Here is a 277,980-nt window from a genome sequence, read left to right as displayed (position 1 = left end):
ATGCCAGGCACTATCTGAAGGACTTTACATATTAACTAAAATGACATGAGGGATTCCACTAATCTCTGACTTAATTGTTTTCCATAAATTTGAGAATAAAGGAGATCATAAATTATGTCAATGTACCGAGAAATAGTTCCCTTTTAAAATCCCTCTTTTTTCTGCTCTCTTCAGCCAGGTTTTCTTACAGCCTTTAAGGAAGGGACTAATTTAGATAGCTGGGTTATTAATATTTTTGTGGGGTTTTTTTGGTAATTTTTTACTTGTTCTTTTTAGTTACACATGAGAGTAGAATGTATTTTGACACATTATATATACATGGAGTATAACTTCCCATTTTTGTGGTTGTACATGATGTAGAGTTACACTGGTCATATATTCATATATAAATATAAGAAAATTATGTCCAATTTGGTCTACTGTCTTTCCCATTCCCATCCTTCCTCCCTTCCCTCCATCTCCCCTTGTCTAATCTGTATTAACAATTTTTAAAAGCAGAGAAGCAGCCAATGAAAACAAGGAGAACTTGGAGGCTCCAGAGCCATCAGTGGGTGAATTAATATATCATTTTATTTATAACAACTATGCTTTTTGAAACTAAAAAACATGCTTTAGTTAAATATAATAGAATCCGATTATATTTTTCCTGGTTTCTATTCTGCTCTTATCTCTTGATCAAAGTCCTTAGTGACTTGAGTTGTTCACATATGAAGGTAGACAAGTATCTTAAAATAAAAACGTGGGGGATAAGCAAGCATCCAAGAGCAAAACAGAAATTGCAACAGCAATGCCATTATCCTTTCAGCATCCTAGTTTTCAGGCAAAAGAAGTGAGTTGCAGTATCCACAAAGGCTTTTGTTGTTTTGTAATTCTCAATAAAATAGCAGAAGAACCCACTAGAAGAATGACTAGAAGCTCAATCTTAATGAAATATAACTCATAAAGTCATGGTATATTGAAAGATGAACTAAAGACATTTTCATTTATGAGTGGAGAACCTGATAAGAAATTTCTAGTACACTTCATTATTTGGGCAGTGCCATCAAAATTGTGGATAGTCTATATTCCAGTTTAAGCTGGTTTTTGTTGAAGAGGGGGAAAGGGTCCAGGAATGCTTGGAAGAGTAGCTCTGATTCAGAATCACTTGGGTAAATGTTTTCCAAATAAACATGCCAGAACATCACCTAGTTATCATGAATCAGAATCCTTGGGGGGATGGGGCCCAGGCCTGAATATCTTTTAAAAACTCCCTCAGGTGATTCTAATGCACAAAGCTGATTAAGAACTGCAAGGAGATGAGCCAAGTCCTCTAAAAGCAGCCACTGAAGCTCATTTGTTTTATATTTTATTATATTCTTACAATTAAATAATAAAATTTATATGTTGCCTCTGGCTGAACCTTCTAAACAGGCCTATTGTGGATAGACTACATTGTGGTTATTTCCTTTCTTTGCCTAAATGAAACAAGTATTACTAGCATAACACGGAGAACATTTAATGAGCACTCCACAGAGAGAAGCAAGAATGCTAGTTTCCCCAAAATACTTGCCATCCTTTATCATTAACATTTATTAGGCTGTTGTAGGCATGGTACGGCCACAAGGGACTGGGCCAATTTATTTACAAGGAAACATGATGTAGCAGACAGAAATGGGGAAAGAGTTTTATAACAAAACATTTTTTTGTTTGTTTAGAATAACAGCCAGCACTAGTAGAGCCTTTCTGCCAGGCCTTATTCAGAAAACTTCACCCAAATTATTTCATTTTGTACTCAAAGTAGCCTTAAAGGTGGATTTTATTATTATACAAGACCAACATTATAAACAGATGAGGAACCTGAAACATAAGGTTGCAAATCTAGTGTTGATGAAGGGAGCAAGATCAGGCAGTCTAACTGGGGAGCCCACATTTTAACTACATGTGATATTGTCTCAAGGCCACATTAACTGATGGATATTTGGTAAGAAGGAATGGAGGGTATAAGGTTTATTCTGGTTTTGTCTTTTACTAGATTGTTAGTCAAAATCAGTCTCAAAATCAGTGGAAATTTGGATGTATTTTGAGAATGGTAAGGAAGAGTGGATTTCACCCATGCCAAGAGACCACACACTCCTCTTCCTTTAATCCTGTTACCTTCTGTGTGCGTGTGTGTGGGTGTGTGGGTAGGGTTCCTGGGCATCCAACCCAGGGCCTCATGCATTATCACTGTGTTCCCAGCCCTCCTTTTCTCTTTTCTCTTTTTTCTTCCCCCATTCTTTTTCCTTCTCTATTGGTTAGACCATTAGTCCATAAATGCCACCCACAGAAACTGTTTAGTATTATTGGCGCTCCTCAGGTATAAATAGCCAGGGGTAGTGGGTGGAAGGACAAACACTACTTCAGGCAAAAAGGAATAATAAAAGCACAAGGTAAGAATACTCCGGATGAGAAAAGCAGAAAGAACCAGGAAGGTATGTAAGCTGAGTGGAGGGAGGGAGGTGTCCAAGTGGCTCTCCTAACAATTAGGACACCAATTAGGTTTATAGGAATGCTAGAGGGAAGGGAAGAGCCTACATATTCCAGATGACTGAGTCTAGGTTTGCAAAAGAGGTATGCGGTTACATGCAAACCACATCCATGCAAAAGTTAGAGATGTCTCTAGAGGCCAGTGAAGGTAAAAGGATGCACAGGTCTTAGACTGGGATGGACCACTACCAAATAAGACACTTGTCTTACTTCAGTCTCAATGAAATTACAAAATTATACACTGTTAGTGTGAAAGGGACCTTTGAAATAATTGAGTCATGATATTTGAAATTTAAGACAAAGAACCTTTATAAGTGGCCTTCTACTGTGAACCCAGACCTCAAAAGCAGGTCTGCTCTCAGTAAAGTTGGGGAAGGTCAGTGTTCCTCTCCTCTCCTCACTCCACTGTGTATTGTAACTACTTCTTGGGAAACCCAAATAAGGCTGGCCATTTAAAAAGCAGTGGTTTGGTCCAATTTCACTCCATTACAGAGAAGCAACTAAGGTGCAGAAAGGACAAAAGACTTGCCAAAATAAAATTCTCCTCACTTATACCCCCTTGCAGTATGTTCTCTGCTGTGTCATTCTGCCTTTAAGTTGGCCAACAGAAGGTTAGGTGCAGGGGTGCACATCTGTAATCTTAGTGATTTGAAAGGCTGAAGCAGAAGGATCCCAAGTTCAAGGCCAACCTCAGTAACTTAGTCAGACCCTGTCTCAAAATTAAAAAATAAAAGTTGACTGGGGATGTATCTCAGTGGTAAAGCACCTCTGGGTTCAATCTCCGGTGCCAAACAATAATAACAACAGAAAACAAACAAAAAACCCCCCAAAAGCAAATAGAATAAGTCAACCCATATATACTGAGCACTATCAACGTTCAGGACTTGATCCTGGATGCTGTAGGGTAGGGTACAAAGTATAAGCTGTGGCCTTCAAAGTGTTTATAGCTTAATTAGGGAAAACTAAATAACAATGTGAAAGTAAAACAGCAGAAAGAGACTGGGAGGTGGTGGTTTCTCTTCTCTGAGGATTGGTTTGCTTGCTTTGTTTCCACAATGGGAGTTTCTTGAGCACACCTGGAGTTGCTTTACCTTTCACCTATAAGTGCAAACATGCCCAGTTGTTACCTCAGATCTGACCCAAGCAGTAGGATTTAAAATCCCCACAAGAGGGCTGGGAATGTAGCTCAATTGGGAGGGTGCTTGTCTTCCATGTATAAGGCCCTGGGTTCAATCCTTAGCACCCCACACAAACAAAAATCCTTATAGGAAACTTCCTTATGCCAAGTTGCCAAGTCTCAGGTTGCTTAGCTAGGTTTTTACAAGAGCTTCCTGCTTCATATTATTATTATTTCGGAGCCCACACTATGCCAACTTAATTTCTCTGAGAAGTGAAATTCTACTTTGCTTTTTGAAGGGTAGGGTACAAAGTATAAGCTGTGGCCTTCAAAGTGTTTATAGCTTAAGAATTCTCTTAAGGAGTGGACTTTATTCTTAACTGAGTCCTGAGACTTTTTATCTGAAGATGCTTGCTGGAAATTCCAAGAATTACCTGTTGTTGAATATTTTGTTTTGTGTGGTCACTTGTGTTGAGATGACTCTGCTACTGTATGCTGCTTTCATGCCACAAGTCTTCATGCTCTTTGGACATAGTGTTTCCTGGCAATACCCCAATCCCAATGGACAGATGTCTAGTTCTACAAGTACTTCAGAATCTTCCCTTTGGGTTTCAGTGGATGGTGCAGACAGTGGCTGAAGAGCTTGGCTGTTCTAGCTGATGGTCTCTCCTGGTCTTAGCAGCTATTGAACTGACTGAACATACTGTGTCCCTATTTGGGTGCATATATACCTTTCAGGCTTTATTTTGTTATGGGCTGATTTGAAAGTTAAGTCAGGCTGACCCCATTCTGCTCAGACATTTCAACTTTTGCAGAAGCTGGCCCCCCTTCCTGTAAGAGCCAAGTCTCATAAAAGCTGACACCCCCACCCACTTGTACCCTGACCACAATGTCTTTAAACTATGGAGCTTGTGCTAGCTTACTTCCTGAGTAGGTACAAGAGGTGCAAATTTCTGAGCACATACTTGTGACTATACTTGCCTTTCCCGCCCCCCCCTCCTTTGTGGTTTTTCTGTTTTTAAATGGCCCTTCCATTTGCATTCAGTGCCTTGAACTGCAGAACTGTCTGCTTTCCGTTCCCTTGTCCCTGGCCAGAATAAATCCTTTGTCTTTATTTCAAAAAGACCTGAAGTTTTATTTGGGATTTTGGAATAGCACCTTAACAATTTCTAGTAAGGAATTCAAGATTTTGTCTTGATAACCTAATTTGCAATGAACAAAAGCTGTGGCTCTGGTGTCTAGAAAAGAAGTTTCCACAAGAGAACGCTGTTCAACAGCTTTATAGCTACCTCCTCACCAAGGAAGACTGACTCCTGAAGACCCAGCATTCCAGACATGCTGTCATGGTGTGACCTACTTCACTGAGAGTTGGACAGGTGGAGGAGCTACAGAGTTCTGTCTAGTTATTTGGGTGGACATGTCTATTTTTAGGGCCTAGAATCTAGTAGCAGATTATCCTCTAGCAACTGACTAGAGGATAGTTAGGCTCAAAGTCTTTTGGCTGGGTAGAGAGTGGGGGGTTAAGAAACTTGCTGTGGAACAACCTCCATTCAGTGCCTCTGTGATAGCATTTATGGACAAATGCTGACAAAGTTTTAGGGAGAGGCCAGTGATGGTATGAGAAGCAATAAATTAACTTTTAAATTCTAAGCCAGAGATCTTTCTCCAATGGAGACTGTATCATGGAAAAAACCTCAAGCCACAAGTGTTTGCTGTCAGGGGCTAGAAGGAAATTCTCCTTCAGAGAATAGCCTGACAGTTACAAGAAACAGCCCCCTGGGAGACATCCTGCCTGGGAGACATCCTGCAGCTACCTATCTTCCTGAAACATCCTTCGGTTATCAGGATCATCAGACATCCTGCAGCTGGCAGTTTTACCACCCACATCCAGCAACTGCTGATTAGAGAGCTTCCCCATCCCCAGCATATAAATACCCCTGTGTGAACAATAAAAGTTTGCAGCTTGATCAGAACTCCTCTCTTGCTGTCATCCCTCTGTCTCTTGTCCCTTCATTCCTCCCCACCTAGTTTCGCTGCCCACATTGATGTGTTCTGCCGGTCCGGACAGTTTGCAGCAGACCCCTGTAACTGTGGCAGTCTGAGACATCTAGCCACATGCCCGGTGTACCAAGGGTGGAGATAGCTCTGCTCCATACTTAAGGTCTGCTCTGGTTTTCTCTGTGTCATCCACTTCTAGCCCTTAAACAGACTTGAAGCTCTGACTTCTTGGCCAATGATAGGTATGGAGATTACCTTGTTTGGAGGGATAGGACTGGCATTTTTCTTTTTTCCTCTTTCCACATTTTTTTATTGGTACATTATAGTTGCACATGCCCTCTTCCAATAGGACTTGGTCTTTTCCAGCCTTGACTATGTCTTTAGTGCTGTTGGTTGGAGACTAAATCTCCAGGTCCATGTTGGCACTTGCTTCTCAGATGTGTTCTATTCTTAGTACTATTTACTTGGCTTGGAATATTTCAACTCTAACTTTGTACACCTGACAGCTGGGTCTTTGCAGACTGTCACTCCATAGTCTCTGGTCTTTCAATGTGGAGACCAGTGTTCTATCACTAATGAGCAACACTCTCAGCTTCCCCTTGATGTTTCAGGAGCTACTGGTATTCTGTCCAGGTGTTTCATGGCCTGAGGGCCTAGACCACAATGATGAAAGTCAGAAGCCCAAATCTTTCGGATTTCCTTGAGGATCTCTTGTCCCATTTGCACTGTCTCTGTGGGGCACTCTGATGTGGCATGCCTGTCATCATCAACCTCTGGACAAGTTATATGGCAAGGAAGGAGGCCAAGCCTGACCAATAAGGAGACTATTATCTTGGAACCTGATATTAAAGAGGACTATTTGGACCTATCAGTACTTCTCTATAGCTCTTCTGTGTATCTCATGCTGATCACTATCTCCTATAATAAAAATTAAAAAAAGGTGACTGATTCTTATTTAATCCTGGGCTCTGAATCAGATTAACAATCCAATAAATACCTGTTAGTCTCAACCTGAAAAACATGGCCAACAGAAATCATACTCCTAAAGTACAATTGCCCTCAGGAAATGTAAATGGATCTCTCAGATCTAAGTGTTTTTGTTTGGAACACCAAAGGTTCTCTTCATCAGTACAGTTTGGCCCCATTTCACTACTTTCAAAGTCCTTAGGTATTTAAGCCTCCTATCACCATCCCTGTTTTGAATTTTTCCAGAAAAAATAAGGGCAGTTCTAGACAGTCCGGAGACCAAGCCATGTTTTACAAAGCAGCACAACCAGGAAAGTAAGGCATTGTACTAGAAGCGAAATTCTTACTGTAGGATCTCTCCTTCTTCTGGTATTAGGTCTGATTTCCCCTCACTGTCAATCACCTCTTCAAGATATTGGGGAAATCTTCATTGACCTTTTTTAAATTGGTGAATTATAATTATAGATAATAGTCGGCTTTATTGTGAAGTATTTGTACCTGTACACATGTTTTGGTCATTGATCTTCTTTAATCTGATTGGTTAGTTCCTCCTTTCATTCCTCATCACTACTTACTTTAACAGTTATTTGGCAAGGAAGGAGGCAAGATCTACACCATCAGATTTTTATCTGCTCTCAGCCATACCTAATATGGGCCAAGAAACTGAATTCCCCCAAATACGTCATCATTATTTGGGATTACCAATACAGTTCCTAGGTGGGACTTCTGTTCTCCCAGGAGGCCTGCCCTGTGCTCCCACCACTACTTTAATAATTGGCATGAACCAGAGGTCTTGCCCAGATTGTCAGCCCTGGAAACATTTTCAGTCCAGTCAGATTTATGTCTTGCTTTGTTTGGGGACTTGTAGCTTAAATCCTAGTCCATTTTCCTGCTTTTTATTTCGGTGGTTCCCTGCCTCTGATACTTGTAGTTGACTTCTCTTGTTATTAATTGGGATAAAATTGGAGAGATCTTTTATTACTGTGGCTTAGCAACATCAGCTAAAAGACTTAACCCTTGATTGTGGGTTAAGGAGACTTCTCTCTGCACTCTGAACAGAAGCCTGGATCACTTCGTGGAAATGGATTCTTCTAAAGACCTCCTACCAGCCAGAAGCAGAGCTCTTGAGAAGAAATCTTTATTTTCCAGTACTGACATTTGCCTCAGGATTCCAGTCTCCCTACAGACATTCCTGCTTCTATTGCTGCCATCTCCTGGTAGAAGATGATGGCTACATTAAAACAAAAACAAAATAACAAAACTGGGCTAGCAACTTCCTGTTTTCTTTAGGCTGTAGATCCCTATGTTTTTAACAATTTGCAACTAAGACATTAAGAATTCTCAGCCAAGTCTTGTGTAACTACTCTATCTTATCCCAATCTTCTTGGGTTTAGAATAGAACCAATTAATGTGAAGTTACTGCTGCCATACATTTCTGTTAATTTTATTGAAAGAACATTAAAAATGGAGGAATTTGTAATACAGAGAAAGACATAAGGAATAAATCAGATAGCTCGGTTTGATGGTGCAAGCCTGTACCCTGCTCTGGATGGGATGGGAGTGCTCTGAGCCAGGAGGATTGAAAGCTCAAAGCCAGCCTCAGCAACTTAGTGAGCCCCTATTTCAAAAAAAAAATAATAAAATAAAAAAATAAATAAAAAGGGCTGGGGATGTGGCTCAGTAGTTAAGTGTCCCTAGGTTCAATCCCTGGTATCAGAAAAAGAAATCAGATACTCAGAAATCCCAAATGATGACATACATTAAAAACACGTGTTAACATAGGTCATGGTCTTCTGATACTACCAGCTCAATAGTTCAACTTTTCAAAACTTCATTTCAAATAATTCTTGAAAGTAATCTATTTTTAATTTGGTACATGTCTTGGCCTATTTTTGCTACTATAACAAAACACCTTATGCATTATCTAGTCTAAGCAATAGAAGCTATTTTGTATATTTCTGGAAGCTGGGAATTCCAAGATCAAGGCACTAGCAGATTCAATCTCCACTGAGGCCCTATTCTTCATGAATGGCACTTTCTTTGTGTGTCCCATGTGCTGAAGGATGGAAGGGCAAACACACTTCTTCCATCCTCTATTATTAAGGGCACTAATCCCTTTTAATCTCTTCCTAAAATTCACCATCTCTTAATAATATCAGGAATTAAATTTCAAAATGAATTAATTAATAAGGATGGGGGAGGAATGTCACCATTTAGATTACAGCCATCTGTTAAATTTCATGAAGAAATAGTAATTAATTATTCTTCATCCTGAGGAAGTCAACAAACTTTCCTGGAAATATTGAAAAGTTAAATTCCAGATCTGGTAAACTGACTTGACTACATGATTCCATAAGACTTATTTTAAATAGGTGACAAAATGAGGCTATCCGATCTTATGTTTGACTTGGACATCTGAGACAAGAGACTAAAACAATGCTCTTTTTTTTAATAATATAGCACATAAACTTTCAATTAAAATTCTGTATTCGCTAGCTTCTTTGAAAGTTTCAAAGTTACACTATGTAAATTTTTCTTGTATGTGCTTGCCTAACAGATGAACTCACTTCAACAAGACACTTATCATATTGGTCATGTCTATATTTGTCTCATTACACTTGTATAAACCTCAAAATATAAAAAAGATATATCTTCTCATAATGATGTCTGTCCCTCAGCAATAGTGCACGAGGTCAGTCAAAAGAAGTAACTTTGAATTGTATCGTGGCTTCATCACTATCTGATCTTGGGAGAGTTGCTTAACCTCTCTGAACCTCAGATTTCATTTATAAAATTGGGAGAATTAGACTTTTGAGTTCTTTTTTGAAAAAAAAGAATTCAGTAATAGTGTATATTCATTATTTCGTACTTTCTACTTCAATAAAAGTTAGCTGTAGCAAAAGAGGTATGTGTTCTATAAACTGCACCCCTTTATTCATAAATAAAAATACACATAAATGTAAGGCACTCTTAAAAATATCTCCTACTTATATAATCTTAGTTGCTACATGTGCAAAATGGGATATGGTAATGCCAATAATTAGAATTATTTTGAGACATAATTTCATGGATTCTTAAAATTTTTCTGTTTTGGGATCATCAAAATTCTTTGTCCTTTGTACCTTAAGGAATTAAAATATTCTAACTGAAATGAAAATTCCAAATAATAGAAATCTGGCAGCTGGTCACCTTTGGGAAGGTTGTTAGACATTTATCTGTATTAATGAATAATGTACAGTGTTTTTCTTCAATGGTTGTACATTTATAATAGAAGCAGGCCTTTTTGATAAACATGAAAATTACTAGACTCCAGTCCCAGAAATTCTGGAGTACATACTATAATTCATTGATGTTCAAAGAAACTATTAACATCTATATTTGTTCTCAATTTCCTCATTATAGCTTGTCTGGTCATAAATTACATTTTCAGGGGCCAGAGATGTAGCTCAGTCTAAGCACTTGCCTAGTAAATACTAAGCCCTAGGTTTGATCCACAGCACCAAGAAAACAAACAAAATTACATTTTCAGGACTGGGGATGTGGTTCAAGCGGTAGCGCACTCGCCTGGCATGCGTGCAGCCCGGGTTCGATCCTCAGCACCACATACAAACAAAGATGTTGTGTCCGCCAAAAACTAAAAAATGAATATTAAAAAATTCTCTCTTAAAAAAAAACCAACTACATTTTCAATAAGTACTCCAGTGATTTAGTGAGGCAAGTAGTCTAACAACCACCCTCTGAGAAACATGCCCTAGTGCAGTGGCCTCTGAGGGTAAGTATGTATAACTTAGAGGATCTGGAAGATTATATTGGAAATTCTATTAATATTTCTTATCTAAACAAAATTTCCATTGACACTTTATAGACTAGAGTCTTCATTAGGTCTGAAAGTCTGATTGTCATGAACTCTGAGAGATGCTGTCAAAGAAAAGCAGAGGGGTGCTCACAGGCAGGGGAACTGCCTCTGACACCTCCCTCTTTTGATTTAAGCAAGACATGATTTTTTTTTTGGTCTGGTAAATGGATGAAATAATGCAAAACTACTTTTGCAAAATGGACAAATGGGTTAAAAAGCTCCAAACTCCTTACAGTGAAGTGAATAAAGACAATAATTCAAGCCCAAGTAACCAGTACAAAGTGGTAAAATGATGCTCTAGTATGGGAGCTTAGTTAGTCATAATGCAAGCAAAAGCCAAGACCATCTAATCAGATCTCACAGAGTTGACTCTCCAAATTAGAAATGATTGAAAAAGCTATGTGAAATACAAATTTATACCCAGTATAGATAATGATGCAGCTTGCACTTTTGGGGCAAGTATCTTTGGGTCTTAGGATTAAGCATAGCATGAAGCCATCAAAGTAGCAAGACACTTTAAAATGAAGTATTTATAAATTCTTAAGAGATTTTTTTTTCTTATAGAGTGAAGGGGAAATATTTATTATTTTATTGAAACCTTTAAAAATCCACAAAATCTATTCCTCTAGCCATCCCCAAAGATTTTCCCTCACTTTAAATTGCCTACTATTTCCTTATTCTCTTCTACTTGAAAAATATGTTGCAGGAAAAAAAAAATCTGCAGTGTAAATAGGTCTTCAGACTTAAGAATAACAAACTATTTTTGAGAGGGTAATGCTTCACAGCTTAAATTTTATGTTTTGCAAGTGACCAAGATATAATCCTTCAAGATGAGTTTTATGTTTTGTATTACAGATTAAAGTTTGGTTTCATTTCTTCTTCCTTTTTTTTTTTTTTTTTGGAGTGTGGAGGGTGGGTGCCAAGAAGGTTACTTTTTGCCTCTAATTACTGCACCAGGAATACTTTCACCATCTGACTTATAAAACTGCTAACTTTTCATTGAATTTTTATTACCATAGCATGAATAATGCATTTAGTTCTGAAATGTCACAGTGAACATCAAATGGTTTTACATAATGCATTCTTGCAGGAGTTTCAAGAAGCTAGCAATCCTGGGAAAGAGTACTGAAGACACAATCTTGGAAAGGAAACTTGATACAAATTTGTCATTTACCCAGGAGGGAAAAATAAGTAGCAGAAGAGTAAGTGGAGAGGAAAGACTGTGGAATACAAGTTTTTTTTTTTTTAACCAAAAATAAGGGAATAAAAGCAAAACATGTACACTTGCTTCCGGGGACACGTGGAAGAAAAACCTCAGGGAGAAAGAAGCAAATATGGGAGCAGGGTGGGTAGGGAGAGGAAGGGGAAGAGAGGTTAGAAACTTCATAAATACAAGAATTAAGTCCGCATTTAATACCTTGAAAAAGACTGAAATTGAATTTGAAAATATAGAAAAACCGAATAATAGTTTGGAACCACAGTATGTGTAGAGACTATGAGAGCCATTTTCAATTTTTTTCTGATTGATGGATCTGGAAGAAGAATGCAACAAGATGCTGTATTAATTGATGAAAATGCTCATACATCTTTTAGGTTTTGAGACAGACTATATTATGAAAACCTGACCAGAAATAAGTGGTAAACCCCCATGTCTCCCTAACAGAATTCTAATAGAACTCTCTATATATTTTTAATTTTTTTGTAGATGGACACTACATCTTTATTTTATTCACTTATTTTTATGTAGTGCTGAGGATCAAACCCAGTGTCTCACATATACTAGGCAAGTGCTCTACCACCATGTCACAAACCCAGCCCAGAACTCTATATTTTTTAAAGCTGGGCCCCAATATTGCCACAGTGCCACACCCTAGGTAGAGCCTCCATCCTGTGGTGGAAAGTGGTTAGAAGAGACCCCCCAATACACCAACCTCACTGCAGCCACTAGAACTTAGCTCCACCAACAGGTAGCTGGGGCAGCATGAGAAATGCTTATGTTGGACTCACTTTTTGATTCCTCTTCTCATTGGTTTTTATATATTCTTCCTTTAAAACATCTCTCAAGTTAATCTCTTTCTTTAAAAACAAAACAAAACAACAACAACAAAACAACCAAAAAACCTGGAAACCACTGTCCTACTTTTTTCCCCACAAAGCATAGTGTATCAAGGTCTTTTGATCTCAGGGAAGCTTCATCATAGCCCTATAGAAGAAATCCCATGATTGGCCTTAAAGCAATCATGGTAATTCTACTCCCCTTACCTAGGGATTGATCTGGGGTAAGCATATGTATTAATTTTCTATTGCTGCTATAAAAAATTACCACAAATTTAACAGTTAAACACAAATTTATTATTTTTCAGTACTGTAGGTCAGATGTAAGGGGTATTAGTTTAGATGATTTCCCTGCTCTGAGTTTCATGAAGATAAAATAAAGATGCCAGCTGGCTAGGTTTTTATCAAGATGCCATGGGAGGGATCTGCTCCCCAACTTATTTAGGTTGTTGGCACAATCCATTTCCTTGTAATTATATGATGAGATCATCTTTCCTTTTTTTGGCTATTAGCTGGGTACAGCTCCTAGCTCATCTGAGGCCTCTCTTCAGTCCTTGCACAAAGACCCTTGTATCTCAGCAACAGTGTTGACATCTTCAAACTTAGCATCATTCTGTTTAAGAAATTATTTGGTTTCTTTGGACCCTTGCATAATCTAAGATGATCTATATTAGCAAAGTCTGCAAACTTAATTATATCTGCATATTTACAGGTTGCAAGAATTAGAGTGTAGATGCTGATGGGGCCCATAATTCTGCCTTCCATATTATACAACTTGTACACAGTTAAAAAATAAACAAAACAACAATAACAAGGGGAAGTCCATTGGAAGCTTCATTTCCTGGATCAAAAATGAAAAGGAGGAGACACTGCTACTTTTTTTCAGTTACAGGTGCTAGTATACTGGGAGACATTAAGACTTAGAATAAAATGTCAATACACCAAGGGTGGTGAAGCAGGGGATTAGAAAGTAGTTGGATTTTTTATGACATTTTTGAGCAGCAAAACCAATGACAGTGACTACCTTTGGGTAGCTTCTAATTTGGAGAAAAACAACTGTTCAATAAGACCAGTTTTCTGTTACTGGCAACTAAACACTCACCTAGCATGTGCGGGACCCTGTGTTCAGTACCACATAAAAGTAAATGAATGGAATAAAGGTATATGTCCAACCACAACTAAAAAAATAAATATTAAAAAAAGCAATTCCAAATGATGTTGTTCTTCTCCTTAATTTCTGGAACTCTTACTTTTTATTGCTTTAATAGTGTGGGCTAATCTGATTAAATTCATTTATGTTACCATGCATAGTAAATATCCTCAGTGGTGGGTTCAATCACAACTTTACCTTGAGAATGTGCTCTCAATTAGAAAAGGGTCCAGGGTTGGCAAATTATGGTCCACTGGCCAGGTGCTGTGGCATAGTTAGAGTAACTAAGAAAATTTTTACATTTTTTAAAGGTTTGTTTAAAAAAAGGAATATGTGGCCAGAAAGCTGAAAAGATTTATTATCTTGTCCTTTGTAGAAAAATCTTGCCAAACCCTGCAGTTGCACAGGGGACCTATCTCATGAAGTTGAGATTAGGATTTTACTAAGGAAAGAATCATTGTCAGTATTTAATACCTTTGAAAAATTATTATAGATCACCACATTAATTTTGGTACAGGTTAAGATGTATTCTATCTTTAAATTAGATTCCTTTTCAGTTTATTAAATTCCTATTATTACAAGACTATGAAAGACATTGGGGTTATGTAGTGAATAAAAAAGGGTCTCATTGTAGTTGCAAATTGCTTAGGGAGAAATGGTTTGAGCAATATTCCAAAGAAAAGATAAGGGTATGCATACAAAAGATTGCATACAATTTTTTTTTCCAGTACTGGGGATCAACCTCAGTGTCTTGCACATGCTAGGTAAGGACTCACTCTGCCACAGAACTTCTTCCCCAGTCCTTAAAATTTTTTGAGCAGCAAAACCAATGACAGTTCACCTTTTTCTATAGATCTTCAGGCAGGAATGAAGAGTAGATAGTTAGAAATGTGGGCCTAAACCTCAGGAGCAGAAGAGGAGAAATGAACAACCATCCAACAGCTACTCTATATGTTTCATTTTATTACATCAATCCTCAAAGTTAAAATATTTTGCAGTTTCTACTTCAGGTCATACTCCAATGCCCATATTATTTTCATTAAATTGCTTCTTAAAGGGAAGTCAGAACTAAAGGAAAATAGGGAATGATTCACAAAAAGTCTGGGGAGGGCTGTCAGGGAGAGACTATGGAATAAGAGGTAAAGGTCAAACACAAAACCTAAGGGATTGCCTGTGTTTAATTATGGGTGGAAAGGTAGTAGAAATCTCTGAAAAAAGTGATCCAAATGTATAAAGATAACTAAATGAGACTTCATGGAGACTTGGAAATGCAAAAGTTTTAAAAGCTCAATACCTTCAAGTACAACACATACAGAGAAGAAGTCATTTAATTTGGCCAATAGGAGAAAAGGGGATATCTTACAGTGTCCTTCAATTTTGTAGCAACTGGTCACATGTAAATTAATTGAAGCTAAATAAAAATTTAGAGATTCAAAATTCAATACCTTACCTATCTGTCCACATTTGAAATGCTCAAAATCCAGATGTGGCTAGTATCTACCACATTGGACAACTCAGGTTATAAAAAATTTCCATCACTGCAGAAATTTTGATTGGGATATGTTTGCAAAATATCAGAAGCAAGATTGAAATGGGGGAGATTGAACATGTTTATCTTCACACTAAAACTTGATTTGACCTCTCCAGCTTGCACTTGCCTTTTCCTCTTATGTTCTGGTCTCAATCTTCCTTTCCTGGACTATTGCAAGGCTGCTTGTCTGCCTCCCAACCTGTTTTCTCCTTCTAACTTCCTGCCAAGGTCAATGCTTGGCACCAGAATCACGAGCCACCACACAGCTTTGTAGATTCAAACAGCAATTCTTTATTCCAGCTCTCACACCACCTCCACACAGGTCCAGGGGCAAACTCGTTCTGCCGTCTCCCGCACAATTCACCTACTCCACGAGGCTCTCTCCAAATCCCATTTTAATCTCACGAGAACTCAACGGGAACAAGCAACAGGAACACCCTAATCCCAGCAATAATCTTCAATCTCCAACTTCCCTAAAACCCATTATCTTAAACTGGCAACGCCTTAAACTCAAGGAGCCGGTTACTTCCTCAAACCTGATCAGCTCTAAACCTGGATCCGCCTTGGTCCTTGAGCAAGGTCACCTTATTAAAGCATGCATGCAATGTCCCATCGAATGTCCTCTAAGCAGCATGGGGTACGCTTGGCAAGGAAATTTCGATGAGTCATTCCTACTTGGTAATGGCCCTCAGCAACTTCCTTTTCTCAAAATAAATCATTTCTCCACTCAACAATAATTTCTTTTCAGTGCCACTTTCCCTGGCTATTCACAGTCTGCTGTAGTGGAGCGCTGCTGGCCTACCGGACCACGCTACAGGAAGGCGGCTGAGTGTCTCAAAACTTGAACTCACAGCTCATAATACAATGCTGAGAGAATGATCATGGTGCATTGTATCACATTTAACATTAGAATAGAAACCATCGCTGATCATTGCACTTTCCTGTCTTTTCTCACCTATTGTCAACCCTTTTTTTTTGGTGGTGGGGGTACCAGGGATTGATTCCAGGGATACATAACCATTGAGCTATATCTCCAGTCCTTTTTGTATTTTATTTTGACACAGGGTCTTGCTAAGTTGCTTAGGACCTCACTAAGTTGCTGAGGTTGGCTTTTTTTTTTTTTTTTTTAAATATTTTTGTAGTTGTTGATGGATACTATACCCTTATTTATTTTTATGTGTTGCTGAGATGGAACCCAGTGCCTCATAAGTGCTAGGCAAGTACTCCACCACTGAGCCACAACCCCAGCCCACTCCCTCACCCTCACCCTCCAGGTTGGCTGGGGATCTCCCTGCCTCAGTCTCTGGAGCCGCTGGGATTACAGGTGTGGGCCCCACTCAGGACCAAACATTTTTTTCTTTCCCTTTGCCGCTGTTGTGTCTCAGTTAAAATTCCGGTACATTTCTGTTTACCACTGCAACAACTGTCTTAATTCTAGTCTCTTCTTTCACTTTCCACAAGGAGATCTGGTCATACCATTCCACTTCTCTAAGCTTTCCTCCCTTAGGCAAACAGGATATAATATCGTTAAGTTTTCTAATAATTTGGGGTCACCCCACCTTTCCTATCTTGACTTCTTTAACACATCTTTTTATTACTCTGCAGGTACTCACCATTCCCCTGGAGCTTTCATGCAATCTCACCCTTTCCCTCCCGCCCACGTGATGCCATCTTTCATACCCCAAGATCTTCTCAAACCTCTAATAAGATTCAGGACTAAAGTAGCACAAAGAGCCCAAGCTGAGGGAGGCTATTATTGATGGAGTAGAAGGACACGATCGTGTGACCTTGTCCTTTTGGGAAGGGACCCATAAAAATAAGCGGCACGTTCAACCACAACTATTCATCCGAAAAAGAACAAAATCTTCACTGTTAGGGTCAGCCGCTGACCAACAAAGACGTTTGGGTCAACGCTCCCTGGGGCTTTGGGAGCGAGGGGGATTGTGGGAACGCTGTTCGCGCCCCGCTGGCTCATGGGAAATGTAGTGCCGTGTTCTCCAACATGGCCGCGCCCAGGTACGGTGGTGTGCGAAGGCCTCTTACGGCTCTCTGGGGCTAGGTGGAAAGGCTGGCGAGGGAGCGAGCAGCAAAGTAGCGAGAACCCCGCCTGAGCAGAAGCGGAGGTGTGGGGCACTTCTTGCTGGCAGGCACGAAGGGCTGTATGTCCTCATTTTCTCTTGTCGGACTTTTTCGTTCTTCTTTGTTAGGTCGCTGGCCTGGGGCTGGAAAGCTCGAAAGAAGGAAGATCTAGGCGGCGCTCCCCTTGTAGTTTGTGGGCTGTACTGTGTCTGTGCGTTGGGTGATCCACTTAAGGTTGAAGGTGCACGTGTTTGTGTTTGGTACGATTGCTCACGTGGTGCCTGTATCACTCCGTTTTTGGGGTCGGGCAGGCACTTGTCACCCAGGGCATGTTAGTATGGCTCTTGTAGGGCTTTTCTGACCAGTGTCAACTCAGTGAAGCAGAGAGCTTGTTGATGGCCTGATTTCCCACGGAGCTGTCTTCCTGTACTTTTGTTTAGCCATCCCTGTGCCCCTTGCATGTGGTGGTGTCACCCTGTGGTTTTGAATGATTTCATTGGACATTTATTGCTAGCCATATGCCAGGCACCCAGTCTGTTCCCTTAAGTAGATGACAGCCTTCTGAGAGCCCAACTCACAAACAGGTAACTATAATACAATGTGAGAACTCCAGAGATAGAGGTATACACTGTGCTAATGAAAACGTTGAAGAAGGCCACCAAAATCAGAATTCTGGGGGAGGAGAGGCTTAGGAACTAAGATGGCAATTTCTATTTAGTTATTTTTTAAAAAGTTTAATGAGTAGCTACTGGGTATTAGATCTTGTTTAGGTGTTGAGTGCTACATGGTGACTAAAAACAGACAAAATCCTTACCTTACAGAGTAGAGATTCCATTAAGTTGTAGGAGAAAAAATAAACACATTAATGAATACACAGACATTTAGAAAGTACTTGAGTACTTCTAAGGTACTTTTGAGTATTCAAAGGGTTAAAAGGGGACGATATGATAAGTGATAGGGGAATTTTTCCTAGTTGTTTAAAATCTTTATTTTCAAATAGGAAATGCATTTGAATAGCCACTAAATTCAAGTCATGAAAGAGGAAAATTCTCATTTCTGGATTCATCTTACCATTTTCCATTCCTGGAGACAACCCATGTCATACCAATTTCTTGTGTGTTCTAAAGATTTATATGTATACTCTGTATACTTGTGCTATCTTTAAAATCAGGCCTCATTTGATAGGAATTTAGGGTCTTTCTACTTATTGTTATTTAAAAATTTTTGTTGTTGTTGTAGATGGACACAATACCTTTATTTTGTTTATTTTTATGTAGTCCTGAGGATAGAACCCAGTGCCTCACATATGTAAGGAAAGAGCTCTACCAATGAGCTACAACCCCAGTCCCTACTCATGGTTATTAATGCAGGACTACACAAGCACAGGAACATTTGTTTTGCCTCTACTACTCTGTTCAAAATAAGCTCTGTATTGTTTAAGAAGGGCATGGACATAGATACTACAATTGCCACTTGGGGTGGTATTCAGTAGGGTATATTGAGGGTTAAACTACCTAGCAAGCAAGTTGCAAAGCATGCATATTCTTTAGGCTCTTTTATCCTACAGAGAATATCCTCAGGCTGGGGAGGCTCAACTGGGCCCAGCATGGCTAGTATCCTACTAAATAGTGACTTTACTCCTATAATATGCCAAGGTGCAACCGAGAATCTGTGCAATAATGGAAAACTCCCTGGCTAGGGAAGTGGCCTTGATGAAAAGGAGGTACCTTTATGCTTCAACAGCTGACATCCTGTTATTGTTGAATAGACAGTTCTGCTGGGCCATTGCATTGCCAAGCCACAGGAATGGAAGTGGGAGACCAGCTTCCAAGGCTATCTGGATTTGTCTTTCTTTACATGCAAAAATATAGCATGATTGAGGGAGGGAGAAAATAGAAGAGATGACCAAAAGGTGGTGTGAGGCTCCATCTGCTGGTGTTGGACTCTTAGTGGCAAACTTTAAAAAAAAATGTATTCAGCATCTTTTCTTTTTCATTTCTTCCATTCTTATGTGAAACATCAAGAAAAAAATTTGTAGTATACTCACTATTTGTTTTCCATGACATACTACAAAGTTGCTCTTAGAAAGATGGAGAATTTAGAATGGAATGACTGTAAAATAGTCTTTTGAAAGCCCTCAACTGTTCTTTGTTTTGTTAAACCATTCTGATATGGCTCGAAAGAAAATTAACAGTAATGTAGTAACAGATAAATTTAATCCTAAAAAAGTTGTGAGAGGCACTACTATTATTATCCTTATTCATATTTACGGAAACTGAAGCACAGATATATGTAACTAACTCAGGATCATTCAGCTAGTTGGACTCCTAAACACTGCACTGAAGAAGGGTCTAGGGTATCTAGGGAAAATATGACTTAATTCCTCAAAGAGCTCATAGTCTAGTGGAAGGGGACAGATATTAGAACAAATAATTTGAGCAATGTTACAAATATCCAGTCATTTATTCTCTTCCTCTCTAATGATTACTCCTCAGGTTGTCCAACCTTAGTGGTCTTCTTAGGAGCTACTTAGTATTGTCAACTGCTAGGCAGACATTGAGACTGTTTCTCACCAATGCCTTAAACATATCCTAAATCTGACTCATTACTTTCCTCCTCAAGTGGCCCTTCCCAACCTTCCTCTTGACTTTGCGGTTTTGAAATGACATCACTAGTCTCTCATTCACTCAGTCTGTGTCCTATTAGTATACCATCTTTTATTCCTTTCTTCCTCACATCTGAGTGGCAATCAAGGTGTACTGATTCTACCTGAAAAGATTTTTTTTTTTTTTTTTGCATTTCAGCAACAATATTTCTTTTTTTTTTTCTTTTTTTTTTTTTATTGTTGGTCGTTCAAAACATTACACAGTTCTTAATACATCATCTTTCACAGTTTGATTCAAGTGGGTTATGAACTCCCAACTTTACCCCGTATACAGATTGCTGTTTCACATCAGTTACACTTCCATTGATTGACATATTGCCTTTCTAGTGTCTGATGTATTCTGCTGTCTGTCCTATTCTCTACTATCCCCCCTCCCCTCCCCTCCCCTCCCCTCCCCTTTTCTCATCCCTGTTTAATGTAAATCTTCTTCTCAAGCTCTTCGTCCTTACCCTGTCCTTGTTTACTCCCCTTATATCAAAGGGGTCATTTGGTATTTGTTTTTTAACGATTGACTAGCTTCACTTAGCATAATCTGCTCTAATGCCATCCATTTCCCTCCAAATTCTATGATTTTGTCGTTCCTTAATGCAGAGTAATACTCCATTGTGTATAAATGCCACATTTTTTTTATCCATTCATCTATTGAAGAGCATCTAGGCTGATTCCATAATCTTGCTATAGTGAATTGTGCTGCTATGAACATCGTTGTACTGAAAAGATTTTTACTCTTCCTCTTTCCCCTCTCATTTCCTTTCTTTCTGTACCTCCATTGTAGACCAGGCCAACATTTCTACTTGCCAAGCTGGGTTATTACATATTTTCTCATCTCTCATCTCCCTAGTATGCTGTCTAACCAGCCTATCTTACTGGTTTTCCTTCCTATCACATGTGCCCTGTGTACTAGGAAGCTGGAGAGCTGACATTTCAACAGACTTGGTGTTTTTTTTTTTTTGTATACTTAAAGACTAGTAATGAGAGTTTCTACTGTTAGCCATTTTTAAATATAATTTTACTTAACCCCCTAAATTTAGAAGTGTGCAGAGTGGAACTATAGGGCCAGCAAACATCTCTACATCTCTGCTCAAAAAACATTATGCCTATATCACACTGTCTTTGCCAGACTCTTTTCTGTTTTAGTTTCTGTTCTTTACCACCTCACTAAATATTTTCTTCTTCATATGACTCTATAATGTTCTTATCCTCTAGTACTGAGAATGGAACCCTTTCTGGTTTGAAGTTTTCCCAACTTCAGTTAACACTGATCTTATGTTTTTGGATCTAATTCATGTCACACTTAATGACTGTACGATTAGCACTTACAGATGTGTCATATGATTTCATTGTTTAGCATTTGCCTTGTCGAACTTAAACTTTTTGAAAGCACATGGTATGTATTATAGTTGTATGCTGCAGGGTGAGACTATAATAGGAATATGTGTATTCATACATTTAATATTTATACCTTCAACAGTATTCACTGGGCACCTACTGTGTGTTAGCATTCCTCCTCTCTTGGGGTTTACATCATGATGGGGGAGTTAAGCTAACGGGTGAATCATAAATCATATTAAATTCTGTGAACAAAATAAAATTGGCTATTGGGATAAAGCATGGTATAGGGTGCTGATTTTTAATGATTATAAAAGCCTCTTTGGGTGTACTTAATAACTCCCAAATTTGATGATTGACACGTTTGATGATTGATATATTTCAACAAAATGAATAGTTTTATGGGGTTCTTATTTCTATTATTTAAAATTATAGCTATAAAATATATAAGATATACAGCTTTTAAAATAGTAGTACAAACACCTGTACCTGTTTTCTGGCTTGAGAAATACCTATGATGCTTCCATGTGACACTCTCATCAGTTTTCTTTCCCTTTCCCGCAGATATAACCTCTCTCCTAAATTTTGTGTTTATCAGTTTATTGCTTTTATTTTAACTTTGTTATATATATATTTAATATATATATTTAATATATTGTGGGAAGCCATTCTGACACGTGATTGGGCAGCTCCTGTTAAGGGTCTCAGGCATTCTGGCTGTGTCGGAACTTTCCCAGCCCTTTCCCGATGAGAGAACCCGTTTATGTGGGGGTGTGACTGACCACTGACCCCGGGGGCCCAATCTCTGACCCTGACCTTGGAGTGCGGTCTCCCCTCAACCTTCATTGGATGGAATTCTCCCCTGAATCTCTTGTTCCCCAATAAAAAGCTCTCTCTCTCCTGCTAGCCCTGAGTAATCCTTGCTGCCCTGCTGGGCGGTTAGAGGAGGGAACCAGAGAGGGGAGCCGACTCAGACCTGGCAATAGAAATAAGGTAACTGAGTCTGTGTGTTTTATTTCAGTCTTTTCTAGCTAACTTTTATGCCAAGAACCTCATTAGTGAAACCATGGCGCTGGTCGCATTGTGGAATATATAAACAGTAATGGCTTGCTTTTGGATTTTGAACTTTATTATAAGTAGAATTGTATTTATTTTATGTTCTTCTGTGAATTTTTTTGCATGGTTCTTCCCTCTATTGCTCCTCTTACTCCTGTTCTTTCTCCTCCTCCTCCATGTCTTACATTGTGATAGTGGAATTTATTTATACCAGTGTTATATAGGACTTTATAGTAATGGCATTCATCACCTATGGGTAGAACTGTGTGCTTAATAGACTAAAGCATTGAAACATTTCTTAGAACCCTCAGAAATGTTATTAGATGTTCCTATCTTGCTACCTTCTTAGATTTCCTTTATTTCCCATGTCTGTTTGTTCTCATTTCTTTGGATTGGTGAAAGGTAAATAAAGAATTTTTAAAAAATTGTCATGTAAATATTTTTATAAATTACAGGACATGAATAACATTATTATAATCGTTCCTTTAGGGAATCTTAAGGTTGACATTTTTTACTATTTTTTTTTAATAGTGTTGCTATGGACACCAACCATCAAAGTAATATCAAACTCAGTAAAACTGAGAAGAAATTCTTAAGGAAACAGATTAAAGCCAGGAATACTTTGCTGAGACATGAAGGCATCGAGGCAGTATCCTATGCCACTCAGGTGATCTAAAATATTATTATTATTTGAATGTACATATATTGGTATGTAAATGTGTTTTATTTATATTGTTAATTGCTCAAGACTGTAGTTGTGTGTTACCTCCACATTAAATATACATATGATAGGGCCTAACTTTAGATTTTGGGCTATAGCATAACCCAGAAGGTTTGCTAATCAGTAACTATTCTTTGCACTAGAATAAGTTGTGGGTTTATATTAATGATAACAATATACAAGTCTTTTCAGTTGATAAAACAAACTTATATTCATTATCATATTTAATTTCCTAAAAGTCCTTATGAAATAGCTGAGAAAACTATAAAGTTTTGAGAGATTATGATATATCCATTGATGTAAACTAGTAAGTGGTTGATCTTGTAAGCCAGATCTTCTGTATCCTAATACAAAATAGTTTCACTTTTCTTATCCAATTAATAGTAATTCTTTCACATCCTTTTCAAGCAAGGTTATAGATAACTTTCATTTTGTATAACAAAACTAATACCTAATCTTAAACTTGGAATAAATTAGGGGGTCATCAAACAATTGTCCTAAGAGCAAATCCGGCTTATGAGTTAAGAATGGATTTTACATTTTATGGGCTTGTTAAAAAATAAAACCAGGGGTCTGGAGTTGTGGCTCAGTAGTAGAGTACTCAACTAGCATGTGTAAGGTACTAGGTTCAGTCCTCAGCACCACATAAAAAAAATAAACAAAATAAAGGTATTGTGTCCATCTATAACCAAAAAAATAAAAAATAAATAAAGCCAGGACTGTATTACAGAAACTTATGTGGCTTTCAAACTCTTAAAATATTTATTATCTGAGTCTCTTTAGAATTTTACCAACACCTGGTATAAAATGATAAAGTGAATGAGAGGACACCATCCATGGTTTACTTTTGTTATACTGTAACATTTTTAGAAATCATAGGTCATAAATCGAGCTCTTAATATTGTGTAGAATGATTTTTAAGTATAGAGATATAAGGACACAAGGCTATAAACATCAGAATGAAGATAGGAGGATTCTTCAACCCAAACTCTCTTGAATAAAGCTTAGTGTAGGACTGTAGATGACAAGAAGCACAAAACTTACAAAGGAAACAATTTTAACTGCAAATTGACTAAATTACTTAGACTGAATTAATTTCCTTAGGGAAATGTTCATATTTTGTGCTCAATAGAACCTATAATTGATTTTTCTTTGAGCTAATACCTTTACTTTTAGTTTTTAGTAACCATTTTATAATAGTTGTATTAAAAGTGTGGATTCTGTAAAACTAGTAGAAATAGGTTTGGAACCAGCTCCTCCTAATCACCACCTTAACCTAATTGTTCTGGTTTTCAGTTTCTTTCTCTAAAAGGCTCATATTACTCAAATAAATATACTTCTTGTAAAGATTATGTTAATCAGGATTAGGTAGATAACAAGAATATAGAATTTTTTCATTCTCTGGAAAAAAGCAAGTATCATAAAACTGCTTGTTTCTTCCCATTCTTCCTCTTTTCTTCCCTTTCATTATGCTAAATTTGTTTTTAAATGATAAAAAGTCATTTTAAATTTGCATTTATAGTTATTAAGAAATGAATATTATATAGAAATTGGCTATTTAAAAACAAATGTTATTTACAACATAGGAATTCTTTTTATTCTTCAGATATTTAGTAAATTGGTTTACATACTTTGAATGAAATTAACAAGTAATTACCACAAAAATTTCTTTTTAATTACATCTTTGTTGAAAATTATTTTAAAATAACTTTATTTTAAAACAAACAAGTTGATATCAATTGATCATGTTTCTTTCTTTTTTTTTTTTTATAGAGCCTGGTTGTTGCCAATGGTGGTTTGGGTAATAGTGTGAGTAGGAAGCAACTGCTCCCAGTTTTAGAGAAATGTGGACTTGTGGAAGCTCTCTTAATGCCACCTAACAAGCCCTATTCATTTGTAAGATACACAACTACAGAAGAATCCAGAAAAGCCTATGTTACCCTCAATGGAAAAGAAATAGTGGATGATTTAGGACAAAAGATTATTCTGTACTTGAATTTTGTGGAAAAAGGTATTATCATAAAGGTATTATATAGTTATTTTTTAAATAATGGTTCTTGCCTTTGTAAGTTTTCTTTTTTTAAAAAAAAATATTTAACATCAATAAAATTTAAGGTTATCCTGTATTCATGTTTAACTATGCAAGAGTACAATAGGAATTGATTTTGTGATTTTAGTGTTGCTGCAGTGAGAAAACATATTGAATGCTAAAAGACAGTGCTTTTCATCCTGTTTATAATTACTACTTTAATCATGATAATCATAATCATTCCAAGTAATGTATACTTGTGTATATACTTACATATTATATTTATATATAATCATATGACATAATTATCATCCTATAAGTTATTTTTTATTTCAAATTTTTTCTTTTTTTATTTGTTTTAATTAGTTATACATGACAGTAGAATGTATTATGATACACCATCTCGGAAGCTTTTGTGAGTGTTCTTTTCATGGGCTTAAGTTGGATGGGAGTTCAGTTACTGTGAAACAAAAGGCCATTGGTAAAGCAGTCCTCTGACATATATTTTAAGTACCTATTTGTGCCAGACTTGGGGCTAGTAGTTAAAGGATATAGTGGTGAATAATACATGGTCTGCCCTTCGGGAGGTCTCACTAATGATTAATTAATTAATTTGTTTATTCATTATAGTACTGGGAAATAAACCCAGTGCCTAGTAAGTGCTAGCCAAACACTCTATCCTTGATCTACATCTCCAGCCCTTTTTGTTTTATTTTGAGACACAGCCTTATTTAGTTACCCAGGCTGGCCTTGAACTTGCAATCCTCCTGCCTCAGCCTCCTAAGTAGCTGGGATTACAGATGTGTGCCACCACAGCCAGCAAACAATACATTTATTATGCCTGTTACTTAACTTAGAACTTTGCTACCTAATTTTACTTTTCAGAGTTTAATATTGAGGATTCAGATCAGTTTATTTCACAGTATATACCTGGAAGCTTTGAATTAATCACTTAAGAATCAACTGTGATCCAAGTGATACATGTCAGTCTTCATCTTTTTTGAAGAGCGAGCAGAAATCCCCAAAACTTTATAGGGTGTTATTCAAAGGACTTTCTGTGTTGGTGAATACTTTCATTTCTCTGCTGTCCATACAATAGTTGTGGATAGTGCAGTAGAGGAACTGAATAATTTAAGTAATAGCTTTATAGACTTATTTGTACAATTGCTATAGGGAGTGTTACACCTTTTTACCTCTACCCATAGATATGAGATGTATTGAGATGAACTGTAATTCAGATATCTAATTTTATATCCATTTGTTATTTATTTAGCAATAAAAGAGATGTTTAGATATCCTGGGGGTAGGTAACTGGGTAAAATATGATCAAATTTATATTTTTGTAAAATGAGACTTAAAGGAAAACTTTTAAAGACTCTTTTTAAATATATATGTAGAAATTATACTTCTCAGTGTCCCTGTGTTTAATTTTAAATCTGACTTAGGCGTCACAGATTTTAAAAACTAGATTATTCTTGTACTTTGTTTCTGATCAGTTTTTGAAAACTGAATGGTAAAGGAGTAGCTAGTAATCAGGAAGTACTGTCCTTAGATTGCCTCCTCTGCCTCACTCCATTTAGTATATAGGACATTCAGAAAGGAATTGTACAAAGTGAGCTTGGAGTATTCTTTATATGATATCCTTCATTAGCATTATATGCAGGTATACTTCTAAGACTGTAGCAATCACATTTATAATCTTGGAAATAATTTTTAATTGAAATAAGAACTTTTATTATTTATTTATTTATTTATGTATGTATTTAGTATCAGGGATTGAACCCAGGGGCACTTAACCACTGAGCCATATCCCTAACTCTTTTTTATATTTTATTTAGAGATAGGATCTTGCTAAGTTGCTTAGGACCTCACTAAGTTGCTGAGGCTGGCTTTGAACTTTTGATCCTCCTGCCTTAGCCTCTTGAGCCATTGGAATTATAGGCATGTGACAATGTGCCTGGTTACAAATGTTTTGATACTTTTTTATATCTGCTGAAGAGCAAATATGAGAGCTTAATTTTAATTTTTTTTTTGCAAAATTATTGTCACACAATAGAATACAAGAGATATTTTTAATTTTTTTTTTAAAACAGGTGGATGTTTAGGAAACCAAATATAACTTAATTGTACTATGAATTATCTATCTTTAAGGAATTCTTCCCAAAGCTTTTCTTAACAAAATTTGAATAAATAATATAATTTCTGGCATTTAGTAGGCACTTGGTCTATACTTATCAAGGGATTTACTATTTATATTTATAAAGTACTATTAACAGAATCTAGTGGGTACTTATTATTTTTGTAAATTTTTATATTAAATAATTCTAAGATATATTTGCCTGGCTGAAAATCTTTAGAAATCATTTCTGCAATGCGAACAATTGGATCCCTAATAGAGATATTAATATATGTATTCCCTTAATCTGGTAGAAAATTTTTTCACTTTCCTTCTGTACCTGTCTAAAACTTTGAAGGACATAGAAACTTAAATTTATTTTAATATGTATTAAATAATTCTTCTTACGTGATTTTAAAATTTCTTTAGAAAGCTCTATGCTAGTTTACATTTTTCTATTACTTGACCACATTTAGTATGAAGAGATTGAAGAGTAAAAATGGACAACTAAATTCTTGAATTAATATTCAAAGATAACCTTGACCTTCTTGTAGATTTATATACTGTGAATATTGTGAGAAACCTTGTCTTTTAGTGATGATTAAAAAGTGAATTATGATCAAGCAGTATACTTAGTACTGTTCTATTTGCTGATAGGAATTGGGTGAATAAAATATGCCATAATTTTGATCTTGGTCCTTGTTTTTGTTATTTCTTTTTTTGGGGGGGTGATGGGGGGCACGTGGATCTAGGGATTGAACTCATAGGCACTCGACCACCGAGCCACATCTCCAGCCCTATTTTGTATTTTATTTAGAGGATTTCACTGAGTTGCTTAATGCCTCACTTTTGCTGAGGCTGGCTTTGAACTTGTGATCCTCCTGTCTCAGCCTGATCCATTGGGATTACAGGCATGCACTACCAAGTAGCCTACCTATAATTTCAATATGTTGTGTGCCTTTTAGCATTCTTATTTATAAAAATGAGAATTTTCTGAGTTGATAAATGACTATTGGACAGAATTATCTGTATATAAAAATTTTCTGTTTTATATGTAACTATTTTAATTTGATTTCCCCTAGCACAATGGAAGGAGATGGGGCTTCAACCTTTACCTCCAGGCCTCATGGTAGTAGAAGAAATTATTTCGTCTGAGGATGAGAAAATGCTTTTGGAAAGTATTATTTGGACAGAAGATACAGACAATCAAAATTGTAAGTAAAACTTTCCGAATATCATATTTAAAAGTTCTGCAAAATGTTCTGTCACTACTCTTCCTTCCCTCCCTGCTTTGGTTTATTAAAACTTTAATATTTCCTCAAGTTCATTGAAAGTAGCCTGTATCCAGTGTTAGGCAAGTCATACCAATAATTCTTAGGAACACTAATAGTAGATAACATTTATATAGCTATCAATTTTAAACTCCAAACTGATGAATATTTATTAGTTAGCATTTATACAGCTAACATTTTAAGTCTTTTCACATATATTATCTTATTTGCTCCTTTCTACCCTAAGGCAGATTTCCTCTGAGAAATCAGCAGTGCAGTACCATACCACTGTAGTGTAGCCAAAGCCTCCTGGTGTTATTTGCAAATTAGAGTTACTCTGACTTTCCACATCATTAACAGTCTTGTGAGTGGCAGTGTGCATGTGTATGTCTTTCACAGTGATTAGGTGAATCTCTTTATGTGTTTGTTACAATTTTAGACTTGAAAGAACAGTGGATATGAACAGAATGGTTAATGTTATCAAAGACAGTAATTTAGCAGTCAACAAAAGTTATCATTCTAAACAAATCCATATTCATAATGTTGACTGAGATATATGAAGGATTGCATTTTTTTCCCTCCTAAATAGTTTTCTTTCTTCTCTTCACACAGTTCAGAAATCCTTAAAACACAGAAGAGTAAAGCATTTTGGTTATGAATTCCACTATGAGAACAATAATGTAGATAAAGATAAGCCATTACCGGGGGGTAAGTAATTGTTAATAATACATATGAGTTTATAAAAAAAAGATTTGTATATTTAAAGTTTGTCATAGCTAAAAAAGTATGTTTTATTTGTAGGTAAACTTTTGATATATTTATTAAAGCCTTTTAATTAGATAAATGGTATTATTTTTATATTTTTAGCTCCTTACTGTATTTCTTATTGGTATATTATAATTATACATTATAGTGGGATTCATTATGCCATATTCATATGTGTATATAACAATTCGATCAATCTTATTCCCCAGAACTTTCCTATTCCCTTCCCTTCTCCCTCATCCATTTACTCTGCTCTACTGATTTCCCTTCTATAATTATTGTTATATATACACATATATATATTTTAAACATTTATTTTTTAGTTACAGGAGGACATAATACCTTTATTTTATTTTATGTGGTGCTGAGGATTGAACCCAGTGCCTCATGCATGCTGGGCGAGCACTCTTCCTCTGAGCCACAACCCCAGCCCTATTATTATATTTTAAAAATAGGTGTATTATAATTATGTATATAGGCAGGATTTATTGTGGTATATTTGTACATGGACACAATGGTAATATTTTGTTGTAAAAAAATTTGAACATACAAATAAAACTAAAACTACTTTTCCCATACTTCTTTCTTTTAAGAAGTTTGTGATATTACAAGTTTAGCATATATTCTTCTAATCCTTTAAAAGATAAGTGTACATCCAAATATATACCTACTAAAATATGTAGTTTAATATATGTAGTATTATATTGTATAAATTATATATTCATATATTACATGCATCCCTCCAACATGTTCATTTTCCTTCATGATATATCTTGAATATCTTATGTAGTTTTTCATTTTCCTGAAAGTTCCATAATAGCTTATTCAGTTAGTTTTCTATTGATAAGCATTTAATTTATTTCTAGTTTTTATCATCTAGTGCTATAGTGAATATCTTTGTGTGTGCTTCCTTAAGTACAATGTAAATGTGTTCTCAAGAGAGACTGCCAAGAAATAGAATTATTGGGTTAAACATTAATGCTTATTTGACATTGTTACAAGATACAAAACAGCTGTGCCAACATATTCTCCCCAAGTGTGCACCATTTTCCTTTCACACTTTCTTACATGTGATGTTATAAAACTTTAAAATTTTTAATTTCCTAATTAGTAATGAGGTTAAGCATTTGTATATCCTTTTTTATGAATATTTTTCATATTCCTTACCAGTTTTTTAATATGGGTTGCTTTTATGTCCTTGATATTATTTAAGGCTTTTTATTCATTGTGAAATAACATTTATGACTTCCATGGACTAACACTTATGACTCCTATGACTCCTATCACTTTGAAAAATGTGGTATTTTAAAGACAATAATTTAAAATTATATAAAATAAATATAATACTTAACATAACAAAAAGAAAGTGAACAGACTAATTTCTAATATATAATGTACAGGTTGATTATTCCTAATTAGAAAATTCAAAATTCTCCAAAATCTGAAAAGTTTTGAATACTGATGTGATGCCACATGCATTACCTAAATGAGTTCATGTGACGGGTCAGTCAAAACATAGGCGCTGGGCACGTGGTGCATGCCTCTAATCCCAGAGTTTCAGGAGGCTGAGGCAGGAGGATCACGGGTTCAAAACCAGCCTCAGCAACTTAGCGAAGCCCTAAGGAACTCAGCAAGACCATGTCTTAAAAAAGAAAATATATTTGTTCCCATGATGTAGGTTCCCTATTTACCTCTCTTATTGTTTCTCTTGCTGAGAAAAAACTTTTTAGTTTAAGTAAGTCCCATTTGTTGATTCTTGTTATTAACTCTTGTGCTATGGGTGTCCTATTAAGGAATTTGGAGCCCGACCCCACAATATGTAGACCGGAGCCAACTTTTTCTTCTATCAGACGCAGAGTCTCTGATTTGATATCAAGCTCCTTGATCCATTTTGAGTTAACTTTTGTGCATGTCGAGAGAAAGGGATTCAGTTTCATTTTGTTGCATATGAATTTCCAGTTTTCCCAACACCATTTGTTGAAGATGCTATCCTTCCTCCATTGCATGCCTTTAGCCCCTTTATCAAATATAAGATAGTTGTAACTTTGTGGATTAGTCTCTGTGTCCTCTATTCTATACCATTGGTCCACCCTCCTGTTTTGGTACCAGTACCATGCTGTTTTTGACACTATTGCTCTGTAATATAGTTTGAAATCTGGTATCGCTATACCGCCTGATTCACACTTCCTGCTTAGAATTGATTTTGCAATTCTGGGTCTTTTATTTTTCCATATGAATTTCATGATTGCTTTATCTATTTCTACAAGAAATCCCGTTGTGTTCATAACAGCACAATTCACAATAGCTAGACTGTGGAACCAACCCAGATGCCCTTCAATAGATGAATGGATAAAAAAAAGTGGCATCTATACACAATGGAGTACTATGCAGCAATAAAAAATGACAAAATCATAGAATTTGCAGGGAAATGGACAGCACTAGAGCAGATTATGCTTAGTGAAGCTAGCCAATCCCTAAAAAACAAATACCAAATGTCTTCTTTGATATAATGAGAGCACCTATGAACAGAGCAAGGAGGAAGAGCAGGAAGAAAAGATTAACATTAAACAGAGACATGAGATGGGAGGGAAAGGGAGAGAAAAGGGAAATTGCATGGAAATGAAGGGAGACCCTCATGGCTATACAAAATTATATATAAGAGGTTGTGAGGGGAATGGGAAAATAAACAAGGAGAGAAATGAATTACAGTAGATGGGATAGAGAGAGAAGATGGGAGGGGAGGGGGGATAATAGGGGATAGGAAAGGTAGCAGAATACAACAATTACTAATAGGGCATTATGTAAAATTGTGGATGTGTAACCGACGTGATTCTGCAATCTGCATTTGGGGTAAAATTGGGAGTTCATAACCCACTTCAATCTAATGTATGAAATATGATATGTCAAGAGCTTTGTAATGTTGTGAACAACCAATAAAAAAATAAAATTATAAAAAAAAAGAAAATATATGTGTGTGTGTGTGTGTGTGTATGCGTATGTGTGTGTAAAGGCTGGGGTTATGGCTCAGTGGTTAAGCATCTCTGGCTTCAATTCCCAGTACCAAAAAAAAAAAAAAAAAACCAAAACAAAACTCCAAACAAACAGAAAAACTACTTAGGCAAACTAAAAATATTATATGAAATTACCTTCAGACTATGTAAATAAGATGCATATATGAAACTTGAGTGAATTTTGTTTAAATTTAGGTCCATCTCTGAAATATCTGTTGTGTATTATATGCAAATATTTCAAAATCTGAAAAAATTCCAGAATCTGAAAATTTCTACTACCAAATATTTTAGATAAGGAATAATCAATACATACTAAGTTTTATTATTTTGTTATTATTTTATAAAATACTCAAATTGTTGTTAGTGAAATTATTATTTTAGACTTTTTATTTGATAAAATTAATGACATACATAGATTCTTAAGATATTTTGTTTTTGTTTTGTTTATAAGCTCATTGTTATATTAATAGATCTGACTGCTACATTAAATCTGTTTGATTTATATCAGAGTGACTTTTTTATTCTTGGGTGAAACATGCAAAGTAATTATTTTAATATGTTTTGTCTTTATGATTGCTGATTTCAGGTCTTCCTGACATTTGTGATAGCATTTTGGAGAAATGGTTGAAGAAAGGTTACATTAAGCATAAACCTGATCAGTTGACTGTAAATCAGTATGAACCTGGGCATGGTGAATATTTATTCTTTTAAAATACCAGTTATATATTTCAGAATTAAGAAGATTATATAACATTTTAAGATCAAAGGTATTTGATAGTTAGCTTAAACTCTAACTTTGCTTATATTCAATATTTATGTTTATCTTAATTTCTTGCAAATCTACGCCTCAACCCCTTGAGGAACATTAGTCAAAAAATCTTAAAAGACTGATATAAATTGATGTTAGTGATTTTTTTTTTTTAATTTGGAGAAGGAGGTGACTGCTTAAAACAGAAATCTTCTATAATGAAAGAACTGAATAATTTAAAGAAGGGAAGAAAGTTAATTGGTTGAATGCCACTTTCTCTATTTGAGAATATAGAAGACAATTCTAGGATGTCATGTTAGTGGAAAATCTTTAGGTCATAGATTTTTTTTGCCTTTGTTAGCAACATCTTTATCTGATATTTGAAATAATCAAATAATTTTGAGGGTTTTATAAATGGCAATAGTTGATGTATTTTTTATTGCTTATTAACCTGTCTTTCCACTGGTTTGTAAACTTTTTACAGACAGGGACTAAGTCTTGTTTTATATCTTTTCACTATCCTCTTAGTTTCTTTACTAAGAGGTGCTCAATTAACAGATTGATAGATCAGTAGAGGAAGCCTTATCTTAATTATTAGATATGCTCAGTCTTCACACATGGCTATTGCCTTTATTCTCCAAGTACATGGGAATTCAGAATTCAAGGGAAGCAATGACACTTATTCATCTTTCACATCTTCCTGTTGGGCTGGGCTTGGATAAGTGTCCTAGTTAAGCACTGACTCCCAAGCCTTGATTGTAGAATTCTAATGGTACTTTATCATGAAGTTATTTTTAGTTTAGCTTTAAGTTTAATTTTGTTTAGTTACATTACCTTGTTTTCCTTTAACTAGAATTATAGTACGTTTTTGATAACCAATGTTTTCACCATAATTGCATGAGGCTACATTTAGAATCATCTTAAATTTTCTACAAGGAAAAATGAAATGACATGTTATATTTTTTTATCTCAGGAATTCCTCCTCATATTGACACACATTCTGCTTTTGAGGATGAGATTGTTTCTCTCAGTTTGGGGTCAGAGGTAAATGTTCAAACATTTTTATTAGCTTTCAGCATATGTCTTACTTTGGAACAATGTCTTTTTTATAAGATTATTCACATTCTTAATTAAAATGAATTAAGATTTTTAAACGATAAGTAAGGGTATCATTAGCACTTTATTTCTCATAGGGCTGGGTATAGTGGTATGCATCTGTAATCCCACTGACTCAGGAAGCGGAGGTGGGAGGATTGAAAAATTTGAGGCCAGACTCAGCAATTTAGTGAGATCCTGTCTCAAAATAAGAATTTAAAATGACTGGAGATGTAACTCAGTAGTAAAGTGTCTGTGGTTTTAATCCCTAGTACTACACAAAAGTAAAACAAACAAAAAATCTTAGAGAACATGAAGTTATCATATTCTCTCCCTTCAAATATCCAACATTTTACTATCCTTCTTATCAAATTCTAAGAAAAATTTAATTTTTACATATTTCACTTTAGCAGTTAAATGAAATCTAGATTTCCCTTGGTAGGTTGGCCAACTTTGGACCTACTGATGCTGCATTGCCATCTAGTGGCAAAAGACCATACCTGCAGGCCTTAGAAAAAAGACAAAACTAAAATGTATGTGTCTGGAATTTTGATAAACTTTTTTACATATGTTACGTGATTAAATCCTTTCCCAAACTCTGAGCAGTAACAGGGTCTTATACACATTTTTTCCTGATGAATAAGAGGCTTATGTTTATTCACAGTTTCTGTAGCTGAACTTTGTTGAACTGTAAAGAAGATATCAAAAATATGACTTAAAATGATATACCAATTGCAAGAATTTTAGAGAGAAAAAATTAGAATTTTAAATCCAGAATAATCTTTAAAATATGGGAGTATCTAACCTAACTAGACATTGCTTCAAAATCTGATCTTGTACCTGGTTGAGTTTTTGTTTTAGTTTTCTTTTCTTTCTTTCTTTTTTACCATAGTTTAGTGCCCATCACTAGGTCTTCAGTGCTTTCACTTCTCAATCTTTGCTGAGCTCCTGTGATCATGCTGATACTGTGGTTAAAGAATTAAGGCTGTTTGTTTGATATGACAAAACCATCTTATCAACTACACTTGTGGTTTCTTAATTTAGACTTTCAAAAATAATGAAGATGGGGAGAAAAAAGAAAGAGATCTTTTCTGTTATTTATTTTTATTTTTGCCTCTTGTCTTTGCTTGTAGCTTTAGGAGATTGATTTAAAAAAAAATCTTTGTTTTTTCTTCCTAGCTATGAAATCAGTTGAAAAATGAGACCAAAGATAAATGGAAATTAGAGCATTAATTTTGCTACTAAGAAAGTAATAATAGGACATAACTGTAGATTTATGGCCAATTGGATTTGTAATACTTCACCTCTGAATTACAGAAACATACTGACCTTGTCACTGGCACCTGTCTCCCCCATAGAGACAGAAGCTTCACCTATAACAGGGATGTCAAAGAGCTATGTTAGATCCTACAAACCAGCTGGTTCTGAAAAGAGGAAAGGAATGAGCCGGTTGAGTCTGGCTGCAGACTAACTGGTCAGCCAAGAGGTTACTTCTTTTCTGGAGAGTTGTGAGTGAAGGGACAGAGAAAGCTAGAAATGTGCTTTCTGCTTTTCTCTTCTAGAGAAATTCCCCATTTAGCAGTTTTTCATTAAAAGTTATAAAGAAGGGAAATCTTAACCTTTAGTTGAGCTAAAAATCTGCTGCAATCATTATTTTCATTTGTTGTCTCTAGAAGCCTATAATTTTTAGCCACCAACAGGAATGATGGAGTTTTTGTTGGAGCCATCTTTGTAGTAGTTAGAAGATGTGCATATATGAATTTATGACAGGATTATTAGATTTTCTTTCAAAAAGAACTTTTAAGGGTAAGTAAATGATATTGAGGAAAAAATGTTTATTAAACATTTCATTTTATCATGCTATATAATATTGAGTCCTAAATTTGAACTTGTTTTCACTGTAAGATGGGATTCATTATATTTCTTTCCTGGTTGAAGGATTATCATGGGAATAAAATGAGTTAATGTATGAGCAAATGTTTTTCAAACTCAGAGCAATTTGTACATGTAAAGAATCGTTAAGGTATGCGTCCTCTAGGGTTCTTTACTTGAAACCTTCACTTCTAGAACAAGATGTTCCACATGACCAGAAGTAGGATTTCAAGTGGTCATAGAAAGAAAGATGTCTTTCATTTTTTTCTCTTTTCATTTTCTCACTCTGGTGCCCTGTGCTGTTCTGCTTTGTTGTTGTTATTTGTTTGTTTTTTGATGCTTTGTAATTACTTGAATTCTTCCCTAGCTCCTTTTCCAGACATAGAATCTGGGTGCCACACCTTTGTCGCTATTTCTTTATTTTGTCATCCTTGACATACTAAGTTGTTTTAAGAAATTTACTATAGTGCCTATACCAGTTTCTATTTCTTTGTAACCATTTTGTTAGTGGCATCATTGTTTTGGCCTCTTTTACACATTTTTCAAAAAAAAAATTCTGTTTTGTTTATTGTTTATCCTTTGGTTAGAGTCTTTTGTTTATATTTAACTATTTATTTTCTTCTCTTCTTCAAGAAATTTCTAAAATCTTTTTTGAATTTCTCCCCTCGGTGGTACTAGGGATTGAATCCAGGGGCACTACCACTGAGCTATATCCTCAGCCCCATTTATTTTTTTATTTTGAGACAGGGTCTCACTAAGCTTCCAAGACTGATTTTGAACTTGCATTTCTCCTACCTCAGCCTTCCAAGTCACTGGGATTACAGGTGTGCACAACTGTGCTCCACAAAGATCTCTCTTAATTCTTAAATGCTCCAACACAAGATGTTCCCAGGAGGTATTCTTAACTTTAATATCAATCTTACTCAAATGCCTTATTTTCATGACCCAGCTAACTACTTGAACTTCAATATCTCTAACAAGATGTGTATACATTTTATAAACAGCCAAAGTAGTTTTTATTTTTTCAAATATGTTTTGCCTCTGCAACTAAGTTGTGATTTTCTTTAATGCTTTTGTACCTCCAAAAGTATTACAAATATTTATACATAAACTTTATGATATGTATATAAATGAGGATGCTTTTAGCTGCAAAAACAGCAAAAAACCCATAAAACAAAAAACTGAATAAAATGATTATACAACAAAAGCAAGTTAATATCTCATATAACCAGGCAGGCTAAGTTCCCAAAGTTTCAATTTGTTGGCTTAGCTTAGTAATTTCTTCAAGGAACCATGTAGGTTCTTTGCATTACAAACACTCAGGCTCTTCTTCCCAAGGACTAGCTTGGGAAAATATCCAACAAGAGAATTATATAAGAATTATATGCACCCTGTGAAATCAATTAGGCTTTTGCATTTAAGTACTCCTTACTTAATAGGTTTGTCCTACTGTAAATTGCATCTTGCCTTTGTTGACCAGATGTTTTGAGAAATGCCCTTGCCATAAACCTCCTTGTAAACTAATACACTTATTGGGCAGTTACTCTTTAGAACAAATGCCATAAGACTGGGTTAGCCAAAGGTGAAAGTGATCATATAATGTGCATTTATTTAAAATAGTACCAAACTTTTATTGAAAATAAGAAAGAAAAATTTTGACTGACTTATCTGTAAAAATGAAACAAAATTATGAAGGTAGCTTTAAAAAATCTTTTAAAATTTAACAATATTTAGATTATGTTACAACTATAAATTTTTATTTAGAACAAAGAATAAGTCATATGAGCATTATTTTGGTATTGTTTTTATGATAAAATATGACAATCTGATAGAAAATTTCTTTGTTTATCGATTACAACTTAATTATAAAGGGAGCCTTTTTTCCCCAATGCAATTATTGAAGTCATTATCAATTTTTCCAAGAGTTTGTCTTAAATCTCTGATATTCACATTTCATTTAAAAGCTTTGTGCATCATTGATGTCTTCATTGTAAAAGTCCTGGCTTTGTCAGATTTTCAAATCTTAGGCTTTATATGTTATTTAAATGATTCTCTGATTAAGAATGTCAGGGATGAAGGCTGGTTTTCTATATTTATAGTTTTCTTCCATATAAAACAAAACCTCAGATAGACTTCTATCTTTTGTAAGAATTGTGATTCCAATTTGTTCGTATTTGCATTGCATTGGCTCATATTTGTAACATCAACATTCACTAAAAGGCTGACCAAAGGGGTTACAGCAGTGAGCATAAGTAGTAGCTGATGTTGAATAATGGTTTGGGCCATTATTAATTTTATAACAAGTTGGTTGGTTTATCAGTGAATATTTCTTTTTGGACTTTTGCAACTCAGTGGGTTTGGATAATCCTGTACATGGGTAATGAAGATCCTATCTACTGAATACTTACTACTTGGCAGCATCTTTCATTATATTGTCTGCTTTCTCTCTAGGCTTATTCTTTCAGTAAACAGCTGTTGAGTCCAGTATGATCTTCTTAGTAGGAAATTGAATATAAATTCTTTGTGAAATGTCTTGAAATACCCAGCCAAATGGTATGGTAGCTTTCCTAGTCTTTTCAGTTTGATCTCACTATAGTTTGCCCAGCAGTATTCTCATTCTGGAGAATTCTTATCACTTTTATCTATCAGGAATGTCTTCTCTTTTAGGAGTTTATTGTTTTAATGGACAAATGTTCATTACTTTCTGATCTTTAGCACAAACTAGAAAAAGCACAGACCTTTTCTTATACAGCTTAAAACAACAATTACAATCTGAACTCCAGACATACTGACTTCATCTACAGCCTTTAATTTAGCCCTAAGTATTTGCATTTATAAGTAATATCCAATCTCCTCTTTTTATCTGGATTCCAAGTTTTAACTTATCTAAATGAAGCTCATTATTTTTGTCCTCAGCCTTTTACCTCCCATTGCCATTCTCTCATATAAAACAAAACAAATTTCTGCTCTCTCTGGATTCCCTGCTCTGGTAAATGATCAATTCAGAACCTGGGAAATGTTCTTGACATATATTTTATTTTTTGTTGTTTGTGTGTGTATGTTGCTGGGGATTGCACCCAGGGCCTCACTCGTGTTAAGCTCTATCACTGAGCTACATTTCCAGTCCTATAAATTTTACTCTTAAGTACTGCATTATTGCATCTAATGTCTTCTTTGTAGAACAGCTTTACAGAGGTAAAATTAACATACAATAAGCTGCACTTATTTAATATGAGACAGCTTTACTACACTCAAAATAATCAAAAAGAATGAATATATATATATAATTCTCTAAAGTTTCTGTATGCATTTATTTCTTCAGCAAAAAGAGGGATACAAACATATTTTCAGTCTTTATTCTATCCCCCCAATATCTCCCACCCCCCATGTTAGACCAGAATATCCAATGTTCTGAAAACATTTTAGTTTGTTTTCTTTTTTGGGGGTGGGGGGTGGGAGGGGTACAGGGGATTAAACTCAGGAGCACTGGACCACTGAGCCACATCCTCAGCCCTATTTTGTATTTTATTTAGAGAAAAGGTTTCACTGAGTTGCTTAACACCTCATCATTGCTGAGTCTGGCTTTGTACTTGATCCTCCAGCCTCATCCTCCTGAGCTGCTGGGATTACATGCATGTGCCACCATGCCCGACTAGGTTTTTTTCTTTATTTATTAAAGGTTTCACTTATTTCTGACTTATGTTATTGCTCTTGTTACCTTTGAAGGTGACTGGTTTGTTTTTTGTTTTTTTTTCTTTTTTATGGTGCCCAGGGGTGCTTTGCCACTGACCACACCTTCAGCCCTTTTTATTTTCTTATTTTGAGACAGGGTCTCAGTAAGTCACTGAGACTAGTCTAGTACTTACAATCCTCCTGCTTTAACCTCCCAAGTCACTGGGATTGCAGGCATGACTTTGGCTTTTAAATTTTTTTCTTTTTTTTCTATAGTTTTATTTTGATGGGCCTGCTTATTCTGCTAATTTTGATATTTTTAAAATTCTTTTATTTTATTTTTATTTGGCTTCTTGAATCTGTGGGTTGATTTTGTCCATCAGTTTTGTAAATCTCAGACATTGTCTCTGTAGATTTGCCTCTATCCCATTTTCTCTCTTTATTTACCTTTTGTTTATATTCTTTATTTTACTTTTCCTATTCTTATATGTTTTATTTTATCTCTTCATGCTTTATCCCAGATAATATTCTGTATCACTAATTCTTTCTTTTGCCATGTTTAATTTGTTCTTAAACCCATTCATTGAAGTCTTAATTTAATTCATGGTATTGTTCTGTTTTAGCATACTTGTTTTGTGTCTCCTTTCATGACTTCCATTTCCAGATGAAGTATCAAGCTTAGAGTTTATATCTTTGAACATGGTACACATGTTTGTTTTAAAGCCTGTGTTTGATATTTAAATATTTGAGGTCTCTCTGATTCTTTTCTTTTCCCTTTGCTAGACTGTCTTTTTGTACTTTGGCTTACTCTAATTAAGAATGTCTGTGATGAAGGCTGTTTTGTATATTTATAGGAAGCTCATAGATGATTGTGTTATTTAGCTGAGATTTTGGACAGTGGAGTCAGAAAATGCTGAAATGCTAATATCACATGATGTAGTTCCATTTCCAAAGACAAGAAATTTCAGACTTATTCTTTCAGAGAAAGATTAGAAATGAATTAATATAGGCTCCAAATGGCAGTTTGAATCATCATTCAATTAATATCCTAATGCAATGCTGGAAACTGAAAAAGTTAAAGCCTATATGTTTTATTTTCAGATCCTTGTGTGTTCCTACTAGAACTGAATTCAGCATGGAACAAGTCAAGAAACTTGGGTTCTAGCTCATCTCTTATATTAATAACTTTTAATTGACTAAAGAGAGATAACTTTCTTTTTGTGTTTTCTGTCTTATATTGCAGTTGGCATACAATACTTGCATTTAATTGTCACAGGGAGTTGGTAAGCATTTAGTACAAATAATAGCAGCTTCTCTTCATCACTGTCAATGCTGCTATTGCCATCATCATCATTGCCAGCAACCACCTGTTTTATGCTTGGGATGTGGTAGATGCTGTAAGTGACCTTTTCCTTATGAGAACAATCTTGTGCCTCAGGAACAGATATACCCATGACTGTTGTTCTTTGTTCCTCTAGTCTTTTTTTGGTTATATGTATATATGAATCTGTTGGTTTATTTTGCTTAAGGAAAAAGGTCCACAAAATATACAAATGGAATTTAGGAAGCCTTCTGTCCAAAAGATACACCACTGTATTCTTTCAAATAAAGTATTTATAATTAATTAATTCAAAAATCCTTCTAGAATATAATACACTAGATAGGCTCTAATGAGTAAATAGGGATAAAATTTTAAGTTTATTTTTTTAAACTAAAATGTCTCATTACTTCTCCTTATATACAAAGTGGTTTGTGACTGACATTTTTGAGACCCCATTTTTAGATGCTGATTCGGTTTCCACAAACAAATGAAGCCACAGTGTAATTAATGAGAGCTCATAGCAAATGGTCTCAGTGTAAACACATAAGCATGAGCATATTATCTTTTAGGCATTTAAAGCAAGCATTTATAATATTTAATATGCAATGGTATCTAAAGTATCTCCTTGAGCTTCTTTTATTTTTCACGTTAATTTTTCTATTATGCAGTGGGAATTTTGCTCTCCATTGTACCATTTGGCAATTGTATTTAGACTGTTGAGCTAAAAGATGCCTTCTGTTTTTATTTTATATTACACTGGAGCTTAGCTAGACAAGAAAGTTCAAAATCATCTGTAATTGGGGTTGAAGAGGATAAGATGGTATAATTTTTTCATTCTGCAGCTGAGACCAATTTTTGGAAGGCAGAGTTGTGTTTGAAAGGTAGAATTGGCTGATTTGTGCTATAGTGTTTTATTTTTAAAATTTTTGACCTATATAATATTGCTTGTCTCACATGCACACTGCAGGCATGTTCCCAGATATGTGTCCTAAATCCGTGTGTAGTACCTGATCAACTGAGAAAGTTTTTACACCATAAGCATCAAATGAAGTTCTGCCCTTCATATTCTCTCTTAGTAGCAATGAGAATTCAGTGCCTTTGCATTGCACTGTATTTAGCTGTTGCGCGTGCTATTAAGGGCTTATTCTCCCATATGTTCAAATGGGTGTGATTTTTTTTTCCATTCTCATGACCAGAATAGAGAGGCCTATATCTTTTAGAAATTGATGTTGTCTAAAGGACAAGGAAGCAAAGCTTGTTTTTTATTTTTTTCATTTTCAAATGGGAGGTCCTATATGATGATTTCAGGGTGCATCGGTGACATTTTTCTCTTTTCCTTTGGGTTTCACTAGACTTGGTACTTTTGGGATTCCAACTTTCAAACAAATTAATCAAATGGATTCAAGTCTCCAATGTGGGTTGTTAAAAAAAACACAATTTATTATTATTATTTTTTAAAACATACTTTGCCAGTAAGAACCAGGAAAGAGAAATAGGTTTGTTGCAGGTCTTGATTTTAATTTATCTTAAAGGAGCAGGCTCTGTGGCACACATAGAAGTTTTAAAGGCTACTGAAATCAGCCATTGGTTTTCATTGGTGTCTGTCTATTTCTCTGTCATAGAAAAATATGGCATACCAACAAACTTCTACTTGTAACTATTCTTCAGCATAGCAGTATGTTCTTGTGGGAGCATCATCTTTTGTTGAGCGACAGAAAACTATATTTGTTTTACTAAAAATGCTCCCAATTCCTCTGATTACCTACAGTAGACAAATTAGCTCTTCAAATGGTGGGACTCTAAATTTGTAAGTCCAGGGGAAATACATAAACATATTTTTGGTACAACTATGTTTTGTAGTTCTGATAACTTTTATATAGTTTTTTAAATATATAATTCTAATCTTATATCCTTGCAATTTTGAGTCTCTCTTCTCTTTTTCTTCTTTTCTTTCCCACTTATCCAGACATGTTGGACATGTCTGTCTATATCAAGGTATGCGGAGTCTCTTCTTTGCTGTTATTTCATTTTAGTCAAATTAAGATATTAGTACAATCTAGAAGATTTAAAATTGGTAGTTTGTGGGAGACAGTGGATTCAGAAAATTGAATCCCATATACATTGGTTGAAAATGGGCCACTGTCAGGTGGATTTCTTCCCCCTTTCCCTCAGTAATATATTATAAAAATTTTCATGTGGAAAAGTTGAAAGAATTGTAGAGTAAATATCTATATACACACTACCTAAATTCTAAAAGTATCATTTTAAAACTTTTGTTTTATCAAATATCTATCCATCCATCACTTCATTACTTCTTTATTTATACATTTAAAGAAAGTCGCAGGTATCAGTACACATCATCCCTAAAAACTTCAGAAGTAATCTGTAGTGTTTATGAATAGAATGCTTTTAGAGTATAACTATATGAAATTACATGTATCACCTTACATTACTTTCCACAATTAGATTGAAAGAATAGGTGAGAATGGGGAAAAGAATCAGCTTCGATCTGTATAATTACTTATAGTTTTCAGAGAATTTTCATGTGGCTTATGTAGTTTGATTCAATATTATTATTAATAATAGCATTAATAACATTTATTGAATGCTAACTTTGTCCCAGATACTTTGCTGAGTTTATCTCTAAGAAAGGTATTTCTTCATCCCACTTAATACTTTGTCGTATTTTTCAAATGGGTTGTTCAATTAAAATATTTTTCAGCCCTATGGCATGCCTTTTCATTTCACATTTGTCAGCTGCTGCTATTTTAGTTGAAGTCTGGTGTTTGATAGGCTACTAGGACAAAAAATATTTTATGGGTGTAGTATCTTTACAAGTTGCTGTTCTGAATAATATTTGAGTATAACTTAGGAAAAGTGGCTGAAAAATTTCCTGTTTTCTTTAATCATCTCTTATTAATCAGCATCCAATTCCAGTATGTTGCATGACTTTCAGGGTGCAAAATGGGTTACATTAGAATCTGTATTTAATCGTTACTTCTCCTTAGATTATTAATTATTAGCATTCTAGAGATAATAAAAATAACTTCTACAATTTGTGTATTTACTATGTGTCGTGTCTCTTAGCACCACATAAGATTAAATAAAATAAGGTATTGTGTTTATTTATAACTAAAAAAAATAAAATCATAAATATTAAAAAACAATAAATAAAAGATTAAAATTCTAAGTGTAAAAAGAAAGGCCATAGATGCCCCTAGGTTTCTAGTAGAATTGAACCCAGAAGTCCCAATGTGCAGGCATGATCCTATTTATGTCTATTACATATTTAATCATATAGCAATTCTATTAAAGCTGAGAAAGGCAGGGCACAAAGAGGTTAAATGGCTTGTCCCGGTTCGTGTGGCTGGTAAATGGAAGAGCCAGGATGTGAGCGTTTCAGCTCCAAAGCCCTTGTGTTTGACCATTACCCTAGGTTTTCCATGGTATGATCCTCAGATTACCTGCTTCATAATTTCTTGGGGTGATTGTTAGAAATGCAAATTCCTGAACCATACTTTAGACAGATTAACTCCGAATTTCTACGGATGAATTTTTTTTCTTCGTTCATTTGACTCTATTCTGCATGAAAGTTTGAGAACCACTGTGCTGTACTTTTCTATAAGCATAATTTTTAAAAATATGTTATCCTAGAAAATAGGCCAAAATTAATAAATCACCCTTATCCTTGGAGTATATGAAATTTTGTATTGACTTTATGTTTTTGTTTTTCCTTCAAGATAGTTATGGATTTTAAGCATCCAGATGGTGTCACAGTACAAGTTATGTTGCCTCGTCGGAGTTTGCTAGTGATGACAGGAGAATCCAGATACCTTTGGACTCATGGGTATGTATATTGAAATGACCCTGATGTCAGGATATCTTTTGCTTTGTGAGAGTTCTTGTTCTTCTCTGTCTGAGCCACTGGATCATGCCTGAACACTGGGGCTTCCGGGTTCAATTCTACTAGGAACCTAGGGCCATGTATGGCCTTTCTTTTTACATTTAGAATTTTAATTTTTACTTGTTGTTTTTAACATTTATGATTTTTTTTTTAGTTGTAAATGGACCTTTATTTATTCTTATGTGGTGCTAAGGATCGAACCCAGTGCCTCCCACATGCTAGGCAAGCGTTCTACCACTGAGCTACAACCCCAGCTCTATGATGGTATTTTAAACATTTTAAAATCTTTTTATTTGGGGAAAAATTAAAATTTAAAGCAAAGTTGGAAGCATAGTGAAGTGAACTCCCTTCACCTTTTACCTAGATTTATCAGTTGGGAACATTCTGCCACATCTGTTATTTCTTCCTCACATGTTATTATTATTTTTGCTGAATCATTTGAAAATTATATCATGACCCTTTATCTTTACATGCTTCATTATGTGTTTCCTAAAAACAAGGACCATGTGTATATCAGGGGTTAGCCAATTATGACTTATGGGCCAAATTTAATTCCGTTTCTATGCAGCATTGAGCTAAGAATGAATTTTATATTTCCAAAGGGTTTTAAAATGGAAAACAATGGAGAATATACAACAGAATCTATATGTGGCCTTCAATGCCTGAAATATTTATTGTCTGGCCCTTTATGGAATGAGTTTGCTTATTCATGTTTATTAAAACCATAGTGTAACACTCAAATTCAGAAAATCTAATATTGATAAAATACTTATATATAATCCATATTCAGGTTTTGCTAGTTGTAAGACAAAGTGCTTTATACCAAGCTTTCTCTCAATTGGAGATTCAGTTCATGATCCTACATCACATTTATTTGCTAATTCTGTTTAATCTTTACTTTGAAACACTTCCTCAACTTTTCTTTGTCCTTCATGATGTTTTGGTTCTTTTGAAGAGGCCAATTGTGTTGTAGAATACTCCTTGAGTTTGATTTAATCTAAATCTAAAGAAATACATTATATGCTTTTGGTAGGAATGCACTTTTAGCCTTTTGAGAAGAGAGTACTGCTACAATTTATGCCTATTGTCACTTAAAATGTTGCTGAGTTATGTACTTATTTTGTTCTGCTTGGAGGTTTTAGCTGACACATTTTTATAAAAATTCATGGAAATGATCATATAAATGAATTTGTAACCTCTCTTAAATGTGAGCCATAAAAAAGATGGCCTGATTTTGTGCACTAGTGCTTAAATTTATTTTATTTTTTTCATGGCTACTCAAATGTTCACAACGTAAAATAAATGAAAATGGTGATCTAATCCATTGGTTTTATGTATTCTTGGAATTTTGAATGTAATGACATTTTCTTTTTTGGGTACAAGCATTTTTGCTGTCACTAATGTTTAAGCTTAAGAGTAATGCTATTATAAAAAATGCAAAATAAGAAATTACTGTCCATATAGTAAGAAAATATTTCCATCTACTTTCAGTAATGATACAGATTCTTCTAAAACATCATTTTGATCAGATTTATCCTGTTGTTGAAAGTATATCATGCCTTTAAATGTTAATAGTTATTTCTGGAAGGTTGGATTATAAGTAATATTTATTTTTAATCTTGGCTGTAGACTCAAAAGTCTTTTGAATATTTTTTAGGGGAAAACCCTTCAGTATTATTATTATTATTATTATTATTATTATTATTAACTGTGGATTGAACTCAGGGATACTTTATCTCTGAGCTACGTTCCCAGCCTTTTTTATTTTTTGAGACAGAGTCTCATTGAGTTCCTTAGCACCTTGCTAAGTTGCTGAGGCTGACCTCTAACTTGGCGATCCTCTTGCCTCAGCCTTCCTAGTTGCTGGGATTACAGTTGTGCACCACCGTGCCCAGTATTATTTTTGAAGGCTGTCACTGACCTCATTGCCTATAATGTGACTATATGATTTTGTGTGTTTGTGTGTGTGTGTGGGGTATGTGTGTGTGTGTGTGTGTGTGTGTGAGAGAGAGAGAGAGAGAGAGAGAGAGAGAGAGAGAGAGAGAGAGAGAGAGAGAGATGAGAGAAGGAGGGAGGCAAAGGGATGAGGAGAGAGAAGAAACAATATCCCAGCTGTTTAGATGTTTATCAGAATCTTTGGTGAAAGGGAAAATAGATTGAAAAAGCATATTTCATATACCTTAAAACTATACAAACATAGGAGATAAACCTTGATTAAAAACTTTATTTCTATTCTGAAATAAAAAAGTACTAGAAAGCACTGTGGAGAGTCATAGATTTGAAAAAAGTTTAATGCTGCCCTATAATATTAATTTCAAATACTTAATCTAACTTCAATTTGATGAAACTCAAATTTATTAATTTACATGTTCTAAATCAAAGGTGGCAAACCTGTATCATGTGAATAAACTTAACAGTCTGAAATGTTCTGTTTGACTGTTACATGGTGGATCACATGGTTTGTTCTGTTTTAGTTATGTACATACAAGAATCATGAGCTTTCATATAAAATTTGAGTTTTTAGCTTCTTCTGAAAACTGAAAAGTTCTGTCAATACTGGGCCACATATTGGCTGGTAGCAATAATGGAGACTGATATCAATGTCATTTTTTAGGTGGTGGCTACTTTTCCAGTTTTCTACAGTTCTACCCTTTTCTATTACTCCTGGATCCAAAACTGAGTAACAATCGTTATTTATCACTGTGTTTGTTAATATTGTTTTTATGTTATAATATAATTAAATAAAAATTAAATATTTCCTGAACTAATATCTGTTTTTTAATATTTATTTTTTAATTGTAGGTGGACATAATCCCTTTATTTTATTTTTATGTGGTGCTGAGGATTGAACTTAGTCTCTCACACATGCTAGACAAGTGCTCTACCTCTGAGCCACAACCCTAGCCATCATGTCTGTTTTAAGAAAAGTAGGAAATGGAAAACTAGACTGAATGAGAATATGTATTCCCAGAAAATGGAAGATAATACTCTGCTTTATTAAAATGAAAATTATTCCTATATGTATAACAGCAGACAATGTGTTTCTAAATAAATCTACGTGCTTCATTTTATTTGTTACATGACTGTCCTTGGGAGGCATTAATTCATGAGATTTTGTGAACTCTTCTTTTAAATTATTTGTTGAGGGCTTGGATTATAGCTCAGTGGATGAGTGCTTATCTAGCATGTACAAGACCCTGTGTTCAATCCCTAGTACAGGAAGGAAAAAAAATGTGTATTTAAATTATTTTTGGAATATTTTCTTTGTATCAATTATTGTTCTGAAAGATTTACATCTGTTAACTCATTTAATTTTTACAATCGTAGTGGGAAGTTGTTCCATAGTTTTGTCTTCATTTTTAAAGGCAATTGACGCATAAAGAAGTTAAATAACTTGCACAGTCCCAAAGCCAGGAAGTGGCAAGCCAAGATCAGCAGCCAATTTGGCTTTAGAATCAGTGCTCTTAATCACAGTTCTAGTTTGTTCCCTTCCTCTGAACTTATACTGTGCCTTCACACTCACACTGTCAACCCTCAGAACAGTATGTTTCATTTTCCTTTCCACTTACTCTGTTTACACTCAACTTTTGCTTCCTTTTTAATTTATAAAACTTTTCCTATATTAGCTTGAAATAATTGATTCCTTACTTTCCTGAGGACTGTATTGTCTCCTACTACCTCTTCTATTATATTGGATTATTATTTAAAATGTTTTTATCTTTTTATTGAATATTTTTCCATTTAGATTATAATTTGAGCCCGGGGAAAAATAAAAATTTTTAGTGATGTGTAAAGAAATCATTATTTTAACATGGAGGTTACTTATCTCTAAAAATCTGAAATTGGTATCAAAAGCAGTTAAAAGCTATTTGGCCTTCAGTAATTGACTTAAAAGTGCTGTAATAGAGAACTTCTTAACCCCCAAGAGAGGAATTTAGTTTGTTAACAAAGAGTTTCAAGACACTCATCTTATAAAATATTCTCATGTTCAACCTCATAGTTTTAATATTTTTAGCTATTAGAGTAACATATATTTGGGCAATGATTGCTTGCTTTTCCTTCTTAAAAATTGCCCTTAGCACAAGCTCTTTTAGTTTTCATTTTTTAATCTTATTTTTTAAAGATATTTTTATTAATGCCTTATGGTTATGCATAATAGTGGGTTCATTTTGACATGCATGGAATTTAATTGTCTCCATTTCAGTCCCCAGTACTTCCTCTTTCCCTCCTTCCCCCTTAAAACATATTTTTAATATACACAATATTAACAATATAATTTGGCCAATATCACTTTCCAGCACTTCCCCCTCTCCCTCTCTTGGTCCCTTTCTTTACTGATCTCCCTTTGATTTTCACGAGACACTCCTGCCCTATGCCATACCTTTCTTATTTCCTCTCTAGCTTTCACATTACTAGAGAAAACGTACAATCTTTGACCTTCTGAGTTTGGCTTGTTTTGCTTAACTGATGGTCTCTAGTTCCAGCCATTTTCCTGCAAAATGACATAATTTCATTCTTCTTTATGGCTGATTAAAACACCGTACTGTGTATATACCACATTTTCTTTATCCATTCATCTATTGATGGATGGAAACCTAGGCTGGTTCATAGTTGACTGTTGTGAATTGTGCTGCTAAAACATGGATATGCATGTATCACCAAAGAAAGATGCTTAATTCTTCAGAGTGTATACTGAGAAGTGGTCTAGCTGGGTCATTTGGTTGTTCCATGCCTAGTCTTTTGAGGAGCCTCCATACTGATTTCTACAGTGGTTGTACTAATTTATCATCACACCAACAGTGTAAAAATATTTCTTTTCTCCACATCCTCTTAAGTATTTATTATTGTTTGTGTTCTTTTTAAAAATTTATTTTTTAGTTTTTAGTTGTACATGACAGAATCTATTAATTAATTAATCTATTAATTAATCTAATTAGGATTCTTGATGACTGCCATTCTGATTAGTGTGAGATGAAATCTCAATGTAGTTTTGATTTGCATTTCTCTAACTGCTAATGATGCTGGACGTTTTTTTCATCTATTTGTTGGCCGTTTATATTTATTCTTTTGAGAAGTATCTGTTCAATTCATTTGCCCACTTATTAATTGGTTTATTTGATTTTTAATATTAAGTTTTTTGATTTCTTTAGATTTTCTAGATATTAATCCTTTGTCAAAAGAGTAGCTAGCAAAGATTTTCTCCCATTCTGTAAATTCTTTCTTCACATTCCTAATTGTTCCTTTGCTGGGCAGGAGCATTTTAATTTGATGCCATCTCATTTATTAACTCTTGGTATTATTTCCTGAGCTTTAGGGGTCCTATTGAGAAAGTGGTTACCTGTGCCTATCTGCTGGAGTGTTAACTCTATGGTTTCTTCTAGGAATTGCATAGATTCTGGTCGAATTTCTAGGTCTTTGATCCATTTCGAGTTGATTTTTGTGCAGAGTGAAAGATAAGGGTCTAGTTTCATTCTTCTACATACAGATAACTAGTTTTTCTGGCAGCATTTGTTTAAAAAGCTGTCTTTTCTCCAATGTATGTTTTTGGCACTTTCGTCAAGTATCAGATGACTGTAGATGTGTGGGTTTGTCTCTCTTGTATTTTGTACCATTGGTCTGTGTGTCTTGTTTTTATGCCAATACCATGCTATTTTTGTTACTATACATTTCTGTAATATAATTTGAAGTCAGGTATTGTGATGCCTCTAGCATTGCTTTAATGGCTGTGAATTGCTTTGGTTAGTTTGGGTTTTTAATTCTTCCAAATTATTTTAGGACAGTTTTTCCTAGTTCTGTGAAGACTGTCATTGGTCTTTTATTGGGAACTGTATTGAATCTGTGTAATGATTTTGGTAGTATGACCATTTTAACAATATTAATTCTGCCTACCCATAAACATTGGAGTTCTTTCCATCTCCTGAGGTCTTCAATTTTTTTTTTCTTCAGTGTTCTGTAGTTTTTATTGTAGAAGTCTTTTACCTCCTTGGTTATATTTGCTTATTTTTTTGAGGCTATTGTGAATAGAATTTTCCTGATTTCTTTCTCAGTGCATTCATTGTTGGTATATAGGAAAACTATTGATTTTTTTCAGGTATATTTTATTTATTCTTTTATTTTTCTTTGTACATGACAGTAGAGTATATTTTGACATATTATACATACATGAAGTATAACTTATTCTAATTAGGATCCCATTCTTGTGATAAAGCTACTGATTTTTGTATGTTGATTTTATAACCTGATACTTTGCCAAATTTATTAGCTCTTACAGTCTTTTAGTATAGTTTTTTGGATCTTCTAAGTATAGGACCATAACATCTGCAAACTGATAATTTGACTTCCTTTCCTATTTTTATCCCTTGTATTTCCTTCTCTTGCCTAATTGCTCTTGCTAGAATTTCTAGCACTATTCACCTAGGAGTGGTGAGAATAGACATTTCTTGTCTTGTTCCAGATTTTACAGGAAATGCTTTCAGTTTTTCCCCTTTTACTATGAGGTTAAATTTGGGTTTTTCATATAGAACCTTTATGATGTTGAGACAGGTTCCATCTCTTCCTTTTTTCTTCAGTGTTTTTTTTTTTTTAATCATGAATGGGTGCTGAATTTTGTGTAAGGCCGTCTCTGCATTTATTGAGAAGACTAAGTGTCTTTAATTCTATTTATGTGATGAATTACATTTATTTTGCATATGTTAATCCATCCTTGCATGACTGGAATAAAACCAACTTGGTCATTATGTACAATCTTTTTAATAGGTTATTTAACAGGATTTGCTAATATTTTGATAAGTATTTATGCATCTAAGTTCATCAGGGCTATTGGTCTGTAGTTTTCTTTCCTTGATGTGTCCTTATCTGGTTTTGGTATGAGTATGATACTGGCTTTATAGAATGAATTTGAAAGTGTTATATCTCTTTCTATTTTATGGAATAATTTGAGGAATACTGGCATTAGTTCTGTTTTAAAGGTCTGGTAGAATTCAACTGAAAATCCACCTGGTCCTGGTCTTGGAAAGTTTTTTTTCACTGCTTCAATCTCATTACAAGTTATTGGTCTGTTTAGGTTTTCTATGTCCTTTTGATTCAATTTTGTCAAATCATATTTGACTAGAAATATACCCATTTTTTTCTAGGTTTTTCCAATTTATTGGAGTATACATTTTAAAAATAGTCCCTAATGATCTGCTGGATTTCTGTGATGTCTGTGGTGATTTCTCCTTTTTCATCTCTAATTTTTATTAATTTGGGTCTTTTTTCCTTTTGGTTAGTTTGGCTAAGGACTTATTAACTTTGTTTTTTCTTTTCAAAGAAATAACTCTTTTTTATTGATCCTTTGTTTTTAAATATTTATTTGTTATTAAATATTTATTTTTTAGTTATAGGTGGACACAATATCTTTATTTTATTTTTATATGGTGCTGAGGATTGAACCCAGGGCCTCCTATTTGGTAGGCTAGCGCTCTACTCTGAGCCATGACCCCAGCCTTTGTGTTGTTTTTTACATTTTCAACTTCATCTCTAATCTTAATAATTTCCTTATTTCTACTGGTTTTGCAACTCATTTGTTCTTATTTTTGAAGGGCCTTGAGATGCATCATTAGATTGTTTATTTGGATCTTTCTGATTTTCTTATGTAGACATTCATTGCTATAAACTTTCCTTTTAGACTACCTTCACAGTGTCCAGAGGTTCTGATATACTGTATCACTATTCTCATTTAAGTTTAAGAATTTTTGATGTCTCCCTTGTTTTCTTCTACTACCCATTCATCATTCAAAAATGTGCAACAGGGGATTTTGAACAAATAGATTGTTTTATTTTCGTATAGTAGAATATTGTTTAGCAATAGAAAGGCAATAAGTAGTACCTCTCTTTTTTTTTATTTTTCAATTTTTATTCTACTGATTTATATTATGCAATTTAAGAGTTAATCACTACTTTTTGGATTCTATTATCTGTTGTTTCTTGATGTTTAAATATGTCTCTAAACTAGGTTTCAGCTACTGAGAAGAATGTATCAAAAACTCCGATGTAGTCATGTATTTGTATATTTTTCCTGTTTTTTTTTAAATTTTTGCTTTATATTTTAAAATTGTTATGAAAATATAGGATTTTAGTATTTTTGTGTTGAATTGACCATTATGAAATGCCCCTTTGATCTTTAGTAGTATTGCTTTAAAATCTGCTTTATTTGATTAGTATAGCTAAATAACTTTTATTTTGGTTTTGTTTGGTATATGCAAAATATTTATTTTTATATGTTATATATGTATTTTTTATTTTCAGCCAGTCTTTATGCTTATAATTAAGATTTTTTTTGTAATTATCATGTAGTTGGATTTAATTTTGCAAGTCGAGGCCAGCAATCTTTGTTCTTTAATTAGAGTTTTTAGTCATTTTACATTTAATGTAATTACTGAAATTAGATTTAAATTGACCATCTATTTGTTACCTTTTTGCCTAGTTTGCTTTTGTGTGTGTGTGTGTGTGTGTGTGTGTGTGTGTGTGTGTGTGTGTGTGTGAAAGAGAGAGAGAGAGAGAGAGAGAGAGAGAGAGATACTGGGGATTGAACCCAGTGCATGCTAGGCCAGCATTCTATCACTGAGCTACATCCCCAAACCTTCAATATGTTTTTTAAAAAATTGTTATTAATTGAATATTTGTTATTTCATTTTTGCCTGGGATGCTTGTTTTAGTTGTACATTCTTCCAGTATTATTATTCTGAAAATAACTTCCTTAAATATTTATATTTCTTTACTTTTCCTACAGGGTCTAACAAATCTGGGAATCTAATAGATATATGTAATATATTCTTATAGATTTGCTCTGTTCCCTTAATAGTTTTAAAAGACCTAAAATGGTTTTCTTAATGCCGTGTAAAGTAAGTTATTTTACCTATTGTTTTTAGAATCACACCCAGGAAATTTGATACTGTTCAAGCATCTGAGCATTACAAAAGTGGAATTATTACCAGTGATATTGGAGACTTAACTTTAAACAAGAGGGGAATACGAACATCATTTACATTTAGGAAAGTGAGGCACACACCTTGTAACTGTAGTAAGTATATGATTTCATTTGTACTATAAAGTGGAGTAAATCTAGTATGGAAATCCTTTACGGTCCCCTCAGTACCTAAGATAGCTTTTCCATAGCTTCTATAATGACATTTCCCTATATTCTGCCTTGTATTTTACTTTTGGAATACTTTTCTATACCACCTCCATTAGAGTATTCTTTGAAGTTAAGAACTCTTCTTATGATCTTTTTTTTTTTTAAATATTTTTTTAGTTGTAGATGGACATACAATATCTTTATTTATATTTATGTGGTCTGAGGATCGAACCCAGTGCCTCACACATTCCAGGCAAGCGCTTTATCACTGAGCTACTAGTCCTAGCCCCTCTTCTTATGATCTTTATTTTCCCCATACTTAGTTTTTTAAGCAGTTGAGTGCCAAGAAATACTTTATTTATTGAAGTAACAGTTTAGAGTATTAGAATTATGGGACAATAAAATATCACTTGTACAAAAATAGGTTTTTGTTGAAAATAGCTTGTCAGATTTCTTCTTATTTTTTTTTTTTATTAATCCAACAGGGAAGCTAGAGATGACAAATTGCTTTATGGTAGGTTACTATAGGGAATAAGCATTGGTTTATGGCTTAGTCTATTTGGAAACCTAGAAGAGACTAAAGGGAACTGCACAAAATTTGTCAAGAGGATACTGTTTTGGGGCTGGGGATGTGGCTCAAGCGGTAGCACACTCGCCTGGCATGGGTGCGGCCCGGGTTTGATCCTCAGCACCACATACCAACAAAAGATGTTGTGTCCGCCGAGAACTAAAAAATAAATATTAAAAATTCTCTCTCTCCTCTCTCACTCTCTCTTTAAAAAAAAAAAAAGAGGATACTGTTTTGAATTGTCTACATAAGTACATCATGCTTTCTTGGACTTAATTTACAGAGATTTTTTTCATTTTATAAATAAGAATTTTTAATAACAGTGATAGAATCCATTTTATATCCGGGGGGTTTCAGTTATGGGTAGTATCTACTAGTAGCTTTTGAATTTAATCATAATCTTAAACATTTTGAATTAAAACTCCTCATTATGTCTACAAGATGTTAGCCTATCAGAAACTTGAAGTCTTCTATGTTTGATAATCTTGATGGTAGTGAAGCTTTAAAACAAGTTTTTGCGTGTGTTGCTAAAAGTGTCCTAAGGGCCTTAAAATGTGGATTTTTAAATTAAAAATATTTATTATTATTTGGTAAGGATCTAGCACTCATCAAAGAAAGAAAGAAAGAGAGAGAGGGAAAGAAAGAAAGAAAAAGAAAGAAAGAAAGAAGACAAGGTTTCTTTTCTCAAGTAAAGTCTAGTTATAGAGATGCTAGTTTTCTTATGCAAATGTAAGGGAAGTGTTAAGAAGCTTCAATTGGGTAATCAGTTTACAGATGTTTTTACAATAACAAAAATTGTATGTATTGTGTACCACATAATGTTTTGGAATATGTATACATCGTGGAGTTGCTGAATTGGGCTAATTAACAAATGAATTATATCACACACAATTTTTTTTGTGTGTGTGTGTGTGATGAGAGCACTTTAAATCTAATCTTTTAGAAATTTTCAAGAATTATTACCTATAGTCACCATGTTGTAAAATAGATTTCTTTGACTTATTCCTCTATGTAACTGAAATTTGGTATCCTTTGACTAACATTTGCTCAACTGCAATGAAACAAATAGAGACAGAAGCAAGATGCAGAGGCAAAAATGACTGCTGGTCTAAGCTGCCATCTTAGGTTATCATTAGGATACATTAGGTCACTGGCACCATTGGTACATTATTTTTCTTTATATCATTAAGCAGGGTACATTAAGTTATAATGTAAGATGTTCTTACTTATGATTGGATATGTGCACTGGCCAAGCTTGTATTAGTTATCTTAATAGTTCCTGGGAAAAACCACAGAATGTTCCCTTTAAGCAGATGTAGAATTATATTTATGTTTTGTTGTAAATAGATTTGCCCACTCCTTTTTATATTGAACTCCTCAAATATATAATTAGACTTGCAGAGAAGAACTTTTTTTTTTTTTTTAAACAGGTAAGTCAGAGCTTATGTATACCCAGTTCTGAAATTTGTTTTTATTTTCTTTTAAGAAAACTTGATAACTTTGAGTCATTTATAAAGATGAAAGGTTTGTATTGCCTTATTTTTATTTTTAGGTTATTCTTCTGTCTGTGACAGTCAGAGGAAAGAGACTCCTCCCTCATTTCCAGAGAGTGATAAAGAAGCCTCACAACTAGAGCAAGAGTATGTACATCGAGTTTATGAAGAGATTGCTGGGCACTTTAGCAGTACAAGACATACCCCATGGCCACGGATAGTGGAGTTTTTGAAGGCTTTGCCAAGTGGTTCGATAGTGGCCGATATTGGGTGTGGAAATGGGAAGTATCTTGGCATCAATAAGGAGTTATACATGGTAAGTAATGTTGCTTCTGACTTTCTTTTTGCTGTATTTGCAATGGTTATCATTATCTTTCTTCCTCATGATATACATCGTTTTTAGGCCATTGTAAAAAACTGATGATAAACAGAATGAAAATTAATTATTGCTTTCATTTTTAATTCCCCTAGAAATTTATGGGCATGGTATTTTTGTGGGTTTTTTCCTCTTTAGATTTTGCTTTATGATAAGATAATATCAGTAAACTGTTATACAGTTGTAAAACTTCACAGGTGGTATTCTTATTGCAACACTTTTCTTTGCTTGAATTCTCCTATGTATGAGCAAGATAAAGCAGATACTTTAATCATTTTTTTTGTGAATGAGGAAACTGAGACTTCAGAGGTTTTCTTACTTCCCTCTGTCATAATATGAGGGTATAACTGAAACTTGAACCTATACCTTCTGACTTTTACTTTTACTCATAGTAGAAAAAAAAGTATACTATTTATTAATGTTCCATAGTTGAATAAGCTAAGGCTCAAATAGATTTAAAAAGTTGGTGAAGTTTACATGCTAAACCCAAAATTTGAACCCATTTCTATCTTACTCCATAGTGTCTGTTTTTAGCTGCTATCAGTTCTTTTTCTATGAACCACTTTTCCCCACTGCTGTGCTACAGAGTAGGCAGTGCTTGCTGAAGCACATTGTTGTAAATACCATATTAACACTGCTCTATGAGGCCTGGAGTTTCCCTTTCTCAAAAGATTAGGGGGGGAAGGACTAGAATAAAGGCGTAGGTAAGCATAATAAGGGTAGCCTACATGTCTGGGTTATTGGAGTGTGTCAAACTGCTAAGAACCTTTTACTTTTACCCCATCCTTGATACTGTGCACCCACAAGAAAAAACAAAATTACTTAACATTCAAGGAAAGGTAGAGTTTGATATTAAGAGGCAGATACAAGAACAGCTTTTCATTAAGCCAACACATTGATATTCACAAATTGTTAACATATTTATAATTTAATTTTAGTTTATAAAGAATAAGGTCTAGTAAGTTTGTTCATGTTGAAGAGGAAGTAGCTTTTTGATATGTCAGTTAAAATCACAATTTTAACAATTCAAAATAAAAATAAACATGATATTGTCTTTTGGTGTTTTGATTTTAAGGTATTATCTAAAAATGTTTCTTAGAAACTTCTGCTTTTGTACTTTCTTGTTGATAAAACAAGGTTTTATCTAGTCAGTTTTATCTGTCACTATTTGTGATACTGAGTACAGTTGTAGTCAACTGTACTGACTTAGTTATAATGATAGCATTATTCTGTTATAATTGAGAATGATTTGATAAACAGGAAACTGAATCAAAATCTGAACCTGATTCAAAAAGAAATATATTTGGAAGATCAGAAATACACCTCCCCATCCCCTTTATCCACATTCATTTTATTAGCAGCAGACTGCACATATTCCTTTCTGTCTGCTCTTTCCTAGCACTTACTGCATTTTATTGACTTCCAGGGGAGGCTCATGAAGTGTTGGTTCGATGAATGAATGAAACTATTGGTCTGGTTGGAGTTAGAGATTTCATTGTATCTGAAATGGAATTATGTATGATAAAAAAGAAGTCTGCCTTTTTTTAAACTGATGAAGCTCCAACATGGAAGGAACAATGATAGTTGAGTGTTTGAACAGCCATTCTTTTTCATGAAATGTGTTCATTTTTTGACATTTATGAAATGAGGAAATGACATTCATTTTAGGTATTCACATTAAAATAGGTTAGTAATAAAAAATGATTGATATCATTATTATACATAATTTTCTTAAAATATATATATTTTAATACAGGTTAAGTATTTATTAGTGAAAATTCTTGGGACAAAACGTATTTCAGATTTCAGATTTTTCTGGATTTTTGAATATTTGAATTGACTTTTCATTTTGAATATTCCTAATTTGAACATATAAAATTTGAAATGCTCCAAAACCCCAAACTTGTGAGCATTGTATTGGCACTCAAAAAGTTTCATGTGTTGGAGCATTCTGGATTTTTGTGTTAGAGATGATCAATGTGTACTACCTTGGTCTTTCATCATAATAATTTTATGAACTGCTTTTCATAAGTGTATGTGGTGAATTTGTTCTTTTCCTATATCAGAGCCACATCTGCTCTTGCTCTTATGAAAGCTTTACTAACCCAATTAGTGAATTAATCACTTGATGGTATTAATTGAGTGGTAACTGAAGGCTGGTGGAGTGTGGCTGGAGGAAGTAGGGTACTAGGGACATGGCTTTGAGGTATCTATTTGTATCTGGCAAGTAGAGACCTCTTCTCTGCTGTCTGATCACCATATGAGCCACTTCCCTACGCCACACTCTTCTGCCTTGATGTTCTGCCTTACCTCAAGCCCCAAGGAAGTCTGCTGTCTATGGATTGAGACCTCTGAAACTGGGAGCCCCTAAATAAACTTTTCCTCCTCTATAGCTATCTGGTTGGGTCTTTTAGTTACAGCAGCAAAAAAGATGACTAAAATAGAAATTGGTACCAAGAGTGGGGTCATTGCTGTGACTGGTCTGAACATGTGGTTCATAAGTTTTTGGAGCATTTTGGAACTGGTGGGAGGAATTTTGAGGTGTATAAACATAGTACAAGTTGGAAATGTTTTAAGTTGTTATAAATGGAGCTTAATGACCTATTCTGATGGGAGCTCAGAAGACCAGGATGTCAGTAGGACTGTGGATGGTGAAGACAGGGCTCAAGAGAGTTCAGAAAAGGAGGACTTGATTGGAATTTGGAGTAGAGGCCATTCATGTTTTGTTCTGAGAAGTTATCTGCATTTTGTCCTTGCCCTGAGACTTTCTGTGAAGCTGATTTTAAAAGTGATGGACTTCATAATCTGCCAGAAGTAATGTCTAGGCAGCATAGCATTCAGGCGGTGGCATGGTTATTGTTGGCTGCTTTTAGCCAAATTTCTTGTGATAATCAGGAATAGAAAGCAGAATAGAAAGATTTGGAAAATGTGGACTTGAAAGGCAGAAGTAAAACTAGGTCTAAGGAAGTTGCAGTTGTTAAAGACATTACCGCTACTGAAAAATGCTACAGGGACAATAAGAAAGATGACTTGAGGGCATCTCAGGAGCTGGCAAGACCACACCCATCTAAAGCTTGAGAGAATAAAAGTAAAAATTCTCCTGAGGCCATTAGGGAATCCTTCTTGTACCAGGGGACCTGGTACAACATGATAAGCTACCTAGACACTTGAAAGCTGCTGCAGCCAGCGTCTCTGGAGGCTTTACTGTTCCTTGAAATGGTGACAGACCTTGGCGACAACCATGAGGTGCTGGTTCTGCAGAATGCAGGATGCTGAAGTTAGGGGGTCATGGAGGCTTCCACCAAGATTGCAAAGGAAAGCCTAGAAGGACAAGCAAAGTGCTACAGGGTTGAAATCCCAGTGGGCAGCCCCTGAGAGGGCAAAGCATGGAGATAGGAGGAAGAAACCAAATCTGCAGTGGAGACCCCCAAGATTAATAAATGCCAGTAACATGGAACATCTGCTGAGGAAAGCTACAAGAATGGAGCAGAAAGAATTCAACAGAAAGGCCAGTTGTGCTGCAACAAACAAGGCCATTGGGGTGGAACTACCCAAGCCCTTTGAGAGGACATCATGCCATGTACTCCAGATGCCTGATATAGAACTTGTTTGCCCACCTGATTTTCAGTCTTGCTTTGGTCCCATTCCTTCTTTCTATGTCCCTATTTTTGTAAATGGAGATATTTACTCAGTACCTTATATATTGGATATTTGTAAATTGCTTTTAATTTTACAGGAACTTACAATGTGAGATTGCCTAGAGCCTCAGAGAAAGCTTTGGACTTGAACTTTGAGCAATCTCAGAAATGTTGAGACTATGGGGACTCTTGGGAATAGACTACATGTATTTTGCATTGTGAGATATTTGTGAGCTTTTGGGGGCCAGGGGTGGAATGTTATGGTTTGGATATAAGGTGTCCTCCAAAAGCTTACAAGTGAGACAATGCTGGAATATTCAGAGAAGAAATTATTGGGTTATGAAAATCTTAACCCAATCAGTTTAATAGGAGAAGAATGGAATTTTTATTTTAATTTGCCCCTTTGATTAATAGCTTGAATATTTTTGTGTTTACCTATGCTTCCAGAGTTGTATACTTAATGTTTTGTTGAAGTTTAAATATATATAGGAGTAAAAAAATCACATACTTTAATTTAATACATACTTTTGTGTCATGATCTTTGTCTAACAGAAATATGTTAAAGAGATCTTGAATATATGTTGAGTGTTTGCAAAATAAGCCATTTTCTCTTTGGTTTTTGTCATTAGGTAACATTATTAGGGAGAATTTAAAATACTTGACATTATCCTTGGTATTAAAACTTATATCGATTTAAAATAGAAAAGTAAAACAATTGTGATGTTTTGACTACTGTATATGGGAAACCCAGCAAAATAATGGAAATGTGAAAGTCGTGAGCCAGGTATGAGTCAGTGCCATGTCAGTGAGGAATCTATACTAGGTCTGGTGCTTTATTACTAAAATTTGCTGCACAGTTTCTTCTTGGTGAAAAGGAGTGGTATGAGCTAACAGACCTAAGAGCCTGACAAGAAGGAGAAAATTTCCTCTTGTTTTGTTTGGCTGCTGTTCTTGTTCTGTTTTTATCTGTGGTCCTCAGATAATAATTCTCCTCTTCTGAGTGACTATTGAGCCCTGTCTCTGAGGATTTGTTTTATAGGCAAGCTGGATTTTTTCCTGTTGGCTCTTAGTAAGGTTTAGCTGTCAGAATTGGGCCTAATTGAAACTTCTGAGTCTGTGAACTGAATTTAAATGTAACAAAAGGTAGCAAGCACAAAAATATTCTCTCTCTCTCTCTCTCTCTCCCCCCGCCCCCCGTGTGTTTGTGTGTGTGTGTGTGTGTGTGTGTGTGTGTGTGTGTGTGTGTACACATTGATATTGTAACTGTTGGCTGGGTGACATAGAATATTGGTGAAAATAAATAAAAGCAGTAATTCAGGCATGGATCTTAAACAGATAAGGAAACAATTGGGAATTATGCCACTGTTATTAATAGCCCCTTAGTACTTTTCCGTCTTTAAGTATTTCACATAAAATTGCTGTACTTTACCTCTAGCTTAGTGCCTTTTATTCCACTTCATAAATTAAAGCAGCTCTGAGATAGAATATAAAAGCTGTTAAATGCCTATTAGAAATTCAGCAAATTCATTAAATATGATTGGCATGGCAATGTGATTTAACTGCTAAAGAATTATTTTGATATGAGGATTCATATTCTTTATTCTCAGAACTGAGAGAATCTCAAGGATCATGAGTAAATATTTTGAGCTGGCCACTTCTGTTTTTATTAAATCTGCTTTTACGATTCTTTTTTCCTCATCATAGAGATTGGATTAAGAAGAGATTTCTGAAAATGATTATTTATTAATGATTTAACATTTCTTATGCCCCTCCCATTTTCCTTCTAATTTACATGTGCACATTGCGACTGCATATATGTGTGTGTGTGTGTGTGTGTGTGTGTGTGTGAGTGTAAACATATTTTATAAGACTGCCTTATATATGTGTGTATATCTTTGGTATTAGAATTTCATATGAATATAGTATTCATATATATAGTCTTCATAGAATTAAACAGCAAAACTGTATACAAAAACAACAGTAAAACTAGGGAGAAGGTGGGAAGTCCCAGTCCCTGAACACTTTCTGCAGAACCAGACATGTGTAAGGCACATTTGGCCTCCATTACTTGAAACATGAAAGCATGTTGCTAACTGCCTTCAGTAACAACATTCCCATAGAAGGCTTGGTTATACTAAAAGATTTAACTAAGTAGCATTTTACAAGTTTTGAATTCAGCACTTTATTCTTGATAAGGCTAAGTAGGATAAATGATTTTACTTTTATGGATTTTTTTGGATTTTATTTTCTTATAAAAGTAATACATGGACTGGGGATATGGCTCAAGTGGTGGCGCCCTCGCCTCGCATGTGCGGGCCGCTGGGTTCAAACCTCAGCACTACATAAAAATAAAATAAAGATGTTGTGTCCACCGAAAACTAAAAAATAAATATTAAAAAATTCTCTCTCTCTCTCTCTTAAAAAAAAGAGTAATACATGTTGAAAAGTATAAAGAAGCAGAAAAAAAAAATCACCCATCCTCCTGCTATCTAGATCACCACCATATAGTATATATAGTAATGAAAGATACCTTAGATCATGTTCATTGTAGCTCCCCTAAAAGTCTAAAATGTCTATGTTTTGGGGACAGTTTTGATTTTTATATGTAATGTTACAGAAAGATGAACATTCTGAATGGTGATCAATTAGGTGCAAATTTGGACCTCCCATTTTCATTGCCATCATTTTTTTTAGTCATTTTGTTTTTATTCACTAATTTGAGTTCTGTTTGATATTTGTTAAGATAATAAATGTTATCATGAGCATTATATATTCTGACTTTGTGCTGACTATCTGAACTGGAAATATCATGGTTTGAGACCATTTCACGATAAATATGAAATCTATTTAATGACTTTAAGGTACGGAATAAACCCATAGCTCTTAATTTCTTTTAAAATTCAAACAAAACAGTTTGAACTTTTTTCTCTTAAAGATTGGTTGTGATCGTAGCCAAAGCCTTGTGGACATTTGTAGAGAGAAGCAGCTTCAGGCCTTTGTGTGTGATGCGTTGGCTATTCCAGTTCGCAGTGGATCTTGTGATGCCTGCATCTCCATTGCTGTTATTCACCATTTTTCAACAGCAGTAAGTATTTAAAAAAATATGTTTTTCTTTCTCCAAGATTTTTGTCAGTAAGTGGCAGCAAAAGTTCATTAACTTATTGATGTTGGACCCTATTTTAGCTTCTCATCTTTTTCCACTACATGATCCATTCTCATTGAAGAGAGCATGTATGACAAAGATAAGGCTACATCAGAGTTCTGGTTACTTAAACAGAGGCCTAATGGGACTCTATGCTACTATTGCTGTATATTATAGCCTTTTTCTACCCAGGTCGCCATTCATTTCTAAATGCCTTCCTTCAGACCCACAGAGTCCCAGAATTTTAGTTGGAAAAGACTTTGAGACTAGGCTTCATGAGTTTATATCACTCCTCAGATTCTGAGTCTCTTCTCTGTCTTTCCCACTTGCTTTCTCAACCCACACTGTTCTTCAGAACTCTGTAGTAGTATGTTAACTCTTAAAATGTTTTTAATTTTTCACTTTTACATTGTAGGTAAGATTAAGATTTGTACAACCTTTATGGAAATCAATATGGAGGTTCCTCAAAAGAAGTAGCAGTTCATACACATTAGGAATAGAACCACCTTATGACCCAATTATACTACTCCTTGGTATTTATCTTCAAGAATTAAGGTCATTATATTATAGTGACATATGGGTACCCATGTTTATAGCAGCACAATTCACAATAGGCAAATTATGGAGCCAGTCCTGGTGTCCATCAGTGGATGAATGGATAAAGAAAATGCGGTATACGTACACATTAGAGTTTTGTTCAGCCATAAAGAAGATTGAAACCATGTCATTTGGATGGAACTTGAGAACATTATGTTAAGCAAAATAAGCTAAGTTCCGAAAGTACAGGGTCATATGTTTTCTGATATGTGGAACTTAGAGAGAAAAAAGGAAAAGAAAGTTGGGGAGGGGGATATCAGGAAAATCAAAGAGAGATAGTAGCATAGAGGAAAGTGATCAGGAGGAGAGAAGAAGAGTAAGAAGGGGAAATCTTGAGAAATTATATTGTCCAAATCCTATTGTTATGTCATGTGTGTGCCTGTACAAATATGTTAACACTGAGTCCCTCTATCATGCACCAATAAAAATATGGCTAAAAAATGTTTTAAAAAGTAAAAATATTAAAAACAAACAAAATCTTCTTAAGTTTTAAATAAATTAATTTAATATTTTATGTTTTACTTAAAGGGAAAAAAAAGCTTATTTTTTTGTATATTTTTGTAAGCATCAGTAGTTCCTCCCCTGATGTAAACAAGAATCATATAGCTTGCATTATGGGTCTCTGGCAGATACAGTAGACCTTATGTCCTTGCCTGATTTCAAAACAAATCAGAAAAGCCTCTATGACATTTGTCTCTTCAGTTGTTAGCTCTTTATTTTTTAGTAGTATCTGGGAGATTCTGCTGGACTGCAGCAGACAGAGTAAGGGGACTATCTTAAAAGCCTTCAGTACTTAGAAGAATTACTACAAACAGAGAAAGGCTTGTAAGCAATTGCTATACCTGTGAATTTAAAAATCCCCTTCATTTGGAAGAAATGTTTGGCACACTTTAGTTCCTTCAGCCACAGCTTATTCTATGAAAGAGGACTATCTTCAAAGTATGAAAGAAAGTAAAATACACAGACAATATCTGTATCCATTTTTTTGCAATTGCATGTATATGTTGGACCCTTTCCCCTGTCTCCTTAGAAATTTGTCATTTTCACCTTTCTCTCCATATTTCTTGTTAACTATTTAAAATTCATTCATTTACCATGTAAAAAAGATCAAGTTGGATCAAAGCCCTATAAGAGCCCAAACTATAAAACTCTAAGAAGAAAACATGGAAGAAAATATAGGAGAAAAGCTCTGTGATATTGAGTTTAGTAATGATTTTTTGGTTATGGTTCTAAGAACATGGGCAACAAGTGAAAAAAATAGAGAAATTGGACTTTGTCAAAATTAAAACTTATGTGCATCAAACAACACTTACAACACTTATCAAGAGAGAGAAGATGCATCCCATGGAATGGAAAATAATATTTACAAATTGTGTCTGATAGGGAATTAATATCTAAAATACATGCAGAACTCCTAAAATGTGATAACAAAGCAACAAACAACCCAATACAAAAAGATGAAGGATTTAAATAGGTACTTTAAAAGTAAAAATACAAATGGCCAATAAGCACATGGAAAAGTACTCAACATCATGAATCATTAGGAAAGTGCAAATCAAAACTACAGTGAAGTAGCAGTTCACACACATTAGGATAGCTATTACCAGAAATATAGAAAATAATATTCTTAGCAAGGATGTGGAGAAATTAGAGCCCTTCTGCATTGCTGGTAAAAACAGAATAGTGTAGCCACTGGGGAAAACATTGTGGCAGTTCCTCAGAAAATTAAACATAGAAATACCATATAAATCTACTTCTAGATATATAGCCCTTCCCCTCCCAAACTGAAAGCATATAGACTTGCAATATTTGTACACCCATGATCATAGAGCCATTATTCACTAGATCCAAAATGTGGAAATAGCTCAGACGTCCATTGATGGATGACTGTGTGAACAAAATGTAAACTATATACATATAGTGGAATATTGAATATTATTCAGATTGAAAAGGGAAGGAAATTCTGATATATGCTACAATGTAACTGAACCTTGAGGACATTATACTAAGTGAAATAAGCCAGACAGAAATGGAAAAATATTTTGAAGTACTTACATGCAGAACCTAGAAAAGTTAAATTCATAGAGACAGAAAGTACTATAGTGATTCTCAGATGCTGGGGAAGTTAGAATGGGAGTTATTATTTACCTTGTACAGAGTTTCAGTTTGGTTTGAGTTTCAGTTTGGTGATGGACAGTGATGATGGTTATATAACAGTATGAGTGTAATTAACATCACTAATTTGTGAACACTTAAAATGATTAAAATGGCAAATTTTATATCATGTGTTTTTTACCACGATAAAAACTAATTCATTGAAAATTAGTTGTATGCTGGCTGGGAACAAGTGGCTGGGAATACAAATGGTGAAGCCCAAGTCCCTGCATTCATAGAGTTCATATTTGAGTGGAGGAGGTAACATTGATTTATGTGTTGGTTGGTTTAGATTTTATGTTGCTGATTGAGTGCCATAGTAGTGATTTTGATTTTTAGAGACATTGAAAGATCTTACAAATGGGAGTGCCTTGATCAGATATATGCCATACAGGGATCATTCTTAGACACTGTGGAGGGTGGTTTAAGATAGGAGGCAAGACTGACTATAGAAAGGCTATTTTGACAGTCCAAGTATCTGGAGACAATAAGGTAAGAGCATTGAAGTTTTAGTAGAAGAATTCTACTGCCCTGTACTTCATTCCTTTACCACTTTAGTTTTCATTCCTGCCTGATCCCAGTATATGTCATTTTTAATCCACTTACATTCTGACATCAGCATTCTCCTCCCTAATGTAACTACTTCTACCATTTTGTATTCTTTTTACCTTCTGAATACTTAGGTCTCTGAATACTTAGGTTGCCCATCTGTAAAATAAGATGACAGTAGCCTATCTCATAAGGTTGTTGTCAGGATAAATGAAACAATGCATAAATTCCTATCTTAGTGTCTTGTATGTTGTAAGAGCTCAGTAAATGTTATTGTTTTATTTTATATTCAATAAAATGATCTCATCTTAGATTTTTCAGCTTGATTTCACAATATTTCCCAACTCCTAGACCCACCCTGGACAAATTCTCAAGTTTTCTTCTATTAACTCTATAAATTACTCATGCTAAAGGTGCTTCCTCCTCTTTTAACATATAATCTGAGGTTATTTCTTGGGCTTTTGGGCCATTATGAATAACCCATTGCATGTTAGAATTGCGTGTCACTTTGACAATTTGACATTATCTGAGACTAAGAAACCAGTAAGATCAATTTCTTTTTATCAAAGAGCACACACATATATATATATAAACATTTATAATCTCAGTTCTTTTGTTTGCTAGCCTTATAACCTTAATGCAGTTTATTATTATATTTTTCCTCCTCTGTAAGTTTGCTGGTTAGATTCTATTTTTTCAGTGGTTGACATAGGCATTGTAGTATGTATCCATGACTTTATTGTCTACCTTCAGTTGGTGTGTTTACCCTTCCTAACATTGTGAGACTCTGATTAACTAAGGTTTTAAAGGGTTTAGATTTCTATTTCTTGAAGAATCCTTATTTTTTTTAAGTATAGGTATATTGATGACAGATTTTCTCACGTTTTGCAAATATGAAATCTTTATATTTTGTCTTTATTTTAAAAAAGATTATAACTAGGCTTTAATTCTAGAATGATAATATTTCTATATATTCCATCCCTGTGTTTTAACCTGGGAAATTTGTTCTAGTCTGAATTCTAATTGAATAAATCTTTGTTGCAGTGTATCTAATTTGCTGTTAAATAATCTATTGCTTTTTTCTGTTATAGAATTTTTGTCTGACTTCTTAATATATTTAATGTATTTTATGTCTTTACTGAAGTTCCTTCTTTCTATTTTCATGAATGTATTAACCACAGTAATTTTGAAGTCTTTGGGGGGGTTTACTTCTGTGGTCTTCTTTTGCTCTGATTCTCAGTCATTTGGTCATGATTGATTTTAACATACCTCATAATTTTGTATTGGATGATGGACATTTTGTATTAAAAGATTTGGATATTTTATCTTTCTCCAAAAAGGATTAAATTATGGCAAGCTGATAAATATAAGCAGATCTCTTTAATTCTGTAAAGGATTGGTTTTATGCTTCATTAGAACTGATTTATACCCTTTTTTTTCCCCCCTCTCCCTTTCTAGAATATGGCCCTTCTTGGTCTCAAGCAAAAGCCTGGGTTATATTCCAAGATCATTACCCCATGGTGGACTGTGAAATCCATTGACTTTCTCTCTAGCCTTGTTTGGCTACTTAAATTCTGTCTAGCTTTTTAATTTCCTAGCTGCCTTTCTGCTGTGTTCTTAGAATTTCACTCAGTGCTCATGCAATTTAGGAATCCGCAAGTCCTTCTAGAGGAGTTTGCATATAGATTTTCAGAATCACTTCCTAGCAGTTCCTTTACCTATGATTCTGTCTCCCAATTCTCAGCTGCTTTAATTTTCCTATATTCCAAGCCTTATTTCCTCAGGCCAGTGAGATTTCTGCTTCCTTCTTATATTTTATTCTCCCACCCTGTGAATTATCAAATTCTCTGAGGGATTATAGCCTGTCAGATCCACCTTCCAGAGTTGATCTCCAGTGCCTTTAAGTAGCTGTTTTATGTGTAGATGAGCATCCCTAATCTAAAAATCAGAAATGCTCCAAAACTTGAAATGTTTGAACACTAACTTGATGCCACTCCACACCCGACTTCACATGATGGGTTGCTGACATGATACAAGGCACATTAAAAGTATCATATAAAATTGCCTTCAGGCTATATGTATAAAGACTATATGAAACCTAAATGAATTTCGTATTTAGGCTTGGGATTCATCCTCAAGACACTTCATTATATATATGAAAATATTTCAGAATCCAAAAATCTGGTCCCAAGCATTTCAGATAGGAGCTAATCAACCTGTATTTCATCCAGGCTTTGTGATTATTTTCAGTGGGAGAATTAATACAAACTATTTCATCAAAACTGTAAGTTGAAGTCTCTATAATCTATCTTGGGCAATATTTTGTAAATATAAATGTAATGATTCCCCTAAAAGTGCCTCATATTACCACTTGTAACTCTAAATCTGTTGTTTCCATGTGTCCTAGCCAGCCAATTAAGGAAAGTCATGGGGGAAATTAATAAAAGGCATAGAACAAAATGCCCCTTCCTTTTTATCTTTTTTGTGTTTATATAAAACATTTTGTTAGATTTTCTTACTGATAATTGTAACTGTAGGCCTACAGTTAGTTTTATTTTTACATTTTCACTCTATGTCTCCTCCAGGTTCTTAAATGGCAATGTGTGCATGTGTTTTTTTTTTTTTTTTTTTTTTTAGGAGCGTAGAGTGGCAGCTCTCCAAGAACTTGTTCGACTCTTGAGACCTGGAGGGAAGGCACTCATTTATGTCTGGGCAATGGAACAAGAATATAATAACCAGAAGTCCAAATATCTTAAAGAAAACAGAATTAGCCAAGGAAAGAAAGAGATCAGTGATACATCTATGCAAGGGCAGCTTGTGGAGCAAATGCCTGATGCGAACAGTCAAGACTCAGCAGCTTCTGTCCCCTCCATTCAGGAGGGAGGATGCAATTCAAGGAAAGTCACTAATTCTGAGCTGCCTATTCACACCAACAGGACTACTTTTCATTCTCAAGATGTACTGGTTCCCTGGCATCTTAAAGGAAACCTTGGTAAAGACAAACCTGTTGAGCCATTTGGTCCAATAAGGTCTCATGACCCAGGTTCTGTGTTTCATCGATACTATCATGTGTTCTGTGATGGAGAATTGGAAGCCGCCTGCCAGACTTTGAGTAATGTCAGCATTCTGCAAAGCTACTATGATCAAGGAAACTGGTGTGTGATTCTTCAAAAGATCTGAATATTTATGTGAACATATTTTATGTAGAGAATAAACTTTAGAAAAAAAGGAGACTAAATTAATTGTCCTTTTAATTAAAGAGAAAACTTGTGGTGAAGTACAAAAGGAGAAATCCTGAGAGAAATTTGGAAATAGAGATTGCTTAGGAAACATTTGATCTGCTACTTTGACTTTATAAATGTAGGCTCTTCCTACATCCCTACTCAGGATGGTGTTTAAAAGTGATTCAAGTAATTTGCGAAGTATTTGAGATTCTCATGTAACATGAGTACAGCATTTTGAAGATGATATTTTATTATAAATTCATCAAAGAACCTGAATTATGTTGAATCTTATTGAAGTAATTATATAATATTTTAATAAAGAAACTATTCTTGGTCAATAGAAAATTATCTTAAGTTTTATCTACAGTTCTTTTTTATAATTTGTTCTAATTATACATGACGGTAGCATGCATTTTGACACATCATACATAAAATGGAGTATAACTTCTCATTTGTCTGCTTGTACATGATGTGGAATTACACAGGTGGTGTAATCATAAATGCACATAGTATAATGTCCAATTCATTCTACTATTTTTCTTTACCCACTCCCCTTCCCTTCATTTGCCTCTGTCTAATCCAAAGTACCTCTATTCTTCCCTAACATCTCCCCTTATTATGAATTAGCATCTGCATATCAGAGAAAACATTTGACCTTTGGTTCTTTGGGATTGGCTTACTTCACTTAGTATGATACTCTCCAGTTCCATCCATTTAGCAGCAAATGCCATATTTCACTTTTCTTTAAAGCTGAGTAATATTCCATTGTGTGTATACACTAAATTTTCTTTATTCATTTATCTGTTGAAGGGCACCTAAGCTGGTTCATTGTCTAGCTATTGTGAGTTGAGCTGCTATAAACATTGATGTGGCAGCGTCTCTGTAGTATGCATAGATTTGAAGTCCTTTGAGTTTAAGCCAAGAAGTGGGATAACTGGGTCAAATGATGGTTCCATTCCAAGTTTTCTGAGGAATTTCCATAGTTGCGCCAATTTGCAGTCCCATCAGCAATGTATCAGTGTACCTTTTTTTCCACATCCTTGCCAACATTTATTTTTGCTTGCATTCTTGATAATTGCCATTCTGAATGGAGTGAGATGAAATCTTAGTAGTTTTGATTTGCATTTCTCTAATTGCTAGAGATAAGAACATTTTTTTTCATATGTTTGTCAATTTATTGTATTTCTTCTTCTGTGAAGTGTCTCTGTTCAGTTCCTTAGCCCATTTATTAATTGGGTTGTTTGGGTTTTTTTGCTATTAAGTTTTTTTGAGTTTTTTTTATATATCCTGGAGATTAGTGCTGTATCTGATATGCATGTAGTAAAAATTTGCTCCTATACTATAGGCTCTTTTCACCTTAGTGATTGTTTTGCTGAGAAGAAGCTTTTTAGTTTGAATACATCCCATTTGTTATTATTTTTATTTTATTTCTTGCACTTTAGAAATCTTGTTAAGGAAGTCAGGTCCTAATCTAACTTGGTGAAGATTTAGGCCTACTTTTTTTTCTATTAGGTGCAGGTTCTCTGGTCTTAATTCCTGGGTCCTTGATCTACTTGGAGTTGATTGAGAGATAGGGGTTTAGTTTCATTTTGTTGCATATGGATTTCCAGTTTTCCCAGCACCATTTGTTGAAGAGGCTGTCTTTCCTTCAATGTATACCTTTGTCTAGTATGAGATAACTATATTTATATGGGTTTGTCCCTGTGTCTTCTATTCTATACCTTTGGTCTGTGTGTTGGTTTTGGTGCCAATGCCATGCTTTTTTTTTTTTTTTTGTTACAATAGCTCTGTAACATAATTTAAGGTCTTTTATTGTGATGCCTCCTATTTTACTTTTCTTGCTAAGGATTACTTTGGCTATTGTGGATCTCTTATTTTTCCAAATGAATTTCATGATTGCTTTTTGTATTTCTATGAAGAATGTTATTGGGATTTTAATAGGAATTGCACTAAATCTTTGTAATGCTTTTGGTAGTATGACCATTTTGACAATGTTAATTATGCCTATCCAAGAACATGGGAGATCTTTCCATCTTCTAAGTTCTTCTCTAATTTCTTTCTTTAGAATTCTGAGTTTTCACTATAGAAATCTTCCATGGTTTTTGTTAGATTGATTCCCAGAAAATTTTTTGAGGCTATTTTGAATTGGATAGTTTTCCTAATTTCTCTCTCAATGGATTCATCACTGATGTACAGGGGTACATTTTATTTGTGGGTGTTGATTTTATATCCTGCTACTTTGCTGAATTCATTTATTCTAGAAGTTTTCTGGTGGAATTTTTTGGATCTTCTAAATACAGAATCATGTTGTTGGCAAATAGTGATACTAGTTTGAGTTCTTCTTTTCCTATTTGTATCCCTTTAATTTCTTCCTTCTAATTGCTCTAGCCAGAGTTTCAAGGATGATGTTGAATAAAAGTGGTGAAAATTCTTGTCTTGTTCTAGTTCTTAAAGGGAATGCTTTCAGTTTTTCTCCATTTAGAATGATGTTGCCCTTGGGTTTAGCATAGATAGCTTTTACAATGTTCGAGGTATATTCCTACTATCCTAGTTTTTCTAGTGTTTTGAACATGCAGGGGTGGGTGTTGTATTTTGTCAAATGCATTTTCTGCATCTACTGAGATAATGATATGATTCTTGTCTTTAAGTCTATTGATGTGCTGAATTATGTTTATTGATTTCCATATGTTGAACTAGCTTTGCATCTCTGGAATCAACCCCACTTCATCATGGTGCACTATCTTCTTAATACGTTTACGTATGCAGTTTGCCAGAATTTTATTGATAATTTTTACATCTATGTTCATCAGGGATATTGGTCTGAAGCTTTCTATTTCATGGAATAGTTTGAGAAGTATTGGTGTTAATTCTTCTTTGAAGGTCTTTTAGAACTCGACTGAGAATCCATCTGGTCCTGAGTTTTTCTTAGTAGGCTTTGATGATGTCTTTTTTTTTATTGCTTGAAATTGATCTGTTTAAATTTTGTTAAGTTCTCCTAATTCAGTTTGGGTAGGTCACATGTCTCTATAAATTTGTCATTGTCTTCAAGATTTTCTGTTTTATTGGAGTATAAGTTTTCAAAAAAGTTTTTGATTATCTTCTGTATTTCAGTAGCGTCCATTGTGATATGTCTGTTTTCATCACAAATTTTAGTAATTTGAATTTTCTCATTAGCATAGCTAGGGGTTTATCAATTTTATTTATTTTTTCAAAGAACCAACTTTTTGTTTTGTCAGTTTTTTGAATTGTTTCTTTTGTTTCAATTTCGTTGATTTCAGCTCTGATTTTAATTATTTCCTGTCTTCTGCTTTGGGTGTTGGTTTGTTCTTTTTCTTGGAATTTGAGATGTAATGTTAAGTTATATTTTTATTGACTTTTTTATTTTAATGAATAAGCTCAATGCAATAATCTTTCCTCAATGCCTTCATAGTATCCCAGAGATTTTGATGTTATGTTGCAGTTCTCACTTACTTCTAAGTATAGTTTTATTTCATCCTCGATTTGTTTTGCTATCCATTCCTCATTCATTAGAATATTATTTAGTCTCCAGGTGTTAGAGTATCTTCTATTTTTTATTTTATCATTGATTTCTAATTTCACTCCATTATGATCTGATAGAATGTAAGGTATTATCTCTGTTTTTTTTTTTTTTTTGTATTTTCTAGGAGTTGCTTTGTGGCATAAGATAGGATATGTTTTAGAAAAGGATCCATGTACTGCTGAGAAGTCTTATTCATTCACTGATGGATGAGAAATATTCTATATGTCTGTTACATCAATTATTGATTGTATTATTTAGTTCTGTAGTTTGTTTAGTTTTTGTCTGGAGGATCTATCCAGTGTTGAGAGAGGTGTGTGAAAGTCACTCAGTATTATCGTATTGTGTTCTGTTTGATTTTTAAAATTGAGAAGGGTTAGCTTGTTGTATTTAGATTCTCCATGTTTGGGGCATAGATATTTATGATCATTATGTCTTATTGATGTATAATTCTTTTAAGCATTATGAAATATCCTTCTTTGACCCTTCTGATTAACTTTGATTTGAAGTCCACTTATCTGATATGGGGATAGCAACTCCTGCTTATTTACAGAGTTCATGTAAATGATATGATTTTTCCCATCCTTTCACTTCAGTCTGTAGATGTCTTTGCCCATCAGGTGAGTCTTGGAGACAGCATATAGTTGGGTCTTGTTTTTTAATCCAATCTGCCAGTCTATGGATTGATGGGTTTAGGCCATTAAAGTTCAAGGTTATTATTGAGGTATGAGTCATTTTGGTTTATTTCTGGGTTGTAATTTGAATTAGTTTCTCCTTTGATTGACTATTTCTTCAGTGTAGTTCCTCCCTTTACTAGTTTTCACTTTTTTTTTAATCCATTTCATCTTCATGGAATGTTTTGTTGAGAAGTTGTATAGTGCAGGCTTTCTAGTTGTGAATTATTTTAATTTTTGTTTATCATAGAAGTTTTTATTTCATCTTCTAATCTGAAGCTTATTTTTGCTGGATAAAATTGTTGGTTGGCATCCATTTTCTTTCAGAGCTTGGAATACAAGACTGCCCAGCTTTGAGAGTCTGGGCTGAGAAATCAGATGAGATCCAAATTGGTTTCCCTCTAAATGTACTCTGATATTTTCTCTTGCAGCCTTTAAAATTCTATCCTTCTCTATTTTTAGACATTTTCATTATAATGTGCCTTGGTGTGAGTCTGTAGTAATTTTGTATATTTGGGGTCCTATAAGACTCTAATATTTGATTTTCCATTTTATTCTTTGGGAAATTTTCTGATATTATTTTATTGGTTTGTACCTCCACACCTTTATCTATCCAGTAAGTCTTAAATTTGGTCTTTTGATGTTATCCCATAATTCTTGGGAGTCCTGTTCATGGTTTCTTAACTACTTCTCTTCATGGTCAACTTTATTTTCAAGATTACATATTTTATCTTCATTGCTTGAGATTCTGTCTTACCTGTGGTCTGTTGGTGATGCTTTCCATTGAATTTTTAATTTGGATTATTGATTCCTTCACTTTGAGGATTTCTGCATGATTTCTTTTCAGAATCTCTATCTCTTTATTGAAATGATCTTTCACTTCCTGAATTGTATCTCCGATTTTATTCCTTACATCATCCTTTATGTTGTGGATCAGTTTAACTATGTACATTCTAAACTCCTTCTCTGTCATTTCTTCTACTGTGTTGTCAATAGATTCTATTATTGGAGCATCTTGGTTTGTTTGGGTGATTTGTTCCCTTGGGGTTTTTTTGCATTTATTTTTTAGTTGTACGTTGACACAATACATCTATTTTATTTTTATGTAATGCTGAGTATTGAATTCACTACCTCATGAATGCTAGGTGAGTGCTCCACCTCTGAGCCACAACCCTAGCCCCCACCTTGTTTTTAATGTTGTGTGTCTAACTCATTTTGCAGTGTGAATCTCAGGCAGTACAGTTTCTACCCTGTAGATTTATAGTGTCCCTGAAGGCTTCCAGAACCTCGCCTTTAATAGGGAGACAAATAATAACAGCATCCAATGCAAATAATAATACAGCTCCTACTAAGATGTTACAGTTTTATTGCAATAAACAGAAAGGATGTGTTCAATTATTGTATACAATATAAACAGTAAGTTTGCAAAAGAGTTTAAAATTTCAAGTGGTGGACAAAGTGAGAATAGAAGTGGTATAGGGTGTGATGTTTATGAGAAAGGAGGAGAGACTATAGAATTTAAAAATTATAGGAAGTGTGAAAGATGGATTTATAGAGATTGGCTGTTAGTAGGAGAAAAGAGAGAAGAGAATCCAGGGAAACAGATAAGTGAGAAGAAATATATGTATAATGTAAAAAATTAAAAATAGAAAAAAGTAAAAGTAAAATAATACACAACAAAATTATAATATACTATTCAGACATCCCAGTCCTCAATAAACTGATGCATGAAAAATACTTGGTTTCAAAAATGGTAGAAATGTGATTGATTGAAAAAAAAAGGAGATTTTAAAAAATAAATTTTGATAAAAAATTGAACAATTTTTCCATTGGAGTTCAAAAGTTTCCCAGGTTTTCTTCTCAGCAGGTAGGTGGGGTTGTCTGTATATAATGCTAACCCCACCCAAAGGATGGGTGGGCTTGCTAGGGTGAGAGGGTTGGTCCTGGAGGCATGGTTCCTGGGGGCAGGATGTAAGTTTAGGTATGTTCCAGTCTCTTGCTGAGTGTCAGCTGGTCTGGAGATTTTAAAGCAGTACACCTCCAGGGCCCAGCAATTGCCAGTCCATGCTGGAAGACTGCACCCAGGAATCTCCTTTGGGTTTCACTCATGTGGTATAGGAGCCTGTTCTTAGCCTATTACTTCACATGTGGACCCCATGCTTCCTGGTCTCTGATTCAGTCACCCCAAACTCAGTCTCTCCCCGACCCTGCCCTTTTGAATTCCTGGTCTATTATTTCTCTCCCATCCTGTTCTGCAAGCTGCTAGATTGGAAGGTGAGGGGAAAGTCAGGTAGATTTCCGTGACCAGTATTCTATGTAAACCTCCATGCTTGATTTTTTCCTAGTCACTTAGGTATACCCTCTGTCACACAGCTTGGGTTTGCCTGGCTTGTTTTTCAAGCCAGACTTAGGTCTGCTAGTAATTGCTCCCCTAGCTGTCGACCCCTGAGCTGCAGGTTCCTTCTGCTGTTCTCCACCCAGGCCACTGGGAGAGAGATAGTGACTTCTTTCCCATACATGGATATTGTGTAGCATACTTACTGTTTTTTCAGTCAGTGACTCTGATCTCTAAACTCTCTGCACCCTGACATCCCCAGTCTTCCCAAGAATGGGGATTCCTTTAATTCCTTTATTGCTTTACTGCATTTATGGAAGGACCATTCTGGTTTGTGATTCCAGTTGCTGTTGTGACTGTGGCGCTTGAGATCTTTTCCCCTTATTATATAAGATCTCCTGAGTCCTGATCTGTTTTGAGTATCCAGTATTAAATTCCTGGGATCAATTACAGCATGATAATGAACAAATAAGAAAGAAAAAAGCCCTTGCCTTTATGGAGGTTACCTTCTCAAGAGGAGAAAGACAATAAGCAAATAAATAAATAAATACTACATGCCACATAGTGATAAATACCATGAAAAAATAAAATGGAAGTCAAGGGTCCACCGCGCAGCTAGCACGCTGGTTTCATACAAGAGGTTCGTAGCATAGAAGTTAACTAGTGAGATCAAAATAAACACACAGACTCAATTACCTTCTTCTTTGACCAGGTCTGAGACAGCCCTCCCTCTGGCTCTCGCCTCGAACCACCCAGTGGGGCAGCAAGGCTTACTCAGGACTAGCAGGAGAGAGAGAGAGAGAACGCCAGGGAGTGGCCTTTTATTGGGGAACAAGAAATTCAGGGGAAAATTACATCTAATGAAGGTCGAGGGGGCCAGCATTCCAAGGTCAGGGTCAGTGATTGGCCTCAGGGTCAATGGTCAGTCACACCCCCGCACGGACAGGCTCTGGCACCTGGAGAGGGTGGGGATAGCTCCGACACAGTTTGGCCAGAATGCCTCACACCCAACCAGGAAGGTGCCCAATCACTTTCGAGAATGGCTTCCCACACAAGGGGACATTCACCCAGGAGCAAAGGATTATTTTTTAAGTGGGAGAAATAGACTGTAGTTTCTTACCAAGAGTTAAGTGGTATTACTAATTCATTGGTCTAGGTGCTAAAGACAACCTAAACATGTCCTTTTATGCTGCCAATCAGATCTAACTATGCCCTTATAGTCAAACCTATGGTTTCATTATTTGTTTTTTGTAGTTTAGTCATAGTTTGTCCCAGCCTAGGAACAATCAGGAGTTATTTGCTTATCTATATAATGTTGTATAGTAACTCAGTTAACATAATTGCTTATGTCATGGTTCCAGGAGGAACAAAATTAGGAAGTTTACCACCAATTCAATTATTACACAGAAGAGAAAGGCTTAAAAACAAAAATTTCAACACTTTACTCCAGCAGATATCGCTTTTGTAGTAACCAGGCTTAAGACTATTCTATAGGAAAATTACTTTATGTAAATTGTGGGTACTGGTCTATAATATATCTTATTATTAATGTCAGTGATGTTTAATTTCCAAGCTTTGAACTTTCTGAAATCTGTAGTGACTGATAATTGGTCTTAGTTAAGACAATGGATTTTTTTGTCATGGCATTTCAGTACAAGATCAAGATGTATTGTTTCTTCCATATAAATTTATGAGATTCATGATAAGAGAAGAAAGAATATAGTTTATGTTTATTATTTTTATGTGGCAGAAATAGCTACTAATTCTGACTATAATTTATTCTAGGACTTCACATCAAAATTTGAAGTTTGAGTCTTGTTAATAAATTTTAAAAATTTAGATAAAACTGATGATTTTCTAGAAAGATACAAGAAGAAAGAAAAATGAAACATGTTGAAAAATAGCATAGGAATTCAGAAGTTGGCTCTAGAATTAAATTTCCTAAAAGCTAAAATTTATATCTGTCATTTATTAGCTGTGATTTTGAGCAAATTTCTTAATGTTTCTATGCTTTAGTTTTTTTACTTGTAAAATTGGACTAGCTATATGAAAATTCACTGAAATAATAATTGTATAGATCTTGAATTAATATAAGAATATAGTATTCATTTGGGCAATACTTCTTTATTATTTCTCCCAAAGAAGACCCAGAAGAGATTTAGGTATTGAGTAATGTCAAGCCTAATTTTTAAATTGTATAATAAATATATTGTTTTCTAAATTTTTGTCTTCTTGTTCTTGTCATTTGAGAAGATGTGTTAAAATCTCCTTCTATGCTTATGGATTTTTCTGTTCTTTTCTTGTAGATGTGCCAGTAGTGCAAATCTCAAAAATATTCAAGTGACCATTAGTAGTAGAGTGAGAATTGTAGTCCCTTCATATAATATTTTATTACACAATTAGAGAAACTGTACTTACAAACTATTATATGAATGAATCTCAGAAACATAATACTAAGTAAAAGAAGCCATATAGAAGATAATGTCGTATGATTTCTGCAGAGTTCAGGAATCCCTAAGACCACCATCACTTCTGACCTCCCCTATAAAGTTCAGGCATTCCTCAAGACACCCACACTTCTGAAGTCAACTGCAAACTCATGTGTTCCTAAGGCCATCCTCAGGTTTGATGATTTACGAGAAAGTTTCACAGAAGGCACTGAAACTGTTATAGTTATGGTTTATTACAGCAAAAGGATACAAGCTAAAATCAGGGGAAGATGTTCACTGAACCAGAGTTGAAGAGTGTTCCGAGCATTGAATTTTCAGTTGTCCACTCTAAGTAGAGTTACGGACAGAACAGATTTCTCTTGGCAGCATTGTATGACAATACACATGAAGTGTTGCCACCAGGGAAACTCACTTGAGCCTTGGTGTTCAGATTTTTTATTGAGACTTGGTCATGTAGACATGGTTGACCATGTGTGTGGCTGACTTTTATTCTCCAGTCTCTCTGAAGGTTGAGCCGATACTGCTTGGTCTAAGGTTGTAAGGTTTGTTTATCTCCAGGTAAACATGTTTCTCAGGCAGGACTTTCCATGGGTAGGAATTACATTCTAGAAGCCTAGAGCAAAGGCCAGCCCTCTTTTTGGATAAGGCTAAGTCTCAGTTTCCTTCAAGTAAAAGATCAAAAACACATGAAACTGCATTCTCACAAGACTAAGTTAATTGTGAATTTCTACTTGGAGAATATTAGTGGGCCTTTTTGGGTGTTCACAATGTTCTCTTTCTTTCCATGGGTGGTATTTATAAGAGTATTTCTCTTGATAATTCATTTAAATGGACACTTCCAATTTATATATTGTTTTGTGTATATATTTTAGGCTTCAAATTTTATGGCAGTTTAGAACAGGAAGTTCTAAAATAACAGGACAATATTTCAAATATCTTTTTGTGTAATATTTTATAATGTATACTTTACATATAACATTTACCAATTTTAAGTGAACAATTTGATGAATTTTTAGAAATTTCATGTAGTCATGTAATCATCACCATGGCAATCATGATAAGAGAACTTTTCCTTCACCCATAAAGCTCCTTTCTACCTCTTTCAATTAATCCCCTCTACTTTTGGCAACAACTGATCTATTAATTACTTTTGCTTCTTCTAGAATTTTATTTAAAAAGAATCATGCACTTAAGTATAAGGTTTTATGTCTGACTTTTTTCCCTACAAATAAGATTTTTTCTAAATCTTGACAATGCTTTTGAGATTTATCCATGTTCTTGCATATATCAATAGTATTTTCCTTTTTGCTGATGTTATATTTTGGATTTTGAATTGTCTTCTGAAGACAGATGTTTTGAAGACTTGGACCTCAGCCCATGGCACTATTGGGAAATGGTAGAACCTTCAGTAGATAAGGCCTAGTGAAAGGAAGTTAGGTCAATGGGAGTGTGTCCTTGAAGGAGACATTGGGACCCTTGTCATTTTCTGTCTCCTTATTTTGCTTCCTGGCTTCCAGAAAGTGAGCAGATGTTTCTACCATGTTCTCCTACCATAATGTGCCATGTTGCCACAGACCCAATAACAATGAAGCCAGTCATTCATGATAGGAACCTTTGAAACTGTGAGCCAAAATAAACCTTTCTTCTTTACAGGTAGATTACTTGATGTAGTTTGTCACAGTGATAGAAAGCTGGCTAACACAGAAAATTGGTACTGAGAATGAGGTTGTTGCTGTGACAATACTGGAAATGATGTGAAAGAAACTTTGGAACTGGTTTGCAAGGAAAATTTGGGGAAGTTTGGAGAAAAAAACTAGAGAAAGCATAGAATGCTGTTAGGTGGAACTTTAACAGGCAATTCTGGAGAGGACTCATGTGGGAGACCAACCTCGCATGTGACTTAGTTAACTCCCCTGCTGGGCAATGTGGTGCCAGGCGGCAACCATGCTGCTAGACTCCCCAGCTCTTCTAGGGTTCGAGTTGACCGTGTCTTCCTGTAGAGGGGTGTCTCTCCACAGCCCCAGGGACCCAATCACCTCACCTGTCCTTGCAACCGTGCCCCCCTTGACCTTCATTGGACAGGATTTTCCCAAGAATTTAGAGTTCCTCAATAAAAGCTCACTCCAAAGCGTTGTCCCCCCTCTCTTCTTGTGTAGATCCTCGCTCCCCGCCCCCCCCACCCCTTACAGAGCTTGAGGTAGAGGGAAGAGGAGCCGTCTTGGAGCTTGGTTTAAAGGTAAATTGTGTGTCTGTGTTTTATTTCTAACTCCCTGAGAATTTCCCCTAAGTAACCTAACAGTTAATTGTCTGTGCTGGACACGGACCATAGACTCAGAAGAACATAATGCTGATAGAAATGAAAATCGGAAAGGTTATACTCACGAAATTCAGATGAAAATAAAAACTGTTGAGAATTGGGCTAGAAGTCATTCCTGTCACATTGTGGTGAAGAGTTTGGATTCCAATCATCCAAGCCCTGAGATTTTGAATAAGGCTGAGTTTAAAGTCTTTTTTATCTGGTGGATTTGAAGACAGCCCAGCTTTCAGGCAGCTGCATGGATGCATATACTAGCTGCTTTTAACCAAATTTACTGGAGAATTAGAAGCAAAGAGGAACAGAATGGAAAAATTTTGAAAACTTGCCTTTACACCATGTTTTAGCCAGTTTTTGTTTTTGCTGCTGTGACTAAAGGACCCGACCGGCACAATTATAGAGGTGGAAAAGTTTATCTGAGGGCTCACAGTTTTAGAGGTTGCAGTCCGTAGAAGGTTGGTTCTATTCTCAGGGCTCAAAATGAGGGTGAACATCATGGCGGAATGTGTGGCAGAGGGAAGCAGCTCACATCACCGTGATCAGGAAGCAGAAAGAGATTCCAGTCTCCAGATACAAATATACACACCAAAACGATGCACTAATTCCCTCCTCTTCAAGCCACACCCTACCACTTCAATTATCACTCAGTTAATCCCTATCAGGGGAATTAAATCACTGATTGGATTAAGACTCTTATAACGCAATCATTTCTCCTCTGAACATTCTTGCATTATCTTACATGTGCGCTTTTGGGAGACACCTCACATCTAAACCATAACAGACCAGAAAAGGACATTTAAAGGTTCTTCAGGGATGGGAATATAGTTCAGTGGTAGAGCATCAAGGCCCTGGGTTTGATCCCTAGTACCATACCAAAAAAAAAAAAAAAGGTGGAGGGGGTGCTGCCAAGTATGGTGAAGTTGCTACAGAAATTAGTCCCATTAAAAAGAAGTCAAGCTGGGTACAGTGGCACAAGCCTATAATCCCAGTGGCTCTGGAGGCTGAGGCAGGAGGATAGTGCGTTCAAAGCCAGCCTCAGCAAAAGCAAGGAGCTAAGCAACTCAGTGAGACCCTGTCTCTAAATAAAATACAAAATAGGGTGGGGATGTGGCTCAGTGATTGAGTGCCCCTGAGTTCAATCCTTGGTACGCTCTCCCCTTCCAAAAGAAAAAAAAAAAGCCAAGTACTTTATACTGGGACAATAGGGAAGATATCTTGAGAATATCTCAGGAATCAGCAAGATCCCATCCCTGGTAGAATTAAATGTGTAGAAGTGTAAACTCATTTCAAAGACTTAGTTTGAAAAGAGACCATAGGGCACTCTGCTCACATAGGGCTACCTGTGCAATTGCTACCCCGGGATTTGTTTCCCATGTTCATCCATCAAGCGACTCAGAGACTACAGCAGTCATGGTTCAAGAAGACCCCAGGATAGCTTGTGCTTATCAGTATAACTTTGGCAGCAGCCCCGAAATGCTGGTTTTGCAGGCAGGCAGAATGCAGGGCTATGGATTCATGGAGGCTTCCACCAGGATTTCAAAGGAATGCCTTGGAGTCCAATTTGTCAAGCCTGAAGACCCTGCAAGCAGCCCCTAAAAGGGTGATGTATGGAGCTGTGATATGAAGCTGCCGTGGAGATCCCAGGAAATTAGAGATGCCAAAAAGGTGAACACCTGCTGAAGAAAGCTTCAGGCAGTGAGCAGAACCAGCCCAAGAGAGTGGCCTTGTGGACTACAACCAGTAAGGACACAGGAATAGTGCTGCCTAAATCGCGTGGAGTGCACATCATGCTACCATGTGACCCAGGTGCCAAATATGGAGATTTAGGCTTTAATGTTGGCCTTAATGAATTTCAGTCTTGCTTTGGTCTGATCCTTGTTTCATTGTTTCCTATTGTCCTTTTTTGAATAAGAATGTTTACCCTGTGTCATTGTGTCTTGAAGGTATGTAACTTGTTATTTTAATTATTTATAGGGGCTCAACAGCTGAGTTTACCTTGAAGGACAGAGAAGACTTTGGACTTGGACTTTTTAGCAATACTGGAACACATAAGATTCTGGGGATTATTAGACTAAATGAATTTTATATTATACAATGGACATGAGCCTTTGGGGACCAGAAGAATGCTATAGTTTGAATAAGAAATTTCTCCCAAAGACCCATATGTTATGAAGTCTAAGTCCCAAGCCCATGAGATTATTGGGAGGTGGTGGAACGGTTGAGTAGGGGCCTAGAAGTAAGTTTGGTTATTGGATACATGCCCTTAAAGAGCATATTGGTATCCCAAGCCTAATTCCCACCCCTCCCTTTTTTTGGCTTCCTGGCAACCATGAGGTGAACGGATTTGCCCTACCACATGCTCCCTGCCATGATATTCTGCTTTGCTATAGCTCTCACAGCAATGGATACAACCAACCATGGACTGAAACCTGTGAAACTATGAGCCAAAATAAACCTTTCTTCCTTAGAAGCAGTTTATATTAGGTATTTTGTTATAGTAACAGAAAGCAAACACAATTGGTGAATATTATTATGTTTTATAGATATATCATAATGTTTATCCATTTACCAGTTTGTATAATTTCTATTTTAGAAATTGTATAATTTCTATTTTAGAATGGCTCTTGTCATTCTTCACTCTGAACTCTTCTGTAGAGGTTGTCTTCTCTGGGACATATTGGATGTTGGACAAAATGGATCTGAATGAGTTGGACTTTTATGCTCTGTTAAGTATAAATGACCTGGAAAGCATGGCAGATGAGCTTTGGCCACATTTACTCTACATCATTGTTAACACTTGAGATCATCAGTCTTTTTTTGTATCAGTCATTCATGTGGGTGTGTAATGATATCTTTTAGTAAAAGATCAAAAACATAGGCAAAATCCAACTATTTTTTATAAGTCTAAGAAATAGTAAACATGTACTTGGAGAGAGTGAGTGGGCTTTCATTAGTATTCACAGTGTTTTCTATTTTTGCCTGGGTGGTATATACATTTTAATTTTTAGTTCCCTAAAGACCAGTGCTTTAGGACCTTTTCCAAATGTTTATTTACCATTGTATATATATATGGTGAAGCATTTTCTCAAATCTTTAATCATTTAAAAAATGAGTTGTCTTCTTTTTAGTGAGCTGTACCACTTATAAATTTTCTACATAGAAGTATATTCCATAGTCTGTGGCTTGCTTTTTAAATTATCTTTACAATGTCTCTTTTTTTTTCTTTTTTCCTTTCTGTGGTGCTGGAGATCAAACCCAGGGCCTTGTGCTGGCTAAGCACGTGCTCTTTCTTTCAGCCATAGCAATGTCTTCTGAAGGGCTAGTGTTTTAAATTTTTATGAAGTCTAGCTTCTTAATTTTCAGATTTTATAGGTCATTTTTCTGTGTCCAATTTAGGAAAATTTTACCTAACTCACATTGCTAAAAATTTCTCCAAATTTTCATCTAGGAGTCTTGTAGTTTTCATCCTTACATTTGAAACTAGGTTTTGTACATGGTCTATGCTGAAGATGGCTTGTTTTATTTTATTTAAATTTGGCTATTCAGTTGTTCCAGTATTATTTAGAAAGAAATATATACATATATATGTATACACCTTTGTGGAAAAAACCTTTGACCATATACATGTGGGTATATTTCTGGACTGTGTTTTTATTTTATATATATATATATATATATATATATATATAGAGAGAGAGAGAGAGAGAGAGAGAGAATTTTACAGTTTATATATAATATATACTGTATATTTTTATAATTTTTATATATATATGCCAATATCACATTGCTTTGGATATGTACCTTAAAAATTATAATCAGGTAGTATGTGGCTTCCAGCTATGTTCTTTAATGCACTTAATAATAGAGTTTCAAAATAGTTGAAGCAATCTGGGTATGGCTTGGGAGGCTCAGACAGGGGGATCATGAGTTCAAAGCCAGCCTCAGCAACTTAGTGAGGCACTAAGCTACTTGGTGAGACCCTGTCTCTAAATAAAGTACAAAATAGGGCTGGGGATGTGGCTCAGTGGTTGTGTGCCCCTGAGTTCAATCCATGATACCAAAAAAAAAAAAAAATAAGAAGAAGAAGCAGCAGCAGCAATGTCCTCACCACAATGAAATGATAAATGTTGGAGGAGATATTATGCTTAATACACAGATTATGATCATTATATATATTTTCATGTAAAGAAACATCATGTTGTACCCTATAAATATGTACAATTATTATGTGTCAATTAGAAACAAAATAAAGCAACAACAACCAAAACAAAATACATGAAGCAAAACTGTTGTAACTGCAGAAAAAATAGATAAACTGGTAAATTTTCACTTTGTGGCCTGTGCTTTTGAGTTCATATCTAAAACAGTTTTCCTAGGTCATTGCCCTAAAGGGTTTCCCTTATGTTTTCTGCTATTGTTTCATATTTTCATGTCTTATATTAGGTCTTTGATCTATATTGGGTTGATATTGTATATGTTGAATCATAGGAATCTGGTTTCTTTCTTCTGCATATGGATATAAAATTTCCCAGCACCACTTACTGAAGAGACTTTCTTTTCAATGGTGTATGTTGTTGCTGCCTTTGTTAACAGTTAGTTTTAAATATTTGGATTTATTTGCTTGTTCTCCATTCTGTTCCATTGGTTTATGTGTCTGTTTTTATATGAGCACCATGCTATTTAGGATATGAGAACTTTGTAGTACTGTTATAATCTAGATATGAGGTATGCCCCCAAACTTCTATTAATGCAGAAACTTTAAAATGACATACAGTGATTGAGTATGAGAGCTGTAACCTCACTGGCCCATCCTAGTTTAAATGGACTTACTGGGTGATAATTGTAGACAGGTGAGGCATAGCTGGAGGAGGTGAGTTACTGGGGGCATGCCCTGGAAGGGTGTATTTTCTCTGTGGAAGAGGCCTCTTTCCCACTCTGTGCTTCCTGATACCACCATGATCTATTTTGGGTTGATATTGTATATGTTGAATCATAGGAATCTGGTTTCTTTCTACCGTAGCTTTTCTTTGCTGGGCTCTTACCCTATGATGTGCTGCCTTACCTTGGGGCCCATCTGTGGACTGAGACCTCTGAAACTATGAGACTCAAATAACTTTTCCTCTTCTGGGTTCTTATTGAGTGTTTTGGTCACAGCAATAAAAATCTGACTGAAACAAGCATGTTTTTGAAGTCGGGTATTATCATGTCTCCAGTTTTGTTGTTTTTGCTTGGGATTGCTTTGATTAGTTGGGTCTTTTTTGTATTAATTTAGAATTTTTAAAATTTCTGTTAAGAATGTCTTTGGTAGGTATTTTGATGGGAATTGCAATTAAATTCATAGATTTCTTTGAGAATTATAATCATTTTAACAATACTAATTCTCCCAATTAATGAACAGGGAGTATCTTTTTCCATTTTTTTTGGTGTCCTCTACAATTATTTTCATCAATGTTTTATAGTTTTTATTTTAGAGATCATTCACTTCCTTCGTTAAATTTATTCCAATACATTTTGTAGTAATTATAAATAGCCCAAATTTCTTGATTTTTCTCAGAAATTTTGTTATTGGTGCATGAAAAATCTACTGATTTTTGTATGCTGATGTATCTTACAAGCTTACTGAATGCATTTATCAGCTGTAGCAGTCGTTTAGTGGAGTCTTTAGGTTTTTCCATATATAACACCATTCATCGTAAATAAGGATAATTTGACCATTATTTTCCTGTTTGGATGCTCTTAATTTCTTTCTTTTGCTTGATTTCTCTGGCTAAGAATTCCAGTACAGTATTGCAGACTATAAGGTAGATATCCTTTTCTTATTCCTGATCTTAGAGGAAATCATTTCAGCTTTTCCCTATTCAGTATGATATAAGCTGTGGGCTTGTCATACATAGTGTTTATTGTCCTGAGATATATTCTTTCTATAAATAATTTTTGAGGATTTTTATCATGAAGAAATGTTGAATTTTATTCAATGCTTTTTCTCCATGTATTGAGATGATTTTATAGTTTTTATTATTCATTATGTTGATGTAATACTTTACATTTATTGATTTGTATGTTGAACCATCCTTGGGATAAATCTCACTTGATCATGGTATATAATTATTTTTATGTGCTATTAGATTAAATTTGCTAGTATTTTGTTGAGAATTTCTGCATCTAAGTTCATAAGGAATAGAGAGCTGTAGTTTTGTGTGTGAGTGCTGTCTCCACTGGTCTGGATTTAGGGTAATGTTGGTATCATCAGGTGAGTTTGGAAGGTTTTCTTTCTTTTAGTACTTTGGGATCATTTGAGAAAAACTGAAGTTTGTCATGTTTTACATGATTGGTAAAATTAAGTAGTGAGGCCATCCAGTCCTGGATTTTCTTTGTTTGGAGAATTTTTATTATTGTTTTGATTTCATTACTTGTTCATTCTGTTCAGGTTTTCTGTGTCTTCACGGTTCAATTTTGTTAGGTTACATGCATTCAGAAAGTTATACATTTCCCCTATTTTCCCATTTTGGGGGGGTTTATAGTTGTTCACAACAATTTCTAATGATCTTTTTTATTTCTGTGGTTTCAGTTTGAATGTCTCCTTTTTAATCTATGATATTAGGTGTCCCCCCAAAAGCTCATGTGTGAGAAAATGCATGAGAGTTTAAAGATGAAGTGGTTGGGTTATAAGAGCCTTAACCCAATCAGTGAATTAATCCCCTGATGGGGATTAATGGAGTGGAAACTGAAGGCAGGTTGGGCATGACTGGAGAAGGTGGGTCAATGGGGGCACATTTTGGAGTTGTATATTTTGTATCTGGCAAGTGGAATCTTTCTGTTCTTCTTGATTATGTCCTGGGACACTTTCTTCCACCATATCCTTCTTCCTTGATGTTCAGTCTCACCTTCAGTCCAGAGGAATGGAGATGGCTTTCTATGGACTAAGACTTCGGGGACTATGAGCCCCAAATATGAGTTTTGTGTATTCTGCAGCTTTATAATGAAATATTTGAAATTCTTTTTAGGCCTGTTTGGTCAATATTATAGTTTAACTTCTATTTTTCTGTTGTTGATATTTTTGTTTGGATGTTCTGTGCATTGATGAAAATGTGTTATTGAAGTCCTCAACTACTATTGTATTAGAGTTTACCTATCCTTTTTGATCTACCTAATTGTTTGATTTACTAATAGGATGCTCCAATATTGGGTGCATATATATTTATAATTGTTATTTCCTCTTGTTAAATAGATCCCTTTATCATTATATACTTACCCTTCTTCATCTCATCACAGTTTTTTAAAGTCTCTTTTATCTGCTATGATATAGCTACTCCTACTTGCTTTTGGTTTCTGTTTACATTGTATATCTTTTCCCATTCCGTCACTTTCAGCATATGTATCTTTATTGGTAGACAGCATTTGGTTAGACCTCTTTTTCTTTCACTCCACTCATCCAATCTGAATCAGTTAATTGGGGAACTTGCTTACAAGGCTATTATTCATAAATAGAGACATATCTCTGGTCATTTGTTAATTTTTTTCTGGTTGTTTTGTGCAATCTTTGTTCTTTTCATCCTCTCTTATTTCTTGTCTTTATGGTTTGGTAGGTTTCTGTATTGATACATTTTTATTCTATTCTTTTTCTCTTTTATGTATCTGCTCCACTGATGAGTTTTATACTTTCCTGTATTTTCATGGTGGTAGTTATCAACAGTTCACTTCTTGGGTCTCTCTTAAGGGTTTCTTGTAGGTCAGTTTGGTGGTGCTAAATCCCTTCAGTTTTTGTTTTGTCTTAGACTTCATTTCTTCTTCATTTATGATGGATAGATTTTCTGGGTATAGTATTCTTGTTTTTCTTCTACTTTTGACTATATTATCCCATTCGCTCCTGACCTTTAAAGTTTTGGCTAAAAAGACTGCTGTCATTTTAATGGGGATTTTTAAAAAATCTGGACTGGATCATTTCTGGTACTGGTTTTAGAATTTTCTCTTTGTCTTGTAGTTTTTCAAGTTATTTTTATTTGTGCATTATAGTTATACAAACAATGGGATTAATTTTCACATAGTTACACAAGCATGGACTAAAATTTGCTATAATTCAGTCCCTAGTACTTCCCTTTTCCTTTTCTTCCTTCCTTCCCCTGTGCCCTTTCCTGTACTCCACTGATCTTTCTTCTATTTCCTTGTAGTTTTTTTTAATTAATGCATTAGGGATATACTTCATGTACATAGAAATGTTTGATCAGATTTATTCCACCTTACCTACCCTTTTCCATTCTTTCTCCTTCAATCCCCTTCCTCTACTCCACTGATCTCTTCTATTTTCATGGGATTTCTCCCTTGTTTCTCTCCCTTATTTTGATCTAGCTCCTAAATATGAAAGAATAGGTTGGCTCTTGCCTTTTTGGTTCTGGCGTATTTCACATAGAACAATGTTCTCCAGTTCCATTCTTTTACCAGCAAGTGCCATAATTTCATTCTTCTTTATGGCCAAGTAAAACTCCATTGTATATATATATCCCATGTTTTCTTAATCCATTCATCATTGATGAGAATCTGGGCTTGTTTCATAGCTTAACTATTGTGAATTGTGCTGCTATAAACATTAATGTGGCTGTATATCTATAGCTGATTTTAGAACTTTTGGATAAATACCAAAGAGTGGAATATCTGGGTCATATGGTGATTCCATTTCTAATTTTTTCCAGGAATCTTTTCAGAGAAGTTTTATTAATTTGCAGCCCACCAAAAACTGATGAGTGTACCTCTTCCCCACATTCTTGCCAATGTTTATTATTTTTATATTCTTGATAATTACTATTCTGACTGTGGTGAGATAAAAATCTAAGTGTAGTTTTGATTTGCATTTCTCTGATTGCTAGAGATGTTGAATATTTTCATATTTTTTGGCCAATTGTGTTACTTTTTTTGTGAAATGTCTCTTCAGTTCTGTTGCCATATATTAATTTGGTTATTTGCCTTTTTGGAGTTAAGCTTTTTGAGTTCTTTATATATTATGGATATTAATCCTCTGTCTGAGGATCATGAGGCAAAGATCTTCTCCCTTTCTATGGGTTCTCTCTTCATATTTCCTTTGCTGTGCAACAGATTTTTAATTTGCTATGGCCCTATTTATTGATTCTTGGTTTTATTTCTTGTTCTTTGGGAATATTACTAATTAGAGAAGTTGATACCTGTGCCAGTATGTTGGAATTTGAGCCTACATTTTCTTCTAGCAGTTGCATAGTTTCTGATCTAATTCCTAGGTCTTTGATCTATTTCAAGTTGACTTTTTGTGAAGGATAAGATGTATGGATCAAGTTTCATTCTTCTACATATGAATATCCAGTTCTTCTAGCACCATTTGTTTAAAAGGCTTCTTTTCTCCAATATATACATTTTGTCAAGTATCAGATGACTATATCTATGTGGATTTTTCTCTGTGTCTTTATTCTATTTTATTGGTCTTCATGTCTGTTTTGGTGCCAGCACCATGCTGTTTTTATTACTATAGTTCTGTATTATAAGTTGAGGTCTGATATTTTGATGCCTTTAGCATTGCACTTATTGCTCAGAATTGCTTTGGCTACTCTGGGCCTCTTGTTCTTCCAAATGAATTTTAGAACTTTTTTTCTAGTTCTGTGAAGAATGCCATTGTTATTTTAATGGAGACTGAATTGAATCTATACAATGCTTTTGGTGGTGTGACTATTTTGATAATATCAGTTCTACCTGACCAAGATCATGGGAGGTCTTTCCATCTTCCAAGTTCTTCTTCAATTGCTTTCTTCAGTGTTGTATAGTTTATCTTGTAGAAGTATCTCACCTCTTTGGTTAGATTCACTCCTAAGTATTTTATTTTTTTGAGGTAATTGTGAATGGGATAGTTTTCCTAATTATTTTTTTGGGAGATTCATTATTGGAATATAGGAAAGCTATTGATTTATGTACATTGACCTTATATCTTGCTACTTTGCTTAATTTGTTTATCAGCTCTAGGACTTTTCTGGTTGAGTTTTTTTGGTCTTCAAAATTAGGGCCACATCATTAACAAACAGATAATTTGACTTTTTCTTTGCCTATGTGTATTTCTCTAATTTCCCTCTCTTGCCTGATTACTCTAGCTCATTTCAAGGACTATGTTGAATATGTGTAGTGAGAATGGACATCCTTGTCTTGTTCCTGTTTTTAGAGGATGTGATTTTAGTGTTTTTGTTTAATATGATGTTGGCCTTAAGATTGTCATATATAGCCTGTACAATGTTGAGGTAAGTTCTTTCCACTCCTAGTTTCTGTAATATTTTAAACATCAATGGGGGCTAGATTTTGTCAAATGATTTTTCTGCATCTCTGGAGATAATCAAGCAAGTTTTTTGTTCTTAACTCTATGTGGTGAATTACATTTATTGATTTGGGTATACATCCCTGGAATAAATCCCACTTAATCATGGTATACTATCTTTTTAATGTGTTTTTTTGAATGTGGTTTGCCAATATTTACTGATAATCTTTGTATTTATGTTCATTAAGGATATTGATCTATAGTTTTCTTGATATGTCTTTGTCTCATTTTGGTATCAGGATGATACTGGCTTCATTAAATGAATTTGGCAATGTTTGTTTCTTTTATTCTTCTTTTTGGTACTAGGGATTGAACTCTGGGACACTCAACCACTGAGCCACATCCCTAGCCCTATTTGTATTTTATTTAGAGACAGGGTCTCACTGAGTGGCTTAGTGCCTCACTGTAGCTGAGGCTGGCTTTGAACAGTTGATTCTCCTGCCTCAGCCTTCCAAGTTGCTGAGATTATAGATGTGTGCCAACATGCCCTGCTGTTCATTCCTTTTTTTTTTAGCAAAAAGATGTCACAAGAATAATTTAATAATACATAATATTATAGAAATTCTGGGAAATGAAGAATATGACACAGTTATAGTCATTAAGAGCACAGTTTGTCAGGGAATAAATATGTAACTAACTACACTATGCTGTTTTAAAGATAAGAGTGTATAAACAAGAAATGATGCATCAACAAGGAGAAAATTATTCTAGTTAGGTATAAGGGCTAGGAAAGGTCTACAGACAAAACGACATCTCAGCTGTGCTTTTGCCTCAGTCAATGTAGCTTCCAACTTCTTCAACATTCTTATTGCCACCTCTCATCTGGACATTATCTAATTTTTTAGTATCTTGGGAAACATAATTCTCCTAATATTATTTAAATAATCTGTAGATCAAGGGATGGTCACATCCCTTGACCTGAATGTGATACCTCTATTTATGAAACCAGAGATCCCATCAGCTTTTTTTATCAGTCAGTTCAGAGTATTGGATCCATACATAGCTTAAAGTATATTAAAATCTCTAGAATCTATGCCACGTGGGTTATTTTGAATCAGGTTTTCTTGCTACTAATGTTTTGAACCTGCATTCAAGACTTGGCATTAATCTCCATTTGACCCCAGGGTTTCTGCCTCTGGAGACTCTTATTGGTGGAGGAGGAGATGGGATGGGAAGATCTGACCTCATCTACTAACAAATGAGTAAACTATTCGGGGTCTGTGTCTGCTCAAGTCCAATATGCAAACCTTGCGTGTCTTTCTCCAAGGTGGTGATTAAAAATGTTGATCAAGATAGAATCATGTAACCCAGGCTTGGACAACAATATAGTAAAGCATTTCTCTTATTAAGTGATTTATTTGCATTTTATCAGGGGGTCTTCTGGAGAATTAAGACCTTTTCCTAAGGAAATAATGCAGATTCCAAGAATATGAGGTATGGCTAAAGGCCACTTTGGGATGATTATTAGATGTGAGTCTTTTCTATGCTTCTTCTTATTTTTTTTTTACTGTTTTACAGTAAACTTTATTTTATGGAAGTAGAAGTATACTCTAAAGTAATGATAAAAAGTATAGTGTAGTAAATACATAAACCAACCATAGTCATTTATTATAAAGTATTGTGTACTGTAATTAATTTTTTTAAATTAAATTAATTTTTTTTTATTGTTGGTTGTTCAAAACATTACATAGTTCTTATATCATATTTCACATTTTGATTCAAGTGGGTTATGAACTCCCATTTTACCCCGTATACAGCTTGCAGAATCACATCAGTTACACTTCCATTGATTTACATATTGCCATACTAGTATCTTTGTATTCTGCTGCCTTTCCTATCCTCTACTATCCCCCCTCCCCTCCCCTCCCCTCCCCTCTTCTCTCTCTACCCCCTCTACTGTAATTCATTCCTCCCCCTTGTATTATTTTTCCCTTTCCCCTCACTTCCTCTTGTATGTAATTTTGTATAACCCTGAGGGTCTCCTTCCATTTCCATGCAATTTCCCTTCTCTCTCCCTTTCCCTCCCACCTCTCATCCTTGTTTAATGTTGGTCTTCTTCTCGTGCTCTTCTTCCCTAGTCTGTTCTTAGTTACTCTCCTTATATCAAAGAAGACATTTGGCATTTGTTTTTTAGGGCTTGGCTAGCTTCACTTAGCATAATCTGCTCTAATGCCATCCATTTCCCTCCAAATTCTATGATTTTGTCATTTCTTAATGCAGAGTAATACTCCATTGTGTATAAATGCCACATTTTTTTATCCATTCGTCTATTGAAGGGCATCTAGGTTGGTTCCACAGTCTTGCTATTGTGAATTGTGCTGCTATGAACATTGATGTAGCAGTGTCCCTGTAGCATGCTCTTTTTAGGTCTTTAGGGAATAGACCGAGAAGGGGAATAGCTGGGTCAAATGGTGGTTCCATTCCCAGCTTTCCAAGAAATCTCCATACTGCTTTCCAAATTGGCTGCACCAATTTGCAGTCCCACCAACAATGAACAAGTGTACCCTTTTCCCCACATCCTCGCCAGCACTTGTTGTTGTTTGACTTCATAATGGCTGCCAATCTTACTGGAGTGATATGGTATCTTAGGGTGGTTTTGATTTGCATTTCTCTGACTGCTAGAGATGGTGAGCATTTTTCCATGTACTTGTTGATTGATTGTATGTCTTCCTCTGAGAAGTGTCTGTTCAGGTCCTTGGCCCATTTGTAGATTGGGTTATTTGTTATCTTATTGTCTAATTTTTTGAGTTCTTTATATACTCTGGATATTAGGGCTCTATCTGAAGTGTGAGGAGTAAAGATTTGTTCCCAGGATGTAGGCTCCCTATTTACCTCTCTTATTGTTTCTTTTGCTGTGAAAAAACTTTTTAGTTTGAGTAAGTCCCATTTGTTGATTCTAGATGTTAACTCTTGTGCTATGGGTGTCCTATTGAGGAATTTGGAGCCCGACCCCACAGTATGTAGGTTGTAGCCAACTTTTTCTTCTATCAGATGCAGAGTCTCTGATTTGATATCAAGCTCCTTGATCCATTTTGAGTCTATTAGACTCTTGAACTTGAGAACAGTTTGCTTGATGAACATAGCAGCACCATTGTTTGGGGCATATATATTTATGATTGTTATGTCTTGTTGGTGTATAGTTCCCTTGAGCAGTATGTAGTGTCCCTCTTTATCCCTTTTGATTAACTTTGGCTTGAAATCTATTTTATTTGATATGAGTATGGACACTTCTGCTTGTTTCCGCAGTGCATATGAGTGATATGATTTTTCCCAACCTTTCACCTTCAGTCTATGTATATCTTTTCCTATCAAATGCGTCTCCTGTAGGCAGCATATTGTTGGGTCTTGTTTTGTGATCCATTCAACTAACCTGTGTCTCTTAATTGGTGAGTTTAAGCCATTAACATTTAGGGTTATTATTGAGATCTGGTTTGTTCTTCCCGCCATATTTGTTTATTAATGATACTAAATCTGATTTGTTTTCCTCTTTGATTATTTTCCCCCCTTTATTGTCCTACCTCCCACTGTTGGTTTTCATTGTTGTTTTCCATTTCCTCTTCCTGTAATGTTTTGCCAAGGATGTTTTGAAGAGATGGTTTTCTAGCTGCAAATTCTTTTAACTTTTGTTTATCGTGGAAGGTTTTAATTTCATCTTCCATCCTGAAGCTTAATTTCGCCGGATACACGATTCTTGGTTGGAACCCATTTTCTTTCAGTGTTTGAAATATGTTATTCCAGGATCTTCTAGCTTTCAGAGTCTATGTTGAAAGATCAGCTGTTATCCTGATTGGTTTACCCCTAAATGTAATCTGCTTCCTTTCTCTTGTAGCTTTTAAAATTCTCTCATTATTCTGTATGTTGGGCATCTTCATTATAATGTGTCTAGGTGTGGATCTCTTATGATTTTGCACATTCGCCGTCCTATAGGCTTCTAGGATTTGGGATTCTGTCTCATTCTTCATATCTGGGAAGTTTTCTCGTATTATTTCATTGAATAGATTGTTTATTCCTTTGGTTTGGAGCTCTATGCCTTCCTGTATCCCAATGACTCTTAAGTTTGGTCTCTTTATGTTATCCCATATTTCTTGAATGTTCTGCTCATGGTTTCTTTTTTTTTTTTAAAGAGAGAGAGAAAGAGACAGTGAGAGAGAGGGAGAGAGAGAGAATTTTTAATATTTATTTTTTAGTATTTGGCGGACACAACATCTTTGTTTGTATGTGGTGCTGAGGATCGAACCCGGGCCGCACGCATGCCAGACGAGCACGCTACCGCTTGAGCCACATCCCCAGCCCTGCTCATGGTTTCTTAACAGTCTTGCTGAGCTGTCTATGTTCTTTTCAAGTTGAAATACTTTGGCTTCATTGTCCGATGTTCTATCTTCTAAGTGTTCTACTCTGCTAGTAGTATTCTCAATTGAGTTTTTAAGTTGGTTTATTGCTTCCTGCATTTCAAGGATTTCTATTTGTTTGTTTTTTATTACCTTTATCTCCCTGTGTAATTGATCTTTTGCTTCTTGGATTTGTTTATGTAATTCATTGTCAAAGTGATCTTTCATTGTCTGATTTTGCTGTCTCATGTCTTCCTTGAGACTCCAGATCATCTGAAGCATGTATATCCTGAATTCTTTATCTGACATTCCATCTGTTGCAGCTATTACCTCTTCTAGAGTTGAGTTGACCTGCATTGCTTTTGGTCCTTTCTTTCCTTGTCTTTTCATACTGCTCGTGTTTCTTTCTGCTTGGTGAAACTGTTGTGTTTTTGAATTTTTTCCTCTATTTATTTATATTGCTCTTGTATAGTTGAAAAATCTCCCTTGCAGGGCAGGTAGTGGCTGTGCTCCTCCTCCAATTGGGGTGATCTGTCTATCACACTAGCGGGCCACTAGGTCTGCTCTGCCGGTCGGTCGCAGGTCCGCCTACCCTGCAGTCGCGTGGGGCAGCTCTGTCACTCTGCAGGTTGCTGGGCCTGACCTCCCGGTGGGTCGCAGGTCCGCCTACCTTGCAGGCACTGGGGGAGGGGGCGGGCCTGCCCCTCAGCAGGCTGCTGGACCTGTCCTGCTGGTGGGTCTCAGGTCCGCCTACCCTGCAGGTGCCGGGGGAGGGGGCGGCTCCGCCCCTCAGCAGGCCGCTGGGCCTGATCTGCTGGTGGTCACAGTCCCGCCTACCTTGCAGGCACTGGGGGAGGGGGCGGGCCTGCCCCTCAGCAGGCCGCTGGACCTGTCCTGCTGGTGGGTCGCAGGTCCGCCTACCCTGCAGGCCCGTGGGGCAGCTCAGTCACTCTGCAGGTTGCTGGGCCTGACCTTCCTTTTTTATTTTATGAAATAATTTTAGAAGGATTGGTATTATTTTTCATTTAAAGGTCTGGTAGAACTTAGCTAAGAATCCATCTAGTCATGGGCATTTCTTTGTTGGAAGTCTTTTAATAGATACTTGGATTTAATTGCTTGATATAGGTCTGTTTAAATTTTCTATACCCTCACAGTTCAATTTGGGTGTCCATCTGTCATTAGGAATTTGTCAATATCTTTGAGATTTTCTAGCTTATTGGAATATAAATTTCAAAATAGTTTCCAATGATCCCCTGGATTTATTTCACTAGTGTCTGTGGTGATATCTCCTTTTTCGTCTCCAATTTTATTAATTTGGGTCTTCTCATGTGGGAAGCCGCCTGTGAAATACATGAGAATCTTCTCTTGGCAGGTAGGCAGATAGAATTAGGCCTGGCATTGAGAACTACCCATGGCTCTCCCAAGGCAATAGATTGCCCAATGCATGTGACCTTTCTCCCAGCTGTGCTAGGAAGGTTCCTCTAGTAGCCCCGGAGATGGGTATAACCCATTAGGAATTGAACAGCCCACTTTAGGCACTTTGGAGAAGAACATTCTATAGAATCTCTTTGATGTTTTCAGATAGAAATAAAGCAGGTGTGGGCTTCATTTTGTCTAGAACTTGATCCGTCTGGTGTTAGAATGTTTTTTTTGGTCTTGTTATTGATTTCTATTTTCATTTCATTATTACCTGATAGGATATAAGGAATTATCTCTACTTTTTTATACACTAAGATATTCTTTATGCCCTAAAATATATATAATTTAGAAAAGTTCCATGTACCAATGAAAAGAAAGTGAATTCAGTTGTTGATGAATGAAATTTTTCTATAGGTGTATGTTAGGTCCATTTGATTAATAGTATTTTTTAGTTCTCAAGAGTCTTAATTTACGTCTGGATAACTTATTTAGTGGTGAGAGAGGTGCACTGAACCCAGTCACCCAGTATTATTGTGTTGTGGTCTATTTAATTCTTTACAATGAGATTTCCTTTTTTTTTAATGTATGTAGCTGCACCATTGTTTGGGACATAAATACAATCATTTTATCTTTTTTGCTGAATGATCCCCTTGACCAGTATGAAGTGACTTTCTTTGTATCTTTTGATTAATTTTGTCTTGAAGTGTCTCTTCTGATTAACTTTGTCTGATTTGAAAGTAGTACCCTTGCTTGCTTTCAGCCTTCACTTACATGGTACATCTTTTTCATCATTTCACCTCTGTGGATGTCTTTGCTTGTTAGGTGAGTCTCTTGTAAGCAATACATTGTTGAATCTTGGTTTTTTTTAAATGAATATGCCTCTGTATATTTTTAAATTGTAAAGTTTAGACCATTTACACTTGACATTATTATAGAGATGATTTTTATTTCCTACCATTTTGACTCATTTCTAATGCTTAATTCAGACTCTTTTAATTGACTATTATTCTAGTACAATTCATCCCTATGCTGGGTTTTATTTCTTCTGCATGAAATATTTCACTGAGTATTTTTTGATAGTGTAGGCTTAGTAGTTATGAATTCTTTTAGTTTGTGCTTATCAAAGGTTTTTATTTCATCTTCAATTCTGAAGGATAACCTTTTTTGGAGTAGTAATTTTGGCTGGCAGTTATTTGCTTTGAGAGATTGGTATATATTATTCCAAGCCATCCAGGTGTTTAGGGTCTGTGTTCAACTGAGAAATCATTTGAAATCCAAATTGGTTTACCTTTAAATGTGACCTTCTCTTTTTCTCTTACAGCTTTTAAAATTCTATACTTATTCTGTGTACCTGACATTTTCATTATAATGTATCTTGTAGAGGATCTTTTTATATTGCCTATCTTGGGTTTTAGATGCCCCTTATATTTGGACTTCATCTTGTTTCTAAGATTTGGAATTTTTCTAAAATTATTTCATTTAAAAGATTGTACTTTAATTTGTATTTCAGACCTTCTTCTACCCCAATGATTCTTATATTTGGTCTCTTGAGATTATCTCAGATTTGTTAAACATTCTGATCATGGTCTCTTACAACTTTTCTTTATTGTCAACTTTATTTTTATGATTATATACTTTGTCTTCAAGTCCTGAAAAATCTATCTTCAAAGTGGTCTAATCAAATGATGATGCTTTCCATTGAATTCATAATTTGATTTATTGAGTCATTCATTTCCAGGGTTACTATTTGGTTCTTTTTTAGAATCTCTCTCTCTTTTGAAATGATCTTTTATTTCCTATATTTTCTAAGTTTATTCCTTACATCTTCTTTTAGCTCATTAAATATTTTAACTATAAGCTTTCTAAATTATTTATACAATGTTTCCTCCACTGTGGTGTCAACTGAATCAGTTGTTGAAATGCTATAGGCTGATTGGGGTGTCCTGTGGCTTTTTCAAACTGCTTGTATGTTTACCCATATGTTGTGATGATTATTGCTTCTTCTTTTATGCAAGGGGCCATTTAGTGAGTTTGTTTCTCTTAAGAGTTCCAGGATGGGCAAATAGATACTTTAACTCAGTGTGTGTGATACTTTCACTCAGTATGTGTCCTATGCTGTTCACAGTATCAGCACCACTTTAGGAGAAGACATTAAATCCTATTTACTTCAATCACTTCAGATCAAAGACATGTACCACTTAACTTTAGGAAAAACTCAAAACTTGCTGATAATATTCTCTACAGGTCTTCTAGTCTAGGTATGAACTTGTAGTAAAGGTTTGGAATAAGTTGAAAAAATAATTATTAAACAGTAAGATTGCTATAACATTATTTAGGGGCTAAAGAGAGGAGGAGAGACAAATTGGACAAAAGAAGAGAGATAAAAATAAAAAAGAAAGAAAAGAAAAGGTAGAAATGAATAATGCACATCAAGGTAAAAAGAGGAAAAAGGTGGATGGGGGTGAATTAGAACCAGTATCAGGTAATGTAAGAGGGAATAGAGGGGTTAAAAGGAGCAAGTGTAAACTTGAACTAGGAAAACAAAGAATGATTTCAATTTAGGCTTTAAAACATTAGAGGAAACACAATAAACAAGGTTGAGAGCACAGTATTGAATACTAGAGTAACAACTATTCAATCAAAATGAAGCATGGTATATTTTGATCGAAGTTGATGTTAGAGCTACTTACACAAAACTATGCCAAGGTGAAGAAAATTCTTTTTTTTTTTTTTTAAGATAGAGACAGAGAGTGAGAGATACAGAAAGAGAATTTCAACATTTATTTTTTAGTTTTCGGTGGACACAACATCCTTGTTCGTATGTGGTGCTGAGGATCGAACCCTGGGCCACACACGTGCCAGGCAAGCGCCCTACCACTTGAGCCACATCCCCAGCCTGAAGAAAATTCTTATTGAGTCCTCCTGGTTTGGATTTCATCAGGTTTTGGGACCTTTGAAGATGTCCATTGCTCTGTAGCTTTGGATCTCCCTGAGAGTTGCTGGGGGCACAGGAACTACTCTGATGGTTGGAATTCTCTCTTCTTCTCCCCCACTTGATCCCTTTCCTCTATTATACTGGTTTCAGTGTGGAGATGCACACCTTTCCCCTCCTTTTTTTCTAACTTCCACATATGAGAGAAAACATATAACCCTGACTTTCTGAGTTTGGCTTATTTCACTTAACATAATGCTCTCAAGTTCCATCTGTTTTCCTGCAAATGACATAAGTTCATTCTTCTTTATGGATAAATAAAACCCCATTATGTATACATATATACACCACATTTTCTTTATCCAGTCATCTATTGAAAGACTCTGAGGCTAGTTCCATAATTTCAATTAACAACTTTAAAAAAAAAATTGCAGTTGGATTACTTCAAATGACAGCTCAAACTAAGTACACAATTTTTCTGCAATTCATCTGTTTATACATTAAATAAATATGAATTTTGTTGGCTCATAAATATAAATTTTTGAATAATGTGTTTGAGAATTCAAGATTCTAGGTAAAACAAACAAGCCATATTGGCCATAAGAATAAAATTTCTTAAAATGCATTATTTATTCTTTTCACTAATTTGAACATTTCTCTATTCTATGACATTTTAAAAAGAAAAGTATATATGAAACATGGTTTCCTTGTATAATTCCCCTCATTGCTTTTTTGCTTAGGAATGACAACCTTGGCTGTCAATCAAGTGTTTACTAAGCAGTAAGTCCATTGTTCTTGTAGGCGTTAAGGCAACTTACTGAATGTTTTCTACTCACAGAAGTTGGCAGAACATGTATTACTTCTCTCCCATTACCCATTTTTAGTTGCTTCTTGTTACCTATTACATATATGCAGTATGTCTTTCCTTGAAGTTGAAGAGGAATATCCAATATGAAAGACTTATGGTCTCCTGTATAGCCTTCTTTAGTAGAATTTTTTTTTATTTTGTCATAAAGCAAAAGAAAATGATATCTGATTAACTTGTCAGTTATGACTCTATAATTCAGAAGAATTAACTATCTTTTCTTAGTGAGAGAACCTCAAGTTTTAATAGTACTGAGAGACTACAATGTATTTTGTCTCATAACCTTCACTCCTTCCTCTACTATTGGTTTTCTTTGCTTTTGAATGAAAATATTCAGGGACCAAGATTAGTTAGAAATACTAGCACCCCACACATGATTTTAGAACCTTATTCATGGCATGGAAGGTAAACTTGTCAAATCAGCACCCTATTAGTTAAAAGTCTAAGAAATAATAATGGAGTCATAATGACCTGAATCATGTTTTATATGATCTAAGAATTATAGCTGTATATTTGAAAATTTAGTTATGCTTGTGATAGTATGGTGGCAACTGTGTGACTATTTTATTTTTTAGCATGTGACCCTCAGTGTAGTTTTGATTTAAGGTAAATTGGTCAGTGGTTCTAGAAAGAATTAAGTATTTTCAAGCCAGATATAGACTTGAAATTGAACTTTACCACTTAGTAACTAGAAGAATTTGGGAATATATGTCTAAAGAAGAGGATAGTAAAATCTACTTGCAAATTTGTTGAATGAATCATATAAGAGAGAATATAAAATATCAAATATTTCATTTATTATATAATAGATGGTCAATAGATGTCATCTTGCTTCTGTCCAAATTGCATAACTGAGAGTAATCTGGTCTTTGCCTTTTCTAATTAGTGTACATGCTTGTGTAGTCAATATGACACTGATATTATTAATTCATTCATTTATACAGTTCATTCAGTGTAAATTTACTAACTACCTACTACATTTCAAGCACTACTCTAAATAATGGATACATAAGCAAATACACAAAAAGATCCTACCTCCACAGAGTTTGCATTCTAGTTGGAGGGAGTGATGTAATTGAATGTGGTAGAATATACAATAAGCAATAAATATAATAAATATGTAAACAATATGTCATATGTGAATTTTTTTCTCCATAGAGAAAATGAGGGGTAGGACAGGAAAAGAAAGTTAAACAGTAGGATGGCAAGTGAGTTTCAATTTTTAAAAGGATAGACAGGATGGTTCTTACGAGAAGGTGAAATTGAAGTGAAAACTTGAAGAAGGTTGGGGAGTTAACTCTGTACTTATTGGGAAAAGAACATTCCAAACAGAGGAAACTACCACTGTAAAATTCTAAATTGGGGTATATCCACAAGACACTAATTTATTTTTAAAAAGTAAGTAATAAATTAAATAAAGATTGGTAGAGTAAAGGGAGGGGAGCAGAGGAGAGGGGGGAAGTGCTGGGGACCGAATTGGAGTAGGTTGGGTTTCATGCTTTTGTGCTTATGTCAAGGTGTATCCTAGTGTTGTATCATAACTAAAAAGATTTAGGATTTTTAAAAATCCTAAAGTGGAGCTGGAGTTGTGGCTCAATCATAGAGTGCTTGCCTAGCATGTGTGAGGCACTGGGATGTGTGATCCCCAGCACCACATAAAAAACCTAAATAAACAAAATAAAGGTATTGGGAACATCTACAACTAAAAATGTTTTTTAAAAAGGGTATATTTTTTTTTAAAAAAATCCTAAAGTGAAAGACCAAGGATGAAGAACCCATAGGTGGCCAGTGTGGCTCAAGCTCAGTGAATGAGAATATTCAGCCCTCTGTATCTGAATGTTCATGGATTCAACCAACTGTAAATAGAAAATATTATTTTAAAATCTTGCATCTGCACTGAACATATACAAATACTTTTTCTTGTTTCTCTTCCCTAAGCAAACGGTGTAATAGCAACTTATACACTGTTTGCATTGTATTTGGTATTATGTGTAATCTAGAGACAACTTAAAGTATATGGGAGGATATGTATGTTATTTGCACCATTTTATATAAGGTTCTGAAGATTTGGGTATCTGCAGGGGGTCCTGGAACCAATCCCCCGTGGATACTGAGGGACAATGGTAGTTGGAGATGGATGTCAAAGAGAAGTTCACTCTAATATGGTAAGCTATTTAAATGTTTGCACAGATAGGTGTGACATGTTGAGTTCCATTTTGAAGGGATACTCTGCCTGCTTTGTAGAGATTAGACAGTGAAAGGATGAGCAGAGTTATGGGGACAGTTTAGGAGGCTTTTACCATAATCCAGATGAGAGTTGATGGTTGGTTTGCAACATTGTGATAGCTTGCATTAATAAGGGAGAAATAATAAGCTTTTAGACATGAAATTTGGAGGTAAAGCCTTCAGGATTTCTGATGAATTGGTGGTGGGTGTGAGAGAACAGATGGAATCAGGGATGTCCTCATATTTATAGGTATGTAACTTTTCTATAGTTCTAAGTCTGTCTTGTGGGACTGCCATTCTTTAGTTCAAACACATTTTTTTTGTCCTTTCTTTCTCATTATTTGCAGACATGGGTCTACCATGGTGCTTCCCTGAGCAAATATTCCTAATAATACATCTGCAGACAAACCCAGCAGTTACTGTAAATTCAGATATTCCATGCACTGCTAAGCAGCAGAATGTGCAGTGTGTGAAAATGGAAATAAACAGAATGCAATGCAAGGACTGTGAACATAAATTCCTTTAGGGACCATTAGACTGAGACACACATTCAGGGACACAAAATCATTCTAAGTAATGGAAAGACAGGTGATTGATGGCACTTTATTTTTAGCAAATCACTAAAAAGGGAAATGCTTCCACAAGAGGAGCCAGGCATATAAAAACATAACCTTCAAATGTCCTTAATAGAAACAAGGGAATAAATGGTGATGAAAAGAGGGAGTTAAGAGCTTTCTTATGGCCTTATCTTCTAATGTGGTTCTATTTATAAGTCCCTCAAAACCTAAAAAGCAAGTATATTTATGAGATTTAAAGACAGCCCCAAAATCTAAGCACAGGATATTAAAGTGCCCCAGTGATTTGTACAGTATACAAAGCTCCCACATATGGCTAGTGTGTGTGTTGTGTGTGTATGTGTGTGTGTGGGCGGGGGGCAGTTCTGCATCTGTATGATGAACGAATCAGTCCTCAGCCCAGCCCTTTGGATCCTATGTGGAGAAAAGACGATAAGTCTGTGGTATATTCCTTAAAGTTTTGTAATTAACTTTGGGACAGGAATAAGAAGTACAAATAAGTGTTAACCAAGAGACTGGGGATCATCCAATAACTTTGGCTCTTTCTCTCTCTCTCTCTCTTAACAATAAAAAAGAAGCCATACTAATAAGTGTCCCTATAGAAACCACTACATTTTCAGGCAGACCAGAGGAAACAATAAGCCAATAACTTCAAAAAACTTTCACAGACTGTCACTGTTTAAACTGTACAGTTATAAAATTGGTAGTTTAGGATTACCTCTGATCATTGCATTATCCCTATGGCAATGGGAATGGAGTGTTGATTGTCTCACGCCAGGGCGCTGTGTACTTCTTTGTATCTAGTGTCCAAGGGAAAGAGAGTCCTTGACTGGCTTCAGCCTATCAGAGTTTTCGTGTGTATTTTTTTTTTTTTGTAGTATCACTCCCATACAAACTATGGGATGGAAAACAGAGGAAAAATTTCCCAAAGAAATTTGGACTACACTAATCAGAATGGCAATGGATACTGGGCTACAACAGCAAGGATTTTAATATTGCTATAAATCCCATTAAAAGGGTACATATGAGCCCCTATGCAAGTTCCTAGGATTGATACCTTTGAGCTTTCTGGTAGGGCATAAATGATATAGCAGCTTCTTCTGGCCAGAGCCACTATACCTATAGGAGAAATAATAATGTCTACAATTATAGGAAGAGCAGCAGGAATATTTTGGTTCCAAATATCAGCCAGAGATACATCAATGTCACACAGAAAATGAGAAAAGCGGGTATAGGGTTGATAGCACAATACCTCCAAGGAGACCTCAAATTTGTGAGGAGTCTTTAGCATCCTTGGAGAGGTCCGTGGTCACTCTTCTCTTTAATTCCAGTCGGAACTGCTGCCAACAAACTGGGATCTTTAAATGTATTGGGGATAATTGGATTCCAAGGTGGTAAGGCTCAATTGGTGGCATTTAATCATCAGAGGCAAGATAGATGTGGTTACTGTTATGTTTTGGATATGAGGTGTTCCCTGAAAAGCTCATATGATAGTGCAGGAATGTTAAGAGGTACAGTGATTAAATTATGAGATCCATAACCTCATCAGTGGTTAATCTATTTGTGGGTTAATAATTTGAGTAGATTACTTGGTGATAGCTATAGGAAGATGGAGTATGACTGGAAGAAGTAGGTCACTAAGAGTGTGTCCCTGAGGATTATATCTTATACCTGAATTCTAACTATCTATCTGTCTGTCTGTCTGTCTATCTATCTATCTATCTATCTATCTATCTATCTATCTATCTATCTATCTATTTATTTATCTATTTCTCTCTCCTTCCCAGATGACATGAGCTAAACATCTTTCCTTGACCACACATTGTACTATGATGTTCTGCCTTACCTCAGACCAAGAGAAATGGAGTCAGCTGACCATGGATTTAAACTCTGAAACCTGACCCCCAAATAAACTTTTCGTTCTCTAAGTTGTTATTGTCAGATATTCTGGTCACAGTGATGCAAAGGTGACTAACACAGTTATCCTGGCAAATAGTGAAGTTTATTCCCAAAGACCTATGACATTGTCTAGTTCATTACTGTGTCCCTAGAAAAGAATTAGATGAGAATCTATAAATTCTTACTTGATCTGTGTAAGTGGAAGAGTTCTAGGTCAAGTCTAACTTGAGTCACTAAAAAGATTCATAGCCCATTCGTCAGTTTCTATACCTGAGCCAATTTATAGACCCAGAACCCTTTGCATGAAGAGTAGGCTGTTCCCCTTGAGGAAGGACCCTGCTATAGTGATGAAAACTTACAATGCTAATTGTCATGGGCCAGCCAGGGGCTGTGTGTGAGCTGTGAGCATTTTGAGCGCATGAGCAGACTGGACTGACATTGCTGCTCTGTATGGGCTGTGCACGTATGTGTCCTTTTCGCTTGCTCTGCCTTTTGATCCCACACAGTACCTGAGATGGTTGTGACCTTCCAAGATGTCAGTCAATCTGCTGCCCATAGGACATTACCTATGCTAGATTCAGCCCCCTAAAACCTGACCCCCCTCATTGGAGTGGAACTTTCTCGAGTGTCTTCCCCTCAATTAAAAGGGTCTTCAGAACGTTGTCCTCCTCTTTTTTTCTGCGTTCCTTGTGGGAGCTGGAGCAGAGGAACCATCGATGAAGAATCCCAAGAAAAAGGTATTTTCTGTGTCTCGGTATGGTTATTTCTGCCAACCCAAATTCACCTGGAGTGACCCTGAATGATGTAGTTGCATGTTGCGGCAGTTAATCTTTCTCCCATAGCTCTGTTAAGGAACGTATATAACTTTTAACCAGGGAGACTGTGCATTGGAGAAAAGGAAATAATTAGATTTGGGGAACTACTGGAAAATGGTTTGTAACTGATACAAATTCTAAGAACATCAAAATGCTACTATAGACAGAACAGAGGCTTATGGAGTTCAAATGATCAACGGATTTATAGCTCAGATGTGTCTCACAATGAGACCAGTGTGTTTCTAAAACCATAATGTGGTTTCTCCCCAGTTTCAGAATAAATAAGTGGAAGAGACATATTCAGCAACTGGCAGAGTGTCTGCATTTTGTTCACTGGCCTGTGGTGTGTGGGTTGTTGAAGATATGCCAAGTGGAAGCCAGTGGAACTGCCTTCCTAATGAATGTGGTAAGCCAAAAGCAAGACCACATTTCTGAAGGGATTGCAGAGATTAGTGACACCTTCAAAGATGCAGGGGTGCATCTTCTTAAGGAGGGAGGTGGTGATTCCTACTACATGCCGTTTCAACTTTATTTATTTATTTTTTATCAGTATACAAACAGATGGATCATGGAGAATGGCAGTGGATTATCATAAACTTAATCTGGTGGTGACTCTGATTCTAGCTCCTATTTTAAATCTGTCTTAATTGCTTGAGCAAATGAGGACCTCCCTGTTACCTGGTATGCAACTAAATTCATTACCAAAATATATTTCTAACTCATTTTGCTTTTGTTTTTTAAATTGCTCCAAATATTGTATTATTTGAGTAGATTATTTAATTGTTTGGTTCTTTTATTTACAAGAAGGAATTCAGTTTTTGGATTCTGTATCTGTACTTGAATACTTGATCTTTAGCAACACTAAAATTATGGTTCATTTAGCGTCAGTGGCAGCTCCTCAAGGTCTCACAGAATGCATGACCTTATATCTGGGTATTCGGATGTCTTTCCATGCCTCTCTAGCCTTTATTGATTACTCCCTGTCCTGACCTCCATACCACAGTCTGTTCCTCAAAATAATAGGACTATGAGTTGTTTATTTCTCGTGCTGTTTATAACCACTTCATGTATCTTAGGTCACCAAATCCTGCTGACTATACTCCTACATATTTCATGTGATTTCCCCCCTGCTTCAGGCCTCACTGCTTTGATTTTCTACACTGATGCCAAAATGAGCTTTATGAAATCTAAATATATCTCTCCTTACCTCTATCAGTGATGTCTAAGTCTTAGCAATGAAATCCAAAATCCTTAAAGCAGCATTTTCTCATACCTTTATTGCTGCTGTTGAAACTGTAGCTGTTGGCTTCAATGCAAAAAAAAAAATGAAAGAATATGGGATTTTAAATAAAATAGTCAAGTGTCAATTAAAAGAATGGAGAGTCATCTCTGTTTTAAAAATCATTTTATGCTAGCCTCAGGGGCTTGACCAATAAATATAGTGTTCTGTCCTTTATCTATTGCTATGCACATGAGTGAAGATTCTCTTAAGGAATGAAAAATCTGTGTAATTCTAGTTATAGAACATCCTTCTTTCACATCCTGTTTGAGAAATAAATAGACTCAAATAGTCATCTTGGACCACACAAAGTTTACGCATGTAACTCAGAATATTTTCAACATATTTGACCTATAGAATAAAGTTTATGCCTCATGGTAGTTTCTCTCCTGGGAGACATTAAAATGACATAACTTGTTTAGACTTTCAAGGTTGTGAAATTGTGACTTATATACAATACTTAAGCCTTTTCCTGTGGAAGCAGATGGTCCTTTAATAACCTGGACAAAGATTTTTTTTCCAGGTGGCCTGAGAACATTGCTCTAGTCAATTGAACAAAATGTCAGCCAAAAGTCTCTCAGAAAATTTGGTTTGAAAACTCTGAGCAGATGAGCTCCTTCAGAACACTTCTGAAATAGAAATGCTATGCATGACCTCCATGCTTCCCAGAGGACAACTCAAAAGTGAGCCCACCTGTCTTCGTTGAGGGGAGGAGACTTGCACTGACCACTGAGCCAGCATCTGGTCAACCCCTTGTCTGTTGGTCTGGAAATGAACAGATGGGGTTTTAAAGAAGCAACTTTTACAATTACAGTGAAAATACTCTTGGGCAAAGGTCTGTGATCGCTGGACCAAAAACGTTTTCCCCACTATTAAATCTTAATTATTGTTGAGTTATCATTTTACATGGATAAAATGGCTCTCTGGAGGTTTTCCTACAATCTCCATATGGTGTGTAATCACCTATAACAGTGTTTCTCAAAATGTGGTCTCTTACCTCTTGCATGAGAATTACCTGGTAGTACCTGTTGAAAATTTAGACTCCAAGATCTTTCCAGCTAGATTCTCTGAGGCTGGTATCCTGATATATATGCACTTTGATATGCTTCCAATGTGATGTCTGTGTCTTTTAATGGCAGAAGGGGAATTGAATTCTGTTTCTGTCTTGAATATTTCAAATAGTAGGATTATAGGAGTTAGGAGACCTATACCCAGAATATAGTTTTGTAATTAACCATCTGTGTTGTAAGGGTCTGGCGAAACGTCGGAGGGAGAGACCACCCAAGAGACTGACTCCATGCAATTGGCAAAAGGGGATTTATTGGGGATCCATTCCAGCGCGCGCTGGGACTCTGTGCTCACTCAAGAAGGGAGAGCAGCCCAGAGCCCAGAGCAGAGTTCAAGCGGAGCTTAAGTGCACTTTTTGGAGAGGGTGGGGGGCTTTGCATACATCAGAGCAAATCATCATGAGGCGAGGGAAAATTGAACAACAACCCTGAGTCAGGATTAGTGCATACATTGGTGGGAACAACCTGGGCAGGGGTGATTGGTCATTTCTAAGTGGGGTACAAATTTAAACTGATTGGTTCTGGGGCCTAGATGCTTACGTGCCAAGCAACTCGGAACCCTTAGCTATTAAACAACCAGAAAGTCAGTGGAAATATTTACTGGGCAGTTCCAGTATTGTCGTAACAGCTACAGGGATTACAGGTTTTGGGGGTAGCAGAGGGACTCTAACAATACCTAGTCTTTTACTTTTTAACCCAATCCCTGCACTTTGGAAACTTTAGGATGCCTGGTCTTTTACACTTTAACTCAGGCTCTGTGGCTTAGAATCAGCTTGGAAATTTTACCTTTACAGTGTGAGCTTAGGAAAGAAATTTCTGGATCAGAGTTTCTTCATTTGTCATTTTGGGGGTGAAAGAGCCTTCCTAATACAGTAAATAAATATTGATAGAGATCTATGGAAAGGCTTTCAAAATTGCAAATAACTAAGTAAATGATAATTGTCATAACAATAGATTATGAAAGTGTGACAAATTGGTGTAGGATTTTAGAGAAAGGCTTTGATAACAAACACTTGGTTAGGGAATCAGAAAAGACTTCATAGAAGGAGTAACATTTTGGCTAGACTTAGAAGAATGGTTAAGGATTTTAATGTTTAAATGGTGAGGGAATTACAAAAAGGTGAAAGCAGAGTCTGTTTGGCTAAAGCAGTGGTTCTCTACCTTGGTGCATATCAAGATCATCTGGGAAGACTGCAGAGGTATGGGCCCCCTAAAGCCAATTTAAATCAAAGAAGCAATTCAAGAAGATTAATCTAATGTATATGTAGAATGATTTGGAGAGAAGAGATAGCAAATAGGGTGCCAGGAGATCCCTTGGGAGGCTAGCAGAGAAGTCCATTATGAATGTCCATTATTTAAATGTGTCCTCCAAAAGTTCAAGTATTAGGAAGTTAATCCCTAAATTCATATGCTAATGAAAATTGAAGATGAAGTCTTTGGTAGGCAGTTAGGATTTGATGAGTTTGTGTGGGTGGGATCCTCATTGTGGCCTCAGTGGCTTTACAAGAACAGGAAGAGAGACCTGAGATAGGGATACCAGTGATGAGAATCAGGGCTGAGTCCTGTTTCCCATGTGAACATTGCCTGAGAAACGTGGAGGCAAGCATAGAAAGCAAGTTTTATTTAAAGGATAGAACAGAGATAGGCTTCTCTGAAGAGAAGAGACCCCAGAGCTGGGTATATGAGGAAGTGGGGGTGTCCTTCCCCTTTCCTTTGTTCTCATCCCCTGTCCTCCCCCATCCTGCACACTTGACTGGTACCAGAAGGTGAGCCAAAGATGGAGTGATCCAGGCAGGAAGGGAGCAGCCCTGGAGGCATTAATTAACAACTCCTACAACTCCGTGCAGGGAGGAACAATTCCCTGGAGGCAGGTAACCTTGGCAATAGAAGGAGGAGGGGAAAGTGCTTTGGCAGTATTAGCATTTTATTTTCTTCTGAATTAGTCCCATCTTGGTGATCCAATCACTCATTACCTGCACTGACTATCCTTTTACCCCTGGCCTCACTAGCCCACTTGTTCTGTCTTCCTTATGTTGCCCTCCACCATGTTCCATGGAACAAAAAGGCCCTCTCAGATGCTGGCACCATGTTCTTGGTCTTCTCTGCCTCCAGAATTGTGAGCTAAATAAACCTCTATTCCTGATAAATTACTTAGTCTGTGGTATTCAATTGTAACAGAAAACATACTAAGATACCACAAATTATCTGAAAGAAACATATATACCATTCTTAAGAAAAAAATAAGATCAGGAAAAACAAACGAACTTCTTTAAGGAAGAAATACAGCTTCAAAACTCTGTAGTGTTTGACAGCTAGATTGAAGGTTAAAGAAAGTTGTCAGCATGGAAGTATTTTTAGTGCCTTTACATTCTAATAATAGATATGCTCTAGTCTCAGAAATTTACTTTTTTTCCTTCTTTCTTTTTTTTTCTTCTTTCCTTCCAACAGATTAAAGAACTTTGGGGTGACTTTAATAGTTTCAAGTGCTTTGTTTATGTTGTTCAGATAAGTCTACTTCAGAAAGAATACTTAATGTGAAAATTAAAAGTAATTTAAAAATTGTATTAGTTGATTTAAAAATGTAAAATCTTGCTAAACTAAAATCACAGCCTCTGGGACAGAAACCCTCTGTTTTTCCCTTGCTAGCAAGTTATAAAATTTCTTCTTCCTTTTTCTCAAAACTATGTCCTCATTATTGGATTGGCACTGGGGACAAGGACCAAGCTTTTGGTAACAAATTTGGCACCCCAGATGGGACCTGGGAGTAGTCCCTGCTCCAGCTTTTTTGGGAAGGCCTGGCTCTCTAAGTTATCCAACCTCCATGCTGAGGATGCAAAGTGGTTGGTGAACTTGTTGAGAGTCAACTTCAAGGGAGTAGGAGACAGGTGAGTTTACCTCAGGTTGAACTGCAAGGGCAATTCCTGTGAATAAAGAGAGGGCCTAAGGAGCCATCTCAAGCAGCTGCTGTAGCTCCTTTTGTTTTGGGGAACTGCGTTCTCTCCCTGAAGGTTGCTCCATCATGGTTCACTTTAAGAAAAAGGAAACTGAATTCAGTAAAGTCCCAACATTCCTTAACCATTTGATAAGTCCCCTTGTGTGCACACCAAGACAATTGATTCTGCATATATGATTCCTCTTCATTGGAACATCTGGTTCCTCTTTGTGGGAGCATCTGGCCCTTCTGTGGGGACATCTGTGGTGCCACTGGTGTAGGAGTCATGGTTAAGCAATATTCGAGAACCTAGGGATATTTACTCCCTTCTGGTCTGTTCTAGGTTTTCATCTGTTTGTTGGTCTTAGGTTTGGGAATTCCCTCTAGTTGTCTATGTTTTTGTTTTGTTTGTATCTATTACTGTCCCATTTAAGACATGACCAATACTGCATTGATCCTATAGGTAGTCTCTTGGGAAAGATCTTGGCTGTTCATTTTAAAGGTTTCTGTCTGTTGGTCATAGTTTTGGGGAACTGCCTTCTCTCCCTGCCTTCTCTCTCCTCACTGATTCTCTTTTTGTGTCTTTTTTTTTTTTTTTTTTGTATAACCTTGCAATTGGAGTTCGTCTGTCAGAGGTAAAGTAAGTTGAAGAAAGGACCGCTTATCAGTATAAGCCTGTCCAAGATAATATTTTACTGTAATGATCTGGTTTTGAATAGCTTTCTGGATTATTATACAATTTTGCAGTTAAAGTTGGTCTATGAAAGGTAAAGTAAGTGGAAGAAATTTGTATGTGCAGATCTGTCTGTTTTAAAGGTTCTGGTCAGCCCTGGTTTTGATGACCCTCTCTTTTGGTCTGTGTCTTTTGTATCTGTTACTGGCCCTTTAAGACATGGGCCATGCTGTGTTGATCTTACCAGTAGTCTCTTGAGCAAAGAGATCTTGGCTGAATGGGCTACCTATAGATATAAGCCTAAGAGAAAGATGGTTTACTGTAACACAATCTGGCCTTTGAATGTTTTTTTTTTTTCAGTTTATTATACAATCTTGAAGTTGGTCTGTCAGGGGTAAAGTATATGAAAGAGATTCTGTATGTTCATGTATATCATGCAGTTGCATGATAAGGAGTCTGAACAGTCAGGAACCAAATTGAAGGAACTAAGTTGAAGTTGCCAAAAGGTACTGCCTCTGGAGTGCAAAGATACCAGGGTGCCAGATTTAAAATTTAAATATTTTAAACCTAATGCTGGCTCTCCCAGCACTATTTCTCAGCCTGGCACCAGGCCGCTGCAGATCATCTCATTGTGGGTCAAGGACACCAGCCCTAAGCTGGAAGAAAAAGTCCCAGAAAAGCTACTGGGGATATAGAAAAATGGGCAAAGATAATCTGGCCTCTGCCCTGCCTTTCAGCCCTTTTAGCCCATGGAGTGGGGGTGGAGGCTGTTGGCCACAAAGTGATACCAGTGATGAGAATCAGTCAGGGTAGAGTTCTGTTTTCCCACATGTGAAGATTGAACACCAAAGAAACACAGAGACAAGTGTTGAAAGCAAGTTTTATTTAGAGGATAGGACAGAGATAGACTTTGCAAAGAAGGAGCCCCACAGCTAGGTGTCCGAGGAAGTGGGGGTGTCCTGCTCTTTTATACATTTAGAGTTCCTTTGTTCTCATGCTCTCTCCTCCCCTCCATCCTGCATACATGATGACTGGTGACCGGAAGGTGAGCCAAAGATGGAGTGATCCAGGCAGGAAGGGAGCAGCCCAGGAGGCATTAATTAACAACTCATACAACTCCCTGCAGGGAGGAACAGTTCCCTGGAGGCAGGTCACCTGGACACAGGTGGAGCAAGGGGGAGTGTCCTGAAGGTGTTAATATTTTATTTCCTTCAGAATCAGACCCATCTTTCTTTCCCAATCATTTGTTACTTACACTGACTGTCTTTTTGTCCCCCAGCCTCAAAAGGATGTAGCAGTATGTTGCATCAATTTTAGTTTACAACCTGGGGACAGGAATAGTCTCCCCTTTTAAGATCCAACAGGATACCCATTTGGCTAGGAGACATCCATAACTGAGGCCAATCTGTTCTTGCTATAACAGTATCACATCAAACTAAATGTATGGCACACTGACAGAATAAATAACTGCACCCAGAAAAGAAAAAGACAGGAATGAAGGCGAACCTGTGTTTTGTAGCAACCTCTGCAAAGGGATCTTCAATGAAGCCTAAAGGAAAGGATGGAAAGTTCCTCCTTCATTGCATATCAATATGCTTAGTATAGAAAAAAAGGCCCTAAAGGAGCCTCCGGGTAAAATTGACAGTGGGGGTAGCTGGCTTAAACTTGATGGCATTGTAATTATGATAAGGGAGACAGGTCAGGCTCAGAAAGATCCTGTGCTCCAACCCCTTGATTTCACCTGGGATAAAAAGATGAAGGCACAATATTTCTATATGCTGGATTGTCCAATCCTTTCTGGAATGAAATTTGTTGTGTAAATTAAATATACAGATAATATTCATAAGGACTGTTTCAGAATATGAATTAAGAAAGGGTCCAAAACTATAAAAGATAATACAAAGTTATAGGTAAGGAAATACTTTAGTATGGAAAATTAGAAGGTAAAAGAAAAGTTTCTGGAAAAGTTGTCTGGTAAAGTAATATTTTTGTGCTAAAGTCCAAGATGAAAGAGAGGACAAAACAAACAATATAAACAAGTTGCAAATGTTTTAGTAAGTTGCAGAAGGTTTGTGGAAGGTGAATCTCAAAAAGTTTGTATTTATGCTTAAATTGGCTGTAATTAGTACAACCCATCAAATCCATGTTTTAGATTTTGTTTCAGATTAGTACATTTAAACTTTAATGTACTAATATTGTAAGGGACCGGCAAAGCGTCAGAGGAAGAGACCACCAAGAGACCACTCATGCAATTGGCAGAAGGGGATTTATTGATCCAGCATGCTGGGGCTCCGTGCCCACTCAAGGAGAGAGAGAGCAGCCCAGAGCCCCGGGCAGGGGTTGAGCAGTGCTTAACTACACTTTTTGGGGAGGGCGGGGACTTTACACACATCACAGTCTCCTTTAACAAATCACCATACACCATGGGAAAATCAAACAACAATTCTTAGACTTGATTAGTACATTCATTGTCAGGAACAGGACGGGTGGGGGTGATTGGTCACTCCTAAGCGGGGTACACATTCAAACTGATTGGTTTGGGCCTTGAATGCCTACGTGACAAGCTGCACAGGGTCCTAGGTTATTAAACAACCAGAGGGTCAGGGGGAATATTTACTGGGCAGTTCCAGGCATTGTCCTTACAGCTACAGGAATTTAACCCAGGCTTTGCAAGGGTTTAACCCAGGTTTAGAAGCAGGTTTACAATGCCTGGTTCTTTACATTTTAACTCAGGCTTTGCAGCTTAGAAACTTTACCCTTCCAATATGAAACAAAGTCTAAAACATTGATCTATTCTTTATCTATTAAGATAAGTTTCTTGTATCTCTTAGGTTATATTACTTAAGGAAATTAAGTTTTAAAGGAATTAGGGTTTGTACTTGTTTTAAAGTCTTTTAAATAATTACTTTGTGACTGTTAAACTTATTTTAGGCTATAAAAATATAGTTGACACCCTAAATATATGTGACTAGATATAAATATACATCTGAGAATTATATCTATCCAAACCTTGTCTTTGTTATGTAAAAATATAAAATGAAAGTTTACTGGCAAGGGAAACAATAAAACCAAGCTCTCTTTTATACTTTGTATTTGACACAGAAAGGCTACACTGTAATTAGAAAACCTGTCTTTTATCTGTTTTATCTGTTTCTGATCATTGATGCTGTTTCCTGATTTAAGGCTATTCTTTGATTTTTGCTAGCACTGCTAACGCATGTGATTATAATTACCATACACTATGGAATCTAAAGTATTTAAAAGTTAAACTTAGTTAAATGTAAATCTTAGGGGAGAGCACTTTACCAAGTTGTAGCAATAGTTATTATCTGTAGCAATAATTATCTGTAGCAATAGTCTTGAATTTATATAGAAATAACAAATTTGGTTGGTATTTATTCATGTCATTTGCTGTTTTGTAGTTGGATAAAATAACCTGATGTCAATAAGTTATATATACAATTTTGTATTACCCTTCGCATTCAACTAGGAATTTAAAAGTATTTTTGGAAAGTAATATGGAGAGCCTGACCTATTTAAAGGTGACATTGTAAAACATGGAACATTCTACTACTTTTTTCACAAAAAGAAACTTAGAAGTTCTTGTAGCCTTTGTTTGAATCATGTTTCAGATGTAATGTTGTATTGTGTTATTTGTCAAGAGCCCCTTCTTACCTGAGATTGTTATGGGGAGCCACCTCAGAAAACAATCTAAGTTTGAATTCAAACAAAAGAGAGCTTTATTTACCTGTCCAGGGACTGTCTCCCACCAGTAGACACTAATGCTCTGTGGGAAAGCAGCAATTTCCTGGCCTGTGTCTTGGGAATTTAAGGATGACAACCCAACTCAGGGGCTTTCCTCAGCATCATGTAAGTAAGCAAGTTACAGAGGCTAAAAAAACACAGTTAGCTTAATTGTGTCTTGGGTCTGAACAAGTGTTAGACTGTTGAGAGCCACAGCTGAGTCGGGATGGCGCATGGCATTTTGCCAGAAGGAGTGGTTGAGAGGTGAGCCATTAAGATGATAATTAAGTTAAACTGTGTATAATTGCTGTGACTGGATGATGCTGGATTGAAACAGGCTGTGTATTCAGTTGTATATAGACCCCTGCTGTCGGGCAATAGGGAGGCTCCTGCTGCCTTGGGCACCCACTACTTTTGAGTTCTCATTGAATTCTAGTTGAGCTCTCAAGGGGATTCCTGGAGAGTTCGAGTTGGTTGGTGAAGTTCCAGTGGAGGGCGTTCTGGTTGGTGTGTGGAGTTCCTGGAAGGGCTGCGTGGGTGGCGTTCACATGAGCTCCGAAATAAAGTTTGTTCCTGCTTGAGTGGCTCGTGATTTGTGCCCAGCCAGACTGCAGCATTAGACAGCCATATCCTGAGTTTCAGCTGAGTGAGGTCTATAATCTATTTTAAAGTCATGTAGACCCATAAATGTACTCAAACCCAGGATGTAGATTACCATGATCATCACTATATCCTGAGTTGATTACATTCTGTGGGGTACAAAGTACAGGAAAACAATTTTTATAAGACATTTTCATTTCAGTTTCTCAGAAACAGCTCTTATAACAGTTTTTTTATAGCTGGCAGTAAAATGGAGTCTTAGGCCTGTCTGTGACAGTTCTTGCTTTATAATTATCTCACTTATCTTTTACCTATAATCTATATTTTGTAGTACTTTATAACCTATAACTTACACTCTTACTGATCTTATTGATTAGTTAGTTTACACCATGACAAGATAAGACTCTGCCTCTCACCTTACTCCATGTTAGAATGGCTCCAAAATAGGGTATACTTGAGCTCAAAAAGTTGGTTCAAAAGATCAATTTTTGTTTTAAATATTACTGTGATCTCAAAATAATCAGGGAATAAAATATATAACTAGATGAAGGTTTAAGATTATAAAAACCGGGCTGGGGATGTGGCTCAAGCGGTAGCACGCTCGCCTGGCAAGAGTGCGGCCCAGGTTCGATTCTCAGCACCACATACAAACTGTAAAGGGTCCGGCGGAGCGTCGGAGGGAGAGACCACACAAGAGACTGGCTTCATGCAATTGCAGAAGGGGATTTATTGGGGATCCATTCCAGCGCGCTGGGGCTCCGTGCTCACTCAAGAACGGAGAGCAGCCCAGAGCCCAGAGCAGAGGTCAAGCAGAGCTTAAGTACACTTTTGGGGGAGGGAGGGGGGCTTTGCATACATCAGAACAAATCATCATGAGGCACGGGAAAATTGAACAACAACTCTGAAACATGATTAGTACATTCATTGGCGGGAACAGTCTGGGCAGGGGTGATTGGTCACTCCTAAGTGGGGTACACATTTAAACTGATTGGTTTTGTGGCCTGGATGCTTACATGCCGAGCTACTTGGAGCCCTTAGCTATTAAACAACCAGGGAATCAATGGAAATGTTTACTGGGCAGTTCCAGTATTGTCCTAACAGCTACAGAGATTGCAGGTTCCAGGGGTAGCAGAGGAATTGTAACAATACCTTGTCTTTTTCTTTTTAGCCCAGGCCTTGTAATTTAGAAACCTTACAATGCCCAGTCTTTTACACTTTAACTCAGACTTTTGCAGCTTAGAATCAGCTTAGAAATTTTACCTTTACAAAACAGAGATGTTGTCTGCTGAAAACTAGAAAATAAATATTAAAAATTCTCTCTTTCTCCCTCTCTCTCTCTCACTCTCTCTTAAAAAAAAGATTATAAAAATCATTTTTCTTGGTCCATAGCTATTACATAAATTACACATTTTTTACTCTGTTAATTTCACTTTGTATTTTCCGTATACATTTATAATTGTTGCCTGTTAGTGTTTTGCAGAGATACTGCCTCTAATAAAACAACTTGAGTTGACTTGAGATAATAAGCCATCACCTATAGGACCAATGGTATATAATGCTGACATCCAGTGCAAATAGTAACCCTAGTTAATTGACAGGGGAAACTGTAAAATTATGGATATTAAAATTATAACCTGTAACTCTCACTTTAAGACTGATGAAACTCATCTGCTGGGTGTTTAAAACCAAAAATTTGGAGACCAAACCTAAAGAAGTAAAAAGGGCTAAGAAAAGAGCAGCCAACATTTTGGCCATTGCCCTCTAAGGTCAGCCAGGACCCAGAGAATGATGGGACCCCTCTTTGGGCCCTGCAGCTCTGGTGAGTCACCCGATCTGCTGATCACAGAGATAGAAAGGACGATCCTAAAGAACAGGAAGCTGACCAGTGCACATTCTGCAAAGAGGAGGGAAATTGGAGAGGGAAATATTCTTTTTGCTTCCAAGAGGAGCCATATATGGTCAGCAAGACTCTGACTCATCCTGGTGGATGGCACCACTTGTAGAGATAAGCTAAAGGAGCCAAGGGCTTCACACACATTCCCAAGAGTGATCTCTGAGGAATCTCAGTTGACTTTTAAGGTAGACAGAAAGAAGGTTGGATTTGACCCACTTGATTTGACCCACATCTGGCATATTAGAGTATACCTTAAGCACAATCCTACATGGATATTTAAAAGGAAAAAGAATGTTTTTTTGTTTTGTTTTTAATGAAACTTAAGATGTACACTTGTGTTGAGAAACTGATGTGACTCCATTTTTTAAAAACCAGCCTCTACCTCAGAGGCCTGTCCAAAGGGGGGGGTAACCCTTGTAGCTATGTGCTGAGTTGTTTGCCTGTAAATAACAGGAGAGATCTGTGGCACCTGGTGTCCCTGACTCAGCAACACTAGTTTCCTGGACCCTAGCAACAACCAATCAGCGTGAGACAGGGAAGATACCTGGAATTCCAGGAGACTCCCCCTTTGGACAGCCTTCCCAGTATAGTTTCGGTGATTGATAACATGTTAGGAAACCATGTAGTTTAGCACTGAAAAATCAGCCTGTACCTCAGAGCAAAGCCTGTCCAAGGAAAGGGACATGACCTTTGTCCTTGGAAAGACCCACAGAGCACTCCTAGGCACATTCCCACCCTGCTAAGTTGTTTATCTACAAATGAGATCTGCTGCGCCAGGTATCCCTGACTCAGTCAGGCTATGTGGGGATCCATAGCAACCCCCTAGCAGCCACCAATCAGCATGAGACAGGGAAATACCTGGGATGCCAGATGACCCTCCCAGTAGTTTATGGTGTTGGGAAACCATGTAATTCAGCATGAACACCCCTCTTGGCTTAAACCAATCAGGTCAAATGAATCCCCCTCTTATAGTAACCAATCACCCCTACCCAACTTGTTCCTGCCAGTGAATGTGCTAATCATGTTTTAGAGTTGTTATTTGATTTTCCCACGGTGTGTGATGATTTACTAAGAGATGCTATGATGTACGTGGTGGTCCCTGCCTTCTCCAAAGAATGTATAAAACTGCTGCAAACCCTGGGCTCGGGGCCTCTCTGCGTCACCAGTTGCTGTGTGTGTGTGTGCGGAGGACCGAGCTAGCTCGAAATAAACACCTCTTTGCTGTTTACATCGATCTTGGTCTCTGGTGGTCTTTTGGGGGTCCCGAATTCGAGCATAACAGCCTTCATTGGCAAGTACTGTGGAAGCAGGGAAAGGATTTTTTAATAGCTCTCTAACATAGACAATTTCTTAAACTCTGTCACCTAATGTGATATCCTCCAGCCCCATAGGGCTATTTGAATCTACGTTAATTGAAATTAAATGAAAATTTAAAATTCAGTTCCTCACTTGGATTAGTCAAATTGCAAGTGCTCAATAACCATATATGACTAATAGCTACCAAACAGGATAGTGCAGTCAGATAATATTTTCATCATCACATAAAATTCTATTGGACAGTACTGTTACAGGAAACTTTAACCACAGGGAAAAATGTCAAAAAAAAAAAAAAAAAGAAACCTACTATAACCCCAGGTATAATCCCAGGAGTACTGTTCTAGTAATGTGAATTTGGGAATAAAAGATTAAAGACATCATTATCTACACCAGGCCATGTTTTTTACTTTTTGTGTTTTCTTCACTTTGGTAAATGCTATCTTTTATGGTGAAACTTATTCATGAAAGTAAGTGGATATTACCAGAAAAGTCCTCCCTGCAAACATGAGCTTTCAATCTGTATTTTGCTACATGTGAGCTGAGGCACTTTGAATGAAAAATTTGCTGTATCCTAGCAAATAGGATGAGATTTCAATAATGGATAAAAATTGTTCTTATTAAATCCATTTTACTTATTTTATAGGGATACAGTGACATTAATAATCATGCAGGTTTTTGTGGCCTGTGGGAAATTTTCTTTTAAGAAATTATATAAAAGAAAAAGAAAAATATAATTCAGACATTTGAATTTTACTTTAAGATTGGTCATGATGAAAAAAAACTACTACTTGAGAAAATAAGCCATGGCTTTAAGAAACCATACAGAAATGATAAAACTCAAACTTCTGCTTTACAACATTTTTAGTGTCTGAGTATATGTGCATCATTGATATCCTGTCCCTTGGAGAAACATTTACTTGTAATGTACATAGCACTTGGTCATTGATGGCACTCAATTGATATAAAAGTAGTTGCATTGATAGAGCAATGAGGAAACTTGCTGCCACTCAGATAGGACCTCCTAGTTGATTTGGAAGGTTCTTGGTGATATTGTAGTTCAGGTTTTGGCCTCAGAATTGCAGGTCCAGAAACTCAGTTTTGATGAGGCAATTAATCTGGAGCAGAAGACTGTCTTGGTTTCCAAGGTCATTAGGGTATAATGAAGTCACTTTTGTTCCTGTACAAAGGAAGACACTTCTTTCTAGACACTAGATCTCAGTCAATAACATTGTTATATTCTTCAACTTGTGGTTTCAGGTACTCTCTTGTTTAATATTAAGATTCCTATGAGGTTGAGTTAATAATCAAAAGCATTTTATGGATGCTTATAATATCCATAAAACAAAATAGGAATGGTATCCCCTAGATTTGTGCAATGCAACAGCAACAAGAATTGTAGCATGGATAGAGTTTTGAGGGACATTTATTTGATGCCATGAAAAGAATCAACAAAACACCATTAGGTAACATCTCTCTGGTGTCGGCATGTCAAAGTCTTCTCTGCTTTTCTTTTATGAATAGTGGCTAATACCTTTTCCTTTTCTAGGCTCCCAAAGACTTTTCCCTTTGTATCACATGGCTTTTCCTTTGTCATGGTTCACTCAGCCCCATGTGGAGACATTTCTTTAAAAACAATCTGCTTTGATATGTTGATATAAGTTCTCAATAATGGACCAACGTGGAGACAGAAATATGGAGATGAAATAAATATATGTTTTCTTATTTCTACCTCTATTCCATTTAGCACCCAAATCATCTCTTATCCCAGGATAAAGGGGTACCAGATATTAGCACTCAGTTATGGAAACTGAAAAGTCAATTTCATAGAAGAATGGGGTGGAATAATGGTAGCTAGAGACTGGGAAGACAGGGGAGAAGGGTATGGAAAGAAGTTAGATAAGTGGCACTGTCCTGTAGGGGCTCAGACCCTGAGAAACAGAATCAGGATCCTAGCAGGTGGAAGAAGATACAAAGTACATTTAGGATACTAGACAGGCTTTATTTTGAGGTGGGAGCAGCTCCTAGAACCCAGGACTTTCCATAGGCCTTTTTTATGTGCAGGCCAAAGAAGGCACACTGCCAACAGGTTACACAAGTGGGTGTATGCTCACGAGCAGATGTTTGTGACCTTGAGTACATACACTAAATCAGGGTGTTCATGACCTTGACAACATACTAAAACATAGCTGGCTGGAAGTGTCTATGAGGGAGCTTAACTAGGGCAATCTTGGGCCTGCCCAACAGGTACAAAACTCAGGGAGATTATCTCTAGCTTTAGCACATTAGGGTGACAATTGTTTACAATGATTCATGATATCTAGGAAAATAACTATTAAAATAACTGGGAAAGAAGAGTACAAAAGTTTCCAACACATAAAAGTGATGAACTCTTGAAAGAAAGTGCTTATTACCCTGATTTGATCACTATACATTGAGTATTTATATTGAATTGCCATACTGTACCCTACAAAGATGTACAAATACTATATCTCAATTAAAAAGAGAGAGAGTAGTAATATTTATGTTGAAATAAAATTATTTTGGATTGTTATATGACTCTCTTTGAGCCACTCTTTCCTGTCTGTACAATAAGGATAATGGTACCTTCCTCATGGGGTTGTTGCAAGGATTAAAAGAACTATGTACATAAATTGCTTGGTTTGAGTAACATACTTAGTAAACATGAGCTTTTCTTCTTCCTCTTTCTTTCGTCAGACTGTCCTCTTCTCTTTCCTTCTCTTTTGCTATCTTTTAAATATTTAACACAGAATGATTATCACCATGAAGTAAACAACCATGGTATCTCAGTAACAGTGCAATAAGTTGTCATTGAATAAATGTATCCTCTTATTTTTCAATTTCTGCCTATTACGTTTCTCCTTTTAGTGTGTGGTGAATCTATTGACATGTTCAATACTTCATTCCAAATTACACCCCACTTCCACCCCCTAATCAATGGTCTTATATGATTCCTAAACCAGTCATAATGACTGGATCTTCACCAGATGCATGCAATTTTTCTACAGCAAGCCTTTAATGTATCTAATCCAAGACTGACTGGCCTCTGCAACCAAATAGGCCATTGTGATGTCTCCTCTTATAATAATAAAACACAGTGCTCAGGGAAAACAGACTCATTTTAATAAAATTACAAGCACAGCATAAGTAGGATGGTACATTTGCTGCTGGAAAAAAATCACTGTGCTCCAAAGCATATGTGATTCAGGACAATGCTGTATAGACACATGGCATTACCTCCTCCATTACTATGGATAATTAAGAGTTGATTAAAGTTGTAAGTTGTACTTAAAATACAATGAACTTTATGTGGAGAAAATAGAAATTCACAGTTTGTCATTCCCTTCCTCCCTTGCCAAAAGGATTACAAATATGCAGGCTGTAGGCTCAGCCAATCCAGGTATTGGACCAGTAGGAGCTTTACCTGGCCAAAGATCAGAAGAGTCAAATCACTGAGTTGGGTAGAATCCCTTGGCTTCAAGCTATACGACACACCAATGTTTCTATGGACTGTAAAGAGTAAGTCAGTACCACCTCAAAGAATAAACAATATAGGTAAATTGCCAATATCAAGGAAGTTTAATTCTGTTCTGATAAGACAGGTGTCAGTATCCAAGGGGTCAGACCAAGGAGCATTATAAGTTAATTGTAGAGGTTAGAATCATAGAGGTTGGGAGAGCCACTCAAAATCGTGCAAGAGATAATGAAAGCAGTATCTAGCTACAGAACGAGGAAAGGATGATCCCAAAATCCTCCTTCAATTGAGCTGAGGCTTAGGAACAAGTTCCAGTCCCAGAATCCAAGCCCAGTTTTACCCCTATGGTGGGAAAACCAGAAGCTAGGGAGGAGTCAGTCATCAGACATATGGACCACGTGGAGTGGGGAAATAAAAGTATAATGTGAGTCAGATTTGCCTCCAGAAACACCAGGTACTAGATCAAAGAGTAGTCAATTATATGAAGCAATCTAAATATGCTGCTACTTTAGATTTTGGTTTAAATATTGAGTGGTGAGGAACTTGTTAGACACCAGAACTTTATTATTCACAGTAGTAGACAGAGGAAGAGGGAATATTTTTCAAGTGATTTTACTAAGACAATAGACAATAATGGAAACATTTATTATGGTAATATCCCTAACCTTAAAAATCAATTATACTTAGAACTCAGAAAAATGCATTAGTATGTAACTAATGTGGATCAGATGAGGTAAAGATTCTCTAAATATGAACTAGCTACTTTGGTTCTCATCCAGAGAGAAAGAATGATCTGTTCCAAAACTGGACAAACACTAGTCTAAAGGACTTACTGAGAAATGGTTTTCTTTCTATATACCTTGTTCAGTAAATGAGTATAGCTAGCATTAATGCCATGATGATTAGGAAGAAAAGAGTAATTTAGTGTAACATCAGGTCATTGGCCATGAGGCAATAAGGCTTTATTGAAATCTGAAAATAATTGTTGCTGACATACACGGAGCACTTACAGTTTGGGTACAATGGCTTAAACTTTATGTTTTAATTCATTTAATTCTCACAGAAGTTCTAGGGGACACGCACTATCATTATTTCTGTTTTACAGAAGAAGAACCAAAGCATGAAGCAGATTATATAAACTGACATGGCTAGTATATGGCAGAGTTAGTATTTAACCTGGGAGATCTGACTTTAGAACCTGTGCATTTAATACCTAACACTTTTCAAATTGTTACACTGGCAGCTGGGAGACAGGGAATTTCAAATCTGTGTTACTGGCTTTTGTACATTGGTAGAGAAGGCTCTTGGCCTTATCTTAAACTCTAACTTTACCTAAAGATAGGCAGCCTTATGTTGAATAAGAGTCAAGATTGGTGTAATATTAGAGGGGTCACATGATTTATCATTCAAACTGGAAAAGGGGTGTTATGGATAACAATCAGGGCAACAGATATAAATGAAGATTGTCTTGTGTTAACTTGGTCATGTGGTCATACTACTTACAAGATATCTTTCAACCTTAAAGACATGCAGACCACTGGTGAAGTTGCATGTTACTGTAAACATTACATATTCACATGTTACTCCATATGATTGTTTTCTCCAGCCCATGTACCTATATTTTATGGGCAATTTGATGGATATTTCAAGGATCTTAATGGTGCTTGATATTTGCCTTACACATTGATGATAAAATTTAACACCCACAAAATGTGCCCTCCTTATATAGACGACAAGCACTTCCAAGCAAGTTCTATTATCTAGTTAGGTTTGTTCATCTGTGAAGAACTTTATTTATTTATTTATTTTTTGAGAATGAGATTCTGTATGCTTCAGTAATTTTTGTCTTCCTGCAAGAATTAGCATGATTTTCAAACAAAGGAGGTTTAGAAAGAGATAAGTTAAGCTCCAAATTAAGGGATAAGTTAAGCTCCCTTGTGCCAGGTACTTTGCTAGATGCTGGAGATACAGAAAGAAAGAAATAAGTAAGTGGATAAACAGTCAAAACAATTATAGGTAGTGCTATGGTGAAAATAGAGTGAGGTGGGCTGGGGATGTGGCTCAAGTGGTAGCGCACTCGCCTGGCATGTGTGTGGCCCGGGTTCGATCCTCAGCACCACATACAAACAAAGATGTTGTGTCCGCCAAAAACTAAAATATATATATTGAAATTCTCTCTCTCTCTCTTTAAAAAAAATAGAGTGAGGTGATAGAGAAAATGGGGAGTAGTGTCAAGGTAAGGAAATTAAATTGTGTGGTGAGGGAAGCCTTCCTCAGCAAAGGAATATTTGTTTGATCTGAGACATGAATAATAAAAGAACTGTCAAGACAGACTTGCTGACAGAACAGCAAGTTTAAGGCCATGAGTAGGAATGAGAGCAGAAAGGAGTCTTGTGTGACTGAGGCCCAGTGGCTGAAGCCGGGAAGGAAGGAGGTCAGGTCTGAGGGGCGGTGAAGGCACAGAAGCAGTGCGGCTCCTATGCATGACTCATCTCTGTGATGAATTAGAAGCAGGGCACAAGAAAACAACATACACTGGGAGGGAGGAATGGGTGGTCCCCTGAAACTTGACTGTCTTCAGGGAGGAAAAGGACTGAACCATTCAGGGGCTGGAGGACTTAGATCTCACCAGTCTGCAAACAGATTTTTATAGTGGGAAGGACATGGCAGAGCAGGCCCTGTGAGATGAATACAGACATAGGCAGCTTGTCATTTTAAGCCAGGGCATGGCTTGAAGTTCTGACTTTAGTTGTAATCATTGACCTTTCCTATACATTGCATGAGGAGTTCAGGGGCAGGGAAGGGAAGGAAAGAGGTATCAGAATCTGCTCTTTAGTTTCCTGACTTGCCCATATCCTGTGGATCTACTCAGTGGAAGGGCTCATGGGTGTTTCTTCCTCAACAATAAAATGACCTTTCAAAGCTTTTCTGATGGATAGGGATGAAATGTCACTGTGAAAACCATACCAGAGTAGCTAGACAATATTTTATGGCCTGCTTTCCTGGATGCTTTTGATATTGGGTGAGCAGGTGCAGCAGCCCTTCCAATTCAGCTCAGCCCTGGCTGGCCTGAGATGCACCAGCTGTGCACTGTACAACCTCTCTAATACAAGGAATCAAATCAGACAATATCTGAGGCTGGCACTTCAGATGGTGTTCAGAGTCCTGAGAAGTATAAAGCATATGGCTTCTTGAGAATTCTTATCCTAGACACATAAATGTGCTATTAGATCTCTCCCCTTGAATGTAAATGTTCCAGATATAAATGAGTTAGCTGAAGACAGAAATAAGAGGGCAATGGCTTGTTCCAATCTTCTTTTACCCACCTATTTGGGCCAACTTAATGATGCACAGATAATTCCCCATCTCTTAATATAGATACCTATTTATTAGAAATGTAAAGAACACAAGAAGGAAATTTTTTGGTTTCTGGGTGGGACATGTCTGACAACTGGGTTACCTTTCCTTAGGGTGATGAAAACGCTTGTACCCAACCTTGAGCAGTATCAGACCTCAACCTCTGCAGATTTTCTTTAAAGAAGCAGCCCAGGAATACAGTCAAGTATAAGAATATCAATCAAAAAAGCATAATTCTTAAAAGGTTGCTACATCTGAAGGGATCATTTGATTTAACCCTAGCTATTTTTTTTTAGAAAGTGAGGGCAATGAATCCAGCCATTCCCCCTTCCCAATGTAACCTGTTCTCTTGTGCCCTGTACATTTGGTCACTTTGTGCTCTCTGCCCAGAAGGCTCCTTTCCCTCCATCTCCTATGTCTTCATCTTACTAACTCTTACAGATATTTCAAGATTCAGTTTAGGATTACCACCTATCAGAACCCTTTCAAGAATATTTAACCCTAATAATATGCCTTACCCCTCCCCACGATCCTGCAGTCCTAACTTCCCCATAGATTCCTCTATTAGAGCAACAATATACCTTGACATTAATTCCCAGCCAATGGAATGTAAATAAAATAGGAGCAATTTGGGGGTTATATCTTTATAAAGGAACTCGTTATCTGACATCTTTTTATTCAGACCATACTTCTTGTGGGCTGAAATACATGTGGTAGTGTTGGACCAGATTTGACCTTCTAGATGAGGATAATACTCTATAGGCTGGCCAAGTTACAAGGAATCTGTTTCCCTGAATGTTATCTCTATCTATCCATCTCTATCCCCTGTCTGTCTCATTTTGAGCTGCTGCATTTTTTGGTTCCTTTGTTAAAGAAGTTTTACCTAATCCTACTAAATACAGTGAGATGACAGAGAAAAGGAAAAGTGGTATGGGAACAAATATTCCAACTCCATAGGATGAGCAACACTTGCTTGAAGAAGTAGGCTTTAGATGAGTCTTGAAAGTATGAAGTGAATTAATGATCATAAGTCTGAACAATACCAATAAAATAGCTTTTCTCTAGTTATGAATGCTGAAAATGAAATTTTGAAATCTATATCTAAGTTTGAATTTTATATAGATAGCATTTTATATAAATGAGCTTTCTGGTGTCAAGAGAGTAGCATTTTATAGGCTGTGTCCTCAAGAGGAAAAAAGTGTCACTGTGGTCATTTTGCTGTTGTAATTCTTTGTTGTGATAAATGCCATAACCAATGAACCTGCACCAAGGAAACATAATAAAGGAATAACATGAAAAGAAAATTTAGTTTTGCCCTTGATAATTGAGTCCTCATTCTTCTCCTGGTGTCTGGTTGTAAAACATGTTATTTGTAATTATCTTAGAGAAACATGGATTATATATAATCATCTGTTGAGTGTAATCATATAAAAATATAAAATATATAATATTTAAATACCACTTAATATATAAAATACCACTTAATCACTTTAATTTTGAGCAGAATCCATCAATTTTCATGTGCTTTTCTGTGGCTCATAATTTTGTTTTGAATCATGCACACCTTCCAAGTGAAACTCATTGGTATAATTAATTAAGACAGACTAACTTATTTCTGTATCTATTAAAGTAGTAGAAAAAACCTGGGAAACAACTGGTGTTAGGAGCCATCCCATGGGTTGTGTGTGGACCATGTTGCATATCGTAGCTTAGTGAGGTGATAAAAAGTCTGGCATTGGGAACTTCCTGTGGCACACCCCACCACCTCAGGGATTGACTGCCTGATGCAGGTGAACTCCCCCCTCAAACTCTGCCAAAGAACCCACACAGCACCCAATATGGGTGTGACTTGCCAAGATGCCAATCAACCTGCTTACTACAAAACATCATGAAGCAAGACTAACCCTTGAAATATTATCCCTGCCTTTGATGTGCCCCCTCCAATAAACCACCAGAGCCATCTTTCCTTTGTCTAGTTCCAGCACCCATGTGGACTAGATCTATCAGGTGCTCTGAGTTATGTAAATATATTTCTGACTATTTGTCTTTCGTTCTTCACTAATTAATTTAGACTTTAAGTTTCCAGGTGGCTTACACCCTCCTCAGCAGGAAGAAGAACCCCCCCACAAGGAGATGCTGGCCATCACCCCTGTTAGACTGGTACATGGTAAATCCCTCAGATTTAAAGAATAAATAAACAAATTCTTTATTTCATTAAAATTATCATCAAACCATTTTAACTAATTGAAAAACAAAAAATTACTCAGTAAAGACTAAATTTTCTCATGTGTCATTAAGAGGGAATGTAGAATGTGGCTAAATAGTCACATATGGGAGTACACATTACTGTAATATATATTACAAAAGTAATCACAAATAAATATACCACATTTAGATGCCTTTTTGTTAGCAACATTTTTTTGTGAATAGGCACAGAAACTTTGTATTAGAAATTCAGACTTTGGATGATTTTTTTAAAAAGCTATTTTTCTTTTTTAACACATTTTTATTGATGTATTATAGTTTTATATAATGATAGGATTTGTTGTTACATATTTGTAAATACACAAAATATAACAATATAATTTGTTCAGTATCACTCCATAGTACTTCCCCCGTCCGTCTCCCATTCCTTGGTCCCTTTGCTCTACTGATCTCCTTGTGATTTCAATGAGATCTGCCCCAACTTTTCTTTTCCTTTTTAGATTCATATAAGAGAAAACATAAGTACCTTGACCTTCTGAGTTTGACTTATTTTGCTTAACATGATGGTCTTTAGTTCCATCCATTTTTCTGCAAATGACATAATTTCATTTTTCTTAATGGCTGGCTGAATAAAACTCCTTTGTGTATATATGCCACATTTTCTTTATCCATTCATCCAAGCAACATTATTTTAAATGTATCTCTGTGTGTGTGTGTGTGTGTGTGTATAATGATAAAACAAAATAGTTAAGTTAGAATCATTAAGAACCAAAATTTGTGTGAATAGGACACAGATATAGATCAAAGATAAGTAAAAACCTTGGAATCTCTTATTCAATTTGGAAATATCTGTATGAATAAATAGTTTATTTTTATCCTTTGAAAAAATATATATCTCCTAGTAGCAATGAACACCATTCATGCCCAAATTGTGTTTTCTAAGTATCAGTTTTCATTAAAAGGATCAAGGGGGCCTTATAAAAGCAACTGATTGTAAATATAGGGTAACACATGGAGAGAGAGAGAGAAAGAGAGAGAGAGAGAGAGAGAGAGAGAGAGAGAGAGAGAGAGAAAGAGAGAGAGAGAGAAAGAGAGAGAGAGAGAGAAAGAGAGAGAGAGAGAGAGAGAGAGAGAGAGAGAGAGAGAGAGAGAGAGAGACTGACTCATTTTAATGCCAGAAAGCAAGGAGGCTACAATGCCACTTGTGTTATGTGCAATGAATGAATACAGAAGGCCAACTCAAAGGGTTCCCACTGACTACAGGTGGCCACTTTTGAAAATCAAAGGAGTAATGACTTTAATGGGCTGAGATAACCCTGTATAAAACATGACATGAGCTCATAACAATACTAACCATGCTACATATCACTGATTCCTGTTGGAGACTATTAGGGAACAAATTTATTATTCTGAAGATTGATTAAGAGAAATAATAAAACATTTATCCTCTTTGTCCTGTATAGTTTTTATTTTAGGGTACCAACCAGTGATAAGAGATTTTTTTTAATAGAATACTCCATCTAATGAATTCAGAGAGAGTGGTAAAATTTGAAAACCACTGTTGTATAAGCCCTTGAAAAAGAGGGATCTTGACAACCATCATCAATGGGGTCAAACTAATGGACTGATGGAGGTCCTGATAATGGATCAATTCAGGATAACAGTGCCTAAATCCACTTATCAGCCTTAACATTATGAAAAGTGTAACCACTGTAAATGTGCAAGACATGAAGTAATAGGAAATAGAAGTATGTTTCAAATAATAGTGAACTGAATCTAGTCAAATATCAAAATCTAACTACCAATTTTTAGCAAACAGGGGATAAAGATATATGTTAAAATAAAAATTTTTAAATGATGCAATAAACTAAACCCAGAATATAAGATATCTAAAAAAAAGAGACCCAGTTTCTTCAGTACATAAATGGCACGCAAATAATAGAGAATAAGTGAAAATTGTTATAGATAAGAGACTTAAATCTGTCTTCCTGTTCCATTTATTTTCATTCAGTGTCTGAACAAAGTATGCATCAATGTGGGTGAATTGGGAGAAGAGGTTCAAAGCACAAATGGGGAGAGGAGGGTACTTAGGTGTTGAGAGCCACAGTTTAGTCGAATGACGCCTGGCATTTTGCTAGAGGTTGAAAGGTGACCCTGCTCTGGGATTAGGGTGTCTCGGGGGATTAGGACGGATCCTCAGAGAATAGGGCGGCTCCCAGGGATTAGGGCGGAGCCTGCTGAGATTAGGGCGGATCCTACAGCTTCAGGAGTTCCCGTTGAGTTGAGTTCTAGAGGGGTTCCGAGAGAATTGGCGAGCAGAGCCCGGTGGAGGGAGTGTGTTCCTGGGAAATGTGTGTACAGGGCCGGTGAGAGTTCGGGGAATAAAGGTTGCTGTTAGAGCCTACAAGGCTGTGTGGCAGCTAAGTTATTTTGTGCCCAGCCAGACTGTGGCACTTAGGTTGTGAGGAGGAGTTGAAACATGGGTGTTACAGTCCAAGCAGAGCAAGAAATGCTTGTTTGGGAAGATGATTAAGTTTAGAGTTTTAGAATGTGAATGGGTATCCTAGCACACACAGAATGTCAATGCCTCAATCAGGTAGGGAGGGAATCCATTGCAAGGGAGAGGGCGATGATGGCAACAGGAAGTTGGTTACATACTGGATAACTGATCAAATTAGTGAATATATTAAGTATAATAGGAATAAAGTCTATTCCTGTTGGAGAATGCATTCATAAATATGGAAATAAAGGAAACCAGAATGAACCCTGAGATATTTAGACTTAGAGGTATCTATATGAACTCATTGGTTTTAATATAGATATGTAGGTATAGAAATAATAGTTACATGTATATATATCTTTATATGTATTTGTTTCCCCAGCTCTGCCCACTGAGATGACCGAGGCTTCTAGAAAGCAATGACATCAAAAATCTCCCTACCCTTTGGTTGTCCAGGAATGAGCTGTTGTCACTATATTCTAGGAAAATGTCTCACTCCCTGTTTATCCCACTCCCTCAAATTTGGTCTTTCTAGCTTTTAGTTAACTTTCCATTGCTGTGATAATATACCTGACATAAATAACCTAAAAGGAGGGAAGATGGTTTTAGAGGTTGAGTCTATGATCACTTGGCTTCACTGTATGTATGTCTGTGGTGAGGCAGAGCATCATAGTGAAGGATGGTGTGTGTGTGTGTGTGTGTGTGTGTGTGTGTGTGTGTGTGTGTGTGAGCAAAGTTGCTCATTTCCCAGCATCTAGGAAGCAGAAAGACACAAATGGGCTGGACACCTTCAAGGACCCACTCTCTGCAATTATGCCCACCTCTTAATAGACCATTCAGCTAGGAACTCATCAATCCACTGATGAGGATAGCACTGTCTTGACCCAATTGTCTCACCCCACCCCCAAACGTTGCTGCATCTGGTACCAGATGTTTAACCAGAGCCTTTGGGGACATTCTGGATCCAAACCATAACACTAGCCTTTTTTTTCTTTTACTTTTTCATATAAAACAAACACCCTTTCTGCTTGATCTTTGAGAACTTAATAGATCTTAGTTTCAGAATGTTCCTTTACAATGATCCTCCTCTCCACATTGCAATAATTCTTTTAAATAAAGTCTTTCTTTACTTAAATCTGGATTTGTTTTGGACTTGGCAGCTTATAACTGTCATTTTAAACTAAAATAGACTAGGGATTCTGGGAGTTGGGAGAAGGCAGATTCTAGGCTTAGGCAGAGAAAGTACAAGATGTACCTAAATCATCTTCAACCATAAAGTGAGGAAATGTTTAAGGAATATGGATGCATAAATAAAGACACAGAAATCAGCATGAAGGGGCTCTCACTGGCCAAACCAGGGACAATTTGAGCATCAAAGTAAACATTGGTAATAACTTATTATCTCAAAAATAGGAATCCAGGAGAAATGATTCCATATGATATAAAAATAAGCAAAATATTTGAAAATTTGATCCAGAATTTACATAGTTAAAAAAACCCCACATCTCACAGTACTTATTAGCTTTATAGTGATGAAACCTAACATACAGAACTTTAAATGATCAGAGTGAATACCATGATGGAATGCTAATGAAACAAAGGAAATCACATCCTACTCAACTTATTGAAATGCAGGAAGAGACAGATCACTTTTGTGAATAGTCTTGCTTGAGATGCCTAATGTGAATCTAATCACAAAAAAATCTCAGATAAACCCAAGCTGACATTCTATAGCAGAATTGTTCTGGAATCTTCATAACTATTTTGTAGTTAGTTGTGGCCATGTGACCTACAACTGACTCAAGATTTAAATGGAAGAAACCAGACTAGACATTTGAAAAAGCCATAATTTTTCTAATAAAAATTGGGGTTGCCTTAGCTAGTAAAGACCTTACTTTTAATTCTTTCCTTTTATTATTGTGTTCAATAGAGGCCATTAACAGATGTAGAGGAATGTGGTGCCTCTACTTGTGATTACAAAGACTAAAGTCAGATTATGACAGAAAGGGAGAAATAAGCTGGTCCCTTCAAAATCTGCATCCAACCTGAACCAGCTACCTATAGGCTTCCTATCACATTGCCCTAAATTTGATTAAACTATGTGATTGGATTCCTATTATGTGTGGACAAATATAAACCTAGCTATTTGTCAGATTTTTGTAGCTGTGACCAAAATATCAGACACAAACAATTTGGAGAAGTAAAGCTTCATTTGGCTCACAGTTTTATTCCATGGTCAGATGGCTCCATTACTCTGGGTCTGAGGGGAGGCAAGAATATCATTGTGGAAGAGCAAGTCAGAAGAAAGTTCCTTAACTCTTAGTAGCTGGGAAGCAAGTTGGGAGTTGGGGAGAAGGAAGGGAGGGGAAAACAGAGGAAAGGGCCAGGGAGAAGATAATATCTCCCAGGGCATGTATCCAGTGACATACTTCCTCCAACTAATAATGATCTTATCTTTTCTTAAAAGCCTTAGGTCCTTACATTGCTGCACTGGAGAGCAAGCCTTCAAGTACAGGAGTCTTCTGGGACCCTTCATCACCAAACCACAACACTACAAAATAACCTGCTTTTCCTTTTTTTTTTTATTATATTTCAACAGGTCTAGTCCTCCTCACTGATTTCAACATTGTTTTTCTGATTGGCAGTTTTATTTGTATATCACCATAATAAAAATTAATATATGAAGAATTAATTTTTTATGTGAATCTTCTTTAAGCACATGGTATAGCTCTTCATTTGTTCTTGTCTTCTTCTGGCGCACAATAAGATTGTAAAGTTTTCTTTATATCACTTTGCACATTGTTATAGACTGAATCACTGTGTTCTGCCCACATCCTATGTTTAAACCTAATCCCTAATGTGGGAGTATCTGCAGGTGGGGCATTTGGAAGGTAAGTAGGTCATGAGGGCAGTACTCTCATGAATGAGATTATTATGCTTACAAAAGAAGTCTCAGAAGACCACTTTCACAAATGAGGCATAGCAGAAAGATTGCTATCTATAAACTAGGAAGAGCCCTTTCTGAACACAAAATCTGCCAGCATGTTGATCTTGAATCTCCCAGCTTCTGTAAGAGTGGGAAATAAATGTTTATTTTTGTTTCAGCAGTCTGAGTGGACTGAAACACACAAGATTCTGCTACAATCATTATTTTCATCTGTCCTGTTATTGATGCAAAGGAGTTATGTATGTTTTTTTCTGAATCCTGAATCTTAAGACTAATGCTAGTTAATTATGACAATATCAGTCAAATATCACAAGATCAATTAGTAATTAAAATCCAACTTTCTATAACAAACAAGTAAATTCTATTGAATATCAAACAAGAAAACATTACATGTTCAAGATTAGGACTTTCATAGCACGGTAAACTCTTGGAAAAGTTTCTTTCTTGTACATGCACATCCTATTTTATGAAACCTCGAAAAGAATATTTACTTCAACTTGGCTTATGCTATTGTTAGTGTTTTTAAGGTATCTAGTTTACAATTAGTCTCTCCAGCCTTCTTTATCTTCACGATGTAAATGTAAGTTTAGTGTTTTATAGTCTCAAAAATCAAATAATTACTTTAGAATGTTTTAACGCACATTGAACTGAACTATGGGAGATACAATGATAAACGCCACACAAATTAATTGACCACAGTAATGAAAAATGCTGAATGGATTTAACTGAGCAAATGAGGTCAGAGGTAAAAAAAAAAAGCAAACTCCTAACAATTTAAATAAACACGGATAAGTCACTAAGTATAATGCAAAAATCACTATTGCGCATATTTTAAAAAAATTCATCAAAGCAAAACACGTAATCTCCAAAGCGATTTTGCTTTTCCTATCAGTTTCCACTGACTCTCAAATGTCTGATGAGAACCAAGTACTTCGGTGGAAAATATGGACTTAACCTCTGGAAGCTTCTAACTTATTCTGGAGAGTTTACGAGGTAATCAACTGGAGAAAAAGCGGCAAGGTGCAAGACGCATAGAAAAGGTATTAGTCCTGCTCACAGCGAACCCAATACGCGAAGAAAAACAACCCTAAAGCCGACTATCAGGTTTCCTCTGAAATGGTGGAGTGAGCACCGGAAACTCGAGCGAAACTCAGATCCGCGCATGCTCCGTTGGCAGAACACCGCCCCTCCTCCCGTAAGTCGGAAGTGCTGGTTTGTTTATTAAACTGCGACTGTCGTAAACTGGGATTTCCTGGCGGCTTCCTAGCTTTACGATGACAACAACTATGGCGGCGTCCAGTGGTAGATTTGAAAGTGCGAAGAGTATCGAAGAGCGTAAAGAGCAAATCCGAACTGCCAGGGCTGAGATCTTGCGTCAGGTATCTCCGTTTTGGGGCTTTTGTGGTTATTGAGAGTTGTGGGAGTTGAAGGCTCCTGGGAGCAAGACCACCCACTCTTTCACCATTTCAGTAATCTCAGATTGTCTGGGTGTTATCTCTCTTTGCATTGCCGGGAGATTCTGTGTATCTCTTGTCTCCTAAATGCTGTGCAGGTTCCATTGACCATTCTCCTTTGAGAGAGATGTTTCTTCTCTTCCAAGTTTCCTTACTTTTTAAATCATCCATCTTGGCTTTATAAGTACTTGCAATGACTCTGCTCAGGTATTTAGCAGCCTCAGCCATTGCTCCTGCTGTATATGAAATGAAATTTATCTTTTTCAGGAACACAAGTAAGGCACGTTTAAGTATTTGCCATTTCATTCGCCTTACTATTAGTTTCTATTCCAGACTTATTGTCAGCTTTTACTTATCTAAAAAAGTTAACACAAGAGACTCAGAAAATTTAGCCTCTCACAAAAGATCGCTAAACATTGTATTTTTTGTTAAGATTATGATAACGTAGAGGTGATATATAATAGAATGGAAGAAGTAAACCATGGTGTTATCTGACAAGCAATTCAAGATTTAAGAAGTGTGACAATGAAATAACAAAGTTGTAGTTAGAAAGCAACATAGGACACAGTCAAGTTTTTGCTTTTTGTTTGTTTTAAGCTGGAAGAGTTTTAAAAGTTGGAATGCAGGTAAGAAGGAGTTAGTTGAGAAGAGGTAGACTACAGCCAAATTTTTAAAGGGAAAGAGCAGATGGTTAGTTTTATACGGGCTAAAGGTTGTTATTCCCCAATATCAGTATATGTGTAATAAATATTATTTATTTTTTTCTCTGGTATTTCAAGCGCTTTTTTGGAGAGTAGGGTTTTTAAGCTATGATAAATTTTATAGTGAAGATGTGTATAGAGTTTGAAGAGGAACAAACCCAGATTTGGAGTTTGGGAGGAGTAAAGGGAGGGCAGGAACAACCTCCTGGGTAAAATCTGCTTTATTTGACTATTGTTGAATGAATAGAAATTAGAATACAATCTTTTATTTTTAGCAGGATGATTTTTTCTAAGGTCTTTTGGTTTTCAGACATTGCATATTGAAGGCATGGAGGTCAGTCTCTTACCTGTTGCAGAAGTCTAAGGCAGTAGCCACAAAAGTGGTGAATGTTTTCCAAGAGTCCCAAGTCATATTTGAGATTGGGAAAGGAGAAGGAATAAAATAGATTCCAGAATCCTGTGTTTGGTGGATTGACTTACTAGAGACTGATAATGTGGAATGAAAGATTTTATTACATTTTAAAAAATCTTTTTTATACTGGTAGAAACAGATTACTGTCAGGAACAGACCATTTGTTCATGAGCAGGTACCTTTATACAAAGGTAGTATCAGTTTTTATTTTACTTAAAAAAATAAAGCAATTGTCAGTTCATCTTTTCATGTTCTTGTAGGCCAAAGCCAATTTTGAAAAAGAAGAAAGACATAAAGAAATTAAGCGACTTCGGGGTGATGATACATGGATGCTACCTGATGTGAATGAGAGAATTGAACAATTCTCACAGGTGAATATTAACAGTTTTACTTGCTATATCTATCTTTTTTTGCACTCTCCAAGTTAATATTAAGAAAAGAATTTAATATACTGTTTTCACAAGTTACAGAATGAATACAACATAGTTGGCATTATTGAATAGCTTTCTCTCTCTGTCAAAAGTAACCTATTGTAATATTTTGGACATCATGACATTGAAAAATTTTATTACTTGAGTTGGGTAATAGGAAACTTAGCTACAAATTTCTGACCCACATATTACAAGCTTATGGTTTTGAAAATATTGGGCATATTATGTCCTTCTCTCTCCCCACTCTACCCCTTTTATGACTCAGGCCTTGTTTTCTCTTGATTTAAAAATTTTTTTTTAAATTTGTAAATAATAATGGTGTATATTTGTGGAATACAATGTGATGTTTTGTTCTATGTATACAATATAGAAGATTCAGTTAAATTAACATTTTTATTACTTCCTCAACTTAATTTATTTGACTTAATTTATTTTGTAGTGAGAACATTAAAAATCTATTCTTTTAGTAATTTTGAAATATGCATTATTATTTACTGTGGCCACCATGTAGGGTATTAAATCACTAAAACTTATTCCTGCAGTCCAACTGAAACTTTGTATGCTTTGATCAGTATCTTTCTTCCTCTATAACTTTCCGTACCTCCTCTCCCTTCTAGCCTCTTCCTACATTTTAATTCATATTATCTTATGTATTTATGGCCTAATAATTGTGTATAAATTGTTTGGGACCATGCATAAAAAGTGTGTGTGTGTGTGTGTGTGTGTGTGTGTGTGTATATATGTGTTTACTTGATTATATGTGTGAATCACATTAATCTACAAATAAAAGCAAATTTTTTTTTCTGGTAAAAAATCAGATGATATTATACTATAGATGGCATGTTAAGAGTTCTTTGAAGATTTTATTTGTTTAATCATGATCTTTAATCATATTCAGTGTCTCTATTCATGAAAGATTTTAAGTTTTTTGGAATATGGATTTTTTTCCTCCTTAAAATGCTCCTTATAAAGTATAATAAAACTAAACTCTTTTCTTACATGTTTAAAATAAATATAGGAACATTCTGTGAAGAAAAAGAAGAAAAAAGACAAGCATTCCAAAAAAGCAAAGAAAGAGAAGAAAAAAAAGAGTAAGAGACAAAAATATGAGAAAAACAATGAGTCCTCTGATAGTTCATCGGTAAGTATGTACTAAAACTAACCAAAGCAAATGAGAAAATTTTATTTAAAGGAACCTAAAATATATGAGAACTTAAAAAAACTACTACTTAATGATATGAAAATGGCTCAGAGGCCTCTACTTGGAGATGTCCAGGAAATATTGGAAATGTAGGTCTTGGGTTCCAGAGAAGGATGAGAAGATAGGGATATGACTTGGAAATCATTGCTGTTGGAATGATTAGAATGGATGAATGACTAGGGAAATTGAAAAGAAAGAGAAACACCATTACTGAAGAAACACATAGGAAGTAAAGGATGCTAATTAAAAGTGGAACATTAGGAGGAAAAGCAGGGAAGAAGAGTATTGCAAAAATAAGGGAAAAGAGATTCAAGATATTTAAAAAGTCTGTGACACCTACTGTTTTTTTATAGAAATTAATATTTACATTTTTCAAGTAGAATTTGTTTATATATTTAACCTTTCAGGACAAAAGAAAGAATGCTGAGTTAGCTGTATCTCTAGCCAGTTCTAGGCTGCAAGAATTCACAAAGAAAAATAAAGCAGGCTGAATCTTTCATACTTGTTTTCAGAAAGAAACAAGTTATATTTAGAAAATGATGAGCTAAAGATGTTTAGGGAAAATTGATCTTTTAAGTATGATCTTCAGTGAGTTATCCTTTCAGTTGAGTAACCAGAGTCGAAAGTCTGGCCCACCTGTCCTTTCAGAAACAAAATTTTTGGCAGTACTGTCAAAGATAAATATAGCTGGATATCAGTTAAAGTGGTGAAAACAGATTTTACTTGGTAATTACTGAAAGTAGGGCAAATTGCTAAGCTACATTCCAATTTGTGAGATAATTTGGTGTTTTAGAGGGACAAAAAAGGAGAAGAAAGAGGTAGAGAGTAGAGTCAGAAAAGTTAAAAATTATAAAGGGTTAGTCCAGGTAAATTGACATCTTAAAATATTGAATCTTCCAGTTCATTATGTTTATGGTTGGGAAGGTAGAAAAAGAATAGAACATATTTAACATCTCTTCATCATATTTAAGTCATCATTCATTTCTCCACATGTTGTAAAATTTTCAAAGTAGAGGTCTTTTACATCTTTTCCAACTTTTTTCTTGGAATATTATTTGAGAATGGATTTTTTTTAAAAAAATTATTTTACATGTGTTTGTGTTTATTATTATACAATTGCCTTTCGTATTTAACTTTTGTCTTATCACTTTGATAAATTCACATATACTAGTATCTTCATTAGGTTCTTAGGTAGATTTCTTAGAATTTGTAGGCACATAATTGTGTTTCAATCTCTGCCTTCCATTTCATTTAAGTTTTTGTTGGCTGTATCAATCAGAAGATAGACTTTGAAATAGTGTGGACTGCACGTGCTGAGAGTGGATGGGCATAGTTGCCTTTATCCTGTCTTAGGTGGAGAGAATTTAGTCTTTGGCTTTTAATCATAATGTTAGCTGTGGACTTTTTTTTTTTTTTCCTCTTTCCTCCTCCATCCCCCTCCTCCTCTTCTTTTTTTTTTTTTTTTTTCCTGTGATGCTGGGGATCTAACCCAGAGCCTTGTATGTGCTAGACAAATGCTTTGATCTGTGCTACACATGCAGCTGCCCAACTGTGGGAATTTCACATATCCCTTTCAAATTGAGGAAATTTCCTTTTCATTTCTAATTTTCTGTAAGTTTTCTTGAAGTTTGTATCTGGAGTGAGTATTGAATTCTATTAAATGTTTTTTTCCTGCATACATCGATCATAAGATTCTTCTCCTTTATTCTGTTAATATGAAAGAATTACTTTAACCTGCATTCTTGGGAGAAACCAAGTTTGGTTTGTGTGTGTGTGTGTGTGTGTGTGTGTGTGTGTGTGTGTGTGTGTATTTACATATATAGTCACATGCCACATAAGGGTGTTTTGATCAGTGATGGACTACTTATATTCAGTGCTAGTCCCATAAGATTATTTTGCCTAGTGACATCATAGTCTTCTTCTTCTTCTTCTTTTTTTTTTTAAAGAGAGAGAGAGCGAGAGAGAGATATATTTTTTTTTAATATTTATTTTTCAGTTTTTGGTGGAAAACATCTTTATTTTATTTTATGTGGTGCTGAGGATCGAACCCAGGGCCCCGCGTATGCCAGGCGAACGCGTTACGTTTGAGCCACATCCCCAGCCCTCATAGTCTTCTTAATTTGTGTAAATACACTTTATGGTGTTCACACAATGATGCAATTATCTAATGGCATATTTCTCAGAGTGTGTTCCTATTTTTAAGCAATGAATGGCTATAAAACTTATATAATAGTTATGTTTCTGGGTTTGATTTACCAAAAGTTTGTTGATTTTTTATCTGTGTTCTTGAGAAATACTGGGATCTTGGTATAAGGATAATGCTATTCTCATACATGAAGTAAAAAGTATTCTTCCTCTTCTGTTTTATCAGTTTGTGCAGGACTGGTGCAATTTGTGCCTTCAGTGTTTATTAAAATTCACCAATGAAGTTATTTAGTCCTGCTGCTTTCTATGTAGAATGGATTTTAGTCACAAATTCAATTCTTTAATAGTATATTAGATATTTTCTATTTAATCTTGAATTTGGTATAGTAGGTTGAGTTTTTAAAGGAATTTATTTCACTCAAATAAATATTCCTTTTGTCCTTTTAATGTCTGTAGAACCTACAATGATTTTTTTATTCCTGAATTTGGTAATTTCTATTTTCTATTTAGTTTTCTCAGTCTAGCTTGAAGTTTATCAACTTTGTTGATCTTTTCAAAGAATTACATTTTGGTTTTGTTGATTTTTACTTTGTTTATTTTCTATTTCATTGATTCAGCTTTATTATTTTTTCTAATACTTATCTTGTATTTAAGTTACTTTTCTTTTTCTACCTTCCTAACATGGGTGCCTAGGTTATTGATTCTCTTTTTTCTTTTCTAATAAGTACTTAATCTATTAGTGCTCATCTTATCACTGTTGTAACTTCATCTACCTCATTTTTTAAAAAATATTTTTCTTTTTTTTATGTATTTTATTAGTTGTTGAGAGACCTTTATTTTATTTATTTATTTACATGCGGTGCTGAGAATCAAACCCAGTGCCTCACACATGCTAGGCAAGTGCTCTACCACTGAACCACAAGCCCAGCCCAAAATGTTTTTCTTTTTTAGTTGTAGATGGACACAATAACTTTGTTTTATTTATTTTTATGTGGTGCTAAGGATCGAACTCATGCCTCACATGTGCTAGGGAGTATTCTACTACTGAGCCACAACCCCATCCTTCGTCTACCTCATTTTGATGTGTCATATTTTCATTGATATCTTGTTAAAAATATCTTAAAATTTAACTTGTTTTTACTCATGGATTATATAAAAGTAAATTTTGAATATCCAAGTATTTGTACATTTTGCCAGTTATTTTAAAATTTACTTGAATTCTATTATTGACATAGAACATACTTTGTATAATTTTAATTAAAAATCTATCCAGATTTATTTTATGGCCTAGCCTATGTTCTATTTTGGTGAAAATTCCATGTGTATTTGGGTTTTTTTTGTTTTTTTTTTGTGATGCTGGGGATTGAACAAGGCAGTCACTCTACCAACTGAGCTATATGCCCAGCCCTCCTTGTATATTTGAAATGAATGTGTAATTTTGCTGTTGTTAGATGTTGGGTTTTAAAAACATCAATTAGGAAAAATTGATAAATAGTGTTAAGTCTCCTGTATTCTTGCTTGTTTTTTCTTTACCGGTTCTCTTTCAGTTACTAAGAGATTTATACTGAAATCTCTTAACTGTAATGGTTGACTTTTCTATTTCTGTTTTCAATTTTTGTCTTACGTATTTTGAAACTTTACTAGGTATGTACATTTACATTTAGCATAGTTACATCTTCTTGATGAATTAATTGTGATATTAGTGTGAAATGTTTCTCCTTATCTCTGGTAACACTGTTGTCTATATTCTGCTCTGCTTTGTATGAATAAAGCCTCTTTTATATTATTTGTTTTTTATGGTTTATATGTTTTAGTTTTAGCATATCTTTTATTTTGAAAGTGTATTTTTTTGCAGACAATGTAAATTTGGAATTTGAGTTTTATCTAGTCTATCAATTTCTTCCTTTTTAATTAGAGAATTTTTTAACACTATCCAATATGGTAATTGTCTATAGCTTTTTAAATTTTTAATTAAAATTTATTCAAATTATATATAAAGCAAAAGAGAGGGTAAGTAAAGATAAAACTTCAAGAATTAATAAGGACTTGTAAACCAAAGGCTTTGATTTTTATTCCATAGGAAGTGGGTCATCTATTTAGAGTCAGCTAAATTTATTAGAAAAATCTCAGAATACTCATTGGTTGAACAAGATAGAAGTTTGTGTTTTGTCTTATTAAAGAAATGAGTAGACCGACCAGGGTATTATGGTCTTCTATGACCAAGGTTCTATTGTATTGGTCTTTCTTTTTTTTTAATATTTATTTTTTAGGTATAGATGGACACAACGCAATGCCTTTATTTTTATGTGGTGCGGAGAATTGAACCCGGGTCCCTCCCGTGCTAGGCGAGTGCTCTACCGCTAAGCCACAATCCCAGCCCCTTGTATTGGTCTTTCATTATCCTTGCTGCACTACCTCTTAGTTCAGATAATAGGAAATAGTATATTCTTTTCTTTCTTAATTTGACTTCCAGAAAGTCCCACTGAATACTTTCATTTATATCTCATTGGATACTTGATCATGTTTCACTTTCAGGTACAAGAGGCACATTATTTCTCCAAATAAGATTGCGTTCTATTCGTAGAAGAATAAAAATTAGTATCTTTGGGACAGACAGCCATAGAAGAGAAGCACTGTGGTTGGATGTCTCCTTCATTTAACTCTAAATACATTTAGAGGAGTTGGAGAAGAAAGACTGGAGTCTAAGAAACATTTTTGGTCTTTATTTCAATTATGTACATAAGAAAAAAAATATCTAATTTAAGACTGCTACTTTAAGAATGAAAATGAGGGGATATATATTGGTTGAAGTCTTTTGGCAGGTTATGGAAACCAAACTTAAATTGGCTTATGCAAACAAAAAAAGGGAAGGATTTATCATTAGCGTACAAAAATCTTACAGAACATCTAGGTGTATAAAACACCTAGGAATCAGCTGGCTTCAGGAATATCTGAAATTAAAGTCACAGATGCCTTTTATAATCTTGCCATTTTCCATGTTTTTCCTTTGAGTCCTTTTGTTTTCTTGTTACAGATCAATTTCTGTTGAATTCCATTCTTTATGATGTAAATAGCTTTTGCCAATGCCTTTCCTGCTCCTTAGTTTTAAATCAGCTCCTTTGGATTTGATTTCAAATTCTTAAAGAATAACTTATATTGAATTGGACCAGCTACCTACGTTTGGGTCAGCGCTGGTTAGGTGGAGGTAGGCTCCCATGGCAATCATGTGGTATTTTCTTTGTGGTATATTTGGTAAGTATTTTAGAGTTGAAAATTTATAGGTTTGGATAGGTGATCTTGATCCTGGTATTTCTGACTTGGTGAAGTAGGTGGTTGATGGTGCCAGGTAATTCAGTTCAATAATAGAGTAGGAGGAACAGGTGTTACAGAAGAAGATGATGAGTTTATTTTTTGTCCTTGAGTTCAACATGACATCCAAGTATAGCAGATAGTTGATTGAGTCACTGAAACTCACGTTAGGCAAATTTGAAAGAAATAAGCAGAATTGATGGTAGTTGAAGCTGTGAGAATGGATTTAATGGCTCATGGGGAATGTTTAGAGCATACAAAATATAGTGGGCAAAGAATGGAGCATGGATAGGTAAGGACTGAACATAGGAGAGAACTAGGAAGTATCCTAGAAGTTAAGACAGTGAGTCATTAGCAGGGTTGTATCTTGTAGAGAAGTTTAAGGAGATAAAGACTAAAGCATTTTGTAGAATTTGGCAAAGTGGAAGCCATTGAATTTTGAAGAGTTTTCACTAGATTAATGGGGGAAAGCAGCAATTTTGTAGAGGTTGGAGAAATGTTTGAAAGTGAAGGTGTAGACACAGTGCATTTAGTACTTCTTCAATAAGATAGTCATAGAATAGAATTTGGAAGATGAATTGCTGCTAAAGGGATATAGAGGGCCTCCTTTCCTCTAGAGGAAAAAAAAAGTAAAAACACTTCACATTTCTAGGTCTTTAGAGACCTTTGGTAGAAGCATAAGAGAAGGAGATAATTAATGAAGCAAGGTTCTGGAAGAACAGGAATGTTTGGGATCAAAATCTTTGGAGGAGGACTTTTCTTGAATAGAAAAGTTAACAGAGGGTTAGGATTGGCACAGCTATAAATAATTTTTGTCTAGGGTAAACTGAAGGTGAAGTGGCCTATTTTTTTCTTGATGAGGTAAAAGGAGAGATCATTTGCTCAGAGTATGGGGAATGGGAGTTGGTAGAAAGCTTGAGGAGATTGTTGAAGAAGAGAAGGATAGTTGCCCAGTTGTTTAGCAAGGTACTTGGGGATACGGAGTAGACTAAAGCAGATGTGATTCCTGTCCTCATATAACTTATTGCCTGGTGAAGCATTAAATAAATAAATCACAAAAGTAAATGTAAAAGGATAAATGCTTTAAAGGAGAATTAAGGGAGTAGAAGAAAGAACTCGCCAAAGCCAGTAAGGGGAAATTCTAGTTTGAGTTGAAAGTCTAGTTCAATTGAAGTTACAGATCCTGCTGATTGGATTTCTCCAGAGTAGGAAATTAATTGCAAGTAAGGTGATGAAGCAACTGATGGCTCCAGTTAAAGAATTTCAGAGTCATTGGTCAACATCTGATGTTTTAGTCAGCTTTTCATTGCTGCAATAAAATACCTGAGAAAAGCAACTTAAAGAGGAAAGATTTATCTTGGCTTATGATTTCAGATCATGGTTGAGTCCATTGTTTTCATAATATATTGCCAGAGGTGAGACAATATATTATGGAAAAAGGGTGTGGAAGAGCAAAACTGCTCACCATATGTGGCTATTAAGCAGGGAGAAAGAGCAAGCGAGAGACCAGTAATAAGATGTGCCTTTCAAAGGCATGCCACAGTGACTTATAGGGCCCCACTTCCTAATAGCCCATTCAGTTAGTGTCCTGATCTGTTCACTTCCCAAAAGCCTCACCTCTGAACATCACCGCATTGGGGACCAAACTTTTACCATGTGAGTCTTTGGGGAATACTTAATATTCAAACCATAAGATCTGATAAGATAGAGAAAATCCGTAAAAGAATCTTGTAGAACACCAAGTTTTAAATTATATAGAGGGCCTCCTTTCCTCTAGAGGGAAAAAAAAGTAAAAACACTTCACATTTCTAAGCCTTTATAGACCTTTTTGCATTTTATAGGGGAAATGGTGTTTTGTGGGCTTATTTCCAAATAGTGGGTTTAGATATTTTTTCCTACATTTTATTGCATTTTATAGGGGAAAGACTAAGGTATAGAGATTAAGAAACTTGCTTCAGATTATACTGTCATGTAAAATTTGATACAGCTTTTAGCAGATTGGTGTCCCTAAAGAAAGTGCTGATTTTTTTCAGACTATAAACTCTTATTTTAATGAATGACATCAAGAATTAGGAATAAGATTCACTAAACTGAATTGATGATGTAAACATGAATAGACCAAAAATGCATTTATAGAGATTATCTTAAAAAATTATAACTATAGGGGCTGGGGTTGTGACTCAGTGATAGAGCGCTTGTCTAGCACTGCAGGGTTCCATTGCCTGCACCACATTAAAAAGAAGAAAAGAAAAGAAACAAAATAAAGGCATTGTGTAAAAAAAAAATTATAGAGTTAAGTTTTAGGGTTTCTGTAAATCTAAATGAAGGCCTAAATGAATGAATGAAGAAAATTTGCTTTGCTTTGGGAAACAGTTGGCTGTTGAGGTGGCAGAGCATAAATATGTTTACTCCACCTGGTTGATACCTTTCAACAGACATATTTATGTTAATTTAAGCTTTTGGTAATTTTCAAGAACTTCATGAAATGGAAGAATACTGTCACATTTCAAGAAATTCATATTTCTTTGCTGTTAAATCATTTTTTCCTCTTGGCCTCAAAGTTTCTTAACTGTATACTAACAGTTGGTTTGAACAAAGTGATTTCTAGAATCCTTTTTATGCTTTAGTTCTATAGCTCCAAAAAATAGATTTAGAATCAGACAGATCTACATTCCTATCTTGGTTTTTACAGTTGGATATCATGTAACCTGGGCAAATTAATTTTAGGGAGCTTTTCTTATCTATAAAGTCAAAAGAATATAGAGTTACTTTAATGATTTAGGGTGATAATTTATGTGAACGTACTTAATATACTACTTGACATAGCAGAGTAGTTTGATACATATGTTGAAAAACTCCAAACCTGGCATAATAGCACATAGGGAATGATAACTGAGTATACTCCTTAGTTGATGCAGTAATCTGATCTTTAAACATATTAGGTAAAATACCTTACCTGTCTAGCTGTTACTTGAGATCTTTGCAATTTTAGATTGAGGGAAATCTCAAAATTTGAAGCTTAGGGGCATACAGCAAACTCATTTATTTGAGTGTCATTTCCCCTCTATTCTGGGGAACATGTGAGTACTACTTGATGTTGGTAGGAACTGAAACTCTGTTTTGAAGTAACCTTTCTACCTAGAAGATCTCACTTTTGTTTTTTGCTTTTCTTTAGCTCTGTAATATAGCTGATAAAGAAATAAAACTAATTTGGTGGTGTTTTATGGGCTTATTTCCAAATAGTGGGTTTAGATGTTTTTTCCTCTAATTTTCAATGCCATTTTAAAGGGGGCATAATATAAGAATGTTATCTAGAAAGCTAAGTTGTTACCATTTAACAACTGCATAGAGATTTTTTTTATGTATATATGCAAATTGTGAGTTTTACTTACGTGCTAAACATTCTTAGAGCTCTGAAGATGAGTGGGTTGAGGCTGTTCCATCCCAGACTTCTGGCAAGGAAAAGGCCTGGAAAGTGAAAGATGAAAACTCTGGAAAGGAAGAAGACAGTCAAGTTATTCAGGTAAGCAAGCCACATGATTTTACAGAAGTGTCAGCTTCTAAGAATAGATGAATATTGAAGTGAGAGGTAATTAATTTCTTTAGGAGAAAAATTAGACTTTGAGAGCAATATATATTTTGAATAATTTAGGCAGTAATGCTTTTTGCTGAGTGTTTAGGCTCCTTTCTTTCTGCTGTGAGAAAGTAAGTGTTTATTCTAGTCCCTCAGAGATATCCTACTTTTGGTTTTTGATAGAGAAGCCGTACTTTCCCCTCTTATGCATTCAGCTTTGTACTCTTACCTCTGTCTGTCCTTTCCATGATGGGTAGAGCTCAGTTGCAGTTTTTTTTTTTTTTATTGGTTGTTCAAAACATTACAAAGCTCTTGACATATCATATTTCATACATTAGATTCAAGTGGGTTATGAACTCCCATGTCATAATTTACTTAACAATACTAAAAGTTGAGTAGTTTAGAAATTTTGTGTTATAGTTCAAATAATTCTGATTATTTTTTGGGGTACTGGGGATTGAACTTAGGGGCACTCGACCACTAAGCCACAACCTCAGCCCTATTTTGTATTTTACTTAGAGACAGTGTCTGAGTTGTTTAGTGGCTCACTTTTGCTGAGGCTAGCTTTGAATTCATGATCCTCCTGCCTCAGCCTCCCAAGCCGCTGTTTTTATAAGGACCCCTAGTTCCTTTTAATGAAAACTGATACTTAGAAAACACAATTTGGGCATGAGTGGTGTTCATTGCTACTAGGAGATATATATATTTTTTAAAGGATAAAGATAAACTATTTATTCATACAGATATTTCCAAATTGAATAAGAGATTCCAAGGTTTTTACTTATCTTTGATCTATATCTGTGCACTACCACGCCCGGCTTTGGGCTATGGTTCATATGCCTGAAAAAGAATGTAATTTCTCCACTTATGGCCAAAAAGGAAGGGAAAAAAGATGAACAGGAACAAATGTTTGGTTCTTTTTTGTTTGCCAAGCACTGTGTTAGATGTTTTCTATTATTTTGAACAATAAATAATCCTGAAATGTTGACATTTCATTGCATTTTATAGGGGAAAGACTAAGGTATAGAGATTAAGAAACTTGCTTAACAATATACTGTCATGTAAGATTTGATACAGCTTGAGTGCCTCCCAAATTCCTGCTGTCATTAAGTTCAAACTAGTTCAGACTGAAAAACTTCCTTTTTTTTTCTTTTTAACAGAGGGATGAGTGGATGACTGTTGATTTTATGTCTGTTAAAACTGTGTCGTCATCATCACTCAAAGCTGAAAAGGAAACTATAAAGAAAATAGAGCAAGCAAAAACTCAAGCACTTGAACAGGTAAGAGAATATTTACAACGTGTTAACTTTCTAATTCACCTTTAGTAAACTGGTAAGACATTCATATAAATGCAATTTTACTTGTGAAATATTTTTATTTTTTGTGGTGTTTAATAAAATTAGTGTGAATAACAGTGAAATGTGATATAAATTTTATTTAAAGTAAGTTTCTTGTATAGAGAGTCAGTTTAAAGGAGTAATAGACTTATAAATCTAGAGCATATATAGTTGAGTTATATTGAGTTTATGTTACCATCATAGAATTAAAGCTGAACCTTCTCAACTTCTATTTCAGTGTACATAGTGAATTAGATACCATAAAAATGCTTCCATTTCAAGACACCTAAAATTTCTGGATTTATTGTTGTTACTGCTGGTAAGAAAACAGCAGGAAATCTTTTAAAGGCCAAAAGATTAGGCAAAAGCATGGTTCCAGAAAGTAAAGAAGTACTGAAGCTGGAGGCCTTCCTGGAAATACCACACAATCCTAGTAATCTAGAATTTCAAATGATTGCTCAGAGATAGCATGTAAGGCAAGTGCCTGCATGAGATAGGAATGTCTGATTGATAAACACTTTTAAATCTGGGACCCTCCTGGGATTTATTCCTGATGAAAAGATGAACTTGGAAAAAATTCAGTCAAAGGCAAGAAACATTTTTTTTGTGTGTATGTGTTTCTGGGGATCAAACTCAAGGTCTTATACATGCCAGGTAAGCATTCTACCAGTGAACTACATCCACAGCTGACAACTTGCCCATCTTCTGTCTTGTCAGGCAGTTGATTTCATCTATTATATCCCACAACTAAGTATATTGAATGATTTTTTTTAATATGCACCTTTGATCATGGTATTATTCCTTTTAGAAGTCTTCTTTGATTCAAATTGAAAGAATGCTTCTTTGCCATTTCTGATATTTTCTTTTTAGTGAAGTAAGTTTTACTAGTGATATTTCAGGCTACTTTCTATACTCACTCTGTCCCTGAAGACATTGAATAAATTTTCTATTGGAAAATACTGGAAAGAATAAACTGATCAGGTTTCCTTAGCTCTGACTATCTTGCTTATGAAACGAGTTACCTGTGGAGACCAGGTGGAAACAAGGGAGATACAGGGTTTAGCTTGGAACTTTCTGTAATTGGTAAAGTCTTCCTCATTGTGGGAATTAGTTTAGTAGGTCCATTTGTCATTCACTGAAAGTTTTCTTTCAGTTTAGCCTTTATTAGTAATACAGGTAATTTTTATATTTTATCTTCTATGTTCTTCTTTCTCAACTTGTTCAGAACTTAGATTGAAAAAAAGGTACTGTCATTGTTTTTTTTTCACAGACCCCTAATACTGTCTACAAATGTAGCCCAAACTCATTAGCATTATGCTTAAGGCAAATTTTCTTTTTCTCAGGTAATTTATATTTCAGCGAAACTAATTTAATCACTTTCACTCATATTTTTTTACAGATCTCTGCCTCTGAATTGTTCATGTGGTTCTTTTTAAATGAATTCCCTTCATCTCTTATGTCTTCATCTTGCTTATCCTTCAAGCCCTCCCGATTTCATACATCCTATAAGACACCTGCTATTTATTTTCCATAACTAAAATAAGTTATATTTCATGTTTTCATATCACTTTGTTTCTTTGCTGTAAGATATTTACAGTTTCTGGTACAGTGATTTAGTGGTTGTATCCTCTTTCCATTAAAAGTTATAAACTTTTAAGAAACTGTTTTATTTTATTTGTATCTTCCTTTGCAGCTAGTGTAGAACTGTGCACATAATACATGCTTTTTACCTACAAAATTTACGATATGAAATTGTATACTTAAGTCTTTTTCTCTCCATGAATTCTAGTTTACTTTGCTACTCTTTGAATCCTTAGATTTAGTTCTAAAGTTTGGTAATCTATAGTAATTTGGAATTTTTGCTTAGGTAAGAATTCCAGTCATTTTGTGCAGCAGTAAATTATCTAGGCTAATGAGTGAGATTAGCCAATTTTTACATGTGCACATTTGGATGTGTTGTTTTTTTGCATACCATAATATTCTTAAAATTTCTGAATGTTTGAGCCTTTTTTGAGAAAAAAAAATGGTTCTTGCTTTAGAACCAAATGTTAATTTTTTTTTTTTTTTTTATCCTCAGCCCTTTTTATATTTTATTTAGAGACAGGATCTTGCTAGGTTGCTGAGGCTCTCTTTGAACTTGTGATCCTCCTGCCTCAACCTCTTGAGTTGCTGGGGTTATAGGTGTGAGCCACCGCACCAGTCCAAATGTTAATTCTTATAATGGCAGTGAGGATAAAAAGAAGGTAATGGGAAAAAGACCAAAATGAATGTCCTTAATTGTTTGGTGTGAAGCTTATTGATTTTGGACCTTTATATTGGAAATTTGTATTTATCTAGCATTTATCTATAAACCAAGTCTGTACCTTTTACCAGTTCTTTAGTATTCTTTTGTTAACAGGGAATCTTACCCAGGAGATCCTTGCTTCATGTAGACTGGCTCTATTTCTTTGTCTCAGCTGGAACACTTAGTATTCATTATCATATACAAATTGAACTCAGGATGATCACATTTGGCTTGCACACAGAGCCCAGTAATCCTGTGGCTTCATTTCTGTGTACTGCTTTGCATTTATGTTCTGTTTATGGTCCACAGAAATATTTGTCTTATGCTGAATTACAGTAAGTTTTACATTATGTATCTTTTCTATTTGTGCTAAGCAGAGAGATAGTGATGAAGTGGAACCTTAATAAGCCATCTTGGCTAGAAGGATTGAATGTATTATAGAGAGATCAATTAATGTTGATATATTTTATTTTTATTGCATTCATTTCAATTTGTTATATAGTCTGTCATCATCTAACTGTGCCATACTGTAAGTGTTCATTCCTTTACTTATGGACACTTACATTGTTTACTGTTTTTCACTAAACAGTTCTGCGACAAAGGACATTGTATGTATTTTCTTATGCATACATGTATGAATTTCTTCATGGTACATATCTATGAGTCGAATGGCTCAATTACAGAGTATGCACCTATATTCTTTTACAAATGTTTGCAAAGAAATTATAACAATTTATATAGCTTCAGCAATGTATGGTTCTTTTGTAATACTTAGTATCTCTAATTATCAAACAATTTTTTGAGATTAATTAATGGGTAAGAAATAGTATCTCATTGTTTTTGTATGCTTATTGTTCTGGTTTGGATATGAGGTGTCCCCCAAAAGCTCATGTGTGAGACAATGCAAGAAGATTTGGAGGAGAAATGATTGGGTAATATCCTTATCCTAATCAGTGAATTAATCCCTGAGTTGTAACTGGGGGCAGGTGGGATGTGGTTGGAGAAAGTGGTCCATTGGGGGCCGTGGCTATGAGGTATATATTTTGTATTTGGAAAATGGAGTCTCTCTCTCTCCTTCCTGAGCATCAGGTGAGCTGCTTCCCTTGCCACACTCTTTCTCCATGATGTTCAGCCTCACCTTGAGTCCTGAGAAATGGAATTTGCTGTCTATGGATGAAACCTCTGAAACTGTTAGCCCCTAAATAAACTTTTCCTCCCCTAAAATTGTTCTGGGCGGGTCCTTTAGTCACAGCAGCAAAAAAGCTGACTAAAACCCACTTATATATTATATTACATATTTTTATATATTTTATATCTCCTTACTATTAGAGAGATCTTTTCTTTTTTTGTGTGAATTGTTTATGTTTTTTGCTTACTTTTCTACTACAGTTGTTTCTCTTTTTCTTACTAATTTGTGGAAGTTCTTTATATATTCAGCTTTTTATCATTTATACATTTCCAGATAGTATCTTACTATTTGTCTAGACTCTTGTCAGCTGTCCTTTTCAGTGTGTAATTCTAGTTTTTTAAAAATCAGGTCAAGTATCTGATGTGTATGTCTTTGAGTATCTAGATAAGAATATTGGAAGAAGTTCCTTGATGATAGATATTGAGAGATTTTATAGAGAGTAACAGGGAAATGAATTTTTTGCTATAGATAATGTAAGAAATCAAATCTGGTTTTGTTTATTCCTCTGAGTTAACCTTTAACTTAAATTTGTCCTTTCAAGATTTTTTACTTTTTTTGTCAGCTCATTTAAAAAGTTATCCAACATCTTTGTTTTTAGTAGTCTGGTTGGTTCACATTCTGGGAAACTGAAATCTCTAACATTCAACACTTCCATTTACCCCCATCCTGTTGCCATTATTAGTTCTTGTAGGAAGCATTTTCTGATTTCCTGAGGTTAAGTTTGTGTCATCAGTATGTAGTTCTATATAGCTTCCTTTGCTTTCAAAGCATGTATGTGTATTGATGTTGCTTAATTGTCTTTCCCCTTTCCTTAGACCATAATATCTTTGAGGACCCAGCACCTGTCTTATTCCTTATAGCCCCTGGGCCTGATCTAGTGCTTGGAACACAGGCTCCCAGCATCTCTTGCTTGGATTACTGCCACAGTCTTCTGACTGGATTTGTAATCTTGCTCTTCTCATTTTTCCTCTGCCAAGATCAGTTTGTTCTGTGTGTAACACTATTGCCCCCAGCATAAAATGTAAACAGCATTTCAAAATAGCTCATGTGTTGTAGTCTCTGATTATCCTCCAATCTAATTTCTTTTCACTACTTATTCACACTTCTGAGTTTTAGCTTGTCTGAATTACTTTAAGTTCCTTGAAAGTGATGTGTATTTTATTTCTCTACGGTTTTATGAATGTGAATATGCTTGAGCATGTTTTTGCTCTTTCCCTCATTCCCCTCAAAAGAAAACTTAGCTCATTTCTGCATGTACTTTGGTCTAAGATTGCACATAATGCTTCCTCAAGGAAGTCTTTGATTCTTTAATGTATGAGAGGTTTAAATTCTTTGTGTGGCCTTTGTACTCTGAATTTCTGTCTTTAAAGCATTTATCAGTTATTTATTGACCATATCGTCACTATAGTATAAACTAGCCAGGGCCAAATAAGTATTATCGACTGTTATATCTTCTATATATAATGCAGTTCTGAAACATGATAGGTATTCAATTAAAACATTGAATGAATGTAGATTTAAACATTATTACCTGCAAATTACAGAACAGTGTCTTAAGAGTGCTTTAAATGATTTGTCCCAGGGGCTGGGGATGTGGCTCAAGCGGTAGCGCGCTCGCCTGGCATGTGTGCGGCCCGGGTTCGATCCTCAGCACCACATACCAACAAAGATGTTGTGTCTGCCGAGAACTAAAAAATAAATATTAAAAATTCTCTCTCTCTTTCTCTCTTCTCTCTCTCTCTCTCTCTCTCTCTCTCTCTCTCTCTCTCTCCTCTCCCCTCTCTCACTCTCTCTTAAAAAAAAATAAAAAATAAATAAATAAATAAATGATTTGTCCCAGATTTATTATTAACTCTTTTGTGGTGGATTTATTTTTAAATTCTAATTTCTGAAAATGTTTTTTTCTAGTCCAAACTGCTGGAAAGAGAACTGAATCCATACTGGAAGGATGGTGGGACAGGTCTTCCATCAGAAGATTGTAGTGTGTCATCAGTTACTAAAGGTATCTCTATATTGTGGGTGCTGACACATAGACATTTTTTATAAGTTGTTATTTCTAATGCAGAGACTTGAGTTTACATGGCAGCGAAGCGTTGATAAAATATTTGCAGTCTTTTTAAGTCTTTTATTTAAATCATTAGTACTCAGTTTTATACCTGTCTTATAATGCTTTTATGTATGAATTTGTTTCAAATGTGCTAATGCTAAGTATGATTCTGTGAGGATGTAATAATACAATTCGTTTGTTTTGTAAAAAGTATTGTGCCTGTGAAATTTCACTAAAATAGTATGTAAACAAAGATCTGGTTTTATATCTTTAGAAATTTCTATTTTGCCAGCAGCCACAAAATTTGTAATAATGTTGAGTGCTATTATTTTCCAGCAGATGGAGACAAAATATTTGTGTCACATAGCATACTTTGTAATATAATTAAAAAGAACTTACATGACTATTAAGTGTTGTATTGATAACTCAATGAAAAGTTTATTTAATTACAGTGAGCCCAGCGTATAATAGTAGTGTTGTAAATTATATTACTTTTTCATTTTAATATTTTATTAGAAAGTTTTCTTCCTTTGTATACATAATTTGTTTTTACTTTGGCTATTTGTTTAAATTGTTTTATATTTTATGTGTGTATCCTTAGAGCCACCTTATAGGCTCCTTTATAATTTTTTTTTCCGGCAATTTAACTAAAGTTATTAGTAAGTATAAATTTATTTTTAACTTTTTGAATGCTGGGTTAAGTAATAATAACTGTAGTTAAACAAGGTTCTCTTTGAAACACTGTTTTATAGAAACAGTTTGGGGAGCAATAAGCTAACCCAGCCTAATTTTGTGATCTGGACTTTTATCATCTCTAGTGTCAAGACAGTCAATAAATTTATCTTTGGGGGAAACCTAGAATTAGCAAACTCAGTCTTTGTTGTTTTTAGTCAATAGGTTCTTAACTTCACTGGGTATAGAAGACCTGGAGTTCTGAGTTAGGTAGTAGCTTTTAGCTGGTAGAAACAGCAGAATGATTAAGGAGGAAAGTGACCTTATGTAAAGCTTTTGGAGAGCCTTTCTCCTTCCTTTTCAAATCATGCCTTCAGACTCAGCTCCCAGGGAAATTTAGTTTTAAAAATTATCTGCAATTGAATAATTATGATAAAACAAGGAAAAAACAGTCTGTAAGTTTTACTGCTTATGATAGTTTTATCCTTCTACTTAGATTTGTGGCAGGGCTAAAACTGTAAGGCACCTGGAAGTGTTAGAACATTAGTATTAAGGAGGTATTTATGTTGGTGACACAGTGTTGTTCTTATGGACTCAGATTTTAGAATCAGTCTACTTGGAATTAGAATTCTGGTAGTTCCATTTACTAGCTTTGTCATTGTGGGAAAGTGTACTGATCTTTCTGAGTCCAGTTTATTTATCTTTAAAAGGAATAATGATAGTAACTATCTTATATAGTTTTGGGGAAGTTAAAATTAGAAATAGTACAATATCTAGAATATAGGAATCAATGGATGATGATGTCAGTTATTCTGTAATTAAGTGTCTTGGGAAGATTATATCAAGAGTCTTAGTAATGTTCAATGTGCCATATTTTCAATAATTAATTCATTAATCTTTAGAGAAAATTAAGTGGAAAACTCAATGATTTTTAAAGCTCATACAAAGAAAATTTAGTAATGAGAATTTTGTGCAACTTTAGAGTTTACATGGTTCACTTATATATCAGTTTATTTTCATGGTAACCATGAAAGGAAAGCAGAGTAGATGTTATTGTCTCAATTTTATAGCTCAGGAAACTAAGAATGGATAGATAATTTCCCTGTCATCACATGAGAACCCAGAATTCTGATTCTAGTCCTGGATTAGTTACTCTACATTCTTTTTTTTAATTGATTAAAAGAAATGTATGCGGAATGCATTACAATTCTTATTATACACATACAGCACAATTTTTCATATCTCTGGTTGTATATAAAGTATGTTGACACCCAGTTTGTGTCTTCATACATGTACTTTGGGTAATGATGTCCATCACATTCCACTATCCTTGCTAACCGTTACCCTGCCCCCTCTCTTTCCCTCTCACCCCTCTGCCGTATCTAGAATTCATCTATTCCTCCCATGTTCCCCCTCCCTACGCCACTATGAATCAGCCTCCTTATATCAGAGAAAAAAATTCAGCATTTGTTTTTTGGGGATTGGCTAACTTCACTGAAAATTATCTTCTCCAACTGCATCCATTTATCTCCAAATGCCATGATTTTATTCTCTTTTATTGCTGAGTAAAATTCCATTGTGTATATATATGCCACATTTTTTTAATCCATTTATTACTCTACATTCTTTAGGAGACCATTTCTTACAATGTAGTTAGTAGAAATTCTTGCTTACAACACTTCTATTGTGATTTTGCTTTTCCTATTGATTTTTTTTTTTTTACCTTCTCCAGTTTTTGTCTTTCTGTTAGAATCTTTGAGTTGGAAGGATTTTTAAAGGTGGCATTAATCAGCTGCGTGTTTTTTTTTTTTTGCAGATTAAGAAGCTAAGGTCTAAAGAAGTTAATGACTTGCAGTTGATCTTAGAACTGTTCAGTTTTACTGACAAGACTAAAATCTAGGTCTTCTGATACTTTGTTTGTTGAGCCTGTCTTTTAAAGAGAAATGGGAACACAGCCTAGATTCATTTAACTGTGTTCTGTTTTTAATAATATAACTTACAATTATGATGGAAACATAATTTTTGACTTACTATAGAAAACAAATTTGAGATATAAATTTTAAGTGCTGCATACCAGTAAATAAGTATACTGTAATTATTTGATATATCTTCATCTTAGCATAGAGGATGGGGACCTTATGAATATTTTTATATCCTAATGTGTTTAGCAACTTTTTATATTAATGATAAATATTCATTAAATATTAATTGAATTTGAGAATGGTGCTGTAAGTTGGTATTTTTGTTTACTCTGTAGATAATAAATTTGGTGTTTTCTTTTATTAAAAATACTTTAATGATAGCATCCTAATCATAAGATTAACAGCACTTTTGATATTGAATATACATCAGCTAAAGGTGATGATATTACATAGATATTTCTAAAATTGTGGATTAATTCACAAGCAAATTAGCTGAAAGTGTTTATTCTGTTAGATTTTCTTGATAAGTGGAAACAGAGGAATAAAAGCAGTTTTAGTTTAGCTCAGATAGTTTTCTCTGAGTTTTATTAGTATGTTGGTGATTTTTTCATGGTATTTTCACTGTGCCCATCTACATGTTATTGGTTTCACAGATGATTCTGTGGAGTAAACAATTTAATTATAAAGCTGGGATAGTAATAATGAGATTAATTATTGTGGGTTTCTTTTACTTATCATTGTATAGATTACATTTTAGATTAAGTTCTTTGAATGGTTGCCCCATTAATTTTGAATTTATAGACCATATACATAAGAAAAAAGATCAAAAGTAAAATAAGTTTTTGAATGTAAAGAAATCTTTGAGTTAACTAGAGATCTGGGTTTTAGAGTACAAAGTATTAGACTTTTAAAGAAAGATTGCCAGACATGATGGCGCATGCCTGTAATCCCAATGACTTGGGAATCTGAAGCAGGAGGATCTCAAGTTCAAAGCCAGCTTTAGTGAGGCCCTAGGTAACTTAGCAATATCCAGCTCAAAATAAAAAATAAAAAGGGCTGGGGATGTGAGTCAGTGGTTAAGCACCTCTAGGTTTAATCCCTAGACCACATTATTATCTTAGAAGAGATTGCTTACTGAAGATAAACTGTTGAGATTTGAATGATAGAGGTAATTTAAATAGATTGAATTAGAGGATTGCAATCATTTTTTCTTTTTTTCCTTAAAGTCTAACTTACATAGAAAAGTGAGTATACAACCATATTATCTTTATTGCATTTATATACTTTTGTATTCATTCTCTTAAATTGTAATTTTCCTGAGGATAGTTTTACTTTTATTCTTTAGTTTATTATTTATCTTTTCCTTTCTCCAACTGGCAAAACTCTGTAGCTTGCATATGTACACACTCAAATATATGTTGAAATTTAAATGTGGTTATAATTTTTACATATTGAAGAAAAAATATTTAATTTTATACTTTAAGTCAGAATTAATTTGATGATAACCTCATTAAAAAGTATAACAAACATTTTCTAATTTTCTATTGGAATTTAGCTTCAGGAGTGGAGGATGGTGGATTAAGCTGGCTAAAGAAGTCTTATCAAAGAATGAAGGAACAAGCTGAAAAACAAAATAAAAAATTTGAGGATATTGTAGCTGAAAGATATGGGGTAGGTATCTGAAGAAGATGTGTACTATTTTCATAATGATATAAAAGATTATGTGGTTTAACTTTGTCTTATGCTATGACACACTTTTGAATTGAATTGATATTAAATTTTTTATCTTTGTATTGCTGAAGTAACTTCTACTTTTTTATTATTCTGTATACTTGGGTAGCATATCTTTGCTGACATAAATAATGCAAGACTTAAATCTGTGTTTATTTAATGTAAAAATAATATTTTATCATTATGAGAAAATTAAGTAATGCTGAAGAGCTTTCCCAGTATACCTCTGGAGATAACCACTTTTGAAATTTTGGTATATTCCAGACTTTAGTATTTTTCCATCTTTTGGCATTATCCAGAGGTTTTTTTTTTTTATTTTTTAGAAAAATGTATATATACACACTCTAAAATGAAAACTAGAAAAGTGTTGAGGATGCAGTTTAGTGGTAAATAATAACCTCTGGGTTCAGTTGCGAATACTCAAAAAAAGTATTAGAATGTGTATACTCTTAGAATGATGTAACCATTCCCGTGCATTAGTATATAGTATTTTAGAACCAACTTATTTTCTTTCCTTTGTAGGTAATGTGTTATCTACCCACCCCCTTCTGTGTACATGCTCATACATATGCATCTGGTATAGTCTTTGTGAAGGAAGTTTTAATTTTGAGTTTGTAGATTCACAAATTAGGAATTTTTAATATACAAGTCTTTTTTTCTCTTTCCATGAAAAACTATTAGATGAGCCCTTCTGATCCAGAAAATCAACTGGGAAAATTTTCTTACATACATTTATTTTTTTATTAATGCTTTGCTTTCATCATCTTTTCTCCTTTCTGGAAATAACAGTGCACACGCATTAACTTCTCTAGAATCAATTGTGCATGTTTCTTTTTTCCTATAATTTATATTTATTTACTGTCATTTCCTAAACTTTAAAGAATTCTCAGGCTAATTTGGTTTTTATCACCTTCTATTCTTTTCAGTATCTCAGGGCATTTTTTTGGATATACAGTTTTTCACTTCTTGTAATGTTCCTTTTTCATGAGTCTATTATGTTTTAGCAGTACAGTAGCTTCTTGAATCTTGATTACCAGTTATATGTCGTCTGTATTGTATGTTAGACTTTGTTAGTATAGACCATTTGTTTTAATAGTGTCCCCTTGGAGATTTTTTTTGTTGTTGTTATTTGGTAATTTTTCTGTATTTTCTCATTCTTTTTAGTATTTATTTTAGTGTAGGATGATTATTTGGGTCTACCCTTACCTTGGTAGGTTTTTCTTTCATTGTGCCACTTGGCGGTGGTTCATGGCCAATGACATGTGGGTAAAACATCAGTGAGCATTTTATGACTTTCAATATGTTATTTTTCTCCTTTGTAGTCAATGGAATTATTTCAGTCAAAATTAGAAGAAGCTGAAAAAACTGCCTCCAAAAAAGAAGATTCTAGACGAGAACGGTGGAGGAAGCCCACATATTCAGATAAAGCACAAAATAGTCAAGAAAATAAAAAATTAGACTTAATAAAATACAATAAAAGTTCAAGGGATAGGTATAGTACAACAGAGATCACAAACAATAACAATAAAGATAAATTCAGTGGGGATGAAAAAGATGAGAGATCTGGGTCTTTAGAAACATGTAGAAGAGAATACAACCCAAGGCAAAACCAAGAGCTCTCTTCTGGAAATTTGAGACCTAAATTTTTAAGACCCACTGATGATGAAGAACTGTCATGTCACAGCAAGGGACGAAATTTTGAACCATCTAGTTCATCTTTAGCATTAGTGACTCAGGGTGCTTTGCATTGTGGTTTTCAAAAACCCACAGAGAACAGTGAAGAAAGTTTAACATCATGGAGTTCATCTTATGGGAGAAAAGAAGAGAAGAAATATTCAAATCAAAAGGCATTGGAAACTAGTAGCAGCATTGACTATCAACACGTTTCAGGAGACACGAGAGAAAAATTACAGACTGAGAGCTTGAGTGATGACCCTCCAACGAGAAAAAATTTGCAGGATACAAAGGCTACATATGCTGGGTATTTTATTATTTGTTTTTTAAGATGATATTAATATTAAGACCCTGAGGATCCAAAGAACTAAACTGTTCCTCAGAATGTCATTTGTTAATTAGACATGAGTATGATATTCTCTTTCTTAAATTGATGGAAAAGATAAAATACGTAGATTTAACAATGTAGTGGTTTTGTTTTATGGATTGCATTTAATTTCACAGTTTTATTTCACAGGGATCTAAAATAATTCAGTAGCCATAAGTTGCTCAAAATTTGTCACTTTTATAATTTAAAAATACGAATGTTATTCTTTTAAGTAAATGTGCTATAGAAGACATTTTGGTAGATTTTGTTACTTTGTTATTTCCTAAGGAAATTACCCCATCATTAAGTTAATAATCACCATAACTACATGAGTCAAGGAGGTCTAGGAGACAGAAGGAAAATTTGCTGCTGTGGCCCAAATACAAAGTTACAAAGCTATACTAAAGATCCTGCAGTGGGAACTGTGAATTATGGAGTTATTTTACAGAGAAGGAAATAATTTACTTTGGGAATTGATGAATTTCAAAGGTAATGTTAGAACTTTAAAAGTGAAATTTAAGATAGGATAGTAGTGGTATCCATAGTGATTAAGAAAGTAGCACTTACTGGTTTTATTTTTGTGTATCCATTGCCTTTGTATAGGACTGGATCCAGAGATAAAGAAGCACATATTGAGTGGTATCAGATCTAGACAAACTTTATTGAGACATGGAACTGGCCCCACTGGTGATAGAAATCCAAAAATGTATTCAAAGGATAATGACAGACTTATACAATAAAGTGACATATTTTATTGGTCATTAGAATATGTTAAAATACTATCAGTTAAGACAATAAGAGAATAAGTTTTAGGAAATAATAGAAACCATTGTTAGTAAGAGGTATAATTGTGACTTGGGGTGGTAAATCTGGCAAATTGCTTTTGTTATTGACTCCATCTGAAGTAGTGGATTGTAAGCACATTGTGGGACTTTTAGTAGAAGGGATCTGGCAAAGTCTGGACCAAGGGATGGAGCCCAGTAAAATGAGCTGTAGTTCAGATTGGGGCTTTCCTTTCCTAGAAACTGAAGGAGAAATCCAGTTGTGTTGACTGCATGTATGTGGCAAAGATTAGAGAATGTTTGTGGGTGTATGAATATATAATTGCCCAGGCTTCATTCCAGGTGCCTTGAGTGGTAGACTGTTTCTATTCCACAATTGGTGGTGGGGTGAGTCTTATTTCCTGATGATCATTTGAGTTGGTTTAGCATTTGGGCAATCTGTGGTTCTTGATTTCTGTGACTACAGCTAAGCAAAGTATATAGTGCAGTCTTACTATAAGTAACTCTATCTGGTTATCTAATTGCCTCATATTTGTATGTGCTCTTTAAATTGTTAGCTTCTGATAAATATAACATAGAATTATGCAATAACAGCAGTTTTGGAGGGTGAGGTCTGAAAGCAGTATTCTTTGTTAGATTTGTTAATTTTGATGTTAGAAGAGTTTGAGGTGTTCGGTGAATTCCATGACTGACTGGAGAGGAGAAGAAAAAAATCTAGGAGTTTTCCACATTTATGTGAAAGGAAATACAATTTCTGAGCTTATAGAGTGATTTTTTTTAAAGAGAGAGAGAGAATATTTTAATATTTATTTTTTAGTTTTTGGCGGACACAACATCTTTGTATGTGGTGCTGAGGATCGAACCCGGATACCAGGCAAGCATGCCAGGCGAGCGCGCTACCGCTTGAGCCACATCCCCAGCCCTATAGAGTGATATTAAGAAACCAACATAGGACTCTGAAGAGTGCTAAAAAGATTGAGTGAAGAATTGTTAGTGGCTATTAATTTATCTGAATATTATCTTGGAGATATGTTGAATTACTTAAAAAATGATAGAATACTTGGGAGTTGAATTAGAAAAAAATTAAAGAACTGATTTGAAACTAGAAGAAATCATAGTCTGAGCCTTACATTTGCAGATATAGAAATTGAGGGAACTTAGATTATGACTTGCACAATATTATGTAACTGAGGTTGCCAGATTTAGTAAATAAAAATAATAATTCTCTTACAGTATTTGAACTTATGAGAAAAAAACATCTTCATTGCTTACTTGAAATTCAAATTTAACTGGTGTCATGTTTTTTATCTGGCAGTTCTGTAAGTAACAATCATTTCCTGGATCTGTGACCTTTTATAAGGTATTGACACTTGACTTTCTTGTGCTACTTTCCTTGACTTAAAACAAAGTAATATAAACAACTTCCTGGAGTTACTTCATGAGTTAGTATATATGAAAATGTATAGTATCCTGTACACATTTTTATTGTTGCTGTTAAAAGTACTATATAGTTATTTGCAAAACTTAGATTCAGTGTCTTCTGATATCCATTTAGCATGGTTTTCAAATAAGGATTAAAGGAGAACCATAAACTGGCTTTGAATTAAAACACTTTTCTTTTATACACTAATTGTGAAAAGTTATTGATAACCTTAGTGAGATCTATGTTGGTAGAATATGAGAGAAGTTGACCAAATAGAGGCATAAGAGAAAAGAAAAAAGATTAACTGCCCAAAGTAAAGCATTTTCACTAGGCCTAAAAAATACTTTTGAATTTATTCTAAAAACAGACTTTGGAATAGTCAATCTCACATTCTGCCTCAGCCCCCTGAGTTGCTGGAATTACAGGATTGCGCCACAATGCCTTGTTCTGTGATTATTTTAAATGGCTGGAAAACATCTTCTAATAATTGCCCAGGTAGTTAAGAACTTATTATAGTTGGAATGAAATATATTTACAGATATATTTTTCTTTTGTTGGAAAATATATTAGCTAAATACTTTTAGGAGTTTGAAACCTAAGAGTAATATGTAGTAGGGGAAAAAAACCTAACTAGATGTCCTTAAGTTAGATTTTATAATTTTGATCAGAACTAACCCATTTAGTACCTTAACCTTTAGATGTTATTCTTGGCAGAGTTTGCTTTTATATCCCATAAGGGCAAGAGAAAGATTCCATGTTGTCAAGGTTGTGAGTATAGTGATAAAATCCTTAGGCAGGGGAGAAAATATGAAAATCAGTGGTAAGGAATAGAATAATTAAAGAGAGATCTGTGAATACTATCAGGAGGAGAAGAATAATTGCAATATAATCAAGGTTTCTGAAATATCATTAGTCTAGAATTCTTTTAATTACTGCTTCCTGAAAAGTTTTCAGCCAGTGTTAATGTGTGTGTACATATATTTAAAGAACATATTTTAATGACGTAATTTACTTTTTAGAAATAAGTTGTAATGGGAATGTGTGCACTATAGGTGTAATCCAGGAAAATGCTAAAGCTTGGGACTTCTGGGGTTAGACTAATTGCAGATATTATGGTTATGTTTCTTTTAAAACATCTGCTCATCTCTATAAATGCTTAGAGAACATAGGAAAGGGTTTATTCTTTATTATTATCTTGAAACTTGATGGCTTTTGGATAGACTAATAGTGCCTTCCCTTGATTAAATCTTTAAGCTTCCAACCTAAGAAGGGCAGGGAGAGGAAAATTTTTCAACAAAGGGAAGAGTAAAGTAAAATCAAAAAGGTGTGTCCTTTGGATAAATAATAAGAGGTTTTTGACAACTCAGTCAAGAACATTTTCATTGTGAAAGGATACAGAAGCCAGATTTCAGTAGACTAAATTTGAGTACTGGTTTTAAGTTGGCAGAGATAGAAAATATATGTGAGTGAAGAGGTTAAATTTAGTACCTCCCTCAACCCCTTTTATCTTTGAGGTGTAGATACTTAAACATGTTTATATTTTAATGGAAAAAAATCAGTTTTACTTTAGAAAAGATCTCTGTATAGAGTTGATAATTGAGCAAGATCCTTGAGGTTATTAATATGGGTCCTGTTTATTCATCCAAGTAGGAGGATTAGCCATGGGTAGAAATGTTTTAAAGAAGAGGAAAGTGTGACTAGTTAGGCAGAGAAGATTCTTTCTTGGTGACTTATATCAGTGTTTTTCAACATGTGATCCCCTAGAATGTCTGTGATTCTCTAGGTCCTTATAAGGAACACAGGAGTTTGGAAGCTTCAGGTGGGAAGAGAAAGGCAGTGTGACAGTTTGGTTCACATACAGCTCACACAATTGAAATGTACTCTCATTGTTATGACTGTTATTAATTTTATTCTATTTTTACCTCCAAATTTTGATGAACTTTTAGAACACAATTACTCCAAATGCTTTGTCCGAGTGCCTATCATTTCCCTTAAAGGATCCTTGGATACTGAAAGATTGAGAACAGACTATTTCTTTCATTCATTCAGATTTGTAAAAGTGTATCTGAATTATGTGATAAGGAGTGTTTATTTTTTGCCTTAAATATATGTCTTGAAGCTTAAGTTGTATCCCTTTCATTCGTTTTGCCATTTATCTTATATTCACTGAATATTTTTATTTCCTAGATCTCACGGTACAAAAATAATTATGATATTGTATCTGCCTTCAAGGAACTCACATTGTAGGAGAGGAAGTCATATAGATACCTAAACAAATATGGTACATACTTGAAGTTACAGGGGTTAAGTATAGATGCTTTTATAGTTATTACACATAGGGATGGGATAATATTAGAGGCAGGATAATAATAGTGGCAACAGGGTCTGGTAAGATTGTTCAGGCAAAGTTGTAAGGTCTTTTTGAAGGATGAACCTGTTGAGAAAGGGCAATCAACTTGAAGAAACTGGAAATATGAGACAGCATAGTGTAGTTGACTATTTGCAAATATGTTTTAGAATTTGTGATAAAGTAGCTCTGAGAACAGGGTATATCTCTTTCTAATCTGTTTCTCTGGATCCTGATGTAGTGCTTAGCATATGGTAGCTTCCCTCTGATTTGTAGAATTTGGTTAAGAGGAGGAAGTATACAAGGAAGATGCCTTGTACACCTTATTCCAGAAGTCATGCTTACAAGTGGGACATCATTTTATGAGTGATAAAGAAGCATCACAAGGATTTTAAATAGAAAAGACTTGGATTTTTAAAAGATTCCAAAAGCACTGTGAAGATTAGATTGAGAAATGAAACAGATTTGAAGCAAATGCACTGGTCAGTGTAACTATAGTTGAGAGACAAGAAATTCTGAATCAAAAAAGTGAATGTAAAAGAGAGAGAGAGCTTGAGTTGGCATCCATGACCCAGTGATGAAGCTTTTAATACTGTGGTCTCTTGAAAAAATTTGATTACTTCATATCTGTGCATAGTTCTAGATATTCTAGTTTTTAATCTTTTCTTGAAGAGATTTCACCATTGAATTTAAAGCATGGCGAATGTAGGAGTGATTGGAGAATCCTCCTGTGACTCAGTAATTGGCTGTCAGTGGCAAAGGGAACTAATGATTATTGAATACCAAGGTAGGTATTTGGAATTTTGTTACATTATTGAAATTACTGTAATTCTATACATTTTTGCATTTAATTGTGATAGATATTAATCATTTTCTTGATTTTTATAGTCACAGATTATGATACCTATCTAATCTCATAAAGCTAGTAAATGGCAGAGAATGAACTTGACTCCAGAACTTCTTTTCTCATAGTACTGAGAAGGATTTTCCATTTATGATCAAGAAAGAAGCAACTAACATAAAGCACTTTTGAGTGCTTCATGAAATTTTGCATTAGGAAGTTGGAATTTGAAAGTCTTTCACTTTCATTCGTACTTAGTGTATTAGTAGGAATGAATCTATTTCCTTATTGACACATGAGATATTGTAGTTTGTTTTAATATTCCTAAAACTTTGCACTTCAAAAAAAGGAAATGACTTAATGGATGAATTTTGTCCTTCCTTCTTCTGATCCTATCAAAATTAAGCTTGCTTGCAAGATTGCTTACTTTTTGAGTGACTGAGCTGAGTAAGAGATCTTGTGTAAAATTGTCCTTTATATCTGGATTTAAATAAGCATCTTTTGGAATAACAGGAAAGAGGGAGAAATAATGGGGAAACTACCTTCTTATCCATTTTACCTTCTCTCAGTTGATTTTCTCAATTGATTGCTGTTGAGATGAAAAATGGATGAATAGACAGCTTTGTTGGGAAGGAAAATCTGGTTAGGTACTTGAGTTCTTGGAAACCGAAGAAAAGCAGAAAAGGTAGATGGAAAAGCAGCCAGGAAATTTGTCACTTAGGAAACAGGAGAGTTTGAAAGACAGACCCTGGAGCAAGCCATCTTCATGGGGGCATAATTGGACTAATTCTATTTTGAAAGGATGTGTCCTGTGGTTATTTATTTTATTTTGCATTATTCATATAAAAATATCACTAATACTGTAACGGTAAATTCTCAGATAAAGAATTTTGGAAAGTTAGTTGAATAGGAAAGACTGCAAGTTGCTTAGGAAGTAGAAGTTTATGGAAATATGATTGGGTTGCTCCAAATTCAATAAATTATATTTATAATACAGTGAAAATTGTATGTACCTCAATTTAATTTGAATAAAAGTACTGAAAATATTTTCTTTATAAAAGTACAACTAATTATACAAGCAATGACTCAACCCATAGAGGCATATAAAAAGTTTTAATGTTCTTCTGATCACATGAATGCAGTGCCCCTACTGTTTGTTTTAATTGTTTTTTAAAATATAGACTGAAAGAACATGGTGGGAAGTATAATATGTTATGGAAATGGGTTCTTTAGCAAAGATATTATCTTAAAAAAACTTAAATGCTACATGTTAAAGATTTCTTTTTTATGACAGGAAATTTGCTACTTAAAAAATTCCACATAGAGTTATTAGGCCAATTTTTGAATCATTGCTAATATGAACTTTGCTATTCCTTGCTAAAAGGGTATATTGAGAACATGACTGGATGAATTTCAATAAAATAGTTTAAGAAAACTGAATTGGTAATATAGATAAATCCTTTATATTTGAGATTATGTCATTGATTATGATATATTCAGCTTTTAACTGTTTCTCTGCTTTGAAGATTTTTAAAAGTAACTTTACTGAGGTGTAACAGACATTTGATAAACAGCATATATATAAGAATGTAATTCAATAAGTTTTGAAATGTGTATGTTCTCATGAAACCATCACCCTTAAACATTTCCTGGTGTCCTTTATAATTTTTTCCTTCCTGTCTCTCCCCATATCCCACCTTGTACTGCAGGGCTCCCATCCATCTGCTTTCTTTCATTATAGACATATTTTGCATTTTCTAAAGTATTATGTAAATGAGATCATACATTATGTATTCTTTTGTGGAAGGAGGGAAGTCTGACTTTTTCTTAGTAGCACTTTATCCATGTTAGTACATGTATTAATAGTTTATATATTTTTTGGTCCATGGGTACTACACTATTGTTGTATATACCACAATTTGGGTTATCTGTGCTCCTGTTGATGTGTATTTAGATTGTTTATGGTTTTTGACTATTACAAACAAGGCTCCTCTGAACTTTCATGTACATATGCTGTTCTTTTGGATAATTGCCTAGGAAAGTAACAGCTAGATCATATGGCCTTTATATGTTTAAATATTAAGAAAGTGCTAAGCTGTTTTGTAAAGTAGTTTTATTGGTTAAAATTACTACCAACAATATGAGGGGTGTGAGAGTTCCAGGATCTTTATGTTCTTATAAGAACTTGGAATGGCCAGTCTTTTGATTTTGACTGGTTGTGTAATGGTATCTTGTTGTAGTTTTAATTTGTATCCCCCTAATGACTCTTGATGTGGAACATCTCTTTAAGTGCTTATTTGCCATCTGCTTATCTTTTTGTAAAGTACTTAAACTGTGAGTGATATTATCTCTTATTTTTCTGTTGACATTTTGTATTTATTTTCCTAATCAGAGGTGAGAAGTTTATTAGTTTTATTGATTGTCTTAAGAAAGCAACTTTTGGCTTCCTTGAGTTTCCTTATTGTTTTTCTGCTTTCTATTTATCTCTACCCTGGTTTTTATTATTTCTTAAGTTTTGTTTACTTTGACTTTAATTAAGATGTAGGCTTAAGTATAATTTTCTGATATAAGTTATTGCTATAGAATTTCCTGGAATGATACTTTAGCAGTATCCTACATATTCCGATGTATTATATTTGTAATTTTGTTCAGTTCATAATACTTTTATTTCCCATTGATTTCTTTCTTGACCCACTGGTTATTTGCTATTCAGTTTTCAATTGAGGATTTTTCAGATATACTTATTAAGTATTTCTAATTTAATTTAATTGTGGTCAGAAAACATAGTTTATATGACCTGATTCTTTTTTTTAATAGTTTTTTAGTTGAAGATGGACACGATATCTTTATTTGTTTATTTTTATGTGGTGCTGGGGATGGAACCCAGGGTCTCATGCATGCAAGGCAAGTGCTCTACCACTCCCTATGACCTGATTCTTTTAGATATATTGAAACTGATTTTGTGCCTTAGGTTTGTTTATCTTGATTGATGTTTTGTATGTACTTGGAAAGAATGTGTTCTCTATGTTTTTTAAAATTTCTGTGACAGAATACCAGACAAAAACTATTTAAAGGAGGAAAGATTGATTTTTGGCTACAATTGCAGAGATTTCAGTCCATGGTCAGCTAGCTCCATTGCTTTGGACCTGAGGTTAGATAAGGGTGTGCTGGAAGAAAGCTGTTCACCTCACAGTAGGGAGTATGTGTGGAAGGGACCAGGGACAAGATTAACCCCCAAGTATAAACTCCCTTCAACTAGGTTATACCTCCTACAGTTTTCACCACCTCTCAGTAATGACATCAAATTATAAACCCATCAAAGGGTTAATCCGTTGATAAGATCAGAGGACTTATGATCCAGTCACTCCCAAAAGCCTCACCTCCGAACATTTCTGCATTGGAGACTAAACCGTAAATACATGAGCCTTTGGGGCATGTTCAGATCCAACCAGAACATCTACTAATATTGTTGGACATTTTTAAATGTCTATAAGATTATTTAGTTGGTAGTGTTATTTAAGTCTTCCATGTTCTTCCTGATTTTATTTATTCTGTGAAGTATTGGGAGAGAGATGTTGAATATACAACTTTAATTTGTATTTTTTTTTCTTATTACAGTTCTGTTGGTCTTTGCCTCATATAATTTAAAGCTCTGTTATTAAGTACATAGTCATTTAAGGATTCATATGAACTCTTCATGTGTCAACCCTTTTTCTTATGAAGTCATCCTTTTAAGTCCCTGGTTTTATATTCACACACACACACATATACACCCAGGGATGCTTAACCACTGAGCCACATCCCTAGCTCCTTTTTTAAAAAAAATATTTTTATTTAGAGACAGAGACTCGCTAGTTTACTTAGCCTCAGTTTCCTGAGCTGCTGGGATTACAGGTGTGCACCACACTGACTAATATTAACATGGAATATCTTTTTCTGTCCTTTTGTGTTTAACATATTTATCCTTTTATATTTTGGGGGCTGAGGACATAGCTCAGTTGTTAGAGTGCTTGCCTCATATGCACAAGGCCCTGGGTTCAATCCTCAGCACCACCAAAATAATAATAATAATAATAAGATAAAGGTTAATATCTTTATATTTATAAAACATTTTTTATAGTTGTTTTTCTTCTTTTTTATCTATACAAAATTTCTGCTTTTTAATGTAGGTGTTTAGACCATTGATTTATAGTGTTATTATTATTTTAGATATATTGAGACTGGTTTTGCGACTTAGGTTTATTTGATTGATGTTTTGTATGTATTTCAGATAAGTATCCCTTACCTGAAATGGTTGGACTAGGAATGTTTTTGATTTTGAATTTTTTTCTTTATTGTAGAGTATTTACATACATATAATAAGATAACTTGGGGATAGGACCCAAATCTAAATATAACATTCATTTATGTTTTGTATATATATCCTGATGGTAACTTTCTATAGTATTTTTAATATGCCTGCATTTTGAATGCAACCTTCTCATATGAAGTTAGGTGTGGAATTTTCTTTTTTCTTCTTCTTTTTTTTTTAATAGTGATACTGGCACATCAATGTTTATTTATTTATTTTTTTAAATTTCTAATTTCATCCACCTTTATTTTTTTTTAATTTTTATTGTTGGTTGTTCAAAACATTACATAGTTGGAATTTTCTATTTGTGGTATCATGTTGGTGGTATATTTTGGAGTACTTATAATTTCAGATTTTCTGATTAGGGATTTGTAACCTGTAATTAGGTTTATACCTGTAATTTTGTTATTTGTCCATCTGTTTTTTTTTCTCTTATTTTTTTTGGATTGAATATTTTTAATTCCACTTCATTTCTTTTGTTGCTATATTATATATATCTGCTCCTGTATGGTATATGAACTTTATACTAGAGTTATAGTATAAACTGTCCTTTCTGCTAGTGTTACCATACATTTTATTTGAACTTTTAGAGCCTCAATAGTTTGCTATTTTTCTTTAAATAGCTCTCTTATAAAGAGACTTAGGTAACAGAAAAATCATATATATTTACTCCAGTCATTTCTGGTGTTTTTTTTTTTTTTTGCTTTGGGTTGATTCATATTTCAGTCTTCTATTTTTTCTTCTTCCTGAAGGTTTTTCTTTAGCATTGTTTCAGCTTTTTTTATGTCCAAAAAGTCCTTGTTTCCCTTTTGTGTATTTTCTCTGAGTGTGGAATTCTAGGTTGACAGTTTTAAAGTACTTTAAAGATGTTGATCCTTTCCTTGATTGCATTGTTTTTAAAGAGAAAGCTGTCATAGCAATCTTGTTTCTATGGGCACAAATGATGTCTTTTTCTATAGTGCTTTCAGATGTTTTTATCACTACTTTTGAGCAGTTTGATTATGATGTGTCTTGGTGTCATTTTTCTCATGTAGTTTTCTTTCAAATTCTTTGGCTTCTTAGTTTTAAACAAATTTGGAAAATTTGGGCCTTTGTTTCTTATATCTTCTATTCGTTTCTTTTAGGGACTCCAATTTCATGTATGATTGGCTTTTTTCATTTTTTTAATTCTTTTTTTCCCCTGTAAGTTTCATTTTGCATTATTTCCATTGCTTCAAGTTAACTATTCCTTTACAGTCTGGTTTTCATTAATCTTGTCCAGTGTATTTTTACCTCAGATGTATAGTTTTTATCTATAGAAGTTCAATTTATGTGTTTTTAATATCCTTATTATCTCTAATTTTTAAACACAGTTATAATAACTTTAAATATCCTTGCCTGCTGTTTCTTACATCTGTGTCAGTTCTGGATTGTTTCTGATTGATAGTATTTACTTCTAACTTTAGGTTATATTTTTCTACTTATTTGTATGTTATAATATTTGGGTACTAGGTATTACAAATTCTTGTTGAGCGTTGGGTATTTTTGAATTTCTATAAATGTTTTTGTACTTTGTTCTGGGTCATGGTTAATTGGAAACCATTTGATCTTTTTGGTTCTTTATTTTCACATTTGTTAGTTGAGCCCAAAGCAGCATTTCTTCTAAGGCTTGTATTTCCCATAGATGAAGCAAGATCCATAATCCTCTACCTACTACTTTCAGAATTAGGAGGTTTCCTACTTTGGGTAGTGGAACCAGACACTGGAGTGCCAAATACTGTCCTTCCATTCCTTTAGGATAGTTCTTTCCTTGGCTATAAGTATTTTCTTCCTAAATACTCAGGTGAACTCTCTGGGATTCTTTCGCCCCTCAGGTATTTTATTCAGTAACAGTGGCTGCTTTGTAATTCTCGGATTTGAGCTATTTCTCCTTTTGTTGGGTTCTGCCTGGGTCTACCTTCCCTGTCCTGCAACCTTGAATCTTTCTTAAGGCAGTAAGCTGGGGGAATATGAGCTTGACTGGAACGTTCTCTTTTCTTTTATGAAGCTTTTATAGTATTGGTTTGTCATATGACCTCAGTTTTTAGTTTATGTGTCTAATTCTGGACTGACTTTGAAAAAGAAAATGTGATTATTGTTTTATTCTTGACTATGGTTAAAAGTATCATCTCCAGATTATTAATATCTTAAAGTATTAAAAATATTACATTGAATAATAGGCTTTTGCCAAGATGTGTAGAATTGTGGCCTGATTCTAGTATTTGTTTTTTTTACAATGAGTATGGAAATATTAAATAATGAAGAATGGTTGATTTTTATATCATTTACCTCATTGTTACTGGAACTTTTTCCTTTTATTATATCTGCCATAAGCCATCATGGGTTTGTGACAGAGAACCTTGAAATATTAAGTAGCACATTGAGTCTAATTTTTAAACCTTAGAGTCATGATCTCCTATAGGTGCTGAATACTTTGTTGAGGTCAGTTAAAATAATATTGGAGTTGCACCTGTATTTCATTTGTTCTTTCTTTGTTCTATTCAAATGGCAGTCCGAAGGATGAGTCCATCCACATCCTGAGTATGGATGAGAAGAACAAGTTGGGTGCCAGAATTATCAAGGCAGAGATGATGGGGAATTTGGTAAGACTCTTAAATATCTTTTTTTTTTTTTTTTGAGGACAGTGATTAAATATTTAACTTCTTGTAAGTAATTTGGGTAATTCCTCAGCAGTGGGGATGTAGCAGACTTTCAAAATAACTGCTATTTATTTATTCCTTGAAAAAATTCTTAAACCTTTCTAGAAATCGTACTATCTTATAAATAAATTATCTACTTTCTCTATCAGATTTCTGAAATTTTTATTTATTTACTTTTCTGTTTGTTATATTCTTGTAATTATGAAATGTATTTGGAAGAGTTAAAGGTATGACTTTTCTTTCCCATTTTTAGTTATTTATTAAAAATTCTCATAACAAAACCATTTTACTTAGAACATAAAAATTGAAATCTTAAATAAGTGATTAATTAATTTATTCAAAGTTTAAGGTGACATGTTTGTAGTTGATGCTGTGTTAGATACTTTGTATAGTTTAACTCATTTAATTTCTGTAATATGTTTAAGATTGATTTACCTCAAATTAAATAGAAATAGTGATGATTTGATAAGAGCTGTTTTCATTCATTCATTCGTTCATTCATTATGAATGTTGTACTATTGTACTTACTTGTGTTATTGCACATGGTAGAAACAGCAGAACTTTCCATTCTCTGACACAGTAGGTTCACTTTTGGTAATGTGTGTGTACTCATCTTAAACTCAAATATTTAAGTGATCTTTAATTGATCTTATGAGTCACATAAATTTATTATTTAATTTGCTAGTTTATGGTTTGTTGCTTTCTATGTTAGGTGTTTTATAAATTTCTATAGTAATTTTTTAGAGTAAAAGTGAAATATATTCATAATTTTTATCATATTACTTATAACAATGAAGAAAACAGTATTTTAAATGTCATGATGACTTCCTTGTAGCAAGTAACTGATTTTTTAAGTATTGAAACTTTAATATCTAAGGAATTATAAAAACTTCATTCTTGAGGTTACATATTTTTTTCATTATCCTGTCTCCCTCAAAATGTATGTCTTTGAAATGGTTTACCTTCAAATTATAAACAAATGCCATAGGTACTTGAGAAGTTTGTAACTGAAATAAGTTCATTAAAATGTTATGTATTAGGCTGTGAATTGCTAATTGAAATTCGCTATTGGTTGCATAGGGTTTTATTACGCTGTTTTCTGTTATATAAAATTCTGTAATGAAGAATTAAATGACATATCATAACTATTTTACTTATTTTTCTTTTTGAAGGAATTAGCTGAACAACTTAAAGCCCAACTTGAAAAGGCAAATAAATTCAAAGAAACTGAAACACAGATATCATTAAAAAAATCTGGGGTAGAGGTAAGTAATAAAAGTTTATTTGCTAGCATATAATATATTATTAATTTTCAGTGGCCATATTTTAATTTGAGATACGTTTGTATCTGTGTCTGTGTTTATATGTGTATATTTGTTCACTTGTTTTTTAAATTTTATTTTCATATGCATTCTCTTCCATTTCACCAATATTTCTCTGTTAGAATAAAGCCTAGACCTAGGACCAAGGAGAGCTATTTTTGTTTTAGACTCTGTTGCTTGACCTTATTATGTAAGTCAAACTGATCCATAAATTTTTTCCTACAGAGTTAGAGATTTCAATTGGATATCCATTCCATACAAAGCAAATTATTTTGTTCTTGTTCTTTATCTACAATACAAAACAGATAAAAACACTTATCTGCATGTCATTTTCATTTGGTAGAGATGGAGAGACAATAAAATAATAGCTAAAAATATGATACAACATATTAGGAAATTATACATTCTGTGGAATGTAGTGGAGATTTTCAGCAGGTTGAGTACATGGGCCAATTCTAATTGAGTAAGTGACATTGATGCAAAGATTGGAAATAAGTGAAGGAGTATGTCTGTGTATCTGAGTGAAGAGCTCTCTAGGTATAGGTAATAAAGAATTAGAAGGCCCTAAGATATAATTTGTCTGATGTGTAGTTAGAACAGCAAGGAGATCAGTGCTACTGAAGTGGAATGAATGAGAGAGAGGGAAAGATTAGGGGAACCAGGTTGGAGACTGTGGGAAGCCAGATCATGTCAGACTTTGAAAAAATATAGTAAGAAAGGAGGTTTTATTTTATGCTGTTTGAGATGAGAAGCTATTAAGGGTTTTTGAGCAGAGAGTATTTTTTGATAGCACTGGCCTGCCTGTGTTAAAAATAGATCAAATGAGAGTAAGGACAGAAGGTGGAGTTCAGGTGTAGGCTCTTGCGATAATATAGATAAGAAAATGATAATAACTTTGACCAAAGTAGAAGCTAAGGAGATGGGTTGAAGTGATTGTGTGTGTGTGTGTGTGTGTGTGTGTGTATTTCTCTTTATTTTGAAAGGAGAGTTATAAGGATTTTTATTTTCATGGTGGTTTATATTAGGATGTACTAGATGGGTAATGACTAAAGACAGGAGGCAAAGCAGTCTTTAGCTTGAGCAGCTGAAAGAATAGGGTAGCCATTATTTGAGTTGTAGAAGAAAGGAACAGTAGGTTTTGGGGTGAAGACAGAGAGGCCTGTTTCAGATATATTGAGTTTGGATACTCTTTTTTTTTTTTTTTTTTTTTAAAGAGAGAGAGAGAAAGAGAATTTTTTTTTTAATATTTATTTTTTAGTTCTCGGCGGACACAACATCTTTGTTGGTATGTGGTGCTGAGGATCGAACCCCAGGCGAGCGCGTTACCGCTTGAGCGGTAGCCCTGGATACTCTTTAGATGAGGAAAAAGTAGAGATATTGAGTGGGCAGTTGGATAGTGGGAGGAGCCTAAATTGCAGATAGAAATTTGGTACTTATTAGCATAATAGTATTTAAATTCACAATGCTGTATGAAATAATCATGTATATATATATTTTTTTAAAAGAGAGAGTGAGAGAGGAGAGACAGTGAGAGAGAGAGAGAGAGAGAGAGAGAGAATTTTTAATATTTATTTTTTAGTTCTCGGCAGACACAACATCTTTGTTGGTATGTGGTGCTGAGGATCGAACCCGGGCCGCACGCATGCCAGGCGAGCGCGCTACCGCTTAAGCCACATCCCCAGCCCTAATCATGTATATAGAAGTTGAAGGGCTGAGATTGATGCAATACAGTGTTGAGAGGTTAGATGAATTAACTCACTTAGTTTTCACAATATTCCTTTAGGTACTTCATGTCATCAGCACAACTTTGTAAATTGAAAGACTGAGGCAGGCACACTTCCTCAGACATAAAAAGTAAATGAAGAAAATATTTAAATCAATATAAGTACTTACATATCCATGATACTTCTTTGATGCTAAAAGATAAAATTCATAGCTGGAGAGTCACTTTTAAGACAGGATAAGGTTTATAGTGAATTTAAAGAACTGTTCTCAAAGATTAGTTTATACAATTTACTATCATAGAGAGATCAGAATGTTGAGTTCCATAGAATTTACTTCAGGCTAAGATTATTAATGACTTAGATAATAGCACAAAGAGTATGTTTATGAAATTTGCTATTTTCCCTAGGGTGTAAGAGCTAATATTTTTGAAATAAATTATTAAAAATTTCTCATATAGATATAGAAACTGAGAATGAGAAATTACAAGTATGATTAAAAATAGGGAATAATGAGGGATAGCTAAAATTAGTTATGTTGTTCAATCTCTCTTACATACTTTTGCCCAGTTAATTTTTTCAACAATCCCACTGTCATATAGTAGTTTTGTACTATGAAGCTTTCATTGGTTTCTTAGAGCCAAGCAAATTAAGTACAAGGTTTTCCACAGTATAGCTCCTATTTCCAGCCTTATCTTGGAGGCTGCTTACACACAGATAACATGTCTTTTGGCCGTTTAGGTATGTAGTATATTATTTGTCTCATAAATATCATCCTCTTGAAGCTTATCGACTTCTCAGTGTTTGTCTTTACATCTTTTATGATGCCTTTTTTCCTGATCCTCTTAAAAGATTCCAACTTTTTCCTCTTTTGAAACCTTGAAGACAAAAGAGTTAATTTTTTTTTTTTTTTTTAGTACAGTTTTAGGTTCATAGCAAAGGAGAGCTGAAGGTATAGAGATTTCTCATAGAACCCTACCCCTATGTATTTACTGTGTGCCCTGTTATCAACATCACCTACCATACTGGTACATTTATTATAATTGATGAATTTACATTGATACATTATAATTCTCCAAAGTCTGTAGTTTACATTAGGGTCCTCTCTTGTTATTATATATTCTACAGGATTGGACAAATGAATAATGACATGTATCCATCATTATAATATTATACAGATTGTTTTTATTTCCTTAAAATCTTTTGTGCTCTATTCATCCCTCCCTATTCCAAAATTCCTAGCAACCACTGATCATTTTACTGTTCTCCATAGTTTTACTTTTCCAGAATGTCACATGCTTGAAACCATGCAGTATGTATCCTTTTTAGACTGGCTTCTTTCACTTAATAATAATGCATTTAAGGTTTATCCATGTCTTTTCATGGTTTGATAGCTCATTTCTTTTTAGTGGTGCATAAAAATTTATGGTTGATAGGTACCATTTTTTTTAATCCATTTACCTGTTGAAGGACATCTTGGTGATTCCAGATATTTACAATTATGAATAAAGCTGCTCGGAATATCTCTGCAAAAATTTTGCTTGGGTGTAAGTTTTCTATTTCTTTGGGTAAATACCAAGAAGTGCAGTTGCTGGATCATATGATAAGAATATGTTTAGTTTTGTAAGAAAACTCTTTTAAGATTTTTAAAGTATTTGCTATGGCATTTATTCTTTCAAATTTATATTTATATACTTGTTACCACCTTATAGTGTATATCTATCTCTTTCCAGACTCTTGTCTTTTTTGTGTGTGTGTGGTGGGGGTGCAGGTACCAGGGATTGAACTCAAGAGCTCTCAACCACTGAGCCACATCTCCAGCCCCTTTTAAAAAATTCTATTTAGAGGCAGGTTCTCACTAAGTTGCTTTGCACCTTGCTTTGGCTGAGGCTGGCTTTGAACTTGTGATCCTCCTACCTCAGCCTCCTGGGATTACAGGTATGTGCCACTTAGCTTGGCCAGACTCTTGGCATTTTTATTAAAGGATTTTAAAAACTTGGCTGGACTTCAGGGGATTTCTGAATCAGGCATATATTTTCCCTTTTGATTTAATTGTTGGAACAGTTATCATTGTAAGAAAAGTCTTCTTGAGATCAAGTACTATTTATTTCAAACAATGGTGAGGACATGGCTGTTTCACAGTAGTAGTATGGACACTTATCCATTCATCTGTTAAAGGGGACCTAAGTTGGTTCTATAGCTTGGCTGTTGTGAATTGAGCTGCTGTAAACATTGATGTGGCAGTGTCACTGTAGTATGCTGGTTTTAAGTTCTTTGGGCATAAAACCAAGGAATGGGATAACTTGGTCAAATGGTGCTTTCATTCCAAGTTTTGTATGGAATCTAGAGTAATTGCAACAATTTACAGTCTCACCAGCAATGTATGAGTGTACCCTTTACCCCACATCCTTGCCAACATTTATTGTTTCTTATATTCTTGATAATTGCCATTCTGTCTGGAATGAAATAAAATCTCAGTGTAGTTTTAATTTGCAAGGTAGTATAGACTTCACAGGAGTAGTGCTGTGGTCTCCAGAGTGACTTCCAGTTGGTGGGACTAACAAAACATCTCATACTGAATACTCCATCTCTGCTTTTGCCTCTCTTTTTGAATAAGTATGAAGAAAAGGAAACATGATGATTCATAATTATTCTTTCATTTTACTTTACTCATATGCAATAGAATCAAAAATTTTTTTTGAGGGTAGGATTTTTTTAATGTCTAAAGAGGCATTGAATGTGTGTTAGTATTAAGGAATACTTTGTTATTTGTATTTTAATATATTTATTGAATTTATTAGTTACAGAACCTGTTCTTTTTTATCCATTAAATATTATTGATAACGTTAATAAAATCACTGAACTAATCTAAGAAATATAACAGATTAAATTTTTTCAATACCAATTCCAGTGCTAGCTAATTAAATTCCCTTATATTTTTAAATCATTATTACTTTTTTTTGGTACAAGGGATTGAACCCAGGGATACTTAACCGCTGAGCCACATCCTCTGCCCTTTTTATTTTTTTGAGACAGTTTCTAACTAAATTGCTGAGGGTCTTGCGAAGTCACTGGGGCCTGCCTTGAACTCGTGAGTCTCCTATCTCAGCCTGCCAAATTGCTGGATTACAGATGTGCTCCACAATTACTTTTATATATCTTATTCACTTAAGGATTTCAAAAGCCTTCAAAAGATTTTTTAAAAAGTTTTCAGAGCTACAATGATACTTTTACCTAAACTCAATATAAAAGGTTAAGTTTGATTTATTTTTTAATCTCAGGTTTGCAAAATTACTTAACCAAACTAAGGGGAATTTACTATTTCACATTGGCTAAGATCTCTCCATAAAGGATTTTGGAACTTGATACACTTAACAAGTTTGGAATAATTGATGAGGGATGTAAGATCAGTATGAGGGACCCTAGACAATAAGGTTGAACCTGAGCTTGAGATTTTTGTTGATGAGAAATTTAAGATCACTATGTGGGACCCTGGAAAATAAGATTGAACCTGAGCTTGAGATTTTTGTTATGTGTCATTTCTTGTGGTCAAGCTCTGCTGGACTTCTCAAATGAACTGACCATTTCTCATCTTTTGGTTGAAATCTGTCCTGTTCCATAGGATTTCATTTCTTATACCTAAAGTGAAAAACATTTTTTTCCATAATTCTTTGTAGTTGCTTAATGTGAAATCAGATTTTGAAGTATCTAAGACAAGCAAAAGGAGGGATGTAGAGAAATACTGATGAATCTATGCAGTCTGAAAATGCTGGAGCTACTTTGTGGCTTGCAACACAAGGGAAAAAAATTGAAGCATATATTCTGTAGAATGACATGTGGCAATTCAGTAGAGTAGAATTCAAAATAGTAGATAAAGTAGAATTTCTATTTGCCAGTTGTTTTGGAAACTGTATAGGCCTTTGAAGGTTCAAATAAAAAGATTTTTATTCTAAGGATACTTTCAACAGAAATAAATATTTTCATCCTTGTGAAGATGAGATACTTGCACATCTGGTTCAAGCTTTTCTGGGTATATGTGTAAAACAAACCTCTTCTAACAGTTCTGACATAATTCTTTACTGCTGGTAAACTAAGATTTTCTGTCAGCATCAGGACCTTAACTTACCTAACTTTCAAAGTAGTTTTGTTAAGAAATGAGGGTAGAATACAAAGTTTTTTATGCTACACAGGAATTTCATGACTTTCTGGAGGAAAATCCAGGAGTACTTCGCTAGAAATTTTACCCTTTCAGGGAAAGGAAAACCCCATTCATTAGAACAGTTGAACAGGAAGGAATTCTTCATTTGTTGGAAATGCTAAGTTATAGGAAGAAGATAAAATCTCTTTTTAAAAAATTCAATTTAAATTTATTTTTACCTTATGTATAAAAACTCAAAATTATACTTACTGGAGTACTATGTGATATTTCAGTACATATATGCATTATGTATTGTTTAAATTAGGTTAAACATATCTGTCTCCTCTTTTATCATTTTTTTATGATGAAACATTCAAAATTCTTCCTTCTAATTTTTTTGAGATAGGTAGTACATAATTGTTATTTATACTCATCCTACTGTGCAATAATAGCTCACCTTTCCAGCATTCCACCAGAACTTCTTACTTCATTCTATTTTCAGCTTCTATGAGATTGACTTTTTATATTACTGTACATATGAGTGAGGTGATGCAGTACTTGTCTTGTGTGCCTGGCTAATTTCACTTTACATGATAGTCTCCATTTCATATTATTGCAAATGACAGGGTTTCATTCTTTTTGTAGTTGAATATTATTGCATTTTGTTTATGTGCTACATTTTCTTTATCCATTGATCAGTTGATGGACACTTAGATTGTGTCCATTTCTAGGCTATTATGAATAAGCGTGTTATGCATACAATAAACATGGGAATGCAGATGTCACTATGAAAATATGTCCATTATGTATATACCCAGCAGTGACATTGGTGGATTGTATGTTAGTTCTCTTTTTAATTTTTTGAGGAATCTCTGAACTGTTTTCCCTAATGGTTGTACTAATTTATATGCCCACCAGCAATGTGTAAAAGGATTCCATTTTTTTTCACATTCTTGCCAGCCCTTGTTATTTTTAGTCTTTTTGTTAACAGCCATTCTTACTGGGGTGAGGTAACACTATAGTTTTGGTTTTCATTTTCCTGACGTTTAGTAATAGTGAGTATTTTTTCATAGACTTGTTGGTAATTTGTATTTCTTCTTTTGAGAAATGTCTATTTAGATTTCTTGCCTGTGTTTTAATTGGGGCTTTTCACTATTGAGGTTTGGAGTTCCTTTTGTATTCTGTATATTAGTCTTTTGTCAGACGTGTAATTTGCAGGAACTTTCTCCTATTTCATAGGTTGTCTCTTTACTCTGATGACTGTTTCCTTTGTTGCTTAAACAATCCATTTTTAGGTTCCTATACTCTGAAACATTTCTCCGTTTTTCTCTTCTGTAGTGAACAACCTGTTCTCTTGAACTGACTGTGGTTGTAATTAGAGATATAGTAGAGATTGTTCAAAAGTCATGAAAAAATTAGAATAAAAGCAACTGCCTATTTATTGAAATTTTAAAGATTAGGTTGAAACAGGTGCCATGGCCTTCAGTGGTGGCAGACTTGGGGAATATCATCATCAATTTGTGGAAGATCAGTGACCACTGGTGGGAAAAGCTGATCTAATGGAAGAGTTTGGCATTATTTTCAAAATGGTAGAAAAGGTTTTTAAACATTTAGAATTTTTAATACCAGCTTTGACTTGAAGCCATATATACTTTTTTATTTTTAATCAATGTTACATAAAGCAGTACGAAAAGGATGTATTAAATGACTAAGTCACAACTATTCAACTGCTGTTGTAGCATAAATGAAGCCTATATAATATGTAAGTGAATGGACAGTGGCTCTGATTTAATAAAACTTTATGGATACTAACATTCAAATTGCATATAATTTTTATTTGTCACAAAGTACTATTTCAGTTTCATCCTGATCATATAAAAAATGTGAAAACCATTCTAAGCTTACAGGTTGAATGAAAACAGAGAGCAGGCTGCATTCCCTTTCTGACAGATATTCTTAAACCTCATTTTCCATATTAATGCAGTAGCAAATTGGAAACTTACTCAGTATTTCTGGTATCAATATTCCGTATTGGGTAGCAAATTGGGAAAATGTAGTGTCATTTGTGTTGGCTGCTTTGAGAAACGGAAAGTAGGAAAGTGGGTAGAAGAGGAAAGTTATCGGGGAAAGTGGGCTAACCTTGGGAGTATAATTAATCTATATGAGATACTGGTTTGTTAATTCCATTTATCAAAGATTTCTTGAGTGCCCACTGTTTGATACCGTTCCAGGTCCTTAGATACAAAGGAGTACGTCGCTTGGCCTTTGTCCTGGAAAGGGGGAAAGACAGTTGAGTTTTAAATATCTGTTGAGTTACTATAAAATCAATAATGTACTTTGTGGGGGATTATTATTTACTTTTCCATAATTATTGTAAATACCAGTTGGGAACGTTCATTGTTGGCCATGTTAGTAAATTGATTTTATAACTTCATGTAAAGTGTTTTATTTTCTCCTTTCTTCCTTGAAATAAGAATTCGTGATTTCCATCAGACAGAGGGATGGATAATGATCTGTGGATAATGAATGAATGGTCCCTGAACCTTTTGAGAGTTTGTAATAAGTGTCTAGATAAGATATTTATAATAAAGCAATCATTTTTTGGTGTTTTCAAAGTAAAAGTCCTACAGAGCAAACTGCAATTGTTGGGGATAATTTAAAAATCTGAAACATTAGGCATTTTTATGAAAATTAAACAATTTTATAAATGCTTTCCAGTTGTACCAAAAAGTGTTTCTGCTTTCTTTGGAGAGAAATTAGTAAATCACATGGGTGATAAAAATGTTTGTGCCTATTTTTTGTGTAGAAGGAGCTTATTTCTATCTTTGGTTTTAAACCAAATAGATGGTTAGAATGCACTCTGTCATGAGTACTTAAAGTGGGATAACCTCATGTCTTTTGTGTTGGCACTCCTATAGAAAAGAAGGTAGACAAAGGTGGTCAGGCATTGGGGAGACAGCTAAGAGGAAAAGTTGGTTAGCTTTGGGAATATATTAATATGTTTGAGGCACCGGTTTGTTAATTACATTTGCCAACCATTCTTGAGTACCCACAGCAGTTTACATTGTGCCAGGTCCTATAGATACCAAGTAGTATAGTTTGGCCTTTGGCTTAGAAAAGTTGGCAAAGACAGAAAATGATAAGTAGTGAGATGTAACCAAAAAGGTTATGTTCTGGCAATGTAAATGTGCCTGAAATTATTGGTAACAGAGCATTGAATGGGATTATATCCTTAGTTTTCTAGTTGAGCTAGAAGGGCTATGTTCCATGCAGAGGAAATAAAATGTATAGTAAATATATAGAAATTATGAGGAGGTGGAAAAGCAGTCAAGAGCCAGAAATTAAAGGCTTTGTATACTATGTTAGTGTTTGAGTTTAATTCCATTACTTAGTACAGTGCTTCTTAGACCATGGTATAGAATCAGATTTATTATTTTATATGTTATATATAGTATACATAAATATATAATATATAAAATATATATGAATATATATAATATACATATAAACACGTTTAAAGTTTTCTGGTTCATCATGGACTGATTGATTTACAAGATGCAATAAAACGTGTAGAAAAATGAAATAAAGATATATGAAATATGTCTCAAATTTTTATTTATGTTGAATCAATATAAAATTGCTTTATGTAATTGCTGTGAAAGTTATATAAATACTCAGGTTTTGTGCTTACCTCATCATGGATTGTAACAAATATTTTATGGCTGGTAGTCTCAGGCTTGCGCTGGTCTGTGGGCTATACTTGGTGTGTTATTAGTCTGGGTAGTCTGGGTCCCTCAGGGCTTTCAGCAAAGAATAGTGTGATTATAGTTGTATTTAACACAGTGAAATTCTGGCAAATACGAATGATAATTAGATTTTAGTCTGGAAGACTGAAAACTAAGGAATCTTGGAATTATCACTTAGCATTTGAAGGATAGCTATAAATGGAGGAGAAAGTAAAGATGACATTTTTATATTATTAATTATATAGGGAGCAGTTTTCCTACTAGGCTATAAACTTGTTAAGGCAAGGCTGTATTTCTTTTGACCACTATAGCATAAGATAGGCACTTTAAAAAATTATTGAATGAATGAATAAATGACTAAATGAGCCAGGGAGGCAAATGCAGAGAAAGCATTGAGGCAGAAGGATATAATAACCAGAATCAAATGTTTTCACACTGAGAAAGATGATAATTTAATAATATTTACTGGATTTAATAATTTTAAGGTCCTAAGATGATCATCTTTAGCAGAGTGATGAAGTTAAAAGTCAGATTGTAGGGGCTAGGGATGTGGCTCAAGCGGTGGCGCGCTCACCTGGCATGCGTGCGGCCCGGGTTCCATCCTCAGCACCACATACAAACGGGGATGTAATAATAAATATTTAGAGAAAATTCACTCTCTCTCTCTCTCTCTCTCTCTCTTAAAAAAAAAGTCAGATTGTAATGTCTTCATCATCTCTATTATCTATCTGCTAAGGAAAAGAATAGAGAGGTTCTTCGAAATATAACATTTCATTAATTAATTTTAATTTACTGAGGAGAAAAGTAATGATATATCATCTTATTTTCCATTTGGTATTGTATGGAAAATACCTTCTTGTAAGATTAATAATAGGAGTGTAATTTTTTCTTCATTTCTGCAGGACAACTAAATCTCTACTAAATGAAATTGAAATTGATTTTTTTATATTTGATTCTGATTTGAGAAGAAAATTGAAATGTGAATAATTTGCTTCATCTTATTTTCAGTTGATTTTTAGTGAATCTATTCCCTACTATTCTTGATTCTTTATTAGAACTTTACCAATAACATTCCATTTTCATCATAAAATAAAGTTTATTTTATTTTGTGCCAGGCATGTGTTTGGCTAAAATTTTGTAGGAAGAATTCTGGGATGTGGGATATAACTTCTGAAGAGTCAGAAGCAGAAAAAACAAGCCTAGGATCCTAATTAGAATAAGATATATTCCATGTGTGTGTAAATATGTTAAAATAGCTACTGTCATATATAACTAAAAAGAACAACAGTGACAATAACAAAATACCCAGCCTGAGCTAGTCAACCTTCCTTAGCACACTCCTCGAATACTGCAGTGGTCTGTTATTTATTTCCCTGCCTGCAGGCCAGTGGACAGCTAGGCCATTGATTGCCAGTGGTGCTTGGAATGAACACTTGTTAAGATGTGCACACTTTATTTTTGAAGAATTTCCACCTGAACAATGTGATATCATCATGCTGCTTTAATTAAAAGTCCAGTTTCAGGGGTAGTTGTTTGCCCTCATCAAAAATTCCTTCACCAGAAATTGATTTTTGGTAAAAATAAAGGTATTCAGGATCTTAAAAAATAGATTATTAATAGAAAGAAGTGTGGGGTATCATAGTAGCTAATTTAGAAGGTTTGTTTTTTCATTTAGTTGCTTTATTTCTTATAATAAAATTTCAGTAGAATCTTTAAGAAACATTCATCAAATATGACATTTGCTATAAAAGTGACGAGTGCTGTCAAACAATGTCTGGTGAACTATTAATACTTTGTCATCTGTTTTTTTGGTACTGGGGATTGATTCCAGGGGTGCTTAACCACTGAGCAACATCCCCAGCCCTTTTTTTATATTTTATTTTGAGACAGGGTCTCACTAAACTGAAGCTGGCTTTGAATTTACAAGTCTTCTGCCTCCACCTCCTGAGCGAATGCCACCATACCTGGCATCTTTGTCATCTTTATTAGTGTCTGGCTAGAAACTGTTTTGCAGTTGGTTCTGTGATTTTTTTTCCATAAAAAAATAAACTCTGGCATTCTCCCTGAAAAAATTATGGTTATTTTACCGTATAGTGGTAATGAAAATCCAGAAGAGTTAAAATAATACATAATATTATTTGAAAACTAGAATTTTTTCTGTTTTTTTAAATTGTTGTTGTTACTAAATGTACACATTCAACATTCTTCACAGTTATTTCAAAAGATATTCCTGCATCTTTTTGTAGAATGAAGAGCAAGAAGTGATCCTTGTTAGAACAGATGATTCTGGAAGAGTGTGGCCTGTGAACACACCAGGAGAATCTCTGGAATCAAAAGCAGGAAGAAGGAAGAGACAGAAGGTATAGTTAACATATGTCCTTGTTTCTTTTTGCATACTTACTATATCTCTTAGGGAAAAGCTTTATGTCCCATTCCTGTTACTTCCTTAGATGGCTATTTGAGACCTGGTAATGGTATATCCACATAAGGTAATGTCTTAATTATGTAGGTGCTATGAACCCTCATATACCTAATTTTCTTTTCTATCTTTCAGTTCTAGCAATTAGTTTTTAGTACCAACTTGAGGCTCTTAAGATGGCAAAAACTGCATATTTAGTTTTCCTAAGTAAGGTTTTTGTTTGTTTGTTTGTTTAAAGAAAATGATATCCCTGGGGAAAAGGAAAAGTAAAGGGGCAGAAATAGGCATTGTAATTCTAGTAGAAGTTCTTTAATATGGAAGCAAGATAATACAAATAATAATTGAGAATACAAAAGCTTTAAGTGCCTGTTGCTGCCAGAGATACTAGTTACATTTTTCAACAAACAGAAGTGGGGGAGATACCTCTTCTAAAGTAATGAGGAATTAGGGGAGTACAAAGGAGCTATGTAGGAGAATAGTAAAGGTTTGAATATATAAAATGACAGAACTGCACAGGGATCCATAAATGCATTGAAAGAGGGCACTGAGGGCCGTTAGTTTTTTTTTTTTTTTTTGATAGGCATACTATCAAGCAAAAGGAAGGCAGGCATATTCATTCAGGACTGGGATTTGCTCTTTGAGTATAATGAAAGGGCAAGAGGGCCAGATATTAAGAATCTGGAGCCAGGGAGTGACTGAAGTCATTGCATATGAGGTTTAAGCTAGTGAAGAAAAGAATAGGAATATTGGAAAAATAGTGGGACTCTGGTTGCAAAGATCTCAAAACAGTTGAAGACCAGCTTTTATTTGGATAAGGAAATGCAAGAACAGCATTCAGCAGATTTTGTTTGGAAGGAAATAAATAGCACTTAACTATTCCTTACCTGGAAATGGATCCAACTGAAAGGAAAAGCCAAGATTGAATTAGATGGGGATCAGAATATTGGTATTATTTCTGATAAAGCTGTTTGTAGAGTAAGGTTTTAATAGAAGTGGATGTCTTATCATTTCTATTTGCTGTAACAATACCATAGACTGGTGGCTTACACAATGAGAATTTATTTCTTATAGTTCTGGAGAGTGGGAAGTCCAAATCAGCTCTGGCAGGTTTAATGTCTGATTGAGGGCATGCTTCTTGGTTTGTAGTTTGTGGTTTTCTCATTTTATCCTCATATATTAGAGAGGGGCAGGCAGAGAGAGAAAGTTCAAATGTCAACTAATATATAGGTGTATCGATCCCATTTGAGACCTAATTACCTCCTGAAAGATTCCATCTCTTAATAGCATCACATTGAGATTTCTACTTGTGAACTTGGGAAGAATACAAAAATTAAGTCCATCGTCATGGATTTGCTAATATTTACCTTTGTTTTTGATATTTGATCTCTGGATAACTGTAGTCTTTCTTTCACATTGCTAAGAAATTTTAACTACAAGGAGAAGAGCAGAGAAGAGAGAAGAAGTATAGGTTAAGTTTACTTTTATGCACAAATTCAGAAATCAGATGATGTCATTCTATCCATAGGGAAGAGGACAAATAAAGGACAGAGGTAGGGATTATAATTCTAGTGGAAGTTCTCTCACATGGAAGCAAATAGTGTAGGGAAAAACTGGAAGTAATGGTTCTGATACATGGTAGAATTTTCACATATATTATCAGATTTATTGATAATCTATTAAAAAATGCTTCAGGGACATGTTTTTACCAAATTAATTATGTTTATGTTGTCATAGGTTTTTACTCATGAGGAAAAAGAAAGGGTTCGATATTTTCCTGATGATGATCATCTCAGTCTGAATGACTTAGTCAAAAATGAAAAGATGGGAACAGTAGAAAATCAAAACAAACTTTTTATGAGAATGGCATCTAAGGTAAGAATTATGGTTTGGATCTTTAGTGTTCTTTAAAAAGCTCATTTGTTAGACAATGCAGGAATGTTGAGAGTTGAAATGATTAGATTATGAGAGGAATAACCTCATCAGTGGGTCAGTCCATCCATGACTGGAAAGCTGAGTAGCTTTCCCCTTTTACACCCTTCCAACATGATGTTCTTCTTTACTCAGGCACAAAGCAATGAGGTCTGTGACTATGGACTGAACCTCTGAAACCATGAGGTCAAAATAAATTTTTCTACTCTAAATTGTTCTTTTGGTCACAGAGTTACAAAACTAACATAGAAATACATGTTTCTAGGATGCCTTTGAATTTTGAGAAGCTGGTTCTGCAATCTCACAATGATCTACTTTTTAGAGATTTGATTCCAATCTTGGTTTATTTTATTAAATTAAATCTTGTGTAAGACATTAGGAAAATATTAAGACAAAAATATATTTTGATTTTTGGTTTTAAATATACAATCTGCTATACTTCTCTAATGTACTCTAAGAAGATGTTAATTATATATTTGCTTTACCATTTAAGGGAAAGTTAGGGGCCAAAATTTAATGATTGGCAATGTGCTGTTTGTTAAATTACCAGTCTGTCTTAATTTAATATTCCTCTGGATCTTTATAATGATATCATGAGGTAAAAAATATTTGGAGTAATAGATTATGGATTATAGAGAAGACATCTTCTTGAATGTGTCTACATAAATGTATATTACTTTAACAGATCATTATGAGTAGTAGAATGAATAATTGTGTTAATTCATGTTCTTTGTGGTAGTCTCTTCCTTTGCAATTCCTTCAAACACTGCCATTTCCATAAAAGAGACATTGTATTTAAATTTTGCTCTATGTTAAGATTTGGCAAACTATGCAGGGGAAAATTCATTTCACTGTCTATATTTACAAGTAAAGTTTTGTTGAAACACAAATATACAAAGTGTATACATTGTCTAAGGCTGTTTTTGCTGATATGACTCAGTTGAGTAGTGTGACACAGACTCCATAGCCCACAGAGCTGCAAACATTTACTAAGGAGCCCTTTTCAGAAAAATTATCTCATCCTTTACTCTATAATACCAATAGTTATGTTTTGTAATTGAGAATTTAAAAAGGGGTATCTGAGAGGAATGGTGAGGTGAAACTGTTCACTATATGCCTTTTCTGATTTGCAATTTTTTTTGTATTATGTGAATATATTACTTGGTCAACAATTAACTTATTGAAACTTAAAATAAAGATAACCCAGGTATCTGAATGTGCCAGGAACATGAGAGGATGAGGAGTAACCTAAACTTAGTTTAAAAATAGAAGTAGTCATTGTACAAAGCTCCAGGAATTGTATGGAATCTTTTTTTTTTTATTGTTGGTTGTTCAAAACATTACATAGTTTTTGACATATCATATTTCACAATTTGATTCAAGTGGGTTATGAACTCCCATTTTTACCCCTTATACAGATTGCAGAATCACATCAGTTACACTTCCATTGACTTACATATTGCCATACTAGTGTCTGTTGTAATCTGCTGCCTTTCCTATCCTCTACTATCCCCCCTCCCCTCCCCTTCCCTCTTATCTCTCTACCCCCTCTACTGTAATTTATTTCTTCCCCTTTCCCCTCACTTCCTCTTGTATGTAATTTTGTATAACCCTGAGGGTCTCCTTCCATTTCCATGCAATATCCCTTCTCTCTCCCTTTCCCTCCCACCTCTCGTCCCTGTTTAATGTTAATCTTCGTCTCATGCTCTTCGTCCCTGCTCTGTTCTTAGTTATTCTCCTTATATCAAAGAAGACATTTGGCATTTGTTTTTGGGATTGGCTGGCTTCACTTAGCATAATCTGCTCTAATGCCATCCATTTCCTGCAAATTCTATGATTTTGTCATTTTTTAATGCAGAGTAATACTTCATTGTGTATAAATGCCACATTTTTTTTATCCATTCATCTATTGAAGGGCATCTAGGTTGGTTCCACAGTCTTGCTATTGTGAATTGTGCTGCTATGAACATTGATGTAGCAGTGTCCCTGTAGCATGCTCTTTTTAGGTCTTTAGGGAATAGACCGAGAAGGGGAATAGCTGGGTCAAATGGTGGTTCCATTCCCAGCTTTCCAAGAAATCTCCGTACTGCTTTCCAAATTGGCTGCACCAATTTGCAGTCCCACCAACAATGAACAAGTGTACCCTTTTCCCCACATCCTCGCCAGCACTTGTTGTTGTTTGACTTCCTAATGGCTGCCAATCTTACTGGAGTGAGATGGTATCTTAGGGTGGTTTTGATTTGCATTTCTCTGACTGCTAGAGATGGTGAGCATTTTTTCATGTACTTGTTGATTGATTGTATGTCCTCCTCTGAGAAGTGTCTGTTTAGGTCCTTGGCCCATTTGTTGATTGGGTTATTTGTTTTCTTATTGTCTAATTTTTTCAGTTCTTTGTATACTCTGGATATTAGGGCTCTATCTGAAGTGTGAGGAGTAAAGATTTGTTCCCAGGATGTAGGCTCTCTATTTACCTCTCTTATTGTTTCTTTTGCTGAGAAAAAACTTTTCAGTTTGAGTAAGTCCCATTTATTGATTCTAGTTATTAACTCTTGTGCTATGGGTGTCCTATTGAGGAATTTGGAGCCCGACCCCACAGTATGTAGGTTGTAGCCAACTTTTTCTTCTATCAGATGCAGAGTCTCTGATTTGATATCAAGCTCCTTGATCCATTTTGAGTTAACTTTTGTGCATGGCGAGAGGAGGGGATTCAGTTTCATTTTGTTGCATATGGATTTCCATTTTTCCCAACACCATTTGTTGAAGATGCTATCCTTCCTCCATTGCATGCTTTTAGCCCCTTTATCAAATATAAGATAGTTGTAACTTTGTGGATTAGTCTCTGTGTCCTCTATTCTATACCATTGGTCCACCCGCCTGTTTTGGTACCAGTACCATGCTGTTTTTGTCACTATTTGCTCTGTAATACAGTTTGAAATCTGGTATCGCTATACCGCCTGATTCACACTTCCTGCTTAGAATTGCTTTTGCTATTCTGGGTCTTTTATTTTTCCATATGAATTTCATGATTGCTTTATCTATTTCTACAAGAAATGCTGTTGGGATTTTGATTGGCATTGCATTAAACCTATAGAGAACTTTTGGTAATATCACCATTTTGATAATGTTAGTTCTGCCTATCCATGAACAGGGTATATTTTTCCATCTTCTAAGATCTTCTTCTACTTCTCTCTTTAGGGTTCTGTAGTTTTCATTGTATAAATCTTTCACGTCTTTTGTTAGGTTGATTCCCAAGTATTTTATTTTTTTGGAGGATATTGTGAATGGAGTGTTTTTCCTCATTTCTGTATCAGAAGTTTTGTCGCTGATATACAGAAATGCCTTTGATTTATGCGTGTTGATTTTATATCCTGCCACTTTGCTAAATTCATTTATTAGCTCTAATAGTTTCTTTGTAGACCCTTTTGGGTCTGCTAGGTATAGAATCATGTCTTCTGCAAATAGTGAAAATTTAAGTTCTTCTTTTCCTATTTTTATGCCTTTAATTTCTTTCGTCTGTCTAATTGCTCTGGCCAGTGTTTAGAGAACTATGTTGAACAGAGGTGGTGAGAAAGGGCATCCCTGTCTTGTTTCAGATTTTAGAGGGAATGCCTTCAATTTCCTTCATTCGGAATGATGCTAGCCTGAGGCTTAGCATAGATTGCTTTTACAATTTTGAGGTATGTTCCTGTTATCCCTCGTTTTTCTAGTGTTTTGAACATAAAGGGATGCTGTACTTTGTCGAATGCTTTTTCTGGATCTATCAAGATGATCATATGGTTCTTATTTTTAAGTCTATTGATGTTGTGAATAACATTTATTGATTTCCATATATTGAACCATCCTTGCATCCCAGGGATGAATCCTACTTGATCATGGTGCACAATTTTTTTGATATGTTTTTGAATCCGATTTGCCAGAATTTTATTGAGGATTTTTGCATCTAGGTTCATTAGAGATATTGGTCTGTAGTTTTCTTTCTTTGAAGTGTCTTTGTCTGGTTTAGGAATCAGGGTGATGTTGGCTTCATAGAATGAATTTGGAAGTTCTCCCTCTTTTTCTATTTTCTGAAATAGTTTGAAAAGTATTGGTATTAGTTCCTCTTTCAAGGTTTTGTAAAATTCTGCTGTATGCCCATCCGGTCCTGGGCTTTTCTTAGTTGGTAATCTTTTGATGGTTTCTTCTATTTCCTCAATTGATATTGGTCTGTTTAGGTTGTCTATATCCTCCTGACTCAAACTGGGCAGATCATATGACTTAAGAAACTTATCGATGCCTTCACTATCTTCTATTTTATTGGAGTATAAGGATTCAAAATAATTTCTGATTATCTTCTGTATTTCTGAAGTGTCTGTTGTGATGTTGCCTTTTTCATCCCGTATGCTAGTAATTTGAGTTCTCTCTCTTCTTCTCTTTGTTAGCATGGCTAAGGGTCTATCGATTTTATTTATTTTTTCAAAGAACCAACTTTTAGTTTTGTCAATTTTTTCAATTGTTTCTTTTGTTTCGATTTCATTAATTTCAGCTCTGATTTTAATTATTTCTTGCCTTCTACTTCTTTTGCTGTTGTTTTGCTCTTCTTTTTCTAGGATTTTGAGATGGAAGTATGAGATCATTTATTTGTTGGTTTTTTCTTTTTTTAAGGAATGAACTCCAAGCAATGAATTTTCCTCTTAGAACTGCTTTCAATGTGTCCCATAGATTCCGATATGTTGTGTCTGTGTTTTCATTTAACTCTAGGAAGCTTTTAATTTCCTCCTTGATGTCTTCTATAACCCATTGATCATTCAGTAACCTATTGTTCATTCTCCAAGTGATGCATGATTTTTCCTTCCTTCTTTTATCGTTGATTTTCAGTTTCATTCCATTATGATCAGATAAGATTCATTTTATCTCTACTCCTTTATATTGTCTAAAAGTTGCCCTGTGACATAATATATGATCTATTTTTGAGAAGGATCCATGTGCTGCTGAGAAAAAAGTGTAACTGCTTGATGCTGGGTGGTATATTCTATATATGTCAATTAAGTCTAGATTATTAATTGTGTTATTGAGTTCTATAGTTTCCTTATTCAACTTTTGTTTGGAAGATCTGTCCAGTGGTGAGAGAGGTGTGTTGAAGTCTCCCATGATTATTGTATGGTGGTCTATTTGACTCTTGAACTTGAGAACAGTTTGCTTGATGAACATAGCTGCACCGTTGTTTGGGGCATATATATTTATGATTGTTATGTCTTGTTGGTGTATGGTTCCCTTGAGCAGTGTAGTGTCCCTCTTTATCCCTTTTGATTAACTTTGGCTTGAAATCTATTTTATTTGATATGAGTATGGACACTCCTGCTTGTTTCCGAAGTCCATATGAGTGATATGATTTTTCCCAACCTTTTACCTTCAGTCTATGTATATCTTTTCCTATCAAATGCGTCTCCGGTAGGCAGCATATTGTTGGGTGTTGTTTTGTGATCCATTCAACTAGCCTGTGTCTCTTAATTGGTGAGTTTAAGCCATTAACATTTAGGGTTATTATTGAGATATGGTTTGTTCTTCCAGCCATATTTGTTTATTTATGTTACTAAACATGGTTTGTTTTCCTCTTTGATTATTTTCCCCCCTTTACTGTCCTACCTCCCACTGTTGGTTTTCATTGTTGTTTTCCATTTCCTATTCTTGTAGTGTTTTGCCAAGGATTTTTTGAAGAGATGGTTTTCTAGCTGCACATTCTTTTAACTTTTGTTTATCGTGGAAGGTTTTAATTTCATCTTCCATCCTGAAGCTTAATTTTGCTGGATACACAATTCTTGGTTGGAACCCATTTGCTTTCAGTGTTTGAAATATGTTATTCCAGGATCTTCTAGCTTTCAGAGTCTGTGTTGAAAGATCAGCTGTTATCCTGTTTGGTTTACCCCTAAATGTAATCTGATTCCTTTCTCTTGTAGCTTTTAAAATTCTCTCCTTATTCTGTATGCTAGGCATCTTCATTATAATGTGTCTAGGTGTGGATCTCTTATGATTTTGCACATTCGGCGTCCTGTAGGCTTCTAGGATTTGGGATTCTGTTTCATTCTTCAAGTCTGGGAAGTTTTCTCGTATTATTTCATTGAATAGATTGCTCATTCCTTTGGTTTGGACCTCTATACCTTCCTGTATCCCAATGACTCTTAAGTTTGGTCTCTTTATGTTATTCCATATTTCTTGGATGTTCTGCTCATGGTTCCTTAACAGTCTTGCTGAGCTGTCTATGTTCTTTTCACGTTGAAATACTTTGTCTTCATTTCTGATGTCCTATCTTCTAAGTGTTCTACTCTGCTGGTGGTATTCTCAATTGAGTTTTTAAGTTGGTTTATTGCTTCCTGCATTTCTAGGATTTCTGGTTGTTTGTTTTTTATTACTTCTATCTCCCTGTATAGTTGATCTTTTGCTTCTTGGATTTGTTTATGTAATTCATTGTTGAAGTAATCTTCCATTAACTGATTTTGCTGTCTAATGTCTTCCTTAAGACTCCAGATCATCTGAAGCATGTATATCCTGAATTCTTTATCTGACATTCCATCTGCTGCAGCTATTACCTCTTCTAAAGTTGAGTTGACCTGCATTGCTTGTGGTCTTTTCTTTCCTTGTCGTTTCATACTGGTCACATTTCTTTCTGCTTGGTGAAACTGTTGTGTTTTTGAAATTTTCCCCCTATATATTTATATTGCTCTTGTATAGTTGAAAAGTCTCCCTTGCAGGGCGGGTAGCGGCTGTGCTCCTCCTCCAATTGGGGTGATCTGTCAACCACGCCGGCGGGTCGCTGGGCCTATTCTGGGCGCGGGAGGCAGCTCTGCTCTGCCCCTACTCCAATTGGGGTGACGTGACTTCCATGACAGTCGGCCGCTGGGCCTGTTCTGGGCGCGGGCGGTGGCTCTGCTCGGCCCCTACTCCAATTGGTGTGACGTGTCTACCCCCCCCCGGCAGGCCACTGGCCCTGATCCGCCAGTCGGTAGCACGTCTGCCTACCTTGCCTGGAATCTTAAATGTAGCATATTAGCATAATTTTACCTCTGTTTAGCATAATTTTACCTGTATTTAGTTTGGAGAAATTCCTTAAATTTTCTAGGATCTGGAAATTTAGTGCAGAAAGATGGACATATGAATTTTTATGAAGTTCCACTCAGAAATGTTACTTTTTATATTAGTCTGAATGAAACACAGTTTTAGTAATCTCAACATAGTCCATTCAAGTTTACACGTAATTTCTTTTTTTAAAGTGTAAAAGTCATTTATTAATCCAGCAGTCCTTTGTGAACCTTATTTGTACCATATACCATTTTAGGTGCTAGGTACTGAGAAACAATCAAGTTGAAGTTAGTGCCATCAGAGGGCTTATATTTCTCTTGGATGAAGCACAGGGAACAAATACATAAAATATTATAAAACATGAGTAACACAGAAAATATATTTTTCTGTGAAATAAAGCAAACCACAAGGAGATGGTGGGTGATGTTTTCAGTAGAATATCAGGAACAAGGCTTCTTTGTGAAGGTGGTGTTTCAGCAGACTCTGAGCAAAGTGAGTTCATCTGAGTTCAGAGAGGAGACTATTTGAAATATAAGAAACAGCAAATGAAAAGGATCTGAACCAGAGACAAGCTTGAACAACACCAAGAGATAGTAAAAAGACAAATGTGACTAGAAGTAAAGGGAGAAAGAGAAAGACGAGATGAGATTGGAGACGCACAAGAAATGAGATATTAAATTCTCACAGACCATATAGTGAGAAATTCTGATTTTGTTTTGAATGATGGGAAGCTATTTGTAGTTTTTTAGTGGGTATTGGCATGATCATGGTTTCTTATATTTTGATCTGATTTTTCTACTATTCTTTTGAGAGGTAATATACAGTAAAATTTTTATGATAGATAATAGATATTCAATAAATCTTTTCTTCGCTTTCCATTCATTTTTTGTTTTGTTTTTACATGATTTAGATATTTCCTAAAAATTTTAAGCAGAAATCAGCCAGTATTGATTGCATAAGTTAAACTAAAAACTGGACAAATAAGTGTACAACTGATATAAATTCAATCTTGCTTTTTATGAAAGAGATGGTTTGGCTGACTTATATATTGTCAAATGTGTAGTTGTGTTGTATTAACATTTTGAAAAAGATGTTATTTTTATCCAAGCAAATTTTCTTTGTATTACTTAATGGAGATGTTAATTTGATTGAAGCAACTAAGGAATTGAAGACAATGCCAACCCTTTTCTCTTCCTATAATTAATTGTGTTAAGTTTTTCCTATGTGTTTTTGGTGAGTAAAGATTGAGTCATATATGATAGCAAAGGGAAGAAGGTAGACTTGAATTACATTAGGCAATTTTATATTAGAATAAAGGACAAAGGTGTTTTTTAAAATGCACACTTCAATATCAGTTGTTATCTTTTTGCAGTAGAACTAATGGAGGTACAGTTTACTGTGGAAATGCTGATTTGGTATTGTGATTTTTAGTTCTGCCTGACAAATATTACACAGCATAGTAACAATGGGTTTTTGTACCACTAATTATAATTAGTATGGAAAAAATTTGAAATAATAAAGCTTATGAAGTATTTAGAATATTAACCATGTCTTATAAATACTGTACTTAATTATTTTTAAGTTTATGAATGAAGTAACTAAGTTATTACATTTTTTAGAACAAGTAATATCATTGATAGGTAATTTAGAGATGTTAAATATTTTCACGAAGAGACAGTGAAAGCTCCATTATATTTCTTCTTATTATTTTGAAAGGCATTAGTCAAGGATAAGGGTCAATAAAGTTTTTCTGTAATAGGCAAGATGGTAAATACGGTTGGCTTTCTGTTTCAGCTTTTTGCTCTGCTATTTTGGCACAAAAGCACCCATATGCAACATGTAAATGAACTTTGTCCCATAGCTTATTAATCCCTAGATTTAGAATATCTAAATGGTACATATTTTAATGACAAATACCTGAATTTTACTCTTCCCTTATTTACTAGTTCCCCTTAAAATGTCTTCTAGGCCTCAGGAGAAGTAGCTAGTCAGAAATAGTTGGAAGAGGAAAAATAGTAATTTTTCTTTCTTTATTTTTTTTTAAAATTTTTATTTGTTATTTTTAGTTATATATAACAGTAGAATGTATTTTGACACATCATATATACCTGGAGTATAACTTCTCATTCTTGTGGTTGTATATGATATGTACTTAAACTGGTCATGTACTCATGTATAAACATAGGAAAGTTATGTCCAATTCATTCTACTGTCTTTTCCATTCCCATCTCTCTTTCCTTCCCTTCCCCATACTTCCCCCTGTCAATCCAGTGAACCTTCACTTTCTCTTCTCCCATATAAGTCAGCACCTGCACATGAGAGAGAACATTTGGCCTTTGTTTTTTTGGGATTGGCTTATTTCAATTAGAATATTAGTCTACAGTTCCATCCATTTACTGGCAAATGCAATAATTTCATTCTTCTTTATGGTTGGGTAATAATCCATTGTGTATATATACCACATTTTCTTTATCTGTTCACCTGTTGAAGGACACCTTTGTTGGTTCCATAGCTTGGCTATGGTGAATTGAGCTGCTGTCAACCTTAATGTGGCTACATCACTGTAGTATGTTGATTTTAATCATTTGGGTATATACTGATGAGTGGGATAGCTGGGTCAAATGGTGGTTTGATTCCCAGTTTTCTGAGGAATCTCTGTTCTGCTTTTCAGAGTGGTTGCACCAATTTGCAGTCCCACCAGCAATGTACGAGTGTATCTTTTCCCCCACATCCTCTCCATTGTTTATTGTTTCTTGTATTCATAATAATTGCAGTTATGACTGGAGTGAGGTGAATTTTCAGTATAGTTGTAATTTGCATTTTTCTAGTCACAAGTGATGTTGCACATTTTTTCATATATATGTTGACTGATCATATATCTTCTTCTATGAAGCATCTATACAGTTCCATTGTCCATTTATTGATTGGGTTATTTACTTTTTGGTGTTGTTTTGAGCTCTTTATATGTCCTGGAAATTAATGCTCTATCTGAGGTGCTGTGGCAGATTTTCTCCCATTCTGTAGGCTCTCTTCATGTGCTTAATTGTTTCCTTTGCTGTGAAGAAACTTTTAGTTTCAAACCATCCCATTTATTGATTCTTGATTTTACTTCTTGCTCTTTATGACTCTTGTTAAGGAATTTGGTTCCTAAGCTGACAAAATGGAGAATTGAGCCTACTTTTTCTTCTAGAAGGCACAGGGTTTTTGGTCTAATGCTAAGGTCCTTGATCCACTTTGAGTTGAGTTTTGTGCAGGGATAGAGATAGAGGTCTAATTTCATTTTGCTACGTATGAATTTCCAGTTTTCCCAGCACCAGTTGTTGAAGAGGCTATCTTTTCTCCAATGTATGTTTATGACACCTTTGTCTAGTATGAGATAACTGTATTTATGTGGGCTTCTCTCTGCGTCTTTTATTCCTTACTATAGGTCTTTATGTCTGTTTTGGTGCCAATACCATGCTGTTTTTGTTACTATAGCTCTGTAATATAATTTAAGGTCTTGTATTGTGATGCTTTCTGTTTCACTTTTCTTGTTGAAGATTGCTTTGGCTATTCTGGGTCTTTTATTTTTCCAAGTGAGTTTCATGATTGCTTTTTCGATTTCTATGAAGAATGTCATTAGAATCTTTATAGGAGTTGCATTAAATCTGAATAGCGCTTTTTATAGTATGGCTATTTTTACAATATTAATTCTACCTATCCAAGAACATGGGAGATCTTTCTGTCTTCTAAGTCTTCCTCAATTTATATCTTTAAAGTTCTGTAGTTTTCATTGTAGAGGTCTTTTACCTCTTTTATTAGATTGATTCCCAAATATTTTATGTTTTTTGAGGCTATTGTGAATGGAATAGTTTTCCTAATTTCTCTCAGTTGATTCATCACTGATGAATAGGAATGCAATTGATTTATGGGTGTCAATTTTATATCCTGCTACTTAGCTGAATTCATCAATGAATTCTAGAATTTAAATATAGAATCATGTCATTGGCAAATAGGGATAATTTTAGTTTTTCTTTTCCTATCTGTATCCCTTTAGTTTCTGTTTTCAAATATCTCTGATTAGATTCCAGGGCTGTGTTGAACAGAGATGGTGAAAGAGGGCATCTATTGAGATAATCATGTGATTCTTGTCTTTAAGTCTATTGAAATGATGATTTATGTTTATTGATTTCCTTATGTTGAACCCTGGTACGAACCCCACTTGATTATGGTGCACTATCTGTTTAATATGTTTTTTTATGCAATTTTCCAGTATATTATTAAGAATTTTTGCATCTAAGTTCATCAGGGATATGGATCTGAAATTTCCTTTACTTGTCGTGTCTTTGTCGGGTCTTGGTATTAGATACTAGCTTCATAGAGTGAGTTTGGAAGGGTTCCCTCCATTTCTGTTTCATGGAATAAATTGAGGAGGATTGGTTTTAATTCTTTGAAGGTATGGTAGAACTTGGCTGAGAATCCATTTGGTCCTGGGCCTTTCTTTCTTGGTAGTCTTTTGATGGTGTCTTTAATTTCATTGCTTGAAATTGATGTGTTTAAATTTTCTATGTCCTGATTCAATTTGAGTAGGTCATATGCCTCTAGAAATTTGTTGATGTCCTCAAGATTTTCTATTTTATTAGAATATTAATTTTCAAAATAGTTTCTGGTTATCATCTATATTTCAGTAGTATCTGTTGTGATATTTCCTTTTTAATCACTAATTTTAGTAATTTGAGTTTTTTCTTTCTTTCTCTTCATTAATTTGGCTAAGGATTTATCAATTTCATTTATTTTTTCAAAGAACCAGTGTTTTGTTCTGTCAATTTTTTGAATTATTTCTTTTGTTTCAATTTAAATTATTTTAGCTCTGATTTTAATTATTTTCTGTCTTCTACTGCTTTTAGTGATTTGTTCTTCTTTTTCTAGGGCTTTGAGATGTAAAATTAGGGCATTTATTTGTTGACTTTCCATTCTTTTAATGAGTGAGCTCAAGGCAATGAACTTTCCTCTTAGCACTCCTTTCATAGTGTCCCTGAGAGTTTGATATGTTATATTGCTATTCTTATTTACCTATAAAAGTGTTTTTTTATTTCCTTCCTAATTTCTTTTGCTATCCATTTATCATTCAGTAGCGTATTTAGTCTCCAGATGTTAGAATAGCTTCTATTTTTATTTTATCATTGATTTCTAATTTTATTTCATTATGATCTGATAGATGCAAGGTATTATCTCAATTTTTTTTTTGCATTTGTTGAGAGTTGCTTTATGGCTGAAGATATGGTTTAATAGAGAAGGATCTGTGTGCTGCTGAGAAGAAAGTGTGTTCAGTCATTGATGGATGAAATATTCTGTATATGTCTGTTAAGTCTAAATTGCTAATTGTATTTTTTATTTCTATAGCTTCTTGATTTAATTTTTATCTGAAGGATCTATTCAGTGTTGAGAGACGCTGTGTTAAAGTCATCCAGTATTATTGTGTTATGGTCTTTTTCATTCTTGAAGTTGAGAAGGGTTTGCTTGATGTATGTAGAACCTCCATGTTGGGGTCATAAATATTTACAATTGTCATGTCTTGTTGATATACAATTCCCTTTAACAATATAAAATGTCCTTTCTTATCGCTTCTGATTAACTTTGGCTTGAGGTCCACTTTACCTGATATGATAGAAACCCTTGCTTGTTTACCAAGATCCATGTGAATGATATATCCCATCTTTTTACCTTTAGTCTGTGGATGTCTTTGCCTATGAAGTGAGTCTCATGGAGACAGCATATTGTTGGATCTTGTTTTTAGATCCAATCTACCAGTTTATGCCTTTTTTTAAAAGATTTTTTTCCTAAGATGGACACAATATCTGTATTTATTTTATTTATTTTTATGTGGTGTTGAGAATTGAACCTAGTGCCTCACCTGTGCGAGGCAAGCTCTCTACTGCTGAATTTATAACCTGACTCAGGTTATAGAAAGAGAGAACCATAGTGCTGATAGCAGAAGAAAACAGAGAGAGATTAAAGGGAAACAGAAAAGTGAGAGAAAAAATATATTAAAAAATATAAAGTAAAAATTTTTTAAATTAAAATTAATAAAAAAATAAAACAAGACTGAAATATACCAACAAACTTCTTAGTCGTCAAAAAACTGATTCATGAAAAATAACTTGTTTTAAAAATGATAGACATGAGAAAAGAAAAAAAATATGAATATGTATAAATGTCCATGAACCATTAAGTCCACAATTAAGCAGAGAAAAGAAAAAAGGTAAAGAAAAAAAATCTTAATGAAAAGTTAAAAAGTTGTTTCAGTTGGAGTTCAAAAATTTCTCAGCTTCTCTTCTCAGTGGTTAGGTGGGGCTGTCTGGAGTATGAATGTGTGGTTGCTAGGGTGAGAGAGGTAATCCCATGGGGAACTCCTGGAAGTGAGGTTTAGGTTTAGGTAGGCTCCAGGCTCTTCACCAGTTGGATGCCAGTTGGTCTGAAGATTTAAAATCATACACCTCTAGGCCCCACCAATTGCTGGTCCATGCTAGAAGATTACACCCCAGGGATCTCTCCTGAGTTCTGTTTGTGTGGTTGAGGAGCCAATTCTTAGTTCACTACCTCACCTGTATAATCTAAGTTTCCTGGTCTTAGGTTCAATCTCCAAATCAATCTCTCCTGTACCTACTCTTTCAAATTCCTGGCCAGGTGTGCCTCTCCTGGCCAGTCCTGCAAGCAGCCAGATAGGAGGGGGGGAGAGAGCAATTTGGATTTCAATGACTAGTTATCATTTGTGTAAACCTCTCTTCGTGTTTGATTTTCTCCTAGTTAATTAGGCATACTCTGTGTCTTGAGTGTGAGTTTGATAGGCCTGTATTTTAGGCTGGACTAGGGTTTGTCAGGAATCATCTCCCTCAGCTGCTGGTCCCCATGCCGTGGTTGCAAAATGGTTCCTTCTTCTGTCCTCTGCATGCTACTGGGAGAGATTCGGTTTCTTTCCCATACAAGGCTGTTGTGCAGCATTCCTTTCAGTTTAGTTGGGCTGTGTTTTTGATCTCTAAACGTCTGTACTCAGATATGCCCTAGTCCTCCTAAAAATGTGTGTTCCTTTAATTTCCTTATCCCTCCACTGTGCTCATTGAGGGACTGCTGTAGTAATGCCTCAGTAGCAGTTGTGGCACTGGAGATTTTGTCCTTATTTTATTGTATCCAATCTCCTAAGTCCTCTATCTGCTTTGAGTGTCCAATATTAAATTCCAGTAACGTCCCCCTCTTTTTGTTTTGTTTTTGTTCACCCACCTTTCTGAGAAGCTGCCTGTCTGTTTTCTTGATTTGATGCCACAGAGCAGCCTGGAAAGTGACCTGCTCCATTTTGCCATCTTCAACAAATATTAGTTGATCTCATTCAATGTGTGTTCTCCTACTGCTGATAACATTGGCACATGAAGAAACATGCTCCTTGCTTTTGGAGCTTATAGGCTTGTGAAGGAAAAGAAAAATAGATAATTACAAAAAATTAATTCTGTAATTATGAAAGTGCAAATTACTGTGAAAGATAAGGACAAAGTCTTTTGAAAGCAACACCAGAGATCTAATTTAAACTAAGAGACAGGAAAGAGTTCATGTTAGACAATAAGTTTGATATTCCCTCTGGTAAGTATTCAGACATATCCAGTTGTCTTTTGCTGTTGGTGTATATTTTACTTTTTATTGATATCTTATATTGATTCATTTGATTTTTACTATCCATTTTTTCTTGCAACTCTTTAATTCAGGTTATATTCTGTCTTTCCAGTTGTATTTTTACAGCTTTAATAATGTCTCTTACTTATAATGAGGTTAAGAAGGCACCTGATGCCAAATATGAACTTGATTTTACTTGTTTTAATAGGGAATTATTTTTTTAATACTTTCTATATTTCTTGGTTTTTACAAAAATGTTCTACATAATTAATGAAAAAAAGGAACAATAAGAAATATCTAGAAAAAGAAGGGAATATTCATCTATTTTCTTACAATATATATGCCAGTGTATTTATTATGATTTTCTACATATATTAAACATATATTATCTTCCTTTGAAATAATAGAATCAAGAATTTAATATTTTGGGAAGGGACCTTACTAATATTGCTTAACCTTCCACATTTTACAAGTGAGGAAACTGAGACTCCAAGAGAATCAAAGGGCTTATGCAATACCAAGTGACTTTCCTAATTCCCGATCTAATGCGTTGCAAAAGGCAGCACCAGAGCTTCAATTTTTAACTCCCAGGCTAGCTTTTGTCATTAAATAGTACTGCCTTTCAAATGACTCATGTTAATGGATAGTTGTTGATTACCGCCTAGATTTAATTGTCTTTGTCTAATTTGCATGTGTCATTTATTGGTATTGGGAATAATAAGTTGTGTATGCTTTGTTCTTTCTTAAAATACATTGTATTGACTTCAACATTGTTTAAATATAAACTCTTCCATTTAAAATTTAAGACGTCAGTGTTTCCTTGGCAACATAAACTCTGCCACATTTTCATGAGATCTATATACATCTTTCCTCATTAATTTTGTTTGCACTGTGGGCAGTAATTCTGTCCTTTTTATATGACAAAGCATTAAAAATGGGCTGGAGGGAGAAAAACAGAAGGTACAAGAGAAGACTAGTAAGGGAGAAGAAAAATTACCTGATTCCCTCACAGGTAATTAGGGTTTTACCTTAAATTTTCAGATGATTTTATCATCTAATAACAGAAGTTTGTATTTCTATTGATAGTTGTATTATTCCTGTGTTACATTTCTTTTTAGGGTTTAATATATTTTCTGATGGAAGTAAACTTTAAAATACCCATTGCATACTTCCAGAATACACAGTAGAACTTAATCTTTTACTGTTTTATTTTCAGTAAACTGTAGCATTAATAAAAAATCTTGAGAGATTAACTGACATACCTTTATTAAAATTTGATTAGAATAAGATAAGGGATATTGAAATTGCCAACTTCTTGTAACACCCTTTGGTCATTTTAGTTTTCATGGTAGACATTTCCATTCTCATAGACATTTTGTAGATACAGGGTGAAATTAGATTTGGAAGAAGCTAATCCAAGCATGTGAAATCATGTTTATTTTCTTCTGACATCCCCTAAAGGAAATTTGAAATTTGTGTGTCAAAAAATGGGAGAGGTGATATTTTGCTTTTATATGGGACTGAAAAAGATGTTGGCATTAATCCATTCCAAGCTGCTTAACTAAGTAGTTTATTTTTCTGAAACTCATTTGATGGGTGCAGCAAGTGGGAGAGAGGTAGGAACGCGAGAGAATTAATTTACTTAACATTCTTTAGTTCAGAGTCAGTTTTGTTTTTAACCATAACAACTATTAAGATTTTAACCACTTTAAGTATACAATTCAGTGGCATAAATAAGTTCACAGTGTTGTACAAACAGCAATATGGTCCATTTCCAGAACTTTTTTCATTATCTTTAACAGATGTTCTATACCCATTAACAGTGTCTCCCCTTCTTATACTCTTTCTCTTTTCTCCTTCCCTCTCAGTCTTTATGAATTTCCACCTTCTAGGTAATTTACATAAGTACAATCATGTACACTCTTTGTCATTTTGTATCTGACTTTTGTCTCTTAGCATGTCTTTAGTTCATTCATGTTATGTGTTAGAATTTCATTCCTTATTAAGAATGAATCATATTTTTTCTCATTTATTAATTGATATACATTTGGGTTGTTTCCACCTTTTAGCTACCATGAATAGTGCTGTGAACATTGTTATCGTACAGGTATCTGAGTCTCTGCTTTCAGTATTGAGGGGTATTATATCTAGACATGGAATTTTAAATCAAATGGTAGTTCTGCTTAACTTTGAGGAACCACCACAGTTTTCCATAGAGGCTGTATAATTTTACATTCTCAGGAGCAATGCACAAGGGTTCCAGTTTCTCTACATTCTCCTCAGTATTTTTTCTTCTCCTCCTTCTTCACAAAAGAAAAAAAAAATAGCAGTACTAATGGGTGAGGTCCAGTTCTTAATTAATTACTGTAATATTTTAACCGTTTTAATTATACAATTCAATGGCATAATTACATTCACAGTGTTGTACAAATAGCAGTATGATCCATTTCCAGAACTTTTTTCATTATCTTCAACAGATGTTCTATACCCATTAATAGTGCCTCCTCTCACAATATTAATGTGGTAAGGTCCCAGTTCTTCACCATGGTGAGGTTTTATAAGGGCCACTGGACAGTTCTCTCAGATTTTGACCTAAATTTAAATTATTTTTAATCCAATATACTGATTTAATAGTTTTTTCCATTTTTCTCTTTAAGGAAACAAATGGTAAAGCATCATATGAAATTTATATTTCATTAGCAAATTCATCTTTTTTTCCAATGAATTTGAGGATTTGGAGTTTGAAGGATAATTTTAGAGTTTTGATTAAAACTTCATTTTAAAGCAGTGTCATAAACTTAAAATGCTTTGGTAAGAATTAGGCTATAGTTAGTAATGCCTGTGTAATACTGCAATATTTTTTTTATTGTTGGTCGTTCAAAACATTACACAGTTTTTAATACATCATCTTTCACAGTTTGATTCAGGTGGGTTATGAACTCCCAACTTTACCCCGTATACAGATTGCTGTATCACATCAGTTACCCTTCCATTGATTGACATATTGCTTTTCTAGTGTCTGATGTATTCTGCTGTCAGTCCTATTCTCTACTATCCCCCCTCCCCTCCCCTCCCCTCCTCTCCCCTTTTCTCTCTCTACCCCTTCTACTGTAAATCATTTCTTCCATTTGTATTATCTTGTCTTACCCCTCCTTTCCTCTTATATATCATTCTCACTCCCTTTCCCTCCCACCTCTCATCCCTGTTTAATGTAAATCTTCTTCTCAAGCTCTTCGTCCCTACCCTGTCCTTGTTTACTCCCCTTATATCAAAGGGGTCATTTGGTATTTGTTTTTTAACGATTGACTAGCTTCACTTAGCATAATCTGCTCTAATGCCATCCATTTCCCTCCAAATTCTATGATTTTGTCGTTTCTTAATGCAGAGTAATACTCCATTGTGTATAAATGCCACATTTTTTTTATCCATTCATCTATTGAAGGGCATCTAGGTTGGTTCCACAATCTTGCTATCATGAATTGTGCTGCTATGAACATCAATGCAGCAGTGTCCCTGTAGCATGCTCTTTTTAAGTCTTTAGGGAATAGACCAAGAAGGGGAATAGCTGGGTCAAATGGTGGTTCCATTCCCAGCTTTCCAAGAAATCTCCATACTGCTTTCCAAATTGGCTGCACCAATTTGCAGTCCCACCAGCAATGAACAAGAGTGCCCTTTTCCCCGCATCCTCTCCAGCACTTATTGTTGTTTGACTTCCTAATGGCTGCCAATCTTACTGGAGTGAGATGGTATCTTAGGGTAGTTTTGATTTGCATTTCTCTGACTGCTAGCGATGGTGAGCATTTCTTCATGTACTTATTGATTGATTGTATGTCCTCCTCTGAGAAGTGTCTATTCAGGTCCTTGGCCCATTTATTGATTGGGTTATTTGTTATCTTATTGTCTAATTTTTTGAGTTCTTTGTATATTCTGGTTATTAGGGCTCTATCTGAAGTGTGTGGATTAAAGATTTGTTCCCAGGATGTAGGCTCCCTATTTATCTCTCTTATTGTTTCTTTTGCTGAGAAAAAACTTTTTAGTTTGAGTAAGTCCCATTTGTTGATTCTAGTTGTTAACTCTTGTGCTATGGGTGTCCTATTGAGGAATTTGGAGCCCGATCCCACAGTATGTAGATTGTAGCCAACTTTTTCTTCTATCAGATGCTGTGTCTCTGATTTAATATCAAGCTCCTTGATCCATTTTGAGTTAACTTTGTGCATGGCGAGAGATAGGGATTCAGATTCATTTTGATGCAAATGGATTTCCATTTTTCCCAACACCATTTGTTGAAGATGCTATCCTTCCTCCATTGCATGCTTTTAGCCCCTTTATCAAATATAAGGTAGTTTTAGTTTTGTGGATTGGTTACTGTGTCCTCTATTCTGTACCAGTGGTCCACCTGCCTGTTTTGGTACCAATACCATGCTGTTTTTGTTACTATTGCTCTGTAGTATAGTTTGAAGTCTGGTATCGCTATACCGCCTGATTCACACTTCCTGCTTAGCATTGTTTTTGCTATTCTGGGTCTTTTATTATTCCATATGAATTTCATGATTCTTTTATCTATTTCTACAAGAAATGCTGTTGGGATTTTGATTGGTATTGCATTGAACTTATAGAGAACTTTTGGTAATATCGCCATTTTGATGATGTTAGTTCTGCCTATCCATGAGCGGGGTATATTTCTCCATCTTCTAAGGTCTTCTTCTATGTCTTTTTTTAGGGTTCTATAATTTTCATTATATAAATCTTTCACCTCTCTTGTTAGGTTGATTCCCAAGTATTTTATTTTTGGGGGGGATATTGTGAATGGAGTAGTTGTCCTCATTTCTGTTTCAGAGGATTTGTCGCTGATATACAGGAATGCCTTTGATTTATGCGTGTTGATCTTATATCCTGCCACTTTGCTGAATTCATTTATTATCTCTAATAGCTTCTTTGTAGACCCTTTTGGGTCTGCTAGGTATAGGATCATATCATCTGCAAATAGTGATAATTTAAGTTCTTCTTTTCCTGTTTTATGCGTTTAATTTCTTTCGTCTGTCTAATTGCTCTGGCCAGTGTTTCAAGGACTATGTTGAACAGAAGTGGTGAGAGAGGGCATGCCTGTCTTGTACCAGATCTTAGAGGGAATGCCTTCAATTTTTCTCCATTCAGAATGATGCTAGCCTGTGGCTTATCATAGATTGCTTTTACAGTGTTGAGGTATGTTCCAGTTATCCCTAATTTTTCTAGAGTTTTGAACATAAAGGGATGCTGTACTTTGTCGAATGCTTTTTCTGCATCTATCGAGATGATCATATGGTTCTTATTTTTAAGTCTATTGATGTGGTGAATAACATTTATTGATTTCCGTATATTGAACCATCCTTGCATCCCAGGGATGAATCCTACTTGATCATGGTGTATAATTTTTTTGATATGTATTTGAATCCGATTCGCCAGAATTTTATTGAGGATTTTTGCATCTAGGTTCATTAGAGATATTGGTCTGTAGTTTTCTTTCTTTGAAGTGTCTTTGTCTGGTTTCGGAATCAGGGTGATGTTGGCCTCGTAGAATGAATTTGGAAGTTCTCCCCCTTTTTCTATTTCCTGAAATAGCTTGAAAAGTATTGGTGTTAGTTCCTCTTTAAAGGTTTTGTAAAACTCTGCTGTATGCCCATCCGGTCCTGGGCTTTTCTTAGTTGGTAATCTTTTGATGGTTTCTTCTATTTCCTCTATTGTTATTGGTCTGTTTAGGTTGTCTATATCCTCCTGACTCAATCTGGGCAGATCATAAGACTTAAGGAATTTATCTATGCCTTCACTATCTTTTATTATATTGGAGTATAAGGATTCAAAATAATTTCTGATTATCTTCTGTATTTCTGAAGTGTCTGTTGTGATATTGCCTTTTTCATCCCGTATGCTAGTAATTTGAGTTCTCTCTCTTCTTCTCTTCATTAGCATGGCTAAGGGTCTGTCGATTTTATTTATTTTTTCAAAGAACCAACTTTTAGTTTTGTCAATTTTTTCAGTTGTTTCTTTTGTTTCGATTTCATTAATTTCAGCTCTGATTTTAATTATTTCTTGCCTTCTACTTCTTTTGCTGTTGTTTTGCTCTTCTTTTTCTAGGATTTTGAGATGAAGTATGAGATCATTTATTTGTTGGTTTTTCTTTTTTTGAGAAATGAACTCCAAGCAATGAATTTTCCTCTTAGAACTGCTTTCAATGTGTCCCATAGATTCCGATATGTTGTTTTCATTTAACTCTAGGAAGCTTTTAATTTCCTCCTTGATGTCTTCTAAAACCCATTGATCATTCAGCATCCTATTGTTCATTCTCCAAGTGATGCTTGATTTTTCCTTCCTTCTTTTATCATTGATTTTTAGTTTTATTCCATTATGATCAGATAAGATGCATGGTATTATCTCTACCCCTTTATATTGTCTAAGAGTTGCCCTGTGACATAATATATGGTCTGTTTTTGAGAAGGTTCCATGTGCTGCTGAGAAAAAGGTGTAACTACTTGATGTTGGGTGGTATAGTCTATATATGTCAATTAAGTCTAGGTTGTTAATTGTGTTATTGAGTTCTATAGTTTCCTTATTCAACTTTTGTTTGGAAGATCTGTCCAGTGGTGAGAGAGGTGTGTTGAAGTCTCCCATGATTATTGTATGGTGATCTATTAGACTCTTGAACTTGAGAAGAGTTTGCTTGATGAACACAGCTGCACCATTATTTGGGGCATATATATTTATGATTGTTATGTCTTGTTGGTGTATGGTTCCCTTGAGCAATATGAAGTGTCCTTCTTTATCCCTTTTGATTAACTTTGGCTTGAAATCTATTTTATTAGATATGAGTATGGACACTCCTGCTTGTTTCCGCAGTCCATATGAGTGGTATGATTTTTCCCAACCTTTCATCTTCAGTCTATGAATATCTTTTCCTATCAGATGCGTCTCCTGTAGGCAGTATATTGTTGGGTCTTGTTTTGTGATCCATTCTACTAGCCTGTGTCTCTTAATTGGTGAGTTTAAGCCATTAACATTTAGGGTTATTATTGAGATATGATTTGTTCTTCTAGCCATATTTGTTTATTGATGTTACTAATCCTGATTTGTTATCCTCTTTGACTACTTTCCCCCCTTTACTGTCCTACCTCCCATTGTTGGTTTTCAATGTTTATTTCCTTTTCCTCTTCCTGTAATGTTTTGCCAAGGATTTTTTGAAGAGATGGTTTTCTAGCTGCGAATTCTTTTAACTTTTGTTTATCATGGAAGGTTTTAATGTCATCTTCTATCCTGAAGCTTAATTTCACCGGATACACGATTCTTGATTGGAACCCATTTTCTTTCAGTGTTTGAAATATGTTATTCCAGGATCTTCTAGCTTTCAGAGTCTGTGTTGAGAGATCAGCTGTTATCCTGTTTGGTTTGCCCCTAAATGTAATCTGCTTTCTTTTTCTTGCAGCTTTTAAAATTCTCTCCTTATTCTGTATTTTGGACATCTTGGACATCTTCATTATAATTTGTCTAGGTGTGGATCTCTTATGATTTTGCACATTCGGCGTCCTGTAGGCTTCTAGGATTTGTGATTCTGTCTCATTTTTCAAGTCTGGGAAGTTTTCTCGTATAATTTCACTGAATAGTCTGTTTATTCCTTTGGTTTGGAGCTCTGTGCCTTCCTGTATCCCAATGACTCTTAAATTTGGTCTTTTGATATTGTCCCATAATTCTTGGATGTTCTGCTCATGGTTTCTTAGCAGACTTGCTGAGCTGTCTATGTTCTTTTCCAGTTGAAATACTTTGTCTTCATTGTCTGATGTTCTCTCTTCTAAGTGATCTACTCTGCTGGTAGTATTCTCAATTGAGTTTTTAAGTTGGTTTATTGTTTCCTGCATTTCTAGGATTTCTATTTGTTTGTTTTTTATTACCTCTATCTCCCTGTGAAATTGATCTTTTACTTCCTGGATTTGTTTGTCAATGTGATCTTTCATTGTCTGATTTTGCTGTCTCATGTCTTCCTTGAGACTCCAGATCATCTGAAGCATATATATCCTGAACTCTTTATCTGACATTCCATCTGTTTCAGCTATTACCTCTTCTAAAGTTGAGTTGACCTGCATTGCTTGTGGTCCTTTCTTTCCTTGTCTTTTCATGCTGCTCACGTTTCTTTCTGCTTGGTGAAACTGTTGTGTTTATGAGTTTTTCCCCCTAATTATTTATATTGCTCTTGTATAGTTGAAAAATCTCCCTTACAGGGCGGGTAGTGGCTGTGCTCCTTCTCTAGTTGGGGTGATGTCAATACTGCGCTGGCGGGCCGCTAGGCCTGCTCTGCCGGTTGTTCGCAGGTCTGTCCACCCTGTGGGTGCGGGTGGCGGCTCTGCTCTGCCCCCCCTCCAGTTGTGGCGATATGACTATCACCCCCTCGGGTCGTTGGGCCTGATCCGGATGCGGGCGGCTGCTCTGCTCTGCCCCTACTCCAATTGGAGTGGCGTATCTACCATGCTGGCAGGCCTCTAGGCCTGTTCCGTTGGTGGGTCTCAGGTCTGCCTGACTCTGGCAGTAAGGGGAGTTGGGTGTCGAGAGTCCTTTGGTCCTTGCGGTCACGCCCACAGAGAGATTTTGAAGTTTCCCGGTTGTTTGCCAGGTGGGCAGGGCTATTAGCAGAGCCCGGAGGGCATGGCCATGTGCTGGGCCATGCGGGGACCCTTCTAGCTGAGTCGGGCCACCGGGAGCCACGTGAAGAGCGGGGTAGCTGTGTCTGCGTGGTTAAGATCCGGGAGGGTGGTTTGGCTGTTCGCCGAGCGAGAGCAGGGCCTCCCGGGAGAGCCGATATAGCGGAGGCGTCTGCTGGTTTAGGCTGCCACTCCGCTCCGGGCCGCCGCCGCTTTCAGAAGCTGCTGGTGGTTGCGGGATTGGACCTCTGCGCCCGCCGGGGGAGGGGCCACCTGTAGAGCTCGGTAGCTGCGACCGCGTGGTTAGGAACCGGGCAGGTGAGGCGGCTGTTCCCAGAGCGAGCACTAGGCCTCCCAGGGGAGTCCGGATGGCAGAGGCCGACTGCCGGTTTGGGCGGGGTGGGCCAAGTCTCTCCGGGTGTCCGCCGCTTGGAAAAACGGCTGCTGGTTGCAGGAGTTGATTTCTGCACCCGCCGCGGGGCCACCTGTCTAACCGGGTAGCTGTGGCCCCGTGGTTAGGAACCGGGCGGGTGAGGCAGCTCATCCCAGAGCGAGAGCTAAGCCTCCCGGGAGAGCCGCTTGCCAGAGCGGCTGATGGCTGCGGGACTAGATCTCTGTGCCCGCGTGGCCGTCCAAGATCCACTTCTCTGGGACAAACTGTCACTTCCATAAACCTACCAGTTCACAGCAGCTCTCTTCTTAAGGGAATTATGCTAGAAGTTCCTCCGTAGGTAGGCTGCCGCTGTTCCGATGGGTCTTTCTTATCCCGTTAAAGTGGAGACGTTAGAATCACTGCTTCCTCGCCGGCCGCCATGTTGGATCCCCCAATACTGCAATATTAATTACATAAGTTTGTTTCACACCATTGTTTCTACATAATGATACTAAAAAAAGTCTTCAGTTTTCATTTAAGGATCATATTAGTATTTGCTTTTTTTCCTAACATGCAACTAAATTTGTTAAATTTTAGGGATTTTTAAAATTTAGATTTCAGAATGGGAAAACAAGTTACTTTTTAAGGTTAGAAGATATTTAATATTTTTGTATGCTTAATATTTATGTTATTTCACCAACTTCTTCTATTTCTAGGCCTGAATTTAGGAACTGATGAAACAGATTATCAGTAATATTTTATCTTAAGTCTCCAGTTCATGTAGATGGTTATTGGTAGTGAACACAGAATAACTCTGTACAACAATGTCATCTGAATTCCTCGGGGAAAAGGTGTCTTAACGTTGGTACTTTTGACATTTTGGGCTGGCTAACTATTATGGAAGAACTATCTATGTAGGCTGTTAGCAGCATCTACCCAGTCAATACCAGTAGCAATCTCTCCTGCCCCAAACTTGTGACAACGGATAATGTCTCCAAAAATTGCCAGATATCCCCAGGTTGGGGAGTGGCTTGGTCACAAAATTGCCCTTATTTGAGAACACTCTACTGGGAGTATCTGGGAAAACATATTAGCAACTACCATTTTTTGAGGACTTGTTCTATGCCAGATTCTTTACATACATTAATGCTTATAAATATCTGTCAGTATTGGTATTAATCCATTTAATAAACAAGAACTTAGCTGAGAGATATTCATTAGCTTGTTCATGATTGTATATCCCCTTTTTTATGTCTCTTCTGTCAATGCACAGTGCTATCTAACCTAGCTCAGAAAGCAAAGAGTTATCCCAAAGGGTATTAGTATACTCTTACATGTTGTTGCCACCTAGATGGCATTTGTAATTAAGTCTTCAAAAAGTCATTTCACTGTTATATTTTGCCAGCTACTTCAGATAATTGAGAACATGGTAAGAAGTGTGAATTCAGTGAGCATAGAGCCATTGCCATACTTCATTTGCTGTGAAATTAATCCCTGGGTCAAAAGTAGTGGTGTGTGGAATCCATGATAGTGTAAGTCCCCACACAGTTTTGGTAGCAGCATTGTATGCAAAGAAGGAAAATCCATATCCAGAAAAGATATCTATTTCAGTGAGAGCAAAGCACCTGCCTTTGCGTCATGGAAGCACTCATGTATTCACCTTGCCACCAGGTAACTGCCTTATCACTCTAGGGAATGCCGTATTAGATTATCAGTATTGTTTTCTTGTTGGCACATTAGGCATTCAGCAGTGGCCATAGCCAGTTTGACTTTGGTGAGTGAAAATTCATGTTACTGAATTCATACATATTTCCTATCTCTGCATGGCCACTTTGTTTATAAACTTGTTGGGCCAATGGTGGGAGTGGCTAGTGACTTAAGTATTTTTATATAGAACACAAATGTCTGTGTTTTGAGTTCCTAACCATCCAGCTAAACATGTTAGAGTGTCCCAAAGCCCACCAACACTTCTGACACCAACTATAAGTTTATCAAACCCCATGATCACCCTCGGGTTAAATATTTTGCTAGAAGAACTTACAGAATTCACTTAAAGCTGTTGTTCTCATGGTAATGGCTGATTACACAGGAACGATTCAGATTAAAATCAGACAAAGGAAAAAACATGTAGAACAGAGTCTCAGAGAGCTCTGAGTATTATGTTGCCAGTTGTCCTTTCCCAGTTGGGACTTGTATGCAGGGCTTCTTCTAGAAATGATTTGTGATGATATACACAAAATATTGCCACAATCATGAAAGCTCACTCAAGCCTTAGTTTGCAGAATTTTTATTAGACTTTTGTCACATAGACATGAATAATTGACCAGGCTGCTGACCTTAATTTCTGCTGTGGAGGTGGAGCTGATATTCAGCCTAAAGCCATATAATAAAGCCACTTAATAAAATACATTGTTAGCACTTACTATCTAGTTTGGCCCAAGGATTCTAGGTGAACACAGATCCTTATCAGGCAAGACATTCTGAAGGTTTAGAGAATTTTTCTAAGAAGCAGAGGGCAAAGGCCCTATCTCTCTCTTTAGATGAAATGAATTCTTTTTTTTCTTTTTTGGTACTGGAGATTGAACCTAGGGGCGCTTAATCACTGAGCCACATCCCAAGCACTTTTTATATTTTATTTAGAGACAGGGTCTTTTGAAGATGCTTAGGACCTCACTGCATTGCTGAGGCTGGCTTTGAATTTGTGCTTCTCCTGCCTCGATCCCCCCCAACCATTGGGATTACAGGTGTGTGCCACCATGCCTGGCTCGTTTTTTGTTTTTTTTTTTTGGTTTTTTTTTGTGTGTGTGATGCTGGGGATTGAACCCAGGGCTTGTGCATGCAAGACAAGCACTCTACCAACTGAGCTATATCCCCAGCACCAGTCTTGCTCTTTTTAAATAGCTTTATTAAGATAGAATTAATATATCATTCAATTCACCCATTTTTAAGTGTACAATTCAGTGGTTTATTAATAGTGTACAAGTATCAACACTACCAATTTTAGAACATTTTATCACCTCAAAAGGAAATATTATACCTCTTAGTTATCACTTCCTAATTCTCTCAACTTTTCCCTTTTTGTCCCTAACCAACCACTAATATATTTTCTGTCACTGTAGTTTTCCTTTTAATTTTATATGAATGGAATTATATAATCATTTCTTTATGTATGTATGTGTGACTGGCTTTATTTCACTGAGATAATGTTTTTACAGGTCATCCATGTTGTTGTAGGCATCAGTACTTCATTACTTTTTAAGGCTGTGTAATATGCCATTATGTGGATATACCACAGTTTGTTTATCCATTTATTAGTTGATAAACATTTGGGTTGTTTTCATCTTTTCAGTGTATGAAGAATACTCTGTAGAGATTTATGTATTGAGTTTTTACATGGGTATATGTTTTTATTTCTCTTTGCTAGAAGTGAAAATTCTGGGTCTTATGGTAACTCAAACCTTTGTTTGAATTAAAATGTGTGTGTTTGAGGAATTACCATTGTGTTTTCCCTAACAGCTATATCATTTTACATTACTACCAGCAGTGTCTAAGGATTTCAATTTCACCACATCCTTGACAACAGTTGTATGTTTGATTCCAGCCATCCTAAAGTGTGAAGAGGTTAACTTATTGTGGTTTTGATTTGCATTTTCCTAATTATTAATGATTTTGAGTATCCTTTTTCAAGGGTACAAAGATAGGAAATTCAATCTCTCTATGGTTGTTTTAGCTGAAGAACCAAAGCTCTTATTAATTATGTCTTTCTCTGTGTGTGATTTTATAGCTTACACCTAAGGTAATTTGACCATCCATATAATGTAGAGCTTTTAAAAGTTTTAAACAACTTCTTAAATAAAATTTGTGTTTTATGTTTTAAAAGCATTACTCTTTCCATAGTTTATATTGGGGAAGATATGGCAAAGGTGCCTGGAGATAAGGCAGAGTTTCATGTTTATATAGTGTGTGTGCTTATTTTTTAAATGAAGGTAGTTACTTGGCCTCTCTTGTTTCAGTTTCCTTGTCTCTTAAGTGAAAATTACAGTGTCCCCTCATTGGAGTATAAAATATAATACAATTGCATGGAATTGCACATAGTTAGTATTCAGTAAACTTTAGCTGTGATGATGTTGTTCGTGATAATGATAATGATTAATTGACCCTTGAAGATCAAGTTCAGACTTTACTTATTTTTGTTGTTGGGTCAAACACAGTAAGTGCAATATCCTAAGCTCACAAACTTAGATTTTAATTAAGTTTTCTTTTTTCTAAATATATGAATTTTATCATAGGACGCATAGATAAGATTTTTATATACTATTATACAATAAAATATTAACTGCTGCCTTCTTTGCCCTACTACTTTTATTGATTTTTCAGTTTATGGGAAAAACTGATGGAGATTATTATACTCTGGATGACATGTTTGTCTCCAAAGCAGCCGAGAGACAACATCTTGGCGAAGAGGAAGAGAACCAGAGGAAAAGGGCTATTGCTGAGCATCAGAGTCTTGCTGCACAAATGGAAAAATGTCTTTATTGTTTTGACAGCTCTCAATTTCCTAAGCACCTTATTGTTGCAATAGGTATTAAGGTAAGAAATATGACATTTATTGATCTAATGAGAAGATTTTATAGTATATGTAGATTTGCCTCTTTCTTCATATATCTCTAAGATTCCTAAAGAATGTCTTTGTTTTTTCTGTGTTTCAATATTTTTCCATCCATGATTCCTCCATAGAAAGTATAAATATTAAAATGACATGAAGCTCACATCTTGAGTGATTCTATTTTATTGAGAGGAGCTACTGGGAAGTAATTAAGCTGCAGACTTTGGAATCACATTTCTTGACCTGAGATTCTGCCTCTATCATTTATCAGCCTTGTGACATTGTACCAGGTGATTCTTAGCATTAAAGTCACCTCAGAGGGGTTCAATCTGAAGTAGCTTCACTTTCTTTTTATACTTTCTCATAAAACTTGTTTCTTCATAGAATAATAGCTCACAATTTGAAGATTTTTACTACATTTTTTAACTTGGTTATTAGACCTCCACTCTAGTCATCAAACTTCATGAACAGATGTAGCTTTTCCTCGACATCATATATCAGTCATCTGGTTCTGTTCCTTGTACATAATAGGGTTTTATTTCAATTAACATTTATTCTTATATTAGGTAAATATTCTTTTTTATCTGTAATATGCCAAAATCTAAATACTTATGAGAAAAGTGGAGAATCAGGTATACTTTTGAGATTATGTTATAAGGAAATAGAACAGAGAATAAACAAAGTAATAATTGTCCTAATAAGAGACAGTTAATTTTTATAGAGCAAATATAGTAAGGAAATGGGATAAAATGATGGGGGAGTATATAATTTTTTTAAAAGTAAACTTCTGAGGTATTGTAAGTTGTATAAGATGAGAAAGAGCAAGAGATATGAAGTTACGAAGGAATATGTTTCAGGAAGGGGCATCAGTGAGTGAAGAGTCATGAGGAAATGAGTTTGGCATTCATAGAACAGAAAGAAGGCTGGAGTGAAGTAAGAAAAAGTGATAGTTTAAGAAGCTGAAAGAATGAATGCTAATTTCAGGAACTGGTAGTTTGGGGAATAGACACAAACATGTATTTATTTGTTTATATACTCTTGTCTATGTATGTGGGCGTGAACCCCACCCCCAGTCTTTAATATTTTTAGATCATTAGGATAGTCAGTTTGGGTTTTAATTTCTTTTATGTAATAAATATTTATTCCCCTTTAGTGTCATTTATACCTTTAAAAATATAGGAATCATTAAGTAACATTTAGCATGTTTCTATAATGCCTTAAAAGTTTGGGGATTATTTTACATGACTTCATTTTCTCTAGTATACTGAAAATAGTCTGTGTCCAGGGAGACAGGTATTATGAGTGTAAACCAGTTGAAAGCCTCCTGTTTTATATATTGTATCTTTGTCTCTTTTGTATTGCTATAAGAGGATTCCTGAGGCTGGGTAAGTTATAAAGGAAAGAGGTTTATTTATCTCACAGTTCTGGAAGCAAGTGGTAGAGTTTGGATCTGGAACATCCCTCAAAGGCTTATGTAAAGGGTCCTCAGGGCAGCAATGTTAAGAGGTAGAGCTTTTGGGAAGTGACTGGACTGGATTCTGAAGATTTTGATTTTTTAATTGACTAATCCATTGATGGGTTCATAGCTGATGGTATTATTGGGAGGTTGTGGAAACCTTAGAAGGGGGCTCAGTTGGGGAGAGTAGATCACTGGTTAAATCTTGTCCCTGGTTCCTCACCCCCACCTACCCTTCTCTCTGCTTCCTTTTCTGGCAACTTTTCTGTCATGCCCTTTCACCACGACATTTGCCTCACCTTAGGCCCAAAGCAGTGAGCTAGTTGATCATGGACTGAAATCTCTGAAATTGTGCCCCCAAATAAATATTTCCTCCTTGAAGTTGTTTTTATAAGTTATTTTGTCACTGTAATAAAAAACTGACTGGGACATGAGGGAAGTTTAAGATCGTGGTGTCAGCACTTGCTTGGCTTCTGTTGATGGCTTTATGTTGCTCTGCGCTTGTTGGAAAAGTGTAAAGAGAGCCTGGAGGGTAGAAGAGATCACTTGGCAAGAGAATGATAAGCCAAATTCACTTTATAACATCATAATTTCGTGGGAAATTTATAAGGGTGGAGACCCCATGACTCAATCATCTCTTAAAATTTTTCTTATTCTGTATTAGGATAGAGTGGGCTACCTCAGTAGCTTCTGAAGCTAATACATTCCCATCACAACAAATAGTTTAGTAAAGCTGGTTTCCTTATCTACTGACACATCATATAAAGCTAGTGACTGAGTTTGCACCTTGTTTACCTCCTAAGCATCCTAACATCTCTCAACACATTATATTTCAACCTGAGTTTCTGTGGGGACTTCCCATATCCAAACCATCACAGACTGCGTTTAAGGCTGGCATTTGTTATTTCACTGCCTAGTGGAAATGGTCAGCCAGTAGATAGATGTTTCTGTTTCTTCAATTCTTTCTACTATACCATCTCATGCATCCCCTTTCCCTTTCTTCTCAGTTTTCTTCTTTTACTAAGAGATAATCCATATTTTCCAAAATACTTCTCTGCTTTCAGTTTACTAAGAGTTGGCCAGTTTGTTTGTTTGTTTGTTTGTTTTTCTTTCAGGCTTTTCATTCTGAAGTCTTTGAAATTATTTGAATCTCTTCTTTCTTCACCTGTGCTTTATTCTGCTATTTTTCCCTAAAAACTATAACCTACCTTCAGTGTTACATCTATGAATATTTCAATATACAAATGTTTTAAATATTGATTACAAAGAATTTCATCAATTTCCTATAGTATCTGACTACCTGTCTTACCCATTTTAACTATAGATCATTTTCTTCACCTGGACAAACCAGAGGTCTTTCTCTTTAGTAAGTCACATATGATTGTGAGTTTCCCTTAGTAAGTCACATATGATTGTGAGTTTTTAAGGAATTACTTGGAGCCTAAGGTGAAATAGAAACAGTATTTCAGAGCAATTCAATAGTTTTCACTGAGCTTGAATTTGTAATATTTAAAGTAATAAATCCAAATATGTTAGTGAGATTATATTAGTATTACTTAGAATCAGACAGTTAATAACTTGCTGATTATCCCTGTCTGCCGCAGTCTGGCTGGGCACAATTCAGGAGCCACTTGTCAAAAGAAACTAACTTTATTTTTAGAACCACACACGCCAAACAAAACAGCTCCTCAGGAAAAAACCCTCAGAGCCTAACTGCCACCACTGGCTTCCCACAAGCCTCTCACCCAAAAATACAAGCCTCTCTCACTCTCACAATCCTCCTGCTCTTGAGGCCAATTGACTGGGTCATGTGGGCGGAGCCAAAGAAGTCCCCCAATGAGCAGCTCCATGGTCTGAAAGGGCAGGGAAACAGCCCAATGAGCATCTCCAGTGAGCATCACCACAGAGGAGCCAATCAGCTAGATGTTGCTGGGGCCACTGTGAGCCAATCATCAGCCAGCAGCTCCGTGGTCTGAAAGGGCAGGGAAACAGCCCAATGAGCATCACCGCAGAGGAGCCAATCAGCTAGATGTTGCTGGGGCCGCTGTGAGCCAATCATCAGCCGGCAGCTGGAAGTTTGCTGGCAGCTGGAAGTTTGCTGGGGCCCCTTTGGCTGTGGCTCTCAACACCTATCCTTTATTTTATTTTTTTAAAATTTTTATTATTGGTTGTTCAAAACATTACATAGTTCTTGACATATCATATTTCACACTTTGATTCAAGTGGGTTATGAACTCCCATTTTTACCCCTTATACAGATTGCAGAATCACATCGGTTACATATCCCCTGATTTACATATTGCCATACTAGTGTCTGTTGTATTCTGCTGCCTTTCCTATCCTCTACTATCCCCCCTCCCCTCCCCTCCCCTCCTGTCTTCTCTCTCTACCCCATCTATTGTAATTCATTTCTCCCCCTTGTTTTTTTTTCCCCGTTCCCCTCACTTCCTCTTGTATGTAATTTTGTATAACCCTGAGGGTCTCCTTCCATTTCCATGCAATTCCCCTTCTCTCTCCCTTTCCCTCCCACCTCTCGTCCCTGTTTAATGTTAATCTTCTTCTCATGCTCTTCCTCCCTACTCTGTTCTTAGTTACTCTCCTTATATCAAAGAAGACATTTGGCATTTGTTTTTTAGGGATTGGCTAGCTTCACTTAGCGTAATCTCTAATGCCATCCATTTCCCTGCAAATTCTATGATTTTGTCATTTTTTAATGCAGAGTAATACTCCATTGTGTATAAATGCCACTTTTTTTTTAATCCATTTGTCTATTGAAGGGCATCTAGGTTGGTTCCACAGTCTTGCTATTGTGAATTGTGCTGCTATGAACATCGATGTAGCAGTGTCTCTGTAGCATGCTCTTTTTAGGTCTTTAGGGAATAGACCAAGAAGGGGAATAGCTGGGTCAAATGGTGGTTCCATTCCCAGCTTTCCAAGAAATCTCTGTACTGCTTTCCAAATTGGCTGCACCAATTTGCAGTCCCACCAAATAAAAGTTTTTTGTTTTCCTTTTTGCCTTAACACTGTCCTTTACATTTTAAAATGTATATTATTTATTAGAACAGTTTTATATTTACAAAAATTTGAGAAGTTTGTGTGTATAGTTTCATATACCCCATGGCTGGTTTCCTCTATTTTTAACATTTTATACTAGTAAAATACATTTTTAATAGTCAATTAATAATTACTTATATTGTTACTGAATAGTTTTTTCACATTTCTACCTTATATCCTCTTTCTCTTCCATGATCCACCCTAGGTTTTATATTACATTTAGGAGTCATGTCTCCTTAGGCTTCTCTTGGCATGGACAGTTCCCTAGACTATCTTTTTTTTTTTAACTGTTTTAAAATTTATTTGGAAATATAATATACTAAGAATAGCCAAAACAATTTGAAGGCCTCACAATACCAGATTTTAAATTATACTACAGAGCTATGTAAGAAAAACAGCATGGTACTGGCACTGAAACAAACATGAAGATCAATGTAATATAATACACAGAGAAAACTCACATTGATAAAATTATCTGTTATTCAACAAAAGTGCCAAAAACATACATTCTTTTTTGAAGAAAAGCCAGCCTTTGAAACAAATAATGTTGGGAAAATTGGATATTCATAAGTAGAACTATAACCCCTATTTCTCACCCTGCAGAAAAATCAACTCAGAATATATCAAAAATCTAGAAATTAGACCAGAAATTTTGCTAGTTTAAATAGAAAATATATGCCCAACATTTCAACATATTGACATGTGGGGAGCCATGACATGGATCAGAGAAAGTCTGTCTTACTGTCTCACCAACAGGAGGCTACACTTGCACTGAAAACTTCCTGTGCAAATGTGCAGATCCAGATTGCCCAGTTGCTATGGTGACACCTTCCTTAAAGAGATTCTGTTCAAGGCACACGACTGTCAGTTTTGACCCTGAGTTCAGACACCAGTGACCAGAGTTAGAGAATTATAAGTGCAAATTGATAATTATAATTGGTTACAAGTAATTTGATCTTTATAATACCTGTTTTGGAGAAACTTTCTTTTTTCTTTTTTTTTATTTTTTATTGTTGGTTGTTCAAAACATTACATAGTTCTTGATATATCATATTTCACACTTTGATTCAAGCAGGTTATGAACTCCCATTTTTACCCCTTATACAGATTGCAGAATCACATCAGTTACACATCCATTGATTACATATTGCCATACTCGTGTCTGTTGTATTCTGCTGCCTTTCCTATCCTCTACTATCCCCCCTCCCCTCCCCTCCCCTTCCCTCTTCTCTCTCTACCCCCTCTACTGTAATTCATTTCTCCCCCTTGTATTATTTTTCCCTTTCCCCTCACTTCTTCTTGTATGTAATTTTGTATAACCCTGAGGGTCTCCTTCCATTTCCATGCAATTCCCCTTCTCTCTCTCTTTCCCTCCCACCTCTCATCCTTGTTTAATGTTAATCTTCTTCTCATGCTCTTCGTCCCTACTCTGTTCTTAGTTACTCTCCTTATATCAAAGAAGACATTTGGCATTTGTTTTTTAGGGATTGGCTAGCTTCACTTAGCATAATCTGCTCTAATGCCATCCATTTCCCTGCAAATTCTATGATTTTGTCATTTTTTAATGCAGAGTAATACTCCATTGTGTATAAATGCCACATTTTTTTTTTTTATCCATTTGCCTAGACTATCTTGTTTTTGATAATCTTGATAGTTTTGAGGAGTACTGCTTAGGCATTCTTTCCTCTATTGGAATTTGTCTAATTAGACTGGGATTTTAACTATTTGAAAGGAATTCCACAAAGCTAAAATGCCTTTCTTATATCAGTGGTACATGCTGTCACATGACATGTCACTGTTGGCATCAACATTGATCACCTGGTTGAGTTAGTATTTTTCATGTTTCTATATCTGTTGCCCCTTATCCCTCCCACCCATATAGACCCCTTGGAAGGAAGTCAGCCCACACAGCCCACACTCAAGCAGTAGTGATATGTCCTCTTTCTACATTAATTAACTTGGAATTTTTCTGCACAGTAGTTTTATCTCCTTTTTCCTCATTTATTATGTATTAACTCATTTATACTTATTTAGTGTTTTGTCTTGTAGTCTAATACTGCTCTGTTTTATTGTTCAACATGGCTATTGAGAATTCTTTTAGTATTACTTTGACATACTCCCATCGATGGGGTTGTTTGTTTTTTAAAAAATGTCTTCTTACTTTTTGGCACTATAAAGTGCTTCAGGTTCATCTTGCATTTCTCCTAGCTGAGTCCTAGAGTTGGCCGCTTCTTCAGTGAGTCCATATTCTTTGTATTGGAGAATGGATCAAGATCAGTACACTTAGGTGTGCTCATTGCTACTGCCATGGTGTTCTTTTAGTCCTTCTGGCAGGAGGAGTAAAAAGGTACATATGTGTATAAGCTACTAGATACATTTATCTATTATTGTTGCTCTTTGTAACTATCTGTATGTATATCAAGCTAAACATGAATTCATATTGATATCTTCAACTCTTAATCCATTACCACAGGAATTATTCTAGTTTCCTCTCTATGCTGATCTGTAAATTCTCACCCCAACAGTGACTATCCAGCTACTCATCATCCATTTACTTATCATTCCATTCCAGTTCAATTCTATCAGAATTGCTAGGTTGTACTCCTGTGGGAAGCAACTTTTTATACTAGAGTGCAGTGGTTGTATCTAGTTCTTTAGTCTGCAGACTCCACTTATTTCTAGATTGACTTAGCTCCACACCTTTTGCTTTGTATTCTTTTCTTTGAGGTTATTTTGCATATTATAAAGCAATTAGATTCTCTTGTTATAGCCTACATTCCTTACTGGAATTACTTAAATTTTCTTTTTAATCTCATATATGACGATTCATTCTTTGTGCTTTAAAATTCAATGGGTTTTAACAAATACATAATGTCACATATCCATTAATATAAAAATGATATTTTTACTGACCTGAAAATTACTGGTGCTGCACTTGTTCAGACATCGCTATTTCCCCCTGAACTCTTGACATCTAATCTTTTTGATTTCTCTACTGCCCTTTTTAAAATGCCATATGATTTAAATCATAATTGATGTAGTCTTTTTAGACTGATTTATTTCACTTTATAATATGCATTTAAGGTGCTATCACATATTTTCACGGCTAGATAGGTATTTCCTTTTATTGCTGAACAGTTCTCCATTCTGTGCTGTACTAGTATGTTATTTCACCTATAGCATCCTATTTGCTTCCAATTTTTGGCAATTTTGCATAGAGTTGTTACTAACATTCGCATATAGGTTTTTATATATACAGAAGTCTTCAAATCAATTGGGTAAATACTAGTTGGATTTTATGAAGCTTTCTTAAGCTTTGTAAGAAACTATATTCCAAAGTATCTACCAATTTTGCATTCCACATAGCAGTGAACAAGAGTTTCTATTATGCCACATATTTGCTAGCATATGGTATTGTCAGTTTTTATGGATTTTAGTAATTCTTTTTTCTATTTTTTTCCACGTTTATTGAATTATAATTGATGTAAGTAAACCACACATATTGACAGTGTACAGTTTTTTGATGTGTGTATGTACCTTTGAAACCATCACCACAATTAAAATAATGAATATATCTACCATCCACCAAAGTTTCACCAATTTTATAGTAATATTTTGTTGTTTTTGTTTTTGTGGTACTGAGGATTGAACCCAGGGCCTCATGCATGGTAGGCAAATGCTCTACCACTGAACTACATCCCTAGCACTTTTTTGATTTTTATTTTTAGACAGGATCTTACTAATTTGCCCAGGCTGGCTTTGAATTTGTAATCCTCTGTCTGAGACTCCCTGTAGTTGGGATTATATGTGTGTGCCACTGCTCAGCTTTACTGTTGTTTTATTTGCAATTTTCTGATAGCAAGAATGTTGACCATCTTTTCATATGCTTATTTGCCATCTCTATATCTTCTTTGGGCAGATGACTGTTAAAAGTTTTGCCTTTTTTTTTTCCTCCCTTTGAGATAGAGTCTCACTAAGTTGCCAAGGCTGACTTTGATCTCCTGGGTTCAAGTTGTGTTTCTGCCTCAGCCTCTTCAGTAACTGGACTATAGGCATGTGTCACTGTGCCTGGCAGTTTTGCCCATTTTTAATTGTTTTCTTGTTGAACTTTAAAGAGACCTTTTTTGGTGGTGGTGGTGGTGGTGGTGGTGGTGGTTTTGTGTGTTTTTGTTTCACATATTTTGGACCCAAGTCATTTATAAGATATCTGTTTTGCAAGTATTTTCTCTCACTCAGTGACTTGTGTTTTCATTGTTTTAAACATTGTTTTGCAGAGCAGAAGTATTTAATAGAGTTCAAGTTACCAGTTTTTTCTTTAATGGATTATGCTTTTGGTGTTATATATACAAATTGATCAAACTCAAGACTACCTAGAGTTTCTCCTATAATTCTAGAAGTTTTGTGGTTTTTGCATTTTGTGGAAGGTATAAGATCTGGCCGGAGGTTCATTTTTTCTTTTCATATGCCTATCCATTTGTTCTAGTACCAATTGTTGAAAAAGAGTTCTTTTTGCATTGACTGTTCTGTGCTTCTTTGCCAAAGGTCAGTTCTCTATTTCTTTGGGTCTATTTTGGTGCTCTTTTTTTTTCATTGATCTGTTTACCCATTCTTTCACCAATACCACATTGTTATATCATTACTGTAGCTTTATATTAAGTCTTGGAATTAGGTAGTGGGAGTTCCCCAACTTTGTTCTTTAATATTGCTTTGACTTGTCTGGGCCTTTTGCATTTCCATAGGAAAATTTAGAACTGTTTTTTTTTTTTTTAGCTTTTTTTTTTATGGGTTGTTCACAACATTACAAAGCTCTTGACATCATATTTCATACATTAGATTCAAGTGGGTTATGAATTCCCAATTTTTACCCAAATGCAGATTGCAGAATCACATCGGTTACACATCCACAATTTTACATAATGCCCTATTAGTAACTGTTGTATTCTGCTACCTTTCCTATCCTCTACTATCCCCCCTCCCCTACCCTCCCATCTTCTCTCTCTACCCCATCTACTGTAATTCATTTCTCTCCTTGTTTATTTTCCCATTCCCTTCCCAGCCTCTTATATGTAATTTTGTATAGCAATGAGGGTCTCCCTTCATTTCCATGCAATTTCCCTTTTCTCTCCCTTTCCCTCCCATCTCATGTCTCTGTTTAATGTTAATCTTTTCTTCCTGCTCTTCCTCCCTGCTCTGTTCTTAGTTGCACTCATTATATCAAAGAAGATATTTGGTATTTGTTTTTTAGGGATTGGCTAGCTTCACTAAGCATAATCTGCTCTAGTGCCATCCATTTCCCTGCAAATTCCATGATTTTGTCATTTTTCAGTGCTGCATAGTACTCCATGGGGTATAAATGCCACATTTTTTTTATCCATTCATCTTTGAAGGGCATCTGGGTTGGTTCCACAGTCTAGCTATTGTGAATTGTGCTGCTATGAACATCGGTGTGGCAGTATCCCTGTAGTACGCTCTTTTAAGGTCTTCAGGGAATAGTCCGAGAAGGGCAATAGCTGGGTCAAATGGTGGTTCCATTCCCAGCTTTCCCAGGAATCTCCATACTGCTTTCCAAATTGGCCACACCAATTTGCAATCCCACCAGCAATGTACAAGAGTACCCTTTTCCCCACATCCTCGCCAACACTTGTTGTTGTTTGACTTCCTAATGGCTGCCAATCTTACTGGAGTGAGATGGTATGTTAGGGTGGTTTTGATTTGCATTTCTCTGACTGCTAGAGATGGTGAGCATTTTTTCATGTGCTTGTTGATTGATTGTATATCCTCCTCTGAGAAGTGTCTGTTCAGGTCCTTGGCCCATTTGTTTATTGGGTTATTTGTTATCTTATTGTCTAATTTTTTGAGTTCTTTGTATACTCTGGAAATTAGAGCTCTGTCTGAAGTGTGAGGAGTAAAAATTTGTTCCCATGATATCGGCTCCCTATTTACCTCTCTTATTGTTTCTCTTGCTGAGAAAAAACTTTGTAGTTTAAGTAAGTCCCATTTGTTGATTCTTGTTATTAACTCTTGAGTTATGGGTGTCCTGTTAAGGAATTTGGAGCCTGACCCCACAATATGTAGATCAGAGCCAACTTTTTCTTCTATCAGATGCAGAGTCTCTGATTTGATATCAAGTTCCTTGATCCATTTTGAGTTAACTTTTGTGCATGGCAAGAGGAGGGGATTCAGTTTCATTTTGATGCATATCGATTTCCATTTTTCCCAACACCATTTGTTGAATATGCTATCCTTCTTCCATTGCATGCTTTTAGCCCCTTTATCAAATATAAGATAGTTGTAGCTTTGTGGATTAGTCTCTGTGTCCTCTATTCTGTACCATTGGTCCACCCGCCTGTTTTGGTACCAGTACCATGCTGTTTTTGTTACTATTGCTCTGTAATATAGTTTGAAATCCGGTATCGCTATACCGCCTGATTCACACTTCCTGCTTAGAATTGCTTTTGCTATTCTGGGTCTTTTATTTGTCCATATGAATTTCATGATTGCTTTATCTATTTCTACAAGAAATGCCGTTGGAATTTTGATTGGCATTGCATTAAACCTATAGAGAACTTTTGGTAATATTGCCATTTTGATGATGTTAGTTCTGCCTATCCATGAACAGGGTATATTTTTCCATCTTCTAAGATCTTCTTCTACTTCTCTCTTTAGGGTTCCGTAGTTTTCATTGTATAAATCTTTCACGTCTTTTGTTAGGTTGATTCCCAAGTATTTTATTTTTTTTGAGGATATTGTGAATCGAGTGTTTTTTTCTCATTTCCGTTTCAGAAGTTTTGTCGCTGATATACAGAAATGCCTTTGATTTATGCATGATGATTTTATATCCTGCCACTTTGCTGAATTCATTTATTAGTTCTAGTAGTTTTTGTGTAGGCTCTTTTGGGTCTTCTAGGTATAGAATCATGTCTTCCGCAAATAGTGATAATTTAAGTTCTTCTTTTCCTATTTTTATGCCTTTAATTTCTTTCGTCTGTCTAATTGCTCTGGCCAGTGTTTAGAGAACTATATTGAACAGAAGTGGTGATAGAAGGCATCCCTGTCTTGTTCCAGATTTTAGAGGGAATGCCTTCAATTTTTCTCCATTCAGAATGATGCTAGCCTGAGGCTCAGCGTAGATAGCTTTTACAATGTCAAGGTAAGTTCCTGTTATCCCTAGTTTTTCAAGTGTTTTGAACATAAAGGGATGCTGTACTTTGTCAAATGCTTTTTCTGCATCTATCGAGATGATCATATGGTTCTTATCTTTGAGTCTATTGATGTGGTGAATAACATTTATTGATTTCCGTATATTGAACCATCCTTGCATCCCAGGGATGAATCCCACTTGATCATGGTGCACAATTTTTTTTAATGTGCCTTTGTATCTGATTCGCCAGAATTTTATTGAGGATTTTTGCATCTAGGTTCATCAGAGATATTGGTCTGTAGTTTTCTTTCTTTGAGGTGTCTTTGTCTGCTTTCAGAATCAGGGTGATGTTGGCCTCATAGAATGAATTTGGAAGAGGTCCCTCTTTTTCTATTTCCTGAAATAACTTGAAAAGTATTGGTATTAATTCTTCTTTAAAGGTTTTGTAAAACTCTGCTGTATACCCATCCGGTCCTGGGCTTTTCTTGGTTGGTAGTCTTTTGATTGCTTCTTCTATTTCATTCATTGATATTGGTCTGTTCAAATTGTGTATATCCTCCTGACTCAGTCTGGGCAAATCATATGACTTAAGAAATTTATCAATGTCTTCACTATCTTCTATTTTATTGAAATATAGGTTTTCAAAATAATTTCTAATTGTCTTCTGTATTTCTGTAGCATCTGTTGTGATATTGCCTTTTGCATTCCGTATGTTAGTAATTTGAGTTCTCTCTCTTCTTCTCTTGGTTAGCATGGCTAAGGGTCTGTCGATCTTATTTATTTTTTCGAAGAACCAACTTTTAGTTTTGTTAATTTTTTCTATAGTTTCTTTTGTTTCAATTTCATTGATTTCCGCTCTGATTTTAATTATTTCTTGCCTTCTGCTACATTTGCTGTTGTTTTGCTCTTCCTTTTCTAGGGCTTTGAGATGAAGTGTGAGCTCATTTATTTGTTGGTTTTTCCTTTTTTTGAAGAATGACCTCCAGGCGATGGATTTCCCTCTTAAAACTGCTTTCATTGTGTCCCATAGATTCTGATACGTTGTGTCTGTATTTTCATTTATCTCTAAGAAGTTTTTGATTTCCTCCTTTATGTCTTTTGTAACCCATTGATCATTCAGTAACATATTGTTCATTTTCCATGTGATGTAGGATTTTTCCTTTCTTCATTGTTTTCCAGTTTCATTCCATTATGATTAGATAAAATGCATGGTATTATCTCCACCCCTTTATATTTACTGAGGGTTGCCCTATGGCATAATATATGGTCTATTTTTGAGAAGGTTCCATGTGCTGCTGAGAAAAAAGTATATCCACTTGATGATGGTTGATATATTCTATATATGTCAGTTAAGTCTAGGTTGTTGATTGTGATATTGAGTTGTATAGTTTCTTTATTCAACTTTTGTTTGGAGGATCTGTCCAATGGTGAGAGAGGTGTTTTGATGTCACCCATAATTATTGTGTTGTGGTCTATTTGATTCTTGAACTTGAGGAGAATGTGTTTTATGAATGTTGCAGCGCCATTATTTGGTGCATAAATATTGATAATTGTTATGTCTTGTTGGTGAATGTTTCCTTTTAACAGTATATAATGTCCTTCCTTATCCCTTTTGATGAACTTAGTCTTGAAGTCAATTTTATTCGATATGAGGATGGCCACCCCTGCTTGCTTATGAGGACCGTGTGCGTGGTATATTTTTTCCCAACCTTTCACCTTCAGCCTGTGTATGTCTTTTCCAATCAGATGTATCTCCTGGAGGCAGCATATTGTTGGATTTGTTTTTTTAATCCATGTTACCAGCCTATGTCGCTTTATTGGAGAGATTAAGCCATTAACGTTTAGAGTTACTGTTGATATATGGTTTGTACTTCCTGCCATGTTTGATTATTTATCCCTTTTTTTTCTAGTTTAGTTTGCTTCTCTATGATTAGCTTTCCCCCCGTCCTCTGTCTTTACCAAGGCACTTCCCACTGATGGTTTTGGTTATTGTTTTTCATTTCTTTCTCGTGTAGTGTTATGCTCAAGACGCTTTGCAATGCTGGTTTTCTGGCTGCAAATTCTTTTAGCTTTTCTTTATCATGAAAGATTTTTATTTCGTTGTCGTACCTGAAGCTTAATTTTGCTGGATACAGAATTCTTGGTTGGCATCCATTGTCTTTCAGTGTTTGAAATACGTTGTTCCAGGATCTTCTTGCTTTCAGCGTCTGTGATGAAAAATCCGTTGTTAACCTTATTGATTTACCCCTGAATGTAATCTGCCTCCTTTCTCTTGTAGCTTTTAATATTTTCTCTTTGTTTTGTATATTGGATATCTTCATAACAATGTGTCTTGGCATTGGTCTACTGTGATTTTGTGTGCTCGGTGTCCTGTATGCATCTACAATTTGTATATTCGTTTCCTTTTTTATTTCTGGAAAGTTTTCTGTAATTATTTTATTCAGCAGGTTACTCATTCCCTTGGTTTGAATCTCTGTGCCTTCCTCTATCCCAATGACTCTTAAATTTGTTTTTTTTTATGTTATCCCATATCTCTTGGATGCTTTTCTCGTGATTTTTAACCAGCCTTTCTGAGTTGGCTAGTCTCTTTTCAAGATGAAATATTTTGTCTTCATTATCTGACGTTCTGGCTTCTACTTGCTCCACTCTGTTAGTGATACTCTCATTTGAGTTTTTAATTTGGTTTATAGTTTCTTTCATTTCTAGAATTATTGTTTGATTTTTTTATAATCTCTGTCTCCTGATAAAGATGCTTAACTTCTTCTTTTATCTGTTTATGTGATTCATTTTCAATGTATTCTTTCACTGTTTGAATTTGCTGTCTGGTATCCTCTTTAAGGTTCCATTCCACCTGTCTAAGGTATTCCTTGAGTTCCTTATATGACCATTTTTCTGATGGCTCTAGTCCTCCTGAATATTTAGGCTGTCCTGCATTGTTTGTACTCCTTTTCTTCCTTGCTTTTTCATGCTGCTCATGTTACTTCTTTTTCTGTTTGACTGCTGAGTTACTGTTTACTCCTATAAATTTATTTGATGCTTGTGAGAAAAGGTATTAGAAGGGAAGGGCAGAAGTCACTGTTGCCGCTGGTTTCAATGAATTTATCTCCTCCGCCGCGTTTTGGTGACATCAGTTCTCTGTCATGGTGGTATTCCATGCAAATGGTGACAGTTCGTTCTCTTTGCCGGGTGACCAATGCAACAGGTGGGTCCTGACTGTCTCTCCCAAGCCCCGTTTCAATCCTGTGACCACTGCCTATGAAGGCTCGTTTGGCATTTACTTCCGTAGGATCAGAAGGGCTGACCAGTTGTTTTGGCGGGATCGTTAGTGCTGAGTCATAGCGGTTTGGCTGCGAGAAGCAGGCGAACGAGAGCTTGAATATAGCCGATCCCGGCTCGGTGTGTGTTCTGAGAGGCCCAGACTGTTTGCCCCAGATCCATGTCGGCTCTGCATTGCCTAGTGATCCTGAGCAAACAGCATTTAGACAGTTTACGACTCCCTATGCCCGCACAGCTGAAGAGGTCAGAGATTTGATCTCTCCGCGCCCACCGCCATGTTCGATCTCTAGAACTGTTTTTTTAATATCTGCAAAAAACTTTTTGGGATTTTGATTGAAATTACATTGAATCTATAGGTCAATTGAGGAAGAATTGATAATAATATTGTATCTTCTAATCCATGAACAGAATGTTGTTGCATTTATTTAGATCTTTTGTTCTTTCTTTTGTCAGAATTTCGGTTTTCTTCCCTAGGTCTTATACATATTTTGTTAGATTTATACCTAAGTATTACATTTTGGGGGTGCTATTATAAATGTTATTGTATTTTCAGTTTTAAATTTCCTATGTGTGTTACATCGGAAAGCAATTGACTTTAGCACATTAATCTCATACCCTGTGATTTTACTATTATCACTCAGTAGTTCTAGAAATTCTTTTGATTTTTTGTGATTTCCTACATAGACTATCATGTCATATGTGAATTTTGTACTTTTTGTAATATGGTTTTTAGTATTTTTCACATACTATGGGATTTTTTTCCTGTAAAGAGTCAAATAAATATTATATTACTAAGTAATATTTGTGCTTATTCTTTAATACTCTTCCATGATCCCACTCACCTACTTTTATTTTGATTTAGAAAAAGAAACAAAACTTTAATAATTTATTTAACCATCAAACATGTTTATTGAGCATGTATTGTATGTTAGGCCCTTGGTTAGGTCCTAGATATGTAAAGATGACTAAATTCCCTCTAGTCGCTATAGTTTTATGGGGGGAGCAGATATTACATAAGCAGATCAGTTTTAATGCATGCATACAGGAGTGTTATGGGAATAAAAATGAATATTTAAGTCACTGTAGAGTATCAAGAAAGGCTTCCTGGAAGATACAGTTCTTGTGATAGTTTGATGGTAGAATAGGAGACAGGATAACATGAGCAAAGTCTTTAAAATAAGATCAAGCCCTTTTGCAGAATATTATTTATGCTTCTCATGACACCTTTTGTTTACTGTATCATACTCATTGACTTTTTGTATATGTACTAATTGACCTTTTTTTAGAAAAGACAATTTGTATATAATGGAAAATTGCACCAGGTATTAGGTGATTCACGTCTGTAAATAAACAGCTTAACCAGAGCAACAAAGTCATCCTAAGGTAATTTCCTGTCTCTCTTAGCTGGGTTAATTATGTTTTCTCAGCTAATGAGAGAAGGAAAGACTGATTAATAGGTATCATACTCATACTATTCTACCTGGTCATGCCATGATCTTATATTCTTTCAAAGATTGTGTTGTTTCAAGGGCTTTGAAATTATATAGCTTCTTTAAATCAAGGATAAAGTCATTCATTCTTGCCCTGCCTTGGGGAATCTTAGTTATTGTGTGATGTGTAGCAATGAAAACTGAAATTTGTATTCTAAATATCGAGTTTATCAAATGCCATTTTCACCAGGTGAAGTGTTGTGTGTCTGTAATTCTAGCTACTCAGGAGATTAAGGAAGGAGGATCACACATTTGAGGCCAGCCTGGGAAACTCAGTGAAATTATGTGAAAATAAAATAATAAAAAGAGCTGGAGGGTATAGTTCAGTTTTAAGTTTAAAAATCTTAAATTTTTTAAAAAACCTTTTAAAATATTAAAATAAATATGGCGTGTAAACAAGTATACTTTGTATAAATATTCATTTTCCCTACCAGGGGGCTCATCTATAACAACTAAGAATAAATAACAATATTTCACTTTTGGAATTTCCCTCCACAGGTTTATTTATGTTTACCCAACTTCCAGTCTCTTACTGAGGGTCACTGCTTGATAGTCCCTTTGCAGCATCATCGAGCAGCTACCTTATTGGATGAGGATATCTGGGAAGAAATTCAGGTCAGCATGATAATGCTCATTAGTCATCATATAGTTCATGAGCAGATTTTTGCAAACTTTCATGATAAGTTCTAACAGGTTTTATACCTTTGCTCAATGATAGTTTCTTAATTTTCAAACTTATATTTTCATTGTTGTATATATCTGTGGTTATAGTGTTCCCAGTTTACCCTACCTTTTAATATTGCTTCCTATGTACTCAGTGTTTTGAAAACTTATTTATGTGACAAAGTAACAATTATCTTTATCTAAATCAATCTTAAATTTCAAATAAGTACTTGGAGTTGCATGAGATAATCATTCTTACCATAGTAAGCTGGTAAATTTCAGCCAAAAGAAAAGAAATTTTCAGATAACAAAGAAATTTGGGAGTCAGTCAGCAGTTGCTATATTTTTCCTATAATGAATCCATTTTCTTGCTGTGGTGATTTTGTTACTACCTTTATTTTTTGTCCCTGTCCTTTCAAAACATGGCTCAGCTTTTGGATTCAGGGATCCATTTTAGTGACTGATTTTTCAAGAGATTGAAAGGCCCAACATGGGTAAAATTGTTGCTAATTATTTCAAGACTTCATAATGATGGGATACAGGTGTGGGTGGGGTGGGGGGAGAACATGCATATTTTTTTAAATGCCTGACAACTAAATAGAGATTACAGCAAGCACTAGTTAGAAATGCTAGTTGGAAGGGACTATTGTACATACTAGATTTTTTCAGAATTCTGTTAAAGATGCCAAATGAGATATTTTGGCTGTATTTTATGAAATTTAGCCTCTTACTGCCTGTGCTTTTTAAATTGATACTGTGAAAGTGAAAAAAGGGGAAGTTGTTTTGTTGCATAGAAGGCCAAGTAAGAATAAGAATGTGGACAAGATTTTTGATGTGGAAAGTTTTTGTTTTCATCCCTAGTGCTGGGTGCCTGTAACAGTAGGGAATTTAAGGGAAAACAACAACAAAAACAATGAGAACTTGGTTTTTAATTATTGTAGGACTTTTCTGGAGTGTATTTTAAAATTGATTTCACTCAGAATGAAATACAGTGCCAAAAATATTTAAGTAGTTATGAAAATCTAGTGTGTATGCTTTATATTTTTGTAAGAAATTAAGCTATTTGATGAAAAACATTGAGGTGAATATAGAAGAAATTTATTTAGTTCAACAAATATCAGATATTGAGTACATGAACATGGTATTTTAGTTACTATGAGAAATACAGATGTAAAATCATTCATTATTTCTGCACAAAGGTATAATATATTCTGGTACAGGTTACCATATAGTTTAGCAGAGTTTTGTAAGCTGGGTGTATTATGGAAATTTGAGTGAGGGAGGAAAAGACAAATTGTTTTATGCAAATAATGGTATTAAAGCTCTTTCTGTGTAGTAAAGGAAAAAATTACTAGCAGTTGAATTATTGAAGGATAGTGAAATAATGAAATATGTGAATCTTCGCATATTTGAAGAAGTGCAGTTTGCTTGGTTTTTGTTTTCACTTTCATATAGGCACAATTCAAACTATTAGAATATATTTCTTATAATTATTCCTCTTTCATTGAATGCATTTTAAAAAGTGACTTGACTTAGCACAAAATATTGTTTGCAAAGCAGGAGCTATTTAAATGTAACTTTCATATTTAGAAGAACATTCAAAGGTAAGTTTTAGCAAGAGCATACTTTAATAATCACAAATTTCAAATAAGTAAGATTCACATTGTTAGTTTTGTTAAATACATAGTGGTACTTCATTCCATTTAAGTTTATTCTTCTCACTTTGTCAAGTATGCTTGAACATGTGCTATAGTCAGACTCTATGGGCCATTTGATAAATATCCCAAATTGGTGATATGAGAAAGAAGAGTAGTTCATGGTGGCCCTTACTGAGTGATGTGGTGGGGCCATTTCACTTGGAAACTGCCAGTGTTGGCCTTTTGTTCTTTCTTTTGGGCTATTCAGATCCTCCAGAAAAGACTTTGAATCTCCAGCCTGTACTGTCTAAGCTTGCTTACCAGTATTATGGGAGATGAGTGTGTTAGAAAGCAGAGGATGACAAAATGTTGAGTATTTAAGAACATTCAGTAACTTTTCCTGTTTTCAGATTGTATGCTCTGAATTGTGTCTGCTTTTCCCAGATCGGCTATCTTGAGTTACTTTTTCCAGAGAATAATCTAGTATTCTGCTGGTAGAGAGAGGATCTGGCATGCAAATTGCTTTTTAAAAAACTTTTCATCTAAGTCATCTGTTTTTAGACACACCTTGACCTCTGCATCCCTGAGGCTTTTGAGGGTTCTGTAGGGGATCCTGGGTATCTTCCCTGCCATCCCTGCAGTTTCCTCTTCTCCCCTGAAAGGTATGAACCAGCTTTCTAGCATTTAAGTCAGATATCATGGGATGTTTTGATTTTCATTGCATCTTCTCTCATTCTTTTTGTTCAAGTAGATTTATGCCTTTTAAAAATTTCTTTTAATGCCATTTTCAAAGAGTTACTCCATGGAGAGAGTAGAGATGAATGTGTGTCTTCTGTTCTCTCTTATAACATTGTCTTTGGATAACTAAAGATACAATGTATTTTAAAAACCTGAAAATATTACAGCATTAATGCTACATAATTAACTTCATGTGGCTCGAGTATTTTTAAGAAAAGTACTTTAAACTTCAAAATTATTTAGTCATATTTAATTGATTTTATAATGTGATAATATAAATTATGACTGCAACAACCTGCAGTATAGTTTATTTAAATAGATTATAAGAAATTTCAATACAGGTGTATTGATTAAATAAGAATGAGAAATTACATGAGTAATAATAGTTTTAAATGTGGAAAATAAGGAGGACTTCCTGTTTTCCCAGTATATTCTACAAGGAATGGAGGAATTTCACATCGTCCCCATATTTTGGAATCTCTATATTTTTCTGAAGTATAAAATAGTTTTGGTTATAATGTGTCAAAATACACTCTACTATCATGTATTTCTAAAAAGAATAAATAACATAGTTTGATATATCTTATAATAACAATATTGTTATATAACTAAAAATGATTATTATTGAACTACATATAGTATATTTTTATGTTGAAGTTGGAGAACATCTTGCTTTTAATGGAATTTGATCACCTCAAATTGTTTCATTAAACACACAGTTTTAATTTAAGTTTTTACCATATGTAGGTGAGAAGAAATACTTAAATATACATGTGTCTTTGTTTTCTTCCTTCCTTTAGATGTTTAGGAAATCGTTGGTAAAGATGTTTGAATGTAAAGAATTGGACTGCATTTTTTTAGAAACAAATATGAGCATGAAGAAACAGTATCACATGGTTTATGAATGTATTCCTCTCCCCAAGGAAGTGGGTGATATGGCTCCCATTTATTTTAAGGTATTTGTTGGCAATTTTTGCTTACATACCCATTTTTGCTACAGTACTACCTTATGGATATAGTTGTCTTTAGTCATTTTTTTCTCATACATGTCTATAAATTATGACTGCAACAACCTGCAGTGTAGTTTATTTAAATAGATTATAAGAAATTTCAATCCAGGTGTATTTATTAAATAAGAATGGGAAATTACATGAGTAATAACAGTTTAAAATGTGGAAAATAAGGAGGACTTCCTGTTTTCCCAGTAAAATGAAGTATATTCTACAAGGAATGTAGGAATTTCACATAGAATAAGCCAGATAATTCTATAGACCCATGCTTGTTCTGTTAATTTAGAAAGAGATTATTTTATTTCCAGTATAATATGTGTATCAGATTTTGTATAGTATTAGCTTTTCATTGTGACAAATACTGAGAAAATAACTTATTGGAGAAAAGATTTATTTTGGCTCATGGTTTCAGAGGTTTCATTTTATGGTTACTCCATTGCTGAGGTCTGAGATGAGGCAGAACATCATGAGCAGGGCAAAGCTGCTCAGCTCATGATAGCTAGAAAGGAGAAAGAGAGAGAGAGAGACAGACACAGAGAGAGAGAGAGAGGGAGACAGAAGAAGGGGCCAGGAATAAGGTATACCCTTTCAGGACATGCCCACAGTGACCCACTTCCTCCATCTTGTTTCTACTCCCTCCCAATAATGCCATCAGATTATGAATTCATCAATGGATTTATTATTTATGAGGCCAGAGACCTCATGATTTAGTCACCTTTGCAAAGGCCCTACCTCTGAACACTACTGCACTTGGGACAAGGCCTTCTACACATGAACTTTTAGGAGAGACATTTCAGACCCAAACCATAACATCTAACATATAAAGAGGCTAAGCGTAAAATATTCTGCTGAACAAATTTCTATTGAAAGAAATTTGGACTTTTTCAAAGAATGTTTGCCTAGAACTATGAAGATGCTGCTATCCAATAGTAATTCATAATTTCTATTTTTGTTTCTCATTTCTCTAGTGAAATCCATGTTTTTACTAAGAAGCATTTTAAGTCAAAATTTGTAGTCATAACTCTAGAAAATTTACCATTGAAAAATGAAACAGATAACATACAAATAGTACAAATTACAATTGCTGAGACAAGTTATTGATGTAAATATTAGTATTTAATGTCTCATGCTACTTATAAAAGAAATTCTCATCTTTAATGTCACTGCAGCATTCATGCAACTTTTACTAAATGGTATGTTTGATGCTGACCTGATATGTTTTTAGACTAATGGAGATGCATAAATGACAAACCATATGTGAAATATTAACATGTGCAGAGAAAAAGGAGGGTAATGGCCTGTGCATTAGAGTAATGTGATTGCACCTGAAATGAAGTAAAATTTATTAATATGAGCTGTAAATTACAATTTAAAAGATTATGAGATCTTTTATTGAGCTGGTAAAATTGATTTTCTTTTCAGAAATCTTTAAAAACACTTGGATCATTTGATTTAAAGACTTAGGTTATTAAAGTATAGAATAAGCCAGATAATCCTATAGACCCGTGCTTGTTCTGTTAATTTAGTTGAGAAAGAGATTATTTTACTTCCAGTATAATATTAAACTTCCAGTTTTAAATTATTCTAATTAAAGACTTAACACATTCGGAAAAATGTCCTATCATATATACTATACTCTGTAATTAAGTCACCATATTGTTTTATTTCAAATGATCTCTTTGCTTTTGCTATTGTATTGTTCATTTAACAAATAGCTGTTTCTTAGAAAGCCATAATGGAATCTGATGAAGAGTGGTCCATGAACAAGAAGTTGATTGATCTGTCTTTAAAAGATATCAGAAAGTCTGTAAGTATTATTTTTTTTTCTAATACAAAAAAATTAGTTTTTAGGAACTTCATTTATTTCCACATCTTATTTGATGAATAGACCATTTGGCTGAGTGATAAAGGTAAAATAACCAGTTCCACAGTTTATTTGTGACATTATTTACATCCTACCTGGCCTATAAAATGTTTATTTGTTTATGGAGAGGTTATTTGTTCAAATGAATGTTTCTTCCTGACCATTAGCCCCCTGTTGTTGTATTCCCCGTAATTGGTTAATGGAACTGATCATTAATCTGCCATGAGGCCATCAACCCTGTGGGATTGAAGTGAGAAGGATATTAACACTATTGTTACTGAAATTATTATTATTATTTTTTAAATCTATTTTGCTTTTATTAACAATCATTGAAGTAATACTTTCCAAAGTAATACATTTTTTCCCAAGTATTTTATCTAATAATTTCTAAAGTATTTCCTAATTAGACGCCATAATGTGCCCACAAAGCAGGAACTACATTTTTATGAACTTGCTTAAAATTTTATGTGAAATAATAGTCATTGTCTTTTTATAGTAAAAACATTTTTTAAAAAAGCAACTGTCAACAAGATTCACTGGCTCAGTTATATCCACTAACTGAAAGAAAAAAAAAATCTTCAAATATATCACCAATCAGAATCTGTTACTATACAGATTTTAAGAGGTTTTGAGTCAGTTCCAGTGCAGACATAAGGCCAAACGTTTCTTTAAAATCATCATCAAAAGTATAGAGAAGAGCTCCATCATCCATATTATAAAAGGAAACCTCACCCATTTTGGAGTCTTAAAAAAAACACCAATCTTACTAGGTATTACTTTTGGGAGAATACTAATTTTCTTAGAACCCAATGCAACATAATTAGTCTAACTACATTGCCCAATTCCCCATAATCCATTCTGTACTACAATTGTTTGACTTTGAGTCTTCCTTCTTCTAGAAGAGTTAAATAGTCCTAACAGAGACATTATGATCCACAAAACCTAAAGTAATTTATTACGTGACCCTTAAAAAAAAAGAAGAATGTGGGGAACTACTGGTCTAGTAGATGTGACTGGAATATTCCCCCCCCCCCCATTTTTTCTTTTAAAAATCAGACTCCTGAAACATAGGAGTCTGATAGGATTTCTTATTATACTTATTATATTCTGGTCAAAAGCTTCAAATTTTATTGCAATATTAAAGATACTTAGTTTTAACTCAGAGGTAAAATATTTCTACAGTATTTTTCTCTTCCATTGTTGTTGAATTGAGCCAGATAATATATTTAAGAAACAAAACAAAACACAAACCAAAATAAATCTAAGTATTCTATATACTTTTATCCCTTATTAGTCTATATAAAAAAGTGTAATATGTATATATTTTTGTACTATTTTCATTTCTTAAAATCATAATTACCCATACCATTAAATATGCTTTTAGAAAACTATTTTAATGGGAACTGAAAATATTTTAAAGCAGAATTTTTTCATAGTTCTTTTGATTATTTTTATTGGTGCATTATAATTATACATAACAGGGGGATTCATTATGCCACATTTGTCCATGCATGTAGTATCATTTGATCAATCTCATTCCCTAGGGCCTGCCTTCCCTATCCTCCTCCCTTTATCCACTTACTCTATTCTGCTAATCTCCATTCTGATGCTATTATTATTATCATTATTTTAATTAGTACATTATAAATGTGTATATATGTACAGGATACATTATGACATACAGGGACATAGCATAATTTGGTAGATTTTATTCCCCAGTACTTCTTGATACTCTCTCTCCTCCTTCCCTCTCAACCCCCTTCTATACTCTGTTGGTCTCATTTCTGTTTTTATGAGAGCCCCTTTTTTACCCCTCTCTCCCCCGCAGCTTCTGCATGTGAGAGAAAACATTCAATACCTGACTTTCTGAGTCTGGATTATTTCATTTAGAATGATTTTTCTCCAGTTCTATCCATTTACCAGCAAATGACATAATTTTATTCTTCTTTATGGCTGAGTAGAACTCAATTGTGTATATATACCACATTTGTTTATCCATTCGTCAGTTCATAGGCAACTCAGGGGGTCCCATAAGTTGGCTGTTGTGAATTGCACTGCTATAAACATTGGTATGCACATATCACCACAATATATTGATTTTTGTTTTTTTGGATGAATACCAAGACGTAGATTAGCTGGGTCATATGATGACCCATTGTAGTCTTTTGAGGTATCTCCATACTTCAAAGCAGAAATTTTAAAAGAAATGTATTGTTCCCCACTTGATGCACTATATATACAGTTTTGTTACTGGTAAACCATTTAGTATTTATTGTTTATTTTTTTAAAGCAAAGATAAATACCAGAATCAAGTAGCCAAGAGGTCTCATTAATTTAACCAATATAGAAAATAAGAAACAGACACAGATCCTTGTAAGAATGGGAGTTGAGCCTTGTGTAGTGGGTCACAGCTATAATCCCTGCTACTTGGGAGCTAAGGCAGGACAGTCATAAGTTTGAGGCCAGCCTAAACAATTTCTTGTCTCAAAATAAAACACCAAAAGAGCTAGATATTTACGGTGGTAAAATATCCTTGGACTTGGAGAAAACAGCCCTAAGTGAAATAACCCCTGGGTTCATTCCTCAGTGATACAAAGAAAAGAAATTAAAGCATTTCAAAGATAGTAGCCATTGCTTTTACTAAGGAATCACATAGTTCTATATGAGACTCTTAGAGAGTAGTAGGTAGGCAAGGAGCCAGATGACCTTGTGAGGTACTTCTTAGCTATAAGTATCTATTGTTATTAGATGAAATTGTGAAGAGAACTTTATGTAAGAATAATTCCAAAGGAGGTCACATTTTTTAGGTTAAGAGGCTTTCCAGTATCTTTTAAAATAGTGTTTCTGAACATGAAGTGAAAAATCTTGAGTTATTTTAACATTTTTTTTTTGCAACTGAAAAAGCTTCGTTATTCTTCTTTTAAAAGCTTTATGTCCTTAGTAATTTTGTAGTTTTTTGATTACTTCATTGGAGGTAGAGTGATTTTTTTTTTCACTCAGTAAATTTTTGTTGTATAATAGATACTGGCATGTTTCTAATTCTGAGTTTTGTTTGAATGTTATGTTTTTCTTTGCTATGTGAATATATGATTTCCATTTTCTGCCAATTTTGTTTACTTTCTCTGGGTCTTTGATTTCTTGTAGTATAGTGTGAATCCTATGGCATGTGGCAGGTGATGGAAATAGATCTGAATGTTGAATGCAGAGGAGTTACATGATAATGAATAAATTGTTGAACAATGGTCATTTTTCACGGCTATTGAGATTTCATGAGAAAGTGTTTTAAGGTTAATTTTGTGGAAACTATAGATTTAAAAAATCTAACATTTAATGACCCAGTATTTAAATTAAGGAAGATACTTCTCAAGGAACATTTGGGTTTACCAGAGACCTTATAACTCAAACAAAGAGTCAGAAATTAGAGCTAGAGGAAAGGGGAGAAATTCATATACTACTGTTTTTTTCTACCACAAATAAAATTTTGGCCTATAATTCTGACTGTACCTTTAAAGAGTAGTACCAGAGTTCCAAAACACTCTTTTCTCTGGTGTCCAAGGCAATAAAAAGTGCTAGAATATGCACAAATTTTTGATATTAGAGATATTGTGTGTGCTGATTAACAACCCTGCTAGCAAGACTGCAGACTCTACTGTTTGTAGCCTGGGAGAAATAATAAAAAAATAAAATATGCTTGTGACATAATTCTCTTTAGTACAAAAGTAGTTGCATATTCATTGTGTCATCTTAGCAAATATGGCATAGGTTGTTGAGCCACACATATACACACACGCGCGCGTATGCACGGTTCCTACTGCTGCTAGAACTAACTACCATAAATCTAGTGGCTTCAGATACATTTATTATCTTATATTTCTGGAGATCACAAGTATGAAATAGGTTTCACTGGGCCAAAATCAAGGTGTCGGCATGCCTGCATTTGTTCTGGAGGCTCCAGGAAGGATTCCACCTCACCTTCTCCATGTGCTAGAAGCTGTCTGCATTCCACACCTTGTGACTCCTTCCTTCATCTTCAAAGTGAAGAGTGTAGTGTTATCCAGTCTTTCTCTGATTCTGGTCCTCCTGCTGGGCACAGTGACTCATGCCTGTAATCTTAGCTGCCTGGGAGTCCACCGCAGGAGGATCACAGGTTCGAGGCCAGCCTGGGCAATTTAGCAAAACACTTGTCTCAAAATAAAAATAAAAAGGGCTGAGGCTGAAGCTCAATGGAAGAATACCCCTGGGTTCTATCCTCAGTATACTCGAAAGAAAAAAAAAAATCTGTGTGATTATATTGACACCCGACCCCTAACCCGTCAATCTGGATAACCCAGGATAATTTCTTATTTCAAGATCAGCTTATTCATGTATATACAATCTGGATAACCCAGGATAACTTATTATTTCAAGATCATTAGCTTATTCATGTATATAAAGTCCCTTTTGACATTTTAGGTAAAATATTCATGGCAAATAGAAGACTAGGAAATTGACATATTTTGGCAGGGCATTATTCTGCCTACAACAGTATGATACAAATAAAAGAAAAAAAGGTACTATCATCACAGATAACTTCCTGAAGTTATTTCTGACTGCCAAAGTACTGTCATTTAGTCAACATAGTTCCATAACCTCTTTTTATCTATTTGGTTTCATTTTTCATACCTGGTGATCTACTTTAGATGGCACAAATGTTCTAATGGAATGTTCTAATGATGCTTTCTATCCTTTTTTCATTGACAAGTTTGCACAGAGCAGCCTTGTATGGGAGATAGCAATGAAAATAATAATCTTCTGTGTGCTAAGAACTGGGATAGCACTTTACGTAATTGTCCTATTTGGTCTTCATAGAAAACCTCTGAACTTTTCGTATCTCTCATGAGACTCAGAAATGTTAAATAACTTGCCTGAAGTCACACACTTTTAAGAAACAGAGATGTACTTAGAGCCTTCTTTTTCTCTCTTTATTAGCTTTATTTTTTCTAATTATCAAGGTCTCACATTATTATTATATTAAAAATGTGGAAATTTGAAAAATATAAAGCCACAAAGTGGTAACCAGTTGTTCTTCATTTTGTTTTATACTATTTTGTAAACTGACTTTTTGTTCATGTAACAGGAACATCCCTTTCTTACCCTTAATTTTTTTGCTTTATAATATTTTAAGGTTGCCCCTTTTTCCACCATACCAAATTGTGCCCTTCCAAATTGCATCTTCCTGAGGAGAGACTCCAAAATTTATTTTTTTTAAAGAGAGAGAGAGAATTTTTTAATATTTATTTTTTTGTTTTCAGTGGACACAACATCTTTATTTTATTTTTATGTGGTGCTGAGGATCGAACCCAGCGCCCCACACACACCAAGCGAGTGCACTACCGCTTGAGCCACATCCCCAGCCCTCCAAAGGTCATATAGTCAAGTAGGAATATGTGATTAAGTACCCAAATGAGTGAATGCTAATTATGTAAAAGAATTGGAAGGGGAGAATATTACTATAAATTGACCCACTTGAGGATAATTTCTAGTGAAAATGTTAGGGCTTAGAAGGAAAACAGATGTACTTAACTGATAGAGAAAGCAAAAATTAATGTTTTTTCCCCTTCAGGATATAGCTTAAAATACTCTGTGTGTGTGTGTGTGTGTGTGTGTGTGTGTGTGTGTGTGTGTGTGTATGTGTGTGTGTGTTGGGGGGGAGAAGAGAGGGAGGGAGATATGGATAGACAGATAGAGGAAAGGAGGGGGAAAGAAGGCTAACAATTAATCCTGTAGATTTTTCAAAAATTAGGTTTATAAACTAAGCATTGTTATACTTCTCTCATCAGTTCATTAAAAAAACTGTGATTGTTCTTGTTTATCATGGTCAAGATTTCAACGATATTGTAAACAAAGTTCAAGTATACAGCCAGGCCCCTCTTCCAATTCTGCAGTGTTAAGTAAAATATGAGAAAAATATATGCTTATTTTTTGTGCAGTCTTAGGAATAACTATTCTCTGATTATAAAAATATTTTAAATACCTTATTTTTTCCTCAAGAACAGGAAAATAATTGACTTTGATTATAATTTCAGGTATGATGGAGCGATCTGGCTGAAAGGCTACCAAAATGCAGTCTTTTACTTTGAAAGTTAATTTATTACTTCAATGTCTATAGAATTGGAAATTTATTGTGTACATTTGTCTTGAAGGATGTTTAATTACTCTCATGTTAAAGAGCAAGAAAAATAATTAAGGGTAACTTTCTGGTTTTGTACTATATTTCATGTGTGATTTGTCTGCTTATTTAGGTACCCAGAGGCTTACCTTACTTCTCTGTGGACTTTGGCCTCCAAGGAGGGTTTGCCCATGTCATTGAAGATCAACACAAATTCCCTCATTACTTTGGAAAGGTATACTAACAAATATGATTTATTCCAGAGGTTAGCAGTTTGGTTAACATGTCTCTTTGAAGGGAGATCAAAACTTTGGGCACAATATACAATAAATTGATGAGTACTGCTCCACTCACGTTTTAGAGAGAACCCAGAAATTATTAATAAAAATATCCCAGAATATTTAAAACAGAGGCAGGAATGCCACTTTGGAACCAATGCCTCTTTTAGAGTTCAACGGTGATTGTAATATTTTCCTCTGGAATCAGCCAGTCTTGTACTGAGAATGGTGATAATTGCTAACAATTGTTAAAGGCTTACAGTGTGCCAGCTACTGTTGTAAGCACTCATTAAATGCTCACAATGACTTTGTGGATGCTGTTATAACTCTCATCTTATAGATGAAGAAACTGAGCTACAGAGAAATTGTGTAACTTGCCCAGGGTTATACACTGATAAGTGACAGAACCAAGGTTACATATGTTCATGGTTGAACCAGAGAACAAATCATCTCACCTCTTCATTGATAGTTAAGCAAGGTACAGTCCTAGAAGAACATATAGCTCATTTCACAGATAGTTTCTGGAGGATATTCGGAGGATATTTGGTTGCCAATACTTTCTTTGAGAAAAAGATTACCTTCTGGGTATATATTCCTCAAATCAAAGGTCTACTGAGTCTCTAGGAAGTATATAAGTTAGTGTGAGGAACTAGAATAAAATTAATTCCACAATTGAAACTGAAAAGTCTGAGTAATAACTCAGACACCAACAATTCTAGAAGTGACCTTTTAATCTAGTGTAGTAAAGGCCTTTCTGCTTATATCATTTTTATGTACTAGTGTTTCCAAAATTAGAAGGGCCTTGATGAACTCTCAAGGTTCTCTATTCCTCCTTTTCCCTCACATTCATCTCCTGCTTAAGACCACCTTCTACAATTGATAAGGATGTGTCAAGAGTCTGAACTACAGAAGTTTGGATTCAGAACTTACTCTTGTCCTTAATGGGTTAACCAGAGGCCAAAAATCTCATGTATCTTTGAACTGTTACAACATATTACAGAAACTTGTTTGAGAAATTTTAAGATTTTTTTTCAGTTAGCTAAAAAGAAATTGTATTCACTGCTCTGAACAATTCTCTTGTTATTATTATTCTATAGTATTTTATAACTAAAGGTTCCTGAAGTCTGGGTTTTTCTATTAAACTTGATTCTGGTTGAAAGGAAGTATATTTTTCATTTTCTGCTCATTTAAATTTATTTTGGAGATTACTACCTCACTTCATATTTTTAAACTTCAGATGTATTATGGTTGATAAGAACTGTTTTACAATTAAAAGGAAAGCTTCCCAGTTGAATTGTATCATTGAGCAGCTTTCCTCCAAATTATTTTTTCAAGAAATAGCCTGTGGGCCCAAGAACTTCCTTCAGTTTTCTACTCAAGCAGTTGTTCAGAGATTATTGGGATGGCCTCTCTCCATTAACATCTGCATCAGTAATAGAACAAGAGTCCATCCTGATGTACACATAAGATAAGCTTGATGTTTTATATAAAGACTATTTCAGATAAACCCATAAGCTAGGCTTTCTTAAACTATGTTGCTAAGTTGAACTGAGGCCAGGAAACTCTTGGACTAAATCCAAATTTGCCTCATTTCCCTTGATGTCTTATATAAACCACTATCTCTTTTAGACCTTTGATTTCCCATTTCTTATGATTAGAGTTTCTCTTTTCCTTGAAGCTTTTCCTGATTTATCCAACAAAAATTTTTTTTCTTCCTGTTGAGTCTCCAAATAGTCTGCTTTGCCATTACCTTATTCTGCTTTATAAGTCAGTCCTGTGTGTATAGTTCAGTAACTTCTCATTCTGGATCCCACCACAGCTCCATACTTTTATAAGCCCTTTGAAGACAGCTGTTATCTTTAGAGTTATCTTCATATCCCCTATAACATATGGTATTTGCATGGGCTTAGTAAGTCCTCGTAGTATACTAAGGTGAAGAACCTATGACTTAGATCATTCTATTTGTCTAATATGTCACTGCACAGCTTGGCAGAGCTAGAATGAATATGCAAAATTTGACCCTTAGTCCCATGTTTCATACCTTAATTAACCATTTACCATGCTGCCTGCCTTCTTAAGCATTGTAAATCTCCCCCTTATCTTTCTGTACCTAAATAGTCAGATACATAAATTTGAGTAATTTCTGTAGCATAGGAGGAGGATCATGAAGATGATACTCTAGAATAATAAGCACAGAATCAAAAAGCTATTTCCTTTCAGAGTGTGAGAAAGTAACATTAAAAGAAAGTGATTAATAATTTTTAATTCTATGTTTATTTAAATTAGTATTAAAATACTAATTTTCCTAGAGAAAAATATCTAGCTAATAGTAGGAGAAACTGGTTCATAAATATGGGTAACAAAAAGAACATTAACCTATGATTCAACTGCAATTGAGCAACAAAGTTAATTGATGCAAGGTGATTTAACTTTTCTCTACACTGTTTATCAGAGCAACTAAAATTGACCAAAAATAATTAAATTTCACTTTTTCTCCCTCCCTTTTATACTACTATCTTGAAGATGTACTAATAAGCAACAAAATGGACAAATTACTTGATAGGCAACATAGCTAGAACTCTGAGAATCACAGAATTTGCATAATTAGAATTAATTGACAATAAAGTTTTTTGCTCAGAATAATATTTATGCAATATTTAAACATTGTCATAGGGAACTACTTGATGTTATATTTAATAACAGACCAAACAAATGGTTTCATTCCTGATTTCATTATTATTTGTACATATAAGTGTTTATATTTTTCTCATTCTTTAAAAGGAAATCATTGGTGGGATGCTGGATCTAGATCCAAGACTTTGGAGGAAAGGGATCCGAGAAAGCTTTGAAGACCAGAGGAAGAAAGCATTGCAGTTTGCTCAGTGGTGGAAACCATATGACTTCACCAAAAGTAAAACATGCTGAAGTGTACCTCTCTTTTTAAATTTCCTCTTCAGAATCCATTTAATTTCTATTTCCATTGCGTCTAACTGACAACGGAGCCTCAGGTCATAAGGAAAAAGAGAAGGAGCAGACTGCTCTGGATCTGTGACAACTGTGCACTGTTGGATTGTGTTGTTTTCTCCCATATTTGCTTCTGGGGAATTCATTGTCATGACTGTGTATTAAGAACTGATGTATTGGATCACCTGCTCACATTCCTATCCTGTACCCATTTCTTGGTGTTCTGAATTATTCACTTATCTGAGAAGTTTTTTTTTAAGAAATAGATAGGAAATATAGCAAATCCTTGATTCAGAGGAAAGTGAATGTGCTTTAAGGCAAAGTCTGTTGGTTGGCTTATTTTGTAATTTTTAGACTAAGATTTGATGTATTCAGTAATAATCAAAATTTATTTTCATAAAATTTTATAGAAGAACTCGTAATTTTCTACCAGTAGCAAATAGTATTGCTATTATTCTCTGTATTAAAGGAAGAATATCCCAAAATGTTAAATATTAAATGATAATGAAAGTATAACATTCACAGTTCAAATGTTTCTGGATTTTAAAATAGTTTCTGAATTTTGGTGATTTTAAAGGTAATGGTTTTAAATACCATAATTTATAGTTGTTTGGTATTTGTACAGAAGATACTGTTTTTAGCGAAATCATTTTTGGGGATTATATTGATTATTACAAAATCTTAAATAATGATAGCATTGTAAAATGCCAGGAGCACATTTTGTTGTATCTTACTTGATCAAGTCCACTTAATTTTTATTGTTCTACACACACTTGGTGTTAAGAGAAAACCTGTATGAACAAAATATGGGATTTTGTTATGAGTGGACCTACTTTTATATATCTATATATGGAAGATACTGTTGTGCAGTAACTCTTTTTCAAACATGTTGGTTTTTGAAAATTGAACCTTGACATTTTGTCATGAAATGTTGAATACCTGGAATCAGTGCAAAGCATACTTCAGAGTAAATCACATCTATTTTTAATATTGGCATCCCATTATTTTGTTTATATATTAAAAAGGGAAAACATTTTGTATTCCTTTTTTTTATTTCACAAATGGGTTAAAATTTGATGGTTTTAGTTTTTCACTACTTCTAAATTGAATTTAAGTGTATGTGTGTGTTATCAAATACATGCTTAACAGTATTGCATTATTGCTGTTTTCTAACTTGGCTTCATCCTGAAGTCCTGAAGGAATCTCTTAACATTGATTTATTTAATCAGTGAGTTACCAAACATTTCGTTGTAGATTACTGTTTTATATCTGGTTTTGCAAAAATTAAAAGTGCTTCTTCCACCTTAAATTATCTTACATTTTAGGGGAGAAAGAGACTTATACACAATTATAGCACAATATGATAAATTCTAAAATGAGATATATGCCAAATATATTTACATATAGTGCTATAAAGTACTTCTTTTTACATACCTGATTTTCATTTTCAGCTTAAGACCTTGCTGTTTCACTGAGAGAAATAGAAGCAAATAGTGTCCTGTATTTATAGCCATGTACTCTACTTTTCCTCTTGGTGACTAGAAAGTATCTTGTTGTTCTTGAGCCAATCCACTTGTTTATGAACTGGATTTCATCTCTTTCCATCTTTTCAATCCCCAGTTCTCTCTATTTTCAGTTTTTTTTTCTACTCTTTACAGGGTTATTAGCATACAAAAACTTTCTATTCTATATCAACAAACAACCCTGGCATCATATTCCCACTAGCCATTTCTGTAGTTGATAATATTTCTGTAGTTGAGAAGTCTGTTTTATCTCCTTTACCCTTTTTCTATTTTCATTACAGACTTCATCTTTATTTATGCTATCAGACTTCAGGTGAAGGTCATCAGTGACTTTCCTCATTAGCAAATCTAGCAATGAATGCTCAGTGCTCATCTTACTAAACCTGTCAGCACACCGATGACATACTTGATCATTTTCTCCTCTTTAAACTTTCTTTACAGTGTCTCTAGAATAGTCTTTTTATTTATCCTTTTTCCTAACTGCATTCTCCCAGTCTTCTTTGCTGAGTTCTTCTTTATTTGCTCAACCTCAAAATGTTAAAATGCCCAGTTTAAGCCTCACCTCCCACCCTTTTAAATGTTTACTACACTTTTAAGATAATCTCATTAAAATGGTGGTAGGTACCTTTTTAAAATTGTTTTGCTTATTCAACAAGTTTGGTTTTTCAAGATGCCGATCAATGTTATTCAAGCAGGGGATACATTGATTAGTAAAACAAAAGTCCTTATCTTTGAAGAATTAACATAGTACCAGGAAAAGATGGACAATAAATGTTAGACAAAATGATAAACTAGTTAGAAAATGCCAAAGTTGATATATTACTATGGAAAAAAAGGCAAAGGATAACAGGCCCAGGGGGATATCATTACAACTTTATATCTTCACTCTTAACAAATTTGACATCTTGATTGTATCTGTCTGTAACAGGCATATCCAAACTGAACTTCTGATTTTCCCCCTGTTCCATTTATTTATTCCTGCATAACAAATATCTCCAAAATTTATTGGCTGTACTATCAGCTATTTTCTTGTATCTCATGGTTTTATAGATGAGACTCTGGATCAGAGCTCAGATGGATGATTTGTCTATGCTTCATGATGTCTGAGGATTCTGCCTACATGGTCAAACCTTTGGAGATGATTTGAGCTGCATGTTAAGGGTTTCTTTCTATTCTTGATATGTATGGTGTGTACTGGGTCTGGGGTATACAAAGTGGCATATGTCTAGTGCTTGGACTGGAATGGTTGGAACAGGGGGACTTGCTGGTGTCACTCTCTTTGTGTATGGCAATTTCACAGTAGTTAGACTTGTATGGTTTGGCAACCATTCCAAAGAACAATTCCCAGACATAGAGGTATCACATACAAGTCTCATAGGGCCAGGGACCAGATATTGATATAATTTTATTTTTGCTATACTTTGTCAAAGTTGTCTGAGTCCACCTACATTCGAGAAGAGGGCTATAATCTTACTTTTTAAAGAAAATGTATTTATTCTAATTTGTTGTATGTGATAGCAGAATGTATTATAATTCATATTACACATAAAGAGCACATTTTTTTCCCAATCTCTGATTGTATACAGAGTATATTCACACCATTCATGTCTTCATACATGTACTTAGGGTAATGATGTCCATCTCATTCCACCTTCTTTCCTACCCCCATGCCCCCTCCCTTGCCCTTCCACCCCTTTGCCCTATCTAGTGTTCATCTAATCCTCCAATGCTCTCCCTCACCAATCCCATCATGAATCAACATCCTTATATCAGAGAAAGCATTTGGCATTTGGTTTTGATGGGAGAAGTGTGAAATAATTTGTGGCCATCTTTAATTTATTGCTGTCCACCCTTTGGTCACAAATTTACCTTTCTCCCACATCAAAAATGTATTCACATCCTGAGAAAGTCTCATCTTAATAGGCTATCTCTTGAGATTCAGGGTCTATAAATAAAGTTTGTATAGAGATAAATGTACTTAGATGTTTTTCCACTCAGTCTGAATGAATACCAGTGCACTTAAGAGACAAATTACATGTACCCTCTACTCACCTAACACATCAACATAAATAGCAAGAGAGGCATACATTTAACTGCAGTAGGCACAGCCATTGAAAAAAGAATGAGAGTAAAAGGAACATAGCAGTCACTGTTCACTAGTAATTCTAAAATTAAGTTGAACATATATTGCTAGTTTCTTGATTTAGGTTTCAGTCCTGCTTTTTGAGAAGAAATATTCTGTGGCTCTTTCTTCTGCCCTCTATTCTCCTGATTTAGCCCTGCATCAGTCTTTCTTTTTTAATAGAAAATAGATTCAGAATTATGCTTCTAGACAAATAGAGTGACCACATTACATTCCTTCCTGAAACATCCAACAAGCAGACCACATATATAACACAATGACTTAAAGACATGGAGAATAACACAACAAAGTACAGTGGTCTATAAGAGATGAGAAACAAATGAGATGGGCCCCATCTTACTATCTTGAGAGAGTTTCCACATTTTGGTGCAAGGTAGAAGAATCAAAGAAAATCCCAAATGTACATATCCAAGTTGAAGAAATACAGCTGTGAGAATAGAGAGACCTCGACTACAAGCAGATCACCATAGGAAGGATTGCCAAACAGAAAACTCCAGGCCTCTGTCGCGTGTCATCTTTGAGGACCAGCTAGAATTTAAAATTTTATGATTGATTGGGAATTGAGTAGAGTACACAGATGGTAATGTGTAGCATAAAATGATTGCCTCAGTAGTGTAGGATAATTATGCCAAGGCAGAACACGGATCTGGTCTTGACAAATGTTTATAAAGTGAAGGAAAAAAAAAAGAATCAAACTGTTTAAGTAACATAATTGCATCCCAAAACAAAGTACAAAAATATTTATAGGAATAAGAATATATCAAATATATTCAGTAGTAAGAAAATGTTGAAATGTCTGACATGCAGTAAAAAATTATCAGGCATGCAAAGAAGCACTGAAACTGTTGCTACTATGGGTAGCATACAAGTCTTTTTTCCTTTATTTTGAAAAACATTTTACTGTTTAAACAAAAATAACTGGTGTGGAATTTATAACATGTCAAAGTAAAGTAAATCACAATAGCAAAAACTAGAGCATAAATGTGGGAAGGAGAGAAATCTAAGTATACTGTATTAGATTGTTAAGTTGTACTTGAAGTAGGATAATGCAGCTTAAATATGGATGCTGATTAATTAAGAATGTATAGTTATAAACTTTAAAGAAGACCCCAATCAAGATTTATAGTTCATAGGTAAAATGGGATTAAAAAAACACCTCAATCTGAATAATGTCAGAATAAAAGAAAAGGGGAAATAAAGTACAGATGTAATAAATACAAAACAAAAAGATAAATTTCTCCCAAACAAAAAGTATATTCAAATCCTCATGAGAAAGTCTCATTTCAGGAGAGCTTACTCTTGAGGTTCAGGTCTCATCTAAGTCAAGTTCAGATGGAGATAACTCAGGTGATTTTCCACTTACTCTGGAGACCTATGCATATCATAGTAATTTAGTATTGCTTCATAGCTTATCACTACAAATTTAGCAGCTTAAAGTAACATGCATTTATGATCTCACAGTGTCTGCGGGTCAGGATTTCAGTAACAGTTTAGCTGGGTTCTCTACTTAGGGTCTCTCAAGGCTGTAATCTTTTGAACAGAACAAGATTTTTGTCTGGAGGCTGAACTGGGGAAAAATCTACTTCCCCACATCAGATATGGTTGTTTGCAACATTTAGATCCTTGTAAACAGAACTGAAATTTCAGTTTTTCCAGGCTGTTGGGCAGAGACTATCCTGAGTTCCCATAGGTCATTAGCAGTTCCTTACTTTGTGGTATTTTCCATCATGGCTACTTGCTTCTTTCTACCAACAAAATAGAGGGAGATTCTCACAAGATGTCCACCGAAGTCTTATATAAGGTGATCATATGATGATTTGAGCAAAATCACGTGGCCTATCCCCATTGTTACATATTTGTTGGCCTATCCCCATTGTTACATATTGGTTAGAAGAAAGTCACAGGTCCTCCCTACACTCGATAGGATGAAAGCACACAAAGTTCTGAAGAACAGAATCAAAACATGAAGGAAACCACCTTAAGAGTCTGGCACTGGTATTTATGCAAGTGATGTCTCAAGGTGGCTGAGTATGAATAGCCATAATCACTTAACAAAAAAACAAAGACAGACAGCTACTCACAAACCAGAATTTCCCTGGCAAAGTTCAAGGGTCCACTTAAGAATTCATAGATTTGCAGTGAAACAACAACAAAAAGGGGAGAATATCCACACAAAAAGATCTGGTGAAACTGGCATTCAGAGATGCCACAGACAGCTAAGAATAAAGAAAAATTGCAGAGAACATTGGTATTAGCAATATGGTGAGAATCATGATGATCCCTGGAGACCTGATCCATAGAGAACATTATCTTTTGCCTGTCATGAAATTAATAGCCTTCTTTATGCAGCTGCATACTTCTCAAGAATCAGCTACTGTTGTGTAATTAGTACTTCAGTACCCCCTAACCCTGTGCATGCTCCTGAGCAAATTGTGGCTGCTCTATAAATGCTCACAGTGCAGTGATTCTTGTGAGAGTGTGCATACCCATGCTACAGCAAGGTCATTGCCCTACCAAGCTTGATCACTCCAGGACCCTGGATTCAAGGGGTTCTGTTCATACCCATGTTCTGGATAACTGTTTATCTGACATAGAAAACTATCCACGGTAGCTTGACATGTCTGTGCTCCTGTCACAGACTCCCCAGGTCTCTGGCTGTTTTGCAAATGACCATGCCTTTCACACTATTACCAACTCAAAATAGGGATACCTGTCTATGTTCCTGCATTGATCCATTGGCATCCAGGACTCAGAGCTGTAGTCCCCCCACCTGTGTCCCATGTTTCATGGCTTGGCTCCAAAGCCACTCCATAGGCATCACTCATCAGATACCTGTGTCACTGCCACCATGAGCAAGCCCACAGCTGGTCCTAATGCTAAGAATTCCCTCAGTCATAACTTTTCCAGTGACAGAAAAGCAGGGCATAGCAGCCATTACCAGAGGACTCCACAGCATTGTGAACTTCCACAGCATTGACTTTTGAGCATTCCTGTAATTTTTGTTAACACTGACAACTGACAGATACTCAGACTATGTTGCTATGACCCTGTTAGTGCAAAAATATTTTGCTCACGAAAGCCAGTGCCCCAATAACTTCCCACTGGAAGATATTCTCTGCCACTGGAACCAGTCTGGAAAGTCTGGAAAAATTGACTAAACCATCAAGTGCAGAGACATCAACATAAACCCAAGAAATCTGTAAATCCAAGGAAACTATCACCACCAAAAGAACATAATTCCTAGTAGCTGAACTCAATGAAATGGAGATCAACAAATTACATTCTTAAAATTTTTAAATAATTTTAAGGAAGCTTAGTGAACTTCAAGAAAGCACAGAGATTAATTTAACAAAATCAGGAACAATTCATGAATTGAATGAAAAAATGTATTGACTGAAGTCATTAAAAATTTTTGAACTGGAGAATATAATGAATGGAATGAAAAATATAGTAGAGAGCTCATAAGAAGAATTTCCCAGAAGAAAGAATGTATGAATGTGAAGATAGATTATTTAAAAATATAGAGCTAGATGAGAAAAAGGATAAAAAGAGTGAAAAAAAACTAAAGATTGCCTATGCATTAATGGGATGGCATCAGTAGACTAACATTTTCATTGTAAGGATTAAAAAAAAGGAGAAAAGGGGTGGTAAGATTACTTTAAATAATGACTAAAAATTCCCAAATATGAGGAAAGATGATAAATATTTAGGTATAAGAGGACTATAGGCTTACAATTACAGTCAATCCTAGCAGACTACACCAAGACATACAAACAAAAAATTCAAAAGAAAAGATTTTAAGAACAACAAGAGAAAAGAAGCCTGTTGTATAAAAGTCAATAACAGTAAAGTTATCAGCATGTTTTTCAGAACAAACATTACAGGCCAGGAAAGAATGTGATTATAAGTAGATAGATCCCTAAAAACTGCCATCCAGGAATACGTTAGCTAGAAAGGCTGTACTTCAGAATTGAAAGAAAGAAAAAATATTTCCCAGACAAGCAAAAGCTGAGTCTGTTCATCACCTGTAGATCTTAATTTACAAGAAATGCTAAGAGAGTTCTCAGTCTGAAAGAAAAGAATGCTAATTAGAAAAAATGAAAACGTACGAAAGTATAGATTAACTGGTAAAGGTAAGTACATAGTCGAGTTCAGAATACTCAAATAATGCAAGGCTGGTATTTAGCATGAAGTTTAAAAGACAAAACTATTAATGAACACAGCAATTTGTTAAGAATCTAGAATATGAAAATGTCAATGTGTCACCCGAATACAAAATGTGCAAGTAGACAAAAGGGTAGCTTTATTTTTATATAATCAAAATTAATTCATCATCTTAAAATAATCCGTTTTAATTACAAATATTTCATATAAACCTCATTGTATCCACAAAGCAAAAATGGATAGGACATATGTAAAAGATAAAAAGTATTGCTGGGTGTGGTGGTGCATGCCGGTGATCCCAGTAGCTTGAGAGGTTGAGGCAAGAATCATAAGTTCAAACCCAGCCCCAGCAATTAATGAGGCCCTGTGTCAAAACAACAAAAGGGGCTGTGACTGTGGCTCAATTGCTGATATAAAATTAAATAAATAATAAAAAGGAATCAAACATGGTAACTATAGAACATCTCATTACAAAGGCAGACAGGAACAAATATCTATTGAAAAAAAACGTGAAACAAGTTTTAAGTGGAATAACTTAATGCCTATCTATAAATAATCATTGAATGTAAATGGGTTGAATTATATAATCAAAAGACAGAGAGTAGTTGAATTGATTTTAAAAAGCTGAACTTTATACTGCTTACTAAGGACTCACTTCACCTTTGAGGACACATGCATTAAAGGTAAATGCCACAGTCCAACTGGGCAAAATAACTGGGAGGTGACAAGCAACTTGAAGGTTGAAGTGGGAACTGCTTTATTACTGAGCAGCAGAGGTATATATACCTGGTTACATATATATAACTGGTTACACACAGCTTGACTCAATTAGCATCATCCAGTTACGGCAATCAGCCAATAAGGAATCTCCATCAACTTAATAGCTCGGTGGCGTTGCTTCACAAACCACTCCTCCTGGCAAACTGCCAGGCACCATCTTGACTTGATTTGTGGTCCCCAACAGGTAAAGGGAAAGAAAATGTATTCCATGGAAATGGAAAATGAAGGAGAGTAAGAGTAGCTGTAACTTGCACTGGATAAAATAGATTTTAAGTCAAAATCCATAAGAAAGAGACAAAGGTCAGTGTATAATGAAAAAGGTGTCTTTTTATCAAGAAATTGTAAGATTGTAAATTTATATTAACTCAACTTTGGGGCACCTCAATATATAAAGCAAATATTAACAGATTAGAAGAGATCTATTAATAGATCCAGAATTCAGCATGATAGAAGTAGTAGAGAACTTCAACTTCAGTACCTTGTTTTCAACAATGAAACACAATATGACAACAAAATCAATTAGGAAGCATTGTAATTAACAACAATTTACACAAATGAACCTAACAGACATACAGAATCTTCCATCCAATAATAGCAGAACACACATTCTTCTCAAGCCACACAAAACACTCTTTGCAAGAGACCATATGTTAGGCCACAAAATTAGATTTAATAAAGTTAAGAAGACTGAAACACATGAAATGCATTTTCTAATCAGAGTGGTGAGCAACTGGATATCAATAATAAGAATTTCAAAGAAGCTACAAATATATGGAAATTAAAAAAACATATTCCTGTATGACTGCTGGGTCAAAGAAAAAGAAACAAAATTTATATTGAGACAAATGAAAATGGAAGTACAAGATACCAAATTTTGTGGGTAGCAGCAAAAGCAGTTGTAAGAGGGAAATTTATAGCCATAAACACCCAAATCAAAAAAGATCAAAACAACCTAAATATTACACATCAAAGGACTAGAAAAAGAACATTATAAACCCCAAATTAGTAGTAGGGAGGAAGGAAATAAAGGTCAAAGCTGAAATAAGACTAGAAAAACAATAGAAAATCTCAACAAACTCTTGAGAAGATGCATAAAATTAACAAACCTTTGTCTAGATTAAAGGGGGAAGGACAAAATCAAAATTGCAAGAGTAGAGATTACAACTGATACCACAGAAGTTCAAAGGATCATAATAGACTACTATGAACAATTATTCAACAACAAATTGGATAACCTAGAGTAAATGTGCAAATTTCTTGAAACAACTACCTAGCAAAACTGAATCATGAAAAAATAGAAAATTCTATTGAACCAATAATGGCTAAGGAGATTGAATCAGTAATAAAAAGCCTCTCATCAAAGAAAAGCTTAGGACCTGATGGCTTCACAACTAAATTCTACTCAACATTTAAAGAAGGATTAATGCCAATCCATAAACTCTCCCCAAAACACTTCCAAACTCCTTTATGAAGCCTGCATTACCCTATACCAAAACCAGACATGAGTACTACTATAAGCCAGGGTCTCTGATGAGCATATATGTAAAAATCCTCACGTAGCAACTGAATTCAATAGCACATTGAAAAGGTCATTCAGTTGAATCAAGTGGGTTTTATCCTTGGAGTGCAGTGATGGTTCAATATATGCAAATCAATAAATGTGATATGTCACTTTAACAGAATAAAGGGCAACCATATAGTCATCTCAATAGATACAGAAAAGTTATTTGACAAAATTTAACACCCTTTCATGATGAAAAATCTCCACAAATTAGGTATAGTAGGAGTGAATTCCAATATAATGAAGGCCATATATGACAAATCCACAACTAACATAATACTCAATGGTGAGATGTTGAAAGCTTTTCCTTGAAGATCAGAAATGAAGCAAGGAGCCAGGAGGGGTGGCACACACCTGTAATCCCAGTGGCTTGGGGGGCTGAGACAGGAGGATTGCCAATTCAAAGCCAGCCTCAGGAATGGTGAGGTGCTAAGCAACTCAGTGAGACCCTGTCTCTAAATAAAATACAATATAGTACCCCTGAGTTCAATCCCTGCTACCAAAAAAAAAAAAAAAAAAAAAAGAAAAGAAAAAGAAATGTGACAAGGATGTCCACTCTTGTCATTTCATACCATCATAATACTGGAAGCATAGTTAGGCAAAACAAAGAAAGACACCCAAATTGGACACACAAAAAAATAAAATTGCTTCTGTTTGCATATACTATGATTTTAAATACATAAAACCCTAAATACTTTATTTTAAAAACTGTTAGAACTAATAAACTGAAGTTGCAGGATGCAACGTCTTTGTAAAAAAATTAATAGTGTTTTTATATATTAATAACTATCTAAAAAATGGGAAAAATCCATTTGCAATAACTACCCAAAAAATGAAATACTGAAAAACAAGTTTAACCAAGGAGGTGAAATATCTGCTCATGAAAATTATAAAACATTGTTGAAAGAAATTAAAGAAGACACAAATGGAAAGATTTTGGGTGTTTACAGATTGGAAAAAATGATATTGTTAAAATACCAATAGCACCCAAAGTGGTCTGCAGATTCAGTACGCGATCTCTATCAAATTTCAGTGGGGTTTTTCCACAGAAAAAGAAATAAAAATAAGCAAGTAAATATAAATTCTTAAATATGTATGGAGTAAGAAAAGCCCTCAAAATAGTCAAAGTAATGTTGAGTCAGAAGAACAAAGCTGGAGACATCACATTTCCTGATTTCACAATCTACTCCAAATCCATAGTAATGAAAATAGCACTTTACTGGCAGAAAAACGGTTATAGTCCAATGTAAAAAAAAGAGGGAGCCCAGAAATAAATCAGTTTTTGACAAAGATACCAGGTACATACAATAGGGAAAGAACAGTTTGTTTGATAAATGGTTTTGGAACAATTTGATATTCATATTGGGAAAGAATGAAGTTTGACAATTATCTCACTCATTCAAAATTTATCTCTAAACGAAAGAGGTGAAAGATCTATACAATAAAAACTATAGAACCCTAAAGAAAGAAATTAAAGAAGACCTTAGAAGATGGAAAGATCTACCTTGCTCTTGGCTAGGCAGAATTAATATTATCAAAATGATCATACTATCAAAAGCACTACATCGATTTAGTACAATTCTGATCAAAATCCCAATGGCATTCCTCATAGAAATAGAAAAAGAAATCATGAAATTCACCTGGAAAAATAAGAAACCCAGAATAACTAAATCAATTCTTAGCAGGAAGAGTGAGCAGGTGGCATTACTATACTACACCTTAAACTATACTACACAGTAATAATAACAAAAACAGCATGGTATTGGCACCAAAACAGACTGGTAGACAGAATGGAGGACACAGAGACTACTAACTCACAAAATTGCAATTATATTATATTAGACAAAGGAGCCAAAAACATGCATTGGAAAAAAGATAGCCTCTTAAATAAACAGTGCTAGGAAAACTGGAAATCCATATGCAACAAAATGAAATTAAACCCCTATCTCTAATCATGCACAAAACTCAAAGTGGATCAAGGATCTATGAATTAAACCAGAGACTCTGCATCTAATAGAAGAAAAAGTAGGCCCAAATATTCATCATGTGGGATTAGGCCCCAACTTCCTTAATGAGACTTCTGTAGTGCAAGAATTAAAATCAAGAATCAATAAATGGGATGGATTGAAAGTAAAAAACTTCCTCTCAGCAAAAGAAACAATCTGTGAGGTGAATAGACAGCCAACATCTTGGGAGCAAATTTTTACCCCTTACACATCAGAGCACTAATCTCTAGGGTATATAAAGAACTCAAAATGCTAAACACCAAAAAAATCAATAACCCAATCAATAAATTGGCAAAAGAACTGAACAGACAATTCTCAGAAAAGGTTATACAATCAATCACCAAATATATGAAAAAAGTTCATCATTTCTAGTAATTAGAGAAATGAAAATCAAAACCACTCTAAAATATCATCTCAATTCAGTCAGAATGGCAGCTGTTATGAAGACAGACAACAATAAGTGTTGGTGAGGATGTGGGGGGAAAAGGTACACTCATACATTGCTGGTGGGATGCAAATTGGTGCAACCAATATGGAAAGCAGTATGGAGATTCCTTGGAAAACTGGGAACTGAACCACCATTTGACCCAGCTATCCCACTCATCAGTCTATACCTAAAGGACTTAAAAACAGCATACTACAGGGACACAGCCATATCAATGTTTATAGCAGCACAATTCACAATAGTTAAACTATGGAAACAACCTAGATGTCCTTCAGAAGATGAATGGATAAAAGAAAATGTGGTATATATATATATATATATATACAATGGAATATTACTCAGCAATAAAAGAGAATAAAACCATGGCATTTGCAGATAAATGGATGGCGTTGGAGAAGATAATGCTAAGTGAAGTTAGCCAATCCCCAAAAAACAAATGCCAAATATTTATCTGATATAAGGAGGCTGACTCATAGTGGGATAGGGAGAGGGAGCATGGGAGAAACAGATGAACTCTAGATAGGGCAGAGGGATGGGAGGGGAAGGGGAGGGACAGGGGGTTAGTAAGGATGGTGGAATATGATAGCCATCATTATCCAAAGTACATGTATGAAGCCACGAATTGGTGTCAACATACTTTATATTTGACCAGAGGTATGAAAAATTGTGCTCTATATGTGTAACAAGAATTGTAATGCATTTTGCTTTTATTTATTTTTTTAAATCAATTAAAAAAAGAAAAAAAATTATCTCCAGATGTGTTGGAGACTTAAATGTGAAACCTGAAACTGTAAAATATCAAGGAGAAATAGGGAAGTCCCATGATATTGGTCTAGGCAATACTTTTCTGGTTACGACCCAAAAGTCAAAGCAACAAAAGCAAAAATAAACAAGTAGAATTACATCAAAGTACAGCTTTTCTACAGCAAAGTGAGGGGACATCCTATGGATTGGAAGATAATATTTTCAAACCATATATCCAATATATAAAACATAAAAGAAACTGAATAAAAAGAAAACAACCTGATTTTTAAAATGACCAAGGGACATAAGTGGATATATTTCAAAAGAAGACATAAAAAATCAACAGGTATATGAAAAATGGCTTAACATCCAAAATTATCTGGAAAATATAATGCGACTTTGGGATATCCTTCACCTGTTCAAATGGCTGTTATCAAAAAAGATAAAAAGTGCTGGTGAAGAAATGGACAAAAAGCACACTTGCACTATTTTAGTGTGAATGTAAACCAGTACAGCCATTTTGGAAAATGGTTTGAAGTTTCCTTATAACATTAAAAGTAGAACTCCCACGTGATCGTGCAATCCTTTTACTGGGCATATGATTCAAGGAAATGAAATGAGTCTGTCAAAAAGATATCTGCACTCCCATGTTCATTGCAGTATTATTCACTGTAGCCAAGATAAGGAATTAACTTAGGACCTGTCAGTGGATAAGTGGAAAGATATTGTTGTACACAGAGACCATGGAATATTATTCAGCCTTAACCAGAAAATCCTGTCATTTAGGACAGCCTGGTTGAATCTGGGGGATATTATGTTAAGTGAAATAAGCCAGGCTCAGAATCCAAATACTATATTTCTTACTTATATGTGGATTCTAAAAAAGAGAAATGTAGACTGATAGTTGAGGGGTGGGGATTGCAGAAATGATCAAAGGGTAAAAAAAAATTTCAGTTATACAAAAAGAATAAGTTCAGAAAATCCATTGTATAGCATGGTGACTATAGTGAATTTATTGAATACTTGAAAATTGCTTAGACAGTACATTTTTAGTGTTCTAGCCACAAAAACCATAAGTGAAGTAATATGAAAGCTATTTAGCTTTGTCTCAAGCCATCCATGGGCTGCATGTGGGCCACTGTGCATCCTGTGTAGTCTATTGAATAGGAGAATCTGGTGTCTGGGAATGACCAGTGGTCATTTCCTCTGATTGACTTTCCTGACTCACTGTGAGCCCTATTCAAGCTCTGCCAAAGGTCCCCCACAGCACCAGAGATGGAGTTGACTTGCTGTAGCCTCACAACTCCTCCAAGAGGGGTGTGACCTTCTAAGATGCCAATCAACCTGCTGACAGCAATACATCAAGACTCCACCCTTGAAACCTTATCCCTGCCTTTGATGTATCCCCTTAAGTAAACAACTGGAGCCATTTTCTTTTGTCTAGCTCCAGCTCCTGTGTGGACTAAACCTATCAAGGGCTCTGCTTTTGAAAATATCTTTCTTACTCTTTGTCTTTTGTTTTTCACTAATTATTCTAGACTTCAGTTTCTCAGGTGGCTTACACCCTCTTTGGCAGGAAGAAGAACCCCCCAATGAGACACTGGCCATCTCCCTATACAGCTTGATATAGCCTTTTGACCACATGTACCTATTTCAAGATATAATATCCAACACAGATATATACAATTGTTTGTCAATTAAAAAAGAGTTTGTCCACCAAAGTATACCACTTTCTACATATTTCTGGAACCTTAAAACCTTATTCTTCAATTTCTCACATCTTATGCTCTGTTGACCTACATTTTATTTCTGTATCTGTTATAATATATTGTTATTATTTTTGCTTTAAACACTCTGTTGTATTTTAAAGTGATTCTGCATCTTGTTTAGCTTTTGCTTTCTAATGAAAGTTACAGTATTGTTTGGAACATATATGTTCACTAGTTATGTCTTTATTCTGAATTGCAGATTTTAGAATTAAAAAGTTTTTTGGGGTCATACTTACATTCTTTATCTTAAATTCTGCTTTGCCTAATATCAGTATCACTGACCTACTTTCATATTGCATTCATTTGCCTAATGTTCATTGTCCATGCCTTTATTTTCAGTCTTCATAAGTCACTTTGTTTCTTAAATATGATATACTGTTCATCTTGCTTTGAAAATCTGTTTAATAGGTGAGTCAGTTTATTCATATTTATTTACATGACTGAATATTTTTATCTCAACTTCATCATAAAATTATATAATTATTATATTTTCTGTGCTTATTTCTATGAAGCACAGAAAATTATTTGCTATTTTATTTATAAATATATTTATTAATATTTAAAAAGGTTTGAATTTTTATTTGGTGGTTTTCTTGTGTTTTTAAAAAATATATAGAGAATGAATTCAGAGTCCCAAAAGAAAATAACCGCCAACTGAAACTATTACTCAGCAAGCCTGTTCTTTAGATATGAAGGAGAAATAAAGGCCTTCCAAGAAGTAGCACTTAAGGGAGTCCTACATCCACAACCAAAAGAAAGATAACTACTGTCAAAAAATGTGAAAGCATAAAACTCACTACAAAAGCTGATACACAAAAGAGAAATGGAAAATAATCAAATCTTATCAATATGGCAAACCACAAAACACCAAAGATGAGCAAGAAAGGAAGAAAGAACAAAGTGTATTCAAAATAGTTAGAAGAAAAATCAATAAACCTGCAGTATAAATGGACTAACTTCTCCTGTTAAAAGCTGCAGACTGGCTGAGTGGATTAAAATAACCAACAAAAAACAAGACCAACATATTCTGCCTTTAAGAGACTCACTTCACCAGTAAACACACAAACAGACTGAAAGTGAAAAGATGGAAAATATAATCTATACCTTCTTTCTTATTCAGTATTTTTGCATTAGAAAATGACCATTTGAAAGGAAAAATTTCATGTCTAAAATTTTGATTCTGTTCCAATTTTACAATTTTGATACCAATTTTAGAATGCCATGAGTATATTTCCTTCACTTACCATTTTAATCTCAGTTTTTGTTGCTGCATTTCTACCAATGCTAAATACATAATTCAGTTGATTCTTTTCCAGTGGGAAAATCTGTTTTAAGTGTAATTCTTGGGATCACATAATGCTTTACTTTGTGACTTTGAATAAAACCCTATTTTCTTTTCCATTCTGCCTCAAAGAATTTTAAATAATATCATCTAAACTCACTAGCATTATATGGATTGATTAGTATAAGAAGATGTTTTCTCATGATAAATATCCTATAGAGTTTAAGTGTATAAAATCAACTCTTGAGGGCTGGGGTTGTGGCTCAGTGATAGATCGCTCTCATGCGTGAGACCTTGGGTTTGATCCTCAGCACCACATAAAAAAAAATAGATAAATAAAAATAAAGATATTGTGTCCATCTATAACTTAAAAAAATAACTCTTGACTATATACATAAAACATAATTAAGTAAAACCTGCCATAAACATTAATATAAGTAATTAAAACAGGATTGATTATAGGTTAGAAGACATTTGATTTCATATTATTTACATCTTTACTCCTTTTAGTTTTTTTTTTGCTTGTTTAAGGTTCTCCAATTTTCAAAGATTAAAAATATTGTTCCTAGAATTTTAATGAAACATCTTTAATTTACTCATATGTGAATTGATCAAAGACCACCCGTAATTAGTGAAAAGTCTAAATTTTTTAGACCACTTTAGAGAAATAAAATTCTGTTAAAAAACAGTAAGCAATGAGTGGTGGAGGGACAGAGACCCTTGTGGGTTGTGAGGTCGCCCCCGGCAGCGGCAAGAAGAGGGACTCGCTGGGGACTGCGGGCTCAGCACACCTCATTATCAAGGATCTTGGAGAAATTCATTCAAGGCTTTTGGATCACAGACCAGTTATTCAAGGCGAAACTCGTTATTTTGTAAAAGAATCTGAAGAAAAACGTGGTCTTGGAGAAATGCGAATTCTTGAAAATTTGAAGAATATGATCCATGAAATAAATGAACATACTCTCTTCCCAGATGCAGGACAACTTGAAAGAAGTTCTCCAGGGATTGCAAGCAGCTCATGACTGTAGACTCCAGCAGAGGGAACAGGAACGAAGAAAGATGTATCATGACCACTTAATAAATAACTACTGGGAAACAGCATCAACTCCAGTGGGAGGATTTCATGAAAGAACAACCCTACGGTCATGCTGAGGTGGATGAAGAACACAGCAGAGCCACGGAGAGGCTTAAAGAGCAATATGCTGAGATGGAGAAGGGCCTAGCAAAATTCTCTACTTTTTAAGAACTTGAACCACAACATTCACAAATGGAGAAGTCATTGACTGCTCCACAAAATACTCTCACCAACATTTAGCCTCTGCTTCAAGTTTAGCAATACCTTCAGTGACACTCTTCAGTGGCACACAGAGAAACTGCAGCTGGAGCCTGATTGAATGGCCAAGAGAAGAAGAGTGCTCCACCATTCCTGTTTCAAGTGCCTAAATATGATCATTTGAATGGGGAAGAAGAGGGGGAAAATGGGACACATTTACTCTTTGTCAGAATTTGATTTGTTTTCTGACCATTAGCTGAGAGAACTATAACTACAGACTTCTTAGAAGGATCATTCAACTCATTCTCATACAGGGTTGATGCTGATTACTGTAGCTTAGAAGGCAAGTAGCACAGCTGCCTCCCACAGCTTCCCTGGCTGTGAGAGACCTAAGGATGCATAAAGTGTTATTCCGTGAGTAATGTAAATAAACAGCTGGCCTTGGAACAAAGATCACATTTAAAAGAGGGAATGATCAAAGCATTGTCTCCACTATGACAAAGATGGCCACCATGGTGCTGGCCACTGCCCGTTGGGAAAGCTCAGATTTTGCAGTGCAGCAGAGTGCCGTTCGTTTCCCTGGAGGACAAGATGTGTGTGTTAAGCTTTGTGGCCTTCCAGCTCTTAGTATTTTCATCTTTTGAAACATGCTTAGGAGGAAAAGCTTACCAAAAATATATGTTGGCTTTTAGCCTTTTTCCAAGAACCACAATCTTGCCCATAGAATTTACCTCATTTTTGTGTCTGTTTTTCTGTGGGTAAGCTTTATAAGATAAATAACGTCTATACATGTTCAACTGTTTAATGAGTAATTAGCAAATTCTGCCAAGGAGTCCCTCTGGAACCATATAAGCATTCTGGCTCTGAATGAACCAGAAGTGTTTGTCCACGTGGCAAATAATCCATGTTAAATGTAAATCCTTTTTAATGTTCACGTCTGTTCTCATAAGCAGGTGTATTATGATGAAACATGTACCAATTTTGTCATCACTGTGATTCTTAAAATTCTGCATTTAACAGTTGAATTGAAGAACTAAGTTGATTTTGTTTGCCATAAACCAAGCAAAAGTAAATGCAATAATTTCAAGAGATTTATGGAAAATGAATTTGAGGGATGGCCAAATCTTTGTAATAGTTTTCATTGCTTTTCAGTCAAGAAAGGCACAAGAATGAAAATACCTAACTTTCTCATCTTATCTCAGTGTTGTGACTGCAGAAAATTGATAATGCTTGACTGTGTAAACTTATGGCTTGCTGTCAAAGCTTCATTCTTGGCTGCATGTTGAAAATGTGATTAAAGTTAATAGAGGAGATGAAAAAAAAAACAGTAAGCAGTTGCTGATAAAGTGAGGACAAGCTAAACTGACCAGAATTTTATCTTCTTCTTGAGCAAGTGACCCTATTGTATTTGAATCTTTCTTCTTTTTTCTTAAAAAAAAAAAAAATTTAGTGCATTATTGTTATACATTATAGTGGGGTTCATTTTGAAATATTCATAAATACATATAACAGTTTGTTCCATTTCAGTCCTAAATACTTTCCCTTTCTCTTTCCTCCTCCTTCCCCTGATCTCCTTCCTCTAAACTATTTGTCTTCCTTCTATTTATTTATTTTTCTAATGGATGCATTAAAATTACATGTGAAAATGGAATGCACTGTCATACATTCATATATGCACAAAGTATAATTTGTCAGCTTTAATCCCCAGTTCTTCCCTCTTCCCCCCTTTTCTTCCTTTCCCTTAGTTCCCTGCCTCTATTCTCTTGATCCCTCTCTCTTTTTTTTTAAAGGAATGACTTTTTCTTCTTTTTTTTCTCTTTAGCTCCTGCATATGAGAAAAAAACATTCAACCTTTTCTGAGTTGGCTTATTTCACTTACCATGATGTTCTCCCGTCCTATATATTTATGTTTATAATGACATAAGTTCATTCTTCCTTATAACTGAGTAGAACTCCGTTGTGTATGTACATCACATTTTCTTTATCCAGTCATCTGTTGACAGGCGCCTGAGCTGATTCCATAGTTTGGCTGTTGTAATTGTGCTACTATCAACATTGGTTTGTGTGTATCACATATATAGTATGCTGATTTTGCTTCCTTTTTATAGATACCAAGGAGTGTAATAGCTGGATCATATGGTTTTCCTATTCCCAATCTCTTGAAGAGACTCTATACTACTTTCCAAAGTGGTTGAACTAATTTGCATTGTCCACTGTTGTGGTTTGGATGTGAGGTGTCCCTCAAAAGCTCACCTGTGACACAATGCAAGAAGGTTGGGAGGAAAAACATCATGTTATAGCCTTAACCTAATCAGTGAATTGATCCCTGATGGGATTAACTGGATGGTAACTGGATGCAGGTGGGGTGTGGCTAGAGGAAGTGGCTCAATGGGGGTGTGGCTTTGGGGTATATATTTGTATCTGGCAAGTGGAGACCTCTCTCTGCTTCCTGATCACCACCAGAGCTGCTTCCCTCTGCCACACTTTTTTGCCATGATGTTCTTCTGCCTCACCTCAAGCCCCAAGGAATGGTTGTGGCCTTCTATGAACTTTTCTTCCCCTAAAATTGTTCTGGTCAGATCTTTTAGTCACAATGGCCCAAGAAAACCTCTCACCAACAGTCTATAAGTATACTTCCCCCGCCATGTTCTTACTAGGAATTGCTGTATTTTTGAAGGCTGCCACTTTAACTGGTGTGAGATGAAATCTCAGTGTAGTTTTGATTTGAATCTCTTTGATTGCTAAGGATGTTGAGTATTTTTTCATGTATTTTTTGGCCTTTGTGTTTCTTCTATTTGAGAAATAACTATTTAGATCTTTTGCAGATTCCAGCTAATAGAATGTGAGTGGAGGACTTTCACCTCAAAAACAATCTCTCACACAATTCTGCATGCTCTTTCCTACTCTGTGGGTTGGTGCAAACGTCGTGGTGACTTTGGAAGCCAATTTGAAGATAGGAGGGCCATAAGACAAAAATGAGCCTAGAACTCTGAATTACTTTTTGGAGGAATAGTGCCAACCAATTAGCTACGTCTTGGACTTTATGAAAATAATAAATGAACTTTTATCATTTTAGTCTTTGTACATTTAAATATTTTGTTTGTTGGAGAAGATAATGTTTCCTGAACTAACATAGAAATCAGTATCTTGAAAAGTAGGGGTTTGTGAACATAAAACTTAAAAGATATGTGGCATTTCTTTAGTGGTGGGAGGTAAAATTTAGCTAAATTTAGCTCCATTAGTAAAGATGTGCAATTGTGCCACATAACAACATTTCAGTCAATGATGAACTGCACATATGGTAGTCCAATAAAATTATAATAATATTCCTGTTGCTTAATATTGAAATATTCCTACTTCCTAGTTTTATGCTGGGAATTGAACCCAGGGCCTTGTGCATTTGAGGCAAGTATTCTACCAACTGAGCTATATCCCCAGCCCTTCCTGGCATTTTTATTGGCCCTTTTCTATGTTAGCTGTGTTTAAATACACAAATACTTACCATTGTGTTATAGTTGCCTACAGTATTCAGTATAGTAACATGCTATACAGGTTTGTAGCCTATGAGTAATAAGCCATACCATATATCCTAGGTGTGTACTAGGCTATACAATCTAGGTTTGTGTAATTACTCTCTGACGTTCACACAACAAATGAAATCACTCAAACTTTGCTTTTCTTGGATTATATCACTCTTGTTAAGTCATGCATGACTATATATGAATTTTCATGGTTAAACTTAAATTTCATATATATCATATTTAAAAACGAAGTCTTCTGGTTTTACTACCCCAAGTCCTTATTTAACATGTGGATAGCCTTTATAAAGGTGAACAGAGTTCTTCTGAATTTACTTATATTTGCTTTGAACATGGATTGTTACCTTTACTTGTAAGATGTGTAGAGATAATGTATAATATCAGTTTTCATTTTTAATAAAGCCTTAATAATTTGTATTTGGCCATTGGGTTGCCTATTGTGACAACTATTTACTGCTCATTAAAGAAATGTAAATATTATAATGTTAATAATATAAATAATATAAATGCTGTCATTAAAATGACAACTTTGAAAAACATTTTAACATGCTAATATAGTGGTAGTGTTTTATATATAAAACATATAAAAATACAATTTTTTGAGAAGAATTATTTAAAGCTATGTATGAATTATAAAGGGAGAACTTTTTTTCAAGTGGGATTATGGGTGACTTTGAAAAGAAACTTTAAAGATAGATATATAAAGGACAGATAAAGGGGAAAGGAAAAATCAGAATAGCAACAACTCAATGTTAATTAAAGATCATTTATTATAGGCTGCTGCTCTAGATTGTGTGGTATTTTTCTAGAACATGTTTCAGTTTCTAGAGACAGTTCAAGAGGAATTGTACCCATATCCGTTTTCACACACTTGAAACTTAAGTTTCATTTTGTGAAAAACCTTTTGAATGGTGCTTCTTTGCTAATTTTCAATTCATTGTTCAGGCAAGTGTTTCAGTGTATCTGTCTTTTTGTTGGTGTTTATTGTAGTTTCACAAGTCAGGCCATTTTCTTAAAAATAAAATATCTTAAAGATAAAATGCAAAATGAGAGCTATGAAATAAAAGGCATTCCGTGGTATGTTGGGGATCAATTTCAGAATGTCTTGTGGATGCCAAAATATATAACTTACACACATGATTTCTGTGAAGGTGGAACTCATGACTACAGAACAGGCAGGTGCAAATTTCATGAAAGAGGAAGGCCAATTGTAGTCATTACCTAGATGACATCCTGTTGATTTGGTTAAACAAATAATTCTCAGAGCACTTTTCTATGTGAAATGAAGTTCCAATTGGTTCCCCTCTGGATGTTAAAACAGAGTCAATAAGTTAAATATAAGTGAAAGCTTTTCTAAAGTCAACTTATTTTCATTCATTCTTTATCTTCACATTTTCTTCAAGAATCTTGTTAGGCAAATAATTCAGAAATAGTTTGTAGATGATAGAAATGACAGTAATGTTACAGCCATAAATTTCCTTGTAAGCACTGCTTTATCTCTATTGTTGTTCTTCATTTGATGCATTTCAGAGTGTTTTCTTTATGATTTGACTCTTTAGTGAATTAGGAGTGTGGTGTTTAATTTCCATATGTTTGAATTTACCGAATTTATTTCTAGTTCGACTTTTAATTTCATTACATTATGGTTGGAGAGCAATATTTGTATGATTTCATGACCTTTATAGTCATTGAGGCTTGTTTGGTGGCCTAGCATATGGTCTGTCCTAGAGAATGTTTCATGAGCATTGAGTAAAACGCGTGTTTTTCTACTCTTGTGTAGTGTTCTACAAATGTTTTTTAGATCTAGTTGATTAATAGTATTATGCAAGTCTGCTATTTTTGGAATTATGCCTACTGATTCTTTATTGAAGGTAAGTCATTAGAGTCACTATTGACATGGGTACTGGGGTCTTCAACAATTACTGTTGAATTGCCTGTTTCTTCTTTCAATTCTGTCAGGTTTTTTTCTTCATATATTTTGAGGTCTGTTGTTCACCATATATATTTATAAATATTATATCCTTCTGATAGGATTATTTCTTTTATCATAAGACTTTTCTCTTTATCTCTAGCATATATACATGTATATCTATATATGTCATATATACATACTATGTCTATATTTTTCTTGTAAAGTTTTTTCTAATGTTAGTATACATGCTTCAGATTTCATATGGTTGCTTTTTCATGATATATCATTTTTTTAATTCCTCTACTTTTAACCTATTTGTATCTGAGTATAAAGTGTGTCTTATATAGGCAAATATAGTTGGATTATGTTTTTAATGCAGTCTAACAGTTTCTATTTTTTAATTAGATTATCTAATTTCTGTATATTTTAATATTATTATTGTGATAGTCTGCTTTACATCTGTCACTGTCATTTATTTTCTATATTTCTCATGCATTTTCTTCTGTTTTTTCCTTTATAGTTTTCTTTTGCACTAAGTGAATAGTTTGTTATGCAGTATTATAATTCCCTTAATGATTTACTCCTGTATTTTAATAAACACTTATTCTCTTAGTGGGTGCTCTAGAGCTCACCAAATACATGTTCACTTGTAAGAATCTACTTCACAATTATACTTAGTCTCAATGAGCTATAGATAGTTTTCTACATAGCTCTATTCTAGTTTTTTCTTTTTGTGCTAATGTTTTTATATATACTATGTCTATATGTGTTACAAACATAATGGGATATTTTTATATATTAGTTCATATACTTTGTCTTTTAACAAAGTTGAAAGAAAAAAGGAGACCAAATAAATCTACTTATAGAGTTTGTTATATTAGCCATTTGGTTCTTTATTAAGATTTCTATTTTTTGTTGATTTTCTCTATTTGCTGACACATTATCATTATGTAATCTTTTACTTATTTTAAAAGAAGCATTGTTTTCTTTAGTTCCTTGGAAATATTTATAATCGCTCCTTTTCCATCTTTACCAAGTCTGACATCTGGGTTCTTTCAAAGATAATTCCTGTTACCTGTTTTTTTTTTTCTGTTTTGCAGGTGATACCTTCCTGTATCTCTTCATGGAGATATCTTATAATTTTCTGCTGAATAAAAAAGGACATTTTAGATGTTACAGTGTGGCAACTCTGGAGATTGCTCTTGCCTCTCTGGGAATTTTTTGTTTGCCTGTTTAGTGATGTGGCTGGGCTATTTTAGTGAAGTATATTTCCCTCCCTTTGTACAATCTCTGATGTCCTTCCTCTAAGGGCAAAGTTCTTGTGGTGGTCTCTGTGGTTGTCTCTTTCTCTGATTTCTCTACTAAGCAGTCTCCCTCTATTGATATCATACCCAGCTCTTAGAGTCCTCTAATTGTTAGGCTGATAGCTTTATTATTTTTTTTTGACAATGCCCTGGGACATAAATTGCTCCACAGTCTTATCAATTAAACTTGAGTCCCTTTGCAAAGATTATGTCTAAAGTTGTCTATTAGCTTTGTTCCAACTTCAAGAGGATTATTCTTCTTGTATATTTCCCCAGTTCTCTTGTAAATTTCTAGTTATTGTCGGGTTCAGCTGCTGCTCTCATGGAGCAACCTGCTTCCTATTAATTACTTGCCATCAAGATCTCCATTTTTTTATAGTAACTTTGTGCTTGAATTTTATCTATACTCTGCTCTAAAAAATCAGTTTTCTTGAGAAAAGCTCTTCCTCCTTTCCTCCTTCCCCTCCTTCTCTTCCCTCTTCCCCTTATGTCTCCCTCTCCCCCTCTCCTCTCTCTTTCTCTCTTTTCCTGCCTTTCCCAGGGGAAAGTGTCTGCACTTTCTTGAAACCTGTGGTGGGACATTTCACTTCTCCAGAAGTGACACCCCTGTGCATGTGGTCGTAGCTTCTGGTCTTCTCAGCTTGCTTCAGCTGGCATGCATCTTCTATCCTGTGAATGAATTGGGGCAAGGCTGATTGGGGACCTAATAGTCTTCACCTTCCATTCCTATGCCCTCACCTCTTTCTCCAAGAGTGACATCTGGGTAGAGGAAAGAAGCATTTGTTCTCTTAGCTGCACTAATCTTTATATATATATTTAGTTGTAGTTGGACACAATGCCTTTATTTTATTTATTTTTACATGATGCTGAGGATTGAACCCAATGCTTCGCATGTGCTAGACGAAGGCTCTACCGCTGAGCCACATCCCCAGCCCCAGCTACACTAATCTTAATGTAGACTCTGAAGCTTGGAGTAGTAAGGAATGAGAATCACTGGCAGTCTTTCCCTTCCAGGGTGACACTGAAGTCCTTGATTTGGATCTGGGTGAGAGGGATCCCTGTGTTCTAGTATGTACTTGTCCAAAGTGGAGCATCTGTCATTCAGAGCTGGTGGGGATGTGATAGGGGATGGAAGAAAGTAGTAGTTCATGACTCATTGATACAGATTCACTGTTAGTCAGATTTTGTAGTCTGTGTTAAATAAACATTTCTTAATTTTCTTCATTCTTGAGACAATTTCCAGTGACTTTAAACATTTTAAAGAATAATTTTTATCAGTTACACTGGATTTTCTGGAGGAAAATTCTGTGGAGATTCTTTTGCCACCATTCCTGAAATTACTATAATGTACTTTAAATATTTTGTTAGAGGCATTCATTAATGTAGAGAAAAGAAAGTAATGAGAAGCTTAAAGAATTGAAAAAGAATTGCTAAAACTATATTTGCAGAGATTAGCCAAAAAAAAATAGAAAAAAAAAACACGATGGAAAAAGTACTATAAAATCAGGGACACGGATATACACACATGTAACTGACTTACCATGATTCCACCTGTGACTTTTCAACTTTATGATGGTGCAAAAGTTATGTTCAATTAGTAGTATCTGTACTTATTTTACTCTTTTTCTGGGCTTGTGATATGTAAGCCCTGTGATGCTGGGCAGAGAAAGCAAGCCACAGCTCCCAATCAGCCATGCAATCATGATGGTAAGCAACGATGCTGTATAGTGTGTTGTGTTGCTAAGAAATAATCTTTGTCGATTAGACTAGTAAATGCATTTTGACTTGTATTTCAGCTTATGATGTTTATCAGGACATAACTCCAAAGTAAGTCAAAGTCTTCTATATATCTCTCATGCTCACAGGTGGGCGTATGTACACACATCTACTCATACTCTCCAGCTGGAGATGAAATGAAGGAGAAGATCTCCCCCCAAGATCCCCATAAAATATAAAAAAAACATTCAAAACCTGTATGAGAAAAATGAATAATACTCCTGAAAACACCAACAAAGAGTTGAGCACATGAAAAAACTATCTTGCTCTTCAAGAGGAATTTTCAGTATAGTCAAGATGCCAATTCTCCCAGTTAATTTATAAATTTAAAGTAATCTCAATCAAAATAAGACCACTAATACTCTTTCTGGAGATAGACACATTGATTATAAAATATATTTTCAGGGAAAAAAGAGACTCTCCAAGGAAACTCATTGGAAGAGTATTAATGAGGAGGGTGGCTAACCTACCAGGTAGTAGAAACACCTTGGTATTGGAACAAGATTAGATGGACCAATGAAACAGAAAGGAACATACAGCTAAACTGAGTATGGAAAACTGTATTCAATAAAGGTGAATTGATATTCTCAAATGATTAAATAAATAATTAACTTTGTAGTAAATGTTTTGGGTCCAACTAGATAGTTATATGTAAAAGGAAAATGGATAGATTCATTACACTGTTCACTAGGAAAAAGATATATAATGGATCAGATTTAAGTTTTAAAAACTATTCTAAAGTGAGAAGAAGATCAATTTATTTATAACCTGGGAATGGACAGCACTTTTCTAACCATTACAAAATCTGGAAACAATAAAAGATGGATTCATTTGATTATATAAAAAAATTAAAAATCCTTTTCTGTTATTCACAATTCTAGTTATAAGAATCCATACCAGGAATATAAAGGCAATATGATATTGATGAGGCTACTTTCTTGAAGCACTATTCCCCAACTGGAAGTAACCCAGCTAACCATCACTAGGATATTACACAATGGTTGATTAAACTTTGATACATTTATGATAGAGTATGATCCAGCCATGAAGAATATATACAAATATATTTTTTGAGGGATGGGGGCACTACCAGAGTTTGAATTCAGGGGCACTTCACCACTGAGCCACATCCCCAGCCTCATTTTGTATTTTATTTAGAGACAGGGTCTCACTGAGTTGCTTAGCACCTTGCTTTTGCTGAGGCTGGCTTTGAACTCTTGATCCCATGTCTCAGCCTCCCAAGCTTCTGGGATTACAGGCATGTGCCATCGCGCCTGGCTAAATATATATATATATTCCAGAACATATTGTTGAATTATAATAAGCAAGATGAACAAAAGAAAGTAGAGCATGCTTCTATATATATCTAGGATAGGGGAAATATGTGGCAGTATGTTATATTCAAAGAACTGGTTAATTGTAGTGGAATAAAGTGAAGGGGTAGGGATAGAAGGATGATTTCTTTGAGTAAAGCTTGTTTTGTAGATTTGAGTTTGAAATCATATAAATATTCTGTACAAATATAAAACAAGATTGAAATTATTAAAGTTCCTAAAAATCAACAGTAAGATGAAAATAAATTTTACTGCATTGATTTGGTGGCATAACCACACAGAACTATTTATTCATTCATTTATTTATTGCTTTTTTTCTTTTATTCCTTTTGGTATTGAACTCTAGGGCCTGAAGGAAGTGGCTGTGAGACCTCTCCTGCCCTGACGATTCTGTCTCCTTCCCTTCTGAGCTAAGCAGGCTGATTTATGGTATTTTTAAACCAAGGAGTTTGTACATAGGATAAAGGCAACCACAACAGGACCTTAATCTGACTCCCATAATTATTGATAGTTGTAAGAGATTTTTGTTTTTGGTTTCTGAGACTAGTGGGTGTTTGGTAGAATAAATTAAGTGAGGAATGATGCAGGGCCAGGAGTAGGTAAAGGATTAAGAAAGCCTTTGCCTCAGGCATGGAATATAAAGGGCTGCCAAAAATCTTAGTTGTTGAGATAAGAAATATTTTCATGCAATAGTTAAAAAAAAATCAATGCTCAAACTCCCCAAATTGTTACATAAGGCGGGAGCAGTGCCTGTGTCATGCTGAGTCATATTAGCACTTGAGGCCAGGGGAAAAACTCAATAGTTCAGGCCCTGTAGTGGTTGAAAATTGATATTTTGTTTATCATGGATCCTGGCCTTGGAATTATATCAGAACTGAGATTTTCAGCATGGGAGAAAGGAAATACAGAATAGTCAATTCATAAGACTTAGTGAAAGTTCCATATAGTTCTAAATTTTAATATAACTTATGGTTTATCTTATCATGAAACCATATAACTATAGCTAAACAGTTTTTTATCTGTATATACTGTTGGTCCTCCTTTTTTATAGGTTTGTATTTGCCAATTATTCTACTTACTAAAATTTATTTGTAACTAAAAAAATCAATTTTTGTGGTACTTTTGTGGTCTTCCATGCATGCATTCAAAGAAGCAAAATAGTTGAGACACCTGAGGCATAAGATTTCCTGGTCAAGGGTGAACAAAGCAACACATTCCTTTGTTGTTTTGGATCTTGGCTCTAGCCCCTCTCTGCACCCACTACGACCCCACGTAGAGCCTTCCCGTCCCCTCCTCCTGGCCTCCGTCTTTTGCTAGGCCCCGTTTGCCAGGTCCCTGGCCCACAATTTCTTATGGGAAACAGAGCCCTGCCCCTTGCCTGGGCCCCTTGCTCTCCCTGGGCCCTAGGTCCTGCACCCTGAACCGTGACACCTGCAAGTGGCCCTGGGCCTCGATCCTGCCTCCCCCCAGCTGGATGCCCTTCCTTCCCTCCCCAGCCCTGTCCACTGTGCTGAGCCCCCTGCCTCTTCTCCTGTAAGCAATTGTCCTTTTGAAGTCTGTTGTTTTGTTCAGGCATAAGTTATGTGAGTGGTGAGTTCAGTGCTAATGAATCAACACTATATATTAAATAAAGTGTTTTTAAATAGGAGCACATACAATATGTTATGTTTGAATTGGTTGATAATATTTTGTGACCAGAGGCTCACAAGAACCTAACTTTGTATTTCACAGATGAGCAATGCTTTAGGATTGTCTAATTCAGGGTTCTGTGTAACTATCGAATATAACTACTGTATATAATGAGAACCAACTGAATGTACACACACACACACACACACA

The 277,980-nt window shown here is 35.1% G+C and overlaps 2 protein-coding genes, 1 non-coding gene and 1 pseudogene across 6 annotated transcripts; 3 read left to right on the top strand and 1 right to left on the bottom strand.

Annotated features, from left to right (window-relative positions):
- Positions 1-17,159: 17,159 nt before the first annotated feature.
- On the top strand, positions 17,160-78,456 carry Alkbh8 (alkB homolog 8, tRNA methyltransferase). Of its 3 annotated transcripts, none has more exons than XM_021728955.3 (12): positions 17,160-17,194; positions 22,839-22,974; positions 24,802-25,039; positions 28,256-28,387; positions 29,057-29,152; positions 32,807-32,911; positions 33,942-34,012; positions 44,669-44,775; positions 53,742-53,893; positions 56,068-56,324; positions 62,958-63,107; positions 69,102-78,456. In XM_021728955.3, the coding sequence occupies exons 1-12, from the start codon at positions 17,181-17,183 to the stop codon at positions 69,642-69,644; spliced, it is 2,001 nt and encodes a 666-aa protein (XP_021584630.2). In that variant the 5' UTR covers positions 17,160-17,180; the 3' UTR covers positions 69,645-78,456. The 3 variants fall into 3 exon arrangements, with proteins under 3 accessions (XP_021584630.2, XP_040141090.2, XP_005329132.2); XM_040285156.2 differs by lacking the exon at positions 17,160-17,194 and adding an exon at positions 17,201-17,337; XM_005329075.5 differs by lacking the exon at positions 17,160-17,194 and adding an exon at positions 22,106-22,244.
- Positions 78,457-135,610: 57,154 nt separating this feature from the next.
- On the top strand, positions 135,611-249,626 carry Cwf19l2 (CWF19 like cell cycle control factor 2). 2 transcript variants are annotated; one of them, XM_013360228.4, is made up of 18 exons: positions 135,611-135,766; positions 137,215-137,325; positions 138,404-138,526; positions 147,450-147,563; positions 148,775-148,894; positions 154,333-154,426; positions 158,621-158,736; positions 160,119-160,777; positions 173,112-173,202; positions 174,432-174,524; positions 186,433-186,546; positions 188,340-188,477; positions 216,639-216,851; positions 233,783-233,899; positions 237,123-237,278; positions 239,059-239,139; positions 245,478-245,579; positions 248,404-249,626. In XM_013360228.4, exons 1-18 carry the CDS (start codon positions 135,662-135,664, stop codon positions 248,545-248,547), a joined length of 2,691 nt encoding a protein of 896 aa, XP_013215682.1. In that variant the 5' UTR covers positions 135,611-135,661; the 3' UTR covers positions 248,548-249,626. The 2 variants fall into 2 exon arrangements, 1 of the variants encoding a protein (XP_013215682.1); XR_005733727.2 differs by lacking the exon at positions 248,404-249,626 and having other exon boundaries at positions 239,048-239,139; positions 245,478-245,578.
- Positions 218,977-219,109, bottom strand: LOC120890149 (small nucleolar RNA SNORA66). Its single transcript, XR_005734397.1, has one exon. It is a non-coding gene; the product is annotated as a small nucleolar RNA SNORA66 (small nucleolar RNA).
- Positions 249,627-265,519: 15,893 nt separating the features above from the next.
- LOC101976738 (biogenesis of lysosome-related organelles complex 1 subunit 5 pseudogene) lies at positions 265,520-267,601 on the top strand (annotated as a pseudogene).
- The last annotated feature ends 10,379 nt before the right edge of the window (positions 267,602-277,980 follow it).

This window comes from Ictidomys tridecemlineatus, chromosome 4 (genome assembly GCF_052094955.1).
Source record: "Ictidomys tridecemlineatus isolate mIctTri1 chromosome 4, mIctTri1.hap1, whole genome shotgun sequence".
NCBI lineage: Eukaryota > Metazoa > Chordata > Mammalia > Rodentia > Sciuridae > Ictidomys > Ictidomys tridecemlineatus.
The sequence above is the reverse complement of the archived record's forward strand: the minus strand, read 5'-3'. Positions and strand labels throughout refer to the sequence as shown.

Excerpts from the sequence above, each read along its gene's own strand:
- Alkbh8 (XM_021728955.3), top strand. Across the intron at positions 28,388-29,056 it reads AGATACAGACAATCAAAATT|TTCAGAAATCCTTAAAACAC; the intron begins GTAAGTAAAACT and ends CTCTTCACACAG. Across the intron at positions 63,108-69,101 it reads TTCACCATTTTTCAACAGCA|GAGCGTAGAGTGGCAGCTCT; the intron begins GTAAGTATTTAA and ends TTTTTTTTTTAG.
- Cwf19l2 (XM_013360228.4), top strand. The coding sequence starts at position 135,662 with ATGACAACAACTATGGCGGCGTCCAGTGGTAGATTTGAAAGTGCGAAG. Across the intron at positions 147,564-148,774 it reads AAGACAGTCAAGTTATTCAG|AGGGATGAGTGGATGACTGT; the intron begins GTAAGCAAGCCA and ends TCTTTTTAACAG. Across the intron at positions 148,895-154,332 it reads AAACTCAAGCACTTGAACAG|TCCAAACTGCTGGAAAGAGA; the intron begins GTAAGAGAATAT and ends GTTTTTTTCTAG.